General features: G+C 47.3%; 3 protein-coding genes across 8 annotated transcripts; 2 read left to right on the top strand and 1 right to left on the bottom strand.

The window, feature by feature from the left end:
• Positions 1-9,991: 9,991 nt before the first annotated feature.
• OSER1 (oxidative stress responsive serine rich 1) lies at positions 9,992-20,699 on the top strand. Its single transcript, XM_079719974.1, has 4 exons — positions 9,992-10,019; positions 13,919-14,034; positions 17,000-17,113; positions 19,403-20,699. Exons 2-4 carry the CDS (start codon positions 13,958-13,960, stop codon positions 20,082-20,084), a joined length of 873 nt encoding a protein of 290 aa, XP_079576100.1. The 5' UTR covers positions 9,992-10,019; positions 13,919-13,957; the 3' UTR covers positions 20,085-20,699.
• Positions 20,700-27,933: 7,234 nt separating this feature from the next.
• JPH2 (junctophilin 2) lies at positions 27,934-88,581 on the top strand (the record flags this gene model as incomplete). The annotated part of the gene is made up of 5 exons (XM_079719826.1): positions 27,934-28,312; positions 51,990-52,782; positions 85,972-86,090; positions 87,145-87,845; positions 88,501-88,581. The coding sequence occupies 5 exons, from the start codon at positions 27,934-27,936 to the stop codon at positions 88,579-88,581; spliced, it is 2,073 nt and encodes a 690-aa protein (XP_079575952.1).
• A 20,810-nt stretch (positions 88,582-109,391) lies between these two features.
• On the bottom strand, positions 109,392-248,699 carry TOX2 (TOX high mobility group box family member 2; the record flags this gene model as incomplete). 6 transcript variants are annotated; one of them, XM_079720292.1, is made up of 9 exons in its annotated part: positions 109,392-109,458; positions 110,465-110,592; positions 111,286-111,681; positions 112,500-112,580; positions 113,085-113,312; positions 115,717-115,956; positions 156,164-156,409; positions 192,812-192,877; positions 248,601-248,699. In XM_079720292.1, 9 exons carry the CDS (start codon positions 248,697-248,699, stop codon positions 109,392-109,394), a joined length of 1,551 nt encoding a protein of 516 aa, XP_079576418.1. The 6 variants fall into 6 exon arrangements, with proteins under 6 accessions (XP_079576418.1, XP_079576422.1, XP_079576420.1 ...); XM_079720296.1 differs by lacking the exon at positions 109,392-109,458 and adding an exon at positions 109,573-109,574 and having other exon boundaries at positions 110,463-110,592; XM_079720294.1 differs by lacking the exon at positions 109,392-109,458 and adding an exon at positions 109,623-109,659 and having other exon boundaries at positions 248,586-248,699.
• Between the last annotated feature and the right edge of the window lie 39,659 nt (positions 248,700-288,358).

Raw genomic sequence — 288,358 nt, 5'->3', positions numbered from 1 at the left:
GAAAAAAAAAAGACTCTGCACTTCCACTACAGGGGGCATGGGTTTGATCCCTAGTTGGGGAACTAAGATCCCACATGGTGCACAGCATGGCCAAAAAAAAAAAAAAAAAAAAAAATGTTTTTGAGGAATATTTTGTGCCATGGAAGATGCTTACAATATTTAATGAAAAAAAAGCAGAATATAATACTGTATACATAGTTTATCAGCAATAAAAATACATACTTTAGGGAATTCCCTGGCAGTCCAGTGGTTAAGACTTCACACTTCCACTGCAGGGGGTGCGGGTTCGATCCCTGGTCGGGGAACTAAGATTCCCACATGCTGCGCGATGCAGCCAAAAAAAAAAAAAAATTAAATTAAAAAAATAGATACATTTAAAATAATAATAGCAGCTAACATTTGTTGGACACTCACCAGGAACTTGGCAGTGTCCTATCAAATCACTCACTCGATCCTCTCTAAGCCCCCTGAGGTGGGTCTTATCATTAGCCCCATTTTTCAGAGCAGTAAATGGAGGCACAGGGGCTTGGGCAGCATGTCCAAGGCCACACAGAGGGGTGGGTGTGGTGAAGCCGGACTTCTAGCAGAGCCAGCCTGGCTCCTAGGCACATCACAGCACTACGACAAAATGCTGACAGTGGTCATCCCCGGGTACTGGTAGTGGGGGAGAAAGGCTGACGGCTGCTGCAGAGCCACCCAGGGCTTCTCCCCTCAGAACCTGAAACCTGTATAGAGCGGCATGGAAGGATCACAATCGCGTGGCATCTGATGGCGACGCCCCAGAGAGGCTGCCTGCGAATTCCTGGCACCTGGGAAAGGCTCTGTCCCCAGTCTGATGAGGCCTGGCTGTTCAGCATTCCCTTTTGTTGAGTGAACTTTCTGATATCCTTCCAGTAAATTCCTTTTCCACTCAAGCAAGTCAGAGTGGATTTCTCTATTCTCTAACACAGGCTCATCCAGGGAGTGAATGAGGTGAGAAGCGTGGTGCGGTGAGGCCTGAGGACCACAGACGAGCAGAAGAGGAGCCTGGGGATGAGACGGAGCAGGACAGGCGGCGAGGACGGCCCTGGGCGCAGGGACCACAGAAGCTGGAAGGGGAGTGAGTTGAGGAGGAGGCCACGACCAGCGTCAGACAGTGCTCAGAACTCAAGCAACGTGAGAGCTGAGAAAGGGGCCGCTGGATTCAGCAGCAAGGAAGCCACTCCTGCCCTTGGCCAGAAGCGTTTCAGTGAGGATGGAAGTCTGGTTGCAGCAGACTGAACAATGAGAATCAAAGGAGAGACACTGACTATGGTCTAATGGGGAGAAAAAGGACGGGAACTTAGGGGGAATCCAGGTAGAAAGGGGCTTTGTGGGTTTGGGTTTTGTGGGGGTTTTTTGTTTGTTTGTTTTGGGTTTGTTTTTTTAAATACAGGAGAAGACATGATGTATGTTTGCATGTACAGAAAAATTGGTGTGAGTTTCCAGAGAAGGTGCAAGAGACAGGAACCAAAGTGACGTTACAGTGGGGGCTGGTCTTGGAGGGAAGACACTTTAAGGAGGTGGGAAGGGAAAAGAATGGCGGTAGAGACAGGCAAAGGTGAACGGACGAAGACCAAGATCTCAGATGGCATCTGAGGGCACAGGAGCACTCTTTTGATGAAACCTTTTCCTTTTCACTCAGGCAGAATAAGATGCTCATGAATTATAGGTAGATGTCAACCCTTGAGAGGGCGGCAGACTGGTTTAGAGCACAGGCAGGGCAAGGAAAGAATTCTTGGGAGTTGAGGCTGAGCCAGGAAATCGTGACACAGCAGCTCAAATGCAGAATAAGTTGAAGACTCTCATCAAGACACAGCTTCATTCAAATTTAAAAAACCAAACCCAGCCATTGTGCAGTTGGCAGATATAATAAGTATGAGAGCCTAGAAGCTTAGCTCAACAGCTTCACAACAGGGCTCTTTAAATCTGCTGCGGCTGTTGTTTGGTGTAGGTAAGATACTTCAGGATTCAAAAATCAGAACCCAAGGTCCACGGTACAACGTCTGGCTCCCCCGCCCTCCCATTCTCTGACCTGCTTCTCTTGCTGTCCTGTATACCTTTTCAGTGTTTCTTTATTCAGACACAAGTAATACAAATATATATTCTTAGCTCACATCTTGGTTTTTTTTTTGGTTTTTTTTTGTTTGTTGTTTACTTACTGTATCTTGGAGAGCTTTCCTCAGTCCACAAAGAGCTTCCTCTGTTTCCAGCTACCTAGTACTACTGCATGGAGCCGCACCATGGTTTCTGCGCCCGGTCCTGTACAGATGGACATCTGGGTTGTTTCCAATCTTTTTGCTCTTACAACCAATGCTGCAATGGCTAACCTTTTACCTAAGTCATTGCATGGCTCTACAAATGTCATCTACAGGGTGGATTCCTAGACTTGTCATTTCACAATCCCTCCAGTAATATCTGAGAGAGCCTGTTGCCTACTGCCCACCCCCTACCTCCAACCCCACCGAATGTGCTGTCAAACTTTGGAATTGTTGCCAACCAGATAGGTTACAATTGGTATCTCTGTGCACTTTTAACAAGCATTCATTTTTTTGAAGACTGAAAGTAAGCATCTTTTCATATGTTTGAGAGTCAGTTGTATTTCTTTTTTCAGTGAACTATCTGTTCATGTGCTTAGCTCCTTTCCTCTATTTTGCTGCTGCAAAAGTTCTTAACCTTGGGTCTTTTTCAGAGGGTCTTGTGACTCCAATAAGGTTAAGATTTATGGAGTAAAAAGAACAGTCACCCTAATCCAATACATATCTTGTGTTATACATAGAGGTTTTGTTTTTAGTTTTTAAAACATTTTATTGAAATTTAATACATGTACAGAAAAATGTACCTATACTATGTGTTACAGCTTGATGAATTTTCACAAACTGAACACATTCCTATAACCAACATCAGATGAAGAAGCAGTATTACCAGCACCCCAGTAGCTCTTCTCAATAATCCCTTCCTGTCCTCACCATTTACAGATTCTTTTCTTCTGTAGCTTTACTGGTTGATTCTATTTCTTGGCCTTAATACCTTCCTGATGTCATCATACAGTTTAAATTGCAAAGTTGAATGAAAATTTGAGCTAGAAGGCAAGTGATTCATAACTCTCAGTCTTCAACAGTTTTGAAAACCCACTCTACTCTGCAAAGGGTTTTATCACACTTAAGAGAATCTGCGATCCTCGTGCTCCCCCTGCTGGTGATCAATAGTTACCAGGAAAAGCCTCCCATCCCCGCTCCAGGCTCTGAGGATTGAGTCCTGGGACTCAAGCTGCTGCAGATTTAACCAGAACCAGTGCCTAGAGGGATAGAGTGCGGTCACTTATCAAAGCATCCCGAAGTTCCCATTCCCTCCCCTTTCTGTGAGCCAATATTTGAGGAAGGCAACTATCAACTAACAGATCATAATAGCTTTGGGGGCTATGAACAGAATGACAGGAAAACACAGTTAATCTCCACTTCCCCACCTCTCGCCTATTCCTCCCCAAACAAGAGACTGTTGTGAAGGGCCGTGCTGCTAAAATCAACTGTCAAAGGAGCCAACAGCCCCCAGTTACAGGTCTCAAAAGCCAGTGGGTAACTCTAATTACTTACTGAGCAAGATGACTGATTGACTGACTAACGGACTCTCTCACTCATTCAGTAGATTCTGTGGCAGACCCTGTGCCGGGTGCCAGGGACACAAGATGCAGCCCTGCCTATGATGGAGGAAGTGTGAGGTGCTATGGGAGCACACAGCGTAGGGACATTTAACCTACATACCCAGGGTGAATGGGGCTCAGGGGGAGAATAGGGGAAAGTTGGGGGGAAATGTGCTTCTTGCCCTCTAGAAGCTTAGAATCAAGCTGGAGACACAAGAAATATATGGGTAAAAGGCTAAAAATAACTTCAGGAGGTACCTGGAGTCCCAAGTGACATTATTTCTGGAGATGGGGAGGGCCCCTGGGCTGACAACGCTGACACGTGGTAGATGGAGAAGGTAGAGGCCCTTCAGTTGTGGTGAAGGGCAAAAAAAGATGTCCAGGAAGCCAACAGGCCACCGAGTGGGGTCTCGTGGTAGGAGAGGGTGGGGAGGATCACCACCACCCAGGGTAGGTCCTTAGGGTTGCAGGTCCAAGAACTCTGCTGTGCCAGGGTACCCAAAGCCGACCAAACTCAATAAATTTTAGCTGGTGACCTGTAAACCTGATGCCAATTTATTCATGTGCAGAAGGGAAGATACCTTCCCCACAGCTGGAACGCTTACTGCTCACTTCCCAGGGTTCCCCTTGTTTCTTTCCTGGTGGTACTTCTCACCTCTCTGTGGGGGCCCGTGCCCTCCCCTGTGGCTTCATTGGCCACCTGTGTGCTGACTCCACAATCTCTTTCCAGTCCGAATCTCTCACTTGAACTTCGGACCCATATCTCTTCCCGTTCCTCGGATACCTCCTCGTGGCTGCCCTGTAGATCTCTCAAGGTCAAAGTGTCTAAACTGAGCTCATCACTTAGAGGTACTACGTCACAGGAAGGCACCGCCCATGTGAGGGCAGACTCCAGACTGAGTGCCTCAGTTCAAATTCCAGATCCATCACTAACCCGCTGAGTGACCTCATGCAAGTTACTTAACTTATCTTGGCTTCAGTCTCCTCATCTGGAAACCGAAGATGATAAGGATAATCTTATAGGACCGTCGTGAAAATTAGATGAGTTTTCTGACACAGAGGAAAAGCTACAAAAGTATTAGCTTTTATTATGATCTTCCATTTAAACGTGGTTCTTCATCTTTTCCCTGTCAACTGGATTCAATGTTACATTAGAAATAGGCAACAATACCCATTCGGTTGCTAAACTAGAAAGTGAATTGTCATCATCGACTTTCTCTCCCTGCCCCTTCTGTTCACATCCAATCTCTCACCAAAGCCTATCTACACAACTTTCAATCTGTTAACTTGCTTTCCGTTCCTATGGCCATGTGCTTTCAGACCACTGTGCCATCCATGCTGAAACCAGAGTTATCTTTCTAGAATAAATTCAGTCATTTGTCTTCTCTTCCATAGCTCCCACGATTCTTAGGATAAATCCTGTGACGTGATTCCCACTTTCATCTGCATTTCAAACTCCTTATGTCTAAAACTAAACTCTCTACCCAGTGCCCCAATCTACTCTCCTGGATTTCCCTCCTCAGTAAATAGTGCCACCTATTGGCCACTCATTCACTCAGGCTGGACAGCTCTCTGATCAGCAGGCCCTGGAAAGTCCCGCTAATCTCTTTAGCCTCTGTGGCCTCCTATTGCCCTCCAGCCATTGTTTCAGTTCTGGTCTTCACTCAGATCATTTAGAGTGACTTCTAGCTGGCCTCCCTCCCCATCTACTTTCTAAGAGGCTTCCAGAGTGAAATAAACTGCCAACGGGAACATCATCATTTTGCTTAAGGACACAATCCCAGCTCCTTAACACGATTCTCTCCTTGAGTGGGCTTGGACTCTCTCTCCGGTCTCATCCCATCCCTTCCCACTTCCCGGGTCAATACCTGACATTCGAAACCCAGTTACAGCACCTCCTCCAGGAAGCCTTCTCGGAGACACCCCCTGCACCTCTAGGCCAGCGAGGCAACCCTTCCGGGTGCCCACATTGGCGTCCTGTGCCTCTGTTTCCGCTGGGGTTCCCAACTAGCCCGTGAGCTTCTCAAGGGCTTCTGCGCAGCACTGGGTAAGGAGCAGGTACTCAGCGAGGTTGTGCAAAGAACAAGAGGGAACTGAGGACACGAAAGTCACCGTGGTCCCACAGCAGAGCGGAGCCGACTAGGACACAGCTCTCTTTACTTGCCATCTTCCAAAATGCTCAACACACATGGAATTCCCACTGCCACACTGCTTTGGTAGCAGAAAGTGTTTCGTAACAGGATAATCGTGGGGACCAAAAATATTTAAATAGTTTCTCACACATAGTGAACACTCGATGCTTTTATTCTACAAGTAATTACCAAGCGCCAGCTTTTGGCCCTGGGGATAGACTGTATTGCCAACCACTCTAAGACATTATCATTTTAAAGACTCACCATTTACTATAGGTATAATAGATGCTACCAATTCAATTAGGACACACAGTTGATCAGAAGATGCATTCAGATTTTCGGAGTGCTAAATTGTGGGAAAATGTGCACCTTAGATTCAATGAAAAGAGTAGTGATAAACAAGAGAGACGAGGTCTCTGTTCTCAGGTAGCTTCTATTCTAGTGAGGGAACTGATAATAAATATACATTGTCAAATAGTGATAAGTGCTATAATGAAAAATATAGCCAAGTAAAGGGATGCAGTGTGAAGGGGGCTACTAGGGTGGCCCGGGAAGGCCCCTCTGGGGAATTGAAATGAGCAGGCAAGGCACATCTAGCTGCATCAGTCCCAAACCCTGGGCAGCCAATTTCCTCAAGCCCAACAGTATATCCCAGGTAGAAGCGGGCATCCCTGATCTAGTCAGGGTGTGAAAGCGGTAGTGGGGTTGAGGAAAAGAAAGGTGGAGTAACTCAGTGATCAGGAAGGTGGGTGTAGGGTCAAGACGTCTAGATTTGAATCCCAGTTCTGCCATTTACAAGCTGTGTAACCTTGGGCAAGTTACCTAACTGTTCTGAGCTCAGTTTCCTCAGTTGTAAAATGGACATAATAAAAGCACCTGTTTTACGAGTTGGTTCTGAAAATTAAACGAGACAAACCTTCTAAATCGACACAAAGGATCATCATCGTCATCACCATCTTCCACTCCAAAGTCAGTTTTAAAATATCAAGGTAAGCAATAAATTAATTTATTTTCACCTTAAAACATAAGACTATCTTCCAGATTACCAACTTGTAGGATGGCAGCCATATCATTGGGGGAAAAAAATTTTTTTAAGGCTTTGAACTTACCTTCCCCAAAGTTATTTTTTAAAATCAAAAGTTACCTTCCTATATAAATTGATTGCTTTTGCAGTATAATTTGATGGAACTAGGTTTCCTCTGTTCAATCACTTATAAGGTTCATGTAACAAGAAGGAAGTATACTGTTAAAGGAGTTTTACAGCTACCATAGTTTTCTGGTTAGATGGCATTACTATGTGCATTAAGTTAATACCAAGACAGTTTCCTGAATATAGTCTCCACATAAGTTCAGGGCTTTCTCTTTGGCTGGAAAGATCCTGTGTCGCTGATGTAGGAGCGCAGATCGGGCTTTTTGTTCCCTCAGGTCACGTTTTGTGGCTTCTCTCTCTCTCATTCTGTCATGAGGTACCACACAGTGAATCAGGCCTATATCTAATGACTTGAAATTTCTGGCCACATCAGGTAGTGTGAGTTAACAGACTTTATTCCCGAGAGGTTCTCGCCTTCCAAATACTCCCCGATCAATGAGCCACATCCTCAGAAAGCACCCAACTTTATGATGGAGACATGCTTACCTAAAACAAAGCATTTAAGACGTTTTCGTTTTTAGGATTTTAATGCCATATGGGTGGAAATAAGGTAAAATGAAGAATTCACCAAAACTGTACGTAGCTAGGAACTAACCAGGAACTGTGTTAGGCTTTGGGAATTCAACTGATCTAGATACAGTCCTTGCCCTCAAGGATGTGTGGTTTTACCCGAAGGAATATTTTCAAATGACAGCTTAAAAACATGTATTTGGTCTTTTCGGACGCGCAGGCTCAGCGGCCATGGCTCACGGGCCCAGCCGCTCCGCAGCATGTGGAATCTTCCCGGACCAGGGCACGAACTCGTGTCCCCTGCATCGGCAGGCGGACTCTCTACCACTGCGCCACCACGGAAGCCCAATGTATTTGGTCTTGATGAAATTCCCTTGGCATCTTCTGATGGAAAAAATGCACATTTTCCCTTTTTTTTTTTTGGCACACCACACAGCTTGTGGGATCTCAGGTCCCTGACCCAGGATTGAACCCCAGCCACGGCAGTGAAGGTACCAAATCCTAACCACTAGACCACCAGGGAAATCCCAATACTTTCCTGTTGCTTATTCTTTTATAAGAGACGTTGAGAGATGGGCAGCAGTGGGTGACCAGGCTTTTGAGACTGTTTAAATCCTGACTCAGTCACTTCCTAGCACTGTATGACATAGAACAGGAGCTAGAACAAGATATCTAATATCCGAGTCCCAGTCATCCTCATCTGTAAAATGTGTAAAATCACAGGAATATTAAATGTGTGAACATGTGCATGGCTGCTGCATAGTACAGGGTAGTCATTATTAGCATCATTAGGTTTGATGTTGGAACTTCACAATTAACAGGACTTTTTCTTTCTTTTTTAAAAAATAAATTTATTTTATTTACTTTTGGCTGTGTTGAGTCTTCATTGCTGCACGCAGGCTTTCTCTAGCGGCAAGTAGGGGCTACTCTACGTTGCAGTGGCTTCTCTTGCTGCGGAGCACAGGCTCTAGGCACCGCGGGCTTCAGTGGTTGTGGCTCGCAGGCTCTAGAGCGCAGGCTCAGTAGTTGTGGCGCATGGGCTTAGTTGCTCCGCGGCATGTGTGATCTTCCCGGACCAGGGCTCCAACCCCCGTCCCCTGCATTGGCAGGCGGATTCTTAACCACTGCGCCACCGGGGAAGTCCCAATAGGTTTTTTTCATCCCTTGTCAGTTACTGAGCCTCTCCTATGAACAAGAAGAATTTAAAATGTTTTACCCAGGGCCCACGACATGCTTTAACAACCTTATCCAATGACCTGTAGATTCCATTCCCAGGCATGGACCAGGCATTCCAAGATCTGGCTGTAGTTAAGTTGAATATACTAAGCTATTTTCAGCAGCCTATCTAGTTAGGTGATTACAGCTAAGGTATTGGGGAGTGGGAGAGTCAAGTTTTGGTTCAGGTGACAACCTCACACAAAGGATGGGCCGTAACCAACTCCAGCCCATTCTACTGAGGAAAGCCATCTTTTCCTATAAAGCTCTGAGAAGTGCAGACGTGGAGCTGGGGCGTGGTGAGTGAGGACGGGCGCAGCAGAACCAGTCTTGGTGTTGGAGGGAGTGGCAGCTTGTTGCTCAGCCCACCCCTTCTCTGCCTGCCATCTGAGCAACCGTCAGTCATACAAATGGAAAAGATCCCTAAAAATAACCTACTTAGGTGAACTGTCCAAAACTTTGTGCAAAATTTAGTACGCATGTGCGTTTCTCTGTCGAGGTGTACTACAGTTCTCACCAGATTCTCAAAGGAGTCCATGCCTGAAAAAAACGAGATTCGCTGAAACAGTCCAAGGTCCTCACTTAATGGAATAGAGAAACTGAGGCCCAGGGAGGGAAACGCAGTTGCCTCAAGTCAAACAACAGGCGTATTAAAGCGTAGGCATTTCAGTTCCAATTCCGGCGTCACGTTCATGGTCCTGACCGTGTCCGATACTTCCTTGCTTCTCTGCAGCCCTGGAAGTCCAGGGCTGGTGTCGGAGCCCAGGAGATGTCGCAGGCCGTCCAGATTCGAGCATCGAGGAGGCTTGGGCCAAGCGCTCAGACGGGCTCCGTCGCTGTGAAAATCCCCCCACCCTGGCCTCACCACGAGGAATTCCGCAGCCTCGCTGACTCCAGGTGTAGCACCAAGCACAGGGAGACCCGGGGAAGTGTAAGCAGCTCGACAACGAAGAACAACGCCCACTCACTCACCTGACCGAGAGGAGGAAGCAGGCACACCCCAAAACCCGTTCCATAGCGAATCCTTTGCGGAGGGAGGGACAAATGAAGAGAATAACAGGAAATGACGTCAGGCGCACGTGCTTCGCGAGGGGCGGGCGTCAGGCGTTTGAGAGGCGCGGCCACCGCCCCGCGCCTGCGCAGCCACCGCCTGCCGCGTTGCCTAGTCACTGGGGTGGGAGGAGCACGAACAGGGGGCGGGGCGCGTGTCTGAGTGACGCAGGCGCAGTGCTCCTCCGGAGGGGCGGGTCGCCCCCTCCGCGGATTTAGATCCGGGTCAGTCAGGCGCCGCGATCGGAGAGAGACGATCTGAAGTGATCGGACTGGCTCACCGGAGTGCCCCTGCCGGGAGGAGGTGCGTGCCCAGACGTGACGGGGAGGCGCCGCGGCACCGCGTCTCTGCCTCCAGGCCCGGTCTGCGCGCGGGCGGCTTCCTCTGGGCCCTCCCGCCTCGCCTCGCGTCGTTTCCCCGGCGCTGGCTGCCTGGGCCGGGCAGGGCCTGCGCTTCTCCGCGCCCCCTCCGCTGCTGCGGCCTGGCCCTGCCCGAGCTCCGCTCTCTCGCCCCTTCCCGCCTCCGCTGCCCCCGCCCCGTCCCTCGCCTCCGCCCTCTCCCGCTCGTCCGTAGCTTCCCCTTTTCGGTTTTCTCGGCCGCTCTTTGCCCTTTCCCGCCCTTTCCCGCTCGTTCCTGAGCCCCAGTCTCGTTGTGTGCCTCTTCGGCTCTGCCCCCGCCTTCTCCTGCATCCCTTGCCTATTGGCCTGACCCAAGTCTCTCATTCTGGCCCGGGGAGTATCCTCAAGGGGCAGCTTTCCAGCGGGAGACCCCGGGCGGGCACAGCTAGGGCCCTGGACAGCTCCCCCTTCTCCGAACCCCCCAGGTCCCGACCTTTCCCTCCATGTTTAAGCACGACCGATCTAGTTTCTGGGTAAAAAGAATTAACATAGTGCTTTTGCACCGAGAGTGTAGGGGTTGAGTGAGTAGAGAGAAGCGTGAACGTGTCTCGTCTCGGGGGCCGATTGTTGCAATTTAGTCTTGTTTGCATCTTCCAGAGTTGTTGGACGCGATTTTCTTTCCCGGATTCCACGCTTCCTGGTGGGCAGGGAAATGTTGTAAATCGTTAACGTTGTGATGACACGCTTACGCGCAGATCCTTTATTGATCGTTCTCAGCTCTTTTCAGGGTCCTGGAAATTTGGACCTAGGCTTGAGGTTCAAAGAGGTATTGGTTAAAACTGCAAGATGTAAGTAAGATTGTGAGACATAACTCTTCGTTGAAAGTCAGAGAAAATCAGGAATTTTCCCTTTTGATGGAGGAACTTAAAAGAATTTTGTGTTTTCTGAAAGGTTAGGGAAAATCCGAGGCCCCTTGTGATTTGACTTAAAACAAAGTAGAAGTTTGATCTTTGGGGGGATTGTTCAATTTCAAGAAGTTAGGACAGTAAAAACTGCAAGAACGCCTCCCACAAATTTAATATTAATGAAGAAGGGCAAATCAGGTACATGTTTCCCGGAGTTAGTTGTACAGCTCTTGATTTGAGTGAATGGGAAGCTGGGAAGAGGGAGGAGCATAATAAGCCTTTTTGTAATTACAGACATGCTCTGATTTAGCTCTTACGGTCATGCCTAAGATTCACCTTTGCCCTGGGTTAATATAACTGAGGGAAAAGGTGAGTAATCAAAATGCTGGAAGTCTGAGACTAGTTTAGTTGCAACTTCATTCCTAAAGTTTTAGTCTGTAGCCAGTTTTATTTTGGTCTGTTTTGGTTTTTAACTGATGGGTCTTTTAGTGTGTCAACAAGAATGTTAGCTAAGTTTGTATTAACATCTAGAGGTCCCCTGCAGTAATGTTAAGTTAACACTGTATAATTAAAAGTTCCATGTTTGAGTGCAGAGCATCTTAGCACAGTGTTAGGGCAGGAATGAGATTCCAGTCCTTACAGGAATAGGGTTCACAGTCCTGGGGTCAGGTTCTCCCTTGTATCTCCCTTGTATCCCCGTATTCTTCAGCAGGAAGAATTTGTTTATAGACTACAGAAGCACCCTTTTAGATGCTGTGGGGCTTCAAAAATAATAGAATATGTGATCTTTGCTCACCCCTCTCCCCAAGTATGTAGGACGTTATTGTGTATCTGGGAGAGGGTCCTCCTCTGAATCCTGAAGAATTAGGAACCAGTGAAATGTGGAACTGATAATGTTTCCTCAAATTGATGTACTGGTTAAGTAAGCCAGCAAAATACATATGGGGAGTGTATTTAAATTTTTTGTCTTAAGTTGAGGTGAAAGCTAGCTGAATTCTTTTGAGACTGTTTTCAGTGCTCCCCAGAGAGATCTGCCTTAAATACCTTCGACACATTAATAAATGAAACAAATAGTCTTGATCACTTGCTTCTTAATTTTGCCACGGGTACTACATGGTTACATTATATCAAACATGTTATGACACTGTGACCTGTAGAATATTAGAGGTCTCACAATAACATCAAACCCACCCCTGAGAAATGATCAGATATAGAATTAGAGAGGATCCAAGGATCCACAGAGAGGCACTGCTCCCCCTGAGAGTGCCTAAGGGCACTCTAGAAATAGAGAAGGTAAAGTGAATTCTTTGCTTCAAAAATTCCCCATCTTATATTTTTTGTTTTACTTTTTTTTTCTTTCTGATTCCCTGTGATATGTTTATAGAGACTGATTTATGCTTTGTTCAGGATGTGGTATTAAGAAATTTTTTACCCTGAGTAAAAAAAAAAGGAGACTAGAGTCAAAGAATTGATTAACTTCTCTGTTGTATCTCTTGTTGCTTTGGTTGGTCTCACTCCCGTCATTTTTTTTTTTTTTTTTCGGTTTAAATATGAAAATCAGGGTAGAAGAAATGGAGAACTTTGGTTAATCAAGCTAGTTGATTAAGTGGAGATCATTTAAAGGCACATCTGTAGAATAATAATTTCAGTTTTTTCCTTTACTTTCTATCTCTTTTTTTTAACCTAATTTTGTTTTAAGTTTGTTTTTGAGTTACAAGTATAGTTCATCTATTCTTTTTTTTTTTTTTTTTTTTTTTTTTGCGGTACGCGGGCCTCTCACTGTTGTGGCCTCTCCCGTTGCGGAGCACAGGCTCCGGACGTGCAGGCTCAGCGGCCATGGCTCACGGGCCCAGCCGCTCCGCGGCATGTGGGATCTTCCCGGACTGGGGCAAGAACCCATGTCCCCTGCATCGGCAGGCGGACTCTCAACCACTGCGCCACCAGGGAAGCCCTAGTTCATCTATTCTTGTAAGAAATTATTTGAAGCTAAAGAAAACAAAGGTTGAGTGTGGAGTAAGCAGTATCATTGAAACATGTTTGCAGTCCTGCCTTAGTAATGGTAACATCTTGATACGTGGGTATGAATATTAATATGAGTATAAACATTGATAACTGGGTCAGGATTGCTTTAGAGAAATGCTATCATGTGTCACAAAATTATTCTTACCTGAAATGTTTAGAGCTGGATGAGACAAACACTCAGTAGTGTTTTGTTTTTTTTAAATAAATTTATTTACTTATTTTTGGCTGCGTTGGGTCTTCGTTGCTGCACACAGACTTTCTCTAGTTGCGGTGAGCGGGGGCTACTCTTCGTTGGGCTTCTCATTGCAGTGGCTTCTCTTGTTGTGGAGCACAGGCTCTAGGCGTGTGGGCTTCAGTAGTTGTGTCGTGCAGGCTCAGTAGTTGTGGCACATGGGCTCAGTTGCTCCGTGGCATGTGGGATCTTCCTGGAGCAGGGCTCAAACCCATGACCCCTGCATTGGCAGGCGGATTCCTAACCACTGCGCCACCAGGGAAGTCCCCTCAGTAGTGTTTTAAAGCTCAGAGTCCTATATGTTGAGCTTTTCCCGTGTATTTCTGATGCAGAGGTCATTTTGTCTGTAGGTTTCTAGACTTCTACAACTGGAGAGATTTCCCCTCCTGTTAAAAAGTATACTTAAACACAGATTTTAGGTGACGTAGTTTCCAAAACTGTGTAATAGGATATTGGCATCAAGTATTCGGACGGTTTAAATTCCATCATAATAAATATACTTTTTCTGTATTATTTCTTGTGTCTTCTCTTAAGAAATAAAACCTACAGTTTCCTAGTCATTGAAACTTCCTTTTAGAAGTAGAAATTTGCTTTTTCTCCCCCTAACAAGCAATGGTAGTATCAGGAATATAGATTTTTAACAAAAGTATATGTTTGAACTCACCTGTTTTCACTTTGTTCATTTTATTTTTATTTTCTTTTTAGTATTAACGGGAACATCCATAGTAGTGTAAAACTTTCACAATGAAATCTGAAGCCAAGGATGGAGAGGAGGAGAGTCTACAAACTGCTTTCAAGAAATTAAGAGTGGATGCATCAGGGTAATTAAATATGGAATATATTATTGGGGAATTGTTTACTAGATTTAAGTAGACATTTCCTCAGGGGAGCTCTTTCTCTTCTAAAATTTCTTTTTATTTGTAGAAGGTGTCAATGTTAATAGTGTGACATTTTACCAAATTCTGTACAGCATTGTTTTACTTACAAAAGAAACTCTTCTGTTAAATTTTGAAAAGTAGGTGCTCATTTGTACTCCGAGGCTGGGGTTTCTTCTTAACTTTGAGGAGGGTTCCCCTTCCCCCTCCCCCCTCCGCCCTCCTCCCTCCCCCCACCTCTTTTTAATCAAACATTAGGCAGTGTCCCATCAGAGAGTTCCTCGTACATCTCTAGGGAATCACAGTATTTTTCACTAAAAGTGAATTGGCTCAATAGGAATCTCTGCTGACATTGTCGATTTCATGGGCTCTGATTGCTGACCCTATCACTATGGAAACCTCTGTTCATTAGGGTTCTGTCACTGAGATCAATAATCTTGGACCCTTTGGCCAAACTAATTAGAGCACCTGCAGACCAGCTGCCGTCTGAATGTTAATATTTCACCCTTTGCAAAATGTTCTGTGCAGGACACTCTTCATCCCCCTTCTTTGCCCCAGGCCAGAAGAAATCTCAAAAGTTTTAATGGATATAAGAATATTTCATTTCATGAATGGAAACTGAACACTCCACAGCAAGGAGTAACTAATGATTGCTCAAATTTAATACTCATTTACTATGCCCTAGACACTGGCTTAAGTACTCTGTACACATCATCTAATCCTTACTACCAACTTAGAAGATAGATACTACAGAGTATACTATGTAGCTTACAGAGGAGCCACAGATGAATTAAGTCACCTGCAAAAGGTCACATTGGTAAGAAGTGGTAGAGCCGGGATTTGAACCCAGACGGTTTATCTCCGGAACCTCTGCTCTTAACCATTCCTTTATATGGTACCTTGAAGACAACATGAAGAAATGCATTCGGTACCTGGTGCATGTAAAATTAAATAGTTCTTAGTTGTTGTTATAGCTGTCTGCTTATTGCTAGTACTATTTTTGGCTTACCAAATGAGAGAATTTATGCTAATAGATTGGCACAGTAGCTGTTACAGGTGCTTACACTTGTTTCCATGATACTTCAAATAAGTATCTTCTAGTGATTTTCCAATATGGTCATCTTGCCATTAGAATTGATTAGTACTTTATAAGCTATTTTGGGAAACAGAAACAAAGCAGAAAAACAAATAGTTCCAGATTGCAGTCATAGTGTATTCCTTTGTGATTTCTGGTATAGAAATATATATTTTTTAATCAGGAAAATGCTAGGAATGTATAAATGCACATGTACATGTATCCCTTAGTGTATAAATTTATATAACTCTTGATATACAGACTTCTTTCCTGGTGTTTTAAGAAGTCGGAACATAAAATTAAGCTAGTTCCATGCCCCTAAAAATTACTTGGAACATAAAAAAAACTTTTCAAAATATCTGTACAATATATGGTCAAATATTATATATTTGTAGCATGCGCTCTACCTTGAGTAAAATTATGGAAAGAGAAGGAGCAGTGGAGAACATTTGAGAAAACCAAATAAGAATACAAGGGGTGAGTCATTACTGTGACTAAGCAGAATAAGACTTGTATAGTGTATCATACGTTTCTAGTTGTTTTGTATTGTTGCTGATTTACGAATGGAACATGTGAGGTACTGACTCATAAAGTAACCAAGCCTTGCCAGGAATTTAGCATGATCCTGTTCAACAGGTTTTGGTTTCTAATGGTATTTGTCTTATCAGGACAAATCTTTATATATTTATTGTAAAACAACATAGTCCTTTTCATCAGACTATAACATAATACATGCTTACTATGGGTAAATCACAAAAACAAAAAAAAGGATAAAAAAGGAAGTAAAAAATCACAATTTACCAATACCACAGTTAATATCTAGATCATCTGTAATAACAGTGTTCACTTTTTTTACACAGTTGAGGTCATAATATATGTGCAGGTGTTTATCCATGCTGTTTTCTCTTACGTTACAAGCATAACATAATATTATGTTATAAACATTCTCCCATGTCATTAAGAGTTCTTTGCACACTTAATTTTTAATAAATTCCTAATATTCCATTGTACAGATTGGCCATAATTTATATAGTACGGTATTTTCTATTTTTAGACATTTAAGGTTATTTTAAATTATATTTTAGTGAACATCTTTTTACTTAGTAGGTTGTCTCTTTCTAAAGGATATTTATCAAGACTACAGCATGTATAGTAGGAGCCCTGTATATGTGTGTATGTATTGAAAAGGTCCAAAAGAATTTGATGTTAAATGTTAATGTTGGTGACCTCTGGGTTGTGAGATTATAGATGATTCTTTTCTCTCTTTTAAATTTTTTCATCTTTACTGGGAACCCATGTTACTTGTGTAATTTTAAACTGCAGAGATTTAGCTCTGAGTAATATTTCAAGTTTATTGGTTGTAAAAATTAGAATATTTTTGTATAAGTTGTATACTGTTTGAAAAAGTGTTCATTTAGATTGAGTCTCCTAAAGTTAGATTGAGTCTCCTAAAGTTTTTGCTCCTAAGCTTAGTTTCCATGGCTCTGGTTTGCCCATATAAAGTAAGTGGTCATTGTCGTTAGCATTCTCCCTGGACATAAGGCCTGATCTGCCCCAGATAAACAGCCTAAAAGTCTATTTATATCCCACTGCTGGTTATACTTAAGAATCATTCTTTGGCTTATGATTTTGCAACTGCGAGCTCTTAGGGATCCTCCAAATTTGGTTTTGGAGGAAAATTTACACTAAAGGCTGAGCAATTTTTGAGAAACCCAAACTAGAAAGATAATAAAGGTATATTAATACCTTTATACAAGTTGCAATTGGGTTGGTGAGAGCAATATGTTCTCCTCCTTTCATGGTTTTATAAGCAGTAAACTTTGTTCTTGTCTTCAGGTCCATAGCATCTCTGTCTGTTGCAGAAGGCACAAGTGTCAGAGCATCAGTCAGAACAGCAGTGGATGATACCAAACCTAAAACCACATGTGCATCTAAAGACAGTTGGCATGGGTAAGAGCTTCTCATTGCAGATGATTTTTATCCCAACACCTTAACATACTATTGGATTTTCTTTCCTAAGTATCCAGAAAAGAGTGTTATGATATAGAACCCAAGATGCACCAGTTAAAGAAGACCCTTTCTTCTCATTGTGAATTTGCTGAGACTTGCTGTATAGCCTGGAATGTAGTCAATTCTTATAAATGTTCTATGTGTGTTTGAGAAGAATGGCTTTCCTTTAATCATTCTTAGGTTTTATATATGTCCATTAAATTAAGTTTAAAAATGTGTTACTTATAGGATCTTTTTTCAAATAATTTTTTTGGAAATAATCTGCCTAGTTCTGTAGCTGCTGTTAAGGTATTCCTATTGTTTTTGGTATTCTCCAGTTAGTTGTCCTGCTTTAGTGTGTGCTTCTTGTATCTGTAGATTCTCTTCTTGCATCAATTCAGAAAATTTCTCAGCCATCATCTCTTAAAAAATTACCTGTGTTCCCATTCACTGTATTCTTTCTTTCGGAGACTCCAGACTTTTTATTCTGTCTTACATACCTCTTAACTTTTACATTTTTCCGAATCTCTAAGTTTCTGTGCTGCCTTCTAGGTCAAGAGTTGGCAAACTTTTTTGGTAAAGGGTCAGAAAATAAATATTTTAGGCTTTGGAGGCCAAGAGGTGAGATCCAGGGATATTTTGTAGGTACTTAAAAAGAGAGAAAACTCCTGCCCTGCCCTGTTTGCTTGATGTTCATTCACCATCCTGGCTGGTGGACACACTTTGTGTTCAGTCGCTGAGACAGTCTCAGGCTGAAATGATGAGCCTGGTGGGATGGATGGGTGGGGAGGGAGCATTGCCAGGGTCAGTTTTACTCTCTGCCTCAGTGGCACCCAGATTCCAGCACACCCTCTCTCCTCCAGAGAGCCTGGCACAAACAGATTCTACCTCTCAGTACCTAGCGATTGTTGACAGCAGAGCCCCAACATGTAGATGGTAGCCAGTGAGGGCCCCAGGCCGTGGTGTAATGCGCATGTCTGCTGGCCAGGAAGACAGGCACAGGGAGTGGAGGGAAGAGCAGGGGCAAAGCGGGGGGCACCGCAGGCATGTCTGCACGGCTCACAGTTCTAGCCTGTGGGAGCAGTGTCCATGGGCTGTACATAAACAGGTGGGGGGCCGGATTTGATTCACAGACTGCAGTTTGCTGACCCCTGTTGTAAACAATTCAGATTTATCCTCCAGTATTTTCTTTTCTTAGCTGTATGTATTCTGCTGTTTAGCCCATCTATTTAGTTTAATTTCAGTTACAAAGTTTTTAGAGTTCTGCTTGGTTCTGTTTTCAAATTTGCTTGGCAATTTTGAGTCTTTTTTCTCTTTGCTCAATTCTTTTTTTTTTTTAATTTACTATTTATTTATTTATTTATTTATTTTTGGCTGCGTTGGGTCTTCTTGCTGCACGCGGGCTTTCTCTAGTTGCGGTCAGCGGGGCCTACTCTTCGTTGTGGTGCGTAGGCTTCTCGTTGCGGTGGCTTCTCTTGTTGTGGAGCGCAGGCTTCAGTAGTTGTGGCCTGCAGGCTCTAGAGCGCAGGCTCAGTAGCTATGGTGCATGGGCTTAGTTGCCCCGTGGCACGTGGGATCTTTCTGGACCAGGGATCGAACCCGAGTCCCCTGCATTGGTAGGTGGATTCTTAACCACTGTACCACCAGGGAACTCCCTCAATTCTTATTTATTTAAAATTGTATAAAATGTTACAGTATGTCTGATAATTCCCAATATCTGAAAACTTCAGAGTCTAAATCTGTTTTTTAGCTGTTCCCAGTGATAGAAATGAATTCTAAATCTGCTCTTCTGTTGAGTAATCACGGCAGAGTGGCTATTTGTAGCATTAGCCCCACAGGGTACTGAAGCTGCTGTGCTGCATTCAGGGTGTGGAGCACAACATTGAGGTTTTACAGCATCAATCTAAGTTGTCTGTGCAGGGTGCTTCTCCAGACCCACTGGTCAGAGGTTCCCAAGCCAAGGGTTGGGCAGGGCAGACAGGTATTCTGCGCCAAATGTTTCGTCCAAGAAGTGCGATTTAAAACTACCCTTTACCTCTCCTGTTTCTATACCTTGGTAATAAGGAGATGTTGACATTTTTTGAGACTCAGAGACTTAGGCAGCTTGAAAATAGAGATAGGCACATCTCTTTGGGGGAAACTTATTTAGACTCATAAACCAGAGAGGTGGCAAATTTCCAACTATCTTAAAGAATCTCTTTAGGAGACCTCTGTATTCCAACATCTTCTTGTGCATTTTTTTCCTCTAAGGTCTACAAGGAAGTCTTCACGAGGAGCAGTGAGGACCCAGCGTCGTCGGCGTTCTAAGTCTCCTGTCCTTCATCCTCCAAAGTTTATACATTGCAGTACAATAGCTGCTTCTTCCAGCAGCCAGCTCAAGCACAAAAGCCAGGACTCCCCTGATGGCAGCAGTGGGCTGGGAATTTCAACCCCAGAGTTCAATGCAGGAGAATGCTCAACTTCTCTCGATACTCATCACACAGGGGCAGTTATTGAGCCTTTGAGAGCTTCGGTTCCAAGGCTTCCATCAGAGAGTAAGGAGGAAGACTCCTCTGATGCTCCCCAGGTCTCCCAAGCAAGTCTCAAGGCCAATGATCTCTCTGACTTTCAATCCGTTTCCAGGCTAAACCAAGGCAAGCCATGTGCATGCATAGGCAAGGAGTGCCAGTGTAAGAGGTGGCATGATATGGAGGTGTATTCCTTTTCAGGCCTGCAGAACGTCCCTCCCTTAGCCCCAGAGCGAAGATCCACGCTGGAGGACTACTCTCAGTCGCTTCACACAAGAACTCTGTCTGGCTCCCCCCGCTCCTGTTCTGAGCAAGCTCGAGTCTTCGTGGATGACGTGACCATTGAGGACCTGTCAGGCTACATGGAATATTACTTGTATATTCCCAAGAAAATGTCCCACATGGCAGAAATGATGTACACCTGAGAGCAAGAAGCTCATTCCTGTGCTTTAACCAGTGAAGGGTTGTCAGAGAGATTAGTTAACGGCAGACCTCGCGGCCGCTTTGGGTGAGGAGACATCTCCTTCTGCTCACTGTGCTTGCAGTAAAAACTTTTCTTGGCATCTCAGTTAATCTTCATTCTTTAAATTTAACTCTCTGAGTTCTTACATACCCACCAAGGCAAGCCGATTAAAAGAACAATCCCTCTCATTTAGAACTGTTCCTGGGGGATGAAGAAACAATTGCTTGACTGGTAGCAGTGGGTCTATGGTGAAAGCCTTTGAAAAACAATTTTTCAGCATTTTTCAGATCTGTTTAAGATTTGGGTGCCAAGGAGAATGAAATGTGGTTTTGTACCTGGACTGAACATTTGTCATGCTGTAGTTGCCAGCCCAGAGTATTAGAAGTTTTATGACTGGTTTAAACCAGCTCTGATTTAATGCAAGATTTATTGTGTCTTTAAAGGTTTCCTATGTTATTGTTAAGCCAGAGATCTAAGGTTTAGATTCAGTATGAATAAACTAGCTGGCCTGCCCTGTATTGTTTGAGAGAATCATTAACCATCACTAAATAAACCCCTGCTGGTGCTCTTCACCGGAGACATGGCACATGAAGTTTCTTATGTGAGAAGTGACTTGGAGTGGGGCTGCTTCCGTTGGGGGAGGGCGTGTGATATTTGAAACTGCTGTGCGTCTTCTCCATCTCCGGCATTTTAGTACATATGGCACGTTTCAGTCACTTGCAGTGTAGATCTCATACCTCAGTTTCAAACGTTCTGGATGGATATTATCTCTTTGTACTGCCCTCCTATCCTGGCAACCCCCAAAGAGAATTTTATACATGCCATATCCAGTATTTAATGGCCAACCAGCCCCGCGGTTCCCTCCAAAGTTGGGTAAAAAAATCTGTCCTCAGTGTCAGCTGGAGGATGAATCCCTTTCTTTTCCAGGTGGCTCCACAGTGAATTTTATGTATGCCATATAACTTAATTCAGACCATCCTAAGCATACTTACCAAATTTAGTGAAAATTTGTCCAGCCATTTTAACGTGTTAACAGAAAGTTTGTTTCACTTTTATTTCGATTACAAAATAGGTTTTACTCTTCACTAAAACATCCCACTAACTGTGGAGTTGATTCATGACAGTGGGGTTTGGGCTTCATAAATAGGTGATTTGTACTTGGGAGAGGTGGGAAGGGTATTTACTGGAAAAGCCCTGAACTTAAGTAGTGAGAGACCCCAGCTAGTTACTAGTTTAGTATGAATTTAGTAATATCTGAAGGCTCTGGTTGGAGCAAGAGAGCCTTGTCATCACAGTGCTAGAAACTTAACAGTTTTCTTAATGCTAACAGAAGGTGCACTATTTCAAATAACTGAGGCAGAAGTTCTGAAACTGTTTGGTCTCAGGAGTCTTTTACAAATTTGAGGATCTCAAAGAGCTCTTGTTTATGTGGGTTATATTTACCTGTGTTTACCATATTAGAAATTAAAACGAAGAACTTTTAAGACTATTACTTTATTTAAAAATATTGAAGAATCCACAAATCCATTTAAGTTAATATAAATAATACTTTTAATTGGAAAACAACTTTTCCAAAACAAATATTTAGTCAGAAGAGTGGCAGTGTTTTACATTTTTGCAAATCTCTTTAATGTTGGACTTAATGGAAAACAGCTATATTCTCATATTTGCTTCTGCAATCTCTTATGATATCCCATGTCGTATGACCTCTGGAAAACTCCACACTTGTGAGCGAATGAGCATGAAAAAGACAAATGCTGTGTTAATATTATGAAAATAGTTTTGACTGCACAGATAACCCTGATGGAGTGGATTCCCGGACCACACTTTGAGAACCACTAATCCTAGGCTATTAGAGCTTCTGGTTGTAAAACTACCTACCTCCCCATCCCTGACCTCCACAACTAGTGTTTTGCTTCACCTTTTTTACTAGAGAGAAGTGGAGTAAATTGGGCTGAACATGTTACTTGAATGAAAATTGTTCCTAAGTCTCTTAAGTCCTTTTTAGTTTACTTATCAAACCAGTGATCTGGTTATTTACTTAATTCTGTATATTAACAGAACAGTCACCAGAGAATGATGAATCATGCACATTCCTTTTATACAAGGTTGTTAGGAGGGGTGTCAGGATTGAAAAGGACCAAGTTCCAATGGCCGAGTAACCTGTTGAAGAAATCCAAACTTGGATGAAAGCTTAGGCATTCCAGACGTGCAGGAAGGAGTTGTAAGCGTTTACATCTCAGTCAAAATCTTCCTCAAAACATGAATCTTGAAGCCCTCAGTTACTCTGCTCACACCCAGATGGGCCAGCTTTAGTGTGTCCCTGATTAGAACATTTGACCTTTTGTGAGTGCAACTTATGGGACCAGTGTTTTTGTCAAATGCATCCTGGAAAATGGATTCAGATTGTGGCTTGAGGAATTTTTACCCTGATGTTTTGGAAGGTGGCATCCTGACATGTCCCTTTACTTAATAACTTCATTGAACATTCATTCAACAAATATTTATCAAGTGCTGACAACACACCAGGCACACTATACTATAGGTGCTGGGACTAGAACAACATCATGTCCTCAGTGCAGAAAATGTTACGGAGAGAGAAGGATTAGGAGATAGTAAGGGCTGGGGCGAAGCGGGGCGGGGGTGCCATTTTAATTGGGGTGATCAGAGAAGCTTCTGTGAGGAGGTGACATTTGAGCAGAGACCTGAAGAAAGTGAGGGAGTGAGCCATGTGGATGTTTGGGGGAAGAGCATTCCTGGCAGAGGACAGCAAGGCTATCTGTGGCTTGAAGCAGGCGAGGTCCAGAAGTGTGAGTTAGGGGCAGATGTGGTGGCCCTCAGAGGCCATTTTAAAGGCTTTGACTCCTGAAGAGATAGGGATCTTTTGAGGGGGTTTGGAGGAGAGGAGAGACATATCAGACTTGTCTTTCAGAAAGAGCACTGGCTGCTCTGTAGACTACGAGGGGAACCAGGAGAAGGACGGGAAGGAGGCCATCAGGAGGCTCCTGCAGTAGGCGGTGGTTTCTAGTGGTTCGGACACTTGGCCGTGCGGGAGAGAAGACGTATCCCGGGATTATTTTGAAGGTACGGCTGATGGATATAGGGTGTGAGAGAAGGGTTGGTATTAAGGGTGACTCCAAAGGTTTTAATACACTGGGAGTTGGCTGGAGGGGCAGATCTGGGAGGAGACCTTCGGAGTTTGGTTTTGATCTTCGCAAGTCTGAGATGCTCATGAGATACCATGTAGAGACGCTGAGTTGGAGGTTGGTTATGTGACTGAAGATCGAGAGAGGTACAGGGTGGAGATACAAAGTTAGGAGCCCTCAGGATGTGGGTGTTAATGAAAGCTCTGCAACTGAAGGAGATCACCTAGGAAGTAAATGTAGATAATCAGTCAGAGGACCAAACTCTGGGCCATTTCCAAGGTATAGAGATCAGGGGAGTGAGGAGGAAGCAGCAGAAGACTTGAGAGGGAGCAGCCAGTGAGGCAGGAGGAGAACCAAGAGACGAGCCCTAGAAGTGGAATGAAAAAGCGTCTCGAGAAGAGAGTGGTCAGTTGCCAAATAATGCGCAGAAGGGACGATGAGGACACCCAGTATGTGCAGGTGCCAGGCACGCAAAGAGAAGCCAGAGTGCCAGGCAGGCACTTAGGAGGTGTTCATGTACTGTTTTTGTTTGTTTTTGGAATCAAGGTAATCTTTGCTTCAAACAGCTCATAGTTTGGGGGGAGGAGCCAGTATGTGGGAAGGCACATAACCCAGCCAGGTAACTTGTCTGGGAGGTGAGGCTTCTTCAGCTAAGTCTTTGATGGCTGAGAAGAAACTCAAGTGGATATCTGTGTGCATTTCTTCTCTCTCTTCTGGAGTTTCAGTTCCTTCCTCTCCACCTTCCCTAGGAAGCAGCCGTGCTTGAGAAGTTGAGAAAGAAATAGAGGAAGCAAGTGACTGCCCCCTCCGACCAAAGAACAGAACTACGGAGTGAGAAAAACCCTGTGAAAAAGAGAGAATGGGATAGCTACCTATTAAAAACAGTTTAAAATTCGTCCCAAGACCATTCTCTTTGGTTTGAAGAACTTGGTTTTCCTAAGAAAAATCTGTTGTAATGCACATGTGGCCACAAGGGGTCTCCCTTTCCTTGAAACTCACTAGTTTAAAGGGAGATGCAAAAAGGGATGGCATAAGGCCAGTACAAAATTTGGCAAAGAATTTACTTAAACTTTAAAGAAATCAAAGTGTCCCTTTACCAATAACACAGTTTATCAGTTTAAAAAAGGAGAAACCACAGGGTAACGTTGAGTAAACATGTACTGGGAAGAGTAGGGAGTGCTTCAGTGTCAATGTACTTAATATTTAGGGGGTGATTCTTCCCTCTTTGGTGACTTTTCATTAATCATGATAGTTTGAAAAGCAACTTGTCATGTGAGGATAATATTGATATTAGCTAACATTTATTAGGTGTTTTGTCTGTTCTAAGCCTTTTTACAGCATTAACTCACATAATACTCACCCAGCCATATAAGGTAGATACTATTATCCTTAATACTAAGAATCCTTTGAGATAGGTACTTTTACAGATGAAGAATTTGTGGCTTAAAGAAATTAACAATTTGTCCAAGGTCACACAGCTTGTGAGGGGCAGAACTGGGATCTGAACACAAATCTAACTCCACAGCTATCTACCTGACACAGCCGATGGTAAGTAAGTGGATGCATGAGTTTGTACATCATTAAGAAACTGTTTCTTAGTTTGAAAACATACAGTGGTTCTTTTTTTTTTTTATGTGTCTGTCCAGTTTTCCCAGCACTACTTGTTGAAGAGACTGTCTTTTCTCCATTGTGTATTCTTGCCTCTTTTGTCATAGATTAATCGATCATAGGTATGTAGGTTTATTTCTGGGCTCTCTATTCTGTTGCATTGATTTATGTGTCTGTTTTTGTGCCAGTACCACACTGTTTTGCTCACTGTAGCTTTGTAGTATAGTCTGAAGTCTGGGAGGGTTATACCTCCAGCTTTGTTCTTTTTCCTCAGGATTGCTTTGGCAATTCGGGCTCTTTTGCAGTTCCACATAAATTTTAGGATTATTTGCTCTAGTTCTGTGAAAAATCTCCTGGGTATATTGATAGGGATTGGACAAGATGACTTTTAAACCCCTCCCCGTTTGTGTGTGGGGTTTTTATTTTATTTTATTTATTTATTTTTATACAGCAGGTTCTTATTAGTTATCTATTTTTTACATATTAGTGTATATATGTCAATCCCAATCTCCCAATTCATCCCCACCCCCCACTCCCCTCACAGTGGTTCTTAACCAGGGATGAGAGTCAGATTCATCTGAGGAGCTTTTAAAAAGAATGCAAGTGCCCAAGCCTTCTCCCAGGACAATCTAATTCAGTAGGTTGGATATGGGGTGGGACTCTGGAATCTGTTCATGTTTTTAAGTTCTACAGGTGATTCTTACACGTACCCACCCTTGGTAGGGAACCACTGTACAGAGCTGTATGGATGAACAGTGGCTACACTTATGCAGGCGGAACAGCTCACTAGAACACAGTAGCCACCAGCCTTAGAACAGGATTATGGTGATTTGGCTGGCATTTAACTACAAAGGGTATTGAACTCCCTCTGGCTTCCAGTTTGAGATGCTCTTTCCTCTCCCCTGGAGAGCAGAGCTGGAAAGAAACGTGTGATTTCCAAAGACCCATCAGAAGTGGCAACAGCAGAACTCTCTGGGGGCAGCACTGAGGTGCTCTCAGCTGTGAATTGTGCAAGCAGGCTGTCGGTCAACCCGCGGGGGGAGTGAGTCAAAACCCAGATGATACAGTCTTTATCTACTGCTTTTTGCTGCGTGTCAGCTTGGCAAAGAACCAGCAGTAGAGAGCTCTGAGGCTGGGTGTTTCTACCTGGGGGTGAAATGTGGGCAGAGAAGGGCTCTTTATGACAGAGGGTTGTGAACGAGGAAGGAGCCAAGCGGTAAGAACCAGGATCAGCTGGGCTGAAGGGAGAGAGGCTTTTCTATCCATTTCTTAGACAAGAACACATCTTCTGCAGCGACTTTAAGTGGTCTAAGTCATTATGGGATTTGGAGTAGGATAGATTAGTCTGAAGTCAGATAATAATAGTTGAATGTTCTCAAGTCACTTCTGTGCTTGCTTTTTTGGTGATTTCTAGCCTCCTCCTCCCCCGTCTCACACACACACACACACACACACACACACACACACACACACACACACACACACAGCTTCCTGTGCTTGGTGGCTCCTACCTTTCCCAGAATTACTCCATGTTCCTGGTAACCCTGGGCTCAGTTGGAATTTCCAGTCTTTAGCCTTGGCCACTGCCTCTCGTCATGGAGATTTATTTGTCCCTTTCACTGGATTTTGGTGGGAACCTGAGTGCTGGTCAGTCCCTTTGCTCTTGACCCTGCCCCAAGAGCTTTCTGAAGTCTGGCCTCCCAGGCTCTTAGGACAACACAGCAAAAGAGAGCTTGGAAAGGGAATTAAAAAAAAAAAAAAATCACGATCCTTGAGTATTTCTGAGGCGACCTCATTCCAATACAACCAGCAACACTGTGTCTCCGAACTAGAGGGAGGAGGGCGGTCTCCCTGCCCGTCAGAAGAGAGAAAGGGAGTGATCCGTGACCCGTGCTTCTTGCACTGTGCTCTTTCCAGGGTTTTCCCAGGGTTGGGGGGAAGGGAGGGAATTTGGGGTTGTACTAGACTCAGATTCGCTTTACCTTCCCAACTCTTGTCTCCAGAACCTCACCTCTCTTCCTGAGTTCTCTCCTCCACTCTCAAAAGCATATGTGAACCCATGCCCCGTTCCCTTCTCTTTAGGTCACCAGATTCCTTTATGGGGTTGGCAGTGGTGCTATAATAGCCCCAGGTCCTGCAGGGGCATGTGAGTGGTGCTGGGGCTGAGATTTGCTAACTTCTATGCTCTGGGGGATTCTAAGTGCTCCGGGACCGGGTGTCCTGCTGGTCTTCCTCTCCTCTCCCTGCCTGCAGACTCAGGGGACCAGGAAGGTGGAAGGGAGCTCTTACCCAAGAGAAGAAAAGCCACCAAATCTCCCCAGCTGCCCACGCTTAGTTCTCAGCTTCCCGTCCTCATCCCTCCAGCCACTCCCTGAGTCTGAAGCGCTAGCCCAGTTTGAAATACCCCTCCCACTTTGAAGGAGGCTGGGCCGGCCAGGGGGTTATTTTGGGAGCAGCTTCTGAGCTCCAATGGCCTTGTTAGGGCAACACTGACCTTTCCATCCCAGGAGGAGGGCAGGATTGGAGAGGGGCGGGGCCGGGGTGGGGGAATCACAGCCCTGCACACCCACCGGGGCTGGAGGAGAAGGGGGCCAGCGGGCTGCAGGAATTCAGCCTCTGGCTGGGGGTTGTCACCGAGAGGGAATTTCTCCTCTTTGAAAACGGACTGGGGACCCCTCCACCCCACCCCTTTCACTGCACTTCTTAAAGGGATCACACCGTTTTTCCTTTGACTCCATGGAAGCCAGGTTTGGGACACTCCGTGGACACTTTGAACCTCTCCTTCCCACTTCCTTCCCAGCTGGCAGCCTTCCTCTGGCTGAGTGAGTGGGGGCCTCCCAGGCATGGCACTGACCAGCCGACCCAGTGCTGACTTGGCTCCTGGGTTCCTTCAGCCTCGGGTGGCATCTTGCTTACCCCCTCCAGGGGCGCAGTGAGTCCGGGGCGGGGGTGGGGGGGCAGCCCTGAGCTGCTTGGAGAGAGTCGCTGGCACCACCACCCCCATTGCCCTCTCCCCCGAAGCTGGAGGACGGTGAGGTGGTCAGGGGCTACGATGAGATGAGCGGGGGCCGCTTTGACTTTGATGATGGCGGGGCGTACTGCGGGGGCTGGGAGGGGGGAAAGGCCCACGGGCACGGACTGTGCACGGGCCCCAAGGGCCAGGGCGAATACTCGGGCTCCTGGAACTTTGGCTTTGAAGTGGCGGGTGTGTATACCTGGCCCAGCGGAAACACCTTCGAGGGATACTGGAGCCAGGGCAAGCGGCATGGGCTGGGCATAGAGACCAAGGGACGTTGGCTGTACAAGGGCGAGTGGACGCATGGCTTCAAGGGACGCTACGGAACCCGGCAGAGCAGCAGCAGCGGTGCCAAGTATGAGGGCACTTGGAACAATGGCCTGCAGGACGGCTACGGCACGGAGACCTATGCAGATGGAGGTGAGCCCGGCCTGGGGCCTGCGGACCTGGGGGAGGGGCCAGGCAGGGTGAGGAAGACGGGTGGAGGGTGGGAAGATCCAGGGGCAGTACAGCACCAAATCAGAGGTGCCAGGATGTCATCTGCTGTGTGGCTTCGGGCAAGCGGCTCCGCCTCTGTCTGCATCCATTTCCTTGTTAGTAAAGTGGGGTCAATAACGGAGCTATTGAGAGGATTGGCAGAAGTGCTTCTAATGCAAGGCCTGCCATAGAAATACACATTCAGTAAGACACTACTGCTACTGTTGCATGCTAGGTGTACCATCAGATGTGGAATATGCTCCAGAAGAATTGGTGTCTAATGTCAACTTTGCCATGAAAATTATTTTCAATCAATAGATCATGAAGTATTCGTTCATTCATTCATCCATCCATCCCCCCACCTACTCACCCATCCACCCACATATCCATTCATCCATCTATCCACCCACTCATCCATTCATCCATCCATCCACCCATTTATCTGTTCTTCCAACCATTCATCTATCTATCCATCCATCCATCCACCCATTCATCCGTCCACATATCCATTCATCCATCCATCCACCCAGTTATCCATCCATCCATCCATCCATCCATCCATCCATCCATTTATCTGTTCTTCCAGTCATTCATCCATCCACCCATTTGTCCATCCATCCATCCATCCATCCATCCATCCATCCACCCATCCATCCAAGCATCCTTTCATTCAGTGCATATTCCTGAAGTACCACCTATTCACCAGGCACTGTAAAAAGGGTTCGATATAAAGAGGAACAAGATACATCCCATGGGTTCAAAGATAGGCTTGTGGACAAACAATTATACACAAGTATTCACAGAGTGCTGTGGCAGAAAAGAGAAGTTAGATTTGAGGAGGTCAGGGGATGCTTTCGAGGAGGTGACATCTGAGCTGAACCTTGATGGGAAAATTATGTTTGAGAGGCAGATAGAGAATGGCCTCAGGTGCAGGATGGGATCCTGACTGGGCTACCAACTGGTGAATGTCTGGTGAGGGCCCGCCCTCGAATGCATCTGGATGTTAACAGGTTGTGTCCCTGGAGTTTCTATGGCACTATGGCGGCCACGCAACCCTGGCTGGAATTGAACAAAATCTGGCTCCACGTTTCCTAATTTGGTGACCTTGAGCAGTTTGCGGAACCTCTGCAATTCAGTGCAGTTAAGTTCACCAGATGTTTATGCCGGGCACTACACTACACACTGGGGACAAGCAGAGAGCAAACTTCAGATTCTCCAGTTACCAGATGGAGATAATCCTTGCATGCTTGCTGGACATCAGTGACCCATGCAAAGTGGTGCAAGTATGCATGTGCTGAAAGATCCTTCCTCTTTCCCCTCCCCAAACCACGGTTTGTGTGTGTTGGGGGCCTGGATGTGAGTCGCAGGGACACACATTTCTGGGAAACTAGAGGCCGATGTCCCAATATGTCTAAAACGGGGGAAACCCATTCATTCATTCATGGATCACCAACTATGTGTCAGGCACCCTCCCACAGCGAGTCCTAGGGGCCAGGACAGTGAGCAAGCAAAGTCCTCAGGGACTTCCCTGTCTAGTGAAGAAGACAGAAATAAACTGGGAAAACAAACATATATGCAATTTCCAGAAGTTACTAGTGTTATGAAAAAAATAGCAGAGAAGGAAGAGGGTGATGTTTTTGGATGGGGGGTTCCTGAGAAGTAGGGTGGAGAGGACTAGAGAGGGAGGGAAGACCCCAGGCAGAGGGAATGGCGACTGCAAAGGCTCTGAGGCAGGACTGGGCTTGGCACGGGTGAGGAGATACAAGAACACTGGAGCGGCGGGATCCGCGTGAATGAGGGGAACAGGCCGGGCTGATGGGGCTGCCACTGGAGTTGCAGGCATGGGCCAGGTCACATAGACTTGCAGGGCCTTGGGTTTTAGCCTACGTGTGTCCAGGAGCCTAGAAATGTGCGTCATCGGAAGGCCTGCCTCCCTGGTTTGTCAGAAGCCCAGACTCTCCTCCCGAATGAGACAGCCCCACATCCAGGGCGCCTGGAAACCTCATAGATCCTCTCCCACGAGTGCAACCCTCCAAAATTAGATGTGGCCACTGCTTCGGAAAATCTCTTTAATCAACCTGTCATCAGTTCTCCCAGGGGTTGTTAAGGACCTGCCCTTTGCCCCATCCTGGACAGTGTTGAGGGGAATGTGGACAAATAAGATCCTGTGATTAGGTACCATTGGGAGTCAGGCAACCCTGGATTATTACCCTCCCCCTATCGTATTATTTGATCTCTTGGAGCTTCAGTTTCCTCATCCCTAAAATGGATTTATACTAATCTCTCCTAAGATTTCTCATGCGATAAATGTGTAGTGGCCATTATTTCTATTAACTATCATCAATTCATTCAATAAATATTTACTGAGTGATTATTAGGAAGCCAGTGCTACACTACACTGGGTGGGTGGTGGGCGGGTGGTGAGGAGAGTGTAGAAATGAGCAGGATGGGAAAGGTCCCTGCCTTCCAGAGAATCTAAGAAAAAATTGTGTTGGGTGCCAAGCAGGGATGTGCCAGGGACTAAGGGAGCAAGAAGCAGGCAGCTAACCAGACTGAGGCAATCAGGGAGGCTTCCTGGAATAAGTGGCAAGTGGAGCTCTGAAGTACCAGAATGAACCAGGTGACAAGGGTGGAGGACGCGTGCTCCAGGTGGAGAGAACAGTGTACAAAGACTCTGAGGTCCAAAGCTTGCCATCCAGCAGATATCAAGCTGAAACTTTCATCTTATCCCCAGTTTTGAGAAGTACTGAGCTAAGCGATAATATGTCCCCTTTCCTCCACTCCCTACCTTACCTTGCAGTCCAATGTTACAGGTGTCTGCCTGCTCCAAACCAAAGGAAAGAGTAGATTTCCAAACTGGAGATGTTGACTCATTGGCAAAATCAATTTATTGGATCATGACCTGCATTTCAAAAAATGAAAGAATAGAACAGAACAGAACAGAATAGAAAATATCAAAGTGTTTCATAGAGAATGAGATAAAGTATTGTTTCCTGAAATGTTTGTTCAGTTGGAGATATATATATATATATATATATATATATACATATATGGATATATGTATATATATTGTGTGTGTATTAAAACATCTGTGTTTCTACATTGATGACTACTGTCTACTAATATCTCCACACAAAGTACTTAATCAAGAATAAAAGATAGCCCTTTAAATTAAATTCAACAATATAGAAAATTTGCACATTATTATTTTTTTGATTTCATGGTAGATTAATAAATTATTCATCATGGGCAAAAAAATGTGGTTATGTGTGTGTCATGATTCAAACATATATATTTTTTACTGCAGGTCACGGTCAAAAAAGTATGAATATCACTGTTCTAAAGTGACTTGACCTGGCATCTTCATGGAAGCCTCTGCCACTCCTAAATCCACAGACCTTCTCTCTACCCCATGCTTGTTGCTTTGGCTACAAGTTAAGCTCCAATTGTTTGGTGGGAAGGGTAAGGTGGTCAAGGCAAAGGAGCTCCAGCCTCCCAAACTCTGCCCTAAGCCTCCTGGCACCCCTCCCCCGCCTATAGCCCCACATTCCTCCCCTGGCCATATATAGCAAAGCTAAAAATAGCTGCTGACTTAAAAGCCCAAAGCCAGCATACACCCGGTCCTTAAGTAGTGACGTGCTGCCTGGCAGTTTCCACAGACTCCAAGACTAGAAGAGCCACTAGTGATCTTTGCTTTCCTCGGATCTTGGCCTGGGCCTGAGCCTTGGCCTCAGAGGCCCATAAATGGCCTGAAACTGCAGGCAAGATGTGTGCATATGTGCGTGGATTATCTGTGTTTTTTCTGGGAGATATTTCCTCAAAGAGCCATCAGATTCTCCAAGTAATCTGGTGCTCAGATAAATTCCAGAACCATGGGTCTAGTGCAATAAGCCCCTCCCCAAAATGTGCAGTAGGAAAAATCAAGCCCAAGGTGGCCTTTTTTTCATGAAGTTAATAATAATAATAGTTAACATTTTTGGAGTAGGAATGATGTGCCAGGTGCTGATCTTGGTACGTGGCATGTGTTGTGTTATTTAAACTTTCACAGTAACCTTACGGAGAAGTACTATTGTTACTCCTCTTTTATAGAAGAGGAAACTGAGACAGATAGTAAATATTCTCTCATGGTCCTCTAGCTGAGAAGAGGCAGAGATGGAATTTGATTGTTGTAAGTGATAGTTAAATATTTTATACATATTATGAATCAGTATTTTAATAAATGACAGACAACTATACAAAATAATCAGGACTGGCTACATAATTTGGGGGACACAGTGCAAAATGAAAATGTGGGCCCCTTCTTCAAAATCAGTAAGAATTTCAAGATGGTGACAAGAGAGCATTAAGCCAAGTTCAGGACCCTTCTGAGCAGAGTCCTGTGTGACTAAATGCCCATGAAGCTGGCCGTGACAGTAGTAACAATGGTCTTGACCATTTGTTGAGTGTTTACTAGTTTTTATCAGGCTCTGTGACAATAGTAATAACTGTCTCTACCATCTACAGAGTCTTTACTAGTCTTTATCTCTCAGGCTCTGTGCTAAGAATCGTACATTCATTATATTAGTGAGGTTTATTTTTTATTTTTCCTTAACATAATTTTTATATATTTTTTTATTAGTTATCTATTTTATACATATTAGTGTATACATGTCAATCCCAATCTCCCAGTTCATCCCACCACCACCCCACCCTCCCACCCCTGCTTTCCCCCCTTGGTGTCCACGTGTTTGTTCTCTACATCTGTGTCTCTATTTATGCCCTGCAAACCAGTTCATCTGTACCATTTTTCTAGATTCTACATATATGCATTAATATATGATATTTGGTTTTCTCTTTCTGACTTACTTCACTCTGTATGACAGACTCTAGGTCCATCTGAGTCTCTACAAATGACCCAATTTCATTCCTTTTTATGGCTGAGTAATATTCCATTGTATATATGTACCACATCTTCTTTATCCATTCGTCTGTTGATGGGCATTTAGGTTGCTTCCACGACCTGGCTATTGTAAACAGTGCTGCAGTGAACATTGGGGTGCATGTGTCTTTTTGAATTATGGTTTTCTCTGGGTATATGCCCAGTAGTGGGTCTTTTAAAAAAATATTTATTGGGGTATAGTTGATTTATAATGTTGTGCTAGTTTTAGGTGTATAGCAAAGTGAATCAGTTACACGTATACATATATCCACATTTTTTTTTAAAGATTCCTTTCCCATATAGTCCATTACAGACTATACATAATCTGTAATACAGAGTACTGAGTAGAGTTCCCTGTGCTTTACAGCAGGTTCTTATTAGTTATCTATTTTATATATAGTAGTGTGTATATGTCAATCCCAGTCTCCCAATTTATTATTGAGGCTTCTTAACAACTCTCTCATCTACTACACTAGCGGCTTTCAAATTTTTATGACTACAACCCACCTTAAGATATGTATTTCCCATTGTAATTCTATGCACACACACACAAAAACATAAAACTGAAGCAAATCATCATGAAACAATATTTCTCTTCCTATATGCTGTACTTGCTATTTTCTCTTTTATGAGATATTATTGATAGAATTATTGTTCTCTCTTGTTGAGAGAATTAAATGATGCACTGATATACATAAAATACTTAGAACGGTGTTAGGCATGTGGTTGGTGCTCTTATTATTATTATTACATACTGAAAAAATGATATTTTTATGTTTAAGTATGAAACCTGGGTCAAAAACGCAACCTCCTATGCTCTGGATACAGATTTTTTTATCTTTCCCAAAGCTGATGACTTAAACTCATTTTAGCCCAAGTGACTCTGAACATGGGAGCTAAATGAATTTGCCAGGCTAGAGGCCTGAGTAATACCTGATGTCACATTATCTAGGCCTGTGATATGTGTTCCTTGAAGCAACTTAACCTCCATATTTCTTTACATATTTGCTCCACAAAGGAATATCGTTTCTATTGATCTATGTGTCTATCTTTGTGCCAATATCACACTGCCTTGGTTAGTGGAGCTTTAAAACAAGTTTTTAAATCAGAGTAAATCCTCCAACTTTGCTCTCCTTGTTCAAGACTGTTTCGGTTATTCTAGATCATTTACATTTCTATATATATGATAAAATCAGGTTGTCAATTTCTACTAAAAAAGCCTGATGGAAATTTGATTAAAAATGCATTTGATGGATTATGCTGAAGTATATTCAGCACAACTTCACAATTAAGATAAGCATAAGAACCAAAGGCAATTTGTAAAGAAGTGACTGTATTATCTCTTCACTAGAGAATTTAAGAGACCCATCCATATAGGTCTATGGTAACTGTCTTGTTGCTTTTTAAATTCTCTTTTTCCATTTTCTTGGATCCTAGTTAGTTTTCTAACAATTTGCTGCATTGTTCATATTGATGCATTCATTACATTCATTTACTGTATGATTATGAGTAAAATAATTACAGAAAAAAATGCATTTGATCTACACATCAATTTGGAGAGAATGGACATCTGAACAGCAGTGAGCCTTCCAATCATGGACATGGTATATATCCCTATTTATTCAGGTCTTCTTTAATTTTGTTCGGCAAAGTTTTAGAGTTTTCAATGTCTTGCACTTTTTTCTTTTTTGGTAAAATTAACAAGTATTTTACTTTTTTATGATATTATAAATGGCATTTTAAATTTCATTGTTCCAATTGTTCACTGCTTTTTCAATCCTTTCACCTTGCTAAATTAAGTTCTTAGTTTTGGTGGGATTTTTTTGGAGGGGTTGTTTTTCAGATTTAAAAAGAATGTCTTTTAATTTAGAATTTCTTGATTGCTATTAAAACTCAAGTGTGGAAGTCTTAAGAGAATCTGATGGGACTAAAGGAAGCCTGTGTTACTTAAACACTTGGGGCTTAGAGTAGCCAGATCTGGGTCCAAATCCCAGTGGGGCCACTTCTTAATTCTACACACATAAGCATATCATGTGAGCTCTTTCACCTTCCATTTCCTTTTTCCATTAGGGATGTCAAAATCTCCCTCAAAATGTGATTGAAACAATGAAATGAGATAATACATAAAAAGGACTTAGGATGCCTGGCACAGAGGAAATGCTGAAACATATATTCTCTTTTCTGTGTTTCTTTCACAGTCCAAAGGGCGAACTAATTCAGGATGGCCTGAACCACAGCTGCCTCCGTTTGGGGAAGAATATTTCAGTACAAAACCTAGCTTTTGATTTTGGAGCACTTAATAAGCCAAGACTTTGCTTAGTTCTGCCTTGGGTCCTGCCAGTGTAGATGGAACCCAAGTCAGGCATGATTCCATTTCGAATGTAGAATCAGCATAATTTAACCTCATCTTGAAAATCTCATGTCCCAGTTCACAGCCAGGGGTCAGCATGATAGTCATCTGGGCTGCTGTCACAGCAGCTTCTTGGCATTTATCCGGGACTCCAGGGGAGCACAGTGGACCCTCAGTAAGACAGGGAAGTGTATGTCACTAGTCCTCCTCTCTACAGCTTTGTTTTCTGGGATGCATGTGTCCAGTTGGCCAAATCTCCCCAGACATACCCCTGTCCAAGGCCAGGCCCTTGGCATTCATCGAGCTGGCTTGCTTCCAGGGCCTGCTAATTTCATGTCCCCAGCAGCTGTTGCCTGGACCAGCCCTGGCTGCCGCACCTTTGTGAGGAATGTCCAGTCTCATTTTCTAAGCACCCTGGTTGAGGGCGGGGTGTGGGCTGAGGGAGACAGGCTTGCTTCCTGCCATAGACCAGAGGGCCACCCCTGTTCTCTCCTTTTCTTTCCCAAGCCAGAGCCAACAGAGTAGGTGGGCTTTGGGTCTGGTCAAGACCAAGGCCCCTACTTACTCCTGCATAACTGGGAGTCGACTGATCCGGACCTGCCTGGCAGAATCGAGAGGGTGATCCAGGGGCAGTGGGAACTCCAGAAACCTCTCCCCTTAGGCAAGTAGTGAGCACCTTGTGCCTGGAGGTGTTCAAGCATGTGCTGCTGGCCATTGTTTGAACCGTGTAGAATGGGGGCCACACCCTGAGGCCTGAGGGTGGGCCGCAACCTGCAGGAAATGCTCTGTGTGGCACGCACAATGTTTTTCTTACTTTTATTTTTAATTAAATTTGAATCCTTTGTGAATACCATCTTAACAAAGTGATCCAGTTTCACATCATTGATGACAGGACAACCAGACAATAGGGGCCTTTGTTGGGATGTACAGAGAAGGACACAACATCCCCTCTATAATATTCCTGCCGGGAAGGTGTGGATACAGGGTAGTTCACGCAGGGCCTGGTAGGCCATTGTAAGAATCTGGCTTTTACCCTGAGAAAAATGCGGGCTATAAAAGTGACATGCTCTGACTTTGTTTAGAGGGCTTCCTTTGGCTACTGTGTTCAGAGACGGTTTGGGGGCAAGGATGTGGTGCAGAAAGGGTGGAAGCAGGGAGATCAATTAGCATGTCTATTGCAATGACACAGCTGAGACATGACGATGGTTTGGACCTCCAACCTGGATCAGCAGAGGTGGGGAGAAGTGGTTGAACTCGGTCTATTTTGAACCCGGAGCTGAAAGATTGGGCTGATAGATTGCATAGGGGGAGTGAGAGAAAGAAGAGTCAAGGAAGGTTCCAAGGCTTTGGCCTGAGCCACAAAGAATGGCGTTGCCCTGAGCTAAGATGGGGTGAGGGTTTGAAGAGGGAAGGTCAGGAGCTCGGTGCTGAGAGTGAGCAAAGCCCGTTAAACACGGCACGTGGGCGTGAGGGCTGTGGGCGGGCGTGCACACAGGGAGCCCTGAGCAACCAGTGGGGGGTCTGAGCCCAGGCCGTCTCCCCTTGATCCCTTTCCTCCCCCACACTCAATTATTTCTGGCTTCCAAGGCCCTCAGTGCTGTTGAGCTGACCCAGGGCCTGGCAAAGATGCTTTCCCCCAGGCCCCAGGATTGTCAGCATCCGGTCAGTGTCACCTGATTAATCCCCTGTTGGTGATCCTGGGAAACCAGAGACAGTGGAGCTTTGATGGGAGGTAGCATTTGGGGGCCACGGGAAGGGACTTCGGGACCACCTCACAGGCGAGCCAGAGAGCAAGGCCTTGGGATTGTTACAGGAAAAACGGAATACCATCTATATGCTCACCCAAAGGGACTGTTCAATTAATTCATAAGACCATGCCAGGAAGTACGAAAACCATTAAAAAGACAGAGGCAGAACTATACCTCAAAAAAAAAAAAAGTTTAAAAAGAGAGAGAGAGAGAGAGAGAGGGAGGGAGGGAGGGAGGGAGGGGGAGAGAGAGAGAGAGAGGGGGAGAGAGAGAGGGAGGGAGAGAGAGAGAGAGAGAGAGAGAGAGAGAGAAGACAGACAGGGACTTCCCTGGTGGTCCAGTGGTTAAGACTCTGAGCTTCCACTGCAGGGGACGTGGGTTCGAGCCCTGGTCGGGGAACTAAGATTCCCGTATGCTGCATGGCACAGCCGGGGGAGCGGGGGAAGGACAGAGACAGACCCACCTATACTCGTATGGAAAGGAATCTAAGGCATTTTAAACAAACAAGAGCCACTGGACAAATATTTATTGTGGGGGAGGGTGTTAGGGTGGGGAGTAGCTAATCTTTTAGTCCACTTGTGATACATACAGGCTTGTAAATAAGTAGAAAAAGTTCTGGAAGCACTGAAATTGTTAACAGTGATTACCTCTGGGGAGACAATACAAGAGTTTTTTATTTTAGATACTCCTCTGTTGTTTGAATTTTGTGCAATGGGCATGTGCAACTTTGTAAGTTTTTCAGAAGTGCTCTCCCCACAACACATAAACGTTTATATGCTGACATGCTAAGAAGCCTTCAGGGTACAAAGAGAGTTTGGGGGCTCTAAGCAGAGCCCCCCAGAATCTAGGCTCAGATCCCAAGTGAGTTCCCTTCATTCTGCCCCACTCTGGGGTATTCAGCTCTTCAAGGCAAAGCAGGATTGAAAGGGCAAGCAGGGCAGGTGATCTGTTCTTTAGTCCCAGCTGAGCTACTGCCTGGCTGTGTGGCTTTGGGTAGGTCCCTGTACCACTCTGTGCCTAAGCTTCCTACCCTGTATAATGAGGGGCTGAACCACACTTACTCCTGGAGGTAAGTCGATTTCTCTCACATGCAACATCAGCTACTTGACTGTGGCTGCCCGGAGAGGTGGTGAGGGGAGACTGTTCCGCCCTATTAGGATTCAGCATCATGATCGATTAACAATGTCTGTTGTGGACACAGGATGGGGAAGAGGTAGCGCCTGTGACAGATGACTTGTTGCCTTGGACTAGATGGTCTTCAAGGTCCATTCCAGCTGTGCCTTTCTTGGGATTGAAATATTCTCGCTTACCCCCGAGTTGAGGCTGCCTATAACCCTGTTGTGCATGTGTGGGTATCAGGAACGCGACAGTCTGTGTTAGCTACGGGGCGCTGGCATCAGCTCCTACTGGTGCATTGTTAAGTTTTCAGGAATTTTGCAAGCTGGCTGTTCGACTGCTGGTAGCTTGACTGGCCAGGGTGGGAATATTTAGATGATGGAAATTGGCCGACGCGATGAATCAGGGTTGTTTGTTTTTCCAAAGAGCTGTTTTACCAGCATACCAAGAACAATGTGCTAATATGAAATGCGCTCCTCTCCTTCCCACCCAAATTTAGGGCAACCAACCCTCCCGGTTTGCCTGGGAACTGTCCTGGTTTTAGTACTGAAAGTATTAAAGTTTCTCGGGAAACCCCTCAACCTCAGGCAAAGGGGGATGACCGGTCACCCTGCAATCCTTTCCCAAGAAGTGAAGGGAGCCAACATTTATTGAAAGTCTGAGGTCTCTGCTAGATAACTCACATGACACTCACAGCAACCCTGCAAGGAAAATTGCTTTGCTTCTTTTGCTGAGCAGAGAGAGACTCAAAAAGAACTTGTCCAAGGCCATGTACTCATGTACTCATTTGACAGTATCTGCTGGATGCCTTCTCTGGGCCAGTCATCACATTGATGGCTGGAGATGCTGTGGTGAGCAAGGCAGTTTGGGTCACTGCCCTCAGGAGCGTGCATTCTAACAGCAGAGACCAGCATTGGACAGGTATTTAATTACAACATGGGATAAATAATTTGAAGGGCAAGTAGAAGGGTTTATGAGCTGATAATGGGTGAGCCTAGTCTGGTCGGGTAATCAGAGAAGGCTTCCTTGAGGAAGTGATCTTAGCCTTGAGGCTGAGATCTAAAGAATGGGTGATGTGAGGACCACATGGTGCCGGACAAAAGGAATATTGAGTGCAAAGGCTTGGAGGTGGGAACGGAGCATGCTGTGTTCAAGAAAAGGTGGGAGCACAGAGACTGGGAGAGAGAGTGGGGTACATGAGGCTGGAGTGTTGGCAGGGCCCAAGCCAAGAGGGCTTCATGGGTCACAATGAGGAGTTTGAATTTCATCCTTACAGCAGATGCTGTGGGACACCCTCAGACAACCCCGCAGGAGCAGGGTCCTCTTTTCCCCAGCTGCCGGGAGTTTGGGCTGCTGATGGCTCATAGCTGGCCATTGCCCTCTGTCAAAAGGAGGTGCCTCCCTCTGGGGGTAACCCATAGTTAAGGACTAGTTGATACAGGAGTACAAAGACCCAGCCTCCTTGCTTTGATTTTGGACAACTCTGAAGGGCCATACCAGCTCCAGAGATCCCCATGGGATCCAGTGAGGCTTTAGCTGCAACTGTTCAACTTCTTCCACTTATTGAAGCCTGCTTCCTTCCTTACGGCTGTTTGTCCTGAGAGCCCTCCCCCCCCCCCAGATCACCCACATGCAATCTCAGTCTCAGAATATGTTTCCTAGGGGACAATCCTCCCTCAAGGTACTGGGAAGCCGTCACAAAGTTTTAAGTGGGGGTAACCTGATCACATCTGCATCTTACAAAGGAGATGACTCCGGCGGCAGCGAAGGGTGGATTGAAGTGGGTATCTGGGGAGGCAAAGACCAGGGCAGATGTTACTGTAGTCAACCAGGGAATATTGGCACAGCCCTGCACTAGATGGACGGGGTGGAGATAAAGGGAAGTGGGGAGAGATGAAAGAGATATTCAGAGTCAGGTCTGTTTCCAAAGCTCAAGCAATTTCCATTATTCTTCGCTGCTCCCAAAGGTGTCTCAGGTTTGACGTGCTCCCTCTGGGACACAGGACCCATGGTCTTCATCAAGGTGGGCTGGGTCCCCTATAGTCGAGAGCACCTATGTGGCTGTCCGTGGCCTGGGCATGTGTGTCCACCACAATGTGCATTCCTGGTTTACCTCATCAGAGTTAGGGTGCCTGGACAGGAGCCGTGACCCTTGGACTCTTCTGGTGCTCACTCCCCTACCTGCCATGCTCTATCTTAAACCCTGTCTGAAATCTATTGATGACGCTTCCATGGTCCTGCCCAAAGATCTTGAACTAACTTCTAAGACTACGTGAGAGGACTTGGAGAAGGATCAGAGATGGCTGTTGGACAAAATAGACAATATATAGACAAGAGAGCGGCCATAGGTGGTAAGAAGTGATGAGAGTTTGGAGGAAGGAAGGTGCCCTGGGTAGGTTTCTGAAGGAGGTGGCTTTGAAAGTAGGCTTTGGGGGATTTGGGGAGGAAAACTGAGAAGGTGAGCTGGGACCAGGTCATGAAGACACTGAACTTCATGACAGGTAAGGACTGCCATGGGCAGTGGGGACCCCTGGAGAGGAGCTACTCCTGATTACTTTCCCTCCATCTCTGTTCAGTCCCCTAGGGACACTGACAGTTGGACCTCAAACAGTTTCCTAGAAATAGGCAGGTGTCACCGGCCAGAGGGGATGGTGTTCTCAGCATTCATTCTGTATTTGGAGGCAGGATCCACGGTCTGACCCACAGGTCTCTTCTCTGTCTCCCCTTGGGTTTCTGAAACGCTCATGCTTTCTTCCGAGCTGAGGTTTGGGTGAGGGTTTCTGAACCTTTCACTTGTAAGGAGTATTCTGAGGTTCTTAGAGGTACAGAGGAGAAAGCACTGGCCAGGATGCTTGGCTGTGATCACCAACAACCGCTACACTGGTGTGATCATGAGCAAGTTATTTACATTTTTAGGGTCAGTTTTTCCTACTGTAAAATCAGAATGCTAATACTTGTATCTGTTTGGATATTTTTTTCTGTCTGCAAGTAACAGAAAACCCTAACTCCAGATGGCCTAAACTAGCCCTTTCCAACAAAAATATGACATGGGCTCCAAACGTAATTTAAAATTTTCCAGTAGCCACATTTAAAAAGGTGAAATGAATTTTAATCACATCTTTTATTTAATCCATTACCCCAAATATTATAATTTCCACATGTAATCAATATGTAATTACTAGTGAGATATTTTACATTCTTTTTTGTACTAAATCTTTTTTTTTATTATTCATTTATTTATTTATTCATTGGTTGCACTGGGTCTTCGTTGCTGTGCGCTGGCTTTCCTAGTTGCGGCGAGCAGGGGCTACTCTTTGTTGAGGTGCCTGGGCTTCTCATTGCAGTGGCTTCTCCTGTTGCGGAGCACAGGCTCTAGAGCGCAGGCTCAGTAGTTGTGGCACATGGGCTTAGTTGCTCTGCGGCCTGTGGGATCTTCCCAGACTAGGGCTCAAACCTGTGTTGCCTGCATTGGGAGGCAGATTCTTAACCACTGTGCTACCAGGGAAGTCCCTGTACTAAAACTTTTAAATTCAGTACTCAATAACCACATGCATCTAATGGCTACCATATTGGACAGCACAGACCTTGTTTAATAAGGATATTTCTAATCACACATAAACAAGAATCCAGAGGCAGGGAAGTCTCAGGACTGGTTAATTTGGAGGCACAACAGCATCAGCAAGAACCCAGGTTCCTGCTACCTTTTTGCTCTGCCATCCACAGAGTGTCAGTTTTGTTCTCAGCTAGTTCCTCTCATGGTCCCAATATGGCTGCCACAGCTCCAGGAGTCATGTCCACATGCAACAACATCCAGCAGAAAAAGAGGGTATGTTTCTCCACAAGTATCTCTTGAGAAGAACTAAGAACTCTTTCTTGTCTCCCTTGCCCCACACCTTTTGCTGACTTACCTCAGGTCTCAATTCCAGAGTTCATCACATGTTCATATGCTCATGTCTAATCCAATCACAGGCAAGGTAGATAGACTTGAATGCCTGAAGCACCGAGTCCTAACCACTGGACCGCCAGGGAATTCCCGAATGCCTGGCTTAGAGCAATCAGGATTTGCCCCTGGATTGGAGACCTTTCTCTGAGTCACATGGGAGGAATACTGGACCCTGGGACAAAAATTAAGGCTCTATTAGCAAAGAGGACAATTGTTGTTGGGTAAGCAACAACCAACAGTAGCTGTACAATAATACCTGCTCCCCTGACCCCACCAGGTTAAACTGATGTGAGCCTTTTATGGTCATTTCCCAAAGTGGGCTCCGTGGAATACTAAACCTGACAGGTGTTCTGCAAGAAGGGTCTTCTGATTAACTAGCATCTCCTCACGGAGACCCATAGTCCCCAGGAGCACTTTAGGAGTTCTGACAAACTCCCACAGGCAGGAGAACTCTCATTTCATTTAACCTCCTCAAACTGTCTTGACTTCAGAATTGTTTTTCTTTTTTTCCATGATAAAATATATTAACACCAGTTTTGCAAAACACATTTTTGGAGATCCTGCCTTAATGGATTATTAAGTTATACAGCCAGGAAAATTTTCCACAGGCTATGCACCTCCAGTTTGGCCTCTTATGGTCAGAACTGGATGAGCAGTACCTACCGCGTTGGGAAGATTCCTACAGGCCAGGTAGTGGATGGAGGCCCCAGTGACTCAGGCCACAGGCATCCTTTTCCTGAGAAGGAATGAAAAGTGCAGTTTTGCCCTAACTAAACTCATCCAAAACTTGGATTCACACCCTATGGGAAAGTCTCACATCAGGGTGCTGGCGTATGGTTACTTGCTTATTTTCCTTGACTTAGTGTTGATTACCCTTTTGGTGTCTTCCTTCCTTTGCTTTCTCTCTGTCAAATCAAATGTATTCACACTGACGTTTAAAACCGTAGAAGCCCTCTTATCTGATGTCATCAATACCAAATGCAAGCTGGTTAATTGAATGTTAGTAAGATCAGAGAAAGATTTTAAAAATGATTTATATATCTTATGACATTTATTTTAATTTATATCACATTTACATATAGTGTATAGATAATTCAGTCTTTTTCATTCACTAACCTTTTGATGGCAAAGCTTTTTTTTGGGGGGGAGAGAGTCTGTGCTTCGTGGATTGTGGGATCTTAGTTCCCTGACCAGGGATCGAACCCGGGCCCTAGGTAGTGAAAGCACAGAGTCCTGACCACTGGACCGCCAGGGAATTCCCGGCAAAGCCTTTTTTTTGATGGCAGTGGAGTTTCTCATTGTCTGTCTTCCATTCCTGTAACGTATCACCTATAATTTCCAGTTTCTGTTCGTTTCTTTAAAATGGAGCAAGAAATTAAAGACAGTGCAAAGTAGTCCGAGTGTAGAAAACGTCTAGATTTTTATAATTTTGTTCCAACCTTTTATAGTTATCCCATTCATACCAAATTTGAGAGCGATTTTTAAGGAACTGTCTCCCTATGAACATCCAAAAACATTCAGCTTGTGCTTGGAGAAGTAAGACTCTTTTTCTGTACACTCATAGTCCCTTGGTTTAGAGAACAAATATTAATAAATAACAAAATTTCAATAATGAGTACAATGGAGGTGAACAGGTTTAGGAACAGTCTTAAATAAACACACAGTCCCGCATGTGGGAACAGAGGCGTGGATTTGCTAGAGCATAGGCTGCTGGCCAGGCACATCAGGGTGCTAAGGGCATCAGTTAGCAGGTTTTACAACAAAGGAACAGAGCATGTTGGCTAACTGTAGGTCAGTGGAAAACTTTTACAGGATGCATATTAGAATCATCTGAGATGCTTTCCAGTATCCACATCAACTAAGTCATAATCTCTGGCCCTGGGGAGTGGATCTTAAACTATAGATGTGGCTTCCAGAAACTCCTCCATCCTGTGTGTTTAGAGGGTGTGGAGGCAGGTCTCACTGATGAGCAGATCCCCAAATGTTCTTCTTCTCAAGGACAGAAGTTCTGAGGCCTGACTCAGGGGTGTTCCCAAACCAGCGAAAGCTGGGCATTCCAGGCCACAAGCCTGCTTTCTTTTTTTTTTTTGCGGTACGTGGGCCTCTCACTGTTGTGGCCTCTCCTGTTGCGGAGCACGGGCTCCGGACGCACAGGCTCAGCGGCCATGGCTCACGGGCCCAGCCGCTCCGCGGCATGTGGGATCTTCCCGGACCGGGGCACGAACCCGTATCCCCTGCATCGGCAGGCGGACTCCCAACCACTGCGCCACCAGGGAAGCCCAAGCCCGCTTTCTTACCAGTACACACACCTATAGGCAGAAAACCAGAGCTGGCCTCATTCTCTCCCTCTGAGTTCTCTCTGTCCTCCCTGGCTCCTCTTCATCTTCCCAGTTAATCCCAGTTAATCCTTTGCCAGCTTTTCTGAGCAAAGACTCTGACCTGCCAAAAAGTTAGCCTTTATTGAGCACTTGCTGTGTGCTAGCTGCCTCACATAGAGTTCACTTAATCTTTGGTCAACCAACCCTCTCCACTCCACTGCCAACCAAGATCTGGATCGTCATCTCTCTGGACCACACCGCTGGGGCTGCTTAACATTTATTTCTGATGATTGATTAAATTCAGTCTATTGCTGGCACTAGACTCCAAGCCCCTTGAGGGCAGGGACCATGTCTATTTATTCACACTGCATCCCCAGCACCTAGCCCAGTGAATGCAGGGTGCACTGCAAATACTTGCTGATTCAAAGGAATGAAGGAAAAACCATATAAAGGGCTTCCCTGGTGGCGCAGTGGTTGAGAGTCCGCCTGCCGATGCAGGGGACACGGGTTCGTGCCCCGGTCTGGAAGATCCCACATGCTGCGGAGCAGCTGGGCCCGTGAGCCGTGGCCGCTGAGCCTGAGCGTCCAGAGCCTGTGTTCTGCAACAGGAGAGGCCACAACCGTGAGAGGCCCGTGTACCGCAAAAAAAACAAAAAACAAAAAAACAAAAAAAACGTATAAAGTAGGTATCATTACCTCCATGTTATAGGACAGCTGAGGCTTACCAGGTTTCAATAACTTATGCATGTTTTAGAACTATCCAGTGTCAGAGTTAAGGTTAAAACCCAGGTTATTCTTTACTAAACCTGAAGGGGAATTGCAAGGAGAAGGCAATATTCAGGTTTTATTAAACATAGGAGCTTGGTCTGTATATTAGGACTACATTTACCATGGTTACAGACTTCACCAGCCTTTTACAAATATCCCAATAACTCCCAGAGTTAGATGTGAGTATTCTCGGTAGCCACTGCCAGTCCCTACTGAGCACTTACCATGTGCTGAGTCATGAGGGGAAAGAAAAGATGCAGTTCCTGCCCTTGAAAGAACAGCAGAGTGTCATTCAGGAGAAAATCCTCCCAGATTCATCAGATGTTAACTCACGGCTTCCTCAGGCCTGGGAACTGTGCTAGATGCTGAGATCACAGCAAATAAGCTAGATATGATGCCTTCCCTCTTGGAAGCCACAGTCTGGTAGGAAAGGCTTAAGGTGAATAAACGATCATAATAATCAGTTAGCTGCTACTACACACAATGCCCAGAAGTACTGACATCATGTGGTCGTACTCAGGGGGAAGGGCTCAAGAAATCAACCTGGATGAAGTCAGATTTAAGGTGAATCTTGAAATATCACTAGAAGCTGGCCAGGGGAGGAGAGAGAAGAGCACACCAAGAAAAAGAAGGGAAGCATGTGCAAAGGCCCTGAGGTAGGAAGGCGCGTGTGACTGGAGAGCCATTCAAAAAGAGTCAGGAAAGGTGGGCAGGGGCAGCCCACTCCGGGCCTTGTAGGCTGCTGAGAATCTTGGTCCTTACCCTGTGGGCAGTGGGAAGCCTTGTAATGTCTGCAAGTCCCAGTGAGGGGATCGTCCCCAAGGGTGTTAGGAAGCACTTCCTTACATAGAGGCTCCTCTCAGCCAGACGGCTGTGGGTGGGTCCTCCTCTCCCTCTTTGGATGCGTTCTTCCTGTCCCCAGAGAGAACTGTCCTGCCTTAGACAGTCAGGCAGGGGGTGGCTCCAGCACTTGGCTCTTCCCCCTTCCCAGGGCCCCATCACTCCCAGCCTCCCCTGGCTGTTTGTGCCTCTTGCCACTTGCTCGTAAGTTTCCTAATATAGCCTGGCCATTTCCTCCCCAACTGGAGGCCAAGAGCCCTTCTCCTGTTGCAGTCTCAGTTTTTCCTGGGCTTAAAGTGGCCACGTCAGCCCATCTCACACCAAACTTAAGCCAAAGGTAGACTGGTTGATTTAATTTCACAAACTTGTCCAATCTAGAGATTAGATGTCTTCTTTCTTTCCTCTGGTTTACCATCTTCTCTGCTCTGTTCTTGCTCACTTCCCCCTTTAATTTATATATTTTTTCTTCTTTCTTCTGAGACTTCTGGAAGGAGCACAGCCAGACATGGGTGTGAGTTTTGACTCTGTGCATTTATTAGCTGTATCATCTTTGGTGAGTCTTATAGGAACTATTAAATATCTCTCTCGTCATTTTCGCAGACCTGTTTTCAGATGGATAGAGCAGAAAGAAGAGAAAATAGTTGGAAAGTGCATGCTATTCACTCACTCACTCATTCAACAAATATTTATTGAGTACCTATTTGATACTGTTCTAGGTACCAAGGATACAACAGTGAGCAAAAAAGAACGGAATCCCTGCCTTTGTGGAACTTACATTCCAGTAGGGGAGATGATTTATAAACAAAAGAAAAAGCAAAATATATGTAATATTAGATATGCTACGAAGGGAAAAAAAAAGCAAAGAAGGGAGATTAAAAAACCTTGGGTGGGGGTTATAATTTTAAATAGGGTGATGAGAGAGTCTTCAGTGAGATGACATTTGAGTAAAGGCTTGAAGATGGTGAGGGAGTGAGCCATGCAGATATCTGGAGGAAGAACATTCTAGGCAGAGCAAACAGCATATGCAAAGGCCCTGAGGCAGGACCATGGCTAGTGTGCAGGAAGAACAGCAAGGAGGCCTCTGTGGCTAGAGTGAAGTGAGGGAAAGTGGAGAATGGGAGGAGGTAGGGATGGAGGAGTGATGGGGATGAGATCAGGTAGGGCCTTGTGGGTCACTAAGGACTTCAGCTTTTTTTCTGAGTAAGAAGGAGCAGAACAGTGTCGTGATCTGGCTTATTATATTTGAACAGAATCCCCTCTGATAGGTGTGTTAGGGAGATAATGGTGGCTCGGACTACCATCTAGCAGCAATGGGGGTGGTGAGACGTGGCGAGATTCTAGATTCACTTGGAAAGTAGAGTGGACAGGATTTCCTGATGGATATTTGCAGGGCACTGTACTGGGTAGGGTTTGTTTTTTCCTTAAAAATTTATTCACAAATTTTTCATTTATCCAATCAACTTTATTGAGGGATAATTTCCATGCCATAAAATACATTTTAAGTACACAGTCTTTTTTTTGAATTTTATTTATTTTTTTATACAGCAGGTTCTTATTAGTCATCAATTTTATACACATCAGTGTATACATGTCAATCCTAATTGCCCAATTCATCACACCCCCAACCCCCCCCCCCCCCCGAGGTGCACAGTCTTGACAAACGTCTACACCTGTGTAACCACCAGCATAGTCAAGATACAGAACATCTGCATCAACTCAGAAAGTTCCCTTGTGCCCCTGCACAGTGGATCCCCCTTACCCCTCTGGTAACCACGGATCTGCTTTCTATCACCATAGTTTAGTTTTTTCCAGGCTTTCATGTCATTGGAATCATATGATTTGTCTCCGGCTTCATTCCCTTGGCATGTTTTTGAGATCCATCCATGTTGGTGTGTGTTTCAGTAACATGCTACTTTTTATTGCGGACTAGTACTCCATTGTGTGGTTGAGCGCAGTTTGTTTATCCATTTTCCAGTTAATGGACATTTGGGTTGTTTCCATCTTTTGTTGTCTCCCAAAGAAGCCGGAAAACAGGTATTATTTTTCTACTTTCCAGGTAAGGAAATTGAGAATCAGAAGAAGTAGCTTGGTCAAGGTTCCCCAGCTTAGATGGTGTTTGAAACCAGTTTGTCTCTCTCTGTGTGTTTCTTTGTCCCCCTGCTTTCCACACAATGTGGCCCCATGTGGATGAGCTTGGAGAAGGGAGCATAATAGCTTTCTATCTGTCTCCTCACATTTCCATCCTTTGTACCACACTCTCATTTCTTTATTCTCTACACTTGCCACATAATCCCACTTCCCCCCTTGAGTCAGACCTCAGTTCAAATCCCAGCTCTGCTTCTTCCTCACTGTGTGACTTTGGGCAAGTCACATAACCTCTCTGAACATCAATCCACCTAAGAAATGGAGAGCGTATTTGCATCTTCCTTTGCGAGGTCATGCCCAACGCTCTCATCTCTCTCTGTCTCTCTCCATTTCTCTTTGGTCCTGTTACAGTTGATATTCTCTGATCGTTGGTTTTTCGTGGCTGGTCATTGAAGGGAGGTGAGCCCTGCTGTCCTCTCACCCCTGGCTGTTCCTGCCTGCTGTACTGAGGGCCAGAAGCACCAGACACCCTCCCCAACAAATTAAAGCAGAATTTCAGGTGGCAAGGCCCGGGGATCTGTATTTTATCTTTAGCTTCTCACATGCAGCCAGGATTGAGAACTGTGGGCTCAGAGCATGAGCTTTGGGCATCAGATAGCCTTGGGTTTTGATCCTGCTTCCTTGGTCAAGTCTAGTAACTTCTCAGATCACCAACTTCCTCTCCTGTAAATGAGCATCTGCATGAGACCCACCTCACAGGATTGCTGAGAAGTGTAAGTGAACCCCCCGCACTGTACGTGATCCTTGATGGGGTCTCTTCACACACAAAGGGCTGGGGCTGGGTAGGTGTGGGACCCTGAGCTGGAGCAGTCTGTGCTGGGAGGGGCCAGGCCGCGTGGAGTCATGGGGACTCACTATCCTTTGCCTCCAGAGTCACAGTGCCCCGATTCCTAGAAGCCCAGCATCTCAAAGTGAGGCCAAACCTTAGAGCCTCATCACCAACATGTAATTGACTGATGGGGCAATCGAGCCTGTAAGAAAGGAAGAGAGTCACCCAAGGTCACACAGTGAGATGGCGTTTCTGGACAGGTTCAAGCCAATCAATCAGCAAATATTTCTGGAGCACCTCTATGTGCCAGGTACTGTCCCAGGTGCTGGAGATACATCAGAACAGAAAACAGGAAAGATCCCTGCACCCACAAGGCTTCCATCCTAGCAGGGGAGGAAAAGCAATAAAGCAATAAATATAAATAAATAAGTCATATGGTATGTCAGATGGTGATAAATGCTATAGAAAAAAAATAAAAGTAGATCACGGATATCTTGGTGCTTGTGGGAACACAGGCAGACTGTAGTTTTAAATAGGGTGGTCAGGTAGTCCCCAGTGAGCAAAGACTTGAAGGATAGAGGTAGGAAAAGAGTTCCTGGCAGAGGGAACAGCCGGTGCAAAGGTCCAAATGGGAACATGCCTGTTGGGTTGACCTTAAGAGTCCCTTACCAGCCATCCCGGGTATTTGTTGGCAAGCCATTTGGTTTTTTTGGTTAACCAGGGCAGCACATCAGCTTGTGTTTAAAACAACGGCTCTGAATTTCCCCCCTCACTTCAGTGAACATGATGTGTCAGGCACTGTTCTACATACAAAAGGCACAAAGATGAAGGCAGAGGGATGGCTTTCAGTGGTGCTGCTGTGGAGAGAAAGACCAAGAAGGTAGAACAGCTGTGTGTGGGGGTGAGGGGAGGTGTTGAGTTGGAGATGCTGTGTAACATCTGGGGGCATCCATCTCCAAGGCAACATGTGGAGCTGCAGAGGGGAAGAAGTTGGGGATGTATTCAGGAGAATCTGCAGGACACAGATGGCAGTTGTAAAAACACCAGATGATGCAATCACCCAGGGAGGATGGGGAGGAGGTTTTGGACGGAGCCCCGGGGAGCACAGCCTGTTAGGATGGGGGTGGAATACGAAGATATTTTGTCACCTTTGTATCAGCTTGTTCATACAACTCAGGTGACCTCACACGCTAGCGTAACTTTGTAAAATCACAACATCACACATATCTTTTCTTTCTTAGTTCTTCAGCAATATTAACTCATTTAAACCTCCAACAACCCTATGAGGTAAGAGGCAATTGTTACCTGTTTGACGGGTGAGAAAGCTGAGCCTCAGAGAGGTTAAGTCACTTGCCCAAGGTTACACAGCTAGCAAGGGCAGAGGCAGGGTTCGGACCCAGCAGCCTGGCTCCGCAGTCTGTGCTCCTAACCATTACTCTGTGCTGCCTCTCTATTCACGTCGTGGCCACATGCACAGATTCTATTTCCCAGGAGATCAGGTATTCACACTCATGGACATGCAAGGCCTTCTTGTTACCAGCTTGCTGTACACGCCATCTTGCGTACACGTCGTCTTACACGGTCTCATTAATGCGCACAACTTCACACACTCACTCAGCCTCGAGTGTCTCAGATTACTTTGTGCTTTAACGCTCAGATGGCCTTGTGTACTCAGACCTCACACATACCCATAATGTCATCTCCACTGGGCACTCACTCCAGTGTGTACACCCTGCATCATACACTCATGAGCTCACAGAGGCAAAAGACACTGATAGGCACGCTCCTAACAGTCTCCTCTACCCATGGCCTTGCACACTCGCCTGTGCCCTGCAACATTCACACCGCTATGCAAACTCACCGTCTTATCCACTCATGACCTTGGACTTTCACGTCACCTTGCACACTAGGATAACCATGCACACGCATTCAACCTCACATACCGACAGAGCCTTGCCTGCTCACAAGTTTGCACTCTTTGATCCTCTAGCAGTCTTGCACCCTCACTCAACTTTGCCTTTCCTGCATACTTAAGACCTCAAATGCTCCCATAACCTTATATACGTCCCATGCTCACGTGATCTCGGTCACCCTCTGTGCACACACTGCCTTGCACACTCAAGCTTCTACATGCACACTCACACAAATGCAATATTCACGCTACTGCACAAACTCACTGTCGTACCACTCGCGCTCTGGCACATTCATTTGCTCTGTGTGATTCCAAATCTGTGCACACTCACAGAGCCTCATCTGCTCACACAACCTCACACTTAAGACGGACTCAGCCTCACCCGATTTCGCACAGTAAAGCTCCTGGCGTATTCCCACCAACAGAAATACTCACACGGGTCATGCAAACTCCTTCTGGCCTGTCTGCTCGTGTCCTGGCACACACTCCCGGGGCCCCGCCTTCCCGCACAACTTCACACACCGACACTCGGAGTCACACCACCTCACTCCATCTTGCACGCTCGTGGCCTTGCCACGTTCCCACCGACGGAAATATTCACACTGCTATGCAGACTTCTGGCTTGCACGCGTTTGTTCTCCCACACTCACTCACGCAACCTCACACACTCGGAGCCTCACCGGCTTTGGTCACTCCACCCTCCCTGCCCCGCAACGGCCTGGCCCGCCCCCGCCCCGGCGCCCCCGGGGGCCCCGTCGGGCCGGCCCACTGACCACCCTCTCCTCGCCCGCAGGGACGTACCAAGGCCAGTTCACCAACGGCATGCGCCATGGCTACGGCGTGCGCCAGAGCGTGCCCTACGGGATGGCCGTGGTGGTGCGCTCGCCGCTGCGCACGTCGCTCTCGTCCCTGCGCAGCGAGCACAGCAACGGCACGGTGGCCCCGGACTCGCCCACCTCGCCGGCCACCGACGGCCCCACGCTGCCCGCGCCCGCCATCCCGCGCGGTGGCTTCGCGCTCAGCCTCCTGGCCAATGCCGAGGCGGCGGCGGCGCGGGCGGCCAAGGGCGGCGGCCTGTTCCAGCGGGGCGCGCTGCTGGGGAAGATGCGCCGCGTCGAGTCGCGCGCGTCCCTGGGCAGCCAGCGCAGCCGCGTCAGTTTCCTCAAGAGCGACCTCAGCTCGGGCGCCAGCGACGCCGCGTCCACCGCCAGCCTGGGCGAGGGCGCCGAGGGCGCCGACGAGGCCGCGCCCTTCGAGGCCGACATCGACGCCACCACCACAGAGACCTACATGGGCGAGTGGAAGAACGACAAGCGCTCGGGCTTCGGCGTGAGCGAGCGCTCCAGCGGCCTCCGCTACGAGGGCGAGTGGCTGGACAACCTGCGCCACGGCTACGGCTGCACCACGCTGCCCGACGGCCATCGCGAGGAGGGCAAGTACCGCCACAACGTGCTGGTCAAGGGCACCAAGCGCCGCGTGCTGCCGCTCAAGAGCAGCAAGGTCCGCCAGAAGGTGGAGCACAGCGTGGAGGGCGCCCAGCGCGCCGCCGCCATCGCGCGCCAGAAGGCAGAGATCGCCGCCTCCAGGTAGGACCCCGGGGGCGGGCGCAGATGGGTTGTGCCCCGCTCGGGGAAGAAATTCTGGGCCAGGGCAACCTAGGAGGCCCTGTTTCGGCTTCTTTCTCCATCAGGGGCTCCTCCATGACTCTATATAGAGGACTCTATATAGAGGGTTCATTGGAGGTGCTTCGGGATCTCATGTCACCTGTTCACCCATCCATCCATTGTCCAGACATCCATCCATCATCCATCCATCCATACATACACTCAGTGACTCCCAGCCACCCATTCACCCAACCCCTACCTTCAATTTTAAACCTTACATTCACCCAACCGTTATAATATCAACGTGAACAACCATCTCTCTACCCACCTATCCACCCAGCCCCTTAACTTCCTGCTTACTCATTCAGCCACCCAGTCACCCATCCAGCCATCCAGCCATCCAGCCAGTCATCCACTCCCCCAACCCCTCCGTTCACCCAACTCTATCCATCCTGCCACCTCCAGCCGCTCAACCTCTCTAATACCCACCCAGACCACCACCCATCCACCCATTCAACTTTCCATCTTTACACCCACCCCACCACGCAGTCATCCACCCATCCAGCCACCAGCCATTCATTCAACCGCCCGTCCATCCCCTCATCCCCAGCACCCACTTTCACTCAACTTCTCCCATCCACTGAACCACCAGCCATCCTATTCAACCATGCATCCATTCACCCAACCGCCTTCATTCACCCAGTTACCTCCGTTTATCCAATCACCCCATTACCCAGTCGTGTTTCCATTCACTGAAACAACATCCACTCCCACCCACCTACCCAGCCATCCAACTATCCATCCATTATGCATCCATCCAACGGCCTTCATCACCCAACCATACTTAGATCCAACAATCCATCTACCCTTCCATTCACTAAACCACCTCCACCCACCCATCCGCCAGCCCTGCATCCATCCACCCTCCATCCATTCAGTACCTACCCTTTCATGCATATTCAAGCCCCTCTATGTCTTTTTATTGTACTTCAGAAAAAGTTCCAATGTTGCCTTCAAAGATTTATAACACCTACTGTGTGCATGGCACTATTTTAAGTGGTTTACAAGTATTGACTCATTCAGTCTCCTTAACGGCTTTATAATATTGGTACTATTTTTATTTCCATTTTACAGATGAGCTAAATGAGGCACTGAGAGATAAGGTGACTTGTCCCAGATCATCCAGGTAGCTAGTGGCCAGGTCGTAGGTGGTTCCTCCCCTCCTATCCAGCCTCATTTTCTACCACCCTTTCCTTGGACCTGGATTTTTTTCTCTGTACCAGTCACACTGGCCTTTTATTCTCCTTCTCTGGTTCTTCCTGTCAGAAGGCTTTTGTTCCTCCTGGTTCCTTTGCCTGGACTGCTCTTCCTTTCTCTTGCTGCCCCCTTAGTTTCTATTCCTCCTTCAGAGCTCAGGTCAAGCCTGACCCCCATAGAGAGCTCATGAGGCCCAATCCCCCATCACAGGCCATCTCTCACTCAGCTGCACGGATGTCTTCTTAGAACATCTCACAGTTGCAACTTTATGCTGCTTATGTGATTTTCTTCTAACTAATACTTATGAAGAGCTTCCTATGAGCCAGTCACCATTCTGAGGTCTTTACATACATTAACTCATTTAATCTTTACAAGATCGTGAGGAGGTAGGTACTATTATTATTCCCATTTTGCAAATGTGGCTGAGCTGCGGGAACAGCAGAGGGTGCGGCAGGACAGTGGTGACAGGTACTAGCCTGTCCCAGTGCCTATAGCAATCCTGCTGGTGGCTCAGAATGAACTGGGCTGGAGGCTTTCGCACTGTGGTCTTCAGGATTAAGCAGACCGAAGGCCAAATCTTGGCCCTACCATCTTTTAGCTCAGACCTGGGGAAATCAGTTTGCCCGTCTGAACTTCCGTTTCCCCATCTGTGGTGCCACCATTGCTTAGTTGTATGTTCTTGGCTAAATCAACCTCAGTTGTCTCATTTATAAAAATGGGGTTGGTCTGAGAGTTAAGAAACATAGTGCAAGTCCAGTGGTTCACAGCCCTGTCATGGCATGAGTTCCCTTGGAAGCCAACTTTGAGATGGAGATTAGTGTGCAGGAAGTTTACAGGATCCCTCTCAGGATCAACACCTGTGGCGAAGGGAAGGCGGCAGGACTGGGCGGAGGGAGATGCTGGGCTGCCGTGCGGTCTCCACAATGCATCAGCCGACCACAAGGGGCAGCCTGCAGTGGAGATGACCTTCAAAGTTATCCCAGGTTGAAGTGAGGGAGCTGGATCTTTACACCCTCTGCACTGGATGCAGGCTCACCTCCAGAAAGGGGCATGACCTGGGGCTGGATGGCTCTCCTCAGCCAAGGGCAATCCCTGGACAGGATTGACAACGGACAGCACTCTGAGCAGCTGGGTTGGGGGCAGGGGGAGGGGAGAAATAAATCCTTGGTTCTGAAGGGGAAACCGGGTAGCAGATCACAGTGTCTACTACAGTGCTGGACATCTAGCAAGGAGTTCATCAGTATTACTAGTCATTGTTGTCCTTCGATGAATTCATTCTACAGATGTGGAAACTGAGGCCCAGAGAAGGAAGACAATATGTTTTAGCCCACCTGACAAGCAAGTGAGAGAACCAGGGCTTCAGCCCCTGGCTTTCTGATTCCAAAGCTTTAACCAGCACATTTTCCCACTCTAAACTTTGTAAACTTTAAATTGTCATGAACATATGAGTAGTTAGTATCATTAAGGCAGACAGAAGGTATGGGTAATTTTCTTAAGACTTCTTGGTTAGGGGCAGAGCCAGGCTTGTGACCAGGCGATCATATAATTTATTGTCCAAACTTGGACATTTTTATGAGTAAAAGGGGGCACTTTTTTTTTTTTTTTTTTTTTGCGGTACGGGGGCTTCTCACTGTTGTGGCCTCTCCCGTTGTGAAACACAGGCTCCGGACGTGCAGGCTCAGTGGCCATGGCTCACGGGCCCAGCCGCTCCGCGGCATGTGGGATCTTCCCAGACCAGGGCACGAACCCGCGTCCCCTGCATCAGCAGGCAGACTCTCAACCACTGCGCCACCAGGGAAGCCCAGGGGGCACTTTTTAAAAATAACACTTTTATGTTGTACTGATTTTAGATTTACAGAAAAGTTGCAAAGATAGTACAGGGAGTTCCCATATACTCTCCGCCCAGATTCCTCTAATGTTAACTTCCTTCATTACAGTTATACATTCATCAAAGCCAACATTCATACCTCCCTGTTACCTAAACTCCGGACTTTAAGGTGGTGTCTGCCAGCTTTTTCTACTGTAAAGTTACCATTTTCCCCTTTCCCTAATTTAATCTTTGAAACACAGACGTCAAGTTCAGCCCACACTCAGGACGGAGAAGGGTCTGGAATTAAGCTCTACCTTTTGGAGGGGGAAGTATCCACATACATGATTTGGAATCCTTCTGTACGGAAGATTTATCTCTTCTTCCAAATGGAACATTTAAAATGATTATGCCAAGTGTATATAGTTACGACAGGTATAAGCCAGGACTGTCTGGGGCCACCCTGGGACACAGCAGAGCTTAGATTAGGTAAGAGCTGAAGCTCTTGATTTGGAAGACCAAGAGTTAGAATTCTGGCTCTTCTCCTGAATTGCTATGTGACCTTGCCCAAGTTGCCTCACCACTCTGAACCCTGGATCTTGTTTCTTCCTGGGTTTTTTGGGGGGAATAGATGAGCTAATGCCTGTACAATGCCTGGCACAGAGCAGCCAGCAGTAAAAGCAGTCATTGACATTATTTAACGTGTTCGCTTTTAAAAGTGAGGAAATCGAAGCTTGGAGAGAAGGAGGGGTTTCCCCAAGCTCTCCCCTGCTGGGGGCAAACTCTTGCCCCTCTCTGCCCCTTTGCTTTCCCTGTGCTTCCTGCCAAGGCTGTGCCCTTGAACGTGAAGTTGTTGAGCTGCCTCCAAGAAGGCTGCCAGGCCCACAGCTGGGCACTGAGTCTCTGGAGTGAGAAGGTGGTGCCAGCTTCCTCCACGCGGTGCCACTGGGAGGGGAGTCTAGGGGAGATTTGGATTCCTCATCCTGGATGCCCACGCGGCTGGTGGCATGTGGGGGGCAGCTGCCTGAGTCGGTTTTAAACTCAGATTGAATTTCCAATTAAGGTAATCTTTGGGTTAGGAGGAAAAGCAGGGTTGTCTTTCTCCCAGGGGCTTTGATGAGTAATCGGGCTGCAGAGAACAGAAAGCCTTCCCACCAGCCTTCAGGCCCAGACAGGCCTAGGGTTTCTGTCTATTGTGGCCTCAGGCTCCCTGCCCTGAGGTTACATGGAAGCTATCAGCTCAAAGTCTAGGATCAGGACAGTTTCCCAGGGAGAAGGGGAAAGCTGAGAAGTCTCATCCCCTAAAATGGGCTATGGATTGAAAATGATTCTAGATCTGTGCTGTTCAATATGGTAGCCACCAGCGGTATGTCTGTGTCGAGCTCTTGAAATGTGGCTCATGTGAATTGAAATGTGCTACAAATGTGAAACACACACTGGTTTTCAAAGACTTAGTAAGAGGGGCTTCCCTGGTGGTGCAGTGGTTAAGAATCTGCCTGCCAATGCAGGGGACAAGGGTTTGAGCCCTGATCCAGGAAGATCCCACATGCCGCAGAACAGCTAAGCCCGTGTGCCACAACTACCAAAGCCTGCGTGCCTAGAGCCCGTGCTCCGCAACAAGAGAAGCCTGCACACCAGAATGAAGAGCAGTCCCCGCTTGCCACAACTAGAGAAAGCCCGTGCGCAGCAACAAAGACCCAACACAGACAAAAAAAAAAAAAAAAAAAAAAAGACTTAGTAAGAAAAGAATGTAAAGTAACCTAGTAATAATTTTTTATATTGATTACAGGTTGAAATGATTTTATTTTAGATATAGTGTGTTAGAGAACGTGTATTCTTGTAATTAATTTCACTTGTTTCTTTTAAATTTTTTGAATGTGGCTACTAGAAAAGTAAAAAAAAATTACATATGTGTCTCACGTTATATTTTTCTTGGACAGTGTTGCTCTAGACCCATTCAGGGCCCTAAGGAGATAGTCCAACTCCTTCACTGACCAGATGGGGAAACTGAGGTACAGAGAAGGACAAAGAGATACCCGTAGTCACTGAGTGATCAAGGGGGGAGCTAGCTTCCTGGTTCCTGGTTTTGTGACTACAAAGTCTTTTTGTGATGCCTTTTAAGGTCGTGGATACTGGGCTGTGGAGGGAAGCTGGGATATCTGGGGAGGTGGCTGAACTTTTCTGGTTGTTGTGACAACACCCTGATAAATGGCTCCCTTTTGGAAGGAGCCCAGGGAGTGGTTCAGAGTGGGGGCTTTGGCCCTGCCTCTTGCTGGCTAAATTTCATCTTCCCTCCAGACTTTAATTCTTTCATGTCTAAAAGGAGAATAATGGCATCTACCTCAAAATGTTTTCACAAGGGTTACATCAGAGACTGTATATGCAGCACTCAGCACAGGGCTGGAAGCAGGACTCAATGAATGTTAGCTTCTGTTGTCATTGTCTAGGATTCTTGTTGTTATTGTTGTCATTGTGCCCCTGCAGCAGAGGCAGGGGCTGGCCTCCAGGAGATCTCAGCTGCCTCAGGGTGTGAGGCTTGGAACATCTCAGGTTTTTGACCAGGGTGGCATCAGTGTGGCCCTGAAAACAGGGCCCCCTGAATTGGTCTGTCCTTTGCTCCAACACCTCCCCACCCCCATTTCAAACTACCCCCCACAACAGACACACACCCAGATTGACCCTGGAAATTCCCAAGTTGAATGCAGGGCTAGAGTTGGCTTTGTGAGTTGCTGGGAGGTGAATTTCTTGGGTAAGTAGCCAAGAGCTTGGGTTATGGCATTGAACTGACCCAGGTTTAAATCTGGGTTCAGCTACTTACAAGCTGTGTGACCTTAAGCAAGTTACCTCACCTTGCTGTGTCTCACTTTCCCTTTCAGTCAAATGGGAATTATGTTCATTCTCTTTCAAAGTACTGTTGCAGAGAGTAAAAGAGATAGTCCATGTAAATGGATTTTGCTTTGAAGGCATGCAAGGAGATATACGCTGTTACAATGAATCTGGTTATGATGAATCATTTTGTACTGATCTGAGTCTCCCTGAGAATGATATCACCCCAAGGGAAGCCTCTGTCTTCTCTCATAGTCCCTACAGCTGTTTCCCAAACTTGCATCTTCTGCATGCCAGAGTCCCAGTTTTTGCTATACCCATGTATCACCTCTGCTTTCCAATTTAATCTCTATCTTTAAATCAACTTACTTCAAAATATGTACAATTATTGAAAAGGAAGACTTTCGACTCCCTGTTGAAAGTGAGAGACCCATAGCACGGGAAGTTCTGAAAGCAGAATGATGTTATTCAAGTCTGAGGTCAAACAATTAACTCCAAAGATCCTAATCCTGAAGACTGCTTTCTTTTTGCTAAAAACAGACATTGACAAGAGATTGACAGGTCTGAGAGACCTGTAGGCACCTGACTGAGGTTTGTCCTTGACCAACAAGAAGAATGGTCTGATGCTATTTCAAGCTGTGCCTTCACATCTGCCAATGCTCATTTCCAGCACCTACAGGGTGTGCAGACCATCCTGGGGAAGAGGGTCTGGCCCTAGGCTAGGTCAAGGTAGGTCTAGGTAACTGCCCATGTTCGAGCCTGTTTAATTTTTATTTAACAACCATCCATGTAGTCCTTATTTCTAGGAGCCAGAAGGATTCTAAGTACCTTACATATATCAACTCACTTAATCCTCAAAACAACCCTATGAGGAAGGTACTATTATTCCCATTGTACAGATGAGGAAACTGAGGTACAGACAGGTTAAGTATCTCAAACAAGGTCATTCCTCTGAATAATGGCAGAACTGGGAGTTGAGGCCCCAGAGCCAGGAGATCTGGTTCTAGAATGGTCTTAACTGTGATCTGACCTTTGACTGGATTTCTTTCAGAAACATTGATTAGCACTTACCCTGGGCCAGGCTTGTGCTGGGGCATTGTTCACCCAGTGGATCAGCATGGCCAGCATCCTCTGGGGACTCACAGCCTAGTGGCCAAGACAGAATGGGATTTGACACAGTCAGTGGTGGGTTAGAGGGACAAGTGAGCAGAGAGTTACTAACTGCCCCAGAGGTGGTCTGGGAGAGTCCCTGCAGGTGATGGGTGACTCTGCTTAGGAGTTTGCAGATGGAGACGAGGGAGAGAAAGGTCATTCCAGGTAAAGCCACAGAGGTAGGAATGTGTGTGGTTTGTTTTGGGAGCCATGAGTCGCTGGCAGGGCTGGTGTGGGTGGGGAAAGAGATTAGAGATGAGCCCGGGAAGGCAGCCTAGCACCAGGTGAGGACGGCTTTGAATGCCAGGTTAAGGAGTTTCGAGCTTACTATGCAGCAGGCATTGTTCTAAATGCTTAGCTAAATTCACTCATCTAATTCTGACTGTGGCACATAGAGATTGTTAAAACATGCTCCAAGTCACATAGCTAGTAAGTGATAGAACTATAATTCTGGCCCCAGAGTCTGATCTTATTCAGGACAGTTTCTGCCACTTGAGATACAGTGAACTTCTCTCTTTCCTCTTTTTTTTCTTTTTCTTTTTTTACATTGTTCAGAAAAACATACTTGCTAAAATTTAAGGAAATTCAGAATAATAGAAGATAAAAAGTAATAAAACCCCTTTTCTACTTCTACCTCTGTTGCACCTCTGAAGTAACCATTGTTAACAGTTCACTTATAGCATCCTTCCATTTACCTATTCTGGTTTGTGTTTTTTGTTTTTATTTTCTACAACTGGGACTACCTACATAATGTTCTTCAGCTTGCTTTTAAACTTAATATGTTTTGAGATCTTTTCATCTTATGCACATACTGCCTTAATCTTTTTAACAACTGCCTTATATTCCACAGTTCGGATGTACCATGATTTATTTAGCCAGATCTCTCTTGATGGAGATTGAAACCATCTCATGTTTTTACAATTACAAACGAAGCTGCAGTGAACATCCTTGGACCATATTCTTGTTCACGAAGCTGGTTAAAGGGATGGTTCAGCCAGGTACCTTATCCTATCAGGGATATTTGAGCATCAGCAGAATGCATTGGAATTATAATGCCGTTAGCCCAGGTCTTTGCAAGGGACTGACTCTTGACGTTCACGGTCAAAATGTGAATTCTGTGGTCTCCCCTGACAAGGTCTATGGTAGTCTTGAGTGGATTAACACAAACGAGCCAAAATCCAAATCACCCCTGTCAGAGGTCCCACTGCCCCTCCATATTTGTTTAATAGATATTTAAGAATAATTGTTGCAAGGCGTGTCAAGTCATTAGCCTGCTGGGGTGCCCCCATGTCTCTGCCTGTCCTTGCTTGCACAGATGTACTTTTATGGATTAAATTCCTAGAAGCGGAATTGCTGAGTCGAAAAGAATGTGCATTTTAATTATTAGCAGAACCCCAGTTAATCTCCAAAAGGGCTGCACCAAATTTATAACCCCCTTCAGCAATGTACAATTGTGTGAGGGCAGTTTTCCTCACACCATCACCAGCACCATGATTATCATTCTTTTGCATCTTTGTCAAATTGTTTGAGGACAGTCAGGTGTTCCATGAACCCAGTGATGACCATCAACTGCCCAGGCCCACAGAGGCAACAGTTTTCCCTTGTTCTGTTTCTGGCTCACCTCCAGAGATTCTTGAATATGCGGTTCCATCAAGGGGGATTAAACTCTCAGGGGGTGGCCTCAGCATGCTGGGAAGGCCCCCAGCCCCGGATTCCTGCCCCCCATCACATCCCTCCTGCAAGAATTGCCAGATGGACAAAATCCCTTTGCTCCCAGAGACCGAAGACTGGGATGAATGGAATTTCCTGAATTGTCAGAGCTGGATTCTCATGATATACATGAGGCAGCTGTGACTCTAAGGCTGCCTCTGAGCCGAGTGGTCTATGGAGAGAGAAGATCTTACCTGGGTCCCTGGCAGCAGGGAGATATTCAAACTGTGAGGCAGTGTTTTTGGGGGACCCAGGCCTTCCAAGCTTGCAGAGGGGAGAAGCAGAGAAAAGACAGCATCATTCCCATCAGTCCTCAGAAAAAGCCGGTCAAAGGACATGGCCCAATGTGCCCATTTTACAGATGGAGAAACTGAGGCCTAGAAAGAGACAGCGACCCAGAGAGAGGAGCGTGGCCAGGGGGCAGAGTGTGGGAGGCTCTTCTGAAACCTCAGTTGGTTTCGGGGTCACAGTTAATAGGTCATCCCGGAAGAGGACAGGTCTCTGGGAGGGAGAAAGGAGCATTTTGTCTCCCCCACCCCCAGCCCTGTAAACTGTGCTTTCAGTCTGACTCCGGAACCTTTCCAGCTTGATATTTCAGCCTAAACAGCAGTCAGAGAACAGACAGGCCAACAGCCTGCACCTTTGCGAGAAAAATTCCCCTTTCCTCCAATGCCAGGGTTTCCCCATGTCCCAGTGGAAGGTCTGACCATGTGAAGCCAGTGCTTGACCCTGACCGGGGCACCTGAGCTGAGCCCCAGCAGTGCCAGGGACTCAGAGGTCATCACCAGAAGGGCCTGGACACAGGGTGTTGGGATAACAGTAACAGAATAACAGTGGAGACCATAGGGTAAGCGCTTGAGGGCTCAGACTCAGGGTCAGGCTGCCTGCGTTCTGGTCCTGGACACTTGGTAGCCTTGTGGGCAAGTGACTTCCCCATAAACTTTCTGTCCCTCCATTTCTTCATCTCTAGGATGGGGATCATGAGAGGTCCAGTCTTGGGCATATGAGAGGCTCAAGCACTTAGGGGGCCAGGCACAGGTCAGGGCCCTGTTCTCACTACTGGGTACTGGGCTCTGTGCTGATTCCCTTTATATGCATCATCTCATTTAATCCTCACGAGGGAGGTGCTATCTATTATATTAACCCATTTCACAGATGAGGAAACTAGCCCAAAGTCCCCAAATAACTGACACAACTGGGCTTCAAATTCTCTGATCTGGACTCTACGCCCTTAACCACTGTTGGAAGAGAAAGTCTTTGAGCGCCAACATTTCAGGTTACTATCCTGCCAGTCTGATATTCCGTGCCTTGACCTTGGTGCCTGGCCATCCTTTTGTATGGCAGAGTGGTTGAAAGCATGGGGAGATGGAGAAATTGAAGTTCGAATCCCGCTGTTTCTTGCCAGCCTCGTGTCCTTGGTCCTTCCTGAGGACCTCGTCTGTAGAATGGGGACAGTAACAGCCTGGCTCACTGTTGTGATGAGGACTAAATGAGATGATGTGTGTAGAGGATTTTATGTGGTCTCGGTGCTCGGTAAGGAGAGGCCAGTTTTATCATCATTCTTCTTAGATGTCAGGCGGGTGGAACTCGGAGAGGCCAGCAGGCATTTCCTCCAAGCTTCGTCCTTCCCCAAGTGCAGGCTGTTTCACTCCCCTGGGTTTCCACAGCCCAGTCCAACTTCCACTTGACTTCCTAAGTCCACACCAGTGAGTCCCTGCCATTGGGAGAGGAGTTAAAAATAAAGCCCAGTCTTTAAATCCTTCAAGTAAACACCCAGCTCTCTAAAAATAGCGCCTTTGTAACCGGTCTCTGGAGCCAGGTGGGGATTGCGGGATGGAAATTGGCGAGGCTGGTTCTTGCTGACAGGCTGGCAGGGGCCAAGCCTCTACATCACCCCGCCTTGCTGCCGAGCGTCTGGGCTTGAGGGGCAACCAAGGATCCCTTCGAATCTCCAGCCTCTTCTCTCCAGCCCAGAGCTGGCCACCGGCACCTCTCACTGCCCCACTGTAAGGGCCCCTTATCAGCTTTTTCTGCCCTAAACTCTCCATGCAACAGCTGGAGTGAGATTTTAAAATGTTAAGCGTGACCAGGCCACTCTAGTAAGCAAAACCTTCATGGCGTCTTCAGTTTGGTTTCCCCTGAAAGCAGAGCCTGAGACAAGGATTTGGGTGCAGGAAGCTGATTTGGGAAGTGACGCCAGGAAGGAGGAGGTGAGAGGAAGTGGATGGGTGGAGTGAGACAGGGAAGAAGGAAAAGCCAATATAAATGTGTGTTATTGAGGCATCGCGGCAGCCACAGGGACTGGGCTGGGCTGGGACCTCGATACAGAGCACACCCGAGATTGTGCACCTGGAGGATGGGGTGGGGGCGGGGGTGATAGGTGGGCAAAGCATTATCCACTGGCTCCAGTCCCCTATTCATTGAAGATTTCCCCCAGGGGCATAAATCCACTGCACTTCCGGGTGTGCTTGCGCTTGGGGTCGGGGTGAAGGGGCCTCCTGCAGCTTTGAACTCAGGCTCCGGATAGAACTCGGGAAGCTTGGGTGGGACGCTGGCCGTACCGGGGCATCTTCCCATGCGTGGAACTGTCCTGCAAAGCAATGGGTGAAAGTGGGGGTAGACTGAGGGGCTGTGATGTGGGCAGCAGGGGTGTCTGCCCTTAGGAGGAATTTCAGATTCCCCTGCTTTGGCCCCCAAGACCCTTCCTGTCTGGCTCAAGCTTACCACAACAGCCCCATCTCGCACCAGTCTCCCCATCACTCACTTCCAGCCACAGTTCCTCCAAAGGGCCATTCTCTTTCCTGCCCATGGTCCTTTGCACGTGCTATTCCATGTGCCTAAAATGCTTTTCCCTTACTTTTGATCTTGCTAGCACCTCGTTTATCAGGCCTCACCCCGCTCAAATGTTTCTTCCTCAGGGAAGCTCTGAGCTCTTTCCTAGTCTGGCTTCCCGGTTATATGTTTCCTGTGTGCCCCGGCCTCACCTGCCACCCCAACGATTGTCCCTATTCACTCTGTCTTCCCGACTACTTTGTATATTCCTAGAGGATGGCGACCCTGTCGGCTGCGTTCACTGCCAGGTGGCAACACCCAGCACGGCACCCATCTCGTATGTGGGGCTCAGGGAGCATTGCTGAATGACTGATGTTAGGTCTCCAACATCTCGTAAGGGGAGGCACCCTCCGTGTGACTCAGTTAAGCTTTCAATCACATTCAACAAATATGTTTTGAGCACCTACTATGTGCCAGGGAGTGTTCTAGGTACTTAGGGAGGAAAACTTCAAGATCGTGGCCTGCATGGAGTTTACATTCTATCTGGGGAAACAGCACAACAGACATAATAAATAAATTTTAGAGCACATGGGTGAGGGCAAGTTGCCTTTCTAAATATGTAACGTGAAGGAGTTGAACCAGTTGGCCAACCGGGTACCTGGGGGAAGAGCAGCCCAGTAGAGGGCAGAGTCGGAAAAATCTGCAAGGTTGGCATGTGCCTGGAATGTTCTAGAAGCAGCAAGGAGACCAGCGTGGCTGACGTGGACTGAGAGAAGACAGTAGTATAAGAGGCCGGAGAGAGTGCAGGGGTGGGAAGGGGACAGGTCACTGCCACTGTGGGAGCCACTAGCTACATGTGGCAATTTATTTTACTTTTTTATTATTTTTTTAAAATATTTATTTATTTATTCATTTGGTTGTGTGGGGTCTTAGTTGTGGCAGGCGGGTAACTTAGTTGCGGCTCACCAGCTTCTTAGTTGTGGCATGCGAACTCTCAGTTGCAGCACGCATGTGGGATCTAGTTCCCTGACCATGGATCGAACCCAGGCCCCCTGCACTGGGAGCGCAGGGTCTTACCCACTGCGCCACCAGGGAAGTCCCGACACGTGTGGCAATTTACATGGAAATGAATTGAAATTAAATACATTAAAAGGGCTCTTCTTCAGTCACAGTAGCCACATGGCAAGGGCCCCATGGCTACCGTGTCGGACGGCTCAGAGGTAGACCGTTTCCCTCCTTGTTGAAAGTGTTGTAAATCCTGCCTCGCTGGGGCCTTGCAGGTCACTGTGGGGCATCACCCTTGCCCATGCATAACTGGGCACACATCCTGGGGTCCTTTCCTCACCTCTCAAAGTGGGAATGATAGAAGCATGCAAGGCCATTTGGTTCAGCGCCGGCCAAGGTCAGAATGCCTTTCCCATCATCCCTGCCGAACGGCCCTTCGGTCACTGCTTCTGTGTCTCCAGCTGTAAGAAACTCACCACCTCTTGAGCCAGTCCAGGCCAACTTTGGACAGCTTTGGCTTTTAGATTTGCTCAAACCGGGAGAATGCTCTGCTCTGTCGCTTGATTCGTTGGTCCCAGTTCTGCCCTCGGGGACTGTGTGGGTTAGAAACGTGTTCAGCTGCAGGTCACAGAACCTGTCTTAAGCACTGGGCTTATATCCTCTCACAGAAGATCAGAGAGGCAGTGTAAGGCCAGTGCGGCAGCTCCAAGATGCCGCGGGGGACGCCCCCCTCTGTCTTTCCCTCCTGCTCTGCTTAGAATGTAGTTTCTGTCCTTGTACTCAAAGGCGGTCACAGCGCCCCTAGCTTCACCTCCACATCCAGGGAAGAGGTCGGAATGCAACAGCTTCTCTTGATGGGGAAGGAAGCCCACCCGGGGACTTGCATCTCCTTCTCCAGAGTGGGTCACATGGCCTTCCCTGGATGCAAGGAATCTAGGAAGGTGGATATTTTTAGCTGGACACATCGCTTCCCTGAACAAGATTAGGCTTCTGCTAGGAGGGAAGAAGGAGAGAGTGGATGTTTGGTGAGCGGTTAGCACCGCCTGCCCTGGACATCCCTGCGGAGATGTAAAGACTGTGATCGTAACGCCTCTGAGAGTCTTCACTGGACTAAACGTCTCCAGCCCCTTTCCTCAGCCCCTGTTTTCAAATCTCATCACGTTCTCCATTTTCCAGGTGGAGAAACAGAGGCACAGACATCAGTTAGTGACCGAGAGCATGGGTTTTAGGGTCAGATAACACTGTGTCTTTCAACAGGTCACTTCCCTGAGCCTCAGTTTCCCCGACTGTGGACTATGGTGGAAATTAATAGAGTCCTTACTGGTGAGGGTGTTGTGAGGGTAAAATGAGATAGTCCACGTCAAGTACTAGCCACAGTGCCTGGCACACAGCCATCTCTCAGTAGTGGCAGTTGTCATTTTTATTATTATAACTATGCTTCCTCTTGCTTCAGTGTTCCTTCCGGTGTTGATGAATGAGGAACCAGAGACCGCAGACGGGGGGAGCTCTCTGCCGGGTCCCCTAGGTGTTTCCATTGTCCCAGCAGTCACCCCAGGGAGAACCTGTGTCCTCTCATCTCCAGAGGGGTGTGGAGTGGGACCACAGAGAGGAGGGAGGGGCTGCAGTGAGGATCCATCTCTAAAGCCACCTTTGGCCAAGCACATCCCTCGTGAGGGCTATCGCATTACTGCCCACGGGCTCTGCCCATCAGCCCCGGCTCCGTGCAACCCTATCTGGGAAGGGGGTATTACCCCAAGGTCACGGCAGCTCACTGCCAACCCCGTAACCCCACAGGACCTGAGGTAGTCTTGCCAGAAGCCTGGCCAAGGACAGGGTCCTCTGAGCTCTGACCCACCAGGTAGGGTCAGAAATGCCACAGCGTGGGTCTGTTCAGTGGGAATTGGTCAGAGGTTCACCTGGGCAGCCCCCCACCCCTGTAGGGCCCAGCCATAGATAGTTTTTCCCTGAGCACCCCAGTTGGGGTGGAAATAGAGACCAGTACCACATGCCAGAAAAGCTGGCCCTGGAGCCCTAATTAGTTCTTCCTTTACATTTTTAAAAGGTTATATATTCATGTGGTTCAGCACCCCACAGTTAGACAAAAATATAAAGTTTATCTTCTTTCCCTGTTCCCCTCTGGTTGCCACCTCCACCCCTGGTCAACTGTTACCTGCAGTTTTTCCTTTTCCTTCCAGAGTTACTTTATGCTTATATTAAGGTGAAACTTATGTTTGACCTACAAAACAGCAATTTCACATGGTTCCACCTAATGTAAGCAAATGCAGAGATCCCTGTTTTCCTCTTTCTGCCACAAAAGGTAGCATATTATACATATTCACCGGAACCTTGCTTTTTTCTCTTTGCTGTGTGTATATATCAGAGAGCTTTCCAGATCTGTCCAAATAAAGAACTTTATCCGTTTTAACTCCCACACAGTATTCCATTATATAGCTGAATCATCATTTATTTAATCAGGCCCCTGTTGTTGCACATGATTGTTTAGGTCGTTTCCAGAATTTTGCCGCGTGAGATAAAGCCGTACATTCATTATTTCACCCATGGATCAGTATATCTCTAGAATAAATTCCCCCAAGTGCAATTAGTGGTCAGAGTCTCTCTGTAGTGGTTGTCCCTTCTTATCTTCCCATCCACATTGTAGGAGGGTGAGAAGGCTGCCCCGACGTGCTGAATGATCCTGGGCAAGTCCCTGCCCTCTGTTGGTCTCCGTGTCCTGGGACACTGAACCATCCTTGCCTTGTTTTGGGGAAAAACAGAGACCCAGAATTGGCTTTTTGCTTGGCCTTTCCCACACCCCAGCCACGTGCACATTGTTACCACAGCTTCTTTGGGAGATGACTTCAGCCCGGACCAAGGCCAAGGCAGCCTAGTGCGGTCAGCACGGAAGAGCAGGCAGAGGGACCAGCATGGGCAAAGGCACAGATGCGTGACCACGTGGGGTAAGGCAGCGTTTCCCAAACGCCAGTCACTGATGTACCTTCCCGAGCTGTGCCATAGCCATGTACCCTCTGGATTATTATTTCCTTACTATTTAAAAAATCCTTAACTTTCTTAAGCCTAAATTTATTTATTTATTTATTTATCTATCTATCTATTTATTTATCTATTTATCTATTCATTTATTGGCTGTGCCTCACGGCTTGCAAGATCTTAGTTCCCTGACCAGGTGTCGAACCTGGGCCCACAACAGTGAAAGCACCGAGTCTTAACCACTAGACCACCAGGGAATTCCCTAAATTTATTTTTATAAAGCATCTTTAGGTCATTACCATAGATAGAAATGCAGTGTTACATAAAGAGAAGTTAGTGGAAAAAAACAAAAACACAACCAGACAATACCAAAAGAAAACCAGAAAAACATACGCACAAGAAAAAGAAAAATACAGTGAAGCAAAACATCCTTAAGCCATCCCCAGTGCGGTTGCCTACTAAAAGCTCAGGTCAAGGCTGCTTGCTGCGCTGCTCTCTCTCTGTTAAAAAAAAATGGAATATAAGACTCACTAAAGGTATATAAACATTAAAAGAGACTTCCTCATTGAAGAAATCAGGATGGTTGACTTTGAATCTTAAAGGAACAGTGTTATCTGATCAATGTCCTGGTACCACCTATCATTTTTCGTCCTGTCAGTAGTAAGCTTTTGAGTCATTGGCCTGAAGGACAGATTTCTCCTCTCCCTCTTTCCAGTGCCTGAAAGGGAGGGAAAGCCAGTCTTTAGAAGGGCAACTAGACTCTGGAGTTCTGGATGGGAGGAGCCCAAGCTTAGACCTTATACACAGTAGGCACTCCCTAAATGCTCGGCAGTGACTGATTCATTAATGGGCCTGAGGGGCTCTTACGAAAGAGGGATGGACATTCAGACTAACAGTGCCTTCCTGAATCTTGTCCAAGGAAAGCAGATGTCCTGCTCTCACTCTCGCCTCCTGTGGCAGACGGTTTACCTCAGGGCTGAAGCTTGCTGGTGGAACACTGGAGCAGGAGTCCCCCAGACTGGAGAGGAGGAGCCCAGGAGTATCGTTGCTACCCTCCTCATCCTCTTCCATCCCTTCATTTAAGCACACAGACACAGAACAGATCAGGCACAAGTTTATTCCTCACGCATGTGAAATCCAAAATGGGTACCCTTCTCAGTGGGCAGCTCTCCTCCAACCAATGATTCAGAGACCCAGGCTCCTTCCATCTTGTCGCTCTGCCATCTTCAGCATACGGCTTCCAAGATCATAGTGCTGTCTGTATCAAGCCAATGAAAAGGAAAAACACCCGCAAAGAGGCAGTGGAAGGTTCTTATTGGCCAGGAAGTAGGGCGCATCATGTCTTCTCACATTCCATTAGCCAGAATCTAGTCACGTGGCCACACCTTCCTGCAAAGGAGGCTGGGAAACAGTCCGGGTGTGTGCCCAGGAAGCAGAGGAAAGGGGTTTGGTGAACTGCTATCTAGTCTCAGCAGTGTTTACTGAACGTGGCATTCGAGGCTCTTTATCATTCACCTCCATCCTAATTCTTCATTCACTCATGACATTGTCAGGCTAAACTTTTCTCAGCTTCTTAAACACTCGATGTGTGTCTGTCTGTGTGTCTGTGTGTTTTAACACCTTTTTGTGCCTTGGTTCCTGCAGTTCCCTCTATTCAGACCACCCTTTCCTCGCCTCTTTGTTCTCTTCTCCATCTGACTAGCTCACACAGACATGGAAATAAGCCCACAGCCTCAGAATTTAAAATAAGACTTTGTCATTTTCCCAGGACTACATGCAGGAAGAAGAGAGGATGCCTGTACACAGCGTGGAGGGGTCCCCTCCAGCTCCCCTAACTCCTTCACAGAGAAAAGCGCAGGTTTCCACAGATGCCGCCTGAGACCCACTCGGAGAATTGTCCTGTGATAAATAGGGAGGGGAGATCCTGAGGTCAGAGATGGCAAACTTCAAGTGTTTTTTGTCAAAAAAGCTAGTAACCTGTTTTCCAAAGGGGGAGGGGAGAGAAATTGCCCAGGTAGGAGGTAAAACATAAGGATCTGAATCTGCTGAGATAGTTAGCTTTTTTCCAGCTCATGTCTATTCTGTGAAGTAATGTGCTGATTAAACAGCTCTTGGAGGGTCTGGTGGGTGGCGGGTGGAGATGGAGAACCCTGCTTCCTTGAGTTTGCCAATTTCCATGGTGTAGATACTGCCTCAGTGGCTGATCTCAAGCTACCAGTGTCCTGTCAAGAGCTTGCCTGGACCATCTCCAGTACATGTTTAGTATCAGGCTTGATTTCTCCATCCCTACTTTGCTTCAGGCTTTAGCTCAGAGGTCTCCTCTGCAGGCAAGTTTACCATGTCTGTTCTTCTTCTGGGTTTCCCATTTTAAAAAGCCTGAACTTTCCCAACTAGATTATTTTCCTATAGGTTTTCTCTACTGGTCTATAAGCGCCTTATGGCCAGAACTCTGTTTTTAAGTTTCTTTATATCCCTGTTATGTTGTCAGATGCCTGCACTTAGTAGGCACCCAGGGAATGCCTATAGCAGGCAGGCAGGCAGGGAGGATGGGAGGAGGTGGAGTTGAAGAGCCCGGCCAGGGAGGCAGATCCCACTCTGTGACTTGTTGGCAGCGTGACTTCAGGCAAATCCCTTCACCTGTCTCGGCCTGCTTCCACATCTGTAAAAAGCTCCTTCATTTTCCTCTGCTCCAGCTCAGCCAGACCTATCACTGAATAATAATTACGGCAATAATAGTCATAATGGCTGCCGTTTATTCATTCAGCAAATTTTTATTAACCACTTGCTGTGGGCCAGGCCCTGTTCTTGGTGCCGGGGATACATCAATGAACAAAACAGACAAAAATCTGTTCCTTGTGGAGCGTACTACATTTGTAGTACGTTCTACATTTAGCGTTCTAAATGTAGCGTTCTACATTTGCAACGTGCCATGAACTGAACGGAATTTCACAGGCATCTCATTTGGTCTCCGGGCAGCCCTGAAAAGTCAAGGTATCCTTTGCTCTATTTTATTGCTGCAGAAAGTGAGGCGAAGTAGATCGTGTGAGTTGCCACGGGTGTGCCAGTGTATAAGGGGTGGAGATGGGACTTGGACCCTTGATTCTGGTCCAAGACCTGGTTCTTAGCCATCAGGACATGCCCTTCCCAAGCCCCAGGACCCCTTCCTGCCCACCTCTCTGCCTTTGCTCTGCATTTGATCGCTTCCCTTTGTCACATCCCTCAGGCCCACCCAAGACCTGACCCCTCCCTGATGGTGTCTGTTCTATCTTGAATCCTGTCTCCAAATGCTTCCTTGTTACCCGACCAACCATGGTTGGTCACCAGGCATGGAATCCTTTACTTCTTTATTTTGCTTCCTTATGACACCTCTTTCCCCTCCCACTTCACCCCACCACCCCTGGGCCTAGGCATGGACCCACATAAAGAGCTCAATAAATATCTCTTAACTAATGCATTGAAATCCTTAATTTTTTCCTTGGACTCTAGCTCAAGTCTCATTTTTACATGTCTTCATCGTAAGGGTAATTTTTTCTTCCTGGGAAATCTGAAAGTCAGATCTGTTGGAAACAAAGCCTCAGCAGCTCTTGTGCGCACCTGCCGTGTGCTGAGTATGGTGTTCGTCTCCTGCAGGGCTGGCTTACAAAGATGACAGACAGTCGCTGTCGGTGACAGTTGGCACCTTAGTTGTGGTCAAGGCTGGGATGACCACGCTGCTTCGTGTGTCTGAGATCGCCCCGGATCATGCTGGGTATAATGATAAACAGACCCCCTTTCACCCTCAGGTGCCCTGGTTTGAATGATAAGCTCTCCGGTCACCCTAAACAAATCCTGAGGACATGACCCCCCATCCCCCGCCCTTACTGCTCTAAGCACTTTGCAAATAGCCACACATTTAGTTCTCCCAACTCTGTGAGGTTGGTGCTGTTATTCTCCCATTTCACAGATGGGGAAATGGAGGCACAGAACTGTAAAGTAACTTGCTCAAGGTCACATAGCTAGGAAGAAGCAGGGCTAGGATGGGAACCCCCGTCATCTGGTGCCAGAGCTCCCCCGTGCAGCCACTACCTCATCAAGAACTTCTCTAAGAGGTCTCCCCTGAGCCCGTGCTCTGGGCTAGATGTGTCTCCCCGTTCCCACCCCACCAGGAGCCATGGACTCATCTCAGTCGTGACTGCTGTGACATGGTTTGGGGATAGAGGAAGACAGCAACGTGGTCGGAATCTCCTCTGGGGCCCTCACACCTGACACAGTGCCTGAGGCCAAATAAAGTCTCTGGAAATGCTTTTCGAAGCAAGGGATGTGATTTTCCAGGGCTGGGGCCGGGCTTGGCCCCTCCCCGCGGTTTCTTCCTCCCCGTGTGGCAGCAGGGGTGCCAGCCCCCAGGAGCAGATGGAGCTGCCTGGAATTCCTTCCTAAGGCTCCTTATCAGTTTTCAGAGCAGCCTGGGGGGTGAAGGGGGGTGTCAGGGACCTTGGGGGCTGCTCTGGGAAAAACTGGAATGCCACAGCAGAGTCCCACCTGGGGAGGGGCCGGAGGCTGGGGAGGGTGCTGGGCCGGGAGGGCTCAGCTGTCGACATTCCTCCAGCTCACAGAAAGCTCTCCTGTGCGCCTTGTCCTTATTTAGACAGGAGATGTCTGCTGACTTGGGTCTTGTGGGATGCCATGGCCGGCTGGTTCACCGGGTGGGCGGGGTGGGCTGAGGTGGGGTGCAGAGCCAGGTCAGGGGGCTCTCTGCGGGCGACCCCCGGAGACCCAGGTGGGAAGTCCAACCCTTGGGGCGAAGAATCACTCTCTAAGTGACAGAAACAAAAATAGCAGCTACCACGGATGGGGTACCCACTATGCACAGGGAGGCATGCTAGGCTAGTCTGTAAGTTCTAGGAGATGAGTTTCTTCTGTTCACTGCTGTACCCCTAGATCTAGCCCAGGACCCGGCACACAGTAGGTGCTTAGTAAATACTTGTCACCATCAAATGAGTATACCCTTCACATGCCGCAGTTCACTTGATCCTCACAATAATTCTAGGGGCAGCTAAGTGCTATTATTAACCCAAGTTACAGATGGTGAAACTGAGACTTGGAGAGGTTTCATGACTTGGCAAAGGTCACACAACTTGGACATGGAGGAGCTGGGGTTTGAAACCAGGTTGTCTGACACCAATATTAATGAAAACTCCAACATTAATATTAAAATTATTTAATATTAATCTTATTTTGGTGTTCACCACACTGGAATTCCTGGCTTTCCCCATTTATTGACTGTGTGAGCTGGATGGCTTATCTAACCTTCTCATCCTTAGTCTTCTCACCTGTAAAATGGGAATTGGTAGTGATGTCTACCTTAGAGAATACTGTGAGGATTAAATGAAATAATACATACCAATATCTGAGCACAGTGCTGGCACATAGTAGGCACTCAACAAGAATTGTTCTTCAAATGACTATGCCATAATTTAATCAACTACTTCCCCACTTCTTGCTTTGGCTTCATTTCCAATCTTTTGCTATTACAAACAGGATTGCAGTAAATACCCTTGTACGTGTGTCATTTTGCACAATTTGAGTATGTCAGTTGGCCAGATTACCAGAAGGGGAAGCGCTAGCACAAAAATATGTAGATGTTAAATTTCTAAAGAAAAAAAGGTTGAGCAGTCTGAAGTGATAAACATGAATATATGGAAACATGAAAAATTATGTGAGTGAAAAATGTATAATAGTGAAAGCTTAACTTCTCTAGTGTACACTCAGTGCAAAAGGCACTGTTCTAAGCCCTTTCTGTATATTAATTCCATTAATTTTTATTACAACCCTATGAGGTAGGCATTATTATTATCCAAATTTGTAATAGTTGTCTATCACTGCCTAAAAAATTATCCCCAAACATAGCAGCACGAAACAACACATTTTTCTTATCTTGCAGTTTCTGTGGGTCAGGTATCAGGATGTGGCTGAGCTGTGTCCTCTGGCTCAGGGTCTCCCATGAGGCTGCAGTCAAGGTGTCAGCCGGGGCTTTGGTCCCATCTGAAGGCTCCCCTGGGGAAGGATCCACTCCACATTCACGCACATGGCTGTTGGCAGGATCCAGTTTCTCGTGGGCCATTGGACTGAGGCCCTGAGCGCCTTGCTGATGTCGGCGGGAGGCTGCCTTCAGTTCCTTGCCACGTGAGCCTCCCCAACATGGGAGCTTGCTTCGTCAAAGCCAACAAGAGTCTGCTAGCAAGAGCAAAGTCACCATCTTTTGTAAACTAGTCATGGAAGTGATAGCCTATCACTGCTGCCATAGTCTTTTTGTTAGAAGCCTGTCACTGAGTTCAGCCCATACTCAAGGGGAGGGGATCCCATAAGGGTATGAATACCAGGAGGCATCTGAAAAACCTTCCTGCCACACTCACTTTTCAGAAGAAGAAATGGGTGCACAGAGAGGTTAAGTGATTTGCCCAGGTCACACTGCAAATGTCTGAGTCAGGGTTTTTAGACCTGGGTAGCATGACTTCAGATTCCATGCTCTTAAAAACTGGCCCTCAAAATTGAATCTTTATTGTGTTCACAGCTCTGTTAAAAAATAGATGTACATGTGGAAAGTCTAGAAAAGAAGGCTCAAAAGCTAACATAGCTATTGTTTTAGCACAGTGGGTTCCCTGTGCTGTTGCTTTACCGTTACTCTTTTCATAATTCATAAAATGTGATTTTTAAATCTGGTGTAGACTTTTAAATATTTATTTATTTATTTGGCTGCGTCGGGTCTTAGTTGTGGCACATGGGATCTTTGTTGCTGCATGCAGGGTCTTTTGTTGCAGCGCGCGGGCTTCTCTCTAGTTGTGGCGCACGGGCTTCTCTCTAGTGTGCACAGGCTCAGTAGTTGCGTTGCATGGGCTTAGTTGTCCCGCAGCATGTGGGATCTTAGTTCCACGACCAGGGGTCGAACCGCATCCCCTGCATTGGAAGGAGGATTTTTAACCACTGGCCCACCAGGGAAGTCCCTGGTGTAGACTTTTTAAAAAGGAAGTTTCCCTGTGCAGCCAACTCATCCAGAAAAGGCCTCACTGCTGAGACCTGGGTTCCAGATTGGACTGCAGGGCCCAGTCCTGTGTGGGCAGGGGGAGCAAGGCCTGAGGTCCCTGCCCTGTCACTTCACTGGCTGCCGAAATACAGCCAGATTTTAGTCACATGTAGTCAGCCAGGCAATTCCCAGGTTCTGATGGACTAACCTTTCTTTGGGGAAGTTGAGGGTATCACTGCTGGTAACCACTAGCCCTGGGCTCTATGATAGGCAGGATGAACGCTAGAGATGTCCACGCCCCTGGGGGAAGAGGCGTGGTTGTGGCCAGTCCCAGCTGCTGGGCTCTTCTGGCTTAACTGAAGTGTGAAGCAGATGCGTGGGTCAGCAAAGCCTCTGATGCCAGACAGATCTGGAATCATGTTCCAGCCGGCTCTGGATCTCATTAGCTATCAGCCGTGGGCAAATAATTTCCTGAGCCTTCCTTTCTTCTCCTGTACAGTGGGTTGTCTTGAGGATGACACGAGATCACAGAGGTTGTTGTAGTTTCCTGTTGCTGCTGTAACAAATTACCACAAACTTGGGGGCTTACAACACAGATTTATTCACTTACAGTTCTGGAGGTCAGAAGTCTGAAATCAGTCGCAGTGGGCTAAAGTCAGGTTGTTGACAGGGCTGGTTTCTTCTGGAGGCTGACAGGAGAATCCAGTTCCTTGACTTTTCAACTTCTTGGTGGCTGCCCCCATTCCTTGGTTCGGGGCCCTATCCTGCATCTTCAAAGTGCATCACTCCAGTCTCTGCTCCAACATCACAACATCTTCTCCTCTCCTGTGGTCCCATCTGCCCCTGCCTCCCTCTTATAAGGACATTTGTGGTTACGTTTAGAACCTGCTTGTATAATCCAGGATGATTCCTGCATCTCAAGATCCTCAATTTAATCACATCTGCAAAGCCCCTTTTGCCATATAAGGTAACATTCATTGGTTCCAGGGATTAGGACCTGGATATCTCTGGGGCCATTATTCAGCCGACCACAAAGATCAAGTGTCTGGCACATAGTTAGCACTTAGTGAACAGCAACTCATTACTTTGCCTCCCCCTTAGAGGCTGAGGGGGGGAAGGGGTGTCACTTACCCACCCACACATGGTGAGTGTGAGCCCCCTTACCAGCTGGGCTGGCGGCTCTTTTTCAAGAAGGGGAGAAAGGTTTCTGTAAAACATGATCTGGAACAGGTCACCGCCATGGCCTGGGGATTTCAGGCTGGGCTTCCAAGGTCGGGAGGTCCTACCTAGGGCCTGAAGCGGGGCATAGCCCCCTAGACTCAAAACCCATGCCCCTCCACTTCAGCTAAAACAAATTCACTTTCTAAAATTTTCAAACACTTGCATAGAGCTTTCTATGTGCCACGTCCTGTTCTAAATGCTTTATGTACATTCACTCTATAATCCCAACAACTGTATGAGGCAGGGACTATTCGTATCCCCATTTTACAGATGGAAAAAAATCAAAGTACAGAGAATAAAGTAAGCCACCCACAGTCAAAAAACAGTGTTCTTAACCGCCTCAAAATACCAAAATATTGGGCTTCCCTGGTGGCTCAGTGGTTCGGAGTCCGCCTGCCGATGCAGGGGACGCGGGTTCGTGCCCCGGTCTGGGAGGATCCCACATGCTGCAGAGCAGCTGGGCCCATGAGCCATGGCCGCTGGGCCTGTGCGTCTGGAGCCTGTGCTCCGCGGCGGTGAGAGGCCTGCGTACCGCAAAAAAAAAACAAAAAAAAAAACCCAAAATATTAACAGCAATTTTTCTTTTTTCAAAAAAATCTGCACATTTTCCAATTTTTTGATGATGAAACCATATTATTTTTACTACATATTTAACATATTTATAATATATAATATAAAAATAACAAAATACAAATTATGAACATGTAACCCACCACATGGGCTTTCTCCTGCCCTGTAGCCTTCTGTTTGTTCTCAAAACTTTTCACCTTGTCTTATCTCTGACCGGACTCTACATCCTTCCAGAGCAGAGGCCATGTCTGGCTTAATGTTCATTATAATAATAATGGGCAAGTGACTTAACCTCTCTGTGCCTCAGTTTCTTCATCTGTAAAATGGTTGTGGTGCTTATCTCCTAGGGAGGTACGAACCCTTAGTTTATTTCCCATTTTTTCTTATTAGAAGTAATGTTTCTAGATCTAAATGTAAGAAATAAACTATAAAACCCTGGGGATAAAATATAGTAGTAAATCTTCAGACATTGAGCTAGGCAAAGCTTTTTTAGATATGACACCAAAAGCACAGGAAACAAAAGAAAAATAGATAAATTGGACATCATTAAACTTAAAGACTTCTATGCTTCAAAGGACACCATCAAGAAAGTGAAAAGACAACAGAATGGGAAAAATATTTTCAAATCATATATTTGATAAGGGACTTGTATCTAGAATATATAAAGAACTTTTACAACTCAGTAATAAGACAAAAAATTTGAAAACAGGCAAAGAATCTAAATAAACATTTCTCCTAAGAAGATTCATAAATGGTCATTAAGCACATAAAAACACGCTCAACCTCATTAGCCATCAGGGAAATGCAAATCAAAACCACGATGAAATGCACCTCACAAACCACTAGTGTGACTAAAATTTTAAAATGGATAATAGTAAGTGTTGACAAGGAGGTGGAGAAATTGGAATCCTCATATGTTATTGGAAGAAGGTAAAATGTTGCACTCAATTCAGAACCAGTCTGGCAGTTCCTCAAAAGGTTAAAAAAGAGTTATCACATGACCCAGCAATTCCACTCCTAGCACTCCTACCCAAGAGAAATGCAAACATACATCCACCCAAAAACTTCTACTACATGAATATCCATAGAAGCATTATTCTTAGTAACCAAAAGGTGGAAACAACCCAAATGTCCATCAACTGATGAACAGATAAACTAAATATGGTTTATCCACACAGTGGACCATTATTTGGCAATAGAAAGGAATGAAGTATTATTTATGCTACAACGTGGGTGAACCTTGAAACAATGTTTACATGACATATCCTTCTACAAATGCATATTTAAATCCCAATTTTTTGGCAGTCCTTAGCATTTTGGAAAAGAATTGCTGGTAAACATCATTATAATAATAACAAAAACTGTAACAATAATCATAGCTAATATTTGTTAAGTGCTCAGTTTATGCTAAGCACTTTTGTGCAATCTTATTTCAGGCTCCCAGTAATTTTGTGAGTTAAATATTATTAACCCCATTTCACAGTTGAGGAAACTGAGGCCAGAGAGCAAAGGTCAGGTACCCAGAATATGATGGACGTGAACTTGTACCCTTAATCCCTCTGGTGAAGAGTTTCCCAGCAGGGCTTAGCACACGTTTACCAAATGAATGCAGTCCAGGCAAGACTGGACCCTTGTCTGCATCCTTGTTGGAGGGCAGGGGAACTTTCTCCCAGGGAGCTATCTGGGCAGGTGGCTGGACACCCCAGCTGTGGTTCCTCCTTGAGTTTACTCTGACCATGATTGTTCTGAGGGGAAACGGCTACAGCCAGCCAGAGCTAGGGACGAGGGGCTATTTTGGGAGAAGACAGGGTGGTGGCATCTGAAGCATCCCCTCAGGAAGACTTGGCTGCACTGCCCTTATCAACCACCTCTGCAGCTTCAGAGAGGCTGGCAGCGGCCTGAGTTGGGGGCTCTGACTATCTGCCTCTGTCCTCCAAACCTACCATGGGATCCTTGTTCTGATGGCTTTCTGAAAAATTTTTAAGTGAACAAATCAGTGACATTAAGTACATTCAGGTTTTTTGTTTCAGGCGTCTAAAAACAACTGTGCTTCTTATATATTTTATTAACAGGCACCTAGATAGCACTTCCTGTGTCCTGGCTACTGTTCTAAGGGCCATATGACTGTTTATTCATTTACTCCTTATACTGTTTCTCTGAGGCAGGTGCTGTTATTATCCCCATTTTACAGATGAGGAGACTGGGGCTCAGGGGGCTCAGACTTGCCCGAGGGTATAAGGAACAGAGCCAAGACCTGACCCCAGACAACCTAGCCAAGGCTGCCCCCTCTTAGCCACACCCCCATGCAGTTTAAGGCTTTGCTCTGTACCCCTGTCCATCCACTGATTTTCAGAGATGTTGCGTAGTTGACCTGGCAGGGCTGCATTAAGCTGTGAGCTCCTCAGGCGGCTGCTGGGTCTGATTTTTCCGCATCCCTGGTCCCAGCACGTGGAAGACCTGGCCCAGTTCGTTAGTGCCAGGAAGGCCGCGGCTCAGTGTCATGGGGAAGAGCTTGGGCAGGTGCACTTTCCAGCCGTGTGACCTTGAGGCAGTGACTTCACCTCACTGAAGTCATATGTGTAATTGTGGCCATAGCACAGAGCTGGGCACAAAGTGCTCAACCAATAACAGATTAGTATTATTAATAAGAGTAGTAGAGGGGCTTCCCTGGTGGCGCAGTGGTTGAGAGTCCACCTGCCGAGGCAGGGGACACGGGTTCGTGCCCTGGTCCGGGAAGATCCCACATGCTGCGGAGCGGCTGGGCCCGTGAGCCATGGCCACTGAGCCTGCATGTCCGGAGCCTGTACTCCGCAACGGGAGAGGCCACAGCGGTGAGAGGCCCGCGTACCGCAAAAAAAAAAAACAAAAACAAAAACAATAAGAGTAGTAGAAGAGACCGTTGTTGAGTGGATGTATTAGAACAGAGGTGGGCAAACTTTTCCTGTAAAGCACCAGACGGTAAATATTTTTGGCCTTGCAGGTCATGGACTTCGGTGACAACTACTTAACCCTAGATAACAGTAAACAAATGGGTGTGGCTGTGTCCCAATAAAACTTTATCTGGACACAAATCTAAATTCCATATAATTTTCACGTCATAAAATTACTCTTTTGGGTTTTTTTCCACACCTTTAAAAATATAAAGAGCACTATTAGCTCACAGGTGGTACAGAAACAGGCAGCAGGCTAAATTTGGCCTGTTGCCCTAATTTGCTGACCCCTGCAATAGAATGTGAGCTCTACAAGGGATTTTTGGATACTTGGTTTGCTGTTGTAGTCACAGTGCCCAGAATGAATCTGGATGTTGAAGTGGGTCTTGAGCTGGCCCTTTAAGGCTGGGAGGTGGAAGGACTGAGAAAGAACATTCCAGAGGGCAGAACAGCCAGAGCAAAGGAGTCAGGGGTACATCCTGTGGGTGTCTCCCTTTGGCCCAATGAAGCCATCGGTGGCCTGATGGAGACACCTGGGCAACAAGGCCAGATCTAATGGGGCGGTTAGGGGTCTGGGGTGGGCAAAGGAGTCAGGGGTGGGGCTGGATACTCTCAGAAGAGCTTCCACTGGGTTATTGCCCTGCCCGATCCCTGAACCACCACCAGCCCTATTTTTAACCCTGCTGACGAAAGAAAATCTGTTGAAATCAAGAAGGGTGCCTGATCCCTGCCCCACCCCTTGCCCCAGTTACTGTTCCTTCCCTTCTCCCCATTAGGGGCACAGCCATCCTAGGAGACCCTCCCCAAGAAACATCAAAGTGGTCCTAGGAAAAGAAATGGCTCCTGCGCTTCCCTAGCAGGACCCGGACTCAGGGAGGGATCCTGGTGCTTGAAGAGAGCCACTCAAGGCTCCTGGGGGGTTGAGCAGGTTGGGAACTGCCCAAGAGAAAGCTGGATTTTCTTTCTGTCTGACTAGTGCATGCTTCTCTGACTAGTGCATGCTTCTCAAATTTTAATGAGCAGTGGAAGCAGCTGGAGGTTTATAAAATACAGATTCCTTGGCTCCTCCTAAGAAATTCTGATTCAGTAGATCTGGGGTGGAGCCCCCAAAGCTGCATTTTCAACAAGTGCCCGGAGGATGAGGGGCTGGGGGGTTGGTGCATGAACCACACTGTGAGTGCCACTGGACCAGAAGATAGCCTTTGGACCACAGCAGTTCAGCCTGCCCTGGTAAGCTGCCAGATATACCCCATCAAGGCTGCCTCGGGCCGAGAATTTGGAGAGCCTTGAAGGCCACCCTAAGTAGTTTGGACTTTATTTTCAGCACAGTAGGAAGCCTTGCAAAGATTTTCAGCAAGAGGTGAGGCCACGAGATGTATGGGTTAAGCAAGCTGCTTGTAGGAAGCGAGGCTGGAGGCAGGGAGGCTACAGATGGGAGTGGGGGACCTTGCAGGAGGAGTGAGGGAAGGAAGGAGAACGGGCAGGTTCCAGAGCTGTAGGGGGAGCAGGACAGACGGGAGTCGGTGGTGATTGTCTGTGATATTGAAGGATGAGGAAGGGGGGTGTGGGGGACGCTGGGATTCCTGGCTTGAAGGCTGGGGAGCTGGGGAGCTATTCCTGAAATCAGAGGCATTTTGTGTGTGGGGGGCTAATAAGGTATTCAGTCGGTCAGATTGATGGATGTGGGCAGAGGAGCGTGCTTCCTTTAAACCCAGCAGCCCTTATTGCCTTGGGCTGTGTGGCCACTCCCCTCTGATCCCTGTTCTGGCTGCCCTGGAGGGTCCACCGTTGATCCCCCAGAATCTTCCAGGGCTCAGTGTGAAGGCTGCCATTCTGGCCTGAGGAGTCCTGCAACACAGCTTCGCAGGGCACCGGGAAACAAGCCTCATCCAGCGTACATTACCAAAAAAGGACATTTTCTCAGTTTGAGGGTTTGCCCGGCCCCTTCCCTCCTCCCTCAACCTGGGGTTTCAGGTTTCCAGGGAAGTGTCTCTGAAAATTTAGATCTTTGAATCACACATACCCATGTACAGGCAAATATGAGTCTGGAGATATGCATGTACCACACTCGGTTTTAATTTTTTAATTTTTTAAAGTATAGTTGATTTACAATATCATGTAAGTTTCAGGTGTACAGCACAGCGATTCAGTTATACGTATATATATATATGTATGTGTATATATATTCATATATCTAGGTATGTATATACATATTATATATATATATATATATATTCTTTTCCAGATTCTTTTTCCTTATAGGTTATTACACAATACTGAGTATAGTTCCCTGTGCTATACAGTAGGTTCCTTGTTGGCTCCACACTGGATTTTGATGTCACAAATGTCATCTTCCTCCTTCTCCTTCTCCACCACCACCATCACCACCACCATCACCATCATCATCATCACTCAGCCCCATCCCGGGCTAAACACTTTCATGTGTTGCCTCTCAGTAGTTTTCACAGCAACTCCAAAAGGGCAGAATTATTATCCTACAGATGTAGAAACAGAGGCATAGAGAGGCAAAGCCACTCACCCAAGGCCCTGGAGTCCCAGTGGGGTCAGGACTGGGTGGGGGTGAGTGAGGAGAGTCATACAAATGCGGGGTCTGGTTTGGCCTTTATTTAAATTTTGTTCATAGCTTGCTCATCAAGGATTATTTTGCATTAGTTTGGACTTTTAAAAATATGGCATTCGAGTATTATTTATCTGGATTACTGAGTTTTTTTGGCATCCCTAAATTTTGAGCCTGAGGTGAATGCCTCATTTGCACCCTAGCCCCAGCCTTGGCAGAGCCAAAATTGGAATCCAGGACTGCTGACTCCAAAAGCATGCTCTTAACTATTTCCTACGCTGACTGCTTATGCATACACACGTGCATGTGTGCATGCACGCATTCATTTATGTATCCTTTCATTCAGTAAAATATTCTTTTCTTCAGTAAACATTATTGTGGCAGTGGAGAGGGCAAGGGTTTAGAAATCAGACAATTCTGGGTTTGAACTCCACTACTCATTATGGGGTGGAGGTACAGCCTGTGGTTAAGGGCACAGACTCTAGATCCCCGAAAGCCTTGGTTTGAAAACTTGCTGTCGCTTGCTGGCTGGGTAAGTTTGGTGGGATCCTTGAAGCCTTCTTATGCCCCGGATTTTTCCTCTGTAAAGAGGGATGATGGTGATAACATCTACCACATAGTGATTGGGGAAATTAAATGGGTTAATTTCTATAAAGCCCTTGATATGTAGTAAATGCTTTGTAAGTGTCAACTGTTACTTTGCATCCTTGAGCAAGGTACCTGTCTGAGACTCAGTTTCCCCACCTGTGAAATAGAGACAGTAAAAACTACCTCCCAGGCAGTTTTGAGGATTGAAAGGGATAACGTAGGCAAAGGGCTTGGCACTTGGAGGGAGCTTAGTAAAATTTATCTCCCTTATTGTGGGCCCAATTCCATGCTAGAGACACATGCAGATCAGCTTCCCGAGGAACTGACTCATCTGCCCATGGGGACACCGATTTGACCTTTCAGTTCCCCAAAGGCACGAAGCTCTTACTCCCTCTCAGGGCCTTTGCACGTGCTCTTCCCTCTACCTGGCTCACTGTCCCCACCTCACCTCTGATGGGCCAACTGATGTGTCAGTTTCAGGTCTCAAATGTCACATCCTCCAGGAAACCTTGCCTAATCCCCACCTCCACCGCCAATCTATATCAATCTTCCTGTTGTACATTTTCATTGCATTCCGTACTCTTCCTTTATGGCACTTCTCACAATTGCGCTTTTTATTTAATTACATTGTATTAAATAATTTTGGTTGTTTGCTTCCAGCCCATCTCCCTCACTTGAGAGGGGCTTGTCTTGTCCACAGGAATCCCAGCTCCTGGCCAAGTGTGGCACATGCTTCAGAGCAGCACAGGCTCTGGAATCATCTTGCCTGGGTTCAAAATCTCAGTTCCTGCGCTTAAAGACTTTGTGACCTTGGGCAAGTTACCTCCCTTGCCTGTGCCTCAGTTTCCTTTTCCGTAAAACAGGGAAAATAATAACAGCACCAGCTTCCTAAGGCGTCATGATGATTACATGAGATAATCTTCATAATTCCTTTAAAACAATGCCCAGGGGCTTCCCTGGTGGCGCAGTGGTTGAGAATCTGCCTGTCAGTGCAGGGGACACGGGTTCGAGCCCTGGTCTGGGAAGATCCCACATGCCGCGGAGCAACTGGGCCCGTGAGCCACAACTACTGAGCCTGCGCGTCTGGAGCCTGTGCTCCTTAACAAGAGAGGCCGCGACAGTGAGAGGCCCGCGCACCATAATGAAGAGTGGCCCCCGCTTGCCACAACTAGATAAAGCCCTCACACAGAAACGAAGACCCAACACAGCCAAAAATAAATTTATATATTTTAAAAAAACACCCACTGGTAGGTGGGGCTGTTAATATTTTAACAGGTACTTCTCCTAGTTAGGCTAGATTAAATAAACTGAAATAAACATCCCCCAAATTTCAGGTGCTTAACGCAGTAGACATTTAAGGCTTGCTGAATTTAATGTTTAAATTTAATGCTTATATGTTCCACATTTAATATGGGACTTTATGGGGCTGGGGGGTACTTTGCTCTACGCAATAATCATTTGTGGACCCGAATTCCTTCCACTGTGTTTCTGAAAGTGGGGTCCACTGGCGGCACTGTGGAGAGAAATCAGGGAGTCCGTGAACCTGGATGCTGCTTTAGGTTAGATTCCCTAGAAGCTGAGTCTGAGATGAGGATCCTCGCGTAGACGATTTATGGAGCAAGTGCTCTCAGGAGAGAGGGGGAGTGAGAGACACAGAATCGGGCAGTGAAGTAGCCAAGCAGGGATGTGGTCTTACCTGGAGTCCAGCTTCAGCCTGATCCCATAGGGGCTCTGGAGCCTGACTTGTACCTCAGAGTTGGTTCCTCTTGGGGCAAGAAGGGGCTGGCTGGTGTCATTAGTCATTGGTTATGGGCTCCCTGGGTTGGGGAGGGGTTGTTGACCTCGGGAACAAGGTGGCTTCTACTGGTTGCAATTCTGGGAGAGCAGTGAGCCATTAGCAGTCAATTCAGAAGCTAGGGCTGGGTGCATTTGCCCAGCGAAGGGATCTGGGCAGGGAAAACCACATCTTTATTTTTACTAACCTCTAACCGAAATTTAGTATTTTCTTCAATTATGGAAGTTGGCAATAAATCAACAGTAGTATTAGCAGTATCTCTGACTTTGTCACTAATAGAAATCACATATATTTTCATGTCACATTACTGTTGTTGCACATATCCTTGAAATATCCTTTATGTTAATCTATACTTTTAAATTATGGTAGTTAATAGACCTGCTAGATATTTTGTTTAAAATGTTAATAAAGAAGAATATACATTATTATATTACAAATTTGTCCCTTCAAATATTTTGGTAACAGTGTGTCAATATAATTGCATCCCTTTGTAATCCTGTGTAATTTGTGCATTTTAAAACATTCCAAGAAGGGGTCCAGCGGTGTCACCAGATGCCAGGAAGATCTGTGACACAAATGAGGTTAAATTCCCTGTTCTGGGCCTTGGCCTCTGCATTTTACCAGCAACAGGGGGAAAAGAGAGGACAAAGAGGATTACGGGGTGGGGGGGGGTTTCTGTGGGCCAGGTCTGGAAATGGCATAATCCTGTCTTCCCACAATGCTTTGGCCAGTCACCTGACCACACCTAACTGCAGGGGAGGCTGGGAAATGTAGTCCATCTGTGTGCCCAGAATGAAGAGGAAGTGGTCTGGGGAATGCACAGCAGTTTGGACCACAGGGCTCAATAAATACTCATTGACAGCTGGAGTGAATGAAAATTCTGTCCAGGGTGTCTCTTTGTGGGTTGGGGAGGAAGGGCAGAGGGCTAGTTCTCTGGAGGGATCCTGAGTCTCCACCATGTTGTCTCCTTAGGACAAGTCACGCCAAGGCCAAAGCTGAGGCAGCAGAACAGGCTGCCCTGGCTGCCAACCAAGAGTCCAACATTGCCCGCACTTTGGCCAGGGAACTGGCTCCAGACTTCTACCAGCCAGGTAGGGCCAACCAGGGAGGGGAGGGGCAGGACGGGGTAGAGGGAAGTCCTGGGGGGGGGGGGTGGTGGACACTTTTTCTTTGCTTGTTGGAAAACTGAGATGCTCAAGTGGGTCTACGCATGCCTTTGAGTTCCAGAATCCGTGGAGCGTGGTGCAAGCATGGGATGGGTGCAAGCATGACACAAGGGGACTCATGCTGAGATTGTGGCGGGGTATCAGAGGCTCCCTCCACTCCAGCCCGTCTCTTCTCTCTGGGAAATGGGGCTGCAGAGTAAGGAGGACCCCCTGGCTCTGATACAGACTTTGCATTTGGATAGAGCGGTGGGAGCCCATCAGGGTGGGGGACTGGTGCTGCCTGCACTGAGGGTTTTAAGGTGAGTGGCACGATTAGATTTGTATTTTTTAAACATTCTGGCTGCGACCGGAAGACCAAAGGGAGACTAGATGGAAGACCGCGGAGCGCAGATCTGTGCCTGGGAGGTTAAGTCGCTTCCCATCACAGTGCGCCCCCTGCTGGTCCAAGGAAGAGCGACCCTGGCTGGCTGCCTCCGCCCTTGGGTGGTCATAGCAACAGCTGTCACCACGTGCCAGGCACTGAGCTCAGCATATTACAGGCATTTTTTCCCCCACCCGATTGATCCTTCCGTTAGTATTTATGAAATAGGCATGATTGGGCCCGTTTTTCAGATAAGAGAATGGAAAGAGACCAGTGTGACCATAAAGAGCATAAACTCTGGAGCCAGACTAGCCTGAGTGCCAGTCCTGGCTCTGCCTTTGGTCAGCTGGGTGACTCTGGGCAAGCGATTTCTATCTCTCTTGAGCCTCCTTTTCTTCATCTGTACAATGGAGGCTAAATAATAGCATACACCTCATAGGGTTATTAAAATGATTAAATGAGTTAGTATTGGGGAATTGCTTAAAACAGTGCTTGGCACTTGGTGGCCGTAGGTTAAGGCTGGCTGAGTACATAAATGAGACTCAGAGCGGCTTGCCCTGGATCGTCCAGTGCTCGGACCGGGGTTCAAATGCAGCCTCCCCGTGTGGTCCCCGGCAGGTCCGGAGTATCAGAAGCGCCGGCTGCTCCAGGAGATCCTGGAGAACTCGGAGAGCCTGCTGGATTCCCCCCATCGGGGCCCTGGCGCCGCAGGCCTCTCGGAGCGGCCCCGCGAGAGCCCGGAGCTGCACGAGCACGAGACCCCTGCGCCCGAGGGTGGCCCCCCGTCGCCGACCGGGACACCCCCGCAGCCCAAGCGGCCCCGGCCGGCCGCGGCGTCCAAGGACGGCCTGCTGAGCTCGGGCGCCTGGAACGGCGAGCCCGGCGGCGAGGGCAGCCGGCCGGTCACGCCGTCCGAGGCCGCTGGCCGCCGCAGCCCCGCACGTCCCGCCAGCGAGCGCATGGCCATCGAGGCGCTGCAGGCGCCGCCCGCGCGGTCGCAGGAGCCCGAGGTGGCGCACTACCAGGGCTACCACAGCTACGCCGTGCGCACCGCGCCGCCCGCGCCGCCGCCCTTCGAGGACGAGCCCGAGGTCCCCGCGGCCGACTCGGCGCCCCCGTCCCCGGCCGCCCCCGGCACGGCGGCCCCGCTCCGAGGCTCCGCGCCCGAGAGCCCCGCCAAGCTGGAACCCAAGCCCATCGTCCCCAAGGCCGAGCCCAAGGCCAAGGCCCGCAAGACGGAGGCCCGGCTGACCAAGGCCGGGGCCAAGAAGAAGGCTCGGAAGGAGGCGGCGACGGCGGCGGAGGTGGAGGTGGAGGAGGTGAGGCTGTCGGTGGGAAGTCGGGTTCCCCAGGCGTGGGGGAGCTGGGGGTGGGATTCGGGGGCAGATGGCCGGGCGGCGAGGGGGATGGCGCAGGACAGGGCAGGGGGGACGTGGCCTTAGTTAAGTGCAGCCTGATCCACGGTTACACAACACAGCCCCCCACCTTGGGGCAGGGGGCTGGCCTTTGTGCCCGCTGTCTGGGCAGTTCTTTGGAGAAGGAGGTGGCTGGGAGTCCTAAGCGGCTGGGGTGGGGTGCACCTGTCCATCAGGCTCCCAGCCTCAGCTGCGAGGTGTAGCAACGAGGGGCCCAGTGGGGGGCCTGGGTCCTGGACCTCTGGGCTTGCTATAGGAGGCTGGGAGCTAGGAACTGCAGCGCCAGAGACTGAAGCTGGGCTCTGATGGGCTGACAGATGTGGCCCCAGAGGAATTAGCAGTGGGGAAGGCCATGTTCTTGGGTTCCAGGCCCAGCTCTGCCCACTGTGTGCTCTGGGATACGTTCTTGCCCCTCTCAGGACCCTGAGCAGTTTGGTTAATTATTTCCAAGAATCCTTCCAGCGCTGATGGTGTGTCCCGGTGCTGGGCACGGCAGCGAGCAAGAGGGTGGGGGTGTGCTCTCCCGGGGACTCAGGTAGCCTCTCTCCACTGTTCCCAGGTCCCCAACACCGTCCTCATCTGCATGGTGATTCTGCTTAACATTGGCCTGGCCATCCTCTTCGTCCACCTCCTGACCTGACCTCATCCACCAGGTGCGGCTAGGAGGAGGGGATGGGAGCCCCTGGGGGAGGAGAGTAAGGGCCAGCTGCCTGCCGAGCGGACCGTCCTGTGGTTAATTGAGGTCCAGTCCCCAGCAGAGGCAGGGACCTCGAGTGTGGATCTGAGAGATCATCTCTCCCCAGTACACAATACACACACACACACACACACTCACACAGACACACACACACACACATACACCCCCTCATTAGCTCAACATTCGCAGAGCACCGGATCTCTGTCAGGTGAGCACTGGGGGCTTCATTCATTCATTCATTGACTAACTCATCATTAATTTAATCACAGTTTACTGAGCACCTGCTCTGCTGGGATCTAAGGATTCAGCAGGGATCCACTCCTGCCCTAAGAAAGGGGGTGAACATGAGAGTAAACGTTTTGGGGTTTTTTTTGCAGTACGCGGGCCTCTCACTGTTGTGGCCTCTCCCGTTGTGGAGCACAGGCTCCGGACGCGCAGGCTCAGCGGCCATGGCTCACGGGCCCAGCCGCTCCGCGGCATGTGGGATCTTCCCGGACTGGGGCACGAACCCGTGTGTCCCCTGCATTGGCAGGCGGACTCTCAACCACTGCGCCACCAGGGAAGCCCGAGAGTAAACCTTTAACTTACGGCTCATTATGTAAAAGTCTTGCAGCTCAAACGTCAAGCAAAACTGTTCTTGACTCCATCCCCCCAGACCCCGCAGGTCTAGACTGAGGTCACCTGGGGTGGCCGGGTCCTCTTCTCTCAGTCCTCCAGTTCTCTCTTGCTCCCACCCTCTACTCGCCCACCCCCCACCCCCGCCCTCAGTCCTCTTCCTGAGACCCTGCTGTCACTCAGCTGGTTCCATCAATTGGTTTTCTCCCTGTGATGGAGCTCAGGGGCTGGGTAAGGTCCGGGGAAGAGGAAGTGGGCTGGGCTGGAGTGAAGCAAAAAGGCGCTCGTTGGTCTCAGGGTGAAATATCTACAAGGCAAATAAAATCTTCCTCCTGCCCGGACCAGCCTTTACACTATAATTCCTGTGCTTGGTGATGCTAACAGAGTTTCTGCCTCTTACCCTCCCCCGCTCCACCAGAGACCCCCTCCCTTGATCCTAGCTTAGTGTGGGCTGGAGGTTCCAACTCAGTCCCAGAGGAAAAGGAGAAGGAATCCTTGTCCTGTCACCGGGTAAATAGCCAATGACAACAGTAGCCTGGTAGGTGCTGCTGTGCCGGTGGATGCTGAGCTAGGCAGGGTCCATGTTTCATAGGGGATCTGGGAATGATTGCGGTGGGGACTGCCAACTTCCTGACCTGAAGGATGGAGAGGGGTGAGCCAGATGGCAGTGGGGGAGGAGGAACAAAGGGAAGAGTGTCCCAGGCAAAGGGAACAGGCAGAGGCGGCAAAGAGGCAAAGGCAGCATCCAGCGGGGGCCCTTGCAAGGGCCAGGGGAGGCCTCTGGGACTTGTATCTGGTCCCACTGAGTCAGAGCCAAGGGGCAAGGCTGCCCTGGGGGCTTGGGGAGGCGGGGCTGGTGGTGGTGATGGAGATCTTGCCCCAGAGAGCATCAGGCCTGAGGCTTGAAACCTGCCTGGAGCCTGGCTCAGCCTCAGCCCTCCCTGCCTTTCTCCCCGCTCCCTCCTTCCCTCGCCTGACCCTCTTGCTGTCTCTTTGCAGAGCCAGGAGTTCCTGCTGAGGACGCGTGGACCCATCTTTTTGCAGTGCCAGGCAGGGCAGCCGAGGAGGACTGGACTCTGGACCTGGATGCCAGGGGTCCAGCTCGCATCCACACCACAAACATTTAAGGAGGTTTCCCATGGCGCCCATGCCCGACGCAGGTGGTGCCCAGAGGAAGAGAGAGGGCTGGGCACCCTCCGGGAGCTCTCTGCCCAGCGGCAGGGAAAGCCCTGAAGGCAGAGCCCTGGTCTTGCACACCCTGATCTGCTCCGTCCCCCATCCTCATCCACTCCCTCGCCTTACCCCTAGGTCACCCCCTCCCCGGGCTTTTCTGTGTTTTGGGAGAAGTCACCAAACCAGGATGTTAAATCCCAGTCCCCTTCTTTCTACCCTCCCTTGCTTGCTTTTATCCTCTGGCTGCCAGGCTGAAGCCTCCCTGGCAAGTGGAGGGAGTGACGAGATCCTTGCGGTGGGCCGAGGTGCTCTGACAGCCCAGCGGCCCTTCCCATCGCAGTCCAGACCCCGCCCACACTGTCCCTTGCTTACAGATGTTCTGGATGACAGTAGAGGAAATGGACATGTTCCATTTGAATATCCCAGGATACAGTGCTTCTGTGTCCTCCCACTGGTCCAGTTAGCTTCCCTCTGGACCAGTAGAAGAGGGAGAGACGTGAGGAATTGGGGCCTTTGGCTGGGAAGCCTCTGACCAGGTGGCCGGGGGTGGGGGTGGGGAGAAGGGCTAAGGGGTGGTGAGGATGGCCCTGTCTCTGAGTGCACCTGAGCCTGGGGCTGGCATTGCATGTGGGGCTTCCAGGACGCTGAGGGGGAGAAGGGGTCGCCCTGCAGGAGCCGTGGGGCTGGTGCAAAGCTCCGGGGATGCCCCGTGAATTGATTTGTCCGCTTCCGCTCCCAGGGGCCACCGCAGGCTCGGGGGAGCGTGAGCATGGAAGCCCAGGCAGATTTCACTGGGGCTGACTCTCAGGCAGGTGTGAAGACAGGTGCTTGTCAGCCAGCGTCTCCCAGGGAGAGGGGAGCAAGTCTGGGCCTCCCACTGGGCACAGTCTGTGATAATAAGCCCCTCGGCTTGCTTGGCAGAAGATGGTATTTGCATGTAGCCCATTAACAGATGTTTTGTACCACGCTGATCCTTCTGGGCCTTGGCGTTTGCTGCAGCTGGGGGGAGGCTGAGGGCTGTGGCCTTTGCCCCGGGGAGGATGGAGGGCAGGTCTTCCAGGCCCCTCCAAGCTGAGCTGGGGGAAAGGATGTGGCCGTGGCATCTAAGCAGAGCTGGAGGGGGCAGCTGAGCTTCTTCGTTTCTCGGATCCCTAAGGGGGCTGGGGCGTTGTGGTCTGGCCTCTCCAGGGCAGCTCTTTGACCTGAAGTTTGCTTCTGATGGGGTCGGCTTTCCCTTCCTCCCTCAATACTTGGGAGCCTTCCCTCCAGCTTCACACTTGCTGTTTCAAGCACCGCTGGGGTCTCGAGGCGTGGTTGCAACCTTGGACTGCATTTCTGCGGAGAGGAGCCCGTGGGTTCTCCCATCCTTCAAGGGCTCTGCCTCTGTGTGTGGGCTTTTCTGGACAGCTAGGGAATGAGGCGGGTGGGCTGGGGGCACTGCTCAGGGCTGACAGCCTCCAGGCCTCGGCTCTGAGGTCACTGCCGAGGGGTTTTGGTCTGGCTCGGGGCCAGGGATGAGCCTTTGGCTGCCAGAGCTCCCTCCAGGGGCCTTGTTTGGGGGCTGGTGTTTGGGTTGAGGGTTCAGGAAGCTGCCGTCTGTGCCATAATAAACTTGCATCTGCTCACAGGCTCTGGCTGGGCTGCAGTGTCTGCTTGTGGGCTCAGGACAAGGGACTGGCTGAAGAAGAAGAGAGGCCGGGGACCCTGGGTCATGCTGGTCCAGGCCCCATCTCTCTCTTATAGTTCCCATAATACCTCCTGAGGGGTGGCTGAAGGGCTTCAGTTCTGGAGGGGTGCCCCAAAGGCCACAGACCTTCTAGGGCAGACCCTGGGTTTCTAAAGCAGACTTCCAGAAGATTCCCTAAGCAGCATAGAGTAGAAGAAAGAGCCTGCCATTTTTTTTTTTTTTTTTAAATCTTTGGCCACACTGTGTGACATGAGGGATCTTGGTTCCCAAACCAGGGATCGAACCCATGCCCCCTGCATTGGGAACGTGGAGTCTTAACCACTGGACCACCAGGGAAGTCCCCAAAGAGCCTGCCTTTTGAGATTGGCCTCCCTGGGCTCTAGTCCTGCTCAGCGTACTTATGTCACTTCTCTGAGCCTCAGTTTCCTCATCTATAACATGGGGAAAATAATCATACTACCTCCTGGGGTTGTAGCGAGGATAACATTAAATGTTGAAGCTTATGTAAAGCCCAGCTGTTGAGAGCAGTGAGAAGTGCAGACTTTCCGTTTTGGGATCCTTATTGCTTTTGCACTAAAGTGCTGTCATCAGTCCTCTCACAAGCCTTTTGCATTTTGATCGAGACCGCAGAAGCCCCAAGGGGGTGGAGATGATTCAGGCCCCCGTCAGAGAGTCACAGAATGTCTCAGTCAGAGGGGGGACCCAGAGACCATCTTCATACTCTACAGAGGCTCAGAGAGGAGAAGAGACTTGCCCAAGGTCACACAGCAAGTCAAGGGCAGGAAAGCAGTTATCTTGTTTGGATAAGTATGAAGGTTCCCTCAAAGCCAGGAGCCCCCATGAGATGGCTGGAGGGGAGGGTCCCTCGCCCATCAATTGGCTTGAGTGCAGGCAGGTGCCCGGGTGCTTTGGCGATCAGGAGTCCTGGCTGTCTGCCCAGTGTCACCACTGACTTGCGTGCCAGTCATCCCCTCTTTCTGGGTGTCAGGTTCCTCTTTTGTCAAGGAGACCATCGTGCCTGCTCCATTGCCTTCTTCACAGGCAGTGCAGTTGTAAGAATCAAATGAGGTAGATTATGGGTGGCAAAGAGATTGTCAAAACCCTGGAATAATCCAAGGATCCCCAGGAAGAAGGATGAGCTTGGAGGGACTAGGGGAGGGTTGGAGGGAGTGGGAGGGAGTGGTAATCTGCAGAGGTTTGAGTAAAATCCACCAAGAGAAGGGATGTGGGGTAGGGTGGCAGGGCAAGTGGGCAGCCAGCCCAGTTGACTACTCTGTAGACTGGATGTGTGTGTGTGTGTAAAGTGGGAGTGTGGGGTGGAGAGCAGGAGGACGGCTGCATTAGAATCACCTGGAATGGTTTGGCAAGAAAGCTCATTCCCGAGCCCCACTTTGGAACTTCCGAGTCAGGTAAGGTTGGTCGGAGTCGGGCGCCCCCTGGTGGCGAAGCACAGCTCACAGCCTGGCTGGTCCCTTTTTCAGCCTTGGCCACTGGCAGCTCTAGAAGTTTGTCCTGTCCTCTGCCAGGTCCAGGATCCTGTTAAGGTGTCTTGTGCCATAGGGGCACTTAAAACCACCTTGTGGGCATTGCCAGGGTCTATGATCACTGACCACTGCCTTGGGGTCTTGGCAGGACTCTTCCAGGGCAGAAAAAGGGAGGGGGCCTGGGAGCTGTGGGATTCAGATTGGGGATTTGTGGCAAGATGGGAATTTCCTTTTTTTTTTAAGATGGGAATTTTCATAATTTCTGATGAATGCACAAAGGATCCGGCTGCGCTGGGAGAGATGCAGGCCCAGACTACGACCTATGGAGACCTCAAGCCTGAAAAAGTTATATGGAGCCCCCTCAAATAAGTAGCTCAAAATAAAAGCAATCCCCAAACTGTAAACACAAAACTTGCATGTGTGCTGAAATTAAAATAGCTCTTCATTTTTTTCTTTGTCCAAAATTCTGACTGTGTTTATGGAGGCTGAATTTCTCCCTCCCTCCCTCTCTCTCCAGTCCACCCAGGGAGGGAAATCCCACATTCAACAGAGTCAGGCAGCTGTGGGGCAGGCCCTGTGCCATGCCCTTCACTTACTCTATCCAGTGACAGAACAGCTGTGTGATTTGGTGCAATAACTCTAAAGTTAGCCTGCTGGTCTGAATCCTGGCCCCATCCCTTGACATCTCAAATCTTCTTGACTTCCTTTTCCAAGATGATGGTTATGCTACCACCTGCCTCTTAAGATTAAAACTATGAATGAAGCCCTGAGAACAGTGCCCAGCATGGGCTGAGCACATGATAAATGTACCCTTATTCAACTTTCACAATGACTCCACGATGTAGATATGCCTCTCCATTTTACAGATGAGGAAATTGAGGCTCGGAGAGATGGAGTTACTGGTTCAGGGTAGCGCAGGGAGGGAAGGGCAGAGGCTGTGCTCTTTCCACAGAACTGCACTGCTTCCCACAGCAAAGGAGTGAGCTTCCGGTCACTGGAGATAAGCCAGCTGAGAGCAGATGGCTACCGCACAGGGATATGGCCGAAGGGATTCATATATTGGAAATGGGTGGGTGGGTGAGATAATTGTTTCTTGAGAGAGCTCGGGCACAGAAGGAAAGGTTCCCTTAAGAAGCTCGAGGAAACGACTTCCAAGGTAGCAGAGGTGGAAGGTCTAAGCGATCAGCTAATCTGGCCCCCTCACTTGTCCTAGGGGAAAACAGGCTGGAGAGAGGCTGGTGACTTGCCAGGACCATACAGCAGGTCAGTGACAGACCAGGACTGAAGGGACAGTGACCCCTTGCTCACAGGCTGACTGTAGGTGGCACCCTCCTGCCAGGAGAGCACATGCCAGGCTCCTCCATGTGTCAGTTCGTTTACCCGCCCACTTTTTAGCGATCTTTTAGAGATATTCATGCCCTAGGGCCGTGGGGTCAGCAGAGGGTACCATCCTGAGCTTTGTTTCCCACTTTCTCCATGAACCCAGCATTGCCATAGTAACCACTCTCTGGGGATGAGTTTATTGATCATGTGAGGGAAGCCATGGTATTCATTATTTTCATTTTACAGATGAGCAGATGGTGGCTCAGAGAGGTGAAGCGACTTGCCCCTGGACACACAGGGCCAAAGGTGGGACTGGACCCCGAGTAGGCTGACTCTAAACCTGGGCTCCTCACCACCTTACACTTAACTGCCTTTCCATGATTGTGAGTGTGTAACAAGGCTGGGAGACAGAACAAGGGGGGCTGGACAATGGGGGGTAGGAGGAGGGGTGACTTGGAAGCAGGACATGTGAACTGAGAGGAAGTGGTCCTGGAAAAGGGCTGGGGGGTCTAGGAACTAGAGCTGAAAGTGGCAACTCGAGAGGATGTGGGACTTCCATGAGGCAATTAAAACCGTTGGAGACGTAGCCTTGACTGGGAGAGAGAGGAACTTACAGGGGATGGCACATGGGGACCAAACAGATGGGTCAGTCAACCTGGCCCTTGGGGGAAGCAGAGGTCCGTTCTGGCAGTAATGGAGACCTTTGCCTATGGCCCCCTTGGAGCTTCTGAAGCCCCTTTGCAGAGGAGTTTAATTGGAATTAATTACTAAAATAATCCAAACCAAGTTACTTAGCAACTGGCATTGATTTCTTGATTCATAAAGGCTTTATGGTGCCTCACTTTTTAAAATAAGGGTTTCATGATCAGATGTAATGATATTGAAAAGCCCATGTCACATAGAGATGCAATAGGGAGCTTCTAGCAAATCCAACAAGAGGATCATAGCACAGACCCTTGAGTTTTGGAGCAAAGTCATGCCTTCTTCCTCAGAGAAAAATATCAGGATTTGCTGTTGGGTCCTGTTGGAGACGAAATGCCTGGCTCTCAGGCCACCAAGCCAGACATTTGAGCATGTACAGTTGCAATCCATCATCAGGGGGAGCTGGCACGTACAAGGTCAGGCTCAAGTTGGCCCTCAAGGTGTAAGTAAGTTACATGAGCAGACGTGTAGACTCCTGAGGCTCTTGCTTCTGTGGCTTTGCTGCCTGTCTGTCACTGCACAGGATGGTCTCAAGAAGAGTTCCAGCTGACTGAAGAAGAAAAAAACTTGAACCTGTTTGCCGAGAGGGATAATTCCAGGAGGCCTGGAATTAGCCTGTTGTTTTGCTGAAGCAAGAGATGTACCTGCACAGGGCTGACCCCTGCTCAAGGCATGAAATGGACTGATTAACTGTGATGCTTTATAACCATGGGTTCAAGGTGAGCTTGGGGGCAGTTTATAACAGCTTGTCAGCATTGTTTATTGATAACAGTGAGACTGATGATTTGCACCTGGTCTCCGTGAGGCCCCTAAAAGGCTCTGCTATGGGGGCTGGTTACATAGCAAGAATGTGCCCCTGTGACCAGCAGGGTACAAGACTCTATCTTAGGCTCCCTGATCCAAGAGAAAAAGCACATCTAGTAGGACCCTGCAGAGGGGAGGATGGTTGGAGCTCACAAACAGCCTTTGGGACCTGGTTACGAGGCAGTCTTTGTCTGTGATGACTCTCTCTACTGTAGGGCAGTTGCTATATTGAATTCTTTTCTTGCAATAAACCTTAGATTATAGGTATTGTCATCTGGGGTCCTGTGAGTTTTCTTTAGCAATCAAACCCTAACTGCCACCATTACTGCAACCTGGTTTGCAGATTGTATTCATTTTCTATTGCTGTGTAACAAACTACCCCAGACACAGGGGCTGAAAACAACCACCTGTTTCTCATCTCAGTTTCTGTGGCTCAGGGGTCTGGCCCATTTTAACTGGGTCCTCTGCTCAAGGGCTCATGCGGCTGAAATCATGGTGTTGGCTAGCTGCATCCCCATCTGGAGGCTCAGCTAGAGAAAGATCTGCTTCCAAGCTCCGTTGGGTTGTTGGCAGAATTCATTTTTGTGGGTGTAGGACTGAGGTCCCCGTTTCTGACTACCTCTTAGCCAGGGACCTCTCTTAGCAACGAGACCTCATTAGTGCTTCTTGGCCATGCGGCACCTCCTCTGAGAGCAGAACAGATTACTTCCTTCAAGGTCAGCTTCGTCAGCGTGAGCTGTTGCCCTGTTCTTATTTCGCCACCTGGCAGCGGGACAGGGTGTTCAGGAAGCAGGTGGAGGCCCCTCTTCCCAGGTTTCCAGACAGAAGGGGCTTCCGTTTGCTGGAAAAAGAGCCCAGGACCTTGTAAGGAGGTGTGGGCAGGATATGGGAAGATGGGCAAGGCTGACGTGTGGGGAGCTGGGGGGAGGGAGACCCTGTAGTCTGAGCCCAGGCATGGCCTCGGGTCCTCCATCTTGGGGCAGGGGACGGGGGAGCTGGAGGGCGGTTCTCTCAGCCTAGGCTCTTCCTTCCCTCCTGGCCTCCGAGAAGGAAGGAAGTCCCCTCTCTAGGCAGAACAGCAAGTGGGGCAGAGGGTGGGTGTGGCGTGAGGGGTCTGGCTGGAGATAACGACCACACAAAGTGTCTCCCAGGCCCCTCCAGCCTGGGAGGAAAGCAGCTGATACACTCATCCTCACCTGGGCATTGGACACGAATAGTCACCCTTCCAGGGGAGTTTTCACTTGAAAAGAGAAGTCTGGATAGAGCAATGCATGATCCAAAGGAATATTTTACTCTAGAAAAATTTCAGTTATCCACAGGGGAGCTATTTTTTGGCCAGTTGCTGCAAGCCAAAGTAACCCCTCCTCACCCCCACTCAAAAGAGGAAAAAATAAATAATCATACACCTGTTTCTCTGCTTACACGAGGAAGGATATTAGCAATGTGGGGCACTAGGATCATAGCCATCACTTATTAAGAGCTATTCATATCACTTGCATGCCAATGATATTATATTGTCTCATTAAGTTGTCAGAGTCACTCCATGGGATCGTAATTGTTGGGAGCAGGAGATGCAGGGTAAGGGCGGAGGTGAATGACCTATGTTACCTACTTGTATCTGGCAGAGCTGGATTCAAACTGTCTATTTCACACTAAAGCCCACCTTGGCTCCTACCCATGCTGTTAGGCCTGCTACACTACACTGCAGTTCTTGAAAATGACCACGAGGCGGCGCCACCACTCCACACATGAATGCTCTCATGAATGTGCTCAAGAGAAGGCTGCTTTTATTTAGAAAATCCATCACTCCTGGACTTCCCTGGTGGCACAGTGGTTGAGAGTCTGCCTGCCAATGCAGTAATCACAGGTTCGAGCCCTGGTTTGGGAGGATCCCATATGCCGCGGAGCGACTGGGCTCGTAAGCCACAACTACTGAGCCTGCGTGTCTGGAGCTTGTGCTTCGCAACAAGAGAGACCGTGATAGTGAGAGGCCCGTGCACGGCGATGAAGAGGGGCCCCTGCTCGCCGCAACAAGAGAAAGCCCACGCACAGAAATGAAGACCCAACACAGCCAAAAATAAATAAATAAATAAAATTTTAAAAAAATTGGATCATATATTCACCTTTCTCTTTTTTTTTTTTTTTTTTTTTGGCGGTACGCGGGCCTCTCGCTGTTGTGGCCTCTCCCTTTGCGGAGCACAGGCTCCGGATGCGCAGGCTCAGCGGCCATGGCTCACGGGCCCAGCCACTCCGCGGTATATGGGATCCTCCCGGACCGGGGTACGAACCCGCATCCCCTACATCGGCAGGCGGACTCTCAACCACTGCGCCACCAGGGAGGCCCTCACCTTTCTCTTAAAGAAAAAAAGAATCCGCCTGCCAATGCAGGGGACACGGGTTCAAGCCCTGGTCCAGGAAGATCCGACATGCTGTGGAGCAACTAAGCCCGTGTGCCGCAACTACTGAGCCCGTGTGCTGCAACTACTGAGCCCGTGTGCCGCAACTACTGAGCCCGTGTGCTGCAACTACTGAAGCCTGAACACCTACAGCCTGTGCTCTGCAACAAGAGAAGCCACCAAAATGAGAGACCCGTGCACCACAGCGAAGAGTAGCCCCCACTCGCCTCAACTAGAGAAAGCCTGCGCGCAGAAGCGAAGACCCAACGCAGTCAATAATAAATAAAATTAAAAAAAATTAATCACCATTGCTATTCTCTGATTCACCACAATAATAAAATCTACTATAAATTAATCACTTACTGTATGCCAGGCCCTGCACAAGTACTTTACATGCATTATTTCATATATTCCTCACAACAGCTCTGTGTTTTCAAAGGCCATTGTGTTTTGCAGATTAGAAGCTAAGATTTAAACCTAGGTCTGTCTGTCTGTCTTCAACACCCATACTCTTAACCATACCCTCAATGGAAGGCACAAACTAGATGCTTGGAGGGTGCATTTGGCTGGCAAACTTGTTTTGTTTGGGCCAGCTTGGTGTTTTAAAACACATTGAATTTAAATGCTTTTTGGCAGGGCATCAGTCTCCACTTAGCCACGGTCCTCACCATACCCTGTCAACCTGTCGTCTCTTTCCTTTTTTTGTCTTATCTGCCCAACTCTGACGTCATTTGAATTTGCAACTTCATTTATGCCAATGACAATGTGTTGACTCCCTTTATTCTAATAACATTTTGTGGACTGAAAAAAAAAAACTACTGGGGGAGCTTGGAGGTTTAGGAAGGCAGAGATGACAAATGGCTGTGGCCCAATGTCATTCCAGAGACATGGGAGGCAGCCCTGTCTTTCAGTGCTGTCCCCTGACATGTCAGTAAATGTTCTTTGAGTAATTGCAGTGTGCATGGCACCACGTCAGATGTGTGGGTTTCCTGTGACAGACGATGGTGAGCTGGAGGTGGATGTGACACGTCTGGACTTCACAGCATCCTCCCAAGTGGGGTGATCAGAGTGATCAGCTACTTCATGGACCCATGCAGAATTTTTCCCGATTTGTGTGTCTTTTCTGATTTCCTTTTGCTTGGCCCATGAACCGGTAGTTGGACTTAACCAGCCCTGTGGGGTTACTAATTAACATCAACCACCTCGTCTGTTAAGGAGTGAGTTGTGTCTCCCCTAAAATTTATGTGTTGAAGTCCTACCCTCCAGTACCTAAGAATGGAACTGTATTTAGAGACAGGGCCTTTAAAGAGGCGATTAAGTTAAAATGAGGCCATTAGGGTGGGCCCTCAGCCAATTTGACTGGTGTCCTTATAAGAAGAGGAAATCTGGACATACAGGAGGGGGGACACGAGGAACTCTTATGCACAGAGGAAAGACCATGTAAGGACACGGAAAGGTGGCCACCTGCAAGCCAAGGAGAGAAGACTCAGAAGAAACCAATCCTGCCGACACTTTGACCTTGGACATCCAGCCTCCAGAACTGTGAGAAAATGAATGTCTGTTGTTTGAGCCACTCAGCCTGAGGCATTTTGTTATGGCAGTCCAAGCTGACTAATACACTGTCTTCATCAAAGGTGGTCTGGGTGGGGGCTTAGCAGGGCTGGCTGAGCTCAGGATGTAAGTCTGTGGCCTAGAGCCAGGCTGGGAAAGAAGATGAAGGAGCTCCAACACTCCCTGCCACGCCCTCACCCCCGGCATGAGATGCCACGTGGAAGAATTAATTGGTGTGCTTTGTTCTTCACGTTCTTCTCCTACTAGTGATTATAAGAGCACATCTTATCTTCATGGATAAGAGCACAGAGAAGCCAATCTCTTGCCTTCTAAGTTCAAAAATATGGTCTAGGGGTAAGACAGAAGTAGTCGGTAGGGAGATGCCATCTAGCACTCTTCGGATTAGAAGGGTCTACTGAGCTTCAGACAATGAAAAAAGACCCACCTCAATGTACAGCACGGTGCCATCCCAAGACATGCCAGACAAAGAGAAAACCAAAAGCTACCAGAGAAGGGAGAAAATGCAAGCAACATATGAAGAAACGGGAAGCAGAATAACATTAGATTCTTCAACGGCAAACTGGTAGCTAGAAGGCAATGAAGCCACACCTTCAGAATTCACAGAGAAAGTTACTTTCAACCTAGACATCTTTACCCAGTTCAACTATCAATTAAGTGTGAGGGGAGAATAAAAACACTTGCAGAACCCCAAATATATTTCCAATCTACCTTTTCTCAGAAAGCTACTGGCAGATGTGCTCCATCACAACGAAGATGCAAAACAAGAAAGAGGAATGAACAGAATCCAGAAGAACGAGGACCTTCAGTGGAGAAAAGCAAGGGATTTGCTTCAGATGACAGCTGTGAGTCTGCCCGGAGAAGGAGAGAACACATTGGAACACCCAGTATCTGACCATATGCCGGACAAGTTCACATTCTGTGAGACTGGGGAAAATGAGGGACAGAGGAAAATTAAGTACCCAAAGAACAAAACCAAAAACAATGAAAGTATTCGAGGAGAAGGTATAATTAAAGTACACACCTTGGCCCATCAGTAAACATTTGTTCACATGATAGGATGAATGTAAATGTGAAATGTTGATTTAACCACAGTGATTATGGAGCTTCACGGGGAGGACAGAGGAGGGGAGAGCAAAGATGGAGACATATGAGCACTAAATCCTTTTTTTTTTCCCCACAGAAAGAGGTGAATAAATTCTTCAAACTGATGTGTTAAAAATCTATGGCCTATGACCACATTCCCACCAGCTACACGCAGCCAGGGTCTGGAGCAGGCCAGCCCTGAGATTTGCAGGTTAAGACAAGATACAAATGGAGGCCCCACCCATAGCCCACCAGCCTTGTCTTCCCACCTCTGACAAGCAGCCTGCAGTGGAGGGGCCTGGCATTTGTGTCCAGACCACCTAGTTCAAACGTCTGGCTCTGTCCACCTCCCTCCCCACTCGATGACACACTGGGCCACCTCTCAGGGGTAGAAGCGCACAATCTAACAGCCAGGGGAACTGGCCCTAAGCCCACTCAGGCCCTGGAAGACGGAACGTTGTTCAGAAAGGCGGAGGCTCTGGGTAGGCGTGTCTCCTTGGCTGCATGAACTTCTTACCCCATAGGGAGGGCAGTGACCAGAGCGGGACCCTCAAAAGGCCAAGCCGCCTAAGGCAGCACCGGTCCGCAGCAACCAGAAGTCCAGCCCAAGTTTCCGATACATTGGTGGTTCTCAGCTGGGGGTGGTTTGGCCTCCCAGGGGTCATGGGCAGTGTCTGGGGGTATTTTGGGTTGCCACACATAAGGGAGAGGGGTGCTACTGGCATCTAGTGGGTACAGGTCGGTGATGCTGTCAAACATCCTGTAATGCACAGAGCAGCGCTCCTCCACTGCTCCCCACTCTGGTCCAACAAAGACTTATCAGCCCCAAATGTCCACAGTGACACGGTGGAGAAACCCTATGACACATGTGTGAGTATTTTGGAGGCCACAGAATTGGGGTCCAAACCCTGACTCTGCTACTGACTTGTTCTGGATTCAATTATTTTTTTTCATCTCTCTATGTCTCTGTTTTCTCAATTGTAAAATGGGGTTAATGGCAACTATTTTACAGGGATGCGTGAGAAATAAAATGGACTTTATATGTAAAATGCCTGGCACAGAGTAGGTCCTCAAAAAGTGTTGTAGGTGTTCCTTAGATGAGGCAAAGAAGTGAATAAATAATATTAAAAATGGGTAAATCACGAAACAGCAGTGTATCTATCCATATTTATTTGTTGAGTCACAGAGGAAATACTAAAAGCATTGAGGGTCTGGAGGGAGGCAGTGGGAGGTGGACCAGGAAGGCGTGGAGAGCAGTGTGGTTAGAAGCCGCGTGGTACAGTTTGACTTGTTAAGCTCCATACGTGTATTACTGGTTTAAAAGTTGAAGTTGAGGACCTTGAATATTAACATCCTTCCTTCCGTGTCCCTGCTAATTGCTATTATAAGGTAGCATGAAATGACTGTGGGTGTCCCACAGGCATGATTTCATGCCGCCAAGCCCGGCTTGGTCCTGCATGCTCCAAGCGCCATGGGGTCCTGCCCCTGTTTTCTTGCCCCTCCAGAGTCCTTCCTAATTCTCAGGGCATAGCAGTCAGCTTGGGCTGCCATGACAAGTATCACAGACTGGGGGGGCTTCAACCACAGGAATTGATGTTTCTCACAGTTCCGGAGGCTGGATTGTCCAAGATCAAGGTGCCACCAGTGTCTGATGAGAGCTCTTTCTTCGGGATGCAGATGGCTGCCTTCTCACTGTGATCTCACATGGCAGAGGGAGGGGGGAGGGGAGGAGAGAGGCGGGGATGGGGGGAGACAGAGAGAGAAATTACTCCTCTCTGGGGCCTCTTCTTGTAAGAGCACTAATCCCATCATGGGGACCCCACCCACATGACCTCATATAAACCCAATCACCTCCAAATACCATCACATTGGGGGTTAGGCTTCAACATATGAATTTTGAGGACACAATTAAGTCCATACCCAAGAGCAACAACCAAATGACAGCTGGCCTCCATGTCCCCTTCTCCCTTGACTGGAATGTCTTCATAGTAGTTTCTTTAACTGCATCATGGCTGCAGTTTAGAAAGCTCTTTCCTGCCCAGTACTCTGTCTGATTCCCTTCCCACCCCTCAAAGGCAGTAAGAGTCCCACATTACATGGTGGAATCGGCGAGTATACAGCAGGACAGAGACTGGGGCTGAGGTCCCTGCAGCCCGGGCTATGGACTCCTAGCCCTGTGCTGCTTCTCTCGGCTAGCAGCTGTCCTTGTGCCACTGCACCTTGAGTCCCCGTCATTTCCAGTGACACAGTGCATCCCTCTCCTCCACTGTCACCACCCTGTCTGGTGCCACCATCTTCTCTCCCCTGGATGACAGCACAGCCCCCTGACTCCCACTCTCCTCCCGACAGCCAGAGATATCTTGTGAAAATGCAATTTGGATGGTGTCCCTCCTTCACTTGAATGGCTTCCCGCTGCCCTGACAACAAAGGCCAAACTCCCTATTGTGGCCTAGGAGTCCTCATCAGGCCACTGGCAGCATTCTCAAGCCCATCTCATGCCACGCTCCCCTTTGATCACCCCCCAGCCACACTGCTTTCCTTGCTATTCTAAAACAAACCAGCTTCTTCCTGCCCCAGGGCCTCTCCATGAGCCTTTTCGTCTCTCAGGAACTCTGTCCTCTCAGATGTGGTCACTGCTGGTTCCTTTACCCCCTCAGGTCTCTGCACAGTCACCTCTATCCCCTTTCCAAGCTCCCTCCACCCATCCCTCTCATGTCATCCTATTACGTTGCCTTCTGAGCATTTGTCACCATCTCAAACGATCCTTCTTATTCATTAGTTATTTGTGTAAAAATATGTTGGCTGGAAGGAATGGCTCCAATGGCCCAGTGCAGGTGACCAGGGCTGCCTCTGAGGTGTACGTGTTAGAGAAATTGATTCACAGTTGGGGCCAAACATCACCACCCCCAACGCACTCATACCCAGAGCTCCTGAAGAGATGCGTGAACCTGCGCCTCTCCGCCGAGCCAGCGTCCTGGTGCCATCTACACCCGTGTCGCGTGGGAGGGGATGGTTGGAGCAGGGAAAGCCACCAGGACCCCTTCCTCAAAAGCCCTCCCTTCGCCGCCTTCTCCCAATCTAACACAGGACCACCCGTTATTCTTGCTCAGAGCAGCTATTTGGGGCCCTTCTAAGCATCCTTATCATTTGATGTCTTATATGTATTGGTGGGTATCCTCGTTTATTGCTTTATTTCTCCAAGAGGGTGGGGACCTAGCCTATCTTATTCATCACTGTGTTGCAACACCACACACAGTGCCTGGCACTTAACAGGACTTCGTTAAATATGTGTTGAACGAGTGCCCCTTAACCCGCTTTGTATTAAACAGGAACCTCTGGAGGGCAGCCTACCTCCACTGCAAAGCTCTAATGGCAGAAGATCAAGCACGGTCAAGGTCAGATGGGCAGAGATGGGCAGGCGGGTGGTGGGAAGGGGTGCCTTCTGGCAGCAGGAACATCTTCCCTCTGGAGAGGAGGGAGGATGGAGGCCCAGGTAACCCCCGCATGTGGCGTGAAACTGGGGCCGGAGAGACGAAGGGCTACGGCACTGTGATGAGGGACAGCCTGCCTGGGAGAATCTTGGCTCTGCTTCCTACGGGTCACCTGACCTTGGGCAAGTTCCTTCCCCAGTTCCTCATAGGTGACTTGGGGTGAGTAATAGTCTCCTCTTGCAAGAGTTGCTGTGAGTAATAAGGAGCTAAAAAATACATGTAGGGCTTCCCTGGTGGCGCAGTGGTCGAGAGTCCGCCTGCCAATGCAGGGGACACAGGTTTGTGCCCCAGTCTGGGAAGATCCCACATGCCGCGGGGCGGCTGGTCCCGTGAGCCATGGCCGCTGAGCCTGCGCGTCCGGAGCCTGTGCTCCGCAACGGGAGAGGCCACAACAGTGAGAGGCCCGCGTATCGCAAAAAAAATAAAAGTAAAGTTCTTTGAAATAATTATTATTGTTGTTATTTAATCTCTACACCGGAAGGTACAGTTTCCTGTATTATGTACTAGCCAGGATATAGTGGGGTGTGTGCGTGGGCATTGTGGGCGTGTGGTATGTGACGTGTATGGCTTGTGTGCCCATGTGCTATGCATGTGTATATGTCTATATTCTTTTCCTTTATAGGGTATTACAAGATATTGAATACAGTTCCCTGTGCGCTACAGTAAATCCTTGCTGTTTATCTATTTTATATACATAGTGCGTATCTGTTAATCCCATACTCTGAATGCATCCCTCCCCACCCAGCTTCCCCTTTAGAGAATCACAGCCACAGAGCCAGCCTCTGGTGTCTGGGGTCAGGGAAGCACGGCACTCTCCACCCACGGGCCAGTCCTCCGGCTCAGTCCTGGTCCCTGGGCAGGGCACAGCCCAGATGTCACCTACCCAGGAAGCTTTGGCAGACACCAGCCGGACTGGGGACCCCTCTTCTGCATTCTCCTGGTTCCCTCTTTTTGCACTGGCCACATAGTAGTTTTAATTTTATAATTTTATGATTTATGAGATGAAATTATAACTGTACGATTAATTAAATATTACTGTTTCCATCCCCTGCCTCCCCAGCTTGCCTTAAGCTCCTAGACTGGCAGAATCTGTGTTCGATTCCACTTGGCCTCCCTGGTGCTCAGCGAAGGGCCTGGCAGAGAGTAACTCCTTGGTTATTTGCATTCCTGCTGAATGAATACATTGAATTTTCACATCCTGGACTCCGAAAGTTAATTGGAAGGCCCATCCGTTCCAGGTTACCCACATTGGATCTAATGTGGAAATCTGTACATAGCCCTGGGGGGAGGGGTTACCACTGGGCAATCTTAGGACCAGCCATGCCTTCCTTCTGGGGTGGGAGGCTCAGCCTTTGCCCCCGCTGTGAGCCCTGCTAGGATTCCAATGTGCTTGGTGGGGCTGGGAGATGGATGCCGCTGAAGCGGGCACTTGGCACCAGGAAGGCCGAACGGTTTTGGTTCTGGGGCCAGCTTCACGGACAGGGGGCAGGGAGGGCATGGAGGGTAGCTGCAGGCAGGAGCTGAGGGTCCTCACAATGTCAGGGCCACTGCACTAGGGTCCAGGCAATAGCACGTGACCTCGAGGTATGGCAGGCCCAGGCCACAGACTGGCCTTGGCATAGCGGGGGCGCAGTGGCTGCAGGGGTACCTGGTCTATTCTGAGGCTGTGGAGCCCGGGGTGCAGGTTTGGGAGCACAGGGGCAGGGTGAGGGCATCTGCGGCAGAGGCCTCAGTGCTTTTACAGCGGGTGTGGCATCGGGCTCCCGGGGACTCCGTGGGATGTACCAACATCATCTCAGGGCAGAGTTGGAAGGCGGCGGCAGACACTGCTTCCTGGGGAGAGGACTTCCTAGGGGAGAGGATTTCTTTGTGAACATGTGGGAACCTAGATCCCCCTTGCGTGAAGCTTGAGTTGGTTTCAGGGGCTGAAAGTCTTGCATTTGAAGGTAGGGCCAGAGCCAGTGAAAGAATACAGAACTTTACTGGCGTGGCCTCACTGTGCTCAGCTAGGATGGGTAGGTCCATGGCCCGAGAAATAGAGCCTGAGATGGGATCTCTGGGTCAAGAAGCTTACCAGGTGGGTGCTCTCAAAAGGGGGGTGAGGTAAGCAGGGCAGAGTAGAGAAGCAGCTAAGCAAGGATGGAGACCTGTTGCATCATGATCCCCGGGAGCTCTGGAGCATGAGAGGTACCAAGGAGTTGGCTGCTCCATTATTCGATCACTAGCTGAGGGTAGCTCTGGGGAATGGGGCATCCCCTCCTGGTCCAGGGCAATGACTGGGACAAAGGGGGCCGCTGAGAACTGTGAGCGGCCACCACTCAGGAGCTGGGAGATGGGTGCTGGCCCATAAAGCGATCTGGGGGAGGCACCAACAGCATCCACTATAGTTAGCATCGTGGACTCCACGGCCCTGAAATCTGCCTTCTTGTACCTTCCACTGACCATTGGCTCTGTTTCCACTCTCTGGGGCCACAGGATGCACCCGCTTGGCCACCTCCTGATATATGTAGGCAGAGTATTCAGACTCTGCTTGGGTGCCTCTGACTGTCCCTTGCAGCTGAGAGAGAGGCCAGCCTCGGCATGTGGATGTGTCAAAGGCATCTTGAGCTCCTGGTGCAGCGATGGGCTGCGGGGCAGGTAGGAGTGTCCGCCTCGAGAGCAAGAACCCGATAGCCTTGCACTCTTGTTATCTGGGGCTGTCTGCATGGATCCCAATGATGCTGTTTTCTCCAATGTAGAAGCAAGAGTCAAATATTAAACTAAGTCATCAGTGTGTTACTGACAAGCTCCACATATAGGAAAGGAAATTGTGACCACATGAAATATTTATGCTTCACATCGCAATGATGCTACTGACATGACAGTGTGTTGTTTTTGTTTGGCTGGCTTTTCTTTTTTCCTTTTTCCAAAGTGGATTACAAAATGCCCTCCAGTGAGGAAACTGTCCACAGAGAAAATGCGCCTCATCCCGGGAGCTGTTATCTGGGCGAAGCGGGGCTACATGATTGGAGAACGAGGGGCCAGGCCCGTGGAGCCTCCTCTGTCTGGGTCATGGGCCTGGTTTGGGGTGCCAGCACCTGTCCCCCTCCTCAAAATAGCTGTGTCACGGGGCGCAAAAGCTGCAGTCTCCCCAAAGCTCCACTACACCAGCGACTGTGATTTTTCCCGATACAATTAAAGTAGTCACGTAATTATTACTTTTTGGGGAAGTATCATCCCCTAAAATCTGTCAGGAAACCTGGCTAAGAGTCCCTCCTTGTCTGGGATGCTGGCTACACTCGGGCTTGGAGGAGTCCCTCTGCCCGCCCTGGGCTCCTGCTGTCCTGAACCCACCTCTCACCTCCACCAGACTGGAAGCTTCCAGAGGTCAGAGGCCCCATCGGTGGCGAGGGAGAGGTCAGTAGGGACTCACTGCAGTCACCTGCCCGTGAGGGCCCTTGCGTGGCCAGCACTCTATGCCAGAGCGCCTGGAATCATCATGAGAACCCTACGTGTTCACACCATCATTATCCCATTTCTACAGATGGGAAGACTGAGGCCAGCAGGGCTCTGTCACCCATAGAGACCCTTGGGGGTGGGGAAAGGGCAGGTGGGACTTTGCCCTCAATCTGACTGACACCAGGGGCTCTGTCCTGGTGAAGCCACCACCAAAGTCCACTCCAGAAGGCCTGGCCCTGGCTTACCAAGTGTAAGGAGAGACAGGCTTGTTGCCAACTTTTCAGAAGTTTTATTATAAAGAAATTCGAGAGAAGCACTGGGCACTGAGGCAGACATTTGCAGGGTCAGAAAACGGCTGCAAACATTAAGAACCCAAACCCAAACCAAGCCCCCAAAGCACGCACACTTTGTGATAAACTGCATTTTTGTTCTCAGTTGTTCCTTATAAATAGACAGAAGTCGTTGTTGGCCAGTTTAAATAAACGTATGATTAAAAAAAAAAAAAAGCGCAATGTCTCTGAGTGTGGCTATAAATCGTCCGGTTCCTGCTGTACAGACGATGAAACGGTTTGGCCGCTTCTTTCGTGCACATCTCCCTTAAGATAACACTTAAAAAAATGTGCTAAGGGTCATAGAAAATGTTTTTTACCTTAAAGGAATCTGCTTTCCCCCCACCCCTCCCCACCCCGCAACAAAATAATCTTACAGGTGTCTTCAGCACAGTTCCTAAAACACTTAGTCAACTAGTACTTACACGGAGCCAACAGTTTATGAGTTTCATAATGTCTTGTTCGCACTGTAAAACTGTATTTGCACATCTGGGGCTGAGCTGGCCCCTGCCCTATGCATCTGGGGGCGGGTTTCTGCTGCAGAGTGATCCGTCCAGGGGCGGCTCACGCGACTTTGGGCTGGGGCCAGGCGTCCCGACATAGGGTTCGGTGGCAGGGAGAGGAGCAGGGTCCACAGTAACCCTGGAGCAAGCAGGTCAGGGGGCGGAAGGTTCCTGCAGGTTCTTTGGGCTGGCGGCGGGCGGGGCGCTGCCTCTGCAGAGTCTGGTGGGAGGTGGAGGAAGAGACTCAGCCCGGGGCCGTGGTCGTGTCACTGCTCTCTCTTCTCCGGCACCCTGCCTCCTGCCAAGGCCTCTTTTCTGCTGTCAGCCCTTCAGGCTCTGAGCAGTGCCCTTCCAGCAAGCCTCAGGGAGGAGAGGGAGGCGGGCTTAGGTGAGGTAGAGCGATTTATCCCTGGGGAGGAGGCTGGGGGAGAAAGGAGAGGCTGTCAGAGTGGATGTGACGCCTCCACCCCGCCCCAGGAGCCCCCCTGGCCCTCAAGGGCCTGGACACAAGGCCCGGGGCACACCTGGCCCTTCACGGCCTCCCTGGATTCAGCTGCTCCTCTGAGGATGAATGAGGGTCTTTCCTGGCCCCTCCCTGACTATCCACTGGGCAGAACCAAACACCCCTCCTGGAATCCTGGCAGGGGACCACCTGGTCCTCAGCGGATACAAAAAGCTCAAACCTCAGAAGGAGACCAAGTCTTGCTGTGATTGGTGCCCAGAGCTCCCACGGGATCAGGCTGAAGCCAGTCTCCAGCTGAGGCCACGCCCTCGCTAAGCTCCCCCGCTGCCCTGGCCTGCTTCCCTCCCCCACCCCTTCTCCTGCAGGTTCTCCCTGAATGATGTATACATCATCAAGGACACCCAAATCCCTGCCTCAAGCTCTGCTTCTGAGGAAGCTGACTGAAGACAGATGGCTTGGCTATGAATGCCATGTCAAGCACTTGTGAAACAAAACAGGATGGAAGGAAAACCAGCAAGAGTGAAGACAGGCCTTAGTTTCCCCTGCGGGCCTGGCACCAGACCAGCTGAGTCCCTCTGGGGCCTTGCTTTGGTCCTCTCCTGAAGACGACGGGCACCTGGTGCCCACGAGGCCCTCCTGCAGGGCTGACAGTGACCTGCAGTGTCCCCCTTGTCCTTCCCCACCCTGGCATCCCATCCTCACGCTCCACGTGTAGGCAGGACAAAGGCAGCACCAAGGGTGGGCGAGTGGGGTGAGGGCTGACCTGCAGGTGCTGATGCCACACTCCCCGCTGGGGTAACTGCTGTCCCAGTCTCCGCTGCTCGTGGGGTTGGATGGGCCAGGGGAGCGGGATCCGGAACCACTGGGGAACTCAGAGATGTGAGGGAAGTCCTGCCGAGGTGGAGGAGGAGGCGGTGAGCAAAGGAGGTCGAACGGGGTGCATCGCAGGCAGCACAAGGGGACGGGGGCGTGTCCGCAGAGACACTTCCCCGGCTTATAAGAAATCTCCGTTCTGCCTCTCTGCCTGGAACGCTTCTTTCTTTTCCCTAGTAGAGCACGTTCTGGAAAATTCAACCCTTGTCTTAGCTACATGGGGTGGGAGGGGGTGACAGACTTTCTTTTCCTGGACCTCAGTTTCCCACTCTGTAAAATGGATTTCTTGGGCTGAGTGACCTCCCAGGGCCAAGCAAGCCTTGGAATTACCAGTGTCTGTGGAGCAATTAGGGGGATCCGGCTTCAAAGGCTTTGGGGAGAGCCAGGAGCTAGGGTTGATCTAGCAGAAGCCACAGTGGCCTCAACCCCTCTGGCCAGAGAGCAGAAATGGACAGAGGCTGAGGGAGGAGGGCCTGAGATACCCTAAGAATCTGTCTGGCTACTTGCCAACTGTTCTCTGCAGCCAGACCATCTCAGGCAAGGTGTACTCATCCCATTTCACAGTTGCAGTAACTGAGGCTCAGAGAGGTAAGGTGCTAAGGCTGAGGTCACACAGCCGGTGAGTGGCAGGGCCAGTATTTGGAATCCCAAGCTGCCTCCCCTTTCTGCAAGGGGTCCCCGAGGGGCACATTCTCACTGGACCCTGCTTACCTGTGGCCCTGGAGGTGAAGGGCTCACGGCCAACTGCACCTGGAGTGCCATGGGAGCGGGCAGGATGGGAGGCTGGGGGGCTGGGGACATGCTGACAGGTGGGCTGAGGAGGGTGCCCTGGGTGTGGGGCGGCAGTGGCAGTTGCTGGTGCAGGGGGCTGCTGAGAGGGAAGGAAGGGGGCGGTGGCGGGGATGCGCTGAGGCCCGGCAGCAGCGACTTGGAGCCCAGCGTCCGGGCAAGGCTGGCGGGGGAGGCCCCGCTGCGGAAGGCCTGCAGGTCGGATGGCGTCAGGAAGGAGGCCAGGCCTGGCATGGCGTACATGGGCTGCTTGGGTGGGAGCATTTTGGCCGGTGGGTTCGCCTGAGTGCTCTTGGTCTCACCCTGGTCGGGGGAGCTCTGGAAGGAGACAGACACCAATCACTCTGGAGAAGGTGGATAAGCCAGAACTTGGGCCACGAGATCGTGTGGTTTTGTCACCCACTGGCGTGGCTCCTGGCTGGCTCTCAGGCCCCTGGGGAAAGAGCTGGGGACTCACCAGAGATAATTCAGGGTCCAGCACACTTGGCTCTGACCATCCAACCACCCCTGCTTTAATCCCTGGGGGCTCCCCTGCCCAAGGGAGAACCCATGCTTCTCAGCCTGGCCCGAGGGGCCAGCATCATCCAGCTGGGCTATCCTCTACTTAGGCTTCTCCCCAGCCTCTGCGCCTTAGTGTGGGCTATTCCCTTGATTTGGGACACCCTCTTTGCTTGGCCCTTTAGGCCTAACCCAGAAGCCATGTCCTCTGTAGCAGCTTCCAGACCACCCTCTGCCCCCCGTGGACCACACAACCACTGCCACACTGAGCCTCCTGCAGTGCTGGTGCTAAGGAATGAGGCAGAGAGTGCAGGACAGGAGGAAAGGCCACATCTGAAGACTGGCAAAACTGGGTCTCAATCCTGGTACGGCCATCTAACAAGTTGGCTACTCGCAGGCAGGTAGTTTAACTCCGCTGTGTAACAGGTTCTTCTTGGATGAATTAAATGAGATGGATGTACACTATGCATGTAAAGCATGAGCTTGGCACAGAGGCGGTGCACTGGAGAAGGGACCACATTGGTCTTATCCATCCCTTCCAAGACCTATGGTGTTGACCATTCCCGCCTTGGTTCTTGCTCTATCCCTCAAGTGGCCCCATTCTTATCAGGGCGGGGCCTAGGGATTCCAGGTGTTACCTTGGAGACAAGGCTGGCCCTGTAGGCTGCCAGAGCCTTCAGGTACTCCTTCTTCGCTGCTTCGGTCTTCCTCTTGTAGGCCTGAAAGATCCAAGATGTGGGCAATATCGAGGAGAGGTCAGGCGGTCAGCCTGAGTTCACAGGGCTGGTAACTGGCATCTACCTCGTCAGCCTGAGTTCACAGGCTGGTAACTGGCATCTACCTCGGAGCTAGCTCTGCTCCTGTTCTCCCTGCAGGCCCCTGAGAGGAGGCCCCAGGCCTCTAGTCAGCAGATACGAAAGCTCTGGCTTGGACCCCAGACTTTTAGAGTTGGAGGCCAAGATGGATGAAGATGCCTGGTCCCATTTAACAGATGAGGAAGCAGAGGTCCAGTGTTTTTCTCCACTTAACTGAGTCGCTAGTGAACGCAGCTGCAAAACAGCCAAATCAGAAGGGTCCTACCTCCCCAGCTTACAGATGGGCAAACTGAGCCTAGCAAAGACCTCTGCAGGAGTCTCTAGTTCCAGGGGCTGGGCCTGGTTCCAGACCTTCCAAGTCTGACCTCAAAGGCTTGAGGGATGGCCCAGAAAGGGATGGAGGCTCACCTGCTTCTGCTCCTCTCCCAAGCTGTCCCACATGGAGGCCACGATTTTGGACACATCCCCGAAGGTAGCACTGGGGTTCTGTCCCTTGATGGCAGCCTGAGTGTCTCTGAAGAAAAGCGCGTAGGCTGACACAGGTTTCTGTGGCTCATTGGGGTCCTTCTTCTTCTTCTTCTTTGGGTTCTTGGCCTTTCTGCCGGGGTCGGCGGAGGGTCTCTTTTCTCCCGACATCTGCCCGGGTGAGAGGAGTCAGAAATCAGAGAAGCCCGGGACCTCCTGTCAAAGGGGACCCGACCCAGTCTCAGGCAGAGCTGGACTTTCTTCAGCTTTTCCCTGCTTGTCCAGCCCTGCTTAAACACAGGCAGCACCTGGGGGCTGGCCACGCTCCCCCCGGGCTTGAACACACACACACACACACACACACATGCATGCACACATGTCCTGGGTATGAGCGCTGGGTTTTTCTATTTTCTTTCTTTCTTTTTCTTTTTTTTTTTTTTAAATCTAGTAGTACTGCATTTTTCGTTTAACTCATCAATGAGAATCAGCATGATGGTAAAGTTGATTCAAAGAAATACAAGAGAAAGAAACTGGTTAATGCCCTGGAGAGCAATAAAACTATCACCTCTGGGGCTTCTAGTCTTTTGTACTGGACAGAAGTCATTTGTGTCTCTACAGGGAAAAATTCATTTGCCTTGTAATCAGACAAAAACCGTTTACAGCTTCATTGCTTTTCCCCCAAGTTAACATCTTCCTTTACAGAGTATAAAACCCCCTAATCAATAATGAAGGAGGAATCAAAACAAAGGCACAATCTCCCAGAGAATCAGATCATTTTTGAGAGTCTGTTAGACGATGCTGTACTATGCCATTGAAAGAATGTGCAGTTATCCGTTCTTGGACTATTTCCAAGTTTTGGATAGATATATTTTTCTTAACAGCTCTCCCCTCCTGTGATCACAAATAATGCCCAAAGATTATCCTTGATTACATAAGATCATTCTCTTCCACCACATTTCAGCTGTGTGACTTGGGGCCAGTGGCTTAGTCCCCCTGACCCCCCCCCTTTGAAGTGGTTGGATGGAGTGAGGTTAATGTAACTGTCGCCAGGTGTGGCCTCACCCTGGACACCTGGCCTCTGATGCAGTCAGACGCCAGGACCACCATACTGTGAGCACCTCACTTAGGGCTTCCAGGATGCGGAGCGGGTGGGAATACCGCCTCCCCCCCCACCACCACCACAGACTAGGACTCCCAGGCCACCCAGGGACCAGGGATTTTGGTCAAAGGCCCTGGATCCTGCCGTGAAGACCATGGCTCTATGCACCAAGGAAATGAAGGTGACACCATGAACTGATAAGGAAACTGTGGGCCAGTGGATAAGACTCAGGCCTGCACATCTGCGGGATGGTGAGGGGCACTCTGTAGCCACACTGGCTCTGTTCCTGAGTGTTTCTCTGCAGCCACTCGCCTCCCCAGGGCTTAGTTCTGACAGCACCATGGCAAGGCTCTGACAGGATAGGAGATGGGGATGGATGCACCTTGTAATTGAGGGACAGCTGAGCAGATGAGGCACTGCAGGTGGTTAAGAGCACATATGCTGGAGCCAGATTACAACCACCTTGGTTTAAATCCCGGTTCTATGACACTTGATAAGTTACTTAACCTCTCTGTGCCTCAGCTTCCCCATCTGCCAATCGAAGATAATAAAGGCACCTACCACATAGGGTTGCGGTGAAGATTATGTGGATTAATTCCTGTCGTGTCCTTAGAATAGTGTCTGGCCCGTGAAAGCGTTTTAGAAGGGTTTGTTAAATAAAAATAAAATAAAATTAAAACCGCCCCCGCCTGGACTACAATAGAGACCAAGTTATCCTGAGGACGTAGCTGGACCAGGATCCAGAGGTGCCCACCCCAGCCCGGAGGTCAGGGTGCCTGCAGGATGGCACGGGTGCCACGGTTACTGCCCCAGGCCTCTGCAGGGCCGCCACGTGGAAAGGGGTGAGAGGCCCTTATGAAGAAGAAAGGGAGGGAGGCGTGGTGGAATCAAGCCTTGATTCTGCCGGCGGCTCATTGGGAGATTCCGGGCAAGCACATCCACCTCTGACCTTTCGGGGCCTCTGTTTTCGTAAAACAAGACGCTCTTCGACAGGGAGGGAGATCTAGAGTCAGTGCAAAGAGAGGATGGGAGCCTGGACACATGGTGAGTTCTCATCCCTGACGTGTTCTTGAAGAGGCAGGACCACCCCTGGTTCCAGGGATACAGGGTGGGCCATGCCCCCAAGGTGGGGGAGTCATTTTTAGTGCTCCATCCTGCAATGCTGCCCAGAGCACTGCTGGACCACCCATCTTTGTAGTCCTCCAAAGTGGGCCAAAAAGGCCAAAGTGGTCATAAGACGTGGCCTTGAGGATATTGCCAATGCCATCAATGCCACTGAAATGACCCACTGGCTATTCAGGAATAAGACGACATCACGTTTATCCAGAATTCTCCTCCTTTTTTTTTTTCCAGCAAAGGGTATAGTTATACTCTTCTAGTCTTTTCTAGAAGTAGGTGATGACCATTTCCATGCAGGGCCTGTCCCCTTGCTGACAGGAGGGCATCTTAAGCCTTTGCATCTCCATCCCTACGTACCTTGAAATGCGCTTCCGACTCCTCCTCCTGAGTTGAACTGGAGGGAGAGGGAGTCGCCGACTTGCTCCCTGGGGGTGACGGGGAGCTGTGGGCGATGCCACTCCGGACGCCCATCTGAGAAATGAGCTGGGACTGGCTGAGGGCACTCATGTGGCTGGCCAGCATCGCCGGGCGGCCCAGCAGGGGCCCTGGTCGGCCCGAGTCATAGGCAGCCACCTCTGAGTGGACCATCTCCTGGATCTGAGAGAAGAGGAGATTGCATGCTGAGTTAGAAAGGACCAGCACATCTGCACGTGTATGTACCAGACTCAGAGGAGGGGGTCCCCTCTGAGCTGTGGCTTCCCCATGGATCGCCCACAGGTGAGTGTCCATTCTGTTCTGACCCCTGCACAATTAGATGCACCTCTGGGGGGTGCCATTCTGTTGATATTCACCCTGGACAGAGAGTCAGCATCTCAGCCCTTGCTAGAGAGCCCAGTCCAGCTGTGAAGAGATCATTTTATGATACTGGGTTTTCCTTCCCGGAACACGGTGTATCTTTGCATTTATTCACCATGCAGCGTGATAGCAAAGAGCATAGACGCTGGAAGCCGAGTGCATTTTGAATCCTGGTTCTGCTGTTTATACACTGGGTGACTTTGGCCAAGTTACTTAACCTCTTTGTGCCTCAGTTTCTTCATCGAAAAATTTGGATAATGACTAAACTTACCTTCTAGGGTTGTTAAGGATTAAATCTGCCTGGCACATAATAAGCCCTACCTTGTATGAGGATTTGTTAAATACATAGAATAAATAAATCCCTTAATAAAGTTTGAACATTTTCCCCCCACAGGTCAGTCGTTTTCTTATTATCTATTCCCCATATTTTCTAACTGGTTATTTTTAGACTATGAAGAAAGCTACTAATTTTTATATACAGGCATTTCTCATACTAAACACATTTAGAATAGTGTACACTTTTTACCTAAAATTTACATACACACACACACACACACACACACTGTTCAGTGAGGCATGCCAATTTGCATACTCTTACAATTATTTTTATTTCCTCTGAATTTGTGGTTAAATTCTAATTTTTAATATCCAGTATCTGTGTTTTCCTTTTACTTTTTCTTCGTTAGGGAGCCTCATTGGTTTTCTATTTTATTTTGTGGGATTTTTTTTTTTCCTCCTCAAAAGAATCAAATTTCAAATTTGTTTATCAGGTCTACTCCTTCTCCGTTTTCTAATTCTTTTTTTTTTTTTTTTTTGCGGTACGCGGGCCTCTCACTGTTGTGGCCTCTCCCGTTGTGGAGCACAGGCTCCGGACGTGCAGGCTCAGCGGCCATGGCTCACAGGCCCAGCCGCCCTGCAGCACATGGGATCTTCCTGGACTGGGGCATGAACCCGTGTCCCCTGCATCGGCAGGCGGACTACCAACCACTGTGCCACCAGGGAAGCCCCGTTTTCTAATTCTTTAATATTTAATTTTATCTTTATTAATCTCTTCCTCTGATTTTTACATATTTATTAGTGTTGCTTCCCCCCCAATTTTGGGTCACATTTTCAATTCAGTATTTTCATTCTCAATGTTTAGAAATAGGTTTCATGCTATGAATTTTCCTCTGAACATGACCTTAACATTTCTCAGACTTCCATCATGTGAGATTTTCATTATTGTTCTTTTTGATGTATTTATTTTTAAATTTCAGTTTTAATTTCCTCTCTCATCCAATCGATGTTTAAGAAGAGTTCTGAAATTTTTTTCTTTTAAATTTAATATAATTTTAAAAATTTTTTGGCTGCATTGTTTCTTCGTTGCTGCGCGAGGGCTTTATCTAGTTGCGGTGAGCGGGGGCTACTCTTCATTGCGGTGCGCGGGCTTCTCATTGCGGCAGCTTCTCTTGTTGCGGAGCACGGGCTCTAGGCGTGCGGGCTTCAGCAGTTGCAGCACCCGGGCTCAGTAATTGTGGCTCATGGGCTTAGTTGCTTTGCGGCATGTAGGATCTTCCCAGACCAGGGCTTGAACCTATGTCTCCCTGCACTGGCAGGCGGATTCTTAACCACTGTGACACCAGGGAAGTCCGAGTTCTGAAATTTCTGTGCCATCAGGGAAGTCCGAGTTCTGAAATTTCAAAGAGGTCAAAATTTTTATTGTTTCTTTTCCTTTTGCTCCTAATTTCTAGTAACAACCGTGATCTAAGAATATGATCTGTACTATTTGCACTTTTGAAAATTTATTCAGGTTTCCTTTAAGACCCAAATATGTTTAAAATTTGTATATATTTCACAGTATTTAAGGGCAAAGGGGAGCTGTGTTTGCAGAGTAATATAATAGTGTGACATTTCTCTGTCCTATCAGTGGTGATTATATTATTTCGATTCCTTTGGTTTCTCAAAGTTGCCTACAATCTTCTGCTCCCATCAAAATCTCCCTTTAATGCTTAAAGTTTTTGTTTTGGGAATTTGATGTTGGTTTTTATTGCAAAAAGAAAACTGGCAATTATATCTTCGTAACAGATTAAACTTTATTATTATTATAAAGTGTCTAATTTTTGCCTTGAATTCAGTGGAGTCTGAAATGAACATTGCTATCCTTGCCTGTATCTATATTTGTTTGAATTTGTTTGGCATTTCTTCATTTCTGAGGAACTTTCTTTTTTATGTGTCAGTTTCCATTTTTTCGGGTTATCTTTGTCAAATGTTGGTTTTTTTTGTGTGATGGTCAGCTTTAGAAAAAGAACTGAGTTGTTTCTCTTTTTATTTATGTCCTGGAAGAGTATAAATAACAAAGAAATGATTATTTTCCTTAGAGAACTGAAAGAGTTTAGACATAAAAACATCTGAGGCTCAGGGCTTTTTGAAAGATTGATTTTTACAATATTTGCTATGGCTAATAGGTCTATTTTAGTTTCCACATTCTCTTGAGTTAGTTTGGTTTTATATATATATATATATATATATATATATATATATATATGTATATACATATATACATACACACACACATATATTTAGAAAATTGTATACTTCATCCAGATTTTAATACCAGTAGCATAAAATTAGGATAACATTACCATATTTTTAACCTACTTTATGGTTTTAAATCCCCATTCTCAATTGTAATACTGTGAATGCATGTTGCTTTTTAAAATTTTCCTTCTCAAAAGTTTATATATTTTTAACTGTCCAAAGAACCAGTTTTTATATTTAAACAAGTCAATTTGACAACTTTTCTGATCATTATTAAATTTTGCTTTTGTCTCTTTAATATTAACTTCGGGTTATCATGTTGCTTTTTATCTAGCTTTTCAAATTAAACAATTTACTTATTTTCACATTTTCTTTTTTAATAATAGAAGTAGCTAGGGCAGGGGTTCACACAGGGACACTTTTGCCATGTAGGAGATGTTTTTGGTTTTAACTGGATGAGGGGGGTGCTGCTACTGGTGTCTAGTGGGTCGAGGGGCCAGGGATGCTGCTCAACACCCTATAGACCACAGAATGCTCCCCAACAAGAGTTATGTACCCAAAATGTCAACAGTGCTGAGGGTAAGAAGTCCGGCTCTGTAACCATGATTTTTTCCCCCTGAGGAGGACTGTAGCTGTATCAGAGAAATATTTTAAAAATATTCTACAACTGAAGATTTGATTTTCCTTTTTACCCTAGAATTATTTGGAAAAGAGTCTTTATTAATGTAGCCTTTTGTGACTGTGGCCAGGGAACATAACATCTAGGATTTTATCTTTGTGGTACTGAAGTTTTCATTATGGCTTAAGATATGATCAATTTTTGTAAAACTTTCATGTGCCTCTGAGATAATGTTTACTCGGTAACATATACATTTCTCTATGTGTCTATTCAATAAACTGTTTTGACTACTTTAGCTGTGAAATCTCGAGAAAAATGAGTTTAAGCCTCCTATTACTATTGTGTTCCTATCAGCTTCGCTATAGAATTTAAACCGGTTTTCTTTATATTGATGTGAAGTTATTCATTCCCATATATGTCCCAGAATTACGGCTTCTCCTTGTTAATTTTTTTAAAAGTATGTTTGCCTCAATTAATGTTTCTACCTTAAATCCTACTTTACCTGTGGCAATTATCACTTTCTTGATTTTTCCACTGTTTTATTTACTATACTTCAATAAAACTTTTTTTAAAAACCACAACGAGGTATCACCTCACATCTGTTAGAATGGATATTATCAAAGACACAAGAAATTACAAATGTTAGCAAGGGTGTGAGAAAAGGGAGCCTTTGTATACTGTTAGTGGGAATATAAATTGGTGTAGCCACTATGGAAAACAGTATGGATGTTCCTCAAAAACTTACAACTAGGCTACCATATGATCCAGCAATCTCATCCCTGGGTATATATCCAGAAGAAATGAAATCGCTACTTTGAAGAGATATCTGCACCCCATGTTTACTGCAGCAACATTCATAATAGCCAAGACATGGAAACAACGTAAATGTCCGTGAACAGATGAAGGGATAAAGAAAATATGGTACATTTTACAATGTTATTCAGCCACAGAAAAGAAGGACACACTGCCTTTTATGGCAGTGTGGATGGACCTTGAGAGCATTAGGCTAAGTGAGATGAGTGAGACAGAGAAAGACAAATACTTTATGTTCTCACTCATATGTGGGTTCTAAAAAAGCTGAACTCAGAGAGTACAGTGGTGCTCGCCAGGGCCAGGGGGTTGGGGGAAATGGGTGAAGGTGGTCAAAGGGTACAAACTTCCAGCTGTATGATGAATAAATTTTAGGGATCTAATATACAGCATGGTGACTATAATTACCAATACTATATTATATAATTAAAAGTTGTTAAAAGAGTAGATCTTAAAAGTTATCACCACATACACACTTATGGTAATTATTTCACAGTATATACATGCATCAAATCATCATGTTGTATACCTTAAAATTACATATGTTAACTCTCAATAATACCTCAATAAAGCTGGAAAAATTTTGAACACTTTGAACGAAAGGTAGGTTTTAAAATCTATTCTCTAAACATCCTTTTCCATTCCAACATGTACACACTCCTTTTTCCATGAATCTTAAAGAAGGATCTGACATTATTTCTTCAAGGGCAAATTGGCCTTGGGGCTCTCTATTTAGGGCTTGTTTTTTGTTTCTTTTTTTCCTTCCCAGCTGCCTGTTTTAGAATTCTTCAATCAGTTATACCTGACTCAGTAATTTAATATATGGCCAACACTTGATAATGGCAGATTTTGAATTTTTGCAAATCTGCTAAGTCTGAAATGCTCCCAAAGTTGTCCTAATTTGCACTGCCCTGTTTACTACAGAAGTCAAGCATTTTTTCATTCGTTTCCTGGCCATTTGGGTTTCTGTTTATACTGCTGGTGGGAGTGTAAACTAGTAAGATACACATTTTAGGAAGAAATCTGATAATCCATATCCTATGACCTAGCAATTCTATACCAAGATATTTACTATAAAGAACTTTCCCACATGCACAAGAAGACATATATACTGCAGGAAATTTTAAAGACTCTGAAATGGGCAAAAGAATGTTCTTTCAATGACATCCTGGGTGCTGGCTAGTCGACCTCAGGGTTACCTGTTTCTATAGAAATGTATGCCTTTGTCTTTGACTAGGCTATTTTACAACTTTGTAAGCTGTACAAAAATGATATTAGTGCAACTTATTTTTTTAATCATTAAATTTTTTAAAATTGTAAATACACATAAGATAGGATTTACCATCTTAACCATTTTAAAGTATATCATTCAGTGGCATTAAGTACATTCACATTGTTGTGCTACCATCACTACCATCCATCTCCAGAGCTCCTTTCATCTTGTAGAACTGAGACTTTTTATCTATTAAACCATAACTTCCTGTTGCTTCCTCCCTGCAGCCCCTGGCAACCACCATTTTACTACTATGAAATTTGACTATTCTATGAATCTGACTGCTTTAGGTACCTCCTGAAGTGGAATCATACGGTATTTTTTCTTTTGTGTCTGGCTTATTTCACTTAGCATAATGTCCTTAATGTTCATCCATGTTGTAGCATGTATCAGAATTTCCTTCCTTTTAAAGGCTGAATAAAATTTCATTGTATGCATATAATGCATTTTGTTTATCCATTCATCTATTGATGGACACTTGGGTTGCTTCCACATTTTGGCTATTGTGAATAATGCTGCTATGAACACAGATGTACAAATATCTCTTCAAGACCCTGCTATCAACTCTTTTGGATATATACCCAGAAATAGAATTGCTGGATCATATAGTAATTCTATTTTTAATTTTTGAGGAGCTGCCATACTGTTATCCATAGGGTCTACACCATTTTATATTCACACCAACAGTGCACAATTTCTCCACATCCTTGCCAACTCTTGTTTTCTTTCTCTCTCTCTCTCTCTCTCTTTTTTTTTTTTTTTGGATAATAACAATCCTAATGGTTGTGAGGTGGAATGCAAATGATTCTTATCCATAAAAATGCAAAAAATGTTGTCTGGTAGAGGTACCAGTTGATTGCATCCTGTAGAAAAGAAGAACCCGAACATTATATTATTGCTCTATAGATATCAACCAGTTTTGCATTTATAAGAAAATTTATTTCAGCATTCTTGATTGCCTATATAAATACCTATTCATCAGATTGTCCTTTGAGCTGATTATAATATCTTACTGGCTTCCTCATTAGTGAATGAATTAAATAAATTGACATGTTTTCATTTTATATTTATATGAAAGTCATATTACCTTTCAAAAATTAGACACTACAACAATGGTCATTACAGCACTTTTTTTTAACTCCAGAAAAACTGGGAATAATCTAAATGTTTGCCAGTGGGGAAATGGTGGTAATCTGTGATCTATTCACAGAAAGGAATTCTGTACAGAGTTGAAGTGAATGGCTTGGAGCCCCACCTACCAATGAGGATGAACTCAAAACAATAATGAGTAAAGAGTTTCAGAAGGATATATACAGTAGAATACCTTTATGTACATGCTCAAAACATAAAACATTACTATAAAGTGTTTAAGGACATATAAAAATGTAGTAAAATCATAAAAACACCTATTCCAGCCCCTTCCTCTGTCGTGCAGGCGTGCCCTGGGGCTCCCCAAGTCTCTGCCTGAGGTCACATCCTTGCTCAACTCCTTCCTCTGTGGACTCTGATTCCTTCTCCTTCAATAAACAGCGTTCACAAGAATCCTCGTCTCAGGCTCTGCTTCCAGGAGCCTCACCCAAGTCTCTCTCCATCAGGTCAACTGGTCTCCCCTCTCCGTGGGCTGCATCCCATAAGCATCAAATCATGTTCACTTCTCTCCCGTCTTTACATGAAAAGCTCCCTTAGTTCCAAGTCTCCTAAAAATTGCTGTCCCAACTTTCTCCCCTGCACAGCCAATCTTCTGCAGAGAACTATCTATTCTCACTGTCACTAGGACCTCCCCTCCCGTCGGCAACTCATCTGGCGTGTACCCTCCTTACTACATATACCACTTAATCATCTTCATCATCCTCACCACCATCTTCATCAGTAGGAAGAGGAGGGGAAAGTTTTATTAAGCATTTAATATGTGCCAGAAGCACTGCTAAGCTTTTCCATATATGGCTCATTTAATCACCACAGCTACCATACCAGGTGGGTAATAGAGTCATCCTCAGCTGAGGAAGCCAAGGCTCAGAGAGGTTCAGAGACTCGTCCATGATCACACAGCCACTGCCGGTGGAGCTGGATTTCTCCAGACCATCATACTTCCTCACTAAGCTATGATGCCTTCCCCAAGACACCCCTTAGTCTTTGACTCCAAGAATTGCTGCCTTGCCCAATAGCTCTCTTCCCTCCAGGGCCTGACTCCTGGCTGTCCAGCTACCTCACTAGTCACTCCTTCTTGGTCTTCTCCAGCCCACTCCTTCAACACTGGCATTCCTCCAGCTCTATCTGACTTTCCCTCCTTTCTTCCATGCCCCCTGGGTGAATCGTGGCTTCATGGATGCCTACAAATAGGGGGCATCCTCCAGAGATGATTCCAAATTCCCATATTCCACACAAGAAAGTGTTTTGTTTAAAGCCAATTTCAGGCTTTGAAAGAAAAAAGGTGAGCTCACAGGAGCAGTACACAGAAGTGGTCAGACAACATCAATCTCTCCACACATTCCAGAATTCTCTACCAGTTCACAGGGCCCCTTCCCCAATCAAAATCCACCCTGCTCTGCCCAACACATTTGGCAACCATTGCCTTTTCTCCTAATCAGCTATAGCAAGTGCTGGGAGGGGTAGCCCGTTTGCCCTTGGCCTACTTTGGAGGTCCCCCTGCCACCACCAGCCCAAGGGTTATTGCCCCTGTTGCTGGTTTCCTGCGTCTCGCTGCTTGACAGCATTCTCTGTCCAAGGAGGCTGGAAGTGCTGAGCCCTAGAAGTGACCCTTCTAGGGCTTGTGGATAAAACCCCGGCTTCCCCTCCCCTCAAGAGGACAATTCTGAGTCTCATTCCATACGCCTCTTGGAGGGTCCACAACAGGATTCCAGTTGGTCCAGGTGGTCACAGCTCATCACCCTGCCCTTTACTGGCTTTCTTCCCTTCCTGGCCCTTTTCCCTTCTTCCTTCCCAGAACATCCTGGGATCACCCCTAAACAAACTACTTGCACCGAAACCTTTGTGTCAGAGTCTGCTTTAAGGGGGATCCCAAATTAAGACACCAGCCCTCCTCTCAGCCCCCAGCATGGCTTCCTCAAGCCCAGGTGCCCTGCTGCCCACCAGAGTGACCCTTCAGGAACATAATGTGTCTCCTCCCTCCTCAGAAGCTTTTAATAGCTCCCCCATGACCTGCTAGCCCAGTCCTGGCCTTGTAGGAGACCACAAAGATCTGCACCATCTCCTTCCTCCCGACCTCTCCAGATACTTCCCAGAGCTTCCCAGGACATGTGGGCTTCGCGCTGGAATGGATACTGTTTCCCCTGTGGCTCACGGGTTCTTTCATCATCTTCAAGCTTACCTGAAATGCCACCTCCTCAAAGAAGCCTTCCCTGACCTCTCCTCCCTCTTTTGGTCACGCCCTTTACCTGGGCCTTCCCCTGGGCTCACCCTGGTGGGTATGGAGCATCTGCTTATGTGCAGAGATATATAATGTGCTTCCCCAGCCCCAGGCAGGCGGCCCAGCCCGCAGCTGGCAGTTATGAGATGTCTGGTAACCAAATGAACCAAGCCTCCTACTTCTCTCATGGAAACATATGGTCACCTCCAGGAACCACATCTGCAGCCTCTCCAGGAAGGATGAAACAGAGGAAATAGTAAGGGTGTCTTTGTGAACATAATTAGGTTCGCCTGGCTTAATAGATTCTCAGGGCTGCACACAAAGGTGTTTTTCTGCAAAGCTTCATTTGCATTCTCTATGGAGAGTACCCCAGGTGCTGAGAGCAGCCCCACGCTGCAAGGAGAGAATAAGAAATCACACCCGTCTCCTTCCCACTTTCTGCTGATTCACAGAACGCACACCCACCCTGCTTCCTCTGAGGCAGGGACAAGGTGTCATTCAACACAGCCTCACGCTCTGCCCAGGGAATTGGAGCTTTTTTTTTCTGGAGGCAACAGCGCCTCCGCTCAATTCTCTCATTGAAGCCTCTGCCTCAGTTCCAGAGGGTCCAGAAACTTCTCCTTAATTTCCGAGCACGATCAAACCACAAAGGAAAATTAACAAGCCACCGACCAGCATTTTACAATCCCTTCCGTAGCCTCGGAGCAGCTCTTTCTAACAGATACTAATATTCCTGTTTTATAGAGGAATGGTAACCATAGTCATAGTGATACCATATACTTACTATCATGTTCAGTGAGTACGCACTATGTCCCAGGAGCTTCGTGAACAAAGCTCTGACATAAACACTCTTATCATCCCCATTTTATAATAAAGACACCGAAACTCAGAGAGGGTAAGTGACTTCCCCAAGGTCACACAGCTAGGTAGTGGGAAAGTCAGAATTCAGGCTGTCTTCCAAGACTGAGATCTTTTTACTGCACCCACGGACCTTAATGGCTCTAATATAGGTGGAGGGTAATGAACCTGCTCTCACAGGACAGCTGTGAGGATCAAATGAAAAAATGTTGTAGAGAACCTGGCACACAGTAGGTGTTCAACAGGAGAGTTTCCTTTCCTTCATGCCCTCATGGACTTGCTCAGGGTATAAGCTTGAACTGGATCTCAATTGGGCTAAGAGGTCAGAAACAACGGAAGTTTCTGGATTATGAAAGAAATATGAGAGAAGCCAAGAGGGAGGCTCTGATGACAATAAAAATAATAGCACAAGGCCTGGCAAAGGGGTGGTGCTTCAAAGATATTTGTTAGATCAGGAGTTGGGAAACTTCTTCTGTAAAAGGCCAGATATTAAATATTTTAGGCTTTGCAGACCAGATGGTCTCTCAATTCTGCCAGTACTCAATTCTGCCATTATAGCACAAAAAGCAGCAGTAGACAATATGTAAATGAATAGGGGTGGCCATGTTCCAATAAAACTTTATTTATAAAAACAAGCAGAGGGCCAGGTTTGGCCGATCGATAGCCATGGATTGCCAACCCCTTGAATGTTGTTAAGTAAATAGAAATGGTGCTAGAAAAACCAAACCCTGTATTTGTCAGTTAACATCTGCCAGGCACTGATCTTCTGACTACATGTAATTCTCACCCAGTTGTGCGTGGAAGGAAGGTGTGTTTATCAGTAGCATGTTACCGATGAGGAAGCTGAGGCTCAGAAAAGTGCCCAAGGTCAGAAGTTGTAAGTGGTGGAGCTGGGATTCAAACCAAGGGCTGACTGGTTCCCAGGCCCGGGTCCTCAGGCACTACCCCACCCTCCTGCCCAGCCCTGCCCTAGGAAACAGCTGCTCGGTGTGCTGTCCTTGGGCACAACCCTGCCCTGGCCACCAGCTGGGCTCTTGCTCTGTCTGAGTCACATCACAGCCTCTCTTTCAAATCAGAAAGACCTGGACTGGCGACAGAGGCCTGGTAGTTGGCCATTGTCCTCTGACTCTGAGCTGCCATGGCTTGTCTTGAGCCTCTTTCTCATGTCCTCAACTGGGCCTCTGCCTTCAGCTGCCCTCATGAGAACTACCTCTGTGGTCCTTTTACTTCTCGAGTCCTCCTCCTGTTATTCATTCAACAAACATTCCCTGAGGGCTTCTATGTCTGAGATCCTGGGAAGAAGCAGGACGAAAGAGCAGACTAAAAACACCCCATCTGGGGTGCACCGTCTGATGGCAGAGGCAGAGATGCAGCCAACCAGGTTTTTGTTTTTATAAATTTATTTATTTATTTATTTTTGGCTGTGTTGGGTCTTCGTTACTGTGTGCGGGCTTTCTCTAGTTGCGGCAAGCGGGAGCTACTCTTCGTTGCAGCACGCGGGCTTCTCATTGCGGTGGCTTCGCTTGTTGCGGAGCACGGGCTCTAGGTGCGCAGGCTTCAGTAGTTGTGGACGCAGGCTCAGTAGTTGTGGCACGCGGGCTCAGTAGTTGTGGCTCGCAGGCTCCAGAGCGCAGGCTCAGTAGTTGTGGCTCATGGGCTTAGCTTCTCCATGGCATGTGGGATCTTCCCAGACCAGGGCTCGAACCCATGTTCCCTGCATTGGCAGGCGGATTCTTAACTACTGCGCCACCAGGGAAGTCCCAATTTGAACCGGTGCAACAGCACAGGCGTGCAGTGGGATCTGGGGAGGGGGCTAGAGAAGGGCCCCTCCAATGGCTGGAGAGCTAGAAAGCCTTTCCACAGAAAAGACTCTGAGCTGGCTCCTGGAGGGGAAGTCTGCAGAAGACAAGGAGGGGGTGGTGGGTGTTCCCAGAAGCAGGAACAGCATGTGCGAGGGCACAGAGGCATGGAGCAGTGTGATGGTTCATTTCCTGTGTCCACGTGACTGGGCTACAGGGTGCCCAGACATTTGGCCAAACATTACCCTGGATGTGTCTGTCAGGGTGTTCCTGGATGAGGTTAATCTATGGACTGGTAGACTGAGTAAAGCAGCTGCCTTCCCCAGTGTGGATGGGTATCGTCTAATCAACTGAAGACGCGAATAGAACAAAAAGGCTGAGTAAGAGAGAACCTCGCCTCCTGACTGCTAGGACGTTGGTCTCCTCCTGCCCTGGAGCTACACCCCCAGCTCTCCTGGGTCTCCAGTTTGCTGACTACAGATCTCGGGAAGAGCAGGAGATGAGGATAAAGGGGTAGCAGAGGCTAGGACGCAGAGGGCCGAGGGGGAGGACCGTGCCTGCAGGTGCTAAGGCTTGAGGCAGAGGCGCGTCAGAAGCCAGGTCTGTGTGCCGCCAGCCGCCAGGGAGTCCTGTGATTTGCAGCAGAACTGCTTTCCTGGGGGAAAGTTGTCCCAGGACTCAGAAGCAGCAGACACCCTGCAGAGCAGTTTCCCATTGTTGCTGTAACAAATTACCACAGACCTGATGGCTTAAAAGAACATGAACTCATTACCATTCTGGAGGCCAGAATCCGTCTCACTGTGCTAACGTCAAGGTGTGGGCAGGGCTGGTTCCCTCTGGAGGCTCCAGGGGAGAATCTGTCTCCCTGCTTTTTTTTTTTAGGATGGATGTGGTCCTTACTCCTTGGCTCATGGCCCCGCATCACTGGCCTTTTCTCTCTCTACTTCTATTTTCCCATTTTCCCAACACTCCAGGTGTTGGACCCTCCTGCCCAGCTCTTATAAGGACTCATGCTTACATCATGGGGTCCATCCAAATAATCCAGAATAATCTCCCCATTTCAAGATCTTAACTTAATCACATCTGCAAAATCCCTTTTGCTGTATAAGATAACATACTCAAAGGTTCCGTAGATTAGGACATGGCCATCTTGAGGGGCATTCTTTAGTCTACCACATCCCGGAATCAATGATGTGGGTGAGGCAGGAGATAGATGGGCCCAGGCTGAGCAGCTGAAGTTCGTCCCCTGTGGACAGATACTCCAAAATAGCAGGAGGGAGGAGAGGCTGGGCCCTTTTATCTTTGATAAAAGATAAAAGACCACATATTTCTCATTCTTGAAGTCAAGGAGACCTTCCCACTATAAAGCTCCTTGGAGGTCAAAAGGGGAGTGATGTCAAGCTACCCATAGGCCTCTTCACTGGAATCCATCTTGGCTAAGAGAGGCACAAGCACACATGGGAGGGTCCTGAGATATACCAAATATGGACTCAGAACTGGGCAAAGCAAGATGACTGGCCAAAGGACACCTGGAAGAAATGCCCCACAGAAGTGATTCAAACTACCACAAGGGCACAACTCTCTCTCTCTGAGCCCGCCCGTGTGTCTATCCACACGTACTCTTTTTCCTCCTAATAAACACTTTACTTGTTTCACTACTTTCCGTGTCTTTGTGGGAATTCATTTCTGCAAAGCCAAAGGGTCAGGGCATTGTCACTGGCCACTGGTGTAGTGGTTAGAATTCAGTGCTCTCACTGCCATGGCCTGACTTCAGTCTCTGGCTGGCAACCAAAACCCTGCTTCAAAAGCCAATGCAGGGCTTCCCTGGTGGCGCAGTGGTTGAGAGTCCACCTGCTGATGCAGGGGACACGGGTTCGTGCCCCGGTCCGGGAAGATCCCACATGCCGCGGAGTGCCTGGGCCCGTGAGCCATGGCCGCTGAGCCTGCGCATCTGGAGCCTGTGCTCCGCAACGGGAGAGGCCACAACAGTGAGAGGCCCGCGTACCGCAAAAAAAAAAAAAAAAAAAAAAAAAAAAGCCAATGCAGGGGGCTTCCCTGGTGGCGCAGTGGTTGAGAGTCCACTTGCCGATGCAGGGGACGCGGGTTTGGGCCCCCATCTGGGAAGATCCCACATGCCGCGGAGCGGCTGGGCCCGTGAGCCATGGCCGCTGAGCCTGCGCGTCCGGAGCCTGTGCTCCGCAACGGGAGAGGCCACAACAGTGAGAGGTCCGCGTACCGCAAAAAAAAAAAAAAAAGCCAATGCAGGCTGAGGCCACCCGAGATCAGGGGGCGTCACAACCAAAGCTCCTCCATGCCAACCCTCCCGGGGATACACCACTCTCTGAAGTTTCCTCAGGCTTTAAGAGTCAAATATCGGAAAACTATTTTCTTTTAGGAAAAAATCTCCAGCACAAAAGAGATAGAAAGCCATTAGGAAGCCTTCCCCAGTGCCTGCCTCTCTACCCGAAGCCTCATCAGTAAGTATTTCTAATAAACTTTCATGCTTGGTGGGAGATCCCTTGCACACTGACACATTTCTCCTGAAATCTGAGATGTCTTGTTCAGAGTAATAGCTATAGTGCCCAGGTGCCCAGCTGCTATTGTAAAATCAGTAAGCATTTAATTGAAACAAATGACTATAATAATAGTACATTATCCCTGCAGGCTGAGCATCATCACAGTTTTAATTATTGAGTTAAGCGTCAGACTACTTTATCCTTGAAAGCAACAGCCCCATTTCCGGTTACACTGATCATCCTGTTATGCATACGAAGGCACCAGCAGGGAAGGATGTAAATGGAAAGCAATTTGTCCTCTTTGGGGCTGGTTTTGTCTTTGAAGAAAGGTTTGCAAACACAGGTTGCTGAGACACTGGGTCTGGGGTCACCCTGCTGGGGTTGTGAAATTTCTGCTGGGTTGGGATGGCGGCGTGGTGGTCCTTAGGTTTCCCATCCCTGGGATGCAAGCTCTCACTTCTCTGCTTGGAGCCTGCACTAGACCCCGACTTCACTCTAAGTAAAGGCCTGAGTCTTCACCAAATCATACGCCCCTAGAACATCCCACTGCCACCGCCACTACCACCCAGACCTCTCTGGTCTTCTCCCCATTTTGCTTTCTCCCCATTCACTCCATTCCAGCACCCACACCTCCGGCCACCCCTCGCACACCCAAGCTGATGGCCCTCCTCTAGCTCTGTGTGATGCCCCCTAGTGGACAACGGGCAATATTTGGAGACATTTTCAGTTACAACTGGGAGATTCCACTGGCATCTAGTGGGTAGTAGGCCAGGGTTGCTGCTAAACATCCTACTAGGCGCGGGACAGACCCCCACCATGGTGAGTTACCCAGCCCCAAATGTCAATAGTGCCAAGGGCGGGACGCCCTGCAAGTTGGCTGTTGCCTTTGAACGGGATGTTCCTCCCCACCCGCGGGGACACCTACCCGACTTATTCCCTCATCTCCTGCCAGTCTTTGTTCAAACCTCCCCTTACCTATGAGGCCTTCCCTGACCCTCCCACCTAATACTGCAACCTGCCCATGCCCCCCCACCGCTCCTGCCTTCCCAAGCCCCTTCAGGCCACTGTTCTTTTTCTTCCTTCCAAGGCACTGATCACCTGTAAACACACGGTGTGACTTCTTTATTGTCTTTCTCATCTTGCTCTCCCTGCCAGGATGTAATTTCCACAGGGGCAAAGATCTGTGTTTTGTTCACCATCGTATTGTACCTGGAACAACGCGTGACACATAGAAGAATGTCTGTTGAATGAATTATCCGCCCAGACCCCTGCTTCCTTTTCCTCCCACACCTGTTCTGCCTCCAGATCAGGCAAGGCCACCTCCTCGGGATCTCCCAAATCCACCCCTCTTGCCCAGGTTCGGAGCCTGCAATGATTAATTTCACGTGTCAGCTTGGCTGGGCTAAGGGATGTCCAGATGGCTGGTAAAATGTTCTTTCTGGGCATGTCTGTGAGGGTGTTTCCGGAAGTGATTGGCATTTAAAATCTGTCCACTGAGTAAAGAAGATGGCCCTCCCCAATGCAAGTGGGCATCAGCCAATCCACTGAGGACCCGAATAGATCAAAAAGGCAGAGAAAGGGCGAATTTTCTCTCTTCTTAAGCTGGGACATCCATCTTCTCTTGTCCTCAGTCATCGGAGCTCCTGGTTCTCGGGCCTTTGGACTTGGACCGAATTATATCACCAGCTTCCCTGTTCTTCAGCCAGTAGATGGCCGATTGTGGGACTTCTATGTATCTTTCGATATGCTATTGGTTGTGTTTCCCTGGAGAACCCTAACACAGAGCCCATTTCTTTTTCCTGGACAGTGAAACGTCTCTTACTGGGCTGCTCAGAGGTCTCTCCAGCATGCGTTTTTGGGGTTACTCCCATGTGCCACATGGCACGTTCTCGGTTGCTTGAGGGCAGAAACTGAGGCCTGGGATCTGTCACAGTCCCAGGGCCCACACGGGACTGCCTATGAGCCACAGGCCCCGGGAGACAAAGAAGGTAGGCACAGGCCCTATCATTCAGGAAGGGCCACAAAATCCAGCGGGATGGACAAGTGAGCCAGCCATGTGAATACAGTGTGATGTGCTATTAATGCACTCACCCACTCAACAAATGCAATGTGTCCCCTGCGACCTGAGCTCCTGGGACACAAACTGTCCCATCCCTATGAACAGGCGAATGATGCACTACATGGACGTCCCATTCAGGCACAGGTGATTCTTCCAGTGCATTAATATTTTGTGCCACCAAGGAACAGCCTGTGAATGGAGAGGACGCAAATCCAGATGGACTCAGCGTGCAGTGGAGGAATCAGCGCTATTCCCCCTGCCCATTCACCCCACCTCCTTACTCTCATCCTGTCTGGCCACATGTCTTGGCATGAAAGCGCTTTCCGCATGCTTCTCCCGTCTTCGTGCATTTTGCCGTTGTCTCTGTAGCCCAGCGGTGTTACACCCCCTTCCATCAAGCTACCTTCCCAGTTCTTACTGAGAGTTTTCTCATTGTGCAGGAATATGCATTAGGATAGTAACAGTTCTCTGGCTACAAAGTTGCAGAGGTCTTGAGAGGTTTGCCCTATCCCTATTTTTCCTACAAGCTCTGCTAGTTTTAGGATTTTGCAGCCTTTTCAGGACTGTATCTCTCATATCACAGCAGAAACGTCTGTATTGATTAAGTATCTGCTATGTGCTCAGCCCTGTACTGGACACTGGAGATTCACAGTGACTAATATAGGTGGGGTCCCTGCCCCACGGAGCTGACAGTCTCATGGGGGAGACAGACATTGATCAATTCCACACCTATATCAGTATGTAGTCACAACAGTGACGATCGCTGAAAGGAAAGCCACAGGCCACGGGGAGGTTGTCAGAGGCACACCGGGGATCCAGAGAAGCCTCTCTCTGGCTGGGGTGAAGGAGACTGGGGAGGGGCGAGGAGGGCAGGGAAGGATGTGCTTGAGGTGCAGGCAGGGGCCAGGCTGGGGTAGGACTTGAATGCCAGGTGAAGACGTTCGGATTTCATCCTGAGGGTCGCTGGGAACCCAGAAAGGTAGATCAGCGACTTGAATTTTAGAAAGGCCAGGCCGGCAGGTATGTGGCAGGTGGCAGCTTCCAGGTAAAAAGTGACACCACCACCATCCCAGATTTGGGTAGATGGAAAGTTAGAGATGGCTGTGCGAGTTGCCGAGGGAGAAAGGCAGGATTTGGCACTAGTCATGGCACGGGGTCAAGGGTGGCACTGGATGGCCAATGAAGTTCACGGGCTGGTCAAGTGGGAGAAGAGGCAGGTCCAGCCAGGTGGGGAGGGAGAGGTCAGCTGTAAACAGGCTGAGCTTGGGCCCAGCATCCTAGTGGGGTCTTCACATGGGGATGGTCGATTACATGGTCTGGTACTTAGAGAAGGGGACCGAGCAGTGGAATGTGGCCTGGGGTCCTAGAGGTATCCAGCCACAATGGAGAACCAGGTAGAGAGAGAGAGAGAGAGAGAGCGAGCCTGCAGAGGAGGCCGGGGTGGCGGGGGGCTCTGAGCAGTGAAGGACCCCAGGAGCATCACCGTCACACTGAGGAAGCAGAGGAAGGGGAGAATTTCAGGACAAAGCGGTGGCCAGTGGATCCAACGGAGCTAAATGTCAAGTATGCCAGAGGCAGAACATGCCCGATGGCTTTGGCAACGTGGAGGCCCCCCGGCCCCCCATGCGGACTCGTTTTGTAGTCAGGGGGGTTGGCAGAGGCCAGAGTAAATGCGAGGGGAGGGAATACAGACAACCAGGGCCGACGACTCCTTCTAGAAGCTCCGCTGGGACCACGAGGGGAGAGATGGGACAGCAGGCAGGTGTCGAAGGACGACTTTCTTTTGGATGCTGAAGTGCCATTGTGGAGGATGGGCGTTCCTGTCACAGTAATGCCCCCATGGGGACCTTTACTGCAGAACTGATGGGTGACAACACGGCCCTGCCACTCACCGGCCACGTTCTCACCCTCCGTCTCAAGTGATCTTTTTAACGGCCCTGCGAGGCAGGTGCTGTTGGTCCCACTTTACAGAGGAGCAAGTGGAGTCTCAGAGGTGAATTAACTGCTCCGTGTCCGCAGCTCAGATGGAGCAGGGTCGGGATCCCAACCCAGGTCTGCCTGACCCCAAAGTCTGAGCTCTTCTCAGTGCTGAGGGCGGAGGGGTGCAGCACGGGCCCGGCGGGCCCATGGTTAGAGTGCCCCGAGGGAACGGTTCTGCACAGGGGCGTCAGCACAGCATATCTGCCTTGTTTTGACTACTCCTGGAGCCTTCTGTGTCTCTGTGAAAGATTGGGAGGGGATGAAAAACCACCAGGAAACTGCTGCGATGAAAACAAGACTGGAGACGAAGCTTGGGGTCCAGAGTCAGCACGATGGTCACCCCTGGGCGCCAAGGGGCCTGCTAGGACTCGGGTGCACCGGGGTCAAGGCAGGAATAAAGCTGGGGGGCCCGCAGAGGACAGATCACGAGCGATGAGGGCTTGGTCCTGCAGGCAGTGGGAGCCTGGGTGGCTGTGAACAGCAGACGGCCCAACAGATTTCCTGCGCTCAGGTTAAGAGACCAGGGGCAGGATCACAAGGTACATGGGGCAGACGTCATGGACCCCAGAGAGCTGAGGAAGGAGCCACCACCCTAGGTCACAGGAGGCCGACAACCTGTCGAGGCTGTGAAGCCTCCATCTTCCTGAATTTGATCTTCAGCTCCTCTTGGAAGGGGGCCTGGTGCTGCAGCCCGCAGCACTGGGGCTGAGCCACATTCTGGGAAGGTGCATCTGCTTAGCTGGCAGGCAGCCTCCGCTTCCCCATCGGAGTGGCAGGAAGGGTGTATTTTACTTCCTTATCTCCTTGTCTGTCTGTCTGCCCCACTGGAATGTAAGCTCCATGAAGCAGGGATTGTCATCTGCTCAGGGCTTGGGAGAGTGCCTGGTACACAGTAGGGGCTCAATAAAAGTTTACAGAATGAATGAAAAAGTACAGGAATGAATCCTGGTGAAGGGAAGCTGAGCAACTGCCTACGTCTTGTTTGAAGTCTTGCAGCTTTAAGCACCAGAGTCAAATTTAGGACCGGAAAAGGGGGTTATTTCTTTCCAGCAATGAGTTCCGTTTTTCATTCCCAGTCCAGCCTCCACCACTATAACCAGTCCAGTCCCACCCCCAGCCCAGACCACTGCCAGGGACTCCGCCAGACCACTGTCCTCAGCACCTCCCTCTGGGGATGGGGCAGCTCTGACGCCCTGCAGGCCCAGCTCCCTCTGCCTGGAATCCAATTTGCCTCCCTTCTCAGGACTCCGCTCAAATGTCAGCACCTCCAGGGAGGCCTCCTCGGGCTCTCCCACCTCAACCAGGGTCCCCAGGTGATTGTCTCTCATGCACCTTGTTATTTTTTTCCATTTGCCTTGCCATATTTGTAATCATACATTCACCAGCGTGTGGACAGTGTTCTGGTAGTGTGCTCCGTCTGTGAAGGGGGGGACCGTGGCTGCTTTGCTCGGAGCCGCTTCCCCGGTGCCCAGCCCCAGGCCTGGCACACAGCAGGCACTCGGTAAATGTTGAAGGAGGGAGCCAGGTAGCCCTGGAAGCTCTGGGCTCCAGGGCGGCAGACTCCCGAAGCTCCAGGCCAGCCCCATGGAGACTGAACCCTCAGTGGGACCCGCCTCCCATGTCTTCCCTCTCCAAAGCATCGAGGCACATCACAGCTAGGTCCCCGCTTCCTTCAAGCCTCTCCCCACCCTGCTCCCCACTGGCAGTCCCCACACCACAGGTTCTTGCCTCTTTGCCTTTGCTTATGCTTTTCCTTCAGCCAGTGATGCCTCTCCCATCCCCACACGTCTAGAGATTGGCTGAAGTCAGCTGGTCCTGGTGTGCCCCTTGGGACCCGAGTGACCTTGATTACCCATTCCCTCTCTCTGGGCTTCCTCAACTGAGGGGCTCTAGGGACTCCCATGGCACTCCAGTGGTTAAGACTTCCACTTCCACTACAGGGGCACGGGTTTGATCCCTGATCAGGGAACTAAGATCCCACATGCCACGCAGCACCGCCAAAAAAACAAAAACAGAAAACAAAAACCAACCAAAGAAAAAAACAAAACAAAACCCAAAAGCAAACAAAAATAAAAACAAGGGGCTCTAAAGGTGGCCGAAGTGGAATCAGATTTGCATTTCAGAAAGCTACACCAGCTGACCCGGTGGGGACGAACCAGCTCATGAGTGAACCAGGGGGGGAAAGGCAGAGGCAGGGAGATAAGTTCAGAGGCTTTGCACCAGCGCAGGCCATGACAGGGGATGCTGAGCTGGGGTTCGGCAGTGGGCCTGAAGCCGGGGGCAGTGAAAGTATGAGGGCTTCGGGAGGTGGGCTCAGCATGGCTCAGAGATTTCTGGCAGGTGGCGGGACCCCACAGAAGAGGGAAACACGAGGAAACAGAAGGGTTACTCACCTCCCTCCCCCTTAACGCTTAACATTCTACATTCAGAATTAGCACATGTGCTAATTAAAACCATCTTTCTGAAGAATTTATTATAGGATACTCCAAGCTAATTATAAATTCTCTGTAGCTGATCCTAAGTGGTGTGCTAATGTGGTGTTGAAATCTCTTTGGCCATGCTCGTTTAAATTATGCATCAGGCCCTGCAACAGTTGTGAACTGTAATTTAAACAGTCAGCTCATGAATATTCAATTAACACAACAAACACTGGCATGTTTTACTGCCTTGCCGCTCAATATTTTGTATCCTCACCCATGTTTACATGTTTTTATGAACTCTCGAGAAAAGTGCTGCCTGTTGAAGTCCCTGATTAAGTGGAGATTGAAATGCTGGGGAGGGGGCAGGAGGCAGCAGGCATTGTTTCTGACGACCTTTCTCAAAAGAGGTGTGGGTGATCAGGCTGGAAGGGGCCTAATCACCTTCCAGATGGGAGGCCCAGAGAGGGCAAGGACTGGCCCTGAGGTCACACAGTAGATCCAAGGCACAGACAGGACATGGAGTTCAGGGGTGGTTCCCACCGCCTAATCCAATACAAATTAATTGGCAAAGCGGGTCTGAGGACGTCGGACTCTGAGTCAGTGTTGGGAACGTAGAGGAGGCCAGGTCTTCCCTGCTCCCCGGCCTTCTGAGGGCCATGGGCAGATGTTGCCAAATCAGGTACAGCTGTTCAGGGTAACAGGCTGTTTTAGAATCCAGGCTGGCTCCACCCTGGAAAATCAGGGCTCCCAGCCCCCTCCATGGCCAGGTCAGAGGACTATGTGCCTCCTCTCTCAGCCGTGAGCTTTAGGGCCCCTGTAACCTGTAAATAGTTTCTGTTTTATTTATTTATTTTTTTTCTGTGGTACGCGGGCCTCTCACTGTCGTGGCCTCTCCCGTTGCGGAGCACAGGCTCCGGACGCGCAGGCTCAGTGGCCATGGCTCACGGGCCCAGCCACTCCGCGGCATGTGGGATCTTCCCAGACCAGGGCACGAACCCGTGTCCCCTGCATCGGCAGGCGGACTCTCAACCACTGCGCCACCAGGGAGTCCTGTAAATAGTTTTGAAGCTTCCACAAATGGCTTCCTCCTTTATCCTCACATCCTCCCATGAGGCAGGCACTATGGTGATTCCCATTTTTACAGATGAGAAGACTGAGGCTCAGAGGGCTTGCCCAGGGTAGAGCTGTCCTCTCCTCCCTCTCCTGAGACCGCACCCTCAAAAAATCATTTTCACAACTCCTAAGGAACCCATCCCAAGAGAGTTTTATAATAGAGAAAAGTCAGAAATAGCCTAAATGTCTATCAGTAGACTACTGTTTATGTTCACAGTGAGACATCCATAAAATCAAATGTTATGCAGCCACTAAAAATAAGGGCACGACCTATCATTATGGTCATGGAAATACATCCATTACCTCCTGTTGCAGAAAATGAGCAGGTCACAGAACAGCTCCAATAGAAGAGACTGGGAAGTACAGGAAAAGGCACCGCGTTATGGTCCCTTTTATGTAAATTATGTGTATAAATCACAAAGATATGACTGAAAAGATCCTTAGCAAATGGTTAGGCTAATAATGGTTATTTGTGGATGGTGCAGTTTTAATGATCTTTTATTTCTTCTTTGTATTTGCTTCTGTTTAATATTTTTACTATGAACATGTGCCATCTTTAGAAAAATCAATAAAGCTATGGTTTTGAAAGAAAGAAGTAAAAGATCTAAGAACATTTCATTTCAAAATTTATAGGGTACAGCCAAAGCTACACTCAGGAAAAAGGTACAGCCATAAACCTTCTATTATTAATCAGTAAACAATAAAAGCAAATGAACTAAAGAATCTAAAATGAAAAATCTAAACATCCACAGGAAAAAAGGAAGGGATTAATAACCATAAAAGGGGAAATGAATAAATTAAGAAAAAAGAAAATAAAATTGAAACATAACTCTTATGGTTGGTTTTCTGAATAAAATGAATAAAACAAAGTTGAGAAACCAATAACATGGTTAAAGATGAGCATTAAAAAAAAAGGGAAACTACAATACACAACTTTAGGAATATGATTGCGGTACAATCACAGGTACAAAGCCTGTAAAAATTATAACATTATACTAAATACAATTCAATGGTGATAACTGTATAGATCTCAGTGTGATAAACTATTCATTTTCTGAAGATGGTATAACCTGTATAGTGAATATATAGATTATACTATAGTCTGTATTTCAATACAGAAAAATGATGAAGCTATCTCATAAAAAGAAAATGACAGAACCATTTCACTATAAAAAATGTAAAAGAAACATCTTAAGTAAAATAATAGGTACATTAAATCTAGCCTCATGTTAAAAAATACATATGTGTGCGTGTACATATGTTTAAATATGTATGTATACACGCATACCATACCCAATTAGAATATATTAATATGTACTGGGAACCCATTAATAAAATTTATTATCTCAATATACTAGGAAAGAAAAACGTATATGACCATCTCAATACGTATCTTGGAGCCATTTGATAAAACTCAACAAAAATTATGAGTAAGCTGAAAGATTAGAAATGTCTTTTAAAATATGCTAAAAAACTGACTTTATGCCAAGGGTGAATTTAATCCCCATTTAACTGGGGGAGAAAGCAAAGATCACTGGTCACTGATATCATCCCTATTAAGTGAAAGTTTGACCCAATGCAATGAAACAAAAAGAAATGAGTTACAACCACTGGAAAGCATCTTCTCTGTAGATGTGATAGCATTTCTAGAAATCCTCAAAACCTCAAATTCTCAAGTTAGAATTTGAGACAGTTAGATAAAAGTTAATATAAGAAATACACTGCTTTCTTATTTACCCACAAAAAACCAGAAAACGTAATTGAAAAGTTCTAACCATAATAGCAAAAATATAAAATTCTAAAGAATGAAATTTATAAGAAATATGTTGGACCCATACATATGTATGTATATGCATATGGATATATACATATATAAAACTATAAAGAGAGCAAAAATTATTGAAATAAATGGAGATTCACATTGTTTCTGAATGGGACAACTCAAAAGTATAATGATATAAAATCTCTCCATTTTAATTTGTGGATGTAATGAAATTCCAATGTAAAAAAGTATATCCAGCTTGCGTCTCCCTCCCTCCCACCCTCCCTACCCCACCCCTCTAGGTGGTCACAAAGCACTGAGCTGATCTCCCTGTGCTATGTGGCTGCTTTCACTTTGTTATAAAGCAGAAACTAACACACCATTGTAAATCAATTATACTTCAATAAAGATGTAAAAACAAAAACAAACAAAAAAGTATATCCAGGATTAAACCCAAGCAAGACCAGAGGGCATGAGTAAGTTGAATGGGAAACAGCAGACCACACATCATGTCACAAAACACAGTTGCACCAACGCCTCAATTCAAACCCGTGGCTGTGTTGGGGAGGGGGGAGTCCTGTACAACCTGCCGAAACAAGAAGGAAAGGACCAAGTACGACTTACAGATGGGCCAGTTCCCTATGTGGGTACACACCAAAAGTGGGTGATGACTCTATTTTAGCAACATTCACGGCAGGTCTTGAAAGAGAAGAGAGCGGTAAAATCTTCCCACGGGGTGGAGTGTGAGCAACTGCACCCCATCATCCACTTTGTGTGGCAGGAGAGGAGGCTGAAGTGACACTATACAGTCCATTCTCGTAATTCACGGTGGTTCTATTCTATAAAGCCACCTCCAACACTGTATCAGTGAATACTGAGCCACCACTCCTAGGAGAAATAAGGGATTAGGTTCCTGCGAGCCTCTGGTCACAGGAAATGATGATATTCTCATCAACCGATCAGTACATGACCTTGTTTTATGTGTGTTTCTGTTTAAAAACACCTCATTTGGTATGTACCGTTGACTCATTAATATTGAATTCCAGGCACTGTGACTCTGGTCTGAACACACCCATTTTCTCTGTAAATAAATCACAGCCTTCCTGAGCTTAGGGACACTAGGCAGCACTTTGGCAATACAATTGGGGCCACTTTAAACAGTGAAATCAGCCACAAAAGGCAAGAAAATGTGAAAAATGTGGCACTAAATAGACCTTGAAAAGGAGACCTGTTTACAGCATGAAAGCTGAAACAAGGCAGAACATCACCCCCTGTGACCTCAGCAGGGAATGTGAGATTTGGATTACAAATGACTGTGAAAGCACCATGAGCATTGATTTTGGGGTTCTAAATAAATTTGGGCAAGTAGATGAGTTGGCAAACACAGAAATCTGCCAATAATGAGAATCAACTGTATACAGAGTCACAGCAGGAGCCAATGGCCTGGCTGGCTGGTCAGAGGCCTGGATGGCAAAGAGCTGTGAGCTTGGGGGCCAGTTGTCTGGGGTGGAGGCATATGGATGGAGTTATGGGAGCGGGCACAAAGTGTGATTTGTGAACCACATTTTTGCCAACCAGAAGGCATTCACCACGGGAGAGGCACTGAGTGATCACGTAGACAAGATGGCTCACCCTGATGCATTAACCAGCCTTCATCACCAGCCACTGCAGAACTGGCACTGGGCACATGGATGGAGTAGCCCAGGTGCAGAGATGAGGCTATACATGGACCCGATGACATGAACTCCCATGGACCAAGGCCAGTTTAGCTGCTGCTGCCTCTGACTGTCCACCCTGTCAGCCACAGAGACAGGTGCTGAGCCCCCAGCGCGGCACTAGTCCTTGAAGAGGTCAACCAGTCCTGGATGGTAAGTTGATTACATTGGGCCTCTTCCATCTTGAAAGAGCCAGTTCATCCTCTCAGGGACAGGTATTTTGGGCACAGTCTGACTCTCCTATCTGCAGTGCCTCAGCCAGCTCTCTGGGGGCTGACAGAAAGCCTGGTCCACAGGCTTGGAATCACACATGGCATAGCATCCCAACAGGGGGCCCACTTCACAAAGACAGAGGCATGGGGATGGGCCTGTCACCATGGGATCTATGAGTCACATCACATATCACGCCAGGATCTGGCCTCTAGAATGCAGGAATGGCCTTCTACAGGAGGAGATGAAGCACCAGCTTGGAGATAACACTCTGAAAGGATGGGGTGCTGACCTTCAGGACGTGGTACTTGCATTAAATTGGAGACCTCCACGTGGTTCTGTGCAGAATACGTGGGTCCAGGAACCAAGGGGTGGAAGCAGGAGTGGTCCTACTCGTCATCACTCCCAATGACCCACTAGGGGATCTTATGCTTCCTGGTCCGGCAATTCTGGGCTCTGCCCAGTTGGAGAACCCGGTCCCCAGAGGGGGACACAACAGATCTGGCTGCTGCCGGGGCCCTTTGGACTTCTTATGTCTAGGGATGAGGCGGAGAGAGGAGAACTCACCATCGTGGCAGGAGGAATTGGCCCTGCCTGGCAGGAGAAGGGAAGTCTGCCCTGTGGGTGCAGGGAGAAATACACATGTATCCCAGGTGACCCACTCGGTGCCTCTCACCCCTCCCTTCCCCACTGCGACTGTACGTGGACAGGTGCAGCACCCCGGACCTGAGAAGTGTATGTGTGAGCAAACAGACCTCTCGGGAGCAGGTAAGACATGTAAGCCACCAGATCAGCGGGGCTGATAGCCGAGGGGGAGGGGAACTTAACCAAGGACGGCACTGGAGGATGAGCACTGATCAAGTTTCCAAGAGCAGAGGCAGCAAGGAAGGCTGTCACTAGTTCCACTACATTTCCTTCACGAACAGGGGTCTAGGGAACCGTGGAGATACCGCTCCCTCGCCTGCATGGAGAAGCAGATCTGTGTGGCACAAGGAGTGGACCGTGGTGGCCACGGAAAGGCACCACTCAGCCCTCCTGCTGTGAGAACCCAGCTGCCGCTCTTCTGGCTCCATGAATGTGCTCTCGCCAAGGCCACGCTTTCCACGGGCCACCCCAAGCCAGTGACTGAGCACACGGGGGTACTGAGGCAGGGCCATCTGGTGAGACATGCAGCTCCTCCAATGGGGATGTTGGTTCAAGGATCCCCTCCTGGGCCTGGCCAAACCTTTCTTGAAACTATGTTGCCACGCAAGACTCTTCCTGCCCAATCCCTCTTCCTACCACCCTCCCTCCCTTCCTTCCTTCCTTCCATAGACATAAGACCTGCATCACAGTCTGGAATTCCCCCCACCTCCCGCCTTCTCTTTCTCCCTCTTCAACAAACCTCTTCCATGTCTAATCCTGTCTAGCGCTGCTTCTCGGTGGAGTCGAACTAATGCAACCAGAATCCCTGTTTGGGAGAAAACTGTACTTCTTTTGACTTGTATTGAGAAATATACCAATACCTTGCTCAGGGTGGAGGGTGGACCCAAGGATGCTAAGTTTAAACCAAAGGGGCCCTAAACTAACCTCTAAGGGAGGCAGGTCCTATTCACGGAGGAGCCTTCATTCAGCTGAGCTCAGAGGTACGTCTAGATCTGTAGGTCTGGGGACAGATGCTGAACTTGAGGGGATTATGGTGTGAGACCGAACCAAGAGGATCCTGACGCCGAACACGCCATGGGGGCAGGGATGAGACAGAGAGGTCATCACAGTGTCAGTGTGGCCAAGAGGGGACTCGGGAGCACAGACATGTGTCAACATCATGGGTACCCCCAGAAGACCCCCAGGGAAGCAACTTTGTCTACCAATATTTGGGCAGGTAGATATCTTGGGGGAAACTAGAAAGGATACAGAGTCCTCCATGTGGGTTGGCAGGGAAGAAAAACAGCTCATACACGAAGTGCTGAGAGACAAATAATAGCATTGTTACGGCTACCATGCTGAGCATTTTATAAGCATTATAGCGTTTAATTTTCAAAACTGCCCCATAAGGTAAGGGTTATTAACATATCCATTTTATGCATAAGAAAGCTAACGATCAGAGGGGGTGGGTAACTTGCTCAACACAGCAAGCAGCTGGAGAGACTCAGATTTAAATCCAGGTCTCCGGAAGTCCAAAGCCAGTGATATTAATTTTTGCAAAGTACTAACCCCTTTTCAGCAGGCACAGAGACACGGTGTGAGTGCCAGGGTAAGGGGCCGTAGCAGAGGCTAAGCTCCTATTCCCAGAGGACAGTTTTGTTTCTAGTGTCATTGGCTGGCCTTTGGTCGCTTGCGCTGTGGATACCTGCGTGGGTGGCAGGCTTCCGCTATGTGCTGGGGCACAGAACCTGGTCCCTACCACACTGGGGGTTATGAGAAGATACAGTTCCAGTTTACTGTGACCAAGGTCGCAATGGTGGGGACATGCAGAGAAGGGCACAGCCAGTTTGCTGGCTGGAGTTAACCCGCTTCTCCTAGCAGGGGCACAGCAAGTAAGAACACATCACGTACACAAGGCAGGTAAAAGGGGGCGGGGAGGAGGAATCTTATGTGCAAAGGCATAGGGGTCTGAGGTCTGGGGTTCCCAAGCGAGAAAAGGAGTCCTGTGGGATGGGGGTGTGACCGCCTCAGGCTGACCCTTTGGGCCCAGGATCTCGGGCAGGGGACCCATGCTTTGCTGTCACCCTGTGCCTTTAGCCGAAGCCTAATTCATCAGGTTCAGCTGCTGCCAGGGCTGCAGATGTCGCTTGAGTCTTTTGGTCCGACAACCCATACTCGGTCCGCTCATGATTTCCGAGAACAGGCTGCTCCGATTGCCCTTAGCTGGCACGCCGCACAGTCCCCCAGACACAGCTAGCAGAACCCTGCCTCCCGGTCACACAGAGGTCCTGGTGATCCCCGCTGCCCGGGTTCCCTTTCTTTTCCCCTAGTACATGCTGTTTCTAATTCTGCATAGGCCCTTGGTGCACAATGAAAGCCTCACAATCTAAGGAGATGTGGCCTGAAGTCCTTCTGATCCCAGGCTGCGGACGGTCCTCACACCAGGGTTTCTGCTTTAAGGCCTAGCCAAAAGGAGGCATGGGGGCTGGGATGAGTCAGGAGCCATAGGCAGAAGTGTGGATCCTCTGCATTCTCTGGGGAAAAAGGTTTGCAACTGTCACAGGTGTGATGACATTCTCAAGGCAGACAGAAACACAAGTGACAGTTCTGTGTGTCCTAAAACAATGGAGAACTCAGGACTCAGCTGAGGATGATGGCGATCCAGTGGTTCTGAGCAGGATCAGAATCCCCTGGAGGGCTGGTTAAACACAGGTTGAAGGGCCAGGCGGGGTCCTGAGAATCTGCATCTCTTAACAACTTCCCAGGTGATGCTGATCTTGCTGGCCTTAGGATCCTGTTTTAGATGTAGATACTGCCGGAGCCCCAACAAGAACAATTCCTGGAAGTGCTGACTGTGAAAGGTTCATGGCTGCCTCCTTCTCTAAGAATTGCCCTTGGCCAATGGGAGCCTTCCTGCCTAGGAACTTATGCACATGCCCCACCCATCCTGGCCTGTGACCAATGACTGACACCACACACAGGAGTCTAATTCATGCTTAAGAGCTCCCTGTGGAACCAGGCAGACCTCCCTCTGGCACGGATCTGGACACCACCTGGAATATCTCATTTACTCCTTGCAAATATCCCATGAGGAAACTGCAGCACAGAGAGGGTGAGTAGGTGGCTGAGGTCACACAGCTGATCACACATCTGACCTTGGAGCTCCCACCCGACTCTCCCCCAACCACTAGGCTCTGAGCTGCAATGTTGAGGACACAAGACACTTGGGGTCAAGCGAACGAGGTTCCTGTCCTGCCTCCACCACTTCCTGGCTGTCTCTGGACAAGCCACTTGCCCTCTGAGTCTCAGGTACGCATCTGTTAAATGGGGATAATTCCATCTCCCTCCAAAGTCGATGGGAGGGTTAGATGAGATAAGGTGGGCCGTAAGATGGGATAGACTATAGGGTCCCCATCTGGCTTACTTACCAACAATAGTGTAGGCAGCACTCTACAGTTTGTGAAGTGTTTACACAGGCAGCGTTTATTTTTCATTCATTTCTTCACTCACTCAGTCATTCAACAAACCCGTATCGGACACCTGCTACATCTCACACACGAAGCGAAACACCAGGACTATCCATCCACACATCTGGTTCTCACAGCCACCCTGTGGGGTAAATAGCATCAGCTCCATCTCACCTGAGGCTCAGAGACAGGGAGTTACACCCAAGGTCACCCACCCAAAGGCAGAAGAGGAACCTCAAGACTCCATACTCCCGGTTAAGCGCTACCACTTGGACCCCGGCTGCCACCATCACAGCTGGGGCCGCAGCCCAAGCCAGCCGGTGTGCTGAAACCTCTCCCAGGATGCCCTTCCTCTCAAAATGCTCTTGGTGTCTCGACTTCAGGAGTATATCGATGCTCTCTTCTGGAGCCTTAATATTTTGATGAGTTTTATAAAGACCCCGAGTTCTAAATGGACAAAGCCACAAGATGAGAGAAAGAGGGCATGGGACTGACTTTTTATTATCCAGCAGAGCCAGAGGAAAATGACTCCAATAGATCTCAAGTTTTATGTGCTCCAGACATTCTGCGGAGCCAGAGATGGTTTCTCAGCAATGCCGATGGTACATTAAAAGCTCATTTTCCCAAACGTGGTACTGAATATGCACTCGGAGGAATGAGCCATTATACTGGGTAATATCGAAGCTGCAGCTGACGAATGTTGCTGAGATTTTCCGTGAATTCTCCCTCGTGACTCAGGAGCAGGTCTCAGAGGGAGAGGTACTCTGCTGAGCTGGGCATCTGGCCCAGAATGGAAGTTAAATGCCTGGCCCTTGCACCCTTCGTGGACAGAAGGTCACAGCTCCGATTAGGAGCCTGGAAGGGGGTGGGGAGGATGGACACCAGAGGGCCTGTAAGTGATCGTAAAACATCACAACTGTTTGGTGAATCTCAGCAGAAGAGGTGGCAATTGGGTCTGAATAAGGACATCCAGGCAGGTGTGAAGTTTCCTCCCCTCAGGCTTCTGCTGCTGTTCTCTGGCCTCTAAGGCCCAGCCCCAAGGTCACCACCTCCAGGAGGTCCTCCCTGCTACTACTCTCCTCTGAGCTGGTCAGCACTCCCCTGCTTCTCACTCCAAGCTAGCACCTCACACTTCATGCTGCAGTTACTTATGAACGTGAATGGCTTGACTCAGAGTCGGTTAAAGAGGTTCTCTATCTTGGCTCATTCACCCCCTTGCTCATTCAAAAATTCACATGAAGGCTGTACAGGTTGGCTAATGAGTGCACAGGCTGGGGAGTCAGCCCATCTGGGTTCAAATCTGGGTGCCACCACTTAGTGGTGGTGTAGCCAAGTGATTTATCTCTCTGTGCCTCTGTTTTCTCATCTGCAAAATGGCAACAATAATATCCTTCATCAGGATGAAGGATTAAATGAGATAACAAATATAAAGGGCTTAAATGGGTGTCAAGCATATAATAAATGCTACATAAATGTTAGCAGATTACAGATAATTCATCCATTTATTTAGAAAAAGCACTGAGAGGATATAGGGGTCAAACAAGGAGTGGTCCTTGCCTTCCAAAGGCCAAGATAAGGAATCCGTGACCACAGGGAGTGTGAGTGGTGCTCCAGGGGGCTAGCCATCATGGTTCTGATCTGGAAGATGCTCCACATCAGTGAGCTGCCGGCTCTTGTCTGGCACAGGGGTTGTGGGTGAATAAGACAGCCACAGGGAGAGCCAAGCGGACACCAAGCTGAAATCATGGCTGCTATTACCCTTCCCCCTCCCCCAGGCTGTGAGCACCCCAGGGCATCTTTGAATCCCCTGTGACTTAGATACCACCCTGCAGGCAACCTCGATTCACCCCATATACAGCCTGAAGTGTGCAGAGAGCACTGGGCTTGGAGCCAGAGACCTGGATTCAAGTTCCATATCTGCCCTTTTTCTCACTGTGTGACCCTGGACAATAATCTCCCTTCTCCCATTCATTCCGTCGATAAACAGAGATTGAGGGTTATCTGCAAGCCAGGCCTTTGTTAGATGCGGTGCCAGAGAAAAGCATAAAGCACAGACCCAGCCTTCAGGCTGTGCCGGGCTGGTGGTACAGACGGGCATCTAAATGGCCAACCACATATTTCCATGAATTCAGATTGATCTCACCTTTATTTAAATTTTTGATACACAGTTCATCATATTTTTGGTGGTAATTTTGGTTTATAAAAATACTGCATAAAAAAATGACTTACCTTGATTCCTGAGTTTTTTGCCACATCCTCAAGTTTTGTGATGGAGGCAAGTGCCTACACCCAGCCCAAAGGATCCAGAGAGCCTCCAAGAGAAGATGACTTCTGAATTGGGTCCTAACACAGGAGCAGGAGCCCGCCAGGTTGACAAGGGGGAAGGGGCTTCCAAGCAGAGGGAACAGCATGCAGTGGTTCTCCAACAGGAGTGATTTTGACTGGGGAGTGCTCCTAGAGGCCAGGGATGATGGGTAGAGGCCAGGGATGCGCTTGACATCTTCCAACGCACAGAACTGCCCCCACAACAGAAAATGATCCTGCCCCCAATGCTGGTAGGTCCAAGAATTGTGAAACGCCACGCTAAAGCACCAAGGGGTGAAACATCATGGCGTCATGCTACCTTGGGCTGATTCCTTGGCTTCTCTAAGCCTCAGTTGCTGCATCTGAAAAATGGGGATAAAAATGGTACCTACTCTACAGGGTTATTGGGAAGAGGCAACGGCACTACATCTGTACACAGCAGGTGCTCAATAAATAGCCCTATCTTTTCCTGCTTTGAACACCCCTCAAACTTTATAGCAAACCCTTCTCAAAAGAGACAGCTTCCCTGAGTTCCAAAGAAAACTGGGACATGGAAAAGAATACGTTTTGTTCTTTCCCGAACTTCCTCTTCGAGAAAACCATGAGTCTTATCTCTCAACGAACGTGAGCCTGTTCGTAGAGAACTAGCCTGTGCGTTGGCTTATCACTGGCCTGAGTTTTAACAGGGACTGAATTTTTATGGCTGCGTTATAAACCTTTGCAAAAACCATTTTTAAACTAAAATACGCTGACAGGTTCTTAACTACTATAGCTACTAAATTAAGCATGAGGGATGGGGGTGGTGGTGGGGTGCAAAAGGAAACAAAAGTGCCCTGAAAGAGTCAGTGGAGGTAAAATAATGTTCATTAAAAATAGAAAAACAAACACACAAAAACATCTTTTGTGTTCAACTTCATACTCGTACATCATAATGGTTCCAGTAAAAGGCCATTTCCCCCTGAGATAATAAAAGAATTGAATTTTTCCTTATCGGTCATCTATTTTTCTAGCTGAAGCTATTACTCCCGCTCTGGGGTTGCTAGGCAACAAGAAATATTAATAGCAGCTTTTATTAGCTTAGCTTTTGCAGCCGAGTACCAGAATGAGAAAATGGGAAACATAAATGTGTTACATAAATCTTTCAACCTTTCAGAGCTGGTGTTAGTCTCTGTTTTCATAATGATTTATTGAAGTGATGGTTCATTTATGAGAAAAAGGAGTACAGGATAAGGAAACGGAGCAGTCCCCTGCAGGAGTGTTTGAAAATAAATAATTATAGGAGGGGAGCAAAAGCTGTTTAAAGCCATTTTTCCGAGTTTTATGAAATGTAAAAAGACATTTCTTTTGCTTATTGCCTCTAAAAAACAGGGGGAAGGAGTTTCTTATGGACTCTGCAGAATATAAAGAAACCTCTGGACACCGGGTCCCCCCGCCCCCGTGTAGGATCCTCAGAGGCCCATTTGGGAGATAAGTGCCCCACTCCCACCCCCAGAGGGAAATTAGCCGAAAACATGGCAACCAGGAAAAGTTCAGGCTGTAGAAGCCCTTGCAGACACCTTACTTTTACTAAGATGGATCCTTCCCCTGGTCACGCAGCCAAGAGGAGTTGGGTTCGGGGCCCTCACTTTCTTGGCAAGCAGTGGAACTGTCACTTCGCTGTTGCTCTCAAGCTCTGAGCCTTGACCAAGGCCCTAGTTTAATGAATATGCCCGTCCCCTGTCCACCCCCAGCCTCTGACCTGCCCTCCCCGACACCCACCTCTTGGACGAGCCCCACGTTGGCGACTCAGCCCAGCAACGGCTCCAGCAAAGCCGACCCCAGGCAGGTCACGTTGGACAAACATAGATACCCAAACCTCATCAGTAAAATGAATAAATTAGTAAATAGAGTAGCTTACATTTATTGAATGCCCACTGTGTGCCAGGCAACTGGGTACTTGCCTACATCTGATCATTGAATCCCCATAAGCTCCAATAAGGCAAGTAACACTATCTCCATTTTACATATGAAAAAACCTGAGGTGCCGGGGCGATTAACCCCTTGTTCTGGGTCACAGGGTGGAAGGTAACAAATGGTGGAACTGCGTTTTTTTGTTTGTTTGTTTGTTTGTTTTTGCGGTACGCGGGCCTCTCACCGTTGTGGCCTCTCCCGTTGCGGAGCACAGGCTCCGGACGCGCAGGCTCAGCAGCCATGGCTCACGGGCCCAGCCGCTCTGCGGCATGTGGGATCTTCCCACACTGGGGCACGAACCCGTGTCCCCTGCATCGGCAGGTGGACTCTCAACCACTGCGCCACCAGGGAAGCCCCTGGAAATGTGTTTTGAACTTAGGTTGGCCTAATCCCAGAGCCCACGCTCCTAAATACTGGGTAATACTATACATCAAGAAAACACACACACACACACACAAATATGATCACAAATTCCTGCCCTCCCCTGCATTCATGCCCTTCTGCAATGTGACTCTGCCAGTTCTCCCTTCAAGAGGTGGGCTCTATTTCTGGACATCAGCAAATATGATGCAAGCTGAGGTTTGAAGTGGTTGCACATCGGAGCCTCTTTCTTGATGCTCTTGGGAGCCCTGTGGCCATCACCATATGAACAAGCCCAGGCCACCATGTGAGGAAAGACCTGTGACCACGTCATCCCCATTGACCCCAGCCACCTGCTGAGATGTGAACAGGGCCATCCTAGGCCATGCAGCTCCAGCCAAGCTGCAAGCTGACCTCAGAAGTCAGCCAAGCCAGTCCAGATCAAAAGAACTACTTTGCTGACCCACAGAAGCACAAGAAATAGTAAAAGCTCATTGTTTGCTTTAAGCCACTGAATGTTGGGGTAGTTTGTTACACAGCAAAAACTAACTGATACAATTGTAAAACAACGACAACAACAACGAAAAACAAATCATGCATTAAGGGCAATAAAATGAATGAATAGGTTGGACTAGGCGGCGGCGGGGGCGGGGCAGGGGGAGGTGTCTCTACTGGTCCTGTGGCTCAGAAGACCAGATGACCAGAGGTTGGGGGTCTTTGGTCCCTTTTTCTTAGACTCCAGAGGGGATCCCCTGCATCTCAATTTGTGAGAATCAAATAGAGGGAGACCAACTCTCCTGGGTGGAGAAGGAATAAGTCAGGGAAGGGAGGAGGAGAGAGAGAGGAGATTGGAGGGGAAGAGTGAGAACAGAAAGAGAAGGGGGAAGGAGGTGGGGGGGGATATTAAGGACCTTCCCCGGTCAATACACAGGCCCTGCCCGTAAGCTCTGAGCCCCGCCCCCAGGCTCCAGACCCTAAGCCAGGGCTGCAGGCTCTCTCATGGGAACCACCTCCAAGGCAAGGGGGTGAAGTGCAACTAAGAAACTGCCCAGCCCTCTCCCCAAAAGCCCATCCTAGGATCCTAGCCAGGAAAGACCCTTCACTTGGTATGGCCCCCAGCCCTCTCTGTGCAGGGAGAAGGTCCAGCCTTGGCGAGACAATTTGGGACAGAGACCTAGAACACAATGGGTCTAAAACTACCAGTCTAGCACTCAGGATTTTAATCCAAGTTGATAAGTTTTGAGCCCCCCGGGCCAGTGGCATGTGTTGTGGTGGTAGCAGGGTCTCTCCAACCCCAAACCCATATGCTTATCCAGAGTGTCATAGCTGGCAAAGCAATTATCCCCATTTTCCTATTTGTGAGTTCACCAGAGACAGAATCCCAATCCGCATTCTATAGATGGGAAAACTGAAGCTGGGAGAGAAGTGGCTTATCCAAATTCCCAGAGAAAGCAGTAAACAAGAGTCGATGCTGGAGGAGAATGTTCGAACGACGGCTGTGTGCCACCCCTGTGCTAACTGACGCCCAAGACTGGACCACAGAATTTTAGTGACCCACAGGGCTCATCTTAGGGAGACCCTACATTTCTCAAATCACCGGAACCCATGGCTGATTCTGCCAGAACTCACTTCCCATCGAGCCCCGTCTCTACTTGCCCAAGGCTCTCCCAGGAGTTTCTCTAGTCTTGAAAAAGGTGCAGGTTCCCCAGGAACTTATCTGGGGGCATCAAGCTTTGTCCCTTCCCAGGATAATTCCTCTTCTGGGTAAGCCACGACCGTAAGCTCGAGCATTTCCCAAGGACGACTCCAAAGTAAATTATTTCAGACTTAACAGAGGCTGCGTAATAAATTCCACTCTTCTAGCTTCTTTGGGTATTTTAGAAACTGATTTATACATACAATATCTCTCTCAAAATGAGACAATCAACACAGGATAAAATTATTGAGTTATGAAAACAGGGGTCAGGCAGAGGTGCGGTGCTTTAAATTAAACTGGCAAAATATATCTTTCATACTAAATTGACTATTTTTCTCTTGGAAATGAATGTTTAATCAGTTAAGATGCTGAAGTCGAGGGAGAAGCCTTAAGCATATTTAATTTTGTAAAAGGAGCCCGCTGCTCCTTGTATAGGACTCCCGCCGGCAGCCATACCTTTAAAGCAGAAGAGCCGACTCCCATGCACGCTGGGAGACCACGCGGGCCGGGCAGGGGACCAAAAGGAATTGGTGGCCTCTGGCATCAGAGCCAAGAGGGCTTGGCGTTAATGAGATGGCTGTCAAACACTTTGGCCTCATCCACTGCTCCAAGGACCACATCCTTGACATCTCAGCTGTGCAGAGAGCACCTGAGGCATCCTGGTCATTGGCGCATCCTCTGTGTCACTCATGACCCTGCAGCCAAGCTGCTCCATCCCCTGGGCACCTGCTAAAACTGAGAGGTGCATGGTAGACAGCTGCGAGTAAATTCTGGTTTTGTGACTTAATAACTATGTTATACTCATTCATTCATAAAATACATAAACTACTAGTGTCAGGTCATCACTTCCTTTCGGAAGCAATAACCCCACATCTGAGCCAGCTGCCTCTTCTAGGTGGACAGAGCAACATGCACTGATTCTATCAGAGCATTTACTGCATTTTCGAAAATGAGCTCTCCATCTGTCTCTCCACCTGCACCAGGAGTTCCTCAAGGGCATTTTGTAGATCTAGAGTTCAGAACAATGCCTGGTACCTAGCTGGCTCTCAATCAAGGCTGATCACTGTGGTTAAGTCCAAAAATGGCCTCTTCAAGACATCAGATTCTAATCCCTGGAACCTGTAAATAGTACTGTATTTGGAAAAAAGAGTCTTTGCAGATGTGATCAAGTTAAGGCTCTTGGGATGGGGAGATGATCCTAGATTATTCCTAAATGCCCTAAGTACTTAACTATCCTTATAAGAAAGGCAGAGGGAGATTTCACTGACAGAAGAGAAGGCGATGTGATGACAGGCAGAGATTGGAGTGATGCAGCCACAAGCCAAGGACAGCTGGCTATCACAAGAGGCTAGGAGAAGTATGGGATGGATTCTTTCCCAGAGTCCCTGGAGGAAGGTCACTCCTCCTGACACCTTGATCTTGGTCCAATGATACAGATTTTGGACCTCCATCTTCCAGAGCTGTGAGAGAATAAATTTCCGTTGTTTTTAAGCCACCGAGTTTGTGACAATTGTTAGAGCAGCCACAGGAAACTAATACGGTCACCTACCTGCTCTGAGCCTCCATTTCCTCACTGCAGTCGCTCCTGCCTCACTCGGAACTTGGGAGCATTACGTGGGAAAATGTTTGTAAAGCCTCCTGCACAATGCTTAACATCTGCAGGGTGCTGACACAAATTCCAGTATCACCCACATAGCATGCACATCCATACACACAGACACACACCTTCAAGCTTCAGCTCAGACAAATTTAAAACAATTGTCTTCAAGGGTGCTTTGTCCCTCTTTGCCATACAGTCCCAATGGATGGACACGTTCTTATTTGGTTTCCTACTTGGTCCGGCAGCCTTCCCCTGGGTAAAATAGTTTGGCTTATCTTTCATTTCATAACGAGGGAATATAAAACCCAGTGAACCCTTGAAAACTCTCACTAATGGAAGAATTAAAGCTATCTGAATTTGTGAAGCATCTTAAACATGCACTCGTTTTTAAAGAAATCTGGAAAATGGCTACAAAGTACCTATTTGGACTGAGCCCAACAAAAGCATTTTCTAGGAGGAAGGATGGGGGGTCATCTCTGATAAACAGATAATATCCTTTGTAATTATCAGAGCTATTATAACCAGGTGGCCCTACCAAGGTGCCTGTGAGTATCTGCAGTCTGTTCCTTTAGGTAAATGAGACTTATGGGAAAACACTGCCATTTGGTTACAGTGGGAATTCATTTTTATGACTAATAATAACAATAGCAAATATTCCCTGATTGTTTACTCTCTGCCAGACATTTGTTAAGACTTTACATACATTATCTCAGATACACGTCACTGCAAGAAAAGAGGACTGAAGCTCAGGATGTGGGACCAGGATTAACACGGGTCCTGGGATGCCGGAGCCCACGCATTTACCACTAGCCCACACTGTCTCCACTGACCACCAGCATCCCAGACCAGTGACACTGTGGCCCAGAACTGCAGCCAGACGCACCCCTTATCCATGGCCCTCCCCAGGGTACACACCAGAGACGTCTGCAGGGCCCCGCCCTTGCCTCTGTTACCATAAATCCTGAACCAGGACAGTCTGGAATTGTGAGGGTTTTGTTAGGAAATTAGCTGGGCAAGCAGCTAAGGTAAAAGCGTTGTAACAAAGTGGAATTAAAACCACATGGCTGTGGAATCCGCAGGTCTCAGAGAGAGAGAAGGGGAAGCGGAGAACCTGCATTATTGATGGGCTCGTTCCTCAACAAATGGAGCATCAATTTCCATTGAGCACTTTAGTCAGACCCTGAACAGTATAAAATGTGGGGCTTGAGTTGGCTTCCTCCTTCCCTCCCTCTCTCTTTCTCTCCTTCTACATCTCACTAGCTTCGAAAAAACAAAAGTGACGCGGCTCTCAAAAGTATACGTACAGTATACCAGGTTTTTTTTTTTTAAGCAAGGAGATTTGGTGGTAACAAGAGTAAACAATAAATAAATAAAATACAGTTAAGATTGTTAGACGATAAACTGTACACCTGAAGGTCCCAGGCATCTGCTAGAATTGGGCCACAAATTTGGCCATGACCTCTGAGCAGCCTCTGCAGAGATGAACATGATCCATCCAACATCATGTGATTCTGATAGGAAATCAATTTAGTGGCCCCTCCTCCCCTCCATAGGTGTGTTTGTGACAAAATCAAGGACTGCTTCCTCCTGGACACAGTGGCGGGTCCAGCCATGCTGTCATGGTCCTCCCTGGAAGACCCAAACTGTGACCTGCCAGAGACATCAGGGAAGATGTTGGCTGCTGGAAGCCTTCACACCTGCTGCGCAGATGACACTAATGATACTGCTGGAGTTCCTGGATCCAGCTATGCCTGAAACCCTTTGTCCACCCCCGGATATTTCAGTCTTTTTTTTTGCATCAGCTTATTTGAGTTTGATTACTGTCACTTAGGAATGGACTTAAGGGTTGTGACTAGCTGTGAAGGAAAAAGCAAAACTAAACACACATCACAGTCATTCAGGAGAAGTACTAGAATTCCCTTAAGGAGATTTTCCCATTGTACAAAAAATTCTCTACTGATTTTCTGTAGGTCTTGATTGTTCAAAGCAACCATCCATGCTGAAAAATCATACATTTCCTCAGTATGGTATTCAGGATCTTTATGATCAGGCCCTGCTAGTTTTCACTCCTCTCTCCCTATATAGCTCCATGTCCTTTCTCTCCAGACCAATAAAAAGAATGACCTCCATGCCACTCCTAAGCACAACATGAGCCTCCTGCCTCTTGCTTTTGTACATGCTGTTCCCTCAGCCTGGAAGGTCCTTTCCTTCCCTGGTCTGCCTGCCAAATTTCCACACATCCTCAAAACTCTAAGTCAGTAATCACCCTCTTCCCTGCTAGCTTAAGCAATACGATATTTTAAAAACAATCTGATTCTATTTATATGAAATGTGCATAATAGGCAACTATATAGTAGATCAGTGGTTGCCTAGGGCTAGATGATGGGGGCATTTGGGGATGATGGTTAAAGGGTATAAGGTTTCTTTTGGGGGTGATGAAAAGGTACTAAAATAGATTGTGCTGATGGTCACACAACTCTGTGAATATTCTAAAAGCTACCGAACCATATACTTCAAATAGGTGAATTGTATAGTAGGTGAACTATATTTCAATAATAAAGACTTTTTTTTTTTTTTTTTTTTGGCCACACCAAGCGGCTTGTGGGATTCTGAGTTCCCTGACCATGAATCGAACCCAGGGCCCCTGCAGCGGAAGCACAGAGTCCTAACAATTGGACCGCCAGGGAAGTCCCCCTCAATAAAGTCTTTAAAAAATAAAAATAAAGATGAGACTATACTATTAAAAATAATAATAAAACAAATAATACCGAGGTACTATAAACTCAGCTTCAGAAATAAGTAGTGTGAGGACATAAATTTCCCTCCATGCCCACCCCCAATATTCTGCAGACCCCCCATGCAAGTAACCAACTGAGCCCAGACCCTGCCCATGAGCAGAGGGTCCTCATCAAGGCACTGGCATTCTGCTCCCCCTCAACTCCCTTTCCTGCTGTGACCAGCAGGAACCATGGCAGGTAAAAGGGACTCACCGTGGGCAGCTGGCCCGATAGCAGGTGGCTGTCCTGGGCCAGCATGTTGGACACCATGATGGCTGGGAGGTCCATGGCCTGGTAGGAGTAAGCAGGGAGCAGCCCGTTGGGCGTGAGGCCGTGGCACAGTGAGTGGTAGCCGGCTTCGTGGTCCCCCAGGTGAAGGAGGGATGGCTCGGGGAGGCTGGGAGGCGTTATTGGGGGGATCTCATAGTCTTCGTTGCTCTCGTTCTGGCTGTTGTAGGTCTAAAACATCAAAAGGGCATGTTGTTGAGGGTCAATGTCTTACAGCTGCAGAACAGGCTTGACAGCACCAAAAATAGCAACAATGATAACCCCTTGGCAAAGGAGAGAGGGGATGATCCCTCTGCAAGGCACACAGTCAAGATGGCCCAGTCAGACTCCTGACCCATCCCCAAATGGGTGCTTCCCTCTACTATACAGTCTGTATACAGAAACCTGCCCTCCTGGAGAATGGGGCCAGCTCCTGTTCACCTGTTCTTCTCTGTTTTCCCACCAGATCTGGCCCCTGCAGCCCACCATGAATCCATCTGTCCACACCCACCCATTTTACAGATGGAAGAACTCAGGTCCAAGAGGAAAGCGGCCCATGCAAGGCTAGTAGAAGAGCTGGGAGTGGAGCAGAAGTATCCTGACTCCCTGGCCCATGGTCTTCCAGGGCAGCTGGACGGCCTTCTCTTATATGTTCCCAACTGGGTCCTCTCTTGGTCTTTCTCATCTTGGTAAACGGTAAAAACATTCCCCCAGGAGCACAAGCTACGAGCCACACTGGACACCTTCCTTTCCAAACATTATTTGTTCATTTTTCCCACCTCACTGCACTGACTAGGAAGCTCCATTACAATGCTGAATAGAAATGGTAAGAGTGGACACCCTTGCTTTTTTCCTTATCTTAAGTAGCTCAATATTTTTAACACTAAGCATGATTTGCCATAGGTTCTTACAGGTATTTTATAACAGGTTAAGGGCATTTCTTTTTCTTTCAATTATGCATCAAATTTTAATTTTATTGAATTCCTTTTCCCTGCATCTACTGAAAGTCTCAAGTGACTTTTTCTTTTAATTCAGTTAATATGGTAAATTGCTACACTTGGTTCTTCTAATGTGAAAACAACCTTGCATTTCTGGAATAGACCCTACTTGGTCATTTTATGCATTATTAGATTTTGATTGCTGACATTTTGTTTAGGATTTTTGCATCTAGTTCACGAGTAAGATGGGCCTATGATTTTCCTTTTTCATACTGCCTTTGTTGGATTTTAGTACCAAGGTTATGTTAGCCTGGGGAATCATTCCTCCTTTTCTATGCTCTGAGAGCGATTAGACCTAGGAGAAGAGTTATATGTGAACTGCAAGATGGATCCAAGAAAATATGAAAGAGAAGTTTCAAGATATAGAGGACAAAGTGAGGGTGTCTAATGGACATCTGTTCAACCAGCCTTCTGGAGGGAGAACAGTGAGAATGCGGCAGAAGAATAACTGAAGAGATAATGGTTGGGAATATTCCAGAACTGATGAAGGACACCAAAGGTACTGGTGAATATGATGGTAAATCTTACAACAGTCATAAAATATAACGTGTAGAGAAGGAAAAAAACATGAAACCACAACAGCATACAAGAAATAAATCTTCTAACATCCTTATGTTCTTTGGTAAATTAAGTATGTGTATTAAAATAGCTAGGGCAGTTGAAGCCCATTACAATATCTGGTTCTTGGTGGGTAGGCACTCGGTAAATATTTGTTGGATGAGGTCATTGAGGGGGTGGGCATGGGTAGGATTCGAATGGCATTATGGTGGGAGGAAGGCCCACATGGTCTCTAAAACACCTGCTTGTTGTTAATGCCTTTCTCCTCGGGCACCTGTGAACCTCACCACAATCCCTGGGGAAGAGCCCTAGACTGCCCTTTATATCCACTGAAACATGCTCCGAGAGGGTGGTGCCTAGCCACACTCATGCCCCCGCCTTGGACCCAGAGTCCAAGCCACCTCTTGCTTACTGGCTCCCTCTGCAGGGGTCTTGTGAGAATATTTCACAGATAGGCAAACAGCAGTCCAGAAAGCAGTGACCCTGTTGGTGGCAAAGGGCATCCGAAGCCATCAGGAATAGGATCCAGTCTTCTGACCCCAAGATCTGGCTCCTTCCTACCACATGAAGTTGCTTCCAAGAGCTGGACCAAGCTCACAGGTTTGGGGACCGACCCCTGCCTAGTTGCTCTATATGCATACAACCAAAGTTATATATCTCATACTGCATGATCTTAGCCTGTCATTGCTCTCTCTTGGCTCAGTTTCCACGCTCGCACAAAGGGGGACAGGGGATGGGCTCATCCACCTTTCAAGCTCCATGGCTAAGTATACGGATTGGCTATTCTATCAATATCCATGGGATTTCAATCCAATTTGATGGGAGTCCCCCAGCTGGTGCCTGGGAGTAACAGAAGGACCAGGAGAGGGCCCAAGGAAGATCCAGTTTCTCCTGATCAAGCTTGACACATAGGTGGAAACCATGTCCTGGTAGGTCTCAGCTCTACCGAAAACAATTTCCTTGAGCATTTTTTTCAGTCAGGGAATATAAATATCTAACATTTATTGAGCATACAGTATGTGCCAGGTGTGAGCACTTTACAAAAGTTTAATGTATTTAATTCTTACAGCACCATTGTGAAGGAGGTTCTGTTATTATACAGCCATTTTATGGATACAGAAACTAAGGCACAGAGAGGGGAATTTACCTGCGAAAGTCACACAGTTAGAAAAAGGTCTCACTCCCTCCTCCCCTAATTTACAACTGTCTGCAAAGGAAGGCAATGTTTTCGAGTCTGTGACTTGGATCCTGAGACTCTGGGTCCTAACAATCCTGAGAGGCAGTGCCAATCAAGGCCAACCTGAGGGCTTGGGCACCAAGAAACAGGCTTTGGTCCAGCCTTGTGATTGATGAGCTTGGGAAAGTAACTCCTCCCACTAAAAGGTGAAGATCAAAAGCACGTTTTCCTACACAGGACCCCAATCCAATGCTCTCCCTTACTGTCTCCTACCCAGAATATAGCCCCCATTGCTAGTTACTGATCACCCAATATATGGTGGGTGTTTTATGTGCACATCATCTCTAATTATTTTTCCTCCATAATTTCCTGGGTGTGTAACAAATGGTATGTGTCTCTAATATCCCAGCTGTGTCTACAGTGACCTCCTATGTCTCCTTAATTACGAGTGTGTGTCACCTATGATCTCCCTAATCCCCCAAGTGTGTCTAAACTGACCTGGGACATCCCTCAAATTCCCCAGGGAGGTCTACCTTGATGTGGGTTGTCAACTTTATTCCCCAGGTCTGTCTACCTTGATATGGATGTCTCCCTAATTCCCCAGGTAGGCCTGCCCTGAATTATTTCTTTTCCAGCTTTATTAAGATGTAATTGACATATACATCTCTTAACTGTTAAACGCATCCTGTATTTATCCCCATTTACAGATCAAAAAATCAAGATCTAGAGGCTTCACCCAGGTTACAACTAGGAGGTGACTGGGTCTGATCCATATCTTCTGGTGTTGCTGTGACAGTAGCAACCTCTTTAAGGACCCTCCAAGCGTCAGTCTCCCCCTCTGAGTCTATGTCCACTCTGCTCCCAGTGCCCATTCCTCAAATAAAGACATTCTGGACACTCCCTGCCTAAACACTAGTATGTCTCTACTGAAAAAGAGACAGAAAGAGAGAGGTCCCTGCAAACATCTTAACGTGGTACCCAAGGGTGATGAAAATGCTTCAGATTGTATTTTGATGCATTTTGGTGCATATATGCGGCTGTTAATGTAACTTCACCTTTATGTGCATCTCTTCCAAGACAAGATACCCAAAGGTCAAATGGTATAATTTTGTGGTTAAGGATATGAATGGTACATAATTGGGTGAAGGGAGATTGATTGCTCTAGGGAGCAGAGAGGGGAAAGGGGAGAAATACCCCCAAGAAATCAGAAATGGCTGGAGAGAAAGCACTCTGTACCCTTCTATGCCTGGCACCTCACTAGTAAACCGCCCACCCCTGATGTGAATGCAACCATCCACCCCGTCTGCACCCTCACCAACAAAGCTGAGCAAGGCTCTGGCCAAATTTCACCAGAAATCACGCTTACCAGCTCTGCGTGGGATCTTCGTGCTGCTGGGAACCGCTCCCCTCCACCTTGTTAATCTCCACGATGATTCTCCCCTGAGTAGTCCTCTAACTCCCTTTCTGTCCCTTTGCCCTTTGCAGATGACGAGTCACCTTCTACTTCATTCACAGGGAAAACAGAAAATAGCTTCCAAAATGTCCTGACACCAGAACCACACACCTGCCCATTTGGCACCAACGTGCCTCCTGTTTTGATGCCAGAAGAGCCATCCCGCCTTCTTCCGAAGGCCGATCTCCCTACCTGTGTATGAATGGTCCTACCCTCTCCTTTCTCCCTCTGTTTCAAGGACCTTGGTCATTCCATCAACCATTCTTGTTTCCGGCTCTTCGGCCTCCCCTCCCTGCTGGACTGAGACGTGCTCAACTCTCTGGTCTTACACACTCCCCCATCCCTCTGCAGCTGCCACCATCTCTCCTCTGGTTCACACCCATCTTCTGGAAAGGGCTGTCCTCACCCATCGGCTCCCCTCCCTGTCTCCCATTCACTCCATAGCCCACTGCAACCTGCATTCTCTTCCCTCCATGCCCTCACCAACCAGTGAGCTCCATGGCACCAGGTCCAACTGGCTTTTTTTTCCAGCCACATCTCATCTGTCCCCTCAGCAGTGACAGTCCAACTGATCCCTTTCCTTCATCTTGCAAACATCCCTCCTTTAGCCTCCAGGACCTCGTGCTGTCAGTTATATACCCACCTTCTTGCTTCTCTGTCTCCAGTGTCAACTCCTTCTCTGCCAGCCGTGTTGGGGTTTCTTGGGTTCAGTCCTGAGCGATCCTACACCTTCTCCCCAGGTGGACTTCACCCAGTCTCAGTTTCAACTTCCATCTTTTTTTTTTTTTTGTAATTATCTCTAGATAGAATTTTTTTAATGAATTTATTTATTTTATTTATTTATTTTTGGCTGCGTTGGATCTTCGTTGCGCAGGCTTCTCATTGTGGTGGCTCCTCTTGTGTAGAGCATGGGCTCTAGGAGCACGGGCTTCAGTAGTTGTGACTCGTGGGCTCTAGAGCGCAGGCTCAGTAGTTGTGGCGCGTGGGCTTAGTTGCTCCGCAGCATGTGGGATCTTCCCGGACCAGGGCTCGAACCCGTGCCCTCGGCATTGGCAGGCAGATTCGTAACTACTGCGCCACCAGGGAAGTCCCTTCAACTTCCATCTTGATGCTACATTTCCACCTCCAATCCTGGTCAGTCATCTAAGCTCCAGATCTGAGCATCTAAATGCCTACTCAATGCTCCCATTTGATGTCTCATAAGCATCTCACAGTGAACATGTGCAAAGCTGCAATCACGATGCCCCTTCCCCCAACCTGCACCTGTGTCTCCCTCATCCTCCACCCTGTTAATAAAGCCACGAACTTGGGGCTTACCTTCAGTCACCTCTCAAGTCCAATGAAACTCCTCTGAAATATCTTTGAAACCTATCCCTTTCTCTCCATTCACACTGTCTTGGTCCAGGCCACCAGCACCTCTTACCTGGGGAACTGCAACAGCTTCCTTACTGGTCTCCCATAGCCCACGCTTGTCCCCACCAATCCATTCCCTTCATGCAGCCAAACGGGTCTCTAGAAAGATGATCAACTCACCACATAACTCCCATGCTTACAAGGCTTTGATGGCTCCCCTCTGTCCTAGGATAAAGTCCATAGAACCAAACATGGCTTGTAAGTCTTCACCTGGCCTGGCTCCCATCACCCTTCTAGCCACAGGGACAATTTCCTGCCTCCAGGCCCTCACACAGTCTGTTCCTTCTGCTAGAATGCTTTGCCCGTCACTCGCTCTTCCTTCGTCTGGCCCATTCCTACTCATCGCTCAGCCATAGGTTTGGTTTAAATGTCTTCCCTGACACTCTCTAGAGTGTCACACACCCTGCATTTCTTCTTGGAAGTACTCATCAGATTTGTAGCTAGCTTGTTGTATAATTATTTGTTTAATGTTTAATGTGAGTTCTGCCAGGACAGCCCTTGTATGTCCTGTTTTCCAGAATCTGGCACAAAGTCAGAGCTAAATAATTAGTTGGATGGGTGAACAAGCCAGGTCCTATGGCAGGGGCCATAAGCATGCATCTCACTCAACCTTCGTGACTGCCCTGGAGGTGGCCATTACTGCTGCTATTGTACAGGAGGCAGTACGGTGTAATGGTTCAGAGCCTTGAATTCTGGCTCTGCCACATACTAGCTGTGTGGCTTTGGGCAGGTTACTTAACCTCCCTGTGCCCCAGTTTCCTCGTATGTGAAAAGAAGGTACTAACAGTATATACTATAGGGCTCCTGTAAAGAGTAAATGAATCAACATGTGTAAATGGCTCAGGACACCGCCTGGCACACAGCCAGCCTGCTCAGCGATGGTTGTTATTGCTGTTGTTATTGTCCTTGCCAGGAGTTTCAGAGACATCAAGGAACTTCCCCAAGGACACAGGACAAGTAAACAGCAGCTCACCCACTCGGTATCCTCACTGTTTTGCCCATCATGAATGTTCCTAACTCCTCACGCCACAGGTCTGTGCATCACAGGGTGATGTCTGGCTTCAGCCTGACCACCGAGATGGGCCAGGGGCTGGCTGCCTTTAGATGGCACTCAGCCATAGGTATCATATCATCCCGGAAAGCAGAGTCCCAGGAAGCCTTCCCCAGACCCTCCCACAGCAAGACTCCCCTCCTCTCATTCCCCCTCCACAGCCTCATATGTGTTCCCCAGAGCATCCTTATCGCCTGCAATGATTTGAGGCTCTTTCCTTCCCTTTAGCTTGTGTCCCCTCCCCACAGACTCCACGAGGGCAGGGGTTAAGGCTGTCTTGTCACCAATGCCTGGCACACAGTAGGTGCTCAATTAGAATGTGATGAATGAGCACATGAAATGGGAGGATGCACCAGGCTTTGGGTTTAGACTTTACCTGGGGGTTTCCATATCTGCTCCTCCCAACAGACTGGAAGTCCCTCAGTCACCCACTGTTCATGTCTGTGGACTGTCACCTTCCTCTCTACTCCCTGCATCCACAACAGGTGCTGTCACATGGCATGTGACAGTAAATGCCAAATGACGGCACGAGTCCACGCCTTTCATTTAAAAAACTGAAACCTTAACACACTGGAACCAGCCCAAATGACCAGAAGCCTTTTCCAAAAATAAGCATATGTTGCATCAAAATATTGGAATCACACAATTATGACAATTCACTTAAAGAGGCAATTAGCACACTTAAAAATAACTAAACATGCAAACACGTACACGCCTCCTCTGAATGCAATTAAATCCTAAATGCATGACACCTGAATACCACCCCAGCTTGCTATGGATTTATACTGTGTGCCAGTCTCTGGACCTGGTATTTCCACACTCATTCTCCATTTAATCCATATGAGCTCTGCAAGGAAGTGACTGTTCTCTCCATTCTGCAGATGAAGAACATGAAGCTCAGAGAATGAAGGTGTCCCAAGTTATTCTTGGGATAACAAGAAGTATTGTTGGGATTCAAGCCCAGGTCTTGTGACTCTGAATCCATCATTTTCCCACACTGGGTCAGAGACCTATTCAAGACTCCTATTCCTCACTTCCTCTAAGTGAGAAATGGACCACTCAGTGTTGCCTAGTTTGCTCTCCAGCACCAGTGTCCTCATGAGACACAGAAAGAGATGCCAAGTTGTAAGAGCTCTAGAAGCTAAAAATATTAGCAGATCTTACAGAGAAACTTCTGTAAAGAGTTGTCTTTTCCTATCCACCCATCCTCTCTCAAACACACTTCCCTGGTGTTGCAGTGGTTATGAATCCACCTGCCAATGCAGGGGACATGGGTTTGAGCCCTGGTCTGGGCAGATCCCACATGCCGTGGAGCAACTAAGCCCATGTGCCACAACTACTGAGCCTGAGCTCTAGAGCCCGCAAGCCACAACTACTGAGCCTGCATGCCGCAAGTAATGAAGCCTGTGTGCCTAGAGCCTGTGCTCCGCAACAAGAGAAGCCACCGCAAGGAGAAGCCCGCACACCACAACGAGAGAAAGCCCGCACACTGCAATGAAGACCCAACACAGCCAAAAATAAATAAGTTAATTAATTAATTTTTTTTTTTTTTTTTTTTTTTTTTTTTTTTGTGGTATGCGGGCCTCTCACTGTTGTGGCCTCTCCCGTTGCGGAGCACAGGCTCCGGATGCGCAGGCTCAGCAGCCATGGCTCACGGGCCCAGCCGCTCCGCGGCATATGGGATCCTCCCAGACCGGGGCACGAACCCGTATCCCCTGCATCGGCAGGCGGACTCTCAACCACTGCGCCACCAGGGAGGCCCATTTAATTAATTTTTAAAAATGCATTCCAATCACATTTTCATCCCACCATCCACCAAAACTGTCTGGCAGGGTCGCCAGTGACCTCCATGTTACTAAGTCCAATGGTCAGATCTCAGTCCCAACTGTCCACATTGACCTTCTCGAAGCATTTGACATACTTGGCCACCCTCTTTCTCCTGGGAATAAATTTCTTCAAGTGCTTCTAGGACACCACACATGTTGATCTTCCTAAATCACAGGGCTTTTCTTCTCCATGTCCTTTGCTGGTTCCCATTCTTTCCCTCAACCTATTAATGATGTCACAGAGCTCAGATCCCAAACCTCTTCACTAAATACACTCAGTCCTTGAGGATTTCATCTAAACTCCTCACTTTAAATACCATCTATATGCTGCTGACACCCCAGCTCATATCTCCAGACCAGACCTGTCTCCTGAACTACAGATTCATAGAACCCACTGTATTTGACACCCTTGTTTCGATTTTAATAGACATCTCAAATTTAACACGTCCAAAAGAGAACCTGTCAACCCATGGTTTTCTCCTCCTCAGCTAATGGCAAGTCCATCCTTCCAACTGCTCAGGCCAAATGCCTTGGAGCTATACTTTGACTCCTCTCTTTCTCTCATACCCTACACCAATCTGTCAGGAAATCATATTCGCCCCACCTTCAGAACAGATACAAGATGGAACCTCTACGGTCCAAGCCATCATCCTCTTTACCCTGGATGAGTGCAGTAGTCTCCCACCTGGTTTCCCTGCCTCCGCCCTTGCTTTGGTCTATTCTCATTCAGAGACCAGAATTATCCTGTTAAAATGTGAGGTCATGTCATTCCTTTGCTCACCACACTCCAGTGGCCCCCTTCTTACTCAGTTAATAACAGGGTCCTCAGCAATTCCATACCTGGGTATATATCCAAAAAAACCCCAAAAATACTCATTCAAAAAGATACATGCACCCCAATGTCCATAGCAGCATTATTTACAATTGCCAAGGTAGGGAAGCAACCTAAGTGTCCATCAACAGATGAATGGATAACGAAGACGTAGCACATGTGTGTGTATATACATATACACAGACACATACTACGGAATACTACTCGGCCATAAAAAGAATGAAATTTTGCCATTTGCAGCAACATGGATGGACTTGGAGGGCATTATGTTAAGTGAAATAAGTCAGACAGAAAAGGACAGACTGTATGGTATCACTTATATATGGAATCTAAAAATACAACAAACTAGTGTATATAACAAAAAAGACGCAGACGCACAGATACAGAGAAGAAACTAGTGGTTACCAGCGGGGAGAGGGAAGGGGGAGGGGGAGTATAGGGGTAGGAGTGGAAAAGGGTTATTATGAGATTATATAAACCATGTGTGTGAAGCTTTTGAAAATTGTAAAGCACTGTAGAGTTTAAAGAATCTTTCATTCAATAAAAAAAGAAGAGGGTCCTTATAATGGCTACACGGTCTACCCCCCCACTCCCACGTACATCCCTTTCACCTTCCCGACATCACGTCTTAATATTCTCCTCGTTCATGCCAGTCTGGCCACACTAGGCATGATTCTGTCTCAGAGCCTTTGCACTGGCTGTTCCCTCTCTCTAGAACATTCTCCTCTTAAATATTCACAGAGCTCATTCCTTCACCCCTCAGGTCTTCACTCAAACCCTTGTTTCTCAATGAGGTTTAACCTCACTGCTCAATTTAAAGTCACAAACCATCAGCCATACTCTACTGTTTGTTTGTTTTTATCACTTGTTACTTCCTAACATCCTGTATATTGGGTTGGCCAAAAAGTTCATTCAGGTTTTTCGTAAGATGTTAAGGAAAAGCCTGAACGAACTTTTGGCCAACTCAATGTTTTATCAGTTTATTGTGTATTACCTGTCTCATCCCACTAGACTATCAGCTCCGCGGAGGAGGAGATTTTCACCTGTCTTGTTCACTGCTGTATCTCCAATTTCTTCAACAGTGCCTGGCATGTAATGAGTACTCAGAAAGTATTTGATGGATGAATGAATGAATGAATGAATGAATAAACAAATGAACTACTCATCAAATGCCAGAAGAAAGAGTGGTAAGAAAATGAATGGACCAGCAAACCATGAAGATACCCCCTTCTAAGGAGAAGGCTTACTTTTGGCTCTGATCCAAGGGTAAGACACAGGTTGAATCAGTCCAGCATTCCTCCCTTCCTGGAAGTGGTGCATGAAAAACTGTTATCGACTGTCCTTTGTGGGGAGCGAGTGGGAGTGGGGAGGAAGAGGCACTGAGGCAAACAACAGGGCTAGGAGGTAGGGCTTTACCAACACGTGACATCTACCATACAGATGTGTGTTAGGAGGCTGCTAGAATCACCTTATTTCTCAATTCGTCCATTTGTGCTTCTCTTTCCAAATCAACTAAATAATGAGAACTCAGAGCAAAGCAATATGGCTGGGGTAGAAGGGGCATCCAGGAGACTGGCAGGTTTCTCATGCACCAGTTCTAGGAACGGAAGACTACTGGACTGATCCAAATGACCTTTGTGGCTTGCGCTTGGGTCAGAGAAGGGTAAGCCTTCTCCTGGAATTCCCAGGAGGAAAGGTCTTAATTGAACATCAAAGCCAATGATTCCTTGAGACAGGGGAATAAACAAGCAAGGGGGCAGCCTCTGGGCCTTGAGAAAGGGATGGAGAAGAAAGAATCTAAGAACACCCATTGGACCAGAAGCCTGTTGCAGTGACAAGCTTATGTTCCATGAAATTATCAGAATAAACTCATTTGCTTACCACAATAAAATAAGTGAATCAAAAATTCAACCATAGGAAGTAACAAATATATATATATAGACAGATAGATAGATAGAGATATATTCTTTTAAATAACCCTTTCCGAAACAAATACTTAAAGCTCAAACCTAGAGAATGAAAAGAAAATCAAGAAAGGGATTCTAGAAGGAGTGGTGAGCTGAAAAACTACTACAAGTTATATTAATTCAAAATGGCTGTTGATAAGGTGACTGCAGGATTCAATGTGACTATCTTGTAAGGATTCCTAAAATAGAAGAGGTATAGGACAGAATTATAAAATTAAAAATGATCACAAACAAAAAATCGACAGGATTTTGCTAGAAGCTATGCCTTCCTTAAAGAAGACTACAAATACTGATTAGTTATTTATAGTGTAAGGAAATTTTAAGTTTAAATATTTTGTTCTAATTTTTTACATGTATTGAGTTGAAGTTCACATAACACAAAATTAACACTTGCGTGGCATTTAGTACATTCATGTTTTGTGAACACCACCTCTATCTAGTCCCAGAATATGTTTGTCATCCCCAAAAGGAAACCCCATACTTATTAAGCAGTTTCTCCCTACTCCCCTGGTCCCAACCCCTGGTAATCACCAATCTGTGTTCTGTCTCTGTGGATTCACCTATTCTGGATAGTTTCATATAAATGGAACCATACAATATGCGACCTTATGTGGCTTCTTTCACTTAGCATAATGTTTTTGAGGTTCATCCATAATGTAGCACATATCAGTAGTTCACTCCTTTTTAATGGCTGAATAATATTCCACTATGTGTATAAACCCAATTTGCTTATCCATTCATCCACTGATGGACATTTGGGCTGTTTCCGTCTTTGGGCTGTTTCCATCTTTTGGCTGTTTCCATCTTTCCATCCATTTTGGGCTGTTTCCATCTTTTTGCGAATAGTGCTGCTATGAACAAGTTTGTACATATATTTGTTGGAGTTCCTGTTTTCAATTTTTGGGGGTATATAGCTAGGAGTGGAGTTTCTGGGTCATATAGTTTGATGTTTAATTTATTGAGGAACTGTCAAACTTTTTTCCACGGTGGCTGCACATTTTACATGTCCACCAGCAACGTCTGAAGGTTCCAATTTCTCCACATCCTTGCCACCAACACTTATGTTGCATTATTTGTATTATAGCCATCCTAGTGAGTATGAAGTGGTATCTTATAGTAGTTTTGATTCGTATTTCCCTAATGACTAATGATGTTGAGTATCTTTTCATGTGTTTTTTTTTGCCATTTGCATATCTTCTTTGGAGAAATGTCTTGAAGTTTTTTGTCCATTTTTAAATTAGGTTGCCTTTCTGTTGCAGTATTGTAAGTGCTCTTTATATATTCCAGATACTAGACCCTTATAAGATGTATGATCTACAAATGGTTTTCTCCCATTCTCTTTCTTGATAATGCCCTTGATACACAGAAGTTTTTAATTTTCATGGAGTCCAATTCATCTATTTTTTCTTTTGTTGCTCATGCTTTTGATGTCCTATCTAAGAATCCATAGCCAAATCCAAGGTCATGAAGAGTTACTCCTATGTTTTCTTCTAAGAATTTTGTGGCTTTAGCCCTGAGACATAAGTCGTGGATCCATTTTGAAATAACTTTTGTATATGGCATGAGGTAGAGTCCAACCTCATTATTTTGCACATGGCTATCCAACTGTCCCAGCACTATTTGGTGAAGAGACTGTTCTTTCCCCATTGACTGGTCTTGGCACCCTGGTTGAAAATCAATTGACCACAGATGCAGGAGTTTATTTCTGGACTCTTACTTCTATTCCATTGGTCTATATATCCATCCTGATACTGTTCTATTGTGAACCACATTGTTCTGACTATTGTGCTTTTGTAGAAATTGGAAAGTGTTCTCCAACTTTGCTCTCCTTTTGCAAGATTGTTGTGGCTACTCAGGACCCACTGCAATTTCATATGAATTTGAGGATCAGCTGTTCCATTTCTTCCTAAAAAGGCCGGTGGAAACTTGATAGAGATGGCACTGCATATGTAGATTGCCTGGGGAGTACTGCAATCTCACCAAAAGTAAGACTTCCAATTCATGAGCACAGGATGTCTCCCCCATTTGCTAAGGTCTTCTTTAATTTATTTAAGCAGTGTTTCATAGTGTTCACTGTTCAAGTCTTTCACCTCCTTGGTTAAATTTATTCCTAAATAGTTTATTCTTTTGCATGCTGCTATATATGAAATTGTTTCTTAGTTCTTTTTTTTTTGTTTTGGATTGCTCATTGTTGGTACATGGAAACACAACTGATTTTTGAATATTGATCTTATACCCCGAAACTTTGCTGAATTCATTTATTATCTGTTTATCATAATTTTAAAGAAAAGCAGAAATTCCACACTGCTGGAGGAACAACAACAATAACAACAACAACAAATGGAAAAGAAAATAGAACCTGATCAAACCAACAAAAATCTGAAAAGAAAAAAAGAAAATAGAAATGAACTATGAAACATGATAAAGAACCTTCAAAAAATGACAGTATTAAGACTAAATACTAGTAATCACAATAAATACAAATGATTTCAATTCTTTTATTAAAAGATAAAAAATTAATATTTCGATTAAAATAAATGAATCCAGCATATGACATTTATAATAGGCATGCGTGAAATAAAGTGACACAGAAGGTTAAAACTAAGCCGATATATCAGGCAAATAAAAAGCAGAAGTGGCAAAATTAATCACAAGTTAAGTACAATTTGGGGCAAAAGGCATAAAAGAGACTAAGAGTAATACTTAAGTTGATAAATGACACAATCCACTAAGAAGAAATGACAGACATAAACTTTTATGTAGACGGATAAGCCACAGGAATATAAAACATTGAAAAACTGTTAGAAGTACAAAGCGGATTTAACCAAACCATAAACATGAAGAGACGCTAACACATCTCTTCAAAAACTGACAAATGAATCAGATAGAAATGAGTAAGGACAGAAGATTTGAATAACACAATTTCCTCTCTTGATTTGTCTCAAATTTAAAGAACACACATTCTTTTCAAATGTCCATGGAACACTTAAAAAACATGAGCATGTAATAACTACTCAGATAATCTCAAACTGTTCAAAAGGCAGGGATGATATAAACCACATTCTAGGATCTAAATGTACTAACCTAGTCTTTAATTAAAAAGAAAAAAAGGGCTTCCCTGGTGGCGCAGTGGTTGAGAGTCCGCCTGCCGATGCAGGGGACACGGGGTCGTGCCCCGGTCCGGGAAGATCCCACATGCCGCGGAGCGGCTGGGCCCGTGAACCATGGCCGCTGAGCCTGCACGTCCGGAGCAGGCCACAACAGTGAGAGGCCCGCGTACCACAAAAAAAAAAAAAAAAAAAGAAAAAGAAAGAAAAAAGAAGAAAAGAAGGGAGAGAAGGAGGGAGCAGAAAAACATGGAGGGAGACGGACCCTCCTAAATACTTGGGCATTTTAAAAGCAATCTTCTAAGTAACTTTTGGGTTAAAGAGGAAATCACAACTGAAATTACAGACAATGAGAACACTACCTGACAAAACCTGTAAGAGGTGGACAATGGAAAATTTACAACTTTTTACCTAAATGAATTTATTGGAAGATAAGGAAGACAAAATAGATGAATTCAGCACTCAATTCAAGAAGCTAGAAATAGAAACAGGAGAAACCAAAAGTCAGTAGAAGACTAATAAAATAGAAAACAAACTTTAGAGAAATACAGGAAAGAGATGGTTTCTTGAAAAGGCTAACAAAATAGTAAACCACTGACAAGAAAAAGAAAAAAGGACATCCAAAAAAGGAATGAAAAATACATTGATTCTTTGAAAGTTGTTGAGAATTCCTTTGTGACAGAGTATAAGGCTATCATAAATGTTTATTATTTTCAGCTTCATTCTGTTGTTTAAATCTTCTAAATAACTATTAGTTTTCTTTTTCTGTTTGATCTATTGGTTTCTGAGACAGGTAGGTCAAAAAATTGCCACCATGACTGTGATGTCATCAGTTTCTTCCTGTATGTCTGACTATTTTTGGCTTCATATATTTCAGAGCTATGTGGTTAAGTATTTACATATTAATGATTATTGTATCTTCTTGGGGAAGGGTACTCTTCATTATTCAATGGTTTATCCAATTCATGCTTACTAGAAAGTTCTCAGACTCACATTTGGATTACCCATTTCCATCACCCACCCCGATGCTGTATAGGCAGAGGGTTCACTGAGGGGGGATCTATAGGCGTAGAGTGTGGTTTGGCTTTCCTTCCATCCTGAAACCCCACTTTCAAGCCAAGTGAGAAAGACCCCAGTAGCACAGCTTGTTGGGACTCGGAATGCAACACAGAAGGGGAGGTGGCACCTCATTCCATGGTGAGTCTGGTGAGAAAGAAAGAGCTCTCAGGAGGACCCAACTTGTGTCCCCAGAGTTGAGAGGCTCTGTGACTGGAAGGTTTTGAAAGATGGGAGGAGAGCAGAAGCTGCCTGAAATGTCAGGGCCGGGAGAGATTGAGAGAATGAGAGCGAGTCAGAGAGCAATCTGCATGTCCCTGGTTTGGCAAGTTAATGATCTGTGAGTTGCTGGGGGCAGGTGAAAGCTAAGGACAGCGGTTGGCTGAAGGCATCTAAAGAGGTTCCACCCAAGATGGTAGCCTGACAGGGCAGGGGGATCTCAGCAGCAGGAGGTATGTCAACAGGTATACCACCCACGGAGCAGGTCACAAGAGGTGAGCTGCAGAGTGAATCCCCAGCTCAATGTGCCCCATGGAAAAGAGCCAGCGTGTGAGAGGCTGCTGTAGCAGCAGGCACGGAGGGTAGGACTTCAACAGTACTAGTCAGCGAGAGGTTTTGACCCTAGCCCTTAATCCTGCCTTACCCTGTCCTGACCCTGGAGTCTTGAGCAGCATCACAGGAAATGGGAGTGGATGGAGAGGTAACAGACCACCCTCATGCCCACTGCAGGTTTCCAAGACAATGAGCCGGGAAGGAAAGAACATGGGATGGACCTCTGCTTTCTTGTATCCTGGGGAGTCCAGTCCGCTGAATAACCCAGAGTGACAGCAACAACACCTTATGTTGACACAGGCCTTTGGGGTTCCAAATGCTTCCACATATTACAAATATTTTTCCCATAAAAGCCTGAAGATTCTTGGAATACATAATCAGTGAGGACTTTTTTTTTTAATCTACAGAAAGAACGCTGTCTTTGGACTTAGACTGACCCGGGGGAATTCCAATCCTGCCACTTACTTGCTGAGGGACCTTTGGCAATTTATCCCAACTACCTACTCCCAGTGTCTTTATCTACAAAACCCCACCTAACGGCTGAGAGAATTATATGAGGAAACAGATGTGAAAACACAGGAACAGAAGTCAACACAATCCCCTCCCCCGCACCCAAGGAGGGGACAAAAGAAAGACCTCGGGGCGTAAGCAGAACAAGTGTTAAACATCTTTTCCATTTTGGAAACTGAGGTTCGGAAAGGCAAAATGACTTATCCAAAGGCACACGGGTAGCATTTATGGTAACAAGACAAGAAGCCCTGACTGTCCGGGGCCAACACAGACGCCACCATTACTCATGCCCCTCCTAACACGTACATCAATCCTGATTAGCCCAGGACAGGCCTGCTTTACGCCTCTTGTTCTGGGGTAATTTTTTTTTTTTTTTTTTTTTTTGCGGTACGCGGGCCTCTCACTGTTGTGGCCTCTCCCATTGCGGAGCACAGGCTCAGCGGCCATGGCTCACGGGCCCAGCCGCTCTGCGGCATGTGGGATCCTCCCAGACCAGGGCACGAACCCGTGTCCCCTGCATCAGCAGGCACTCTCTCAACCACTGTGTCACCAGGGAAGCCCCTGGGGTAATTTTTAATAGTGCCTTCTTTCACTTTAAAATTGTCCTGGTTTGGACAATAAACTATATGGCCACCTACCATCCTAACAAATCAAACCTACACCCTATAAGAACATCTCAGCTAGAGGACAGTCCTTCAATTCAGTGTTTCCTGAGTCTGTTTTCAAAACAAGGAAAATGGCATCTTACCCAAACCTGAAACCCCATCAACTGGATCAGGGCACCCAGCGCCATAACTTCTTATTATGTGTACAGTAATTTTATGGAATTCAGTGGGGACTGAAATGCAATTTTGTCAGGCTTGTCTGTGTCCATAATGACCGAGTCAAATTAATCATCTTGGATAATACCCCTGTGTCACCCGTCCCAGAGGTGTTTAATAGAATCTTTCTGATTCATGTCTTGCAGTCCATCAGATCTGGAGTATTGCCACCCTTCTGAAAATCGGTACAATTATGCCTTCTTGTTGGGCTATCATTTTCCAGGACTAAAAAATGCTTCTTAAAAATAAATAAATAAAATCACATGCCATATATAAGCGAAGCAGGAGTGGAAAAGCCATATTGTTAAAATTAAATGTGGATTCTGGAGGTGGTGGCGGGGAGGAGGATGTAATAGATTTTTAAGCCTTTATTTACAGGCAGAACCTCCAAGTCATGGCAACAGGGAAAGAGGAGAGTGTAGCAAACTCTCCCACTGGTGGTCCTGATGCTGAAATGCTTGGATCGCAGCAGACAGAGGCATCATAATGTGACAATGACAACCCGTCGCACTTGACATGAGTTTTGTTTACTAAAACTATATCTGGGAACAAACATGATAATCCCTGTGTGTTTTTTTGCCAGAAAATTATCTGAGTCACTTTAAGGTTCCGGCAGCTTTCCAGACTGATACGCCAGTGGCGGATGTTTTGGGAAAAATGAGCCATTAGCAGTGGGGTTTCCTTCTTCTTTAGGGGGAATCAATCCCAGCAGAACTGAAGTAGCAAGGCTGGGGATAACTTGGGGCCACAGCTTTTGAGTAAGAGGGAGTGGCCTGAGCAGCAGGCATTACCCCATTTTACAGATAAGCAAGCTCACTTTTCCAGTAAGTGGCAGAGTTTTATTTTCATATTTTTTTACAATCACATATCCAACTGCCTCTTTGACATGTTCTCTTGGATGTCCTAGAGGAGAGGTCTGCAAATTTTTTCTGCAAAGATACAGATAATAAATCTTCTTGGCTTTGTGGGTCAGTCTCTGTTACAACTATTCAACTCTGCCACTGTAGCATGAAAATAGCCATAGACAATATTGAAACTAATGAACAGAGCTGTGTTCCAATAAAGCTTTATTTACAAATGACAAGTGGTGGGCCAGATTTGGCCCATGGGCCAAGGTTTGCTGACCCTCGTCCTAGAGGTGGTTTTTCTTCTCCATAGAACTTTTAGCATCTAACACACAATATTCTTGACTTTTTAAAGGTACTTATTGCCTGTTCCTGTCACTAGAATGTGAATTCTGCTGTTTGGTCACTGATTATCCCAAGGGCCAAGGACAGTGCCTTGCACATAGTAGGGCCTCAATAAACATTTGCTGGATGAAATAATACAAGAATGAATGAGAATAGGGGTTTTGGACTATTGTGTTTGCTGCTGTGTCTCCAGCACCTAGAACACTGCCTGGCACACAGTAGGTACTCAGTAGACTTTTTTTTTTAATGAATGAATGCATGAATGAATTTACTGATGGCCCACAGTGGTAGAGGGCTGGGCTCTGCACCATTTTCCCTGTAAGCTCTAAGAAGACAGCAAAGGTCTAAGGTGGCCTTCTCCTTAGAGATGCTGCTTAGTACAAAGTAATTCTAACTTGACCCATGAGGGTCTCTTGGTTCCCTGTCCCCATCTTAGAAATCATCTTCCCATGAATGTGTTTGAATTCCAGCTCTGCCCTTGACAGTCTGTGTAACCTTGGGAAAGTCACTGCTCCTTTCTGGGCCTCAGTTATACCACCTGTGAAAAGAGAGAGTTGGACCAATGGATTTTTTAAACCCAAATTTAATCAGGTATGTGCCACTAATTCACAGGTACACAGGTAGACATGAGGCAGTGATGATTTTAAAAGCACTTTTAAATGATGAGCAGGCTCTCCAGTTGTTTCTGTGTTAAAAATAGCCTCTGGGAAAAAATTATGTCTATTTGCAGCTTTTTTTTTCTTTTCCATTTCTACCTTTTGAAAACTACAGAAGTAGCATCACCTAAAAATGTGCCCAGCCAGCTGCCTGGGGATGAATGCACTGAAGTTCTCAGTGACTGGCCTTTGTGAGTGCTCTGAGGTCCTGTGACACTGGGATAAGCAGGGAAGTCCCCCAGTTCATGCTGCTCCAGGCACAGTGCCCTGCTCAGACCCTTCCAAGGCTTAAGGCCTTCACAGCAGGGTCCCAGTATCTGTCTGGCATCCAAGGACTCCTGCACCCGATCCTGCAGCATCACCTGACACCGAGCACAGTGAGTCATTGAAGACCTCAGGCACTGATGATGATGCTGGTGATGCTCTGGTATCACCAGGCCCCTGGGTGTGCTGGTGTCTGCTCAGGCCATTGTCCTCCCAGGTGACACTTGCTCATCCTCAGAACTGCCACAATACTCTTCTGCCTTCCCAGGCACGGAGGACTGGGCACAGCACTCTAAGCCTGCTCGGTACAGAATGGAGCAAGGCCTCCTTCTATGGCCTGGACCGCATGCTCCTGTTATTATGCTCCAAAAGTTCCATCAGGAGACTGCAACCCAGAGCTCATCCACTCCCCTAAGGTTTATTGTGCCTCTTCTGTGAGCCAGCCTGTGCTGTCCTGCTTCTCTTCAGCTTTGTTCAAATAATAATAACAGCAAAAATCTACATAGTACTTACCATGTACTAAGTGCATCCCTGTCCTATGTGCTTTTCATACATGAATTTATTAGTCTTTACAAGAACTCTAGGAGGCAGGTCCTATTATTATACCCATTTCACAGAGGAGGAAAGGGAGGCACCGAGATGTGAAACTTGCTGAAAGTCACACAGCTGGGAAGGGTTAGAGCCAGGATGCCAACCCAAAAGGCTAGCTCAGGGGATCTGAATCCTTCCAACAACCACCGACGACCTTGGAAGCAAATCCGCCTTCAGCCGAGCCTTTGGATGAGACTGCAGCCCTGATCAACATATCAACTGCAGTCTCATGGCAGATCTTGAGCCAGAGGCACCCAGCTAAGCCACAACGGGATTTCTGACCCACAGGAATTACGAGATAATTAATACATGTTATTATTATATTTAAAAGCCTAGCTCATGAATTGGTACTCTTAATAACTGTGTGATTCTGCCTCTTTATAAATAGGAGGGGGAATTCCCTGGTGGTCCAGTGGCTAAGACTCCACACTCCCAATGCAGGGGCCCCAGGTTCGATCCCTGGTCAGGGAACTAGGTCCCACGTGCCGCAACTAAGAGTTCGCATGCCGCAACTAAAGATCCCGCATGCCGCAACTAAGACCTGGCACAGCCAAATAAATAAATAAATATTTAAAAGAAATAAATAGGAGGGACGGGCTCCCTCAGGAGCGATGCTGAAGTTCTGTGTTGATTCTGTCTCTATGGGCAGCTCCCAGCTGCCTCCTCCCTCATTCTCTGATCCCTCCTCTTTAGCAGTCCTCAGGTGGGCATATGCCTGTGCCCTGCTTACGAGGCCCTTGAACGTGGACCCTCCCTCTTAATGCTTTAGGGAGACACTGTACCTCACACCATGCCTCTCAATCTGTAATGTGCACACAGATCACCTGGGGACCTTGTGAAAATGCAGGTTGTGATTTAGGAGGCTGGGGTGGGACCTGAGATGCTGCATTTCCAACAAGCTTCAGGTGATGCTGCTGGTCCATGGATCACACTGTGGATAGCAAGGCCTTAGGTATTCAAGGCATAGACTTTGACCCAGACAGACCATGGTCCAAATGCCAGTTCTGTCACATCCCGGCTAGGAGTCCTTAACCTCTGAGAGGTGAAAAGACTTACCCAAAGTCACATAATAAACCTGGAGCCACAAACAGAATGCTGTGTTCTGACTTCTAGTCTAGAGTCTCAAAACTACAGCTAAACCCACCCTCCTGAGTTCTGGGCCTGGACATGGGTGTCTGGGTGTGTGCATGTATATGCCCTGTATTATGTGTCACATATGTAAATGAGTGTGTGTGCAGACACGTACATATGCTTCAAAAATGTGTATGTGAATGTGCCTAATGTCAGCACACGTGCCAGGGGATTTATGAGAGTTTTCATTCATTCATTGACTCCCTCACTCAGCTCCTACTATGTGCCAGGTCCCCACTCCCATGAAGCCAACAGTCTAGGAGGGAGGCAACCATAACGCAAATAAAAAACTCAATTGTGTGCGTCTGTATGTGTGTGTATTGCTCACAACAGCTCCAACAGCTAGGTGCCCTTATCCACTTCACTGAGGAAACTGAGGCACTGAGAGGTTAAGTAACTTGCCCAGGGTCACAGAGTGACGCTTAACGCATGCAAAGGTGCATATCAGCAAGCATGCTGGGGTGAGTGTGATGTGCACATATGCTTGTACTTGTGCATGAATGTCTGCAGACAAGCGTGTGTGTGTGTGTGTGTGTGTGTGTGTGGAGTGCGCATGTGCCAAGAAGCACTTTTCCACAGACAGCTCCAAATACTCCATAAACAAGATTTGCTGGCACCACAATATAGCATCACAACAAAACACACATTCATGCACATTGTTTTTAGATGTTTGTATTTTCAAAGTTTTCCTAAAATTCTGTCCACAGAGACATGGGGGTGAAGGTGGGGGCCTGCAGAGCAGAGCAGATCCAGGGAAGCCCACACCACCTGTTTCCCTGGGGCAGCCATGGCTGAAGCACTTTCACAGCTCATCATCCATTATGAGGCTAAAAGAATTTTTCCCCTCCCAAGAAGTTAAATAAATTGCTCAGGCTGTAAAGGGCTAGTCCAGCCACACCCCCGGTGGAAATGCACTACCCTGGTGAGCTGACTGACACAGATACAAATGACCGAATCTGGCTAGGTTCCCTTCCCCATCACACCACATCTCTAAAAATAGAGACATCTACACAAATGCCTTGATAATTCTTTTTCCTCTTTATGGAAGCATAGGATATCAACAGAAAGTGCTCAAGGCATAAAGGGACAGCTCAATGAGGAATCTTCATGAAGCAAACAGACTTGTGTAAACAGCACCCAAATGAGGGGAGAAAACCTACCAACATTTCCAAAGCCCCTCAAGGGCCCTCATTACCACCCCCATCAGGATAACCACAACTCAGATCTCGAGAATCATAAAATAGTTTTGCCTGTTCACGTGCTTTATGTAAATGAAATCATATGGAATGATCTGTTTGGGTGTTTGGCCTCTTCCACTCAACCTGGTATTTGTGAGATTTATGCACGTGGTTATAAATCATTCTTCGTTGCTGCATAGTATTCCACTGTGTAAGAATATTCTGCAATCATCTATCCAGTCTGCTGTTGATGGGCGTTCCAGTTTCATGCTTTTATGAAAAGTGCTGCCATGAACATTCTTGTATGTGTCTTTGGGTGATCCGATGAATGCATTTCTGTTGAGTGAACACCTAGTGGTTGAATTACTGGGTCACAGAGCTTTAGATACTGAGAACTGGTTTTCCAAAATGGTTGTACCAACTTTACACAGCAATGTATGAGGATACCAGTGCCTGCACATCCTTGCCTGACTGGGTATCTCTGTCTTTTCCATTTTCTACATTTTGAGGGGAGTATTTAATAATGTCAAAATGCTTCCTCACCCCTTTTCCTGTTCTTCTTCTCCCATTGCTATGTCCGGCAATGTTTATTAAGGCCAGCAGGAAGAATAAAACTACAACTGCTTCATGTTTATACATCACACAGATACAACCACCAGCCACAACACACCCACCCTTGAGGGCCATCCCAGCACATTAAATAACCCAAAGTAGCACAGGTGACGCGAAAGGCCTTGAGCTGTTATAGAGAACTTTATTTAAGGTTTTCTTGAGGGGACTTTGAACAGGACATTCCACCTCACAATGCAAAGCAAGGCTTCCGCAAGGCTCTCCGGAAGCCATCTCTCTCCCCAAAGCCAACACTCATTCCTATGGCTTATCTCCCCAGCCTTCCCCAGCCAGGCACACCCTCCCCTCCAGGCTGTGCACCCCAGCTCCCCGAGAGCTGCCCTCTCGCTCGATGCCCTTGGGTAGCTGTTCAGACTCTGCCACCAGCAAACAAGTGCCTCTCTGAGACCCCACTGCTGGCCTGGCTTGAGGGTATCTGGGCTGGATTTCTGTTTACCTGAAACACAAGCCTCATCTAATTCATTCCACCCCAGTCCTATGTTAAAAAAAAAAAAAAAAGTTCCCGGAAAACTGGAGCCACCAAACATTTACCTAGCTCCTTCACTTTTTGCTTCTCTTCCCTACACTGGAAATTCTATCAACAAAAACAAAAACTTTATCAAGTTCCTATCATATCTAGCACTGATTGAGCTGGTTACCTTAGACCCATTCACCTGGTCCTCTTAACTAACCCACACCCACTTAACCAGTCTAACCCAACTGAACTACTTAACTAAGCTACACCCACTTCTGGTTTTTTTTAACCTGCAAGGTAGGTAATAATACCCCCATTTTACAGAACTAGAAAGTGAGAACAAGAGAGGTTAAGTAATTTGGTCAAGGTCACACGGGAGAACAAGACAGAAGCAGGAGTCCCATGGAGCGCAGACCTGCCACTCACGCTCACCTGACTCACCTGAGTCTCTTGCACTCCATAGTCTCCAGGGGCTGGCAGGACGAGGGATGCCAGGCCTGGCAGGGGCAATCACATCACGCCCGCACCTTTGTTCCCCATCAGAGCCTCAGGCTTTGAGTATATGAGAGACAGAGAAACTGGCTGTCTAGACCACATGAAAGCCTTTTAATATTAATGATATGTGAATCAAGGAGGCTTGGCATGCCCAGCTGTTCCCTGGAGCACTGGCTTAGAGGGTGGTCAAAGGGAGGAGAGTGGGGAGGGGTCAGATATCTTCAATGGGTTGGCGATTATCAGAAGGCATCTTCTACTCTTTTTGTGATTTTTTTTGGGGGGGGCATTTATTGGCACATTTAAAAGCAAGATAATTCTAATATCATCTTTTCAATTTCAACCCTTCACATAATTTGATTGGCATTAGATTAAATAGCTGACTTGTCTCCTCTTTGCTGATATTTCTGATGCTGTTTTTAATCTCCTGTGCCCAGCACGTCCTGGGTGGATGACTTTGGCAAGCTGTTTTACCTTCCTGAAAGTCAGTTTCTTCATCTGTAAAGTGGGTACTTTAATAGCACCTCATGCTAGCTACCATTTGCCATGCACCGAGCCGTATAATAAAAACTTTGGGTATAAATGTATCTTATTTACTCCCCCCCCCCACATCATTTTGAGGAACTTCTAAAGACAAAATTGAGGCTCAGAAAAGTTGGTTGACTTGTCCAAGGTCGCCCAGCCATGAAATGTCAAGACCAGAATTTGAGCCCAGGTCAGTTTGTCTTCCCCTGTCATTACCTTTATAACTCATCTGACCAACAACATCTCTTTATTGCTGCCCATCATGGGCTGAAACCTCACTCAGAGCCACTAGACTCCATCTCAGGGGCCCCTTCAGCCTAGGGACGACTCAGCCAGGTTGGGGAGACCAGTCTCTGGCCACTTGAAACGACACTAGGAACTTCCCTGGTGGTGCAGTGGTTAGGAATCCACCTGCCAATGCAGGGGACACGGGTTCAAGCCCTGGTCCGGGAAGATCCCACATGCCACGGAGCAACTAAGCCCATGTGCCACAACTACTGAGTCTGTGTGCTACAACTACTGAAGCCCACGTGCCTAGAGCCAGTGCTCCACAACAAGAGAAGCCACCGCAATGAGAAGCCCATGCACAACAACGAAGAGTAGCCCCAGCTCGCTGCAACTAGAGAAAGCCCACACGCAGCAATGAAAACCCAACACAGCCAAAAATAAATAAATAAATATATATAAAAATAAATATATAAATAAATATATAAAAAGACACCAGTCCCTCCTAGAGTCTCAGGCAGGGGGTGGAAGAGGCTGATCCATCAAAAGACATAATCTAGAAGGTCCCTCAGAGGCACCCATTCAGCCCACATTCACAGATGCAAAAACCAGGGCTCAGAGAGGGCGCATGACCTACCCAAGGGCACACAGTGAGAGAGGCTGAAGAGGGCCAGAGCCAGGACTCAGCACCATCCTGGAAAGGTCCCCCATCTGGCCCATTTCGACTTCCTGATCACTGGGTGATCTTGCATTGCAGCAATGAACAAGTGTGTTAAATCAGGGACTCTCCTACCCTCCCCAGCAAAGACTCAGGCCCTACAGAGGATGCTGAGTTCCAGGTGGCTGGGAGTGGCTGAGGGGTGCTGTTTTAAAGAAAACCCTTGAAATTACGTCTCCAACCCAATGCTGTTCCCTCCCCCAACCCATAAACTTCCTGCACCATCTTCATTGTTTCCATCCCATTTAGAGAGAGTGAACGTTTCCTGGGATTCAATTTCTCTCATAATAGTTGGAAGGAAACAAAACTACATGCTGTAAACATTCACTGCATTGTACGAGAAACATCAGCATTACGGGGGAGGTGTAATAAGTGCAGACCCAGGTCTCCCACCCCCAAGCCCCGACCCCACAGATCCGTCCCCTAATGCCTCCCATGCCTGTGCCCTCAAATATCTAAACATCTCACAGCCAGGAATCTAGAGCTTTAAAATAAATATATATATTTTAGCTATTGGAATACATAATTAAGATTGGTGAGGTGTAAGTACCGACTCCTTCTCAGCGGTTTTCTCTCAATGAAAACAAGAGAGGCTGGCCCATTTTTCTGAGCACGTGTGTAGGACAGGTGAGGGAACATTCATTAGTTCAGCCTGACATATACTCAATTCTCTCCATATACATATCATGGGTTTTTTTTTCCTTCCTTGCATTTTCTTCTCCAGCTGCGAAGTGATATTAAATTTCATCAGATTTGAACAAAACCTGTGGTCTTGAAACAGTTTCCCTTAAGGCCCCTCATATTTATTCAGAATTCATGAATCATGTTCCGATAACAGAACCGTAATTATTTTTAAAGTGTGATGTTTGTGGCTTTAATAGGAAATGCTTGCAAAAGGCCTTTTCTCTTTGCTTGTTTGTAATCTTAGCAGTAATCACTGCTGTTCCCTTCTCTGCACCACAGCAGGCAGAACACAATTTCATTTTCATATGAATCGGGAACTCTTCACCCAGGTTTTAATTAAAGCAATAAAAGCCATGTCATCTTTGCCCTTTACGATGTACACAGATTCAGAGGCCAGAGTTACTAAGCCTAGAATCTTAGATTTCAACAGTGGCAGGAGGTCTCTGGGTCCCGGGACATTTGCTGGAGGTATTTTTGTTTCAGAAAGACTCAACCACCCCTCTCTCTGTGGCTGCAGTTGCCTTCTCTGTTAAACAGGAAGGCAACCATACCTACCTGAGATGAAATGAGACCAGCCATGGAAAACATTTAGCTCCAGTGCCTGAGCCCAAGGAAGTTCCCAGTAAATGTTCAGTATCAGCAGCAGCAGCATTATTTAGGGCTGGAAAAAGCCGACAGCCCACCTGCCTTCATTATTCTCAGGAGGGAACTGAGGCTCAGACAGATACCAACACCAGGTGAAGGGAACAGGGCAGAGCTGAACCTGGAACCCAGAGCTCCTGGCTCTTTCCCCGTTCTGGGCATCCTACACTGCCCCCTGCTGGAAGGAGGCTGCACATCGACCCAGTCTAGGTCTATGCTTGACCCAAGTGGTAAGAAAAACAGACCAGGCACCCCTGGGGATGGGGCTGATATCCTTCTCTTTCTCCAAGGTCCCATCCAGACCACTGTCTACCTTCCCTACAAATCCCACCCCACCCCACTCAGCTCCATCAGCATCCAGCGGCTCATGCAGCTCCAGCTCACCTCCTTTCCCCATCACGCTCCCAGCCTTCGGCTCTAGGCTCCGACTTCCCATCCATCGCATCCCAGCACCATCCCAAGTCCCTTCAGCTCGGCCACCACGCTGATGCTGGGCTCTCAGCTCCTCACTCCCCAGGCACGTCTGCTCCACTCTGCCAACACCCCCTCCCCAGACGCACCCAAGACTCCATCAACGCCCATGGCTGCTCACCTTCGAATCACCACCCGCTTCCCACTCCGTGACTCAGGTGTCCTCACTGTCCAGCTCCTCCCTCAGGGACTCTCTGAGCCTGGGGTTCCCTCTCTTCCGTCCTTCCCCAGCTTGGGTTCCCTGGTCCTTCACTTCAGTCTTTCTCTTGGGCAACGAAGCTTGAGTGTCCTTCTGGTACACCTGCCTGGCATATCCTTGCCCTGATTCACCCAGCTGTCTGCCCTTACAGCACCTGCACCAAGAACTCAGTCTTCCACAATCCATGACAAATATCACAGACTGCCCCCATCCCCTTAGAACTCCAGTGCCCTGACTGTCAGCAGGTGACCCAGCCACTCACCAACCTGAGAAGACAGGTGCATACAGGGGCGGACGCCCTCTGCTCCGAGCCATCCCATCTACAAAGCCACACTCCTTTCCTCCTTGGTCCCTGCTTCTGGCCAAGGCCAGAGCTTCCACCTCTGGGCAGGACCTACCCCTCCCACCCTCTCCCAAAACTTAAGCCATCAATTAACTCTTTCCTGTCCTGAGCCCTGAGCATCACCCTCTCTTCTGGATGCCTTCCATCAAGATTAATTCTAAAGACTCTATCATCTTTAAAAAATCCTTCCAAGGAGTCCTCATCTCATTGAGCTATGGCCCTTGCTCTTGTCTTCCCCAGCTAGACTTCTCAGACATTGTCTAGACTTGCTATTTACGTCCTCACCTCACACTCCCTCCTCCATCCACCCTGGGACCTGTAGGACATCCCCTACACATCAGAACTGCTTTTTCTGAGGTCCAGGATGACTTTCTCTTTGCTAAAACTATTGGACGTATCTCAGTTCCTATTCCAACCAACCCCTCAGAAGCATCGACCTTCTGCTGCTTCTTGTTTAAATTTTATTTAATTGTTTGAAGTGATACTAAATCCTCATGGTTGAAAACCCCTGAAAAGGTCAGTGAAGAGTCTTTTTGCTACCCTCGTCTACCACCCCAGTAACCATAACACACACACACACACACACACACACACACACACACACGATGTACAATGTCACTTTTACTAGTTTCCATATATCCTTCCAGAGTTATACACGCACACAGAAACATACATTCTTACTATCCTTTTGGCATAAATGGTAACATACTGTACTTACTGTTTGCCATCTTGCTTTTTTCAGGAAATAATGTATCAAAAGAACTCTATCACTTCCAGCCACACAGTATTCCATTTCATATATGTACATAATTTCTGTAACTAGTCCCATATTACTGCACACTTGGGGTTTTTTCCAATTTTTTTGCCACCATAAACAGTAACAAAATGAATAATCTTGAATATGTCATTTCTCATGTATGCAGATATATCTGTAGGATATATTTCCAAAAAGGGAATTATTGGGTTAAAGGGTAATGCGTTTGTAATTTTGATAGATGCTGCCAATTATCCTTTCATAAGGGTTATACCAATTTACTCTCCTTTCAGTGATGTATAAAAGTGCCTCTTTCCCCTCAGGGGCTCCAGCACAGTGCATTATCAAACCTTTGGATTCTTGCCAATCTAATAGGTGAAAAATGGTAGTTTTGCTTCTCTTATGAACTATTTTTAGCATTTTGTCATATATTTAAGATCCATTTGTATTTCTTTCTCTGTAAACTATTAGTTCATATCTCCTGCCCATTTTTCCACCAGGGTTTTGAATTGATTTCTAGGAACTCTTTATATATGAGGGAAATCAGTCCTTTCAGTATACCATAAGTTGAAAACATTCTTGTCCAATTTTTCATTTGTCTTTGGCTTTACTTATGGTGTTTTGAACATACCAAAGTTGTTTTGTATTTTAATTTATGGTCCATTTTTATGTCTTCTCTTTTAAGACTCTGAGTCGTGGAAATGCCTTTCCCACTCTGAAGTTGTAAAGTATATTTTTTTTTCTGGTGCCTTTATGGTTTCCTTGAGTACATTTAAACTTTTTGATTTATTTAAAGTTTATCCTTTGATAGGAAAGTAGCTGGATCCAACATAATTTTTCCCCAGATCCCCTCCTTCCTTCTTGGATCACTGGCATTGGCTTCTAAGACTCCATGTTCTCCTCCTACTTCTCCAGCCACTGCTTCTCAACCTATCTCACAGGTTTCTTCTCCTCTACTTTGCCTTCAAATGATAGAGCTCAACATTTAAAAGTCATTTGTCCCCTACTCTTCTCACCCTCCTCTCTCTCTGTAAATTTCATTCTCTCAAGGTTTTAATACCATAAGCTGAGGACTTCCAAGTTCAGTTCCCCAATGAGCTCTAGACTTATACAACCTCCTAGCTACTTAGACATCTTTACTTGGATGAACATCTCAAATGGAACATGTCCAAGTCCGGCCTCATCAAACCGGCACCTCCCCAGACCATCCCCAGCTTAGAAAGCTGTACCATCATGTTGGCAAACAGACTCATCATTGAAGCCTGGGAGTCATCCTTTACTCCCCTATTTCTCTCTCCCTCTGCATCCATCATCATCAAGATCTTCCGGCTTTATTTCCAAAACACATCTCAGATCCATCCACTTCTTCCCATCTCCTCTTTGCCTCTACACAATCTAGGACAATATATCATCCTTCACTTGGACTATTACCACACCCTCCCATTTGGTCTTCCTTCATCCACTCTTGTCACTGAGAGCTTTTAAAACTGCAAATCTGATCACATCATTCAATCTCAGTCTCTCTGTGTCTCTCACTAACAAAGCCCAGTAACTTGCTTTGACTAATAAAATATGCTGGAAGTAGTCATGTGCCAGTTTTCTCTCTCTAACACACGCATGCACGCACACACACACACAAGCTCTTTCAATATTCTTTTTTTTAATTTGAAAATTTATTTTATTTATTTATTTTTGGCTGCATTGGGTCTTCGTTGCTGTGCGTGGGCTTTCTCTAGTTTTGGAGAGCGGGGGATACTCTTCGTTGTGGTGCACAGGCTTCTCACTGCGGTGGCTTTACTTGTTGTGGAGCACGGGCTCTAGAGCGCAGGCTCAGCAGTTGTAGCACATGGGCTCAGTAGTTGTGGCTCACAGGCTCTAGAGCACAGGCTCAGTAGTTGTGGGGCATGGGCTTAGTTGCTCTGCAGCATGTGGGATCTTCCCGGAGCAGGGCTCGAACCCGTGACCCCTGCATTGGCAGGCAGATTCTTAACCAATGCGCCACCAGGGAAGCCCCCCTTTCAATAATTCTTAAAACAAAGTCTGAAATATTTAGCAGAAGTGGTATTTATAGATGGCCAATAGGCGCATGAAAAGATGCTCAATATCTCTAATTATTAGAGAAATGCAAATCAAAACCACAATGAGGTATTACCTCACACTGGTCAGAATGGCCATCATTAAAAAGCCTACAAATAATAAATGCTGAAGGGAGTATGGAGAAAAGGGAACCCTCTTACACTGTTGGTGGGAATATAAATTGGTGCAGCCACTATGGAAAACAGTATGGAGTTTCCTTTAAAAAACTAAAGACAGAGTTGCCATGTGATTCAGCAATCCCAATCCTGGGCACATATCTGGAGAAAACTCTAATTCAAAAAGATACATGCACCCCAGTGTTCATAGCAGCACTATTTACAATAGCCAAGACACAGAAGCAACCTAAATGCCCATCGACAGATGAATGGATAAAGAAGATGTGGCGCATATATATATATTACTCAGCCATAAAAAGAATGAAATAATGCCATTTGCACCAACACGGATGGACCTAGAGATTATCATGCTAAGTAGTCAGAAAGAGAAAGACAAATACCATATGATATCACTTATACGTGGAATCTAAAATATGATACAAATGAACTTATTTACAAAACAGAAACAAACTCACAGACATGGTTACCAAAGGGGAACGGGGTGGGGGAGGGAAAAATTAGGAGTTTGGGATCAGCAGACACAAACTACTATATATAAAATAGATAAACAACGAAGACCTATTGTATAGCACAGGGAACTATATTCAATATCCTGTAATAAACCATAATGGAAAAGAATATGAAAAATATATGTGTGTATATATATATATGTGTGTGTGTCTATATATATATATAGCTGACTCATTTTTCTGTACACCAGAAACTAACACAACACTGTAAATCAATTACACTTCAATTAAAAAAAAAAAAAGAAGTGGTATTTACAGCCATGAGAGTGGAAAATTCTACCCACAACTAGGAAGGCTGTAATGAGGAGGTGACATTTGCAGTGGCCATGAAAGAACAAATAGGCATTTGCTGGGTAAAAATGGCCAGGGGATTCCCATCAGAGGAAACACCGCACACAGAGGCGCAAAACTGTAAATGAGCACAAGAAGTGACCAGAAGTTCGTCTCGTGCGACCAAAGCATTATTTATGGTAATAAAAACAATAAAAAGAAGACATAGGGAGTTTTTTTGAACACTGGTACTTTACATACTATCTTAGGTTAGATTCTCTTGAAGTAGAGCTGAGACGGGGATTCCCATGAGAGTAACTTATTGAGAAGTGACTTTAGCAAAGCGGAGGGAGGGAAGCAGGAGAGGGCATGGGATGGAGCTGAGTAAGGATGTGGTCTCAGCTAGAGTTGGCTGGAACTCCACGGGGAGTGACCCAGTTGGTCCCCCTTGAGACAAGGGGTGGGGCCTTCTAGACCATCTCCCATTCCCCTTCCTGGTTCATGGTTCCCATCTGGCAGAGAATTCTCTAAGGAAGGGTCAGCTGTGAATAGGTAACAGCCAATACTCACAATACCTGGATAATGGATGTCCTGAGCTGATGAAGGGAATCTGAAGGGGAGGTACCAACAGAATCCACATCGCACTCCTCGTTTACTTCTCAAAACACCTTGGGAGGCAATCATTACTCCTCCCATTTGACAGAAGCTGACATAACTTACACAAGGGCATCTGGCTGGGATGTGGAAAAGCTGGAATTTGAATCCAGGACTGCTAAGACCCAAGCCTAGTTCCTTTCCTTTTCACCCTCATCCCAGGAAGAGGGAGAATCTTTCTGGATCACTTAACCAGGAAATATCAATCCCTGTAACTCCTGAATGGGGAATCCTCTAAGGAGGGGAAAGAGCTGATTTCTTCTGGGCCCTCCACCCCTAGAAGTTGCTGACGGGCCAGAAACCATGCCTGACAACGAGCTCAGACCACCCAGGAAAGTCTGGTACCGAAGAAACTCAAGGTCCAGGGAGGGAGGAAAAGTGATAATATATGAAAACTAAGGCAGCTATTCAGAAATTTTGGAGAGACTTGCAAAAAGCAAACAATGAAGCAAGCATTTGCAAAAGAAACTTCAAGCCCATGAGAACTAGTTTGAAAGTTTTTACAAGGGGACACAGTTGGCTAATACATATGCTGTAGGAACCTCTGTCTCAGCTACAGAGATAAAGAAGATGGTGTTTCAGGAGAAGGTTAAAGAGTAGGTTTTTAACATGATAAAATTGCACTTTCTGGAAGCAAACATCTTCCAGAAATGGCTTCCTCCTTACATATAGAGCTTTGCACATAGAAGGTGCCCAATAAACATGTGGTGAATAGATGAAGCTTGTATTTAACTGTATTTATAAAATGCATTTCATGACATTTAGAGTGTTTATCCTCTGAATCCTCTATCAGCTATGAGACCTTCATTTGCCCACATGTGTATGTCAATCCTTCAATAATTGGAACAATACAATTCCTACAGCTGATGAGGCCACACACCATGACTGGGTATTCATGTACAAATGTGCATGTGTGGGTTCAAGCAAGCATTCCAGGGAAGAGGCTGGAAGGAAAGATAGAGAACTTTTGCCATTAAGAACTAGAGGACTTGTCCATCTACAGATGAATGGATAAAGAAGATGTGGTAAATATACACAATGGAATACTACTCAGCCATAAAAAACAAATGAAATATTGCCATTTGCAGCAACATGGATGGACCTAGAGATTATCATACTAAGTGAAGTAAGCCAGACAAAGACAAATATCATATGATATGACATATATGGAATCTAAAAAAATGATACAAATGAACTTATTCACAAAACAGAAATAGACTCACAGACATAGAAAACAAAATTATGGTTACCAAAGGGGAAAAGGGAAGGAGGGATAAATTAGGAGTCTGAGACCATACACTACTATATATAATATAGATAAACAACAAGGACCTACTGTATAGCACAAGGAACTATATTCAGTAGCTTGTAATAACCTATAATGGAAAAGAATCTGTAAAAGAATATATATACATATATTTATATATATATAATAACTGAATCACTTTGCTGTATACCTGAAACTAACACAACGTTGTAAATCAACTATACTTCAATAATTAAAAAAAAAGCTGGGGGCCAGTGGAGCCCCACCAAGCCACAGGAGCTGCAGGTCCCAGAGGAGTCTTACTCTTCAGTAAAATCAGTGTGAACTACTTGGCACATGCTTCCCATATGTGATAGTTTGTTAAAAGACCACACTGCTTTGCAGCACCTCCCAACAACAGAGTCTATTTCCCCATTCCCTGACTCTAGACTGGCCCTTTGACTTGTTTTGACCACATTCTAGAATATGTTAGAAGTAGTCATATGCCAGTTGGAAGCCTAGATCTCAAGAGGTCTTGCAGCTTTGGCTCTTGCTGCTCTGGGAGCCCTTTTCCCACCACGTGAACAAATTCAGGCTAGCCTGCTGGAGCACAAGAGACCATCTGGCATAGAAGGGAGTCCTCCATACCAATCAGCCCACAGCCTACCTGGCTGCTGACTGCTGCCACTTAAATGATCCTAGCCATGACCAGAAGAACCACCCAGCTGAACTCAACCAAATTGCCAAGCCATGGAATCATGAACTAGATAAATATTTATTGTTTTAAGCCACTAATTTTTAGCGGTGCATGTTATGCAGCAAAAGCTAACTGATACACTATGATAAGTCTAGATTGTAATTTCTAAGTCTGCTCAGGTCAAGGTTGGCTGGTGCCACCACGTGGACTCAGAGAATCCTGATATCTTTTCTATAAAGTTCTAAGTTAGGGAGACTCTCTGAGTGACAGCACAAGAGACTTGGAAGGACCCTTAGGGAGTCCAACCACCTCATTACACTGTTAAGGAAAGGCATTCATTACATAAGTACTTCCTGAGTGCCACCTTTGTGCCAGGCATTATGGCCCAACAGGGGGGCACAACAGTGAATAAGAGAGACCAGATCCTGCTCTCAGGGAGGCCACAGTCTAGGGTAGAAATCAGATGTTATTCAAGTCATCCCACAAAAAAGCAGACAACCACAGTGACAAACGCTGTGAACTAAAAGGACATGGTACCATGAGACGGACTTACAGAGGAGGGACCTAATTTGGATTTGGGGGTCACCAAGAGCTCTCTAAGGAAGTGACATTTAGGCTGAAGCAAGTTGGTGGCAGCCTTGAGGTGGGAACGGAGCTCTCCACAGACAGTGAGGTGTGTGGAGCTTTGAGTCCCAGCCCTGCAGGTTCAAATTCCATCTGTACTGCCCCCTGGCTGAGTCAGTCAACGTCCTTGAGCCTCAGTTTCCTCATCTATGAAATGGGGTTAACAAAACTGTCTTACTTCTTCATGGTACGTCTCAAAGCGGTCGTGAAGGTCAGTTGAAATAACCACTGAGAAAAGGGCAAACTGTCGAGTGTTGGGTGAACAGCTGAAGCTACTGTTAGCAACTTGGCAGGGGGACATTTATTTGTTCTCCAGCTACGGTGCAAAGGACTGTGCCCCCCTCTGCCCAAGCCTAGAGCAGACGCGGAGCCCCACTGAGTCCCACTTGCCCTTCTTGGTGGAAGCACAGCACCAACCCTCTCCACTAGGGACTGAGCCAGTGCCGACTCCAGCACAGCACGGTTCTGAGAGCCAGGGCTCAGGATGTTAGCAAAATACAGTTGAAACATTGTGAAAGGGCTCGGATAAGGTGTTCAGGAGTAAACTCTGGTCTTTTGAGACAATCACATTTCCAAGTGGGTTATGGACAATTCAGTGACTCTGTGATCTCTTCCAAAATGAGCATTTCCAGGACTGGAGTCTGGCTCACCAGTTCTTGCAGCTTGGCACAAGTCAGAACAATATACAAGCAGCTTCTCAGCAGCCCCCCTGGTGCTCACACGGTCACAGGCCATAGAAGGGGTATGGCCTGGCGGGTCCACAGGCACACCCCTGCAGTGGCAGAGGAGGGGGCTGCAGCGCCCTGTACAGAGGAGCTTCCACACCACGCTGGGATGACAACAGTGTCTTCCCTCACCGGCAGTGTTCCCTAAGGGCCACAAGCCCATGTCTCTCTCATCTGTGTCCCCTACAGCACCTCTCCCAGAGTAGGGCACATAAATGTTTGTGAATTAACAGGCTTCTGTTTCCCCAGCTGGAAAATGTGGTCCCAGCCACCCAACTTGGACTGCCATGACCTCCACGACTACATAGCCAGGGGCGGGGGTGGTGGTGGACAGCAGCTCCAGGGACAGGCTTGTCCTCCAGCTCCCCAAGTTTCTCAGCAGCTATGAAACCCCTCTGCCCTCCATCCAGCACCCTGAGCTGCTGCCACCCAGCAGGAACCACTGCTTTAGGGAAGCATCTTCCAGGATGTTTGTGGGACCCTCCGTGGGGACCCAGACTATAGTGAGGACCCCCTCTGGCATCTGAGTCTCTAGCGAGGATACTCCCAGCTGAGAGAAACCTTAATTTCCAGAGACCAGGCTCTCAGTGGCAAATCTGTCCAACTGGCATCTGGGACTCCCAAGGGGCTGGGCTGGAGCTGGGGACAGTCTTGTCCGGGGATGACTCAGCCCCTTTCACCGCCAAGAAAAGCTGCACAGAAAGCCTCTGCTTTCCTCCCTTTTCACCAGGTCCACAACCCTCCCCAGCGGCATGAGACAACTCCAGGTGGGCAGGAGAGCCCCGAATGCTGATACGTGGGTGTGAGCACCTCCACACCAACATCTGCCCCCATGGGTGCTGTGTGGTGGCGAGAGGCAGGCAGCACCAGAGAGCATGCGACGTCTCTATCCGTTGCTGCTGAAAACTTCCCCTCTGTGCATGGAGAGTGCAGACAACACATTTCGAGTTTTATCAAGTTTTCAATGATGCCCATTGTAAGCCAACAGTAGCCAGGTAGTTGATGTACAGAAAACACTATAGTCCCAGTTTGATTGCCCAGTTGAGGGAGATTCAACTGATATTCCTGATCATTCTAAGAGAGGACAAGAGTGGGCTGAGCCTCCTGCTCTGCACGCCTCCCATCCCACCCCGGGAGCAGCCTGGCTCCAGCCAGCCCCAGGCTAGACAGGGAGGACGGGGCACCCACCTGGCTGGTTGATAGGAGCTCTGGGTTTCCGTCACTCATCCCCACGTAGGCACTCTCACCATCAAACTGGAACAGAGAAAGAGAGGCAGCTCTGATGAAAATGTTCTCAAGAAGGGCCCAGGAGAAGCCAGAGGAGGTCAGGGGACTAAAAGCACTGAGGGGAAAAGACTCTGGAGCCTGGAGAAGCAAAGACTGAGCCCAAGATGCCCAGTCCCCATTTCAGGAGGACTCCCTCTAGGGTAGAAGGAGCAGTCCTTATTCTGTGACCTCTGATGGCTTGGGTTCATCACACTTAGGATGCAGAGAGGAAAACCTTTCTGCCCTTTACACCTTGTCCATAGACCTGTCAGGTTGCCTTGTCAGATACTAAGCTCCCCATCTCTGGAAGTATGCAAATATTTCTCCTGGCCAAAATGACATCAGGCTCTCAGCTAGAGCTGGAATTCCACAAGCTGGAGAGAGGCCAAGGTCTCCAGCGCCTTGGGATCAGGACAGCCTGCCCCTGACCCATCCTCCGGGTCTTACCATCCCAAGTGGCTCTGGCCCCTCACCTTTGACCCTTAGGCAGTGATGACTGTGGTAAAAACCATGTACAGGAACTACACCCTGTGTTCTGAGCAGCTGCCAAGGCTGGAGTTGGGATTTGTCTGCAAGAGGGAGCAGGTGTAGCGGGAGAAGCAGGGGCTCTGGGGCCACTGGCTCCCCTTTTCCCTGATGTGTGATCTTGAGCTGGTGTCTGAACTTCTGAGGTGCCACGCCTGTCAAATGGGGATAACGACAGTAGTCCTCTCTCCAGGGGATGCTGCACTGAAACGTGCAAAGCACTTGGCTCAATTCCAGTTCCCTTCGTTTGAGACAAGTGTCTTGGGTTGGGTTCTCTAGAAGCAGAGCCTGAGACAAGGGTTCTAATGCATGTGATCTTTGAGACGTGCTCTTTAGAAATAACCTGTAAGGGAGGGAGGGCTCAGGATAGGACAGGGGAAGGAGCTAAGCAAGGATGTGGTCCCAGCTGGAGAGTCGCTGTAGCCTGGTCCCACCTGGGGCATGGATGGTACCACAGAGTTAGCGCCAGCATGAAGCAAGAGGCTGCACTTTTGTAGCCCATGTGCATCAGTCATTGGCTGTGGGCTGCCCTTAAGGTACAGAAGGAGTCATAACCCGAGAAGGGGGGCCGCCATTTGGCCAAGGGCAGTTCTCCAGAGAATTGTGCCAGCTGTGAGCCATTTTTAGCCAGTGCTCACAGCAGATGGGAGTAGGCTGTGCTGGACAGTAAAGGGATCTGGGGGGGGCACCAACAGCAGCTGGCCAGTTTACTGTGATTGAAAAAAAACCCTTTTATTAGGTTATATTCATATGGTTCAAAATTCCCTAAGTACAAAAAGCAACAGAGTGAAAAGTCGCCTCCCCGCACCTCCCAGGCATTCACCGCCCCTCTCCAGAGACAACAGCTGCATCTACCAGCTTTCTATACATCCTTTCAGAGATAGTCTCTGTATATACATTAGAGTCACTGCTTTCACATAAATGACAGCATACTATACACACCATTTCGCACCTTATTTTCCTCCTAGCAACACATCCTGGAAAGTGTTTTATGTCAGGACATAATTTTGTTTTCTGGTACCTAGTATGCCACAGCATGCCTGTAACATATATATTTAACTAGTTAAGCACGCGGGCAATTGAGTTGTTTCCAGGCTTTTGCTATTTCCACATTGCTCCCGTGAATATTTTTGTACATCCATCATTTTGCATGGGTATGAGTCTATCTGTAGGATTAGTCTGTATAATCACGGCATCTAACCGTGTGTGTGTCTGTAATTTGGATGGACATCACCAAGCAGCCCTCGTGGAGGTTGGAAAAGTCCACAATCCTGCAATCATCAGTTCATCCAGACCCTCTTCGCTCAGAGAGGATTTCCTAACAATGGCTCAGATGCCAGCCTCCTACCTCTGTGGGCTCTGAAGCCCACTAACCCCGACTCCCTTGCCCTGCTTGCCCTTGCTCATCGTTCCACAGCCCCTTTATCTTCTAGCTTTCTACATCATTTACTTATTTACCACGTTCATTGCTTACAGTTGGATTTCCCCTACGAAAATGGAGGGGACTTGAGGTCGGGGTCTTCGTCTGTCTGTACACTGATGCCTCCCAAATACCTACAATAGTGCTTGACATAGAGCAGATACTCAATAAATGCTTGTTGAATGAATGAATGAATGAATGAATGAAACAGCCACTACATCACTCACATTGTCTTTTACCAGGCCAATCTTTCCATCGGGGTAGTGGGATTAGGGTTTATACCCAAGTGCCTTCCCAATACAAGGATGGGCAGAGTCCTTTGGTGACTGCTGGATTTGCAAAAGAAAAGGCCATGCCATGCCTAGAGTCTGGGCATGACCCCAAAGGCAAGGCTCCATCTAACGCACTGTACCCCCGGAGCTTAGGCTTCAAGGCTCTGCTCAGAAACACCTCCTCCCAGAGGCCTGCCATGCTTTCACCTCCTTTGGCTTTCCCTCTAACAACCTAGGTTGTCTCCATATCTGTCTTCTGCCCCAGAGTGGGAGCAGCTTGGAGGCTGGAACTGTGTCCTGGTCATCTCCAAATCCCACAACACCTGACACAGACTGGCATCAGGAATGGGACTATGACTTAGGCGGGGTAGAGTGCTCTCAACAAAAGCTCCTGGGTACTCATCAGATGTGTCACCATGGCTACATATTCTTCGATAAAAGTAAGACCTTTTTAAAAATCACACGTAATTTATATGTATGTTCTAAAAGAAAGAATGATGGGAAGCGGAGGGGGAAGAAATTTAACCAGGTATTTGGAACATTTTATAAAGCAATAGTCATCAAACAGTATGGTATAGACTAAAAGTACAGGGACGTGTATTAAAGGAGCAGAGGGAAAGATATCCCCCAAACGCTGTGTAATACCCCATTTATTAAGTGCTGGCTAGAACGAAGCCACCCTGGTCCGCTCTCTCCTCCGACATGCACAGAAGGCAATGAACAAATATTTGGTGAATGAATGAATGTGCTTGGCACCGAGCAAAATGTTTTCCATAAAAGAGCTCATTTAACCTTCACAACAACCAGTTTCAAACCAAGGAAACAGGTCGAGAGGATAAACAGTTGCCCAAGATCACGCAGTTAGGGAGACACTGCACTGCAGAGTGGTCTGTTTGCTTCCTGGGCTTGGCCTCTCCCACGAGGCTGTAAGCTCCTTGGCGGCAGGGATCATGGCCTGGCTGCACCGCCCCCCCCCCCCACACACACACATAGCCAATCATTTGCCGGGGCCTTGCACATACTAGGTGTTCGATGTGTACGTGGTCGCGCTTCGCGGAAGGAGGAACTCCCTGCAGTGAGCAGTGGGGAATGGCGCGGAGGAACAGAGACCCTGGATTTTGAGGCATGTGTGCCGGGGGTAGTGAAGAGGTTGAGCAGTGGGTCCCCATGAGGTCACCAGAGCCCCCTCAAGTGGGCTTCTGCATTCACTTGTTTATTCAAACAAGAAAGAGCAGCCACATGCCAGAGTGAAGCTTGCTTCCTGCTTCAAGGAAAATCTGAGAAGTTGGCAGAGGTTCCCAAGGCAGGGCCTGGGTCAGCCTCCATCGGGTTGCCCCTGGGTGCTTTGCATGGTGTCCTGGAGCACAGGACTCGGCTACTGAGCAGCTATGAACAGAGGCCCCAAGGTGGTGGTTGGGTGGGTGATGTCTGTTCTCTGCCCACCTCTGTCCAGCAGTGCACCACCTCCGAGCCCTTGTAGGGGGAAGGGGACTCCGAAACCTCCCAGGCTTCCCCTGGCTTGGCCCCCAGGGCCCTAAGGCCTGAGACTTACCCCCTCAGCCCTCCTCTTGGGGTGGGGGGCTTTCTGGAGGAAAGAACCTGTGTGCCAAGGGGAGAAGTCACAAAGCCTAGACACTGAAGAGCCCCCTCCTCCTCCGCATGCACTTAACAGACTGAAAACGCCCACATGGACACCCACTGCACAGCGGTGATGCTGAGTGAGCATCACACAAAGGTATGCGAGAGCTTCCCTGGTGGCGCAGTGGTTGAGAGTCCGCCTGCCGATGCAGGGGACACAGGTTCGTGCCCCGGTCTGGGAAGATCCCACATGCCACGGAGCGGCTGGGCCCGTGAGCCATGGCCGCTGAGCCTGCGTGTCCGGAGCCTGTGCTCCGCAACGGGAGAGGCCACAACAGTGAGAGGCCCGCGTACCGCAAAAAAAAAAAAAGGTATACGACATACAGTGTGCCCAAGCATGGCGACAACATATGCATCACAAACTGGTGGGGGCCCACGTCACACACAACAGAGTGTTCAAGACAGCACTCAGTTACACACATACCACATGCATGGGTAGCACCAACCATCACAGACAAAGACGTCCAGAGCACAAGCATCAGCGTACACAGCACAGACCCTTTACGGGACTGGTATGCAACCGCCAGAGCCTGCACACACGGAAGGGAGGGGGTGCCCAGATGAGAGTAAGTACCCCACCCATCTGCAGCTGAATACGTATATAACTCAGAGAAACGTGCACACAAACACATATGACCCGCGCATGTAGAGACCCACAAAGGCACCGAAGAACTTAAATTCTGTGCGTATTTCAGTTTCTCAGTCCCTCAGTCAAAAATCTTTTTTCACACCACACAACCTTCCACACGCTTTAAAATGTGAAAAAAAAAGTGTGTGTGTGTTTCAGGAGGGTGGGGAACAACGGCCTAAGAATTTCCACGAAATGCCAGGAGAATATCTCTTACCACTGACTGGAATAGATTAATTTTCCCCATTTCATATTCTAATTATAATTCCTTTTCCCAGCGCCATCTTCAGTCGTCATTACAGCTGGAAGATTGTTCTGCGAAAGCCAGCCCTTCATCTTCTCTTCCCAAGAGTTTTGTCATGGAAATGAGTTTGGGAATCTGAAAGAATCCACATTTTTGCAAATAGCGAATGTGTGGGGATAACCCTTTCATGACGGCCACCAAGGAGAGGCTTCTGAAGGGTCTGTCTCTCCCCACAACGTGTGGTCCCCTTGGTGAGAGGGGTAGCTGGTCCTCTAGTCCAACAGCCACCTCCCTACACGCACACACACACGCACAAAGAAAAGGATAGATCCCTTTTCTACCTTTAAGCAAACTTAGCAAATAGGCAGCCAAGGTGAAAGGTGAGACGCCCTGATTTTAGCGAGTCAGATGATGCTAGCTCCATCTGTGCCCCTTGGGCAAGCTCTGTAACTGCTCGAAGCCTCCGTTTCCTTATTCTGATGACCCACAGAGCCACTGATTCACAGGAGGTGGAAATTAAACATCTGTGGCATGGACAAATGTGGTAACTGGGTAGATGAATGGACGGAAGGAAGGGAGGGAATGAAGGATGGGCTGGATGGATGGATGGATGGATGGATGGATGATGGATGGTACAAATCAGCACAGTCCCATAGAAATATAAAGCAAGCCACATGTGTAATATAAAATTTCTAGTAGCCACAGTTAAAAAAAAAAGGGGGGGGGACTTCCCTGGCCGTCCAATGCTTAAGACTCCACGCTTCCTGGAATATTACTCAGCCATAAAAAGGAATGAAATTGGGTCATTTGTAGAGATGTGGATGGACCTAGAGACTCTCATACAGAGTGAAGTAAGTCAGAAAGAAAAACATATATCGTATATTAACACATATATGTGGAATCTAAACAAATGGTATAGATGATCTTATTTGCAAAGCAGAAATAGAGACACAGACGTAGAGAACAAACGTATGGATACCAAGGGGGGTGGGTGGGATGAACTGGGAGATGGGGATTGACATATGTACACTACTGATGCTATGTATAAAATAGATAACTAATGAGAACCTACTGTAAAGCACAGGGAACTCTACTCAATGCTCTGCAGTGACCTAAATGGGAAGGAAATCCAAAAAAGAGGGGATATATGTATACATACAGCTGATTCATTTTGCTGTACAGTAGAAACTAACACAACATTGTAAAGCAACTATACCCCAAAAAAAACTAAAAAAAAAAAAAAAAGACTCCGCACTTCCAATGCAGGGGGCGCGGGTTTGATCCCTGGTCAGGGAACTAAGATCCCACATGCCGCACCACATGGTACGGCCAAAATTTTTTTTTTTAATTAAAAATAGGGCTTCCCTGGTGGCGCAGGGGTTGAGAGTCTGCCTGCCAATGCAGGGGACACGAGTTCGTGCCCCGGTCTGGGAAGATCCCACATGCCGCGGAGCGGCTGGGCCCGTGAGCCATGGCCGCTGAGCCTGCACATCCAGAGCCTGTGCTCCGCAATGGGAGAGGCCACAACAGTGAGAGGCCCGCGTACCACAAAATAAATAAATAAATAAATAAAATTAAATTAAATTAAAAATAAATAAATAAAATATAAATAAATAAAGTTTAAAAAGAAAGTATAAACTGGTGAAATTAATTTTAGAGACATATTTATTTAACCCAATATATTAACAATATTGGTTTCAACATGTGATCAATAGAAAAATTGTAAATGAGACGGTTTACAGTCTTTTTTTGATACTGTCTTTGAAATCCAGTATGTATTTTACCTTACAGTACGTCTCAGTTTAGACTTAGCCACATTTTGAGTGCTCAAAAGTCACAGGTGGCTGGTGGTGAATAGAGAAGTAGACAGTTGGGATGGAGAAGATGAGGGGATGGAGAAGATGAGTGGACGGATGGCGAGTAGGTGTATGGGTGCAGTGGACGGATGAGTGGACGGACGGATGGATGATGGATGGAAGGGGGGGTGGGGAGGTGAGTGGTGGGAATGAGTGGGATAGATGGGTCAGTGGACAAAGAGATGACTCAGTGGTTGGGTAGACGGAATTAGAAGGTGGGATGAATGGATGGATGGGCAGGTGGGTGGCTGGGATGAGAGGGATGAGCAGACGGATGAATGAGATGGGATGGCTGGGTGAGTATGAAGAGACGGGTGTGATGGGAAGATGATTAGGATGGTGGGTGAGATCAACAGATGGCTGGAACGGGTGTGGGGGATGCCTGCGCTAATGGAATGGGCTGAATAGTGGGTGGATAGATAGGTCTGGTATTTCCTCCTCGATTCACACTTGTGTTGCATGATGCCATGGCTTCTTAGGGTTGCAACACGTCATTGACTTTCAAACACTCACCTTCAGCCAAGCTACCTCCAGATTGCAGTGCACCATTTCCCCTGAACATTTCCCCCATTTGGACCATGAGCACCTCAAGTTCAACACACCCAACACTGAACTCACGACATGTGTAGAAGCCTGCTCTTTCTCTGGCGGTTTGCCATCATGAGAGATGTCACCTCTACCGAGTACACTGTCAGTACCTCTGGGGTGACTCTGGACCCTCTCCATTCTACATCCTCCTGATCCAATCACCAGCAGAAGCTGTCTGCTCAGCTTCTTCCAACCCAACCCATCTTTCACCCTGGCTATCACTAGCAATCTTTCGGCAATCATTTCACTGCTCAGATCAAAACCCTGCAGTGACTCCACATCATTGGCTCTGGCATCCAGGACCCTCCATGACAACCAGCCCTGAGACTCAGCTCCCACAGCATCCCTCAAGGCTGCAGGAACCTCCAGCACCCTTGCCTTTGCACACATTGCCCCATCATCAGCCTGGAGCACCCTCCTCCTCCCTTTCTCATTCACTGAAATCCAACTCTTCCTAGGTCTTTTTTTTTTTTTTTTTTTTTTCTGGCTATGCACTCCAACCTTAACAGTCCTGCTTGCTTCTATAAATCCGTATTCTTGGGCCCAATCTTAAAGCCCCCATCTCAAGCCAGCTTTGGACTTAATTCAACTTCCATGTATAGTGTGATATACTGGGCAACAGCATTGATTCTTGAATAGGAGTATCAGTTCCACCACTTACTTAGCTGTGTGTGACCTTGGATTTAACTTCTCTTTGCCTTAGTTTCCTCACCTGTAAAATGGTAATGATGGCAGTTAATTATTACTGCCTCATTACGTTTTTGATATCTGTTATCAGGTATCAGATATGAGTTAATATCTGTAACATAATACTTAATAATGGTAATGACTTTTGACAAGTGTTTAATAAATATTATCTTTTATTATTATATGCTAAGCTATTATCCCCTCATCAGCCCCAATGCCCCTCAGTCTTGCAGAGGACTGTGTCTCCTATGTCTCTGAGACCATCAGATACTCCCTCAACTCTCTCCCTTCCTCCACTTTATTAAGATCACACCCATCCTGACCTCCTTTCCTTTAGTCTAAACAGGTGAAGTGTCTCCCTCCCGTTCAAGGTGAGCCCTTTCACTTTGACCCCGCCCCTCTCATGTCTTTCCCTCATTCATTCCCATGCCTAGACCTAAGACCTAATTTAAATATGCTGAGGTAAAATGAAATCAGTCAATGCCCTTATATCAGGCACCAAGCACCTACAATGTACTGAGTAACACACTCCCAACATCGCGGTTTACCGTAAATAAACCTTGTCACGAGGCACTGAAAAGAGGTAAAAGCAAAGGGATTCTGAGGTCACAGAAGGGGCAACTGTCATTGTTCGTTGACTGGTATCTAGCGATTGTTTACTATGTGCCTGACATTGTACAGACACCAGCCATGCTGTAATGATAATGACACAGCTCCTCAAGGAGCCCCCAGTCCTCTGGAGAAGCTTGGGCGAATAAGATGTTCCTATTCTCCAAATCTGAGAAAGGAAGACAGGCTATTCTTTGGCCATAGTCCCACAACAGGGACAAGTCACCACAAACCTTGTCTGACGCTCATCTCAACTGGTCAGTGACAGTTTTGTACCCACCCAGACTCTGAAAGTCAAGCGATCAGTAACAGCCTCGCTCCAATAGCTACATGTCCACAGCTGGGGGTCAGCCTTTCCCAGGACCTCCTGCTTCTGAAAGCACCCCCATCCCTGGACTCCACGCTTCCCCAAACCCTACAAAACTCAGCCCTTGCTTGATTTGGACAGACTAGCTTTTCAAAGTACAGCAATGAATTCAACATCCTGTTTCTGATATAAAATGATGGCCTCATCTTTGACAAATGTGACAGTGGTAGGATAAAGTTGTCACAGAGGAGTGAAAGAAGGGAGAAGGGCCTTTCAAGAGAAGTATCCTGAAAAGGATAACTTGGAAGCCCCATGGTGGAGAACATATAGGAGCTGGCCAGGCAAAGAGCAGGGAACATGACATCTGAGGCTGCTGTGAGCACAGGCCAGTGGGCACCTACTCTATTCCAGACCTCATCCCAGAGCTGTGCCTGGTCATCTCACTGGAAAGCCCCAGAATTCCCAAGGTTGCATGACCAGCCCCATTGTAGACATGAGCAAGGCAAGGCTCAGGGTGGTTGGGGAGCTTGCCCAAAGCTACCCAATCAGTTCCGAATCTGCCCTTGATGTCAGGTACCAAAGCACCAGTTGTTCTGTAGAAGCTGCTGTCCCTCCCCTCTGTACAGAGACACAGATCAAAGACCAAAGATGCACAGTCCTCAGCCCGGCCAGTTGCAGACACCAAGAGATATGCCTCATGGAGATCTAAAGGGGAAACAATCAAAGCAGCCTACACCGCTCCCGCCTGCCCCCACAGTGGGCCGTGAGAACACTCGTTCTGCACAGATAAAACAGTTCAAAAGTAGAGAGGCAGCAAACGGGGCAGCTGCACCCTGGGCCCTGCCGAGAGTGCGGTTTTATGTGGAAGTCTCACAGAGAGATACACATCACACCAGGGAGATCATGGGGGAGGGGCAGAGAGGCGCTGCACAGATGGGGCAGGACAGGGATAGGGCCTCAGGCTCAGACTCTGACCAGACCCCGTATGCTTAACTCCAGGTCCACCATCACTCAAAGAAGGACGACAGCACAGTGGCTACAAACGTGGGCTCTGGTGCCAAGCTTCCTGGGTCTAAATCTTGTGCTTGCTTTTCAAGCTGTGCAACTTTTTAACTAAGTTACTATGTCTCAGTTTCCTCATCTGGAAAATGGGCATGACAATCACTTGGATTAAATACATTAATTTATGTGCTTAGAACTTTGCCTGGTACAGAGAAAGCACTCGAAATTGTTAGCTATTACTTATATTACTATTTAAACCTTACAACAACCCTAGAAGCTTGCTATAATTGTCTCCCTTCTGTAGATGAAGAAACTGAGTGGGGCTTCATGCAAACCTGTGAGGTGCTAAGTGTGGGAAAAAAACCCTTATGCTTCCACCCACCATATGTAATTTGAAATAAAATTTGTAAATTAAAATCTTTGTAAGACAGTCCAACTAGGGGCTAATTTTTTCTATGATGATGTCATTCGCGCTTTGTTCCTAAATGTCAAATATCAATTTCTCTCCAAAAACAAGTTTTTCTCTTTATCAGTGCTTTGTCAGACGTGACGCACATTCTTATTCTGCCCGCCAAGAAATCCAGAGCTCTGATTGAGGCCCAGAGAGGTTAGGGGATCTGCCCAAGGCCACACAGCCAAGACGTGCCCAAGCTGAGTCTGCAGTCCAGGCTGCTGGACCCACAAAAGACCACACTGGCTTCCCACCTCCACTGTTTCCAAGCTGTGTGAACCAGAGCAGGGAACCTCGTGACTCTGGGCCAGGGGCCTTGTCTACCAGGAAGGAGAGATAATGCCTTGGGCATGGTCTGCCAGAGGGGCTGGGGCCCTCGTGAGCAAGTCCAGTGTTGCAGCCATTGCAGGACCTGCTTCCCCACCACTGACCAGAGCTGGCTTGGATGGTGCCACATGTTTTATCAATTAAAAATATTAGAAGGTAATGTAAAAAGACAGTGATCAATACAACTTCAGTGGCAGAGTGCTGCCAGGCACCTGGCTCCTCCAAGAGGTGGGAATCATTGCCCCCGTTTTGTAGACAAGGAAGCAGGGCCTTCCCAGCTCACTCTAACCATCCTCCTTCTAGACCTGGCCTGTCCAGCGTGGTGGCCATTGAGCACTTGGAATACGGCTGGTCCAAACTGAGAGGTGTTTACATGTAAAACACATACCAGGTCTCAAAGACTTAGAACAACAACAACAAAAGAATACAAAATGCCTCATTGGTATATTTATATTGATTACATGCTGAAATGATAACATTTTGGATAGATGGAGTTAACTAAAATATATTATTAAAATTAACTTCACCTGTTTCTTTTTACTTTTTAAAATGCGAGTACTAAAGAATTTGAAATTATGTAAGTGGTTTGCATTATACTTCTATTGGACAGTGCTGGCAGAGATGCTGTCCCAGCCACTATCTGCTCCAGACCCAGAATCTTGGAGATGGCAACAGCTGAATCCAATTCTCCATGAGAGATATGGGGAAACTGAGGCCCATAGAGGGAGAGTGACGTTTAAGGCAAGCAGCTGGTACAGAGGCATTCATTCACTCAACAAATGTTAAGTTATAAGTGCTGGGATACAGCAGAGGACGAAGTGTGGAGCCACATCCCAGACCAGAGGTGACATGGTGATGATGCAGGTTTCCTTGCCCGGCCAATACACCTGGGGACCAGGGTAGCTGGACTTGCACCAATTCCTCAGTTCCCCATTGTCACCTCAGATCACAGAGCTCAGAGACAGGAAGACACGGTGAAACTCCAGCTCCAACCCAGAGCAGATCCACCTCAAAGACCGATATTGAGCCCCCCAGCAGCTGCCAAGACATCCTGACGGGCAGGGTCTCTCAGAGGGCACAGCATGGCCTGGCAGGCCTGTGATTCTACCACTGGTGGCAGCTTACACACCGTCTGCATTACTGCAGATTTATGGCAAAAATTATCCTCTCTCTCAGCTCCATTTAAAGCCATTTGGAGCTTGCTCCCATCCCCGATTATAAATCTAATTGCACATTCCAAACAGACAAGCACTCATTAAGCTTTAATTATGCACATGTTGTTTTCAACAAACATTTTCATTTGGCCGCTGTGAGGGGGAATGGTTCCAAGGGGGCTGCCAGTGCTGCCTGTGGCTGGAAGGAGCTGGGGCCCGAGAAGTGGGTCAGGGTGTGGTCTGTCCAAGAGCAGGACCAGAACCCCATCAGATCAGACTGATCAAGACTTTGATGGCCTTCCACCAGGCTTCTGATGCTGGAGATGTCAACGCGCATATTCTCAGCTGGTCCCACCTGCGCCCCCAGTACGTCAGAGTCTCATCTAAGCTGGAGCCAGTGGGCCTCTCTAGGGTGGGGAAGGGTGACCCACACCCCCAGCTCTGAATGATAAACCCTCCCCATCAGGAGCGGTCCCTGCTCCCACCCCTCTCCCCCTGAACTGCAGCTGGCGCCATCTTTCTCCAGCACCTTCCATTCCTTCATCTGTCCACGCATTTATTCCACAACGATGGACCAAGCACAGACTTGATCAGGCAGTGAGGGGCCCGTGGGGATCATGACAGATAAGCCCCCTGTCTGGTTCTGCCCAGGTCATTCTCCTTCAAGGTCCATCTCACCACTGGGGGAAAAGTCTAAATTCTTTACTGTAGCATTCAAAGCACTTAAAAACCTCCATCCTGCCAAACCTGACTGTCTAGGCTGGCCTCCCATTCCTCTCTCACAGTCCTCCCCTGTTCTGCCTTTTCGAGACGTCCTGAGATCCCGGCATGGACCACACTCTCCCACACACCTCGGCCTCTGCGGCTCTGTACTCTCCACCTGAATCTCCCGTCTTGTTCTGGTCCTTGCGGTTAACTCCCAATCACTCCCGTGCTGTTCCCCTCCAGGAAGCCACCGCTGATACCCACTCCTGGATCCAGCTGACCACCCCTCTGCTTGGGAGAAGCTATGGAAGCATTTATTGGACCCTATAATGCTGTTACCAACTGCCACATGTCTGGCTCCTAAGACCAGACTGCCCCGCTATTTCCCCATAGCACCTTCTGCTCCAAGGGTGGGGAGGAGAGGTATCCACTCACTGCGTGGCCTCGAACAAGGCCTTCCTCTCTCTGGCCTCAATCTCCCCATTTGTACGTGGAACGGTTGAATGGGCGAGGCTCTCTGGGCCCTTTGTAGTTCAGTCAGTTTTAAGTTTTGTGGTTCGTTCAGCAGCTAGACCTTTCTCTTCCCACCTGAAGAGCGGTCCTGAAGCCACCGACGCACGTTCAAATGTTCAGCCAGGACCCTCGGAACAGAGGGGGCTCACCAAGCCACGTCTAGAGTGTACAAATGGCGCCCACCCAGAGATGGGGATCAGGGATCACAGAGAACTCGGAGGCCACGCCTCAAAGAGCTTCTGGAAAAATAAGCAAGGAAAATAAGTGTGTGTTTTAAGATGGTTATCAAGGTCTATTCACATCTGATGGTTACCTGTTGTTTTAGGGCAGGTTCCCTGGAAACAGACTGAGAGTGAAATCTGCCAGTTCGAAGTTTACTGGGGAGCATAACAGCAGACCGAGGGAAGCAGGTGGGCAGAGGGCGAGTTGGACTGTGATGCAGTCACAACAGAGGTCTCAGCCTGTCCCAAGGAGACTCTGGAGCTGGGATGGCTCTGTAGAGATGTCCTAAATTGAGGCAGGAGCCACTGCATTCCCAAGCAGGCCAGCCATTGGGTCCAGGCTGCCCTGGAGGAGGGTGACTGATAAGCTTGGACAAGGTCCCTCCTTCCACCAAAGGCAATACCCAGAGACTCGGCTGCGAGTGGCAGCAGCCAACACTCTCCACAGCTGGAAGAATGAGTGTCTCAATAGGGGAGGGATCTGGGGGACTTACAACAGCATCCACTACAGCTATGATCATTTATTCATTTTAACTAATCTGTGCAACATTTACAGCCAGCTTACGATATGTCAGGCACTCTTTTAATCGATTTACGAGTTTTAACTCGTATAATCCTTACAACAACCTACAAGGTGAGTTACTGCCTCTAAGGCTCCCATTTTACAGATGAGGAAACTGAGGTCAAGTGAGGTTAAGCAGCTTGCCCAAGGCCACACAGCTAGTAAGTGGTGGAATCAGGATTCAAACCCAGGATGCCCACCTCCAGAGCTGACGCTCGCACGATTGGGCTGTGCTACTTCCGTGGCCTTGCCCTGCTACTCACGAAGGCACAGAGCTATCCACCCGCAGCCTTCTGCCCAGAGGCTGGGCTGCGGTCAGCGGTCTAGAGCCTCAGGCTGCCCAGAGTGGCCAGTATTTGTGCTTGACAATTATCTATCATCCGAGCGGTTGGGAACAAGTCCGAAAACTGATCCTTGCCAAAGACAATTAACTAAAAGCCACATGAGTGTACGTTGTGGGGACTGTGGCTTGGGGGAGTGAGTGTGACTGAGACAATGAGAAGCAGATGATGTGGGAGATATTTTCTCCCCAGTGCTACAAAACAAGCCCTCAATCATGCCACAAAGGGCTGGTATTGTTGGAAGGGAAATATGTCAACGACAGCGTTCAAGCGTGGGGCGGTTTAAAAAAAAAAAGAAAGAAAGAAAGGAAAAGAAAAAAAATCTTTTGAAATCGTAATTTGACCTAGAAAGGTTTTCTAGGTCACCTGAACTTGACACTTATGCTTCTAACCCCAAAACCTAACATAGACAAAGTACCAAGTTCACTTCCTTCTGTTGGTACCAGATAACACAGGAAATGATATTTGTAAACACTGCTACTATATTTTTTAGCGCTGTATTGAAATCAGCCCTTGGACTTGGGAGCTGAGAGAACACTGGAGCAGACCAGTTTTGGAAGCCTAGTCTCTGCACTTAGCTGCTGTGTGGCTGTGTGGCCATATGGCTGGGACAGGAACCTCACCTCTCTGATTCTCAGATGCCTCTCCTGTAAAATGGGAATGGGACTGGCAGGGCTGTGCATGCCTCCTGTCAGTGTGCGGGCACACCAAGGTGCCCAAGAGAGGCTGGATTCCCCTATCGCCCCTGCCATTTGCCTAGGCTGAGGTCCACTCCTCTGTTCTTCACTACGGAAGCCCTACGCCCTAGGTCTGGGCTCTCCCTGGGGACCCTGCAGCACAGAAGCCAGGAGGGCAGTTAGGACCTCTGGGTCTGGACCTTCCTCCTGGACACACACACACACACACACACACAGAGAGAGAGAGAGAGAGAGAGAGAGAGAGCAAACCCCACTCCAAGGCAGAGCACATGCCAATGAGTTCTTCAAATTCAACTTCACTGCCAAGCCACCCCGTTTAAGATAAATTATATAACCTCAGGGCTGATAGGCTCTTAGACTCCTTCCCATTATCCCACTGGGGAAATGGAGGCCAGGGCTGGTACACTGCCCCCAGTGACTGGCCACAGCATGCCAATGGTTAAAACCATCACAGTACTGGGGTCCCCGAGCCTGTGCCTCCAGAAGACAACAAAGACCAGTTACCCTCAAAATCCAAGATGGTGGCAGCATCCCCGCCTTTCCCAATCCCTGATCTGAGAATCTATGATGTAACTGGCCATGTGCCAGGCTCTGAAGGTACCAGAGACACAGAAACGATCCCCAGGGAAGCTTGGGGTCCAGAGGCAGTACAGACACCAGCACTAATGACAGCTGGGGTGATGAGGCATTAGGTAGAGATAGGCCAGGTGAGACAGTTGATACACACCTGCCAGGTAGAGGGGCCAGAGTGATCAGAGAGCTGGGAGGCGAGGCAGCTGGGAGGGTGAGAAAACTGGTGTGTGTGTGTGTAGGTGTGAGGTGGGCTACAGTGCAGAGTGCACGGGAAGACTCAATATTCACTGAAAAAAAACAGTGAGAGTTTGAAGCAATATTCCTAACAGAAGAGTAATTGGGGAGGTGTCATCTAGTTTGGCCAGAGATAAAACATTCTGTGAAACAACAGTTAAATAATTAAAGCAGTGGGGCAGGGATGTCAAAGGAGAGCTTTAAATCAATGAAACAGAAGAGAAGGTAGAGAATTAGACCCAACTCTGTACAGAAACACATTATGGTTAAGGAGGGCACGTACTCTATGCCAGGCATCACGTGACGTGATTTCCGTAAGATATTTCACTCAATCTTTGCAATGAGCCTACAAGGGAGATGCTACGACCCCCTTTTACAGAGGAGAAAAACTCGATGTAAGCAGCGTGCTCAAAGGTTACACGGCTAGAAAGTGGCAAAGCCAGGATCTTAACTCTGCGAGCTCCTGCCCATAACAACTACTCTATTTTGTCTCTCCTTTTGGAAACAAAGAGACAAAGACCAATTATTTCATAAACAGAATGGGGATAACAGGGTTATCCTGTTCCTACTTAGGAACACTGGACTAGATACCCATTGCAAGCCACCTACCAAAACGTACTCTAAACAGATTCAGGAGTTAAGTCTAAAAAGTCATGTTATAGGGAAATATCAGAAAACAGAGCAGAATGTTTATCAGATCTCTGGCAGCAGGATAACTTCCTCAGCCCTTGAAGCAATCACGGAGGAAGGGAGATTGACAGATTCAAATATATATGCATTAATATCTTCTGTAGAAGGAAGCGTAATAAAACCAAAATGAAAAGGACATCGAACTAAGAAAATATCAGCACCAACTATGAGATAGTTAATAAATACGATGCAGAAAGGGCTCAGTCAAATTAAAGACGGCAAGATGCCGACAGATGAAAAGACACAGGACACAAACAGGAAAGTCACACAGGAGGCAATCTACCAAGAGACAAATACATAGGAAAAAAGGTACCCTTGATTCTATGGAAATGGGAGAAGTGTACATGAAACACATCAACTATAATGAAACTGGGATACTTCCCACCATTGCTGACATGGAAAACAGTTTCCAGCCTTCTGGAAAGGAATATGGCAGCCACCACCAGGCAGCTAGCCAGCCAGAAGCAGGGTAGATGAGTACCCAAGACCCCTGCCTGCTGCCTCAAGAGTCACCCCCTCACCACACTGCTCATTTGTCTCGAGTCCACCCAGTCTTGCTTGAAACAGCTTTCTGTTCCGAGTGCTGGGGATGGTACCAGTGATGGCAAGATACAGTCTTTGTCCTCCTGAGCATCTGGTGCAGTGAAGAGGACAGGACCAGGAATTATAAGTGGGTGATAAGTGCACTGGGAACCAGAGTTCATGGGAGCCTAGAGACTTCTCAGAGGAGGTGGCTTCTAAGCCAATCTACCTGCAGGCTGAGCAGAATTAGCCAGGTGAGGGAGAAGGCACCAGATGGACAGGACAGGCAGGCTGGTGGGAACAGCACTTGCCAAGGACAGAGGGCTGGAGAGGAGGACCCACTTACTTAGGGGAGGCAGTGAGAGCTGAGCTGCAAAGGCAAACAGGACCTTATCACGATGGGGCTTTTCAGGGCTATACAGGGTGGGGGTGGAGGGTTGAGACCAAAGCCCAGACTGTGGGCTGCATTTTAGAAACTGGCTTCTTAGCTTCAGGTGAAGAATGAATGGGGGAAAGTAAGACTGGAGCCTGTCTAGGAAGCCAGGCAGAAGCTTCTGTGATGATCCAGGGGTGGAGTCCAGAAGCAGGACTCTGAGCAGGGAAGAAACACTTGCTAAAGTAATAACAAGTAAAAGAGTGTGGCAGTGATTCAAAAATAGAAATTTATATTCACGGTTAGAAAGGGAAGCAGGGTTGAAGCCAGAATAAAACCACGACTGTCTCCAGTATATTTTCCAAAATTCGGAACTAAGAATCTCAGAGATAAATGAAAACTGCCAAGAGCAAGGGATCACCCAAGAGTCAGAAAGGGGGTGACGCACGCAATTTGCAAACCCTAATTTCCTCTCCTTGGTCACACACTTCCTTCTGATTTCTTTTTCTGATGATTCATAAGAAAAAAAAAATTTCCCCTTTTAAATTCAAACCAGAAATGCTTGAGCACTGGAGCTTACCCTGCCCAAGCCTTAACCTTGGCCCCTCAGCCAACAAAACCCAACTTAACCCCAGGTGACTAAAAAGACACTGGCTGCTAAGAAACCAAGAGGAAACGAGGTTTCTGGCTCTGCCACGGCTGTCAAAGGCCCCTGTGGACCCTCCCAGACCCCAGGAGGGTCTTCAGCAGCAACTCACACACCCAGGTCCACAGCCCCTTAGCCAGAACCCAGGGAGTTTCAGAATTCAGAATCTGTTTGGATTTCATAAAAGTGAGAAAGTAAAGATTCCACAAATTAGGTAGTAGCCTCTGTGGGGTCTGGGACAACACCTGCAGTTAAAACACATTCAGATTTCTGCAGTGAATCCCATGAATGTTCACACAAGAGGGCTAAGTGAAACGTATCTGTTAGTTTAGATCAGGCTTGGGGGCCGAATGAGTTTGCAGCATATTTACAAGATAACTGCTGGTTGCAGAGCCTTTTGGGTTTCAGATAAGGGAGTTTAGAACTGAATCAAGCACTGGGCACACATGCACTAGGCCCCTGTGGGACACTGTCCCTCTGTATGCCCATTTTACAGATGAGGAAACTGAGGGTCAGGAACATAAAGGAAACTGCCCAAGGTCTCACAGCTATTAGATGACTCAGCTGACATCTTTCCACAGGTACACATGGATCCACCAGGCTGCCGAAATGCCAGGCAGAGCATTTACCATTACAGGGAATGTAGGCAGCACTGGGAGCGGGTCAAGACCAGGTGCAACAGGAATTGGGTCCCTGCAAGGTGTCTGTCTCCTCAGGCAGGCCTGGGAGCATCAGCCGTCCCCACAGGCCCAGAGCTCCCTGAATCCACCACAGACATGGTCCTAGCCCCCAAAGGCCTCAGAGTCCCCTGGAGGAGGCAGGTGACAAACAAACACACAAAAGTGTCTACAACTGTGACAAATGCTGTGAAGCAAACAGAGTGCAGAGGAAGAAGATGGAGAGAAACACAGAGTACCTGAAAAGGTCTCTCTCTCGAGGTAAGAGTTTCACTAAGGGAGCCCTGAAGGAGAAGAAGGGCCCTGCCATGTAATAAGTGGGGGGGGGGGGTGGGGGGGGGCAGCAAGTGCATAGTCCCTGGGGTCAGCCAGCAGAAAGCTCTGGCATGAGGGGAGGCATAATGTGGCTGGAACACGGTAAGCAGAGGGGCAGGAGCAAGGATGAGATCAGAGCAGTCGGCAGGGGCCAGAGCCTGTGGGGCCCTGGGGTCACGGTGGGGACTTGGGATTTTATCTCCAATGGGAAGCCACGGGAGAGTTTTTGCAGAGAAGCAACGCGCTCTGATTTCTATTTTAAAAGATGACTCAGGCTGCCACATGGAAGATGGATTCCATAAGACTCCATTCTCTGAGTCTCAGTTTGCTCATCTATACAATGGGTTCATGAGAAACCTTGTGAAAAGCATAACCAAGGGCTGTCTGGCAGACAGCTGACTCTTGGAAAGTAGAAGAGCAAAGCCTGGGTTTTCCCACCTAATCACAAACCGGGAGAACCCAGTCCTAAACCCTCCATACACAAGTCACTCCCCTGCTCAAAATCCACAGGCCTCAGGAGAAAGACTCACCTCTTTCCCTCGGTCCTGAGGTCCTGCTTGGTCTGGCTCCTGATTTCTCCAGTGCCATCCCTCACCATCTCCCACTGGACCTCTACTCTCCTGCCAACTCAACAACTCGTAGAATATGCCAAGGTCTCCGTTCCACGGGCATTACTTAGTCTCCGCTACTTCCTACAACCACTGATGAGCACTGACCCCGGGCCAGCCGTGTCCCGAACACTGAGAGGCTCAAAAAGTGGCTGAGGGCGTGTGTGCATATACATGGAACAAGAATCCAAAGTACCCATCCTGACCCTCTTCTCATTGCTGGGCTTGTTCTTATCCCCTCTCTCGTGCATCCACTTCCTGAAGGAATATTTATTGAGTATGTGCTTGGTGCCAGACACTATTCCAGGCCCCTGAGATACAGCAGTGACCAAAGATCCTCGGAGCTTCCCTTTTGCATTGGAGACAGAAAATAAACGATAAACGTAGTAAGTCATTTACTTAGTATGTTGGACGGTTCTAAGTCTTATATGGAAAGAAGAAAAGGCTGGGCCGGTGAGATGAATCAGGAGAGGTGAGGTGGAGGGTATGCGAGTTTAAACAGGGTGGTCACGGTGGGCCTCATTGAGACAGTGATAGTCGAGCGAAGACTGGAAGGAGGTGAGGGAGTGAGCCGGGCAGGTAGGTGGGGGAGAAACAGCCCGTGCAAAGGCCCTAAGGTCGGAGTGTGCCGGTGGGGACCACTAAGGTGGGCAGAGCAAGCGAGGGGGAAGAGGAGGAGCGGCCAGAGAGGTAACCGGGGATAGAGTGTACCCCACAGATGGCACTGAGACGACCCCTCCCCAGAGAGAGGAAGGCAGCACTTTTTCCGCCTGCTTTATCTGATGCTGTGGTTGGAGGAGTGGGTGAGGGCAGGCGTGAGGGCTGCACAGCTCGGCACATCCGAGGAACCACATGGGGCCCCAGAGCAGCTGACATCCGCTCGGCCTGTGGCTTCTTCCTGTGGCTTCTGCATCTCAGGTTGCCCCGACGGCTGCTCCTGTTTGGGGTTCGATGCAGGGCTCCTCTGTGTACGGGATTGGAGAAATGGGGAGTGGCCATTGAAATGTTCCAAGTACCTTTGGGGACACTTACTGTCCAGCAAGTGGGAAAGAAGAGGGAATTTGTTATAGGTGTCATCTTGTCAATCCTCTTGACCCTCCAAGCTCAGAGAGGTTGGGGCTTTCCGAGGTCACACAGCCAAATCAAACCACAGGCTGAGGATTCTGATCCAGTCAGTCTAGGTCTGAAGGCTGTTAATTTTTGCAAAGGATTCTTCGCATTTACTATCTAAAGTGATGTTTCCCAAGCAGATAGTCTGTGCTATCCAGCCTTCCAGAAGGCATGAGGATAAAGGTGCATCACACATGGCTTCAGTCCCCTCCGAGCATCACAGCACCGATGGGAAGGGCACAGAGAAGGGGCCCCTGGCTCAGTCTGTTGGGGGTGGGATGAGGTGGCAATCAGAGAAGGCTTCTAGAAAGCAGTGATGCCACAATTCTGTCTGCAAGAACAAGCAGCAGCTCGAGGGGTAGAGAAAACATATTCTGGACAAAAGGGTCTGGGTGTACAAAACCGAGAAGCATGATAGTTTGGTTAGCAGGGGAGGGGCTTTAGGCAGCAGCAGGGCAGTGATTCTGCCCAGGAGGGAGGAGACAGAGGCTAGCTCTGACTGCAAAACCTGAGATCCGACAGGTGCCCCCGTCCCGAAGCAGGCATATGAAGGATTTTGAAACAGATCCAGTGGGTGCAAGTGGCCAAGGCTTCAAGCAGGGGATTGGTTCCCAGAGATCCAGCTGGGGGCTGTGAGCAGAGCAGACTCTAAGAGGGAAGGTGGAGGCAGGGAGGCCTGGGTAGAGGCTCCAGTGTCACCCAACCACAGGTAAGAGTGAAGCAGGGAAACGTGGTTGTACCTTGAAGACACAGCCAGCAGGGAGTACAGCAGAGAGAGGGGTCAGGGATGACTTAAGCCAAGGAGTGGACAGTCATGATGTTTACCAAGATGGGCGTGAAGGGGGAGGGCAAGTCTGGGGCTGGGGGCACGTGAACCGAGATAAGGACCATTTAGAGACACCATCTCCTTCAGATGGACACTCTGGGGTGAGGACATGCAAATCAAAGCTGCCTTTCTACACTATTCCCCCATCCTTAAGGGGCATCCATTCCCCTGGCCCCAACTGCTCTGCATAGCAAGTTAAGACCCGCAGAAGGTAAGAATGTTGCCGCAAGTCTCATGGCCAGAAATCACGAGAGCGAAGCCTGTCCACCCAGGCCCCCAATTCCCATTCCAATGCCCATCTCCACAGACACCTGACAGCGGGGGAGCCCTCACACCCTCCCTGGAAAATGTCACCGGAGGGTCTGGGAGAAGCTGGGGAATCCACTCCCCGTCTATGATAGTTCAGGACTTCGTTTGCTGTTGTTCACACATGTGAACATTTGCCAGGCCTCCTGGCTAGACAGAGACGGCGACTCCTGGGCAGCCCTCGGGCCCCTGAGGCAATCACAGTGGGTGCCACAGGGACAGCCCAGCTGTGCCCAAGCCGCCTCCTCGGGAAACCCTGCATCCCTGCTTCTGCTCCCAATTTCATTAATTACTGGTTTGTGGATGCACGAGGCAGCGGGGAAAGAGTCGTTACGGGTGCCACTAATGATGGGAAGGAAATGAATTTCAAACATGCAGTTCATCCTCCTCTGGAGGGTCCCCGCAAAACCCTGATTTCCAACAAGGAGTAAAACAGTAGGGGCTGCTGCGACCAGCCTGAATTATTTCTCTGAAGGAATCAGAGACCAAAAAAGGTGAAGAGCTTGCCCTAGATCACAAAGCAATTACAGTAGCAGGGTACGTACTTGCAACTGCAGTTTCCCACTCCCTGGGCACCTTCGTTCTTTCTGTAAATATTCAGTGGGTGCCTGCTGTGTGCCACACCCTGTCAAAGGCTCTGCAGGGTCCCTTCCTCAAGAGAGATGAGTATTTTTATTTACTGAGCACCAACAAAGTGCTTGATAGATCTTGTTTAATCCTCCTAACAATCCATCATTTTGTAGGAGAGGAAACTCTGGCTCAGAGAGGTAAGGTGACCTGCCGGAGATCACACAGAGAGCGCAGAGTAGAGCCAGGACTCAAAAGTCAAGTCTTAAACCTGGGTTCAGCTTCTGTTCTCCACGTTTGGGAGATGTGTGGGGATGGGGGTGGGGGTGGTGATACTCCAGCCACACCCTCCCTCCCAAGACCACTCCCTCCTCTCTTCCAAGGCCTTTCTCCCTGACCCAGGGTTCTCAGCAAACACTGGTTTACTAGCTGGCTTTTGCCTTGAGATCCCAGTTGTATTATACAACGCTGGTGACTGGTATTCAGTAAGCTGTTCAGGAAGTGTTAAAAATTAGAGTCAGTTCTGTTTCAAGACAGCGAGTAAGCCCCTGTCATTTACTCCTCTCCCTGTCAAGAGCCCATGGATGTGACCAGAGACAGAGAAATTCATATCAGGCAGGGCTGCAAAGCAGACTGCGGCCGTGCATTCAAGCTCCCTAAGAAGAGAACCAGAACACAGAGCCTCTGGCTACAAGCACAAGGGGAGAGCTCCCCAGGTCATACACAGATATGCTCACACACACACAAAATCATCACAACACAGAAAAGCAGGTATCAGTGCCCCCATTTTATGGATGGGGAGACTGAGACTTGCCAGGCTCAAAAATCTTGCCCAATGTCACAGATTGTATTTGAGGCAGAGCTGAGATTTGCAACCGGTACCTAACCCAGCCCCTGGTACACAGCGGGCACTCAAATAGCTATTTCCTCAATGTCTGGCTGGCTCCAAAGCCTTCCCAGCAGACTGGGGGCCTATGACTGCCTGCTTTTAGACCCAGTGTGCAGAAAGTGGAGATCACACACGGGGCACAGAAGCTCCTGTTTCTTGGTCTCTCTCAGTTGACCTGGGATATTCCAAGCCAGGGAAAGCAGGCCTGAGAGAGTGGCGTGGCTTCCATTTCTGGGACACACGTGCACGCGGCCAGATTTGCAACAATGACTACGACTGTGATGAATCGGCGCCAGAAGAGGTCAGGCCTCCCCCTCTCTCTCGGCTCAGCTGGGTGCAGCCCTGTCAACTGTAACAAGCCCCACCCCCAACTCAGCCAACTCCCATCACAAAGACTGTCTCCCCAGGGTCAGCGGGAAAATGCCATGAATGTTGTGTTTCTTCATTCAAAATCCCTGTCACCTATAATGCGTGTGTGTGTTTGCCCTTAAATCTGTGACAATGCCCTTTCTCATTTTTTGCTGTCCTTTCTTCTACAAAAGGAGGGCAACTGGAGATCCCAACTGGTTATCTTTTCAATATCATTAATGGAGAAAAGGAAAAGGTGGCACCCGCCAATCGGGAGAGGAATTTTTGATTCCACAAACTCCAAAATCCAATGGAAGAGGCAGCTCAAACTTTGTTCCTGGTGATGTCCCCAGCTACTTCTCACCCCTCCTGCCTTGAAAGGCCCTTCCCACCCCTCATCCCAGGTATCTTCTGCGCTCCTATCATGCCATGGGCCAGCTCCATCCTTGTTTCAATCTGAGTTAGCCAGACCCCCCCGATCACACCTGGTCAGGCCCACTTCAGGGCATGTTAAATGGATGTACGAAAGAGCAAACAAATGCTTTCTGAGCATCTGGGCACCAAGACCTGCTCTTCAGGGGCTGGTACCAGCAGAATTTCTTTTCAAGAAGGAGCTGCCAATTGCAGGCCTCCTGGACCTTCCAAAGTATCTTCATTCTACAATGTGACAGACACCTGTCCAGGTCCCTGCCTGCTCCCAACCAGACATCGTCTGTCTTCACCCCGCAGTGCCAGCCTGACCACTTCCACCCCAGGAGGCAGCGAGCACCCGCTGCTTACCTTCTGCTGAAACACACCTGCAATGCACCAGCGTCTTGTAAGTGGAAGGAACCCGAGTCTCATTCCACAGAAGCCCCAGCAGCGAGAGAACGCGCCCGCGACAGCCTCTGTGCGATTCTGCTGCATAATCAGCAGAGAAAGAGAAAAAAATGCCAGAAATAGCAAGCTTTATAAGCCCTCCTGACAACTCTTGGTCCTCTATTGGCTAGAGGCCCGGTACCCCAACCCCCCATCCCATTCCTATAAGGTGAAATGGAAAAACCTGTTATTTAACCTCTTTTATAAAAATCCATCTTCTATCCCAATTTGGACCTGTGTGTTCAGAGCTCCTGGCGGCGGTCTCCACGCCAGGTCTCAGGGCGCAGAAGGGGAGGCAGCTCAGCTCTGCATTATTTGTGGCTTAAGGGCCTTGCCCACTGCCCTGGGAGCGGGTGTTGGACCAGAAGGGCTTTAGGAAGGCACTTTGGCAGCACCTGTGTGAAACCTGCACGTCATTTCATTTGGCAATTAGACTTCTGAGCATCCATCCTGCAGAAATATTGGTACCTGCGTGCACCATGCGTGCTCACTGATGTTGCTCGTTACAGAGAAGAATTAGAGGCAAGCTAAATGTCTAAAATGGGGTCAGGCTGAATCGACTGAAGTATATCCGTTCTGTGGAATATGATAGAATGAGGAAGGTCTGTAGGTGCTGACTTAGAACCGGCTGGGAGCAAGTCAAGGACATGATCCCATTTTTATGAAAACCATAATTCTGTGTGTGTTTGGATATGCACTGTAAAAGATGCCAAACTGTTAATAGTGGTTACCCTTGGGAGGAGGAGAAGGAGGTATTTTCAGCTGCTGCTTTTTTCTTTCTTGTTTCATTTTTTTTTTCTTTTCCACAAGCATGTACTACATTTGTAGTTTAAAACAAAAACATAAGAGCCTCCCTGGTTCCTTTCCCACTCCTCTGAAGCCAGTAAGCCAAGGGCCAAGGTCACCCACCACAAGGCTGGATCAGGTCTGGGACAGTGCTGGCCTGAAACACTATGGCTCCCCTGGCAGTCTCATTAGCTTTCACATAAATCCAGCTAAATTAGGGCTCCATGAAGAAGGTGGACTTTGGAATAAAACAGAACTGGGTTTGAATTCTTGCTCTGCCTGCTGGAACAGTTAACTTCCCTGAGCCTCAGTTTCTTCATCTGTAAAATGGGGATGATAGCACCTGTTAAGTACCATGTACTATGCTGGGTGCTATTAAGCCAGTCTTTTGGACATTTCAGAAACATCAGAGGCTGCTGAGGAAGCATCAGAGAGCTGAGGGCATCTAGAACTAAGTGAGAGGAGTTTTGGGGGGTCGCCTCACTTATAACAATAATAAACTAAGTGACAGAGAGAAAGGCCTGGGGGACGGCAAATGCCACATGATAAAGGGGGTTGCTGCCCAGCATGACAGTATGAGGAAGGATTGAGGGGATTAGAAAAGGCTCCAAAGGGAATTTCCTGACAGTCCAGTGGTTAGGACTTTGCGCTTCTACTGCAGGGGAAATGGGTTCGATCCCTGGTCAGGGAACTAAGATCCCATGTGCTGTGCAGTGCAGCCAAAAAAAAAAAAAAAAATTAATTAAAAAAAAAAGAGGGCTTCCCTGGTGGCGCAGTGGTTGAGAGTCCGCCTGCCGATGCAGGGGACACGGGTTCGTGCCCCGGTCTGGGAAGATCCCACGTGCCGCGGAGCGGCTGGGCCCGTGAGCCATGGCTGCTGAGCCTGCATGTCCGGAGCCTGTGCTCCACAACGGGAGAGGCCACAACAGTGAGAGGCCCGCCTACCGCAAAATAAATAAATAAATAAATAAATAAATAATTTTAAAAATTAAAAAAAGAAAGAAAGAAAAGGCTCCAGAGAGGAAGAAGTCTTGCTCGTGCCTCTGCACCTTTCTCATGCTGTTCCCTCTGCATAAAATGCCTTTGCCCAGATCTTCACAAAACCCTTGCATCCTGCTCAAGCTCTCCTTCCTCCCCAGAGAGGGGGTCCACTGACTCACCCACACCTGAATTATTTTCTTTGTAGCACACTCCTCCAGCCGATGGCTTCTGGTTGCTTGTTTTGATGGCTTTTATTTCTGTGTTTACTGTTCATCTTCCTCCCTAGGCTGTGAGCTCCTTGATGGCCGGCACCATCTGTCTTGTTCACATCTGGGTCCCAGCTCCTAGCACAGGAACTGACTCACAGTAGGTGCTCAACAAATAGAAAGTACACACAATCTGTAGATACAAGGCCAAGATCCAAGCACATGAAGTTTGTCTGAAGGAAAGGGAGATGCAGGTTTTGCACTGAGATAGAAAGGGATGAAAATTTCAGACATACTGAAGATTTGGAAATGTACACACACAAAGCTGGAAGGGTGCAGGAAGAAACCATCCGTGAATACTCATATAAGCTTAAGGTGGGAAAGGATTTTCTAGGCCCAAATCTGTATGAACAAGAATGTTTATTTCTTCATTGCAACATTATTTATGAGAACATGGAAATGACAACAAAATCCACTGAGAGGGGATTGGTTAAATAAATCACAGGTCTCTGTACAGTGGAATACTAGGCACCTATGAAATGAGCAGCATTCACTGCTATGGAAAGAAGCTCATGCTGTTTGTTGAATGTTAAACTCGCTCACTGGAAACCAAAGATGCTGATAAAAGGTGTAACTGATTGGCACACGGACAGTGTGAAGGCAAAAATCCTTCAATAATCATTTATTTATTCATTCACTCACCAAGAATTTTCTATTCCCTCTGCCTACTTCCCCGCCATGCAGGGCGGGGTTCCAGACACCAGGGCAATGTGTGAGCAGGACACTGTCCATGTCCTCAAAAGACATCCCAGCTCATGCATGTAGTGAGACCGTAGGATGGAAGGAAGACGGTGCTCACAGCTAAGGGCCCCAGGGTCATCGGCTGAGCGAGGACTTCACGGAAAACGTGTCATTTGAGCTGGGATTTGAAGGAGGGGCAAAGTTTGGGTGAACAGAGAAGGGAGGAAGCATGTTAGAGATGGGACAACACAGGACAAATGCAGGAAGTCCCCACATTCTCCATCAAACACTTACTGAACGCCACCATGTGCGGGGGGAAGGGAGGCTGAGTCTGAGGACAGAAGATTCTGGATGTACTGGAAGGAGGAACTCCGGGGTGTAACCATCTTGTCCTCAGTGTGCAGTGACAGACCAGCATCCCATCGTGACTGACTCACCGTGAGAGTCCCAGCCCCACGGGGCACACGGGGCCAGGGCAAGAGCGTCCACCTGGCAGGCTGGGTACCTGCAGCCGCCTGCAGGTGAACCTGCAGAGCGTGGATTCCAGAAGGAGGGCTCTTCCCTTTGCACTGAGTACTTGGCCAAGCAGCATGGGGTGGCGGGGGTCCCAGCTCTACAGACCCTCTGCTCAGCTCCCCCTGGGGTAGAGCCAGGGAGGGGCCCTTGCACCTTGACAGAACTCAGCATTTTTTAGCTTTATTTTTATTTTTCGAATTTGGAGGCAGCTTGATGGTTATGGTTCAAAACAAAGACAGATGACTCAGCTTCCTGTGGAAGGGCTGCAGCCTTTTGGAAAAGGTATTTCTGTTCTAATGTTTCTCTCTTCTCGGCCCTCCAGGCAGCTCATCCAGGCTGCCTTGTTTTTTGTTGATGGTCAAGTGTTCCCACAATGAGGCCAGGGACAACTGCCAGGCTCTGGGGGCCAGACTGCCTGAGTTTGAATCCCGGCCCTGCCCCTTACTCGCTGAGAGGACCTGGACAAAATTAAACCCTCTCCGAGCCTGCATTTACTTAAGAATTCCTTGCAGGATCTCTGTACAAAGAAAGCAGTGGTCTCCTATGGAAAAGGTCCAGTCCGGCGCCTGGCACAGAAGAGGTGGACAATAAATACCACTGTTAATAACAACAGCCACCTGTGCTGAGGTCCTACTGTGCCTGCCTTATCTCACTGAAGCCTCACACACCTGCCTAGCCCAAGTTCCCATTTTACAGATGAGGAAACTGAGGTTCAAAGCAGTGAGTTGACTTGAACTGCCATCTTCCCGTTCCTGACAGTCAGGGCCCACATCCCAAGTCAACTGAGAACTGAATCTGTACAAGCTTTTCCTTTCCATCTGACTCTCTCAGCCAAGCACACACTGGCCCCTCACTGTCTTTATCTGCAACATGGGGACATTATTCTGAGGTTGTTGAAATACTCTAGCCAAAGCTTAATAAAAATAATTCCATGAAGGGCTCAGAAACCTTCAATAATAGCCTTCAATAACCCTCCTCTAAGACTAGGAGTCAACAAAATCTGAGCTCGTCATGTGCAACATCCCAAGGAGAGGCAAGGACCTGTTAGGAAAACCCCTTCACAAGTGTAGAGAAAACTGGAAAGCTGAGAAAGAGGTGTGGGTTCATGCAAATAAAAAGAACAGGACTTTAAAACGACCCATCATTCAAACGGCCACCCTGCACCACGACATTAACACGGGGTCTCTCAAACCTCTGTCCTGGAACTAATGTAAAAAATGAATCTGGTGCAGGTGAACGCAACGTAACCCAGGACAGCCAAAACCCAAGTCTCCATCCCCCTTCCCCTGCATCACCCCAATGCGTATGCTGACAGAGCAACCTGAATAGTAACTGTCTAATTTTTAGCCGGGTGATTACCAGGGTTGATTTCCATGGAACCTTCTTTTCACAGCACCGAGAGCCTCTCACGAGTAGTAATTGCCAAGTTCAATTTTAGCTCTGTCATACCCAACCATCAGTGCTAACTAAGGTGGCTGCTCCCTCACCAGGTAAGCTGGTAATGAAGTCGGCTTCGCTGCTTAATTTCACAATATTGTGATGCCGCCATCAGCACCTGGAAGTGCTGAGAAGCTACAAAGCTTCTTCGAGGTGAAACCAATTTCGCCCCAGGGAAGTGACTGAAGCCATTCGCACCTCTAAGGTGCCCTGTCTGGATCCTCAAGCTCACTAGGATGTCGTGGTTGCTTAACCCCACGTGCTTCCTCGCTGGAAACGCTGATCACCAAGGGGCCACGTCGCACACTTGAAGGTGCTCCATGCCCTGCCTCCCTCCATCCTCTGCAACTGCCTCCCGTTTCCCTCTCTCCCTCCTCACAGCCCTCCCAGCATTCGAACTCCAACTCATGTCTGATTGCACAGCCGGTCTCACCAAATGGGCCCTTGCTGGTCCTCCAACCCCACTGTGTGTACTCACCTGGGGGCTTATGCACCACGCCACGTGCCAGCCTCCATTTGTCAAAGTGCCCATTGGCCTTGGCATATGTCCTATTATTAAACAGCTTCCACTCCCCGTACACACAACCTTCCCCCTGACTGGGTTCCGACAGCAGAACTGCACTCGGAGCACAGCTGGTTTTGTTTGGGCTGACCCTGTGCTGACTTAAACTTCTGCCCAAAAATTGACAGGCGCCAGCTATGATGGGGCCGCGGGCTGGGAACTATGCCCTCTGGGTGCCCACTACACGCCAAGAATGCACAGGTACATATGCCCACAATCAGCCAGACACACAGAGGAGCAGGGTCTCATCCCCCCATTTTACATTTGGAGAAACTGAGCTCTGAGAACATCCATGAAGCTGGTGAGAGGGAGGGATTTCTTTTAGTTCCAAATACCAGTTAAAGCTGTGCTTCCCGTGAGAAGCTGCCAAGCATCTTCCCTTTGGATAAAGAAATCCTGGAGTAAATCTATTTCCCTTTTCACTGGTCCACCAGGAAGCCCACAACCAGATGTGCAGGCCAATTTCAATAACTATAGAGCCCAAGGCCAACATATCTGTTTTCATTTTCCACTTGGAATTGGTTCTATTTTATATTTTCCTTGGCTCTAAGTTTTTAATGTATTATCTATACTTTTATATCTTCGTGTGTGTTCTTGTGAATGAATGACCAAAAATAAGCAACCACCAAAAGCCAGACACAGAGTGATGGAGTGGGTATTCCAAGGTCCCAAAGCCAGCCCAGGGGCCTGTCTACCTGGGTACCCTCCACACTGACCCCATCTCCTGCCTCCTCTCCTCAATCAAAAAGCTAACAGTGTCTGAGCATCTGCTTCCTGCCGAGCATGACAGGTCCTGCCACATTCACACTAACTTCCCAGCAACTCCAAGAGGTAACACTAGTAACAGCACATACTCTGTCCCAGGTACTGTTTCCTGTGTTTACAAATATTGGTCCTCATGATGACCCCATTAGGTAGATGCCATTATTATTCCCATCTTACAGAGGCATGAATTGAGAGGTTGGGTAACTTTCTAGATGTGCACAGCTAGTAAGTGTCCCAGACAGGATTGGAACTAAGGTTCTGGGCTCTATCATCCATGCTCACTGCCATGAGGCTGTCAACTGGGTCAACAAGTCCCTCACTTTACAGATAAGGACCTAAGGTTCCAAGAGACAAGGGGTTCCCCAAGCTTGGCTCTGACTGTCCAGTCTGGATGGCCGCAGACACAGGGGGAGAAGCCAGGGGTTCCAGAAAACCCCTTTCCCAACTTCCAGCCAAGACAAGGCCATGCTTCTAGAAGTCAGGGCATAAGTCCTGACTTCTTCTCCTACCAGAGATGCAAAAGGAGGCTGCCAGGCAGAAACACAAGAACTGGAAAACCTTCCCAGTCTCCAAGACCAACTCAGCTGCCTCTCCGCCACCACCCTGGACCCCTCTGTGCTAGGGGCAGGCATCACAGGCTCCCCACACGGAGGGCTGATAAACTCTCTCTGCCCTGCCACACTGGTGGCTGAGCACCCAATTCAGCCACATGCAGTGTGGAAATGAGTTGTGAAGCATGAAGACCCAGGTTCGAATCCCAGTTCTGCCACTTAGTAGCTGTGAACCCTCGGTGAGGGTGAGCCTCTCTGTCCACTGGGGTGTTAATGTCATCACCTCGCTGCATGTCTGGGGAGACTGGCAGAGCCTACTGGGCCCCTGCCCTCCCTCCTAGGGTAGCTTTGCCACCATGTTGATGCCCGCCCCCAGCATCGTCCTGGCAAATCCTTCCAAGGGATCAATTTGCAGATGACAAAGGGATGGGGAGGGCAGGGAGGCTTGCTCCCACTTATCTCATTCAAGACATGCTTTCTGGAACAAGACGGAAAAATAAAATTAAATAATAAAATTTAGGGTTGACTAGAAACCGAAAATCAGGACTGATTTTTCCAGAACTTCTCAGTCCTACCTCAGACAGGGAGGGGGGGGCAAGAAGGTCCCTGGGGGTCACTGCACCCCCAGGGGACATCTGTGACAGGCCCTCCTCCTGGCCATCGGCAGCGGTATGGGCTGCTGGCCCACATGATGCATACTGGTTGCCATGGTTTCTGTTTATTCTGGGAAAGACAGCTTCCCTGACATCCAGGCCTGGTAAAGACGAGTGTTTGCTGCACTCAGACTCTGTAGTCACCGAGGTCCCTTGTACTGTCCTCGGCTGCACACAGACAAGAGCCTTCATGCACAGAAGCAAAGGCGCTAACGTTAACTCAGCCCCACTGGTCCCTCCTCACCCGACCCAGGGTGGATGGGACCAGGCCCCATTTTCAGATGAGAAAACCAAGGCTTGGGGCTGGGCAGTGACCTGCCCAGAGTTTCATGGTGATGTCAGCGAGAAGCAGGGATTCAAACCTGGATTTGCCTGACTTGTCCCATTTTTCCAACTGTGTGCTGGCTCATTTATGATCATTACTCTGTCTCCAGGGAGCTCAGGCCTTTTCCCAAAACTGTACCTCCTGATATGCCTTGAGAGAAGCTGTAAACGCTTGGGGACATCAAAGGCAGCTCTTGGGAGTAAGCAGGGAGTTCCCCAGGGGGACCCAATACTGATGTCCCCACCCCAGATCTGACCACATCATTCTTGGTTCATGGTTCAAAGACTGCTGGCCAACAGAACTAAATCTAAGCCCCTTACTTAACCCAGCTCCCCCCTGCCCCTGCAGTTTTATGCATCTGACCCTTTTCTCGCTGTCTCCTTGCCCTTTCTAATGCTCAAATCCCTCCTCTTCCACAAGGACTTCCTGGGTGCCCACGTGAGCATCAATCTCTTCCTCCTCCCAGAGACCACCAAGCCCAGCTGCCCCTGTGAGCAAGCCACCCACGGAAAGGTCTATCCCCACCTCCCTCCTGAGACTGGGTCACATGGAGGCTGCTCAGGGGACAGCTGTGAACCATAAGTTCCTTTCTCAGCCCAAACCAGCTGACAGTTAAAGGGAACTGGCACCTCACTAGATGCTCAAATGTGCCAGGTCCCTCCCTCCACAGGGCCTTTGCACATGCTATTCTGGCTATCTGGAATGCTTCCCCTCTGTCCCTATTACCTAGCAACTCCTGGTCTCCCTACAGGTCTCAGTTTAAGGGTCAAGAAAGTCCTTCCTGACCCTCCCTGTTACCCACAGCACTTGTGCAGCTCTCCTAATCACACTTGTCATGTTCACATTATGTGTTTCGTTATGTGATTATTTGTTTGCTAGACTAGAGGCCACATAAGTGCAACACTAGGTCTGTCTTGTGCTGGAGTCCCTGCCACAGCACCTGGTGCACAGCAGGGGCTTGATAAATGTTTGTGGTCTGAAAGAGCAAGGGGAGCTGTGGTGGATTAAAAAGACGACCACAGGCCCTCCGGTTTCTGCATGCTCACCCTCTGTGTTGTGATGTTGCACCTGCTCTCATCAAGAGCCGGAGTCTGTTTCCTCACGTCTTGAAGCCAGGCTTAGCCATGTGACTTTATCTGGCCAACGAGACAGCAGTAAATGTGCCCCAAGCAAAGGCCTGAAAATCGCTTGTGCACTGGGGTGAGCTCTCTCGCTGTGCTGGGAACCCCGGAGCACCAGGTGAGCAAGCCCGAGCTAGCCTGCTGGAGGATGAGAGGCTCTGGGAAGAGCTGACCCAACAATCAGCCCCCAGCCAGCAGCCTGCCAAGTGCCACACACACACAGGGGTGAAGCCATCCTCTATCACCCAGCTGTCAGCTCACTGGCCAAGTGACCAGAGATGCAGGACAGAGCCCAGCAGAGGCCAGCCAGCGCAGAAAGCCCTCCAGCCAACCCACAGATTATAAGCAAATAAAATGGTGGTTGTTTTAAGGCACTAATTTTGGGTGACTTGTTACACAGCAAGCGATAACTGATACAGGAGCTAACAAAAGAGTATGGGCCATGATACGCTCACAGTCAAAGAGCATAGGTCTGATCTATACAACATCAAGTTGAGAACAACAAAATCTTCTTGGGAGGTGGAAAGCAGCTGGGGGGTGAAGGCCAAGCGCCCGGGTTTGAGCCCTGCTGGCCTATGACTCTGGCTTGAGCTTGGACAAGATGGGCACTGCCTCTGTGCCTAGGTCTCCCTGTCTCTGCAGTGAGAATGACACATCCTATGCCAGATTTCCCCAGGAGGGGTGATGTGAGTCTAAACAGGGAGCGTATGTGAAAGGGCGTCCCAAAGGAAGCTAAAGATTCTTCGTACATGGGAGGACACGTGCTGCAGAATAAAGATCATGACTTCAGAGCAGACAGATTCCGGTTCCTGATCTACTCCGCTACTAACAGGTGAGTGACCTTAGGCAAGTTTCTCAACCTCTCTGAGCTTCAGGTGTCACCTGACACACATCACCTGACAGGTGTCAGGTGTCTGTGACATGGTAACAATACATAATGTGAAGGGCTATTGTGACGGTTAAATAAGACAGTATACATAAGACACCGAGCACAGTGGCTGGCACATAGGAATTCAATAAATCCCCACCCCCACTCGGCTGGCACCTCTCACTGCCATCTTAACCCCACAACCCTGCATGGCAGTAAGAGTTTCCATGTTTGAGATCAGCATCTTGTGCCAGGTGCCAAGTTGTGACTGTAGCTTGTATAACATGAGAGACAGAGAGAAAGAGCTTTACTTGAAGGATAAGAGGGAAAGAGCTGGATGTTGCCAGCTCTGACTGGGGGAGAAAACTCAAGCCTTGGGGAAGAGCGGGAAGAAGCATAGAGATGATTCAGAACTGAGGCCTCGCCCTAAAGGCTGACACACCCCAAGCCCACATCTGTCTTCATCCGGGATGATTATTTGTGGTCCTTCCTCCACTCACCTCCAAGGCACCAGCACGCAGCCTGGCAGTGACCTCTCAGGAACGACAGAGGCAGGAAGGTGGGCTAGGGAGCTCAAACTGACACAAAGTCCTCAGTTCTCAAATTGTGGTCCACCGACTAGCAGCTCAGCATCACCTGGACCTTGTAGGAAATGCACAGTCTCTGACCCCACCCAGATCTACTGAATCAGAATCTGCATTTTAACAAGACCCTTACATGATTCCCATGCGAGTTAAAATTTGAGAAGCACTGGCTTAAGAGAGATAGTTATCCCGTTTGGGGGATCATCCAACCAACATGGAATTAACCAAATCTGCCCATCTGTTTTGGCAATCATATAGCTAACATGTGTGTTACCCAGCCCTGGCCATTGACTATGGAAGTGAGCCGACCAGTGTAGACATAACCATCCCAACCACCAGCTGTGCCATCTCCATGCTCCATGCTCTGGGTGGATGTGAGTTCCAACGTTACCAAGGTAGAAGCTCCATGTCCTTCTGATTTGAGCTCCAGTCCCACACACTTTACACGGTCACCAGAATCCTGTTTCCCTTTGATGCCCCAGGAACCAGTCCCAGTGTTTGCATTAGGCAATTAGAGTGTTTGCCTCTACTGACTTCTTGAAGGGACCCCAAACCCCAGCACCAGACAGCTAGGAAAGGTTCTCTAAGGGCACCTTTGGAGAAGATGTTGCAAAGAGGGACAGATTCCCCAGGGCCTTGGAGGATGAAGGGAGGGGAAGCAAGGCCACTGATGTCTCTGCCTTGGAAGAAGAAGGTTCCTGACCTGCCCTGAGTTAGAAACTCCTCTTCCGAGGCCCCACTCTAGCCCACCCCAGGGAATGAGCCCCTTCAGAGTCCCTCGAAGGGGATGCCTGTGACCTTTGCAAAACGAAATGCAATAACCAAGTCCTATGTGCCGAGAAGACCCCAGGGCCAGCCACAGAGGCTGCAATAATCCAGCCGGGTGTTTGGACAGGAGGAGCCCTGCAAAGTTCCATCATCTCGGCCTGTTGCCTGAGGAGGGAAGCGGTTCACCTTTTGCTAATCACCCTAATTCATTTTTTATTACTAACTTTCCTGTTTTCTATTTGCCGTCTCATTGAAGATATTACCAAAGGCATTTAAACAGCATCAGACCGTACCACAATGGCAAACATAACTCTTTTGATTGAAATCTGCATTAATATACATATAATTCCCTGACCACGAAGATCTCACGGTGCACATGCTAGACCCCAAGTGAAGGCGGGTTTGGCAAGAGGCATATACACAACTGAAGGTTTTTCAAAAGACAATCAACTCTGCCAGGAGGGTGCGATAAGATGGGTGCTTTTGGGACTTCCCTGGTGGTGCAGTGGTTAAAACTCTGCACTTCCCCTGCAGGGGGCACGGGTTCAATCCCTGGTCAGTGAACTAAGATCCCACATGCCGCGCGGTGCAGCCAAAAAAAAAAAAAAAGGGTGCTTTCTCGTGCTGTTGGTGGAACGTGGATAATCCTTCTGACATGATGCCCTGAATCAAGAGCCATAAAAACACTCACTGTGGGCTCCTCTGGTGGCGCAGTGGTTGGGAGTCCGCCTGCCGTTGCAGGGGACACGGGTTCGTGCCCCGGTCCGGGGGGATCCCACATGCCGCGGAGCGGCTGAGCCTGTGAGCCATGGCCGCTGAGCCTGCGCGTCCAGAGCCTGTGCTCCGCAACGGGAGAGGCCACAGCAGTAAGAGGCCCGCGTACCGCAAACAAACAAACAAACAAACAACGAAAAAAAACGCAACAAAAAAAAACGCTCACTGCTTTGAGCCAGAAGTTCTACTTTGGCCGTGGCCAACAGCCTAGTCTTCGCCCTGACACCCTCCCTCTAGCACACCGCATGGCCAACCTGTCCCCAAATCACATACATTCCACCTCCTAACATCTTCCATATCCCTCTACTTCCCATTCTCATCCCACCAGCACAGTCCAAGCCAGAGAGGGGTCCAAGAGAACTTTGTGCAATGACGGGAATGTTCTATATCCACACTGCCCAACGGGGGCTATGAAACACTTGAAATATGGCTGGTGTGACTGAGGAACTATATTTTATTCCATTTTACTTTAAATTTCAATAGCTACGTGTAACTAGTGGCTACCATATTGGAAAGTGTATCCCCAAGCCATCACCAGTCCTCTTCTAAATGATAGTAATCACCTCCCCACTGTCTACTTGCATCCATTCTTGCCCCCATCCATTGTTTTCCCCTTAAGAGAGCCACAGAGATTCTTCTCAAATGCAACACACCTCAACTCTCACCACCTTTGAGACAAAGTCCAACCTCCCAGACACAGCCTTCGAGGCCCCGTCTCTGGGACAGAGAATACTCCAGTTATCAGGGAGCCTGTGGTGTGCCAGGTGCTGGGTGCAGGGGCGGGCAGCAGGCAGCAAAGGCCTCCCGGAGGGGGTAGCACTTGAGCAGAAACTTAAAAATGTAGGAGCCTGCCAGGTAGGTCAGGAATGCCAAGACCGAGGCACAGCAGTGAGAACTGCTCTGAGCTACATCCGTGAGCCACCAGCAAAGAGTCAGCCCTTGTGAAGCTGATAATTTAGTGCGACATAAACAATACAAAGAATGAATAAGTACATTACACACTGTGAGAAGGGGAAAGAAAAAGATGGGTAAGAGGTTTCTGGGGGACTGGGGTGGAGGGGAGACGTCCGCAGCATTAAATAGTAAGGAAGGAAAGTGCCCAAATAAACTCTGTTCTTTTTTTTTTTTTTTTTTTTTTTTTTGCGGTACGCGGGCCTCTCACTGTTGTGGCCTCTCCCATTGTGGAGCACAGGCTCCAGATGCGCAGGCTCAGCGGCCATGGCTCACGGGCCCAGCCGCTCCGCGGCATGTGGGACCTTCCCGGACCGGGGCACGAACCCGTGTCCCCTGCATCGGCAGGCGGACTCTCAACCACTGCGCCCCCAGGGAACCCCTAAACCCTGTTCTTGAGTCTATGTGGTAGGAGAGTAGCGGGTGATTTCCCCAACTTTTTGGCAGGGAACACAGTCTTCATAATTTACAGTTTAATAAGAAAAAGGGGTGATAACTTCAGGAGAGAAGTGACCAAAAAGTCCTACTTGCCCAACAGAAGCGTCCCCACAGGCTAGAGAGAGATTTCCTTATCTCCGAAGGTCAGGCCAACTGTGCCCCAGATACCCCAACCCAACCAACCAGGAGTGACGCCTCCCTCCTGAAAATGGCAAGGTCACTACCCACAGGGAGATGGGAAGTGGACAAAACAGGGGGTTGAGGTCTGCCAGCCCTGCCCTCAGAGAGTCAAGCATTGATGAAAAATCCAAGGGTTTCGACCATCAACCCTCTTGACTGCCATTTCAACTTTCTTCCTTGGGCTCTGTCGTTACAATGGGAACTCACATTTATTAACATCTGCAAGGCCCAGACACTGTGTCTCTCACATTTATGTGTTTAATCCTCTTGGCAACAATGTACAAATATGACAAGTGAGGCCCAGAGAGGGTAAGCAAATTATTCTTGGAAACACAGCCTGGGATATGTTATGGTGGCCATCTCTGGAAAGTATAACCACCACACTGATTCATTCATTCTTTTTATTGAGCACCTACTACACAGCAGACACCACGCTAAGGTGCCAGGGACTAGGGAGTGAAGAAAACAAGCACGATGCCACTGGTTGGAAAGCTTACTGTCCTCAAGGTAGAACAGACACTCAAGTCATCTCATAGATATATCATGCAAGGGGGAAAATACACTGGAGGCTGAGATAGAGAATAACAGGGTAACTGCATAGATTAGGGGCGTCGGAGTCTTGGAGGAGGTGAGGATAAAGCGGAGACCTGAAGGGTGAGCAGGAGCCAGCCTCGTGCAGAATGAAGACAAGGACATTCCAGACCAAGGGAACAGCATATGCAAGGCCCCTCAAGCAAAAAAGACCATGCGGGTGGAGGTGTCTGGGGAAAAGCAAGAAGGCTGGGGTAGTTAGAATAGAGTCAATGGAGGCTGGCTTTGCTCCCCACCGTATCCCCAGCACAAAGCCTGGGGCCTTGGACAGAGCAGCTGGGAGTGAGGCTGGAAAAGCAGGCAGGGGTTAGATCACACAGGGATGTCTGCACCAAAAAAGGCATTTGATGTTACCTACACACCAGGGGAAGCACTGGAAGGTTTTAAGCAGAGGTCTGATTTCAGTTGGGCAGAGTTCACCAAGCCACAACAGAGACCCATGAGCGATTCTGCCCAGAGAAATGACAGGATCTAATTTACACATCAGACGGAGCTCCATCACGGTCGGGATGGTTCCTCAGCTCATCGTGATATGTGACTTGTGGTCACACAAGTGACTGGATAGTGAATGTCCCCAAAAGCTAAGTGCCCCCAGCTTGTATGTGGGAGGTGGCCACCTTTCAGAAAAGCAAGACAAAGCAGCAAGTGACAGGACCTGTTGACAGAGCATCGGACAGACTCAAGGCTGTCGGCAGAGGGAATATTGTCCCAAAGACGCCACAACCGGGTGGTGGCTTATTGTTAACATGGAGTCTTTAGGAAAACACAATTATGTGCTTCACTGATACTATAAGACATAATCCAAGACAGCACGCAAACATTTAGCGATCGATCCACAAGACAAGTAAAAGGACTAACACAAGAGCCAGTGGAGGAAATGCTTGTACTGCACAGGTGGGAGGCCAGGCCCTGCAGCTTGTTTTTTTTTTCTCTTTGTCTCATTTAAAATCAAAGTTTGGCTCTTAGGCACCCATAGAGAGTTTTGGAAAGGGAATTAAAATTAAGTATCCCAGATGCTTAAACACATGTTATTATCTCACTTAATTTCATCAACAGGTAAGCACAGTTAATCCCATTTTGCAGATGAGGAAACTGAAGCCCAGAGATAATAAGTAGCTTTCCAAGTGGCCTTGCTCCCCTCTCTAGCCTCATCTCTTGACACTCTTGGCCCCTTCGATGGCTTTGCATGTGCTGTTCCTTCTACCTGGAATGCTCTTCCCTATCTTCTTCACATGGCCAATTTCACCTTCAAGCACAGGCCAGGTGTCCCCTCATCTGAGAAGACTTCCCTAACTCCCCCGCTGCCTGGCCTGGTAGTCTCACACCCATTTGGAATTGTTTCTTTTTGCCTGTCTCTCTAATATGTTAGACTGCGGCTTCTCAAGGACAAGGACCAGGTCTTCATCTCCTTTCCATGCCTGGCATATACCTCCAAGCCCTGCATACAGCAGGCAGTGAATGTTCTTTGCATGGCTGAATGAATGAATGAGTAAATGAATTAACTCTTAATAAGTTTCAAAGCCAGAATTTGATCCCAGGCCAATATGACTCCAAAGCATATCTCTTGGCCAGAGCGTGAGTGTGTCTTGTATAATCAATCAGAAAACGTACACAAGCATGGGATACATTTCAAAACATACCAAGGGGGCTTGCCTGGTGGCGCAGTGGTTGAGAGTCCGCCTGACGATGCAGGGGACACGGGTTCGTGCCCCGGTCCGGGAAGATCCCACATGCTGTGGAGCGGCTGGGCCCGTGAGCCATGGCCACTGAGCCTGCGCGTCCGGAGCCTGTGCTCCGCAACGGGAGAGGCCACAACAGTGAGAGGCCCGCGTACCGCAAAAAAAAAAAAAAAACACCATACCAAGGGCTTCATTCATCCCTCCAAAAGAACTGCTGAAAAGCGCCATCCCTCAGGGGAAAATAGGATTGCGAATATGGACAAAGGGTTAACCAAACCCTTTTCCCTTTTGCAAAAGCATTTCAGCTTTTTAAACTGTCTAGCGTAACTCCCTTGGAAACCTGATGAAGGCAGGATGCTAACTATATGACTAGGTAACTCTGCTTGTGGTAAAATGACCCTTGATTGGTAAGTTGCATCTGGACTGGAAGGAACTATAAATAAGTTATAAATAAATTACAAAGACTTGATAAAGAAGCCATAGTTAAAGTTGCCCTGAGTGTAGTGACTCTTGTAACTGACATGCCCCTTGCAGGGACCTTTGATGTGGAGACTATGGAATTGTTACAAGAGATGTTCCTTTGGGAACTAAAGCTTCTAAGTCAGGGTGGCTTCCAAACCCACCCATTGTGGGTCTCACTCCCTTGCATCTTTACTAAAACCTGGCAGGGCGGGGGTTGACAAAGAGAAGAGCTGCTGGCCATCTCTGTGGGCTCCCGCAGAGCCCGCTGCTAGAAGTGCTCCCGCAGAAGAGGGACAGATCATGTGCCCTGCTGGCAAGCGGTGGTTCCTGTCCCAAGTCCTTCAAGGAGACAGGTACCAAGGGTAACCTGTGTGAGTCTTGTGAGTCTGAATGTTTCATTGAACTTGAAAGGGTTCCTGTGAGAGCTTCAATGAGAAAGAAGAGAACTGATGCAGAGGAGAAACGAGACCACCCCAACCAGAAACACCACTACACTTAATTCTGAACTCAAAAGCTCCTTAGACCTCCAATTTATAAAAAGACATAAAAACCTGGGATGACATCTATGCTCACTGTCCTTCGAGGGTCCAGCTGACCTGAACAGCACCTGGCACAGAAATGAGGGAGGGGATGACTTACCTGATCTCCCAGAGGCCTCACCACAAACCTGAGATGCAAATGCAATTATGTGAGATAACTGAGGCTCAGAGAGTTTAAGTGACAGGTCCAAAGTCACACAGCTTGTAAGTGACAGGGTATGAACCCAGGAACTTCCATAGAACTCAAAAGTTATATTTGAATCCACTATCTGGTTTTGTATAAAAATTAACTTACAGCTCTGGTGGACATATAGAACAGAGAATGCATAGGGGTGGGGTGGGGTAAAGGGACCTCCTTAAATAATGTAGGTAGTACCCAATAGGCACTCGTTAAATCTTTGCGGAATAAATGAGCAAAGAAAGGCCCTGGGTCCACCTTCCACATTATCAAGTTCAGTTCGAGTCAAAACATAGCACTGCGGAACAATAAAATTTATGCATGAGATTGACCCTGGGTTATACTACTGAGTTGGATTCGTTTCCAACAGGTTTCTATATCATTCCTACAAATTAGGCCCAACTTCGAGATAAGCACATTTGAATTAGCTCTAATGTGAAGGCATTCTATTACCAAATGATGTTCAAAGTTGAAAACCAAGGCAGGAGGCCCAGCTGGGAACCCCCTGGCCCCCAGAATAGGCAATGCATCAACAGTAAAAACAAGGGGTGAGCTGGTCCATTCTTGCATCCCTGCAGAGGGCGAGAGCTCCAGCGGGCACCACGGAGGCTGCAGGAGCAGGGAGAGCATAGGCCAAACCCCAGCTCTGCCAACCAGCTCCTCTGCTGCCCTTTGTAACTTGACCTATTTGGATCTCGGTCTTCTCAGCGACACGATGGGGACACATGTGCCTAGCATAGTTCTTACAAAGATTCAGCGAGATGATATGAGTGAGTGAGCCTGACACGCAGTAAATGCTCAGAGAATAATTTGTGCTTATTTCTACCCTACTTTCTCCATAAAACAGCACAAATTTTAGAAATAAAAATCTGTGAGAGGGGGCTTTTTGTTCAAGATGATGGGTAGAACACATACTTTTACCTCTCCCCTCTTCTAAACCCCACCAGAATGACAAAAAAGGGGAGGTAGATACACCCACATATTCATAATTCATATGTACACACACACATATATTCATAATTCAGATAGAGAGAGGAAAACTGCATAACTCCAAAAGAGCCCATAAGAAAACAAGAAAGGGCTGGGCATCAGAAACATTGAGAGGGTGCTGGAAAGTAAGAAGTCGAAGAGACAGACTGACAATGAAATCTATCAGTTCTAAGGCACCAGCACACCAACACAAGACCTCCAGAAAAGCTATTTTCCTAACTGAACCCCAGAAAATCCCACAGCACAGGCAGCAGGGGCTGAAAGCCCTGGGCAGGGGGAGGTGACTTGACCTTTGTGTTAGTCTACAGTCCTCAGAGAAGCTGACTGTTGGTTTTGCCCTGAGGCTAAAGCCAGGAAGACGAACTCTTTAATTAAATGAGAAATCTGTCTCAGGGATTCCCCCACCAGGGATGGACATGATGCAGGAAAAACAAAGTGCACCACTGCCCACGGGTAACTGCTGGCTGATAAGAGAAACAGATGTCCCCAACCTCAAGTGAGGTTGTCCCATGCTCTAGTAGAAGTCTCCAGCTTTAAGTGTTTACACACAGGCCCCACCCAGGGCACCTAAAATCAACATTCACATTGCCTACCCACATGCTCGTGGCTTTCACAGATGTTGAGGAAACTTACAATGACAGAACAGATCAATCTAGACCCTTGTTCACAAATAAACGTCAACCAAGAATCACCAGGCATTTGTAGAAAATATCAGCATAAAAGAGAGACCAGGAAGTGAACCAAAGACCTAACCAGCAAGAAAACAGAGTTAATGCAGCAAACAGAAGATAACTTTTTTATAAAACTGAAACATTATCTTCAAAAAGATTCAAGATATTCACATATCCATTAAAAAAAGGATGGGCTACTAGAACATAAGCTCAATCAAGAAACAATACAGAATTCTGAGAAATGAAAAAGTGATTACAGAAATAGAAACCATAAACTCATTAGAAGTACTGAACTGAAGAATGGTTATGCCTGGAAGTACACCCACCACACTCCCCTCAGTGGTTAGCCCTGGGGAGCACGGCTGAGAGGGCAGTGGGGAAAATGAAAGAGAATGAGAGGGGGCTCTCCTTTTTTTTATTCTAATATATTTCTGTGTATTTTATAGAGAATAAAAACAATTAAAAGAAAAAGAATGGCAGGACTCAAGACAAAGGCAGAAATGATAGAAGAATGAAATGAAATTGGGAGTGAGTTAATGAGCAAAAGATGTCCCATGAAGGCTTCCCTGGTGGCGCAGTGGTTAAGAATCCACCTGCCAATAAGTGGTGCTGGGAAAACTGGAGAGCTACATGGAAAAGAATGAAATTAGAACACTCCCTAACACCATACACAAAAATAAACTCAAAATGGATTAAAGACCTAAATGTAAGGCCAGACACTATCAAACTCTTAGAGGAAAACATAGGCAGAACACTCTATGACAATAATCACAGCAAGATCCTTTTTGACCCACCTCCTAGAGTAATGGAAATAAAAACAAAAATAAACAAATGGGACCTAATGAAACTTAAAAGCTTTTGCACAGCAAAGGAAACCATAAAGAAGATGAAAAGACAACCCTCAGAATGGGAGAAAATATTTGCAAATGAAGCAACTGACAAAGGATTAATCTCCAGACTTTACAAGCAGCTCATGCAGCTCAATATCAAAAAAACAAACAACCCAATCCAAAAATGGGCAGAAGACCTAAATAGACATTTCTCCAAAGAAGATATACAGATTGCCAACAAACACATGAAAGAATGCTCAACATCACTAATCACTAGAGAAATGCAAGTCAAAACTACAATGAGGTATCACCTCACACCAGTCAGAATGGCCATCATCAAAAAATCCACAAACAATAAATGCTGAAGAGGGTGTGGAGAAAAGGGAACCCTCTTGCACTGTTGGTAGGAATGTAAATTGATACAGCCACTATGGAGAACAGTATGGAGGGTCCTTAAAAACTAAAAATAGAACTACCATACGATCCAGCAATCCCACTACTGGGCATATACCCTGAGAAAACCATAATTCAAAAAGGGTCATGTACACAATGTTCACTGCAGCTCTATTTACAATAGCCAGGACATGGAAGCAACCTAAGTGTCCATCAACAGATGAATGGATAAAGAAGACGTGGCACATATATACAGTGGAATATTACTCAGCCATAAAAAGAAACGAAATTGAGTTATTTGTAGTGAGGTGGATGGACCTAGAATCTGTCATACAGAGTGAAGTAAGTCAGAAAGAGAAAAACAAATACCGTATGCTAATGCATATATGTGGAATCAAAAAAAAAAAAGGTTATGAAGAACCTAGGGGCAGGACAGGAATAAAGATGCACATGTAGAGAATGGACCTGAGGACACGGGGAGGGGGAAGGGTAAGCTGGGACAAAGTGAGAGTGGCATGGACTTATAGGTACTACCAAATGTAAAATAGATAGCTAGTGGGAAGCAGCCGCATAGCACAGGGAGATCAGCTCAGTGCTGTGTGACCACCTAGAGGGGCGGGATAGGGAGGGTGGGAGGCAGACGCAAGAGGGAGGGGATATGGGGACATATGTATATGTATAGCTGATTCACTTTGTTATAAAACAGAAACTAACACCCCATTGTAAGCAATTATACTCCAATAAAGATGTTACAGAAAAAAAAAAAAGAATCCGCCTGCTATGCAGGGGACACGGGTTCGAGCCCTGGTCCGGGAAGATCACACATGCCGCACAGCAACTAAGCCTGTGCGCCACAACTACTGAGCCTGCACTCTAGAGCCCACGAGCCACAACTACTGAGCCTGCACTCCAGAGCCGCGTGCCAAAAGTACTGAAGCCTGCACGCCTAGAGCCCGTGCTCCACAACAGAAGCCACCGCAGTGAGAAGCCCGCGCACCACAACGAAGAGTAGCCCCCGCTCACCTCAACTAGAGAAAGCCCGCGCGCAGCAAGGAAGACCCAACTCAGCCAAAAATAAATAAATAAAAATTAAAAGAAAAAAAAGATGTCCCATGATATCCTATGTCATGCCTACAAGTGACACAGGCATTTGCCTCTGAGCTTCCTGGTTGCTCAGAAAAGCTGAAAGATTGATAAAGGGACCACCATGGATGCTGACCTACCCTGAGGTGGAGGCAGGGCAAAGAGGCTCTTGAAGAATGTGACAGGACTCCAGTCCAAAGAGAAAGCCACGGTCCCCTGCCCAGATGTGACTCACTCAGGCATGGCCCAGAAGCTCCTCAGAAATCAATGTGGAGTCCTCCCTACCACACAGAAAAATGTGCGACATCTCAGCGCAAGAACTCTGGAATCCTACCTAGGAATGTGTAAGAGAATCTCCTTGGACCCCAGAAAATTCCATCAATTATCATTTTTCTTCACTCGGACCTAAGAAGCAGTTATCTCCCAGCTCTCCCTCACAGCATGAAGCAACGAAGAATCTAGCAAGTGACTCAAAAGTCTCTAAAATTTAATCATCAATATGCTGACCCTTGATTTCTTGGGAAACAAGAAGAAGGTGAGTTTTCTCCCCCAAATGCAGCTCCCTGAAATGGACACTGTGGTGCTTCCCTTTCCACCCATTCATTCCCTAACTTCTGGGCTCACAGCTATACCTTGTGGGGGCCACCTGAAGCCAGTGACCAGAGGATGCAAGAATCAAAGGAATGGATGGCCTCCTTGCCTCAGTTTGAGACAAACTGGAGTCCAGTTCCAAAGGTCCCTGTGGGATGCTTTCATCATTAACTGTATCCCAGGCCAGCATCTCCCTCTGCCCAACTGCTTCCATTACTCCCTTCAAGGTGCACCTCCTCAGAACTTCCCCCCAGATACACCTTCCACAGGCAACTCGCCACATCAGAGTCTATTTCCAGGGAGTTCAATGTAAGATTCTCTCCAAGGTGAAGGAGACGCTCCCCGTGACCCACAGGGGCCCTGAAAAGGCGGGAGTCTCTGGGACACCTGACCAAGTCCAAGTTAGGGCTACATGCCTCAGGCCAGCAGTACATCCTTACTGTCCTAGGCCAAGGCTGGAAAATCCTCCCATATTCTAGACGAGAGCTGGGTTCTCTAAGTGTGCTTCCCAGACCAGCAGCACTGGCATCACCAACTTGTTGGCACTGCACATTTTCAACTCCTCCCCAGACCTACTGAATCAGAACTTCTGGGGGTGGCACGAGCATTCTGTGTTTTAACTGCCCTCCAGGTGATTCTGTTGCACTAAAGTCTGAGAAGAAGAGCATCCCTGGCTACTGGGGGAAATCAAACACAAGTCATTAAACTTTCCCACAGCAGAATGTAAATTGGTGAAGCCACTATGGAAAACAGTATGAAGGTTACTTTAAAAACTAAAATAGTGTTACCATATGAGCCAGCAATCCCACTCCTGGGTAAAATATCTGGAAAAGATGAAAACTCTAATTCAAAAAGATACATGCACCCCAATGTTCATAGCAGCATTATTTACAGAAGCCAAGACATGGAAGCAAGCTAAATGTCCAACAACAGGTGAATGGATAAAGAAAATGTGGTGTGTGTGTGTACATATATAATGGAATATTACTCAGCCATAGAAAAGAATGAAATATTTCCATTTGCAGCAACGTGGACGGACCTAGAGAATATCATACTAAGTGAAGTAAGTCAGACAGAGAAAGATAAATATTATATGACATCACTCATATCTGGAATCTAAAAAATAATACAAATCAACTTATTTACAAAACAGAAACAGACTCACAGACATAGAAAACAAACTTATGGTTACCAAAGGGGACGGGGGAGGAGGGATAAATTAGGAGTTTGGGATTAGGAGATACACGCTACTACATATAAAATAGATAAACAACAAGGATTTACTGTATGGCACAGGGAACTATATTCAGTATCTCGTAATAACCTATAATGGAAAAGAATCTGAAAAAATATATATATATATACATATAAAACTAAATCACTTTGTTGTACACCTGAAACAAAAACACTATTGTAACTCAACTATACTGCAGTAAAAAAATAGGATACCTACTTATGATAAACCCCAGTTTCATACAAGTGAAGGATCTTTTGTAGGCATTTATAATAATATTAAACTCTCCACCAAAAAACAAACAAACAAACAAAAGACCAAAAAACTTTCCCACAGCAGAAGACCAAGAGACAGTGACCGACAATGATCTGGATCCAGCAACATGAAACATTTCATACTCTGAACCATAACTCTGGCTCCAAGGCACCTTTCTACTTAAAATCCAACCAGCTGGGATGCGACCCCCCCTCCTCCCTCCGTATAACGATTCCTGCTGTCATCCCTCTCCTCTGCAGGCAGCACTCCCTGACTTAGGCTGACAGTATCCCCAAATCCTCTCCAAGCCACCTTGTGACGGGTGCCCCTCTGCCTAGAACGCCTTCCCACCACTCTGCATGCCCCCGCCATGTAGCCTGCTTGGTGTTCCCTATAAGACTCTGCCGTGTGCAGCCTTCCCACACCTCTGACACTATCACTTCCCCAGACAATTATATATTTAATTATGACTCTGCCTTTCGAGCCACTATATTACAGATCCACACAGCCTTTCATCTAGGAAAGCCGAGTTTCCTATTGAGTCCCTGCACCTTCAGGACAGGGCTGAGTCCCCTCGCACACAGTAGGCACTCATTAAAACCTGCTGAACATCTGAAAAACCCAGCAGGAAACAGGTCATTACGCACTGAAAAGCCACAACCTTGCTGCTCATTCTAGCAGGCACCAGAAATGGCAACTGTACAGTAGCAAGTTTAAGCATCAGGGTAATTGAACAAAATTTATTATCCCGTGTTATACAACATGTTTTCACTAAGATATAAAATTACAGTTTACCAAGACTCATTAAGTTAATAATTACTTACCATATGTTTTTACTGCTGCTCCCAAACCATGCTGAAAAATCACTATGTCGGTTTTTGGTCCATGTAAATAAATAAACAGGATAACTGTCAACCACGTGGATACAGGATTTGCTGACAAGGAGACACAGGACTAAAATACCGAACAGGGGCTTCCCTGGTGGCGCAGTGGTTGAGAGTCCGTCTGCCGATGCAGGGGACATGGGTTCGTGCCCCGGTCCGGGAAGATTCTACATGCCGTGGAGCGGCTGGGACCGTGAGCCATGGCCGCTGAGCCTGCGCGTCCGGAGCCTGTGCTCCGCAACGGGAGAGGCCACAACAGTGAGAGGCTGTGTACCGCAAAAAAAAAAAAAAAAAAATACTGAACAGAAAGCACGAGCCCTAAAGCTCTGCCACTCTCATCACCATCATCTCCTAGTTTATCTGTACCACACTTTCCAGATTAGTGGTTCTCAAACAGGGGTGATTTTGCCTCCCTGCCCAGGGACTACTTAGCAAAGTCTGGAAACACTTTTGATTGTCGTGACTAGAGTGCGGGGTGCTGCTAGCATCCGGCTGGTAAAGGCCAGGGATGATGCTCCACATCCTATAATGCATGGAACAACCCCCAAGACAAGGAACTGTCAGGTCCAAAATGTCAATATTGCTGAGGCTGGGAGACACTGTTCTACATTAAAGGGAACTTCCATGTCTGTTACTTTAATCTGAGCTTCATAGCAACAATATGAGGAACGCATTACGGTCCCCTTGTACAGATGAGAAAACTGAGACTTGGGGCAGTTGAATGATGTGCACAAGGTCAGCGGCCCACGCCGATGAACAGTGCAGCTGCAATCTGAACCAGTCTTCTCTGCCTCCTAAACCCACCTCCCCTCCCACACAGATTCAAGAAGGAAAAAGAAAGATGCAAAGGAAGTGAGCAGCTCCTTGTCTGCCCAGAATGCTGCGCAGAGACCTCTTCAAACCCTAGGCCCAGGAAAATCAGATCCAGAGACCAAGGCATGGAAAGGCCTGTTGTTAGGAAGACCCTTCCCCCAGCAGCCAGTGCTGAAACTAGATTCCTCTTGCATTTTAACTTTCAATTGTGCTGCTCTTTGTGAATAGAAATGAAAGCATTTCCTGCTGGGGCTGAGTACCTTACAGGCAGGATTTCCAGCTCTGATGGCAACCGTGTGGGGGAGGTATTGATGTGCCCATTTTCCAGATGCAGAGACTGAGGCACAGGGAGGTGAAATAACTTGCCTGCACTGAAGATGGTAAGATAATGTTCAAACCCAAGTCTGCCAGGTCCCAGAATTTACACTGCCTTCCTAACCTGAGACCAGCGTTGGGAAATCCGAGAAGCAAAATAAACGCCCTACAGAATCACACGGAGCTGGCAGCCAACCTGCAGGGCAATCCTTGGGATGCGGGTGAGGCTCTTCCCAGTTTACTGGCTGCTCTCCATGCTGGGCTCTGCTCCCTGGGCCTACTCGGGGAAGTTCTTCTAGGAATGTCAGGTCAACCAAAAGACTCTTGGCCCCTGCCCTGCCCTGCTCTGGACACGATGTGCTCACCGCAAAGTCTTCGGATTATAAGAGCCAAACAGATGCTAAGTTCCTCAAGCCACAGGGAACAACAGGCCAGCCCTGAATTTGTTCATTCGACAAATATTTACTGGCACCTATGTGCCAGGCAAGCTCTGGGAATACAAAAGTAAAGGTAGACAGACACGGTGGTTCCTACCCTCTGATGCATATGAGGGCCTATCTCTTCAAAAAGCATCATCCTGGGCTTCCCTGGTGGCACAGTGGTTGAGAGCCCGCCTGCCGACGCAGGGGACGCAGGTTCGTGCCCCGGTCCGGGAGGATCCCACATGCCGCGGAGCGGCTGGGCCTGTGAGCCATGACTGCTGAGTCTGCGTGTCCGGAGCCTGTGCTCCGCAACGGGAGAGGCTACAGCAGTGAGAGGCCCGCGTAGCGCAAAAAAAAAAAAGAAAAAAAAAGCATCACCCTCATCCTTGCCGGTGCACCACACTCTACAGTTATAAAGGACATGCCCCAGACTTTATTTCGTTATATTTCCACACCATAGCTCCCCATCTCATGAGACTAATGGTCACTAATGTGCTCTCCCTTTGCACAGAGGGTAACAGAGGCCCAGAGAAAGGCACTGTCATGCTCAAGGTCACCCAGCAGACTGGGCGGGGTGGCGGGGGCTGTGTCAGGCCTGGGCTGCTGCTCCTGACATTGGTAAGGTACGGAAGTGTGGTCCTTGAGGAGCCTCTGGGACACTGGGGGAGGGGAGGGCTATAGGGAGCACCTTTAGACAGAAAGTAAAAAATCTTCCTAACAGAGACAGAGGCACCCTTCCAGAGTTCCCCCAGGACCAACCAGCCCAGGGCTCCTTCCCCAGGACCCATCGACAGCCACCTGTGCCCCAGCAGAAAGATGCTGCGGGGACCTCATCTACTAGGGTTGCTGAGCGGGTGCCTCATATCTCAAGTCTGGGTGAGGTGGGACCAGCAACTTCCACTTCATGGATTTTCTCCATAAGGAGCCTCCAATCACTCACGAACCAAGCTTGTCTAGATCCCATCCGGGGGCAAGATGCTGTGCCCAGAGCTGTGTGGGTGGAGAGTTGAATCATTCACCCGCCAGCACAATTTCCTGAGTAATTATGGGTCAGGCACTGTGCCAGGTGCTGGGCATGGTTCCTGCCTGGTGGGAGCCCACAAAAGCCTGTATACAAACAACCAAACCGCTGATATACAACGTGTGGTCTCCAGAGCTGCAGCAGCATGGCTGGGCGCTCCTCAGAGATGCAAACCCTCAGGACCCCCAGCACAAATCAGCTAAATCAGAATCTCAGGGCGGGAAGGGATGCCCAGGAATCTGTTTTGTTTGTTTGTTTGCGGTACGGGGACCTCTAACTGTTGTGGCCTCTCCCGTTGCGGAGCACAGGCTCCGGACGCGCAGGCTCAGCGGCCATGGCTCATGGGCCCGGCCACTCCGCGGCATGTGGGATCTTCCCGGACCGGGGCACGAACCCGTGTCCCCTGCATCGGCAGGCGGACTCTCAACCACTGCGCCACCAGGGAAGCCCAGGAATCTGTTTTTGTTTCAAATCTTACCAGATGATTCTTAATGGGTACATACATTTGAGACCTACTGATCTAGACCACAAGGCCTTCCCCAACCTCCCTACTTAAAACTGCAAACCGGCCCCTGGACCTAATATCCTTAACCCTCTTCCCTGCTTCATCTTTCTCCATAGTTGTAATGACGGCATCAGTCACAATACCATATCTATCTCACCCATATATTTATGACTTCCCATGCTGACACGTATGCTCCAGAGGGTAGCAATATGTGTCACTTTGCTTCACTGCTGTACCATCAGTTGCCTAGTGCAGTGCCTAGCACAAAGCGGTGCTCGATAACCGTTTGTTGATTGAATGATGGATGACAGAACATGTCAAAACCCATGCAGTTTTGAACCCCAGTTCTTGGGGTGATGGGGCGTGCCTGGAGAAAGGGAGAAGGTTGTTGGCCGTGGAGCACTGCATGGAGAAAGTGGTACCCAGGTTGGCCTTGAACACCCTGGGTTCATCCTGGGTTGGCCTTGTACCCAGGATGTTTGGACCAGGGATGAAGGATACTTGGAACACAGAGATGCTAAGTCTCTCACTAGAATAGGTCCCAGGTGGTTGATAGCATTGTTATCTAATTAGTAGCTGGTATGTGTCAAGAACTTTCCTATCCTATATCAACTCACTTAACTCTCCCGAACCTCAGAGGTAGACAATGTTGTCCTCAAGAGGACACTGAGGCTCAGAGATATTAAATAATTTGCCCCGCTCACAGAAAGACTTGTATAAGGATGTTCACAGCAGCTTTATTTATAACAGTCCCAACATGGAAACAAACCCAAATGTCCATCGGCAGGTGAATAAACAAATCGTGCTATATTCGTACGATGTAATATTACTAAATAAAATAGAAAAAACTATTGACATACACAACATGGATGAATCTTTTTTTTTTTCTTTTTTTTTTTTTTTTTTTTTTGCGGTACGCGGGCCTCTCACTGTTGTGGCCTCTCCCGTTGCGGAGCACAGGCTCCGGATGCACAGGCTCAGTGGCCATGGCTCACAGGCCCAGCCGCTCCGTGGCATGTGGGATCTTCCCGGACTGGGGCACGAACCCGTGTCCCCTGCATCGGCAGGCGGACTCTCAACCACTGCGCCACCAGGGAAGCCCTGGATGAATCTTAAGGACACTTCGTTGAGCAAAATGAACCCGAATGCAAAAATGTATATGCTTCATAAGCTCTAAAACTTAAATTAACTTAGTACACTTAAACTGAACTTAAATAAAGCATTGATAATAGAAATTAGTTAAGTAGTTTCCTCTAGGGGTAGGGGGTACTGACTGTAAAGGAGCATGAGGGAACTTTCTGGGGTGACAGAAATGTTCTATATCTGGATTGGGATAGTGGTTACATGTGTGGTTATATTTGTCAAAACTCATGGAACAGTACACTTAAAATTTGCATTTTATTGTATGTAAATCATATCTCAATGAGCTAAAATCATTTGCCCTAGGTCACAATGCTACAAGCGGAGATTTGAATCCAGGTTTGCCCAATCCCAATGGCCAGTTTCCACTAGTCTGCCATGGTTGAGCAGGAAGCCCCAGGCAATGCCCTTAGCCTGGTAAAATACCTTGCCAAAACCCTAATGAAGGGACTTCATAGTTACCCTAGAAGAACATCATGACTCCTAAGCCCCAAACCATGACAGAGACGTGTGGGGAACGCCAGACAAGTGTGAAGCTGGGAGTCCAGGAACTTGGGTTCAGGCCTCAGTTGTGCTCTTCATTTGCTATGTAACCTATGAGTATACTACTCCATGACTCAGTTTCCCCTTGTGTGAAGGAAGAAGGAGGGGATTAATGGTTCCCAGTAGGGGGCCACAGACAGGGCTACAGGGCCACAAACCCCTACGCTCACCAGGCGCCATTACTACATAAAATAAGTAATGTGCCTGTTTCATATCTTGTAAGCTATTTTTCAAATGCATGCTAATATTATAGTGATTAATAAACATCTATTTCAAAGCAAAAATGAATCCATAGCAGCTTTGAGTCATTGTGTATCTTCTCAAACAAAAGGTACCCAAAGAACAGCCACTGCTCATGACTTTGGTTTAAAGAGGCTGGAATCTCTGTGTTAGAGGATCGCTAAGGGGACAGTCACCAAGGGAACGGTCGCCAAGGGCCCTTCCAGGTCAACTGCCCCATGGCTGTCCAGCATCACTTGGCAAAGGCTTGCCCTTGTGTTTCTCAGGCCCTGTGCGGACAAGCCTCTTATCTGGGCTCCAGGGACAGAGCCCCCAATGTGCAGGCTGTGTGCTGGTTCTGCAGCCAGTCTACAGACCCCAATTGTGGTCATGGCTGCATCTTGGGCCTGTTTCCCCTCCAGTTCTGAGAGTGACCAGCTGTAAGGACGGAGCCTCTCCAGTCCCTCAACATCAGCTCCTCGGCACAACTTGCCCCACCCCCCAACCGCCAGCGCTGAAGGCAACTGCCCACTGATGATCTGCTACCCACAGGCTTCTGACCCACCCCTCCCTGAGCCAAGTGACTTCCTCTGCCTCACCCTGCCATGAGGCTGAAGGATCAAGAAGCAGATCCCACGTCCAAGGGCAATGTCAGACCTTTCTTTCACCTATCTTAGCGGCCCAGCTGCCACCCTCCTCCACCTGGACACACCCTCAGCTCTGGGTCAGGGGTCCTAGTTCACAGACAGAAACCAGAATCACCAGCTTCTGACTCCCTGATTGGTTCCCTCCCACCAGGGCTTCACACTGGTTCTTGGTGCTGAGTCAGAGCTTTACAGAGCATCAGAATAAAGCAGGGGCCTCGGCTGAGTTCCACCCCCCAAAGGCCTCCTTATGAGACCACCCCACTCTGATGGGGTTTACAGAAACACCACCCCCAAAAGGAGCACTGCAGGCGAGGGGCACCCATCCAACCAAACTCTGAGGCCCAAGTCCCCAATCTCACCCCTGCCCCCAAACCAGAAGCTGGAACCTTGCCAACTTCATATTTTAAAAAATAACAAAGCCAAGGGCAGAAGATAGACGAGCTGCCCCAAACCCAACCGTCTTCTCCTTCCTAGACTCCACTTGCTACTTCTAATCAATTCTTCCTCCATCAGATGGAAGCAGCCCGAGAACCGGCCTTCTCTTGAAGACACCATCCCCCTTCTCGGCTTCTAACTTTGCCCGTCACCGGACAAAAGATAATCGCCACATCCTCCGAGAGACCTCACTTGCCGCCTGCCCCCGGCCCACGCCGCCCCCGGCCCTGAGGGCCCCGGACCCCACCCCAAGCCCCAGGCGAACTGCGCAGGGCTCTGCCCCCAGAGTCCAGAAGCCGCTCCCCAGGCCTGAGGACGCACTCAGCCTGGGCGGCCCCAGGTTCCGCGCGGGAACGCCCCCTCCCCGCAGCATCCCCACAGCAAGAAGCTTGACGAAAAGCCCGTGGGGTGGGGTTAAGGCCCCGGAGGGCCGCCGACCCAGCCACCCGACGCGCACTCACCACACAGTGCCATGGAGCCCGCGCGTCTGCGCCAGGGCCGCGGGGAAACCCACGCGCGCCGTTCAATCCGGGCTCCGAGTGACGAAAAGCCGCGCTCGGCTCCAGCCGGCCCCGGACCAACGCACAGACCTGCGGACGCACGGACCGTCCGGCTTCCTAACTAAGTTCGAAAGTTCCCTCCCGGGCGAGGGAGGAGACGCGCACTGCGCCGCTGCACCTCAGCGTCCCGGGCTGGGCTCGGCGCGGGGAGCGGGGTCGGTCGCCGCCCGTCCGGGCTTCCGGGCACGCGAGCTCGCATCGCGCCCGAAGCAGCAGGGCTGGGACCTGGCTGCGGGTGGAGGCGGCGATCTCGGGAAAGAAGGGGTATCCCTCACCGAAGCCCCAGCCGGGAGGGGACAGGCCTCGCTCCCGGGAGGGGACAGGCCTCGCTGGGCTATGGCCAGCTCGCAATCCGAGGCCCCGCCGGGCGGTGACAACCGATTACCAAACGGCCCAATTAGTGCGCTGCGGCGCCGAGAAGTTAAAACGCCCACGCGCGAGTGTGGACGGCCGAGGTGGGGGAGGGGCGGTGTGGTGGCCTTGGCTGCCCCCGGGTGCGACCGCGTGTGACTGTGTGGCTGTCAGGGCGATTAGGGCGCCTGAGGTTCCCCGTCCATGGGGTGGCTATGGGTGACAGCGTGCGACTGAGTCACTGGGAGCGTGAGCGAGTGACTGTCGGAGCGACTTCTTTGTGTGCCTGTCCCCAGTTGTGACTGCGTGTGACGGTGGATGGGGGCATGGAACGGGTGTGTGGCGTCGTAGTGTGGGAACGGGTGGCTTGCATGTGGCGGTGTGACAGCGCAGATGGGCGAGTGACTCCGTGTGGCTGTGTAGAAATAAATGACTGTCAGGGTGACTTGTATGGGACGGTAGCGTAAGCAGGATGGCTGTGTGTGTGACAGTGGGTCACTGTGTGTCGGCTTGTGAATGCATGCGAGGCTGTCAGGGGGACGTAGGTGAGTGTGTGTCACTGTGACATCGTATGAGTGACTGTCGGGGTGACTTCTGCCTGTGATCCCAACAACTCTGGGCATGAGTGTCACCGCCAAGGGATCGGCGTGAGTGGCATGTGCCCGTCGGCGGGGCTGCTGGGTGCGTGTCCCCGCGCGTCGGCACCGCCGGCATCTCCCCGCGTGTGTCCACGAGAGCGCCCACGTCCCGAGCCGCCGGGGTACTGCTGCCCGCGCTCCAGCCCGGGGCGCTCTGGCTCGGCTCTGGGTCCGAAGGCGCGGGCAGGCCCCGCCCTCCCGGGCCCCCACCCCGCCCCCGCCTACCTTGCCGCAGTGGTAATAGTCCAGGGGCGCCAGGCTGGCCGGCTCGGCCCCGGGCCGCGCGCCCACCGCGGGCGCCGAGGGGTACAGGCGGACGTCCATGGCGGGCGCGGCGGCGGCGGCGGCGGCTCCCGCGGGTAGTGCCTGGGCGGGCGGCGGGTGGGAGCCAGTGTGCGAGCCAGTGTGCGAGCTAGTGTGGGAGCGCGGGGGGCGGGCCGGGGGCGGTGCCCGGCGGAGTGCCCCGCCCCCGCCCGCCAGCGCGCGCTATTGTTCCGGCCTCGGGCGCCGCTGAGGGCCTGGGGCCTGGACCCGATTGGGGAGGTTCCTCCCGCGGGCCAGGCAGACGCCGGGTCCCCCGCCTGGCTCTCCGCCCCCGGGGGGTTCCGGAGGGTTGCGCGCCGGTCCAGACGGCCCTTTCCCGTCCCGCCTTCCGCCACCAAGGGTGAAGGGAGGGAGAAGCCTGTACGACACCCTCCCCAGAAGTGGGACACTCCCCGCCCTAGATATTTAGGGCGTCGCTGAGCCCTAAATGTGGCGGAAGGGAAGGCACACTTTCGGAGATGGGCGCTGCCTTACCCCGGGGCTGCGGCCCAGAGCCTGAGGCCCGAGGCTGACGTTAGGATGTTCTCCCTCCGTGTCCCACTGATCTGAGTCATTGCGAGAGTGGCCCTGGAGGATTGCTGCTTAAATTCTCACTTTACGTATGAGGAAACTGAGGCAAGGACTTGTGGCGTCGGTAATGGAGTGGGCTCCGCTGCCCCCAGAGGATCTAGGACTGAAACCACCCGGAGAAGGCAAAAGGATCCTTCTTCCTTTAATGACAGAGAGAGGGCCGTAGAAATAGCCTAGAAAGTGAAGTTCTGGGGAAGAGTCCAGAATCTGCCACCCCCATCACCACGACCAACACCACCACCATGGTCTTTTGGAGTGAGAGAAGAATGGAAATGAGATGGCTCCCATGGTGGGACAGAGAGGTGACTGAAACAGTCTCCCCCGCCACACACACACACACACACATAAAAAAAGTCCCCTAACTCCTCACATCACCTGCTGGCAGCTGGCCTGTTGCTTCTCCCCTTCCCATCTAAGAACTGTCGACTCCAACAGTCTCCACTCCCTCACCTCCCATTGACTGGGCCACCACTGCCCTCTGCCTTCCTGGCTCTGGCACACTGGGGATGCCTTGCTGGGAAGGGTGCAAGGCCAGGAGGCAGAAGTGAATTAGAATGGGATTCTTGGGTGGCAGCAGGACATGAGATGCTATCTGGAAAAAAAGGGAGTGAGCCCCCTGCCCACCCAGGAACCAGCTTAGAACTTAGCTCCCAACTGCAATTTGGGCTTTGCTGGTCCTGGCTTCAAGCTAGGACCACTATTTGTGACCATAAAGATCCCCTAATACAAGACAGGTGTGGGAAACAGGCTTTCACTAAAGGTTTGGGAACAACAGAAGGAAATTACAGCTCAGAAAGGAAAGAACTTCTAAATAAATTTCAGCAGTCATTGTTTCTAGAATTCATTGCCATATCTCATTAGAAGGAATTTCCCACTGGCCTCTCTCCTTTTTTCCATCTGGACATCCAACTGACCCAGCAGTATTTATTGAAAAGATCACCTTTCCTCCCACTTCTCTGCAGTGTTAAGTTTGTCATAAATCAAGTAGTCCACGTGTGCATTGGACACTTTCTGAATTTTCTAGTCTGTTCCATTAACCTATTTGTCTCTCATTGTGCCATTATCAGTCTGAATTTCTATAGTTTTATAATAAGTCTTAATGTCCCATAGCATGAATCTACCCACTTTTATCTTCGGGAGTACCTTGACTGTTCTTGACATTTGCATTTGCACCTTGAATCTCTGGATCAATTTGGGTAAAACTGACATTGTCAACATTGTCTTCCTATCCATAAACATGGTATGTCCCTTCATTTATTTAGGTTTTTTTAAAAATCATCTCAGCAATGTTTTGTACTTTCCTATGTAGAGAACTTGCACATCTTTTATTACTTTTCGTCCTGGGTATTTTATGTTTTTGACGCTATTGTCAATGGTTCCTTTATATATATATATTTTTTTAATTATCTGTTTGTTGCCAGTACAGTGTGGTAGTTTTAAAATAAGTCAGCAAATTCTTTGACATCCTCCAAAGGGGTGGAGTCTAACCCTTAAAAAGGGTTGGTCTTGGTGACTGGGTTTTAACAAATAGAATGTAGCAGAAGTGATGCTGTGTGGCTTCTGAGTCTAGGTGATGAAAGTTGATACATCTTTTGCCTGGCTCCCTCTTTTGGGACATTTGTCTTTGGAACCCTAAGCCACTATGTAAGACGTCCTCAGCTGCTGTGATTTGAAGAAGTCTAAAGTAACCCACACAGAGAATCCATATGTAGAGACCTTGAGACTAAAGAAAAGAGAGGAAAATGCCTAGCCAGTCCCCTGCTGTTCCAGCTCCATCTACTACCTGACTGCAACCACATGAAAAACTCTGAAACATCCAGCTGAGTGCTTCCTGAATCCAAAACACACAGAAACCATGAGAGATAATAGACGATTATTGTTATTTTAACCCATGAAGTTTTGGAATGGTTTGTTACTTGGCAATATAGATCTGGAACATATTACATATAGGAGTAAATTTCTGTATAATGCCCTTGTACCCAGCAACACTGCCAAACTCACTTATCCTAACAATTTATCTGTAGATTGTTTGACTTTAAAAAAATATACCATATTCTATTTCATCTGTAAAAATGAGAGTTTTAGTTTTTCCTTTTCAATCCTTAAACATTTTATTTCTTTTTCTTACCTTGTTGCACCAGCTAGTATTGCCAGTACATGTTGGAAAGAAGTAATAATAGCAGGCATCCTTGTCTCAATCCTGATCTCAGAAGGAAAGCTACCAATATTTCACCATTTATTATAGTGCCTGCTGTAGTTTTTTGCTTGCTTTTTTGTTTGATTTCATTTTGTTTTTTGTAGATACCTCTGTTGTGGGTTCAGGAGGTCAATCTTTACAGCAATCCTCTGAGTCAAGAAATAAGACTGCTGTGGCCATTTTACAGACAAGAAGTATGAAGCCCAGGGAGGAATCTTCAACATCACAGTGTTAATATCAGGACTAATCAGCAGTACCTAAGTCCAGAGTCCCACCTGGAGCACTTCCCACAGCCCATATTTCCACAGTCTTGGTCTCACTAGCTCTGGCCAGGGCTGTAGAACAACAGCCACCAGAGTATGGAGGTCCATGTGCAGTGGGTCAACTTCAGGAAGCAATTTGGCTTCCCTGGGGTCTGCCAGCAGCAGCAAACACCAACCCTGTCAGTCACCTATGTCCACTCCCTTCCCTGAGGGGAGATCAGCACCAAAGAGATCTCTGGGAAGTCTGGTAGTGGATCCCAGTAAGGAAGCCATGCAGACTCCAAAGCTTGGGTTTGCCCTTTTTTGTGGGAATTGATCAGATAGGAAGTTGATGACTCATTTCCCTCAAAGAAACACCTCAGCCTCATTTTTTATTCTCAGGACAGCAGTGGGGTTTCTCTTCCTCTTGACCCCAGGTGGAATCTGGGAGAGGGAAGTCTCACAGCTGGTTCAGGCCAGCTTGGTCATGCCCTGCCTGCAGTAATCCAGTCTGGGGACCCAGAGTACCTGCCTATGCATCTTCCAGTTCTCAGTTTCTGATATCATAAATAGCTGAGATATCAGAATATGGATGTGTTTTAACATATTTTATTATTATTTAGCTATGGTAAGGAAAATGGATCAGGAAACAATTGCCATTGAAAAGATAGTTTGTTACTCACAGTTCCCAAGAGGAGAGGCATGCCATGCCATAGGGGCCACATGGGGAAGCACCAGGGTCAGTTAGGAGGCACGGAGAGAGGGAATAATTGTAGGCAAAAACATTTATTGTGGTTTCCATGTAAAGGAACAAGCAAAGCAGCATAAACAAATTTAGGATTGGCTAGTTTGAATCATTCCCTTATGGACGCATGGTAGAAATGTACTTCCCCACCCACTTGTGCTGAGGTAGGACCTTGTGACTTACTTTAGCCAAGGGAACGTGAACAGAAGTGGTGCGTGTCACTTCCAGGTGGGGCATTTACGGGTCTAGGCATACTTAACCTTATTCTCTTTTCCCTCCACCATGAAAACCCTAACAAATTCCAACTTATTCACTAAAACCCAGTAGAAGTAACACCTCTTCGGTGAAGACTTCTCCAAGAATCCAACTCATTGCTCCAATTGGCTGCTCCAACAACTGTCTGCACACAGGACTGTTAGTGTAGATTTCACCGAACCGTAATAACGCGTTTGCCCTGTGAGTATCTCCAGGGCAGGGATGATGGCTCACTCATCTTGGTGCCTCCAGTGACTAATACAGGACGGATGTTTCATGCCCACTTCTAGGGGAGGCAGGGTCTTCAAGGGACTTCCTATCCACACACACATGCACACCCTCAGGAAGAAGAAGCCTCTGAATTGTCCAGATTCCAGGGAACAGCTGGGCACATGAGCCAGTGAGGGGAGTCACAATTTAGCACATGTGGGTGACTCCTGGCAGTATCTGCTCCTCTGTCTCTTTCCTCCCAGTGGCCAGTGTGCGTAAGATCTGACTCAGGCTTAGATGTGATGGGATATGTCAAGGTCATTGGCGTGTGGGAAAAAGAGGTCCCCAGGGAAAAGCTCACCCCTCTCTTAGTTGGGGTCTTCCAAAAGCTGATTCTGAGGCAAGAATCCCAGTGCAAGTAGTTTATTGGAGAGTGATCCCAGGACACACAGGTGGGGGGTAGAAAAGTGATCTCAGGAAAGAAAGACAGTCAGTAATGGGCACATTATCATGCAAATTACCACTGTAGGCAACTGGAGCCTCACTCCACCGGGGAGTTCTGGAGAACAAGGTAGAACACTGCCTCAGAGTTATCCCACTTGAGGGGCAAGGAGTTGGAGTCTTTATCCACCAACACCTCACAGCCTTGGTTAGAGGCTGCTCTCAGAGAGCATTAATTCCAGGGCAGTTCAGCCTGGCAAGGAGAATGGGGTTCTGTCAACCAGAGGAAGCCATTAGACAAGGAGAGGCAGGTACCAGCAGCCACAAGTTGGGGCTTCATGCACTGGAATGGTGAGGTTTGTGGGGATGTGGGCAGAGCCCTGGTAGTGTCTGCCACAGGGCTCAAGTCCACCTAATAACAGAGCAGAACTCTGCTTTCTTTAGGCACTCTCACTCCGTGTGTGTGTGTGTGTGTGTGTGCGCGCAATCTCCGTGTGTGTGTGTGTTTGCACGTGCGCACACACATCTCCTTCAGGAACTTGGTTGAGGTAGATGGCTATTGTCTGGTGCATCAGTTGGGCATTCTTGGGGCCCTAACCATTGTACCCCCTCAACAGCATTCCAACCTGTCCATTATTTCTGACAACTGGCCAAGTCAGCCCACAACTTCCACTCAAAATGTCTCCTGGACAAAAGATTAAATGAACCGATGCACATGTGGCAGAGACTTTAGCACAGGATAATTCACTTAGGCCCTTCACATAAGAGCACTGAGACACCAAAGGCTCTGAGTTCAAGTCCTAAGCTCTGCTCAACTCCCTGTTTTGCCTTATCCAAGTCAATGTACCTCTTTGAGCCTCAGTTTCCACTTCTGCAAAATGGGAAGGTAGTGCCTTCTCCATGGGTTTGTTATGAGAAGCAATGAGGAAATAGATAGCAAAGCACTTCTAAAACTCTGAAGCACTATTACATTGTGAGTCGTTGTTTAAACCATGTTTACCTAGTCAACTGCTCTAAAGTTCCCTCACAAAAGGAGGGGACTTCTCCCTGATGTGCCACCCATGAATCGCTCTCCAGCTTTCCAGAGGGGCAGTGCCAAGGTCCATCTGGGAGACTTTACACTCTTTGGACTTTCTTGGGGAGAGGAAGTGGGTGCTGGGAGGAAAGAGGGAGGGTGCAGAATCCTTGAGAGATGACTGAAGTTCATGGAGCCTTGCTGTGGGAACCAGCACATTATCTTTTGGGATCCCCTCACCAGCCTTCATGATGGGCATTTTTTTTTCTTTTGTGGTACGCGGGCCTCACTGTTGTGGCCTCTCCCGTTGCAGCGCCATGTGGGATCTTACCAGACCGGGGCACAAACCCGTGTCCCCCTGCATCGGCAGGTGGACTCTCAACTACTGCGCCACCAGGGAAGCCCTATCAAAGCAGTTTTTACAAATGAGGAAACTGAGGCTTAGAAAAAAGTCCCTGAACCTCAAACGTGCAGTGAGAACTTGGTGGAGCTGGGATTCATACTTGACATCCATGCACCTTCTTCAACAACACACTACCCTTGAGTTTAAATGACATCATGCAGACTGTCTTACAATACAAAAAGCTTGTAATGAATGAGCCATCTAGAACATATCCCCTGAGGGCTCTCAAGGTTTCCTTACCTTTGTCTGCCATGTACACACCTGTATATTAGTGTGTGCTAGTTACAGAAGGAAAGAAATTAGAAAAGTTAAATGTGAATGAACCCCACTCAGAAAAGAAATAAGAAGATAAATAACCATGTGCTGCTCTGTAAGGGGAAATTAAAAGAAGCTCTAATAACAGCTAAGAAGTACTGAGTGCCAGATGTGTGCCAGGCACTATGCTAAATGCTGTACATCTATTACCTCTAATAATCTTGACAACAACTCCATGAGGTAGGTACTACTCTTATCCCTATTTTACAAGTGAGGAAACTGAGGCACAGAGAGGCCAAGTAACTTACCTGTAGTTAGTACATAGTGTAGCCAGGATTTTCAACTAACTAGTTTGGCTCCAAAGTCCACACTCATAACCACTAGACCTTACTACATCTCTCTAATCTTACATATAAATTTCAGCTTATGCAAAAAGAAAACCCTGTTAGTGTCTTGATTTGAATTATATTTAGTTATTAAATTAACTTGGGGAGAATTGAGGGGTTTTTTGATAAAAAGTCTCTCAATCCTTTGAGATTTTATAAATATGTATATAAAGGAAAAATATTAAAGTTGTGGATGAATATCTTGTGTCAACAAAACTAACTAAACTCTCTTATTTGTTCTAATAGTTTTTCTGTAGATTCTCTTGGATTTTCTGCATGAATGGTCATATTATCTGCAGAAAGAGGAACGGGGGGAGACTGATTCTGCTCTTCCATTCCAATCATCTTACTACTTGTTTCTTTGTCTTTTCTTTTTTTTTTTTCTTTGTCTTTTCTTATTTCATTGTCCAGCACCTCTAGAATCAATGTTAAATAGAAGTGTTGATATCAGGAATTCTTGCCTTGTTCCTTACTTCAATAAGAAAACTGATTACATTTCACCTTTAAGCTATTAAGTAAGATACTAACTGTAAACTTTTGGTGATACTCTTTATCAATTAAAAAAGTTTCTTTTTATTCATATTCTGCTAAGAGATTTTTCTGGGGAGTATGAATTAGTAGTAGTTTATAATATTTTTTAGCATATATTAAAATAATCATCTGGATTTTATCCTTTAACCTACTAATATTGTAAATTATATTAATAGATATTTTCATGGTGAACCATCCTTGAATTCCTGGGATAATTGTTGGAACTTCTATTCAGTCATAATTCATTTTTTAATACACTGCTAAATCCATTTGCATTATTTCATTTAGAATTTTTTGCATCTACGTTAGTAATTGAAATTGGTCTTAAATTTTTTGTACTGTTATTGCCAAGCTTTGCATGCCAAGGTTATACTCATTTTGTCTAATGAGTTGAGGAAGAATTTTGGTAACTGATTCAACTGCTTAAATTATAATTAGATCATTATGTTATATTTTTCTTCAGTAAATGTTGGTAAATTATACTTTTCTAGAAAGTTGTTCATTTTCTCTAACTTTACAAATGTATTAGTGTAAAGGTGTTTTTAGTCTTATGGCTTTAAGAACCCTTCTGTATCTATTATCTATACTTTTTCTTTTTCTTTATCATACTCAAGGTTTGTCTTTGTCATTAGACTATATTTTTCCATATTATATATTTTCTATTTCCTGTATTCTCCTCTAATCTACAAATTTTTATAGCAACTGGGTAAAAAATCAATATTTTTAAAAACAAAGGTAATTACAAATTACCTGGCACTTAGAAAGTATTTGGCAAATATTAGTAAGGGTAATATATGAAAAATATTTTTGATCACATGCCAGAGACTAGAGATTGAACCATGATCAGGATATAATTTGTGCTCTCAAGGAGCTCACAGCTGAATTGGGAAGACAAACAAATAGTCAATTAAATACAGTGTAGTAAACATAATAGAGGTGAGAAAAAATAGAATGGGAACACAAACAAGGACTTCCTGAAGGAGGTAATGCTGAGCTGGGCACTGTAGGGTGCTGAGGAGTTAGTCAGGTGAAGAGATGGGTATCTCTTGGCCCTAACCTTAGGCCCATCTTCAGCTGACTCAGCTCTTGGCAGGAGTGGGCTGCCTGGACTCAGGAATCTGTGACCTTAAGTCTCCTTCATTTCCACAAGAGAATGTCTGCTAATATTTCCCCCTTCTAAGGATAACGAGGCTCCACTTTGGACCCAGACACCCCTCTGGCCTATATTCTCCATCACCTGTAGCAGCCTCAGTGATGTACAGGTTTGGGCAAAGAAGAATAAAGATAGAGTTCATTGGTACTTCTCACCTTGAAGAAGATATTTGACTATTTGTTTGTCTGTCTTCCCACGAGGGAAATTTCTAGCGTCATCCTAACATTCTGTATCTTGATAAAGGTTTGGGTCACACAGGCGGATGCCGTTGTCAAAACTCAGAGAATGTACATTTAAGATTTGTACATTTGGGACTTCCCTGGTGGTGCAGTGGTTAAGAATCCGCCTGCCAGTGCAGGGGACACATGTTCAAGCCCTGATCTGGGAAGATCCCACATGCCACGGAGCAACTAAGCCTGTGTGCCACAACTACTGAGCCCACATGCCACAACTACTGAAGCCCGTGTGCCTAGAGTCTGTGCTCCACAACAAGAGAAGCCACAGCAATGAGAAGCCCATGCATCACAACGAAGAGTAGCCCCCGCTCGGCCGCAACTAGAGAAAGCCCGAGTGCAGCAATAAAGACCTAATGCAGACAAAAATAAATTAATTAATTTTTAAAAAGATTTGTACATTTAATTCATGTAAATTTCAAATCAAAAGAAAAAATGTAAACAAATACTGGACTGTAAATAATTACACGCATGCTGATGTATTTTAGGGAAGTTAAAGGATGTCTGCATTTGAAATGTGTCCAAAAAAATAAGAAGGATTAATGGATGGGTAGAGAAATAGATAGATGGATAAATATGCAATAAAGCCAGAAAAAGTAAAATGTTAATGGCCAAATCCAGGTGGTGGATATACAGGTGTTCACTGTAATAGTCCTTCAATGTTGTTTATTAAACTGTCATAATAAAGTGCTAAAAGAAAATATCTTGTATATTGTGGTGGCAATTGTTTAAAGACATATTTTTTGCCTGACACGTTGCCTGCATCCTGCTCTTTATGATGCTTTCCCCTTTAAAAGAATGGAGAGAGAGAGAGAGAGAAAGCACTTCCTCTCTCTCTTCCTTCCTTCCCTCCTTTCCTCCCTCATTTCATCCTGGAAATAGCAACTAAGTGCCAGCACTGGGTTAGCAGCAAATCCCTCTCAAGTTCCCCTCCTCTATCAAGTCCTGCTCAGCCCCTTTCCCCAAACAGCATCCGTACTCCCTCTGATGGCAACTGTCTTAGACCCCAACTAAAGGCCATTCCGAGTTGTAAGGAGATTAGAGGTACTTGGGAGCCCCACTGTACCATCAGCCTTGGAGAGAAAGAATCTGATTTACCTTTGCATCCCCCCACCCCAGCTCCTGGTCTGGCACAGGACCATCTAGGGAATGCAGAGACAGAGACAGAGCAAAAGTGTCCTGTGTCCAGCAGGTAGAATTCTAGATGATTTTTTTCAAACTTTTTTTAATGGTGTCAGATTGCCTTTTGGATAAGAACACACAGGTCGCCTAGGGGCCCCAATGATGCCGTCAACAAGGCTTTTCACCCGTTGAGGGAGGAGGAACCAGCATGCTGACTTGCAGTGATGTTTGTTTGCTTGGCTACGCGTTTATTGTTGGCTTATTTATTTTTTCTTTTGTTTGCCATGTGGTTCCTTTAAAATATCCAGAGAAGGAAACCACTACACATAAAGAAATTTGAATTTTTGAATGCCCGCTTCCCATCTGAAATGTCACTTGCACGTTAAGTCTCTGTCCCTGAGTTGCTGTGGCAACCTCGGCAGCACTCTTTGCCCGGGGTGACAAAGGGGCCCTTTGTTAGCCGGGAGGCCAGGTCTGGGTGCAGGGACATCCTATTCAGCCCATCGTAACAAAGGAGCACACGTCCCCCTCTCTGAGCAGGGCAGCCGCCGGCCTGATTATGCCTGCGCTGTTGACAACCTTCCATGGGGAGACCAGGAAAAGAAATCCCCTATTATTGGCATCTTTGAGCCAAAGTTGGTTTTTTTTTTCCTTTTTCTCTCTCTGTGCTGCTTGCTGTACAAAAACCCCTGCAAAGGGCCCCATTCATGCTCCTGCAGAGAAAAATACCAATTGTGAGGCCTCCCTGGAAGAGGGATGAGGCTCCCAATCTTAATTGAATCTCCTAAACTTGGTTATTAAAATGGCAACTCCAGCAGCAGTGGGTGAGAAGATGGGCTCTTCAAATTTTAGCAAGCAGCCTGGCTCTGGCCCAGAAAGAAGTCCTGGCCGACCCTGGATCTGGAGTGACCTCTGTACCCAAGAGCAGGGGGCTTGTGCCAAGGGTAGCCGCCCACCACGTACTCTGATCAGATCCGGGGCTCAAGTGTCATTCAGCCTTGGACTTTCCCCCTCCCTCAAAGTTGAAACCCCAGGGAGGAGGTGGGGTGGGCACTGCCCAGGGAGATAGCTGTACTGCCCTGTGAGAGCAGGCTGGGAACCCAGCATCCTGACTTCCAGGCCCAGGCTCTTCGGGGTCACTGGTGGGTGGAGAACAGCCCCAGGCCAAGGCTACAGCCCATGGCCCTCCATCTGCTCCCAGAGCCATGGGCTTCCACCCCTCTACCTGCAGGTTAGGATCATTTGAGACCCTTTTCCATTTCCTCTATCACTGTTCCCACCAGAATCGTCTTTCACATTCCTCTTTCTGATCCAGTGATGTATGTAGAAGCTAAGACTGGGGGCTCCAGCAGAGCCAGAACTGGTGTCTGTCTTATTCACTATGCACCAGGGGCCAGCACAGAGCCTGGTGCACAAGGTGCACTCTGAAAGTATTTGTTGAACCAGTGAATCAAGAATGAGTGAATCTCTCAGTATGGACTCATTTCATTGTACCAACCACTCCTTGAGGTTGAAGCCATTTTCCTCATTTAATTCTATTCCTCCTGTCCTCTGTTGTAAGGTCCAGGGCTGGAGCAGGCTACCCAGATGACAGATGTGCTCCTGCCCAGAGGGGTTGCATTCAGACAGTTGTGTGTGCAGACCCTGCAGTCGAGGACAGTGAGTGCCCAATGAGGGGGTGACTCCAGGGCTGCAGGAAGCAAGAAGGGAGGATGCAAGGGGCACAGAAAGACTTACAGGCTGAGGACACTCGCAAACAAAAGAAGGACCAGAGCTGGCTGAGCAAAGAAGAATGCTTTGTTCAGATGAAACAGCAAAAGGAAGGCAGAGTGGTATGTAGTAGCCCGTGATGTGCAATAGCCCCATGCAGCTGGCTGTCGGTAGAGAGTACAGAGCATGGCAGAGAGGCCTGGATACAGCTGGAGAGGCAAAGTCAGAGGGAGGACCCTATGAGCCAGGCTTAGGAGCTCAAAGCCAAAGTGACCATGGACAGTTGTATACATTGTGTACTGTGTAAAAGGAGTGAGTAGAGTTGAAACCCAGCCTGCATTCTGCTGGCCAAGCCCTGTGGCCATGGCTGAACCCTTCCACTTAAAAAGGCAGCAAGGTCAGTTTGCAAAAACATCAGTTACTCAGATGCCTGCTCCCAGGGGTGGGCAGCTGTGTCCTGAGTCCAAACTTCAGGCAGTGTTTATTGGGGGAAGGGGCTGCCAAGTCCAAAGGGAGGCCAGGCAAAAATCCGGATGAATTAACAGGTCCTAGAGAATCATTCGGGGCTACTTGCGTTGCCAGGGATGTCTGAACATGCACCCTCCGGTCCACCCAAATTTTCCAGCCTTCCACAACAAGGGGTGAAGGCATTTGCAAAGGAACCGTGGAAACTCTCAGCCTCAGAGTCAATTCTAAATTAAGAGAGAAAGGAAGGCAGGAGGAGACAGAGTATGAAAAAGTGCGAAGGTTCTGGTTTTTGAGGTCTCCATGGGATGGGGCTAGAGGAACTGTGAGAAGGCTGAGGATGGTATAATGAGGCCTGCAAGTTGAAGGTTTTAATTTAATGTTGGGGGGGGGGGGCGGCAGTACTAAGGGAGAGACAGTCTCTAGGGTGTGTCCTCAGCAGTGAGGATGGGCTGGCCTTCAGAGAGAAGGGTAAGTCCAGGACAAGAAGACTGGGTGGTAGGCTGGATCCCAAGGTGGGAGAATGAAGCCTCAGGCCAGCAGCTAGACTTGGGGGTAAGGGGCAACCAGACCATGACCTCCTCAAGGAAGGGCAGGGGTGGAATCTGCCTTGTGTCCCAGGTGCCCAGCCCTGCTTCTTGCACACGGTACATAAGCTATAAATATTTGTTCCATCAATGACCGAATTGATAACATCAGTGATCCAGATATTCTGAATGGCATCTGTGAATGTCTGAGAGGTCTGGAAGGGAAGGAAACAGGGGAGGGTGTGCCAGAGGAGAGGAGTACGCAGAGAGGGTGCCTCTTTTAGGGTAACGTTAGCTGCTGTAACAAATAACCCCCCAATTTCAGGGGTTTAACCTCACTGCAGAGTCCAATCTAGTTGTTACTCTTTGGTTGACAGCTTTACTCCATGTGTGATTCGGGGATCCAGGCTTCCTCTCTCTTGGGCTCCACCCTCCCCCAGGGCCTTGGAGTTCTTTGCATTGAGCTGGCAGATAAAGGCCAGGAGAGGGGAGAAGCCCCAATTGCTTTGTACAAACCCCAACCAAGAAGTGACCTGTCACTTCTGCTCACCTTCCCTGGATGAGAACTAGTCTGTGGCTAACCCTAGATGCAAGGCACACTGGGAAATGTAGTCCCTGCCTGGAAAAATGCCTCTTCAGAACAGTGTTACACCATGGGAGGGGCAGCACAGATTTTTGGTTCAGCGACATAGGAGGTGACAGGGATGTGAAGAAGGTGGGTACAGGTGTGTGGTCGTGGCCAAGGACAAGAGCTGCTGCCAAGTGAGCCTTGGATTGAGCTCTTGGCCTTGCTTGAGATTCTAATTGAAACATGTGGGTGAGTTGTGCAGGGGTAGGGGTGGGATGTGACTCTCTCACATTTGATCCTCACTGAGTCTTGGGAAAGGGAGCTCTTCAGCTCGTGACCCCTTCTTGACAGATGAGGAAACAGGGTCCAATAGAGGACCTTGGGCAAAGTCAGAAGCCAGAACTGGAACCCAGGGCACCTGTTTCCCAGTCCTCACTGACCCATCTAGTCCACTACATCTAAACCGATCCTCCAGAACACCACTGAGATTTTTGTGTCATTCCAGAAAAACATCCCAGCACATCATAATCTTTTTCCCAAGCTTCTAGAGAGCAGCCTGTGACAGCTGGGAGGAGGGGCCTTTATTCTCAGGCCCTGTGGGTGGGGCTTGGCTAGGCTCACCCTGCTGGGTCAGGGATTCTTCCATTATTGCTCAGCAACTCGGTTACAAAAGTATAGGAACTTTGAACTTGTTTTTAAACACTATCAACTCTGCTCTGTGTTCATTAATTTCCCTTTGTCCTGAAGCTGGACCCAGACAAAAACATCTTTGCCATCAAAAATTCAAAAGGACCCTTGCAACGTGACAGTGGATTAAATAACAGCATTTATGATAAAATCCCCCCACCCTCTTTTTTTGTTTTTTCTTTTTTTGGCCTAGCACCAAAAATCAAATGCCAAAAAGGCAACCCATCTCAGCTGCTTTGAAACAGGCTGTGTCAGTTCAAAGACTGTTTCACTTTGGACACTGTGTGACCCTGTTTGAGCCTCCTATGAAATTAATAAGCACAGGCGGATCATCAGCCCTATACCCCAGTGCTCCCCACATGCCTGGCACACAGCAGGTTCAGTAAACTGGATGGAAACCCAAACCCTGGTTTTCTCTGACTCCCCCAGAAGGCAGCCAATTAGAGTTGGAGGAGAAACTCCTTACTCGTGGTTTTCCATTTTAAACCCAGGTGTTCTCACATTGCCTTAAAATGTATCAACGCAATGGCACCAGAGTATTCCCAGTACCCAGCTCCATGTGGATCACAGCAAACACTCAATAAACCTTCTTTGAATGAATGAACCAATTAAGTAATTAATGTCCCAAGATGGGCTTTCACTCATCACATTATTTCCTGAAACCAAGGACATGAGGGTACCTTTTCTTTAGCAAAGGGAAGTCACTGCAAATTGGAGGATTGGGATGTGCAGAATGACATCTCTGGGGCCTGTGGCACCCCCCTCTGACCCCAAATCCTACCTGCCTATGGCTCCCACCCCCAAATCTTCCTCTCCGCTACTCCCCTCGACTCTGCTGCTTACAATCTCCACCCTCAGACCCTGCATACCCACCTATTTCCCACCCACCTGTTCTAGCCTCTCACCCTCCAGCTCCGATGCCCAGCGTGGCCTCAAGTCCCCTGGGGACAGCCTCTGAGGGAAAGAGGACTTGCATGACTTCTAGTTCCCATCACTGCCCCTTGGTGGGGAGATAACGGGAGGGTCCGGGGGGGCCCCTCTGGGTGGAGGAGTGGCAGAGTGGGGTTCTTTCAGCTCCTGGTACTTAGCAAGCTCCCCATGGCCCAGCCTGCCCACCTGGAAGCTATCCCACCTAACTGGGAATTCAGGGAGGCAGATACCTGCAGGAGGAGGGGTGGACAGAGTCTAAGGCTCTTTCCCCCTCCCCCAACCTAAGTATCTATTTAACCCTCAACTTTACTCCAATCTCAAAAATTAAGATTAATGCTATCAACCCTTTCTCTCATACATGTTTTTAAAGTTTTTCTTCCACATTGGTGTTTGTCTTTTACTTTCATGCCTTCTTTTGCTGTATAGAAATCTGTCCTCAAAAAAACAAAAACAAACAAAAGAAATCTGTCCTCTTGCAATTAAATCTGTCAATCTTTTCCTTTAGTTTCTCTAAAGATCACTAAAATGTTCTCTTGGGTTTTTTTTTTTTTTATGTTGTATGGATTTGAGGATTGCTTTTTTTTTTTATCTTTTCATCTCTGATTTATCTCTGAAGTTTATTTTGGAGGAAGACCCAAGGACAGTTTTTAGCTTAACTTTTTATCCCAATGGCTAGCCAATTTAGATATGATTTAATAAATAATTCATCATTTCTTCCCCAAATGTGGAACACTGACTTCATTATATGACAATAGCCACGGACCCTTGAGTCTATATGTACGCTCTGTGGTCCCTTTAATTAATTCATCACTCCCCATCCCTTTTACTTGCAACATGCTTAGGTAAATGGGTTAGGCAAGTCCCACTCATGCCTCCTTTTCAGGAAATGCCATTCTATTCTTTCATACCTACTGTTCCTGATTTATAATAATTGTTAAATTCCCGTCAATTTGAGGGGGATTACCTTGAATTAAAGACTAATCTAAGAAGAACAGACATCCTTACTCTACTAACTCTTCCTATCCAGAATAGGAAGTCCTATTAGGTACTTATTTATTAAAGTCCTATTTTATATCCTTGAGCGGAGATTCATTATTTTCTCCATATTAAACCATTTCCTGATCTTGTCTCCTGGAATCCTCCTGGATGCACTTTTTTTACTTGACTCCCAGGACACCACACTTTCCTACTTTTCCTCCTGCCTCCCAAATGGCTCCTTCATGGTATCTTTGGCTGGTTCCTACTCTGCTCCCAGACCTCTTAACAATGGGTGCCGAAGCTCAGACTTAAATTCACAAGGATTCTCCCAAGTGAGTAATTCAGTGATAAATATCTTTGTGAAAATGGGTCTTCCCATGGTTTGAGTATTTTTCTCCTTATGATTCCTCACCAGTGGGGAGCATTGAGCAAAAGAGCCATGGAGGGTATGATTTCTTCTCATGTGAGTACTAACAATTGTTGCCTGGATTCTTGCATGGTTATCTTGGCTCAGTGCAGAGAGCTTTGGGAGACTGGGGTAAGAAAGCCACCTTGTCTTAGGGTTAAGCTTCCATGTTGACCTATGAGGACAGCAATCTCAAGTTGAAATGCCAATGCGGGAGCTCTATGTAGAAGGAAATTGTGGTAGATTGCAAAAATGGCCCCTCCTCCACGTGTGGAAGAATGATCTCTGGACTAGTCAGTCCTGGGTTCGAAACTCAGCTCTTCTCTCTACTCACAGTGTGGCCTTGGGGAAAGTAACAACATCTTCTGAACCTCTGTTTCCTGCTCAGTAAAATGAAGACAATAATATTTAGATGTTGTGGGTAATTGATTCATTTATTCATTCATTCAGCAAACATATACTGAGTGCCTGTCATACGCTTGGCGTTGTTTTAAACACTGGGAACCCAGCACTGATAAAACAGACAAAAACTCATGCCTTTGTGGAATTTACATTCCAGGAGAGGATAGACAATAACAAAATAAGCAAAATTATAAGAGCCAGTGTCAATGCTAAAAAGAAAAACAAAGAAAAGAAATGGAATGGAGGGAGAGTATTGCATTTGAGGCAGGAAGGACTCTTGTTAAGGTGACATTTGACTGGAGCGTGTCAAGGGTAGAAGAAGCAAGATCGTTTCCGTGCTATGGTGATTATTGAGAGAGGTGATGGTGGCTTAGGATAGAGTGGTGGCCATGAGGATGGTTAAGATATCTCACCCTTAGTGTAGTAGGACCAAAAGGTGCAGCCTGAGAAAGTATAAGAACTGAATTGCCATTGAGCTTGAGCGTGGAGCAGGTGTAGGGGAGATCAGGAGTTCAGTTGGGACAAATTATATTGGAGAAGTCTGTTTACTTCCAGATGGAGAGAGCAGGCAGGTAGCTGGGTGTACGGGTCTGAGCTTGTGGGAGTGGCCCAGGCTAGCAATACAAGTTCAGGATTAAATAAGAAAATCAAATAAAGTGTTTGGACCCCTGTGAATCTTAGAAAGGAGACAGACAGGTCTATACCGGGCACTTGTCTAGGGTGACTCCCTGCTAACTTGCTCCAACATATTAACGTGGAAAATCACGTTAATTTTGCCTCTGCAAAGTCGCACATTTTTTACATGTCACGGTCCCTCTAGGCCTCTCACGGATGGGTTTGAACCACCAGTGTCCATCAGGAGGACCTTTAGAACTTTTTCCAAACACTCCTTCCTGACTCAGTTGTGCCCTTGTGGATTCCAGCTCAACGGGACTAGGTCTTCATTGTATAAAAGGTCCCCAGGTGGTTTTTGTGGCCACCCAAGTATCATCCGTTGGTCAGAACCTTGAATGCTAAACTCATAATGCCAAGAATATTAGTTTAAAAGAAAGAAATTGGAAATATACAAATAATAGAGGTGGGTAGACTTACCCTCATTTTATAGGTGAGGAATCAGCAGCTCAGAGATTCAACAATTTTCCTAAAATCACATAGCTGGTGGCTGACAGCCAGGATTTGACACAAATTTTAAGGCCAGATGCATGTTCGTGTCACTACACCACTCTGCTGCTTGGTCACTCGTAATCCCACTGAGGAGGGGAAAGGCTACTCTGACAGTCCAAGTGATAGATATGTGTCAGGGGTAAGTCCCCCTGCCCTCTTAGCCAACTTTTCAGCCTGAAAGAGGTAAGGATTTAGTCAACGTGTCCCAAATCCTGGTATAATCAGAATCCCCAAGAGGATTCCTGTGCCTCTGTCCCAAAAGTTACACTTTGTCAGATCTGCGTGAGAAACACAGCCTTAGATGCAAAGCGCTAGCTGCCCCAAGTACTCAGTCATTCCTGAGAATCTTTCTTCCACTTCCTTCTGGTGCCCAGCCCCATGCAGTGAACCTCCCCAACCTCGGGTCTGGTCCTTGGGTCCCGGCAGGAGAGGGTTAAAGCCCTGAGAACTCGGGGGCTGTTCTCTCATGAGAAAAGAATGTGGAGGGGAGCAGCTAGCGGGCTGCGGGCTGTCCAGTGCTGAGCACGGCCATTGTTGCAGAACAATTGATCTCCAGAACAGAACAGCAGACGCTAATTATGGGACACTTGTGTTGTCATGTAATTATGAGGCTTCTGTGACCATTAGCATAAGAAACTAAGCTCACTGGCTTGTTTTGGTCATAACTTTCCCCAAACTGCTCTACTCAGGAATCTGAAGAAGTAAGACTATTAACTCAGAGTATCATAAAAGACTCAGCCCAGAGATTCTCGAGTTTGGTCACACTGAAATCTCCAGATGCTTGACAAATAGACATACTCTCAGGACCCACTTTCAGAAACTTGGGTTTGGTGGGTCTGAGTGGAAACGAAGGTAGGTTAGCCATTGAAATCCACAGAAATCCAAATTTAGCCCTCCTTGGGAGGTGGCAGAAGTCCTGGCAACCATACTGGAGTATTCTAAGTACCCTTGCTCCCTTTCAAGGACTCTGATGCTCAGCTGATGTTGCCTGAGCCTTGTGAATTAATAAACACAGCCTCAAACACTGACCAAACCGCAGGATAGCTCACGAGGAAGAGCAAGTCGGATGACTTTTTCTCTGCTCACACAGAGCCTCGGATCTGATGGGAAAAAAAGAATCAGAGAAGACAATGATATCAAACTGGAGTGATGAGGGCTCTGAGGTGGGGAGAGGATGAAGAAGGAGAATGACCTCACTGGAGGGTCCCTCAGTCTCTGATCACTGAATTAGTCAGGTGACTTCAGACACGAGTCAGAAATCTATAGTCATCTAGCTTGGGCAAAAAAGAATAATTAATGGGTGTGTTTGCTTAGTATGGAAAGAGCTGCAGCTGCTGCAGAAAGAACGAGAACCCAAAGTTAAATGTCTCCAGAGCTCTCTCTAGGCTTCATTCTTATCCACTGGCTTTCCGGGCCACCTGAACACCACAACCTCCCTCCCTCACACCTTTCACACTCTCCCATCTGAAAGATGCTACAGGGCTTCCCTGGTGGCTCAGTGCTTAAGAATCCGCCTGCCAATGCAGGGGACATGGGTTCGAGCCCTGGTCCCGCAAGACCCCACATGCCACGGAGCAACTAAGCCCGTGTGCCACCACTACTGAGCCTGCGCTCTAAAGCCCATGTGCCACAACTACTAAGCCCACGTGCCACAACTACTGAAGTCCATGCGCCTAGAGTCTGTGGCACAAGAGAAGCCACTGCAGTGAGAAGCCTGCACACTGCAATGAAAAGTAGCCCCCGCTCGTCGCAACTAGAGAAAAAGCCCGCGTGCGGCAACGAAAACCCAACACAGGCAAAAATAAATAAATAAATAAATTATTTTTTAAAAAAGATGCTCCACCTCTTCCTTTAACTCCAATTTGAAAACTCCTAGGAAGACTCCTGATTGGCCCAATGGGATCCATTCTCCAGCTCTGGTCCAGTGAAGAAAGCTGCAATGACTGACAGCCCACAGAACCAAAGGGTGAAAGTAAGATGGGGAGTCTCTCCCCCAATAAGAGGAGAGAGGGACTGAGCAAAATTCGTCCCCTATAGTTTCATACCCTATTCCATTTAAGCCTCACAACCACCAAGTGAGATAGGTAGACTTATTCTCCATTTTGACAGATGAAAGTTTCTCAATGTCACACAGCTGGTCAGTGGCAAAGCTGGACTTCCTGACCAGATCTCCCTGTATCCCAAGTCCATGCTCTCTGTTGTATTGTGCTGAATGGCATGTCAGATGCATGAGGAGAAGGACAGGCAATGCTGGGGGAAAAATGCACTGGAGACGGGACAGGTGAATTGGGATCATATTCTAGAGAGATGTGAGCGTTAGACTAAAACTTAGGCTCTTATTTAGAATTCAGTGGGGAGCCACTGAAGTTTTTTGAGCAAGGGTGTAATATTGAATTTGTGGTGCTAACCCAGATCTCTAAAAGAGCTGGGCATGTGCTAGTCAGTGCAGAGAGAGGTTAGGTTCTGAGGGACCACACACTGTTCACAGAATCATAGCCTCTCAGCTTCTCCACCTCTGCAGAGCTGTCTGCCGTCACCGTCACCTAGACATCCTCAGTCCCAGGGATGGCCAGGTTCTGGACTCAATATTTTTATATATATTCCCTCCTTAACTTCACAATAAGGAGGAAATAGGTGTCATAGTCTGTCATAAAATCCTGGTGAGCAGCTGGGAATATAAAGAATAGAGCCCCCAAAGGAGTCAGAAGGAGGAAGGTGGAGTTAAGGGCTGTCAATCAGGTGACAGTTCAAGGCAGTATGCTGAGTTCAAAAGGGAACTTAGGGTGCTTGTCAGAGAAAATGAAGCAGGACTGAACCTGAAAAAAAAGAGAGTGATATAAGAGGGGTTAGGTGTGCTTAGAAGTATACACATAGGCTTTGGAGCTCGAGAGAGACTTGGACTTGAATCCTAGGACCAGTGGATACCACTGAAACAAACTTGGTATCCTATATCTATATCTTGTCATACAAGGAACAATCCATGAGGAGAGATGGAGACGTAGAGGCAGGCAATAAGAACACTCAATTTTTTTTAGAAACTTTAGCTATGAAGGGGAGAACAGAAGCATAGTTACAGGTATTTCTGATCCAAAGTTGCTGGTCTTTTAATGGAGAGATGAGAGGACATTAAAACAAAGATAGGGACTTCCCCGGTGGTGCAGTGGTTAAGAATCTGCCTGCCAATGCAGGAGACTCGGGTTCAAGCCCTGGTCTGGGAAGATCCCACATGCCACGGAGCAACTAAGCCCGTGTGCCACAACTCCTGAAGCCCACGTGCCTAGAGCCCGTGCTCCGCAACAAGAGAAGCCAGCACAATGAGAAGCCTGCCACTGCAATTAAGAGTAGCCCAGCTCACCGCAACTAGAGAAAGCCCACGCACAGCAACAAAGATCCAACACAGCCAAAAATAAATAAATAAATAAATTTTTAAAAAATAAAAAAATAAAACAAAGATAGATATGGTGGGGTGATGCATGGAATATTATCTTCTAGGTTTTTCCCACCATCTCCATTTGTTAAAACCAGAATCCTCCCACATTGTCCCTGAAATATGAGACCTGTGTGACCCCAAAGGAGGTAGCTTCAGAAGAATCCAAGAATAAATATGTCTTGTTATTGACTTTTGATTTTAAATACCTCCACCTAGAAGTAATACAAGAAAGATACAGAGGACAATCTATACAACGATTCCATTAAATACAATCAGGGGGAAAATGATTAAAATGTAAAAATAACACCTATATGAAGGCATTTGAGAGTTAAAAGAGCAGGGAAAAATTACCAAGACAAGCTCCAGGAGGAGGAGGAAACCAGTGAATGTAAGTTTGGCAGTTGGGGACACTTTCCCTCAAAAGGTCATTCACCAATTCTGTAAAAGTTCTGAGAAGAGAAGTGGCACTTTCAACATCCTCAAAGAGGGCAAAAATAAAGTTCAGGGCCCATCAAGATTGGGGGAGAGTGGTAATCGCCACAGGTTTTGGGTTTTCACCTTGAAAGTCTACACCCTAAAGTTAAGAGTCAACTGGAAGATGACCATCCCCTCCCACAGGGATGAAAGCCTAACTTTGGATTAAGGTAATTCTCCCTTGCTAGTGACCATAGGCACTTGCTAGAATTAAATGCAAATCCTCTCTGGAGGAAAATTACATCATCCTGGGCCTCAAATTATTTCTACAAGTTTTTATATGTAGTGTCCAACACACAATCAAAAATAACCAGGCACAGGAGGTGATGATACGATATGAATAAAACCAGCAGAAACAACAGACAAATGAATGGTTTCACAACAGCTCCAGGTTTTGGAGTAATCAGATCCAAATTTCAGACAAAAGGAAAGATGGAGAATTTCATTAGGGAGCTGGATTTTTTTTTTTTTTAAAGAAAATAGAACAGCTGGTATGTTTTGAGGGAGAAGGAGAGTGGTAGGAATGAAATCAGAAAGACAAGGGCCAGATTGCAAATAGTTTTAAAGGCTACTGTTATTCTAAGTGCCATCGGTAGGGCAACAGCATCAGCATCACCTGGAAGATTAATGCAAAGTCTCAGGCCCTGCTCCAGACTTATAGAATCAGAATTTATATTGTAACAAATCCCCTGATGATTGGTCTGCCTCTTAAGGATTGAGGGGCACTGTCACAGGCCACTTGAGGACTTTGGATTTTATTCGACATGTAAAGAGAATCCACATGAGGGATGTGAACAAAAGATTTATGTTTTTAAAAGGATCCCTCTGGCTGCTGTGTGAAGAGTAGGCTGTATGGGGTCAAGGGAGACCAGTTTCAATGCTTTTTACAATAGTTCAAGAGAGAAAGAGAGGGCCTCCCTGGTGGCGCAGTGGTTGAGAGTCCGCCTGCTGATGCAGGGGATACGGGTTCGTGCCCCGGTCTGGGAGGATCCCATATGCCGTGGAGCGGCTGGGCCCGTGAGCCATGGCCGCTGAGCCTGCGCGTCCAGAGCCTGTGCTCCGCAACGGGAGAGGCCACAACAGTGAGAGGCCCGCGTACCGCAAAAAAAAAAAAAAAAAAAAAAAAGAGAGAAAGAGAGCGATTAGTATCTGGCACAAGGTTGAGGGTGGTGGAGGACGTTAGAAGTGATCAGATTCATGGTGAATTTTGAAGGAAGAGTTAATAGAACTTGAGGATGAATTGGGTGCGGGGGTTGATGAGGGAAAGAAGAGAATCAAGAATAACTTTTAGGTGTTTGAACCTGAACAGAAAAATGCATGATGGAGTCATTAACAGAAATAAGGAAGAGTGAAGGAGAAACAGGTTCTGGGGTGGGGGGTGGTGAGCAGATCAGTCAACACTTCTGTGCTCTCCTTTGGACAGTTTACGTTTGAGATGCCTATTAGATATTAATTGGAGGTGTTGAGTTGCCAGGTGAATATATAAGTTGAAGATCAAGGGAAATGTCAGAAGATATAAAACAGAGAGTCATCACTGTGTAAATGATGTTTAAAAACAACTGTACTGGGACTTCCCTGGTGGCGCAGTGGTTAAGAATCCACCTGCCAATACAGGGGACACGGGTTCGATCCCCGGCCAAGAAAGATCCCACAGGCTGCAGAGCAACTAAGCCCGTGTGCCACAACTACTGAAGTCCACGCACCTAGAGCCCATGCTCCACAACAAGAGAAGCCACCGCAATGAGAGGCCCACACACCACAACAAAAAGTAGCCCCCGCTCGACACAACTAGAGAAAGCCCTCATGCAGCAATGAAGACCTAACACAGCCAAAAATAAATAAATAAATTTTTAAAAAAAGAATAAAAAAATAAAAACAACGTACTTAACTCCTGACGATTGTTGGATTAAAGTATAGGACCAGAAATAAGAAGACCATGATGAAATAGGACTGGTAATTAACAATAAAATCAATTTAGTATGGAATGTACTCTAAATATTATGTATTTCTAAAAATAAACTCTCAGAAAAGAATTGCCCTAAATTTTAGTCCTTACAAAATCTTTCATATTATGGGGATACACTCTCAATTTCTTTATTTTGAACAAAAATCCTGTTTGGGGAAGAAACATCAACCTGAAATGACCTCAATCAATGCTGGTTTGGGATGATTAGAGATGGCACCTGACAGAATCAGTAAATAAGGAAGGCAAAGAAATTTGACACAGATTTAGTAATTATTGCTGGAGGTATCACCTCACAATTGCAAGTGTCAGATGTCTTTGTAAACAAGCCTCTTAAAGCTCACTTTAAAATCAATACAGGAAATGGTTGTCTGTGGAAATCATGCACAAACACCTCCAGGACAAATTAACCAACCCAAAGCCTGTCCTGACATAATGTGTTACTGTGGTTTGGGATAAAAGTTTCTGTGATGGCAAAAATATAGATTCAAATATTAATGTTATCTCAAATGCCTTAAATGGAAATAAAGATAAGGTGGTGTGGAAAACTGTTAGATGATTTTAAAAAATGGCCCTACAGATGACAAGGACACTGATGTCCAAGATGCCGGTGAAGAGCTTGAACAAAATTGCTTCTTAAAATATGAGTGGAAAGAAAGCAGTAAATTAAATTATTTTTATAATATATAATTTTAAATGTGTGTGTAATTATTCCAAAAAATTTATAAGTAAATATCTATTTCAGTTATGCACTAATGGTTTTTTAATATTTAAGTTGGCTAAGAATCTGGAGGCCATGCTAAATTGGAAAATGGATGGAGGTATGCATTATATTCTGGGCTGCCCTGTATTTAAGCCATATATGGTATTAGATATTCCTATGGCTGTAAAACTAAGTGCTAAGTTATGGCACTATCTCCGAGTTGGAGGCATGAAGATAAAGACATGGGTGAGCCATGAGAAAATCAGAGACCCACTGCCCTACACAGACACCATTCTGAGGCTATGGTAATGGGGCCCAATAAGCCCAAAGCTCCTACCACATCTCTCTGATCCAGAGTCCTAATACTGCTGAGGGTACAACATTCTAAAGGAGGAAAGGGCTCCCCTGGTGGTGCAGTGGTTGAGAATCTGCCTGCCAATGCAGGGGACACGGGTTCGAGCCCTGGTCTGGGAAGATCCCACATGCCGCGGAGCAACTGGGCCCGTGAGCCACAACTACTGAGCCTGCGCATCTGGAGCCTGTGCTCCGCAACAAGAGAGGCCACGACAGTGAGAGGCCTGCGCACAGCAATGAAGAGTGGCCCCCGCTCGCCACAACTAGACAAAGCCCTCACACAGAAATGAAGACCCAACACAGCCAAAAATAAATTAATTAATTAATAAAAATAATAATAATAAAAAATAAAGGAGGAAAGTGTACACATGTACACACACACACACACACACACGCCACGGATGTTATCAAGGCAAAGGCAGAATCGGGGAGGGTGGGGCTAATTATCTTGAAGCTGTTTTCACAAATATAGACCAACATCATCAACAGATACAGGTTGGGGTGGAAACACTAGTGGCCTTCAATACAAAAAGCCTATGGTTATGATTTTTTCCTTTAGCTTGACATCTCTTCAAACTGGTTGATCCACTCCCAAAAAGGGAAAAAAATGGGAGTCAGAAGGGGTACCCACAGTGGGCCAGGGCACTTCTCCATCTCCACGTTGCCCAGGAGGTACAACAAATATAGAAAAATGTACCAACTTCCAGTTAAAGATGATGAGTTGAACCCAAGCATTGAGCTCTGCTCCCTTTAGAATTTCCATTAAAGCAACAATAAGGGGATTTAGCAACAACAAATAAAGCATAGATTAATAAGAACCAATAGGAGAAAAAGCAACATCAAAATTTTGGAAGATGGAACAATGAGACATATTCAGCTGAGAACTAAGAAAGCTGAGTTCTAAGACAGCAGGGGTAAATAAATTTATACTAAACCCCTTCCGATCTCACCAAAATAACCAGCAATTGTTATCAGGTATCTCTGGATGTAGAGGGGAAGATTCGACTAAAAGCTGGATGATTGGTTGGAAGTCTGCTGAAGAGACTGTCGGGCACCCCTCACCCATTCCCTCCCTGATTCTTCACACCCAGGCAGAGGACTGAGTGTCTAGTTTCTGTACAAGGGATACCAAGCATCACTGAAGGGAACAAAAGATTGAGTAAACATACACACCCTGGATCTTGAAATCCCCAAGCCTCTTCCCCTACTCATCTTGTCAAACTGTGAAGGCCAGGCCCTCTGTGAAGGCCAGGCGATTGCGAAAGTTTTCTCTGGGGAATCTGAGCAGTGCAACATGAAAGACCCTCAGATGCTAACACTGGGGTTGCCCACAGATATGGCCAGTGAAATCACCCACACTGAAACTCACAGTCAACAAGCTCTATTCATGTTTCAGAGCTTCCAATACTTTTCTTAGTCCCTTGTTATTAAATATGTTCGATAACTAAGGACTACCAGACATCGGAGAAAACCACTAATGTGAAAATCAGAGACCACATTTTTTAAAAAGAGGGGGTTATGGCAGGCAAGATAATGACCTCCGAAAAATGTTCATGTCCTAATCCTCAGAACCTATAAATATGTTATGTGGCAGGTTAAAGGCTGCAAATGAAAGTAAGATGGCTAATCAACCAACTTTGAGATGAGATTATCCTGGATTATCCGGATGAATCCAATCTAATCCCATGCATCCTTAAAAGCTGAGAACATTTCCTGGTGATGGTCAGAGAGAGATGTGACAACTAGAAAAGAGTGAGAGAGATGTGAGCTCCTGACTTTGCAGATGAAGACGGGGGCCATGAGGAAGCAGTGTGGGTGGCCTCTAAAAGCTGGAAAAGGCGAGAAAACAGATTCTCCCCCGGAGCCTCCAGAAAGGAACACAGTCCTGCAGACACCATGATTTTAGCCCAGTGAAATCCGTATTGAACTTTTTCCCTACAAAATGGTAAGACAATAAATTTGTGTTGTGTTTATTTGTTACAGAAGCAATAAAAACCAATACAAGGGGGTTTCAAGAAACAGATATGATTCAGGAAAAAGACCTCCTTTTAAAAAGTATTAACTTCCTCAGAGGTATAAAGTATTGCAAGCATGAAACAGGAACAGGATTCTATTTTTGAGAAAAGAAAGATTCTGAGAACAAAAAAGTGCTCTTAAAGTTAAAAATAAGATAAGAGAGGGACTTCCCTGGTGGCTCAGTGGTTGGGAATCTGCCTGCCAATGCAGGGGACACGGGTTTGAGCCCTGGTCCCGGAAGATCCCACATGCCGTGGAGCAGCTAAGCCTGAGCACCACAACTACTGAGCCTGCGCTCTAGAGCCCACAAGCCACAACTACTGAGCCCGCGTGCCTAGAGCCCATGCTCCAGAACAAGAGAAGCCACCGCAATGAGAAGTCTGCGCACCGCAACAAAGAGTAGCCCCTCCTCGCCGCAACCCATGCTCAGCAACGAAGACCCAATGCAGCCATAAATAAATAAATAAACTTATTTTTTAAAAAAAGGAAGATAGGAGGAAAAAAATTTTAAGTCAACAGCAGTTTGGGAAGATACAGATGAGGAAATTTCCCAGAAAGTAGATAAAAAAGACAAAGATATAGGAAATTGGCAAAAAAGATAAGAAACTGTCCAAATAAGAGGAGTTCTGGAGGAATATAGGGAAGTACATAAACAGGTTCTGGTAGCAATTCTATTGTGGGCAGAGGTCCCCACACCAAAAAGCAATTCTCAGACACCAGCTGGGTGTCCGACAATTCAACTCAATTTGTACACTATATACCAGACTCCACAGGTTAGGGTTCAATCCTGTAAGACACATCCCCCCACCCAGGCCAATCACAAGTCCAGTTTGTCATCTATGCTTCCAACCCACTGGCTATAAATCAGAGATTCCAATCACCCACTCCTCGGGTTTCATTAATTTGCTGGAGTGGCTCATAGAACCCAGAGAAACAATTTACTTACTAGACTGCCGGTTTATTATAAAAAGATAGAACTCAGGAACTACCAGATGGAAAAGCTGCACAGGGCAAGGTATGGAGAAAGGGCACGAGCGTCCATGCTTTCTCCAGGAGAGACACTCTCCCCACATCTCCACGTGTTCACCAATCTGGAAGCTCTCTGAACCAGGTCCTTTGGGTTTTTTTGGAGGCTTCATTATCATCTGCCATTGGGGATTGATTCAACCTCCAGGCCCTCTCCCCTGCTCCGGAGGTTAGGGTGGGGGATGGAGGGTGAGGTACTGAAAGTTGTAACCCTCTAATGACACGATTGTTTCCCCTGGCAGTCAGCCCCCATCCTTAGGTTACATAAAAGCTTTCCAAAAGTGACCTCATTAACATAGCAAAACACTCTTATCACAGGAAATGTGAAGGGTTTTAGTAGCTCTGTACCATGAAAGGGGTCGAAGACTGAATATATATTTCTTATTATAAACCACAATATTACTGTACGTCAGTAACAAAACAATAACAATTCTCCCCAAAGAGAGGACATCAATTCCCAGATTGAAAAAGCCCACAAGGACCTAGCAAGATGCACAGAAAATGGACTAAAGGATATCATGGTGAAGTTTCAAAACACTGGGATCAAAGAGAAGATTTTTTTAAATATTTCTGATTATTTTTAGACTACTTCATCTTTCCATTTCTGAGTGGAATATGATACAATGTCCAATGACAAATAATGAATTATCAACATCTCCCTGAGGTTCTGTCAATTGTTGCTTGATCCATGCCATCTCTTGTATCCTTTACTTCAACTGTTCTATTTTTCATGCTTAATATTGGTTCTTTTAAACAATTTCTTAATTTTTCTTCACACTCTTTACATCTTCCCTTATTTCCTTAAGTCTTTTTATAATGCTTATTTTAAATTCTGGATCCATCTGTCTCAATAATTCTGTGTCAGATGGGATGTATATAGTTTCTTGTCTTTCTTCCATAAGAGACGTACTTCTTGGGTGTCTAGTTATTTTTGGCCTGTGAGTCATGATCCCATGATGGCCAGCAGAGCACCTAGCTGTCCTGCATTTACTCTACTGATACTGGAGGTCTGGGCTGTTGCTTCCAATTTCTGTGGTGAAGTGACGGTCAAAGATGGTATCAGGGCGTTTCAGGAGGAATAGCTACAGCAAAACTTTTAAAAAGCTTTCCTTCAAGCCAATGGGTTTTAATCCTGGTTCTTAAAAATGCCACCTCACCACAGACTGATAAAATCAGATGCAGCCTGAGATGAGTATTGTCTTTCTCAACGTTGTATTTTAGAAAAAAAAAAATTCAAACCTATAAAACAGTTGAAAAAAATAGCATAATGAACACCAGTGTGATCTTCACCTGGATTCACCAAATGTTGCCACATCTGCTTCCTCTCTCTCTCTCCTTCGCTCCCTCACGGGAGTGCAGGGTATTTTGTTTTGTTTTGCTGAACCATTTGAAAGTAAGTTCCAGACATAATAACTTTTCATCTCTAAGACTTCAGCATGAGTCTCCTAAGAACAAGGACATTCTCTTACATATCATTGTTATCTGGGGTGAATATTTTTAGAAGTTTCCTCAGATAATATTTAATTTGCATCCAGGATTGAGAATCACTGCTCTAAGCTATCTTCCCACCATTGCCTTTACTTGCCTTATCTCCTACCCTTCAACATACATGAGCATGCACACACACACACCACAAACACAACACACACATATACACCACACATACTATATATCATGCACATCACACACCACACCTCACATACGTACATACACACACACCATAAACATACACTGAAACACCACACACAGACACACACACTCCAGCTCAAAGCAGCCTTCAAACTCCCCAAGGATTTCCAACAGTTTTGTTTTATTTTTTATTTTTTTTGGCTGGGGTGACCAGGGATGAACCTTTGCCCACTGCAGTGGAAGCGCGGAGTCCTTACCACTGGACCGCCAGGGAATTCCCCAACAGTTCTTTGTTAATTCCTCAAATCCAAGTTTCCTCCTGTTTCTATAGTTTCTCCAGGATAGTTTGAGGGCAAGAGGTATCAACCTGGGCTACAAGGTCACCTTGACAGAAACTTGCAGCCCCTAGGCTCTGTATCTATTTCATGATGTTGATGTATGGTATTTGATAAAGCAGTGGAGAGATATCAGCATTTTAGGTGAAACATCACAGTCCAGAAAAACTGATGGCAATCTTAATGCAAAATTAAGTCTGATCTTGAATTTGTTCATAGTGTTCTTAAGAGTATATGAATTATTTCTTCATTGAAAACAAAATACACTAAGACTAAATTCACCCGCTCTCTCCATAGCCCCATTTCAGTCTGGGTTTTAAATGCCTGAAATAGTATTTTAAGTTACATGATGCAGTCTTCAAGTTCCCTTTTAAAAATATTTCTTGTAATAGTGCATCTTTCCCCATATTTTTACCATGTTACATATTATAAAACTTTAATGGTTTTTCCAATCTGACGTGCAAGAGATGATGTTTCAGTGTTGTTTTAATTGCATTTCAATGGATATCAGCAAAGTCAAGCATCTTTTTACAAGCAAATTTTATTTGCTATTCATGTTTGCCCATTTTTTAAAAAGAGATTTTTAAAGAAAAAAATTAATAGTCTCTCTCTCCCTCCACGCCTACCTTGAAATAACCAATATATTCTGTTGGTTTTGTATCCTTCTTAATTTTTCTCTAAGTGCATCCAAATATATAGACACTTAGATGGTTCTTGTAAGGTGATTCCCAAGCTACACAAATATATAGGGATGGTGTGTGAGGTGTGGGTAATCACCAAGGAAAATCTGACCATGTTAGTCTGAAACAAATAAAAATCCTAACTAGAATCCTAGTCAAACATGAAAAAAAGGAGACATAAGCAAAAGCTTCGCCACAAAGATAATGAAACAAACACAGCAGCATAGAGATGTGAAGAGTATGTTTCTGAAAATTGAACCCATAAAGCATGAAAATTTGGGGCAAATCTACTTTCAACAGAATGGGAAAAAATCAACGGCTCAAAATAAAAAAAGATAAAAAATGAGGTCCTAGAACAACAGATCAGGTTAACAAAAGGATGCGCAATACTAGGAAAAATATTAAGGAAATGAACAATGCTATTGCAACGTTTTAAAAAATAGTTTAAGAAGCAATGAAAAACAGACTCATGATTGAAGGAACCCAAATCAGCAAGATTGAGCGTAGATATGAGGAAAATAATACAAAATATAGAGGCAAAGGACAAGAGAATGAGAAAACCCATAAAGAGAAGACAACAGAGATCACATATAGGACAATTGGTATTCCTAAAGAAGAGACCAGAACAAACTGTATCAAAAAAAAACATTTGAAACATAAAAGAAGAAATCTTTCCTAATATGAAAGAGAACTTCAAACTGAAGCCTGAAGCAGTCCACCAAAGAAAGGAAAAAGTGAAAGACAATAACAAGGCAAATTCTGATACAATTATTTCATTTACATCTAAATTAAAATTTATGTAAATATCTACGGAGAAGAAACAGAACCTTGACTTTTCTGCCATTCAATTCACTGCCAGAAGACAAAAAAAAGGTTTGAAGGAATAAAAAGAACATGGTCCCAGAATTCTAAGCTCAGCCAAGATGCCAGTCTCCTGTTAAGCAAACAGACAAGATGTTGTTAAACGTTGGAGTTTGCGGAGGAGATCACTATAAAACTCTTCCTCAGGAACTAGTCGAATAAATAAATATTTTTGAATATGAAAGTTGTATTACGGAAGGGTTGCAGTGAGCCCCAAATCCATCCAAATCCTAAACATGGAATTAAGACTCAGTAACCATGACTAATATAGTTATAAAACAGAACGAAGGTATTCAATTCCTTGGCAGAGAAAGGCACATAATACAAGATTAATAATAATTTCATTATAGTACACTGGGACAAAAATTCAGGATACACAGATAAGTAAATCTGGTGGTTTAGATCTGGAGTTGAGATTGACAGAGAGAACAAAAGGAAGTAAAAATGTGTATTTTCTTACTCATTTATATAGAGAGATGAAAGACCAGGTCTTACTTCTAAAATTGATGAATTGGAGAATCTAGGATTAATTGTTATTCAATTATTAATAGATCAAAAGCATAAAATCTATATAGTCATTAAATTACTTTTTAAATTATAAGCAATACAGAAAAAGATGCAAAGCAAATAATACTGCCATGAATCACAGCAACTAAAAACACAATAGCCTAACAACACTTTCAAACAACAGAAATTATTACGGCAATAAATGAAAATGGGATAAACATATTTTTTTTAAAAACTTACTTGAATTAAAGCACAAAATAGAGCTCCAGAATGGCTACAACACACTTAAGTAAAACAAAATGATTCAGAAAGATTATGAGTAAGAGGAAAAGCAAAGATGTTCTAGGGAATGCAAACAAACAAGAAAGCAGAGCCACAGTGCTAACATCAGACAAAGTAGAATTCTCTCAAACATTCAAATACTATAGCAGTCTCTTGCCATTTAAATAATTCCAGTGCATAATGAAATTAAAATTTCAATTATTTTTACAAATTATGTAGGACTCAATATACAAAAGTAGACAAAGCACAAAATGGAACACTATAAACCCAATTTTGAATACACCTGCAAAATACTAAATAAAATATTAGCACATAAACCAAAGAGTATGTTAAGAGAAAAAATGTGAGATTAAGCAATGATTATTCAAACTTTGATAGACTTTTAATATAAAAAGCAAAAGAATAACCTCAATAAATGCCCAAAAATCAATTTAAAAAGATAACATCTATCCTTGATAGCAATGTTTCATAAAATAAGAATAGAAGGATATTTTCATAGCATGAAACCTCCCCCCCACCCAAATTTCACACTGACATCAAATGACTGTTAGCCACACAATCAATGGGAAGACATTTGGGAACATGCTCCTTAAACCATGAGAAAAACAAAAGAGACTGTTATTACTCTCTTCTGAGGTGCTACCAACATCACTAGGCAAGAGAATGAAATAAGAGGTGTAGATATTAGGAATAAAAGCAAAATGATCAATATTCGCATATTATATAATTTTCTACCTAGAAAAAAACCAAGAAAATCAATTTAAAACCTGGTAGAAATAATAATAGTTTCGGTGAAGGCAGATGGTTTAAAAATAAATATACTAAAATCAATAGTTTTCTTAGATTTCCAACAATGACCAATTAGAAAGTATAGCAGATTTTAAAAATTGCATTCATGCCAGCAATAAAAAGCAAAAGATACCTAAAAATAAACTTTAAAAAATATGCATGATCTATATGAAGAAGCAACTACTTAACTCTATTGAAGTATTTAATAGTAGAAAAAAAGAAAAGAAAGAAAGAAAGAAAAAGAAATATAGCATGTTTTTGGATAAGAACAAAATTGGTTAGGGTAAGTACTTTTAGAAGATAATTCGGCAGTGTCTATCAAAATGGCAAATAAGGGACTTCCCTCATGGTGCAGTGGTTAAGAATCCACCTGCCAATACAGGGGACACGGGTTCGAGCCCTGGTCTGGGAAGATCCCACATGCCGCAGAGCAACTAAGCCTGTGCGTCACAACTACTGAAGCCCGCACACCTAGAGCCTGTGCTCTGCAACAAGAGAAGCCACCGCATTGAGAAGCCCACGCACCGCAACGAAGAGTAGCTCCCACTTGCCACAACTAGAGAAAGCCCGCGCGCAGAAACAAAGACCCAACGCAGACAAAAATAAATAAATAATTTTAAAGTAAATAAATAAAATGGCAAATAAGTATACCATTTTATTCAGCAAAAATAAATAAAAAGGCAAATAAGTATACCATTTTATTCAGCAAACCCATTTCCAGGGACCCTACAGAAATTCTACCACAAAGTACAAAATTACTATATGCAGAACAACTCAAGAATTTTGACCTGAGCAGTTGGGTACCGTTTCCAAAGTTAGCAAAGTTTATCAAATTGACAATGTGTAGTAACAGCCTTAAAAGTGTTTACCCATTTTCTTCCATTCCTAGGAATTTATTCCTAGGAAATAAGCATGATCATGCTCAGAGTTAGTTTCTGGGAAATTTATTGCAGTGGTGTTTATACTAATGAAAAAATACAAACAAGTTAAATATTTAATAGTGGAATATTGGGGAGCACTTAACACTGATGTAGAAGAGTATTCAGTGATATTGGAAGATATACATGATACATGGTAACATGAAAAAATCATGTTACAGGACAGTATATTCTGCATGATTAATGTGACTGAAATTTTGTTGGAAAAAAACTAGTATATGGATATGATATGAATATATCTAGAAAAAAGACTAGAAAGATACAAACCAGATGGTTGACAGTACTTGTCTCTGGGTTAGAGGTGTGATTCTTAATTTTCCTTCTGGTTATCTTTTCTGAATTTTCTCCAATAGTTGTGTTTTACTTTCATAAAATAAAAACTGTTTTAAAATCGTTGTTTTCTTCTGTGCAAGGCCCCAAGGGAATTCAACCTGCCACCTTGACATGTAAGAGTACTTTGTGAGTTTGGAAAAGTCTCTCTTCCTCTGGGTCCTTCAGTTCCTCATCTGTAAGCCAGAGAGTTGATGATCACCACGGTTCTTTGAGCACTTACCATGCTCTCTGGCTTCCTTTAAACCACCACCATTAGCGCTGAGGGGCCCTTTATGGCACTGCTCAGAAGCTTGTTGCTGGTAAATTCACTCTCTGACCACATCAGATGCTGTGAGGGTCCCACCCATGACCCCTGGGCCCTGACCATACCAGTGCTGACCCAACTTCTAATTGCCATCATCTGCATGTCTTTGCCTGAGGGCTTTCTCTGGTGGGCAGAGCTCTCTCTTCATCCCTGCAGTCCATCTAAGTGCTGGGGACCTAAGGAATCCCCAACCAGGAGCAACCTTCAAGCAAAAACTACCCGAGTTGGTGTATAGATACCCCAGCTCCCTCTCCTCATGGGTGGATCCCAGGATTCCCCACTGGGATTGACCTTTAGTTGCCCACTGTGGCAATGGGCTTAACTATGCACCCTGTACTGGCTTCCTTCCCTTCCCTGCTCGCTCCCCTGCCTGTGTGTCCTGGGATCACCTTCCATATAAACCACATGCTCTGGGATCCTTGTCTCAGGATCTGCTTTTGAGCAACCCAAAGGAAGATAACTCACACTCTTCACCTCCTCTCCCCTCAAATCTCCAATCCCCACCACCTCAGCTGGGGACCTTGCCTTTTATTTTGTAGAAGAAGTAGAAGCAATCAGGCATCCACATGCACTCACACAAGAAACTCTAAAGGCCAACACATATATGAAAACATGCTCAGCTTCACTGATGATCAGGGATACGCAAATTAAAACAACCGACAGACCATTTCATAAACACCAGATTGGGGAGAGTTATCTAACAAGACCAAATGTTGTGGAGGAGGTGGAATAAACAGGAACTCTCATACATTCTGGGTGAGGGTGTTGGTACTCCCACCTTGGAGATTTGGCAATACCTAGTAAAGTCGGAGATTTGTCTGCCCTATGACCATATGACCCTATGACCCAACGATTCCACTTTCAGGTAGATACCTGAGAGTAACTCTTATACATGGGCTCAAGGATAATCACTCCAGCATTGATATTGTTAGGAAGAAAAGAAGGAAACAAACTAACTGCCTATCAATAGGGCACTGGATAAGGAAATTTAAAAACATTCTTACAGTATAACACTATGTTAAGGCAAAGGAACTACATCTACTTGTAAAAAGGTGAATGGATCTTAAAAGCACATGTTGAGTAAAAATAAGTTGTATACATTACACACATACATTATGGCATTATTTTATGTAAACATCAGAAGCCTCCCTGACAGTGCAGTGTATTGTCTGTGATCATACACAATGCAATGAAATTTAAAACATGGGTAGAATATGTTACCTTTTTTTTTTTTTAATTTTTTGGCTGTGTTGGGTCTTCGTTGCTGTGTGTGGGCTTTCTCTAGTTGCAGCGAGCAGGGGCTACTCTTCGTTGCGGTGCAAGGGCTTCTCATTGCGGTGGCTTCTCTTGTTGCAGAGCCCGGGATCTAGGTCACGGGCTTCAGTAGTTGTGGCACATGGGCTCAGTAGTTGTGGCTCGCGGGTGCTAGAGCACAGGCTCAGTAGTTGTGGCGCATGGGCTTAGCTGCTCTGCATGCAGCATGTGGGATCTTCCCGAACCAGGGATCGAATCCATGTCCCTTGCATTGGCAGGTGGATTCTTAACCACTGCACCACCAGGGAAGTCCCCAGAACATGTTACCTTTAAACACAGGTAGTGACATTGGTTACCTTTGGGGACTGGGATAAGGAAGGCTCCAAGTGTATCTACAATGTTTCATTTCTTCAAAAGAATTTTAATCCATTTCTTTAAAAGGGAGGGTAGATGAAGGGTGGCGGGTGGGGCAGGGAGAGAAATAGAACAGACCAAAGCAAATATGGCAAAACAGTAACTTTTGCTAAACCTTGGTGGCAAGTTTATTATTTTGTAATATTAAACTCTATATTTTTCTGGATGGTTGTAATATTTCTAAATTTAAAATAAAAATTATTGGGGTGATGGAAATGTTCTGTCTTGATTGTGATGGTAGTTACATGACTGTGGACCTCAGTCAAAGCGCCTTGAACTGGACATCTGGAATGGGTGCATGTTCTCACATGTAAATTATACCTCAATGAAGTTGACCTTAAAAGAAAGAACAATTCAATGAGATGTTGACTGGCAGGTGTGCAGCCTCTCCTGTGGGACCCGGTTCCACATGGAAGTGCACAGAGGGGGGAGATGCCACAGACTATGGGTCAGCCTTGAAGGTCTGTCCCCCAAACTTCAGGACCTCAGGGCAAGTGGGATACCCTTTGCTTTGGGGAAAGGGTGAACCAAGCCCTCCTCGCAGAGACTAATTTGAGAACTTTGTGGCCAAGGGAAGAGCTGACTCTGCTCCTACCATGAGTTCATCATGTTCTTTGGCACCTCAGTGTTCTCTCCATTTAATTTTTCAGAAACACCAACACATCAGAAAAGAAATCTGCCCTGAAATTGCTGTTTGGATGAATGTGACATTTGTAAGCCAGCGACGGAAACTGGAGGAGCTGATATGTTTGCGACTCACAGCCTCATCTCACGGCCCACCCTCTCAAACAGTGCACACACTTGGAGGTGGGGGGCAGGGGACATTTGCCTGGATGGAAAAATACAGCTCAGTAAACAGATTCTCAATGAGACAAGGAAGGAAAGAGGAAGGAAGGGAGGACAGGCAGTCTGGCTAAAATACATCACTTGCTGTGTGCCAGGTCCACTGTGCCATTTCATGTTCAAAATACATATTATCACACCCATTTTAGAGATGAGAAAATAAGCTCAAAAAGGGGATGTGTTATTTTGCCAAAGACACAAAGCTAAGAAGCAGCAACGCTGGATTTGACCCAATCTGTTTGATGTTAAATTCCGTAGAATATGCCTACAACAAAGAGAAAAAACTCACTGTTTCCTTCCTTTTATCTTTACTTCTCTCCTTTTTCATCCTCTATGAGGAAACAGGTCCAGCGAGACTGAGGGATGTGTGAATAAGCTGTTTTGGGAGCAGAGACAGGACAGGGTAACTCATCGGATGGTGAAGTTAAGGAGGATGGAAGAACCCAGGATGAGTCACAGGTTTCTGTGCTGGGGTTGGACACAGAGATAAGGAGGCTTCACAGGAAAAGGAGCTGCTGGCAGGAAGTGAAGGGAGGGTATTGGACAGAAGTATCTCTGGCCTCCAATAACAGGATCCTGAGACAATTGAATATCTGGTTCTAGACTTGTGGAGAGAGGGTTACACTAGGAAGTTGGGGATCCTTCCAAAAACGAGCCTTGTGCAGTTAGACTTTCTTCTAAGAGTCTAGGATAACTCTTCAATGTAAGGGGTCCAGGTGGAAAATTCCAACCCAGGGTGAGCCAATACTTTGGTGAGATTTCATCCATTTCCAGTAGGCAGAGGAGAAAACCACATTCACATACAATTGCACTTATAATAACACTTGCATTTAATAATGGTGAATTTTTGCAGTTGCCTAACAATGAGATGGAAAAAGTAATAATAAAAAACTTAGGGGGCTTCCCTGGTGGCGCAGTGGTTGAGAGTCCGCCTGCCAATGCAGGGGACACGGGTTCGTGCCCCGGTCCGGGAAGATCCCACATGCCACGGAGTGGCTGGGCCCGTGAGCCATGGCCACTGAGCCTGCGTGTTTGGAGCCTGTGCTCCGCAGCAGGAGAGGCCACAACAGTGAGAGGCCGCGTACCGCAAAAAAAAAAAAAAAAAAAAAAACTTAGGGAGATTCGTTCAAGATGGCGGAGTAGAAGGATGTGCTCTCACTCCCTCCTGCGAGAACACCGGAATCACAACTAACTGCTGAACAATCATCTACAGAAAGACACTAGAACTCACCAAAAAATATACCCCACATCCAAAGACAAAGGAGAAGTCACAATGAGACGGTAGGAGGGGTGCAATCACAATAAAATCAAATCCCATAACTGCTGGGTGGGTGACTCACAGACTGGAGAATGCTTATACCACAGAAGTCCACCCACTGGAGTGAAGGTAATGAGCCCCACATCAGGCTTCCCAACCTGGGGGTCCGGCAGCGGGAGGAGGAATTCCTAGAGAGTCAGACTTTGAAGGCTAGCAGGATTTGACTGCAGGACTTCAACAGGACTGGGGGAAACAGAGACTCCACTCTTGGAGGGCACACACAAAGTAGTGTGTGCATCAGGACCCAGGGGAAGGAGCAGTGACCCCATAGAGACTGAACCAGACCTACCTGATGGTGTCGGAGGGTCTCCTGCAGAGGCGGGGGGTGGCTTTGTCTCGCCGTGAGGACAAGGACACTGACAGCAGAGATTCTGGGAAGTACTCCTTGGCATGAGCCATCCCAGAGTCCGCCATTAGCCCCACCAAAGACCCCGGGTAGGCTTCAGTGTTGGGTTGCCTCAGGCCAAACAACCAACAGGGAGGGGACCCAGCCCCACCCATTAGCGGACAAGCGGATTAAAGTTTTACTGAGCTCTGCCCACCAGAACAACAGCCAGCTCTACCCACCACCAGTCCCTCCCATCAGGAAACTTGCACAAGCCTCTTAGATAGCCTCATCCACCAGAGGGCAGACAGCAGAAGCAAGAAGAACTACAATCCTGCAGCCTGTGGAACAAAGACCACATTCACAGAAAGATAGACAAGATGAAAAGGCAGAGGGCTATGTACCAGATGAAGGAACAAGATAAAACTCCAGAAAAACAACTAAATGAAATGGAGATAGGCAACCTTCCAGAAAAAGAATTCAGAATATTGATAGTGAAGATGATCCAGGACCTCGGAAAAAGAATGGAGGCAAAGATCAAGAAGATGCAAGAAATGTTTAACAAAGATCTAGAAGAATTAAAGAACAAACAAACAGAGATGAACAATACAACAACTGAAATGAAAAATACACTAGAAGGAATCAATAGCAAAATAACTGAGGCAGACGAACGGATAAGTGACCTGGAAGACAGAATGGTGGCTTTCACTGCTGTGGAACAGAATAAAGAAAAAAGAATGAAAAGAAATGAAGACAGCCTAAAAGACCTCTGGGACAACATTAAACACAACAATATTCACATTATAGGGTTGCAGAAGGAGAAGAGAGAGAGAAAGGACCAGAGAAAATATTTGAAGAGATTATAGTCAAAAACTTCCCTAACAGGGGAAAGGAAATAGCCACCTAAGTCCAGGAAGCACAGCGAGTCCCATACAGGATAAACTCAAGGAGAAACACGCCAAGACACATAGTAATCAAATTGGCAAAAATTAAAGACAAAGAAAAATTATTGAAAGCAGCAAGGGAAAAATGACAAATAACATACAAGGGAACTCCCATAGGTTAACAGCTAATTTCTCAGCAGAAACTCTACAAGCCAGAAGGGAGTGGCATGATATACTTAGAGTGATGAGAGGGAAGAACCTACAACCAAGATTACTCTAGCTGGCAAGGATCTCATTCAGAGTCGATGGAGAAATCAAAAGCTTTACAGACAAGCAAAAGCTAAGAGAATTCAGCACCACCAAACCAGTTCTACAACAAATGCTAAAGGAACTTCTCTAAGT

Source organism: Hyperoodon ampullatus (genome assembly GCF_949752795.1).
Source record: "Hyperoodon ampullatus genome assembly, chromosome: 14".
Taxonomy (NCBI): domain Eukaryota; kingdom Metazoa; phylum Chordata; class Mammalia; order Artiodactyla; family Ziphiidae; genus Hyperoodon; species Hyperoodon ampullatus.
Note: the sequence above shows the minus strand (reverse complement) of the source record. Positions and strands in the feature narration are given on the sequence as shown.

Excerpts from the sequence above, each read along its gene's own strand:
- OSER1 (XM_079719974.1), top strand. The coding sequence starts at position 13,958 with ATGAAATCTGAAGCCAAGGATGGAGAGGAGGAGAGTCTACAAACTGCT. Across the intron at positions 14,035-16,999 it reads TTAAGAGTGGATGCATCAGG|GTCCATAGCATCTCTGTCTG; the intron begins GTAATTAAATAT and ends TCTTGTCTTCAG. Across the intron at positions 17,114-19,402 it reads TCTAAAGACAGTTGGCATGG|GTCTACAAGGAAGTCTTCAC; the intron begins GTAAGAGCTTCT and ends TTTTCCTCTAAG.